Below are 288,358 nucleotides of genomic sequence, written 5' to 3' on the forward strand. Positions count from 1 at the left end.
TGTCAGGAACACATAGGTCTCCAGCTGGCACCTCGCATGCAAAACTGAGGAGTTCCACTGCTCTATAGTAATTCTATGTATTTTCCCCAGGTGAGATTTGGAAGACAGGTTTTCCAGTATGAATTCTTTTGCAGACTGTGAACTATTTTGTCCAGTTCTGTTGCAACAGTGCCAAGAAAAACCTAAGAGGGGTATCATTAACATGCTGGGGATTTAATACTTTGATTCACAGGTGTCACTCTCCACACAGTGGTGAAGTCCCAGGAACCAATTAATCCCCATTTGTGTTTATGGAATTCAAAATTTAAATGAAAATACTCTGTTATATGAACAGTTGTTTATTCAGCCATTTTTTGCATTTTACAGCTGGAATTCTGGAAATTCAAACACCACATCTTTGCCTGTGAGCTTCTTGTACACACCAGAAAATGTTTCCACCTGTGAAGACAAATAGATCTTGCTTATACATGCTGTGTAAACAAATAATTCAAAGTTAACATAGTTAAGATACTATATTATTTGCCAGTATATCTTCACCTGATGCTAATTGTCTTCTACATTAAGGTAGCTGAGGATTTACACAAAAGGTAAGTTTCCTCTAATGTATTTGAGCCCTCTTCTATTTGCAACAATGTGAGACCCTGAGAGCTGAGCAGGCTTAAACACAAGCCCCCAATGTCTCCTTGCCAGAAAAAAAAAGCAAGAAAAGCACAGGCTTTACTGAGAACATCTGTTGAAGGTCAAAACTAAGTGCTTCACTTGAAAAACAACAAAAAGAAAATCACAAACAAACAAAACAACCCAACCAACCCCTACACATACAAAAAACACAATAAAATACTGTCTGGTCCCATGAGGGAACCAATATAGCTACTTTATAATGCAGTGAGGCTTTGGCAAGTTGAACTAGAGCTTTAGTTCAAAACTGTCTTGCCTCTATTTCAGGACATTACTCCAAATACAAGCAGAAGTATCTCCACAAGCCAAAAGGCAAGGTATCCCTAAGCAGTCTCTTAAGTGATGTCAGAATGTCACCCTCACCTGCATGAGAAAGTAAGGCTTTTTTTTTTTTTTGTTTACCTTGTGTTCAACATTGTTCTGTTGTGCTTTATCCAGATGGACTTTTATAAGCCTGCTGCCATCCAGTTTTACACGGATTCTCTTGCCCACGATTTCACTTGGGAAGACAAGGTCCTCAAGAATAGCATCGTGCACGGCAGTAAGTGTACGGCTGAAATGTCACATTTGTATCATTAAAACACATTCTTTTGAAAGTTTTCCAGCTTGACAAGGTTTAGATCTTCCATAGCATGCTTTGGCTGAAAATTCAGTAGTGTTTTTTTCTTTTTAATGCCACAGTGTGACAATACAACACTATCATAGGGCATGCAAAAAGAAAAGCAAATTCTACAGAGCGCAGAAACTTAATGACTACACAAGAAAAAGTAGCCAGGTTTCTGACCTTTTAAAGCACACATTGTTTAGTGGCAACAGCCCTGAAACACTCTTCTATTTCTACACATTTAATAAATATTTAAATCACAACAACATTGCTCCATCTGCAACTCTGCCGGAGACACTGGAGGAGTTTAAGTGTGTAAGTATCCTGAGCTGCAGACTACCTTCATGGGAGATCCAGTTTTGGTAACACTTGCTTTCTTCATCTGCCTAAACCCAAGCAGCTTAGAACACCAATGTAATACACAAAAAGATTAACTGGTCAATTGAGTCCATGTTTAGAAGAGCATTTGAAATCTGTATGTGTGTTCCTGAACTGTCCAAAGTGAGCCAACATGAAAAAAGGTGGCCCAGGTTATTTTACATGAGTCTACAGGACTAAGTCTTCTGATCTGCAGCATCCCTATCTGCAGTTTCAGGGCAGAATCACTAGTAACCAACACCTGTGTCTAGAGCAGCACTTCACACCTGCTGAGACTGGCACAGCTAAGGGAGACAGACATCCACAACAACACAGCAACTTATCTCAGGCTGAGACAAGTGCAGTCCTGCACACCTGCCTTCTCTCAAGCAGAAAGTGGCAGTGTGCAACTCAGACACAAATGCAAACTTCTCTAACCACTGCACAGTGCTAGTTTTAACAGAACACAGGCAGAGTCCTCCAAAGGCAGGACTGCAGCTAGATAAGTACTGTGAAACTACTTTTAAAATCCATTCCCTAAGACTGCAAATTACAGTAACACATGACACAGATATAATACTGGGCAGGGGGCAGGGAGAAGCTACAAGACATGCCACATGTCATAAAGAAGACAAACTTTTAAGACATGAATTTACATAAATGAATTTACACTGACATCCAGAGACATCCACTGACATCCAGTGTTGCATGTCTAGCAATCAAATGACTAGATGAGAGCAGGGAGGCCATTTAACATAAATGACTATACTACTGCAATCAAATTCATATCCAGAGGGACTAGTACTCGTACCTACAGCCCTCCTCAGACACTCTCTCTCCCCCTCATTGCATCCCCTTCAGTGTGCCAGCCTTGACTTCTGCACAGTCTAACATGTGATGTGGAAGAGGCTCTTCCTACAACTTAAAAAAAAATAGTTCTTGTCAGCACACTGTGGTAAGAGAGACAGCAGGTTGGGGTTCCTTAAGCCAGCACTGCTAGCTAAAAATTTGCTACAACTGTAGCTGAAATTAAAAATTGAGTGCTAAGAAATGCAACACAGTGCCCAAAGGTGAGCTTTCTACTGAACACTGTAGCAGTCACATGACAGATAGTATTTCAAGCAGTAGGAGAAAGAACAAGACCACCCAACCACTTGAATGACTTCTCAGAAACTCAACTAACCATTACTTGACTAAACTACCAGGTACAAAAGAAGGCTGTCATACTGTATCATCTACTAACCTCCTCGGACGCTTTTGCTTGTTTTTTGTGCGGCTTTTTCTTGTTGGCTTGGGCAGAATCCTTCTCTGTTAAGGCAAGAGAAAAACAAAAAGGCATTTCTCAGTATCTGGTGGCTACAATGAACTCAGAAACATCCCCAGCACATGCACCTTCTCCCCCCACACTAGAAACCAGCACATGAAAAGATAGACTACCAAGAAGGTAGACTTAAGTATGCCAAAAGCTATATCAGCATTCGAATCCAGAGAACTCGAGTTGCTTGCAGAAGGTGAAGTGCTGTACTGCTATGTTTCTCAATTACTACTCCTGTATTCAATGCACTGAAATAAAAGACTTGTATTTCATCCCCTCTCCCCAGGAATACAACCACAGTAGGTTACTGTGTCTCATTAGCACTGTGAACACATTTCTTAGGGAACAGAAATCCCAGGGAATTTTAAACTTCTGGCAGACTGAGTCTCTGGTGCAAACCAGAGTAGTGAGCTCAATTCCACAGACAGATAGGTGACATCTGAGATCGAAATGCTAGTTTTAGTAAGATATATTGCACAATCCAGACCAAACCCTGGCTTAAATATAACCTGTCCCAAAATTAGGATCTAAATGTTAGGTCAGAGAAACTTATTTTCTACTTCCCTACTGCAAGGGTAGATGTTTTAAAACATTCTAGATGCAGTTTTAGTCACCTGCAGTACTTTCTACCATCACATCACAGCTTCTCCGTGACTGCATTCAAGATGAGGTTACCATAATCCAAACTGGGTCATGTCATACTCAAAAGCACATGTTCCCTTCTAAAATACAGATTACTGAAACGATAAGGAATCCTCATGGGATTGGAGAATCACAGAATATGCTGAGTTGGAAGAGACCAACAAGAACCACTGAGTCCAGCTTCTGGCCTAGCACAGAACATCCCCACAAGTAACACCATGTGCCAGAAAGTATTGCCCAAATATTTATAGCACTCTGTCAGGCTGGTGCTGTGACCACTTCTCTGGGGGGGCCTGTTCCAGTGCTCAGCCACCCTCTGGGTGAAGAACCTTTAGGTGAAGTGAGCCAGAGCATTTTCTTAAAATAAATCTTCTTGGCCATAAAAAGATTCAGGGTAAGGGGCTCTGGCTCTTCAAATGTTAAAAATTTTCAACTAGCTTCAGTTTAACCAACTGTCCACTCTGCAGACAGATCCCTAGTTTGTCCAACCCTTAAATACTGCCCAGAGTTCACTCCAACAGCTTTTCACCCTAGCCCGTCACATATTTAGAAGTTGCATGACTTTTTTTTTCCTCCTTTCCTAGTAACTTTAAGTGCTTAGATTGTCTAAGTGTAGCAAAGTTCCGATTAATACTTGCTCCCTTTTATTTTAAGCTTTGTGCATTAAACTTCTGAAGGAGTAAGAGAGGCCAGAACAAGAAAGTTATATCCTCCATGAGAGAACTTTGCATCTCACCAAGCTTCCACTGCTGCCAGCTGAAAACATTTTAGCTAACATCCACTCATTACATTTCCTGCTGGTACAATGAATTGCTATCACTGTTACCTTGAAGGGGTAATGCAACAGTAGAACATGGGTGAGCCTTGACTAGATCACATCCAGATATCCCTTCAAATCAACATTTTTGTCATTCCAAAGTTTTGTTTTTTGGATTTCTTTTTTTTTTACCTGAGCAATGAACACCACATGTTTTCCACTGAATTTCTTCTCCAGCTCCCGAACTAGCCGCACCTGAATCTTTTGGAAGGACTTAAGCTGAGGAACTGGTACGAAGATAATGATAGCTTTTCTGCCACCACCTACTTCAATTTCCTGAAACAGAAGTGCAAAGTAAACGTTAGCTGGGGGTTGAGAATGTTTGGTTTGACTGTGAATCCTCTTGAGCACAGGTATTGATAGTCCTGCTTCTGACCCTGTGGGGCAGTGAGAGCATCAGAGAACAGTACCTGACTTAATGCTCTACAAGACAAAGCACTTAACAGAAAAACTTTTATCAGAGTACTTGTTTTGCTGTGAATGAGTGATAGGCAATAAATCCCACCACCCCTTTCAGAATCACATCCTCTCAACAGCAAAACCCATTCCTTCTGCAGGATGAGACTCAGATGCTAGAACTGTAACTCTACTGAACGCTTACCATCACATCTGCAGTTGCTCTGATACAAACTTCCAAAAACAACTTGCCTCTAATTCAGACTTCAGATAAAGTTTAGGGGAACAAATCTCTTACTTTTAATCAATTGCTTCACAGAAATCACCTTCTGTCCACCACTTGCCTAGGCCTGCATCACTACCCAATCCAAACATTTGTCACTCCTTCAAATACCAACAGGACTACAATACACTAGGACAGGTTACTACTCCCTTGGTTTCTCTCTCCAGTAGTTGATCAAACCCTAAGTCTGCATAGGCTTAACCCATGAAACTGTCTGCAGGACATCCTCATTCTTCAGCAGAATGGAAGGATGGATTGTTTTTCACCAGCTACCTTCTCATATGAGGCAAATCAGATGCCCATGGAGATTTCTCACAAATAAAATCAAGCAGCTAAGTAAACAACAAAGACACTGCTAAAAGCCCTTCACTATGGACACCTGGCATTGCTGTACTTCCAGAGAGATGTGGCTTCTTCTGAAGCCCTCTCAGCTCATACACCAAGCTGCTTTCTGCATGCCCAGATTCTTTAACTGAACTCTAAGCAGCCAGACCCCTGTGTCTGTACTGGTGGGCCCAGGCAAGAACCAAAAGCAGACCACTGAAGTTTCTGATTGCAGCTTCATCACTGCCATCCAGTCTCCCAGGCTGACAAATTCTAACACTAATTTTCTTTCTCCTTTTCCAATAATCACTGCCTTCTTTTTCTTTCTTCACGTTTCAGCTGCCTGCATGATCTGAAGTTGAAATATTCAAGCAGGCTAAGCTACATGATCAAGTCAGTCTATTGCCTTAATCCACCTACCACCTATTAACTGCACATAAGAGACTCAACAGTCTTGTTGGTTTTTGTTTTTATGAAGAGTATTGCAGTTTAAGTTTCTGACTAAGTTCCTGTAACACCTACATTTCTAACCAGTATCTACATGTGAGCCAGTTTCAGACCCCAAACCCAGTCTGCAGAAACATAAAAGTAGAATCATAATTTTTAAACACTTTAACACATTTAATTGCTATTTGGGCTTTTACAATGACCTTTCAGACTAGTTCCTAAGAAAAACATTATTATGGAATCCTATGTGACAGTAGCAAATACCAGAACATAAGGTACAACAGCACGTAACAAAACCATCACAGGCCATAAGGGCTTAAGGCATCATTCACCTAGTACATCAATATCCACAAAAATTAAACATACACAGAACAAGTCACCACCCAGTTTCTGGTGGAGAAGGCCCAGCCTACCTTAGCTGCTGTGATGTTCAACTCCCGCAGCTGAGCCTTTAAGTCGGAGTTCATTTCCAACTCCAGCAGAGCCTACAAAAGTGAAGTTGCAGAATAATCCATTACATAAACTTCAGTTCATGAGAACACCTGAAACCAAGTGCCAAAGAGCAGACACAGACTTTTAACCATAGTCAATATCAAAGACAACTTCCTGGAAGACACATCAACATCCAACAAATTTAACTGACGGAAACAAAGGCTACCTGACTTAGTTCCAAAGTAAAACCAGGAAAGAAAACACGTTGACAGGATCATCCTCAAAGTTTAGGATCTGGACAGCTACCTCTGTAACTTGAAGAGAGTTACTGAAGAGTACAAGGAAAAGCCACATACCTGGGATATACCAGACTCGAACTCATCTGGTTTCTCGCCATTAGGCTTCACAATCTTGGCGCTAGAGCTGAACATGGCCTTTCTGCAAGGCAAAAGCACACTTCGGCTGTCACCCAGCACGTGTCACCTGCTCCTAACACAGCCAGGACAATCCGGCTGCGCAGCCACACGCTCCAAAACTAAGCTAGAGAACGCCCCACGGGCCGGGCCAGCCCCAGCAGACCGCACCAGAAGGTGCCTACCAGGCCACAGGAACAGCGTCCCAGGGAGCGCGGGGCCTGCCCACCTCGGGGCCCGCTGCAAGGCCCCGGGAGCCCAGGGCAGCGGCACCACCACTCACAGAGCCCCACGAGACGCCCGACGGCCGAGCGGCGCTCCCGGGCCCTGTTCCCGGACCCGGCCCCCTCCTCCCGCGGGGCGCCGGCCAAGGGAGGAGGGAAACCCCGCCGGCCGGCCACCCCCGGCCCCAGGCGCTCCGGCGGCCATCGGGCCCCGGGCGGGCGGTAATCGGGCGCATCCCCACGCCGCAGTGCCGCCGGGAGTCCCACTCCACGCCCGGTCCCGTATCGCGGCGGCCCCGGCGGGAGAACGGCGGCCCCGGCCCGGGCACCCACCTCGCTCCGCGCCGGCCGGGAAAAGGGGGAGCTCTCGCGAGAGCAGCGCAGATCGCGGCCCGGGAAGGCGCTGCCCCGCCCACCGCGGGTGAAGCCAGAGCAGGAAGAAGGGCAGGGCTGGCGCGGCGAACACCCCAAGGATCCGCGGCAGCGAAGCCCGAGCGGACATATAGAGTCCTGGCGCGGGCTGACACACGCGCAGTGCCGCGCAGCGCGGCGAGAGCTGCCCTCCCGTCCCGCTTCAGCTGTGTGCGCTTCCCGCGGCAGGGAGCGGAGGAGATAAGAGTGGGAAGGGACGGGAAACCTGCCTTGCTCTGTCCCTCGCCGAGCCTTCTCCATAGGCCGCCCCCGCCGCACCTCTCGCAGGCGGAACTCTCGGCCTCTGGTGCCGAAATGCTGCTCCTGTGAAGAGCCGCCAGATTCTCGGCCTTGGCACCGGGGTGCGCTCGGTTTGCGCAGCCTGCGGGGGAAGCGCGGTTCTGCTTACGCTGCAGAGCTCCCTTCCTCCCGCCAGGGCTGTGCAGGACGGCCACAGCCACCGCTCGACACCGGGGGAGAGTGGATGGTGTTTGTCCCATTTCATCAATTCACCTTAATTTGGTGGTGTGGGAGCTCACCCTGATGTTCAGCCCTTTCAAGGTGGAAGAGACGTGATGGAGCAGTGCTGGCACAGTCACCCCTGGCCTGCAGCGAGGCGTTCTGCTGGAGATCCATTGCCAAAACCTTGCCAGGGAGTGTGCTGGCAACCCGGGGGTGTGGGCAATCGCCTGCCAGCACAAGACAACCTGGGACTGGTTTTGTTTGCCTCTGTAAACATTGTCTCTGTTGCTTCTGCTAGGACAGTGTCACAGTGATCGCAGTTAGCAAACTGTTATTAGACTAGAAATCTTGCAAGAGTCTTCAGCTGTGCTCAGGTACTAACTCTAGATGAGAGTTCTGGGCTTAACGCATTCTGTCATCAGTGGAAGCACTCTTTATTATAAACCGTGTTATTATCTTACAAAGAAGGCTCTAATAGCATTTGCACACTGATGTTATAAATGAGAAACAAAGTCTCGATGTTTAGCAAAATTTAGGCTGCTTTATTTGATATAGACGCAGCAAGCAGCGCTGGGGAACGTGAGGGGTCACCGCCCACTCCATGCTCCATCGAACCTTGGTTTGCAGCTCCTTTTTATAGTATGGTTTTCCTTGTAGTCTCCAGACAGTTTGTCAAGTAGCCATGTGGTCTTGGTAGATAAGGAACAGTAGACGTGGGAGGTCTGGTCTTAACAGATAGGTTGCGATTGATTACACCAAGGCAGGAAATTTGGTATTGCAGAATCTTTAGGTTGCAATTGATTATACAAAGGCAGGAAATCTGATTTTGCAATATCTTTCAGGCCGTGGGAAACCCCCGTTTTACAAAGTGGTATCAAATACAATTTACTGGAAAAACACAACAAAACAGGGGAATTTAAACAGAATGATTTAATCGTATATATTTTTCTCTATCTAATGTCCATGCTTCATTTCAGACCTAAGTATTCTGATTTGTACAAACCCCAATGCTTTTATGATTAACACAAATCTTTTATCAATTATCACACTGATAAACAGAACAAGCTGCACTTTTAATTTTGAAAGAAGTGACTTGCATGTTGATTCAAGTAAAAGTGCCTGGCTGCATATCCATCTGAAGTGGAGCTAAAACCTTGCTTTGATATAAAAGTCACCATTTTGACACTTCCCGGTTAGCTGATTTAGGTTTCTTGCTCAAGGAAAAGTCCCACTTGGAGGTAGGTGTGGAACTCTTTGCACATACTGTCCAGGGATGTTAGGCCCAGGAATGGGGTTCAGAGGACTAGTTCTGTGCTCAGATTCCCTGCATTACCCTAGGAGCAGCCACCTTAAGCTTGTAAAAACACATTTGTTATTACCATGTAGTGCTGTGTGTAGTCTGTTACTTTACAAAATGCAATAGTGGAGTAATATAAGCTCTTGTAAACAAAAAACTGACAAAAGACATCAACCTTCCAGACTAAACAATCTTATCATGTGCAAAAGGCACCTCATAATGTTTTCTAATATTTGTGGACTTTTCACTAAATCCATGATAGCCAGAAAAGCAGATTGCTCAGTGCCCATTTTTCTCCCAAGTCACACTTCTTTCCTAGCATTAATTCAATTAATGGAAAAAACTGCTAAACTCATACTGATGGCTACGATTAGTATTTCTAGAGATTTGGATTGGCTAAACAACAGGGATTAGGACCTGATTGAACAATACCACAAAGAAAGATAACAAGGAATCATCTCATCAGTCCAGTAGTATGCACTCAGTTTATACTGGAAAGCCATTCATGAGAGGGAGAAAGAACAGATGATGTGTGGATGGATCAAAACAGAACTGTTCAGAGCATTAATTAATAAAGATGCAATGGGACTATCTGCAGCTTCCCATCTCCATGCTGTGAGTGCTACTGAACAGAGCAGGATGCTGCATAACAGCAGCAAGAAAAAAAAAGGTGTAGAGAGATGTTTCCTTTTGAACACTGAATTTGTTAGGAGAAGGATGTAGAGTGGTCAATGTGCCTGGTACCCAATCATGCCTGGTACTCATAATATCTGACTGGTTTTTAAGAATCACTGTGTACCTGTGAACTTTAAAAGAAGCTATGCCACTACAAAGTAATGTAATTAAGAAGGTTCTAATGCCATGCAGTCCTGGAATAGGCATGGTGAAGAAGTGGAAAGAATAAATTTGTCAGATTGTGTAACAAAATTATCCCAACAGCAATGTGATGCTATGAGTATATTAAGTCTCGTGAATATATTGGAAGAAGCAAGAAAAATGCAGTAATTATATTTTCATATGACCCTGACCAAGTTGTTTCTCTGTTCCAACAAGTCCTGTCAACATAAGCTCTTTGGGTTTGGGGCTTTTTGAAGAGAAGTGTTGTCTGACTGATACACATACTAATTAAGCATAATGTTGAGCTAATTTGTTGGTTTTGCAACAGAAGGCAAAATTAATGTGAGCGTTTCACTTTCTTGGCATTTACTGTGCCACCCTTGTAAATCTGAAAACAACACTCTGGGGCTCTGGCACCATGCGGTCAGCTTTGTCTCAGGGATCTGTATTAGAGCTATGAGGGAAGTACAACAGCAGCTTGGATACCTCAGGCTATTTCTGGAGGTGGCCACACCAGTGCCCTCATCTTTGCTACTTCAGCCTTGTCAGAAGCTGAGGTACTGAATTTGGCACACACCCAGCTCCCAGCTTTGGTCTTCCAGTGCAGGTGCTAGGGGGATGGTACCAGACTCTTTTGGGTGGTGCTCAGCAACAAGATGAGTAGTGGCCATAAACTAAAACATGAGAAGGTTCACCTCATGAGGAAGAACTTTTTTACACTGAGAGTGGCAGCTGCCTGGAGAGGTCGTGGAATTTTGCCCTCTAGAGACAGTCAGAACGCACCAGGACATGCTCCTGTGCCACCTGCACCAGCTGACCCTGCCAAGGCAGATCATCTCCAGAGGTCCCTCCCAAACTAATGACCGTGCGGTTCCATGAAGGGGTTTCTCCTCGCTCCACAGGCCCCCTCGACGTAGGGCTCAGCAAGAGCACATGCACCTGGAGCCTGGACAGCAGGATGAGAACCAGCTTAACGACCTTGTTCCGCTCCAGCCTTTTGGACGTGCGAAACACGTCAACGCACCTGAGAGACGTCCTTTGCTGTTAGCGAATGGGGCTTCCAGAACGAGCTGGTGTGTGCAAAGCCGCTGCGACCTTACACACTTCATGCCCCACTTCCAAAACAATAGCTGATTTAGGTTTTAAAATGCCATTATTGGTGGGGGGAGGAAACAAAACCAACAAAAAAGCCGAGCCATACAAAACCCCGCGCTGTGGAATTTTCTGATACTTTGGTCTCTCTGGCGGCCCGTAGGAAGCCCTGGCGCTGCCGTGACTGCGGCGGCCGCGCAGGCGCAGCGGTGCCGCGGTGGGCGCGGGTCGGGGTGCGGCGGGTGAGCGGATGGCGGCCGGGCCGCGCGATGCTGCGCTGGCTCGTGGCCGTGCTCAGCCACTCCTGCTTTGTCCCCAGGGACGGCTCCATGTTCTACGCGGTGCGCAAGGGCCGGCGGACCGGCGTCTACCGCACCTGGTGAGTAAAGGCCGTGGGGGAGCGGGGAGCCCGCTCTCACCGCTCTCACCGCTCTCACCGCTGCCCGCTCTGTTGCAGGGCGGAGTGCCAGGAGCAGGTGAACAAGTTCCCGTCCGCTAGCTTCAAGAAGTTCGCCACCGAGAAGGAAGCCTGGACCTTCGTGCGCGCCGGCCTGCCGGGGCCGCAGCAGCAGCAGCAGCCCGAGCCGGCAGGTAGCGCGTCCCGCTCCCTCCCCGGCAGGGAGAAGGGGAAGGAGGGCGGGCGGCGTTCCGCCGGGGGATCGGGGCAGGCACGGCGGCTGTGCCAGCGCTGCAGCTGCTGCCGAAACGCGGGCACCAGCCCCTGTTCATTCCTCGTCACTGGCGTAGCGCCGTGGCGATGGTCTCCGAACACGGCGATGGATGTGCCAGTGCAATGAAAGTGTTTCTGGTGGGTGTTTGGAGAGCCTTGCTTGTTCCGTGTCCGTTTTAAGGTGTAAGGGCCCTTGCATGCCTGTTTCCTCTTCGATTTGCTTTAGGATGAAGAATGACTGGTGTAGTCTATTTCTTTACGATGATAGTTTGGATTGATGACAGACAACAGACTAAGCTTGCTAATAGTTGCTAACAACTATTGTCTTTAGAAGGAGTCGTTTCAAATAAAATTTGTTTTTGCTGAACTTCCTTTTTTTTTTTTTTTTTTAAGGGGCATTTGGTTCTCCAGTTGCAACACAAGAAAGTGGTATCGAGAGAGAGGAACCAGAATTAAATACTGTGTTTTACAGTACATGTAAGAGGCCATATGAACAGTCTACAAACGAAGAGCAGATTACAAAGCGTGTAAAACATGATGAAGTACACTCAGTATGCTCAACACCGACAATCAGTGAAGATAAGTTTTCATATATGGGTGAGACCTATGATCATTCCTTTAATTATTTTAATTTATTTATTCTCTGTGACAAGCAACAAGTGTAACTATTCGAAAGCTTTTAGGGAGGTTTGTATATGGCAGCATCAGGCCCATTATTTCTTTTTGAAATGAAAACATGAGCCATAATCTTATTTGTTCATATTGTGTTTCAGTGTAATTTTGATTGGTTTTATCTGATATGAATACATAACTTAATCATATTGTTGTACGTGTGATTTTATATGTGTCTGAGCTACAGATTATATTTATATATTTGAATGTACCTGGGAAGTTTTGAAGAAGACATGGACTATAGTGAAAAGTATGGGACTTGGGGCAGAAGTTCTTGAGACTGACTGGTTTGACAGCAGTGAGAGTGTCAAGCTGCAGTAGGACTTGTGTTCTGTGCTGCTAATTCACATGGCTTCTGCAGTTACCATTTGGAAGGGCTTTCTGGGGAGGGAAGTTTTGGGGATTAATGTAGTTGCAAAAATTTCTACTGTCTTAAATAGTCATTGTTTTTGAAGGAGTGCTTGAACTTATGAATTTGGTAATTTTTTGTAGGTGACTTTGCAGTTGTTTATACGGATGGTTGTTGCACTGGTAATGGACGTAACAGGGCACGTGCTGGAATAGGTGTCTACTGGGGACCAGGCCACCCTTTGTAAGTAGCTCAATGGATTTTTTTTTAATTAATGTATTTTGTTTGGTTTTTATGTGATTTACAATGTCACCGTCCTTTTAAATGTGAAACTCTATTGTTGAGACTCATAATGACAGTGTTATGAGACTGAGTCAGGAAATACTGAGGGGAACTGAGAAAGCAACCTCTCTGGGAAAAATCAACTGGAAATAATATTTTCAGGGACTGAAGCAAGAATTCAAGTAATGTGGAAAATTTTAAAATAGAAGTCTGTATGCACAGATGATGACAAATATAATGTCATAATGATGTCAGGCTCAGATATGCAGATTGCTCTATGCAGGGAAGAAAGCTAGAGCTAGAATATCCATTGATCATTTTTTATGAAAACAAAAGTAACACTCCTGTCTTTATTTTTTAAATGTGTAGCCATTATACACCATTCCAAATACTTGGGATAACTAATCTGCTATTTGTTCTTTGGCCATAGAAATACCAGTGAAAGACTTCCTGGACGGCAGACTAATCAAAGAGCAGAAATCCATGTAAGTAGCAAATATCCTGAAATACTTCTCCATATGAGATTGCAGCTTTACTTTCATGCCTATTTCAACTCTGGTTTCCAGAAACCAGTATGGAACTCTAAGGGAAGTATGCAAAATATTAAGAGTTATGGCTTCAAAATAATAGTTATCGTCAAGTTTTATTGGTCTTTATTGGCTTTGAATTAGGTAATTTACCTTGAGAATTCCCGAATGTTGCCAAGCACAGCTATTTAAACAGTCTCAGGAAAGTCTGGCTCTCAAATCAATATAGATTCCCTTGCAATTTTAATGTGTGTGTTTCAAACCTTAGAGTGAGGGCTGCTGAGTATTGCTTAAGAGGAGAGTCAGCATCTTATGATAGCAGGATCAGTGTGTCATAATCCTTAGATACATATAAAAAACAATTCTGGTCTCCTAACTTCTGTTGGCAGCAGCAGATTTAGTCTTCTCGTCTCCTCTTAATTATGGTATTGCTGCTGTCCCACAGTCCATGTTTGGAGATGAACTGAAATGGGCAATTGATCTGCTTAAAAACTAAAAAGTTTGTTTTAGAGATGGTGTTGGTGTGCCAGTGGTCAAACTTGTTGCTAAAGAGCTTTTCAGTTCTACATCCACACCCAGCCACTTCTCCCTGCTGTATTTCAGAGCACCAAAAAACCCCCCAACCTGTTAAGGCTTACAGACATTTGGAACTGATAGGAATTCTTCCTCCTCAAAGTTTTGGAGGAAATGCCTTGGTGTTGATAGAGGTTTTGGTAGTTAGAAAACGGGTCAGAGTTGAACATCAGAATGTTACAAGGTTTTGTGTGCCATTGAATCTTAAGTGCCTGCCTGTTTGCCTGAATCATAAAGGTATCATCTGCAAAACACAATTTTGGCATCCTCTACACTAAAACATGTTGATAACCATTGGTGGAGAGGCTATAATAATACTCTGTAGTACTGTGTTAGCATCAGGTAGTTTGTTGGTATTTTAATTCCATGTGGTCAAAAACCTTTCTGAACTGTGGTTGTTTTAAAACGTTCTTAAGGCAGCCTGCAAAGCAATAGAGCAAGCCAAGAGTCAAAACATCAAGAAGTTAATAATCTACACTGATAGCAAGTTTACTATTAATGGTAAGTTGATGATTTTAATTTTCCCAATCCTTGAAGATACACTGCGTGCTTTTTCATTGCATAAGACCCACAGAGCACTCTGAGTCCTGAAGAGAGGAAAGTTAGGAAGACAGTACATAACTTATCACTCTTGACTGCTTGGAAGAAAATTTCAGAGTATCAGACATTGCCTGCTAACTGCATGAAATAGAAGTAGAGTTGAAGTGTCTGCTATGGTAAATGCTGACAGAAGTAAGAGCAGGATTTGTGTCTTGAGGTGTTTGGTGTGACACAAAATCTGGAAGAATATTGTTCATGTATAGGCTGTTAAGGCTGTACTCTGGAAATTACTTTGAAGTTGGTGTGGTAAACTGTAGGGCTTTTGTTGTTTTACTCGTATTGGGTAGGCTGTATTTAACACACACACACCTGTGAAGTACATTCACATTCTCTTGGTTCCAGGCTTTTAGGCTACACTGGAAGATGAGCCAGAGATACGTGCTCATAGTATGTATTAAAAGACCTGGAAAATTTAATTTTATTCTCTATAAATACCATGTGAAGCAGCCAATAAGACTGAATTTCTGAGAAAAACTTCTTCTTCTTTCCTCAAGATCTTCAGATTGTTCCCTTGATAATCTGGAACTGCATAAGTATTTTTCCTTCTTTTGTTTTTGTTTTGTTTTTCTCCTCAATTTTACAAAAGCAGTACATGGTTTTGTTGTTTCCAGATCAATTGGGAAACTGATTTTGTGGGTCTTCTTTGAAATAACATTAAACAAAAACTTTGTGCAACTTATTGTTGAAAATTAAATGTTGCTCTTTTTGGTTTTGTCTTAAGTCTCTTTGGTTTTGCTCGCAGTTTCATTTTGCATTTTGGGTCACTGAGATGCAGATTCCATTCTTGTTTAACCAAAGTTATTTTGTAGATGTGTCTAGGAGTTATTATTTAAAAATGCCAGAGAAGGAGGCTTGTAGTTAAGCACAAATGGATGTAATTTGGTTTTTAGGAGGTTTTACATGCAAGATTGGATATTTCCTATTTGGTTCAGATCATGAAAGCAGTAAAGATGTCTTACATGGTCCACATCAGCAAAGATATTGAAAAATAATAAAAAAAAAATCCTTACTTAAGGAGTAATATAGAAAATTCTCTGGTGAACCATAGGCTTTGCTTACTGTATCATCATTAGCTTCAGTTCATTGAAGTTCATGAGATAATTTGTGTACAATGCATATATAAGATTATAGTCTTTAAATTAAATACCTGTTTGGAAAAACATGGTTGGGTAAATCAGATAATAATGAAAAAATCCAATCCTGAAAGACTTGCAGCAGAGAACCAAACAAGAATTATCTTTTGTCTCCAGTGTTTTTGCCTGAGACTTTGTACAGAGGTAATGACTTGTTAAAAGGTTGTTGGCTGCAATTTGATCCTTGCTGGCTTTTTTAATAGCACTCTTACAGTGATACTCCCTTTGCACAGGTATTACGAGTTGGGTCGACAACTGGAAAACAAATGGTTGGAGAACAAGTTCAGGAGGAAGTGTAATAAATAAAGAAGATTTTGAAAGACTTGATAACCTAACAAAAGACATAGAAATTCAGTGGGTAAGTTCCTTGTTTCTTACTGATGTCTTAAACATGTCTCTGGTAGAAACTTGAAAGTGTGATCATAACTAAGACTTTTGTAGAGCATAATATTGTACATTCTAATGTAAAACTGCAAATACAGAGAAGCTGTTTGTTGTGTTTAAAGCAAATTAGCAACATAACCTAGATTCTTGGTACCAGTATTCTATTTATTTAAATTAATATTTGTATTTGTTTCTGGTCTCATTATTTCTTAGAAAATGCCTGCAATAATTATTTTTGGTTTGTTAGTGCTGTTAGTAGATGCAATTTCTGTTCCTGGAAATCTAACCTTAGAATATAACTGTTTTTTGTGCCATAGCTGAATTTCTGTATTTGCTTTTCAGAACTCTAGGATGCTTGTTTGTTGGAGTAACTCAGTCATATGAGTGTCTTTAAACAGGGAAAACTGAAGGTGTATAACCCCAAATAAACTAACTCTAGTTTTCTGTGCCTTAACTGTGTTTCTTCTAAGAAAAATTGATACGAGAAGGTCTTTAAAATAACCATCTTTAAATTATTTTGTTCTCCAGTAAAGAGGCAAACCGACTTCTATACAGGTATTTCTGGTAAAATGTATTTTTCTGTAACCTTTAATATTCAGGGAATATATTCCTTTGCCTCTTAAATTTTAGCCTAATTATGGTATAATACCACTTTGAGAAGATTTGAGAAAATGTGTGTACAGTTGACTTTGTAGCTGCTAATGGCTGGTTCCGTCTTTACTCTGTAGAAAACAGGATCACGTTGATATTTAATGTGTAAATTTTGGTTGGGAATTTATTGCAGGTATTCATGTTATTCTGTGTTACAGAATTGGTAACTGCAATTTACAAGTTGACTAGATTTCCTATAGCTACTACTCTTTCCTATTAAGGAGAAAGCATAAAAATTTAAAGACCAACTAAGTTCAGCTGTTCTTGGGAATATTTTACATAATTAAAAGATATTCCTTTATGCACACTTCTTAAACCTGAATCTCTTAAAGTTGGAAAGAATTTTGTTTCAGGAGTGCATGCATACAGAGTCCTCCATGGGCTGCAGGTGAATCTCTGCTCCACTGTGGACCTCCCTGGACTGTAAGGGGGACAGGCTGACTGGCTGTGGTCTGCAACACTGACAAGACTGCAGGGGAATCTCTGCTCAGGTGCCCTGGAGCACCTCCTCCTGCTGCACTGACCTTGGTGTCTGCAGAGCTGTTCCTCTCGCATATTCCCACTCTTTTCTTCTGCAGCATTTTTACCCTTTCTTAAACATGTTATTACAGAAGAACCATTGGCTTTGCTGATGAGCTTAGCTCTGTCGAACTGTGGGTCCCTTTTGGAGCTGTCTGGATCTGACTCTCTCTCATGTAGGGGCACCGCTGATGTTGTTTCACAGAATCCACATCTACATCTCCCACATGGTACCAAAACCTTGCCATGTAAATCTAATGTCACCTCGCACACACTTTGTGCTTGTCCCCACTCAGATCTTGTCAAATAAAAAGCTTGACGCCTTTCATCACCTTCCTACTCCACCCTTACTTCTGACAAGAATGGGCTTAAAGTTTTTTTTTCAGTTCCTGATTGATGGATGGACAATTAAGACATATGAAAATTGAGAGGATCTTTTAATATTCTTTGTATATATCCTAAGTGAGTGCTGTAACTACCAGGGCTTTTAATAGAATAGAGGTCTTTGGCTTTTGGGGAAAGATTAACTCAGTTTAAACACTGAATGCGGGAAAGTGGGAATTTTGAATTGGAGCTGTTGTCTGCATTTCTTAAAGGATAGGTTAGCTGATCCTCATGCTTTTCACTAATTCCCATAAAGATGATACTCACAGTTCGGCAAGGAAGAGAGACAAAGAAAATCCCTGGGAACAAAACCTAGGGGCTAAATATTAGGTGAGGACCTCTGAGGAGGTGCTACTGTACTACCAGTGACAGAGCATTGCTTGATCAAATTTCATGTATCTACTTCTGGTTTCTTCCATATCTAACACTCCTGTATTTTGCCCTGACAGATGCATATTCCTGGTCATGCTGGCTTCCGAGGAAATGAAGAAGCTGATAGACTGGCAAGAGAGGGAGCTTGTAAACAAAAGTGCTGATGTCCTGGGACTAGAGACTGTTGCACTGGGAAGAAAAGGCCTAACATGACAGCAACAACTTGAACTGTTGTAATTGTTTTGGAGTTGAACTTTAAGCTGTACTTCTTTCTGGCTTGAAGCACTAAATATAAACCAACTTCTGGGAAGGAAAGCCCCACATTTTCTTCTATTACATTTGCTTTACAATTGACACAATATTTAGTTGATGATGCTGAGTATTTGTTTTTTCTCCATCTATTAGGAGGGCTGTGGTCAGTGTTTTTAGCCATCTTGTGTGCTTATGAATTCACCTTAAAGAAATGCTTCTGAAGAAGTGATTTTAAATCAAAGTGTTCTGTATTTTCCTCTTAGTGAAATAAATTTATTTTTTTTTTGTACAGATGTATATATTGCAGCCCAAAACAGCTGGGCCTGGGGCAGCTATTGGGGTGTTGGTTGATTTGGTAGGAGGTCACCTAACATAGATGTCCATTGGTCTGCTCTGGCTTTCTGGTACTGGCAATAACTGCTCCACAGATAGGCTTGCAACACTGACCTGTGTGTGTGCCTCACAGTGTTGGCTACAGCACCAGTAGCTGTATTTTATCATGTTACTTTGCAGGATAGCTTGAACAAAGAAAAAGCCAGGAGACAAGCAGACTTGAACAATAAATCTTTACTGTTCTCTTAATTGATTCATGTTCAAGCTCTTTGTCTCTGGCTTCCCGTTTTCATTAAGTAGTTTTTTTAATGCATACTGATTCTTGTTAGCATTGTTAGTTCCTCTTCAGTGTTGTCTCAAAGGTAGTAATTGACCATTTAATCTGAAAGGGACTAGGAGATAAACTTTTTGTTGGAAAACTTTCTTCTTGGAAAACTTAATGTTTTCCAGTCAGTTATGAGAATAGCTAACGTGCACTTGAATTGAAGAGTATTTACCAGTAATCAACGTGGGGGTTTTGTGCAAGTATAGGGAAAAAAAGCAAACAGGTTCTTTATCTGTCAACTTCTCTATATTTGTACCCTTGAACTGTAGGGCTTAAGCTTAGAGTCACTGAAATGTTTTTGTATTTGTTAATTTCTGTACAGATGGTTAGAGCTGCAGAAGTTAGTTACATAATAGTTCTCATGCATTACAATATCTTTCCTGAGGCCAAGTGTGAGGTTTTACATATTTGGTCACATGACTGTAGTAGCAGTAGGAAACTGGCTATCCAGTATTCAATAGATCTGTGAGGATTTTTATCTTTTTCTCTCATCCAAAACTGCACATTGAAGCTCATTTAGGGATAAGGAGGGCACTGATTAAGCCTCCTCTGCTTCTTTGTATATATACACACAATTATCTATTTACTTTAGGAGTTTGGCTGCAAAGAAAAGACCCACCACCCCAATCACAAACTTGCCTGTGTTTCATGTTCTGTTAAACAAGTAAATCCTATTTACTGTGTGGAAGTCACTTTCTTTTTCTTTTTTTTTTGAAGCAGGAACTTTGGAAAACCTTTAAGATAGTGGGTAAATCATAACTGTGTAATACTAAATTTAGGCCACTTGGTTACCTGAATCTTTTAGGTGGATTGTGATAGAAAATCTAATAGGACAGAGTTTTATATCAATTTGATATGTTTATTCTTATTCTGGAAATTCAGGACAGAAGAAGCCCAAGAGGAAGGTTACAAGATTAAGGCTGATTAAAGGATGGAAAACAAATAGTATTTCTCAAAAGGACTTAACAGGGGCTCAAGGGCCTGCAGAGGATGGTGGATGTCCAAGTCATCTTCAGAGAACCGCAACTTTAGGGGAATTTAGCAGCCACAGGCTGTCCCAAAACACCTGACTGTCCTCCCTGTGCCTTAACACAGCTTTAAGAGTATCTGATAACAGGTAGTACTTGAACATAAATACTATACGTTAAAGGGATCTGGTACCTTTTAATGAGAATTGGAATAGTAGTGACTGAGACACTTGGACAAGTAAATTCTTTTTAGTCAGAAAAAATTCTAAGGAGGGATTGTTTCAGTTGCCTGGCCATTCTTATATTGTGCTTAGCTGGCTGATGGTTTATTTGCCATATAGGGTCAGGTACATGCAGAAGTGTGGAGGCTGGAGGGGACACACCCCAGGCTGTCTCACTCCTGGTCGGGGAGGGCGCTGAGGATGTATCTTCATGGATGGAGGCAACACGTGTTATCCGTGCAAGCGTGTCTTACCGCTTTTTCTCCTAGTTTCTTCTTCTTTTTTTGCCATATTGTAGGGTCGTAATGCAGGTCTTTAAGCCTGAGACGTACCAGTAGGTTCCGTCAGAGCAGATGCAAACACCATGGCCCTTCACTCGGGCGGCCGGTGCGGGTGAGAAGCCCCGAGCCCCGGCCGGTCTCCCGGGGAAACTCTCGGCTCTCAGCCTGCGGCTGTTCCCTCAAACGAAAGCTCCGCACCGCGCCCCGTTCAGCGCGTTCGGAGCGGCCCAGGCCGGGCCTGTAGCGCTCTGCCCCAGGCCGCGGGGCGGGCCCGTCCCGCTCGCTGCCGGGTCCCGGAGCCCCGCCGGGGCGGGCCGCGCTGCCAGCCCGGCCCCGCGGGCGCTGTGGCGGCGGGATGGTGGAGGCCTGGTACATGGACGAGTCCCAGGAGGACCAGCGGGCGCCGCACCGGCAGCGGCCCAACCGCGCCGTCAGCCTGGAGCAGCTGCGCCGCCTCGGCGTGGTGTACCGCAGGGTAGGGCCGGGAGAGGGGTGTCCCGAGGGTACGGCCGGGAGCCTCGGGGCCGGGCTGAGCCGAGCCGTGAGGGAGCGCCTTGCCGGGCCGGGCTGCCCTGCCCGCGGAGGGGGAGGCAGCCGGAGCGGGGGCCAGGTGCAGGCACTCCGTGTCCTTCCTTGTGGCAGCTCCCCTTGCAGCGGCTGACCGCCCCAGCGCTCCCGGCACCTCGGGATTCCCACGAGTGCTCGGATTTCCGCCTTTAGCAATGGCGTCCGAATGTTTTTGTGTTGTTTTGTTTTGGTTTTCCCCCTCTCTACCCGTTTTTTTAGTTGGATGCTGATAACTATGAGACTGATCCATGCTTGAAAGAGATTCGGAGGGCAGAAAACTATTCTTGGATGGATATAGTGACCATACACAAAGACAAGCTTCCAAATTATGAGGAGAAGGTAGGAGAAGCTTTTCTTTCAGCGCGGGTTTCCACGCTGTCTGCCCCTGGACGCCTGCACAGCCCAGCAGGGCGCAGGGACGAGGCTTCCTCGTCTAAAATACATCCTGTACCGAAGGCCTGAACAATAAAAAGGAACTTTTGATACTAAAGATAGCAGAGGTCTTTTGCTTCTGTAGACTGCCTTCAAAGGTTTTGAGGATCATTTCTGTCACTGTCATTTCAAAACTGAGATTCCTACCAGGAGAGTTCTGCCAATGCTGACATGTCCTCAGAAAGCCTCTCTGGATGAAGGCAAGCGGCTGCCAGCTGGTCCTGGGCTTTGAAGGCTTTTACATCCTAATGGCTGCTTGCATAATGTGTCTTTTTTAAAGTGAGGGTTAACCCCATGGAATTGGAGGGGTACGTTCTTTGTACAAGAAGATTTTTTTACCTTAGGGAACTTGTACCTTTGCAATTTCATAACAGCTCAGTGTTGTTCAGGTGAGCCTTCTAGAATGAGCTTTCTCATCCCAGCCTCCAGATGCTGCTGGCTTGCTGCTCTGACTTGGGGACAGCAGCCCAGTGACACTTGAATATTTTTATTAAATTTCCATTTACCAGTTTGTTTTAAACCCATTGTGTTCTAGTGGTTTTGTCTTGGTGAAAAGGTGAATTAGGTAGTAACTCATTAGGTAGATAGCCTGGGTAGGCTCTATCTGATAGAAGGGTGGGCCATTCTTTACAAGACATACGGACTTCTGCTCATCCTGCTGTGCTGGATCACTTCTGGCTCAAGGACATCTGCACAAGTGTGTCTGAATATCTTCCAGACCTGAGCAGGTGGTAATGGTACCTGGCATTGCACTGCTCACTGTGCACTAAACCTCTCAGGTCTCTGTTAATTGAACTTCTAAAGCGTGTTTTATTTTCTTTGTGTGTGTACAAAGAATTTGCCATTCCAGAAAAAAAGAGAATGTTGGTGCCACTGTTTTGAATACGAGAGCCTGGAGCTGGGTCTGTGTGGGCCGGCATGACACGCTGTTTACATCAGATTGCTGTAGATGGGCTGTGTTTGGCAGTAGCTGCATTTTCACAGACAGTAGTAGTACCCCGTGCAGCTAATTCAGCTCTATACTAGTGTAAAAGAGGAGGGATAATCTGTGGCTTTGTTTTGGTGCTGCATGTTGTGGGAAAGAAAAAGCGTAAAATGATCAAACTGAACAAGCACAAGGACCAAATCCTGCTTACCCATCTCTCTTTCAAATAGGTGTAAACATTACTGTTATTCAGAGAATGGTTATGTACAGCTAGAGCTGCTGGTCCTTGTCAGAGGAGTTCCTGCCCTCCAATGTAAATGTAGGAGCCTGCTTAGATGTGCCCTGAGATAGAGGCTGGCTGGCTTGACCATCTTAACCATGTTGTTCTCCCCTGTTAGTTAAAACACAGTTACTCTCTGAAAGCCATTCTCAGCTTCTCTGTGTTTCTACCAGATTTCTTTGCAGTTTTCCCATGTTCAGTAGTTTTGCAAAATATTTGCTATTCCTAGATAAAAACGTTTTATGAAGAACATTTACACCTCGATGATGAAATTCGCTACATCTTGGAGGGATCTGGCTATTTTGATGTTCGAGACAAGGATGACAAATGGATTCGGATTTCCATGGAAAAGGGAGACATGATAACCCTCCCTGCTGGCATATATCACCGATTTACACTGGATGAGAACGTACGTTGTTGTAGATTACTGTAAATTTTGATGACAAATCTGTGTGAATGTATATCACATTAGTAACTACATGCCCCGAGACTTGCAGTTCATTAGCTAAACATATTAAATATGAAGGAGGAGAATGAAAAACACTAAATAATTCACAGCATCTGAACCTTTCATCTCCAGGTCACAAATTCAGCTTCTCCTTCTCAGCTGTAAGTCATTCCATGTGATATCTGTGGCATATCAAGCCTTGGGCTGTCCCTGCCACAGTTGCCCCAGCTGTTGGTTGATGTGGACAAGGTCTAGAGGGATCATTCTGTATTGCCTTGTTGTGTATTTTTGTGGGGATAGAAGAGCATGTCTGTGTCCAGCAGTGACATTTTTTACAAGTGTTAAATTCACCTTTGGGGAAAGAAGGATTTAAGGGTCCAGAGCCACTACTTGCAACTACTGTATGCCAAGTTGGATGCTGGCTTTACAGGTGGTGACCTTTGGAAAGATATTTTTGTCATTGGGAGTGTGAGATTGGCACTTACAGTCCTGGTCTGTGTTTCTCTTGTGGGCTTTCACAAACATGTTTATCACCTCAGCATTACCCCTGCAAAATGGGGAAACACGTGCTGTCTCCTGTGTGGTGAAATTGCATCTCTGGTGAAGAGAATGGTTTTGAGAATGTTTTTGTTTTGTGTCAGCTGCCCAGATAGCAGTGTTTGTACATGTGAAAAAGGGAAATGCTGCTTTGGTGAAAAACATGACTTTTCCCATTTGCATCTTGAGATCCACAGCAAATAATCTACATTTACTATTCTCAGACTTCTTCTTTTACATAGACAAAATGTCAGGGGTTGTGGTTGAATCCACAAGAAGTCTTAAGTTTTTGTTCACTTCAGGAGCTTTAGTCCAGAAGTGCAGTCTTCAAAGTAAAATCTTTAAGTGCTTGTAGACCCTGGCATTTTGCAGCTAATTTCTTTTGGTACTTAAATTTATTCTTGCCATTGCTGAACACTTGGGTGGAAGATAATCATCTATCTGTGTTTCACAGAGTAGGTAGGGTCTAAATCTATAGCCTGTTGGACAGAAGAGACTTCCCCACAATCCCATGGTTGGAGCACTTCTGCAGGATGTAAAATCCCATTTTCTGCTGCCACAGCTGTACATTGCACCAGGCATGCTTTGGTTAGCTGGTGTTAGAGGCTGTTGCTTTTCCTATTGGATTCTGGTGAGTTTTCACTTTCTGTAAGCATTATTTTTTGGGTAATTTATGCACTCCCCACTCAGTTTATATGGCGGTGACTTTGACACTTCTGGTATTTCCCAAAAGCATTGTGTAAACATCTAGGGTACTCTGGCTGCTGCTCTTTAACTAGGCAAATAGGATTTAAATGCTGCACTGCTGAGTATTTTGGATCCAGTGTGGTTTCCTTGGAATGGGGAGAAGTACTGCTTCTGTCTCAGCTGAAGCACTGATTATGGTACAATGGATCACTGCATAGGTGCCAGAGTCCTCCACTGCCGATGGGAGCAGGAACAGCAGTATAGTGCTGTTCATTTTCTGGCATCTGTGAAGCTTTCAGTCCATCATGAAATAGTTTCAAAAATTTCTGCAGAAGTGCAAGTGAAACCTTAACTTTGGAATGGAGATCCCTTGAAAAGGAGCTCTTAAATTATTTGTCACTTCTTGTTCTTTGGCAGAATTACGTGAAGGCAATGAGGCTGTTTGTTGGAGAACCCGTCTGGACTGCGTACAACAGGCCGGCTGATGATTTTCCTGCTCGGAAACAGTATATGAAGTTTTTGGCTGAAGAAGCACATAATGGTGTGTGAGATCTGACAGGTGGAATATCTGGAAGACCCATCAGAATAAATGTGCCTTGTTGCTTTTAACTGATTAAACTTGTTTAATCTGATTAAACTTAACATAGGAAATTGGAATCACAGAATCACAGAAAAATTCAGATGAAAGGTTATTTGGAGGTCATTTAGTCCAATCCTGTGAATTACTATGCCAGTTTTAAAGCTAGACCAGGTTGCTCAAGACCCTGAAGTTTGGAAACCTCTGGTGGTGGAGGTCCCACAGCCTGTCTGGGTGCTGGTTCCAGCACTTAGCTGCTCCCATGGCCAAGCATTTGTTCTTCGTGGCTAACTCTCTGGTTGCAGTTTGCAGTTGTTGCCTATTGCCCTTTCACTGCATGTCTGAGGAGAGTCTTGCTCTGTCTTCTTCACAGTCCCTGCTCTAGTAGGAAACTGTAGTTGGGTCTCCTCTGAGCCTTCTCCTCTCCAGGCTGCACAAACCAGTGCCCTTGGCTGGGCTCCCTTCTGTTAACTGAGATGTTCAACGTGTTTTGCCCTCGTTCTGGTGACTGTGGGATGTCACTTGTAACCACCTGATGATAGTTAAGCTTTAACCACAGACTGCTCTGAGCCCAGTGGACCTAAGGTTCTGCATCCACCCAGTAGTTTATATCCTCAGTCAGGCTACAAGGCTGCTGTGTGACAGACTAGTGAAAGCCTTGCTGGAGTCAAGGTGAACGGCTCTTATGGTGTCCCCTCTGCCACAGAGCCATTGCCCCTGACAGTTGGTGTCAAGCAGAATGTGCCCTTGGTGAATTGGCACTGCCTGGTTGTTCCCCATCACCTGGTATTTCTTGTGCCTGGAGCACCTTCCATCACGACTTATTCTGTAACATTCCTGGGGACTGAAGCGGGGCTGAGCAGTCTGCAGTGTCCCAGATCTTCTTTAGTGCCTTTTTGAAGGTGTCAGTATTATTTGCCCTTTTCCACTGAAAAAGGTTTTCCTGATCTCTGACCTTTCAAAGATGCCAGCAGCCTTGCAGTGACATTAGCTAGTTGAATTTACAGTTGCTTAGGAATCCATTTTCTAACCTTTTTTTCCTTGGTATTTCTGGCAGGTAGAATTGCAAGAGGTGGGCTGCATTAATATTCATTTTGCTCAGAATCCATGCTAATGAACTACGTAGGATTCTGGTTTTAATTAAAGAAAATAACCCCTCCTTCATTCTTGTCTAAAAATGTTCATAAGAATAATTTGCATAATCGGCATTTTAGTATGCAGCTTTCCAAATTCTGCCCTGGTACATAAAGCTGTGGTTTTCTCAGTAAAATGTAGTAATTTGTTCTTGTGAGTTATTAATAAAATTACTTTGACCTGGGTATGTTGATTTTTTTATTGGGTTGTTTGGGTTTTATTTTTTACCTTCTTGCTGACATTTAGGATCCATTGAGCATTAACAGTGTTATTATAATTATTAATCAGCTTTTCCTTGTGCTGGCACTGATTTGTTCTGTAACATGGGACAAATCACTAACTGTGACTCATTTGCTTGAGCTGTGGAGTAGGCTTAGGCACACTAGGCTGGTTTTCAGTAAATGCCTTGTGCTTGCACAGGACATGGAGCTCCCCAGCAATGGGCACTGGAGCGTTTTGCTCTTCTCAATGATGAATTATGTCAGCTGGGCAGATGTACTGCTTGCTCCAGCTCTTGGTGGATGATGAGCTGACTGCAGCCTGTGTGCTGATTTCAGCCAGATATAATACATGCTCCTGCCTTGAAGTCTCCTAAATCAACAACTCTAGAAGGAAGTTGAAATGGCCCTACCTGGGTCTTCCTAATGTAGCAGATGATGGATAATTGAACTTTCCCACTGTTTTTCCCCTGTGAGTGTGTACAAAGTCCTTCTTTAGTAGGTAACGGTGTTTTTATCACTTTGTAGCAACATTACTGTTAACCATTTATTGGTGTTTCATTTCTTTTAGTGTTTCTGAAAGTGACGTTGCAATTTCGAAGTGAAATTTTACTAAACTTACAAGTTGGAAAGGGTGAAGAAAAAAGTGTTTCCTGGGATTTTGGTTGTAAGCTAGATGACATGTGAGGACACAGCTGACCCTTTAGTTTGCCAGTGTGGGCTCAGTTTATGGGAGGGGGTGCAGGCACAACCTACACTTGCAAAACAGACTCACCGAGCTCTCCATGCAGCCAGGACTGGCTTTTGTGCCATGGTCCATAAGCCTGTCTGCAAAAATTGGTATTGTGAACAAATAGGAAGTGTAGCTATAGTCAGACACACACAGGGGAGGCTGTGCTGTGACATGTGCCTTACAGGCTCAGGGACTTGTGTGCCACTTGTCTGAAGGGAGCACTTGAATGTCCTCTTGTAGAACACACTGGGGCTCCCTGCTCTCAGAACAAACTTTGGGGATTTTTCAAGGTACAAATACAGGAATAAATGACAGTCATTGCCTGCAGCAGATTTTATTAATTTGATTTATATGCCACAGAAAATTTGGTTTCTGAATGTAGAGCAAAATGACTGCTTTCTCCTGGTGCTGGTATCAGTCCCTGGTATCTCATATAATTCATCCCCCTTCTAAGCTTTTGTTTCCTTTTTTTTTGTTTTTTTTTTTTTTTAACAGAAGCCAAGGTGAGACTGTTCATTCTTCCTGTGGGCCTTTGTTTTGATCTCTCTCTGCAAAAGGAGAGGTGGGGCAGCAGCACAGGCCCTCAGAAACTCCCATTTACAGAGCAGCCATCCCCTACCAGGTGGGGGAGTGACCAGGAAGAGAGAGCAGGTAATGCATTCTCCTCGGGAGGGATTTACAGTTTGGAGCAGTGATGAGGGATGGACAGTAAAGCGGCTGCCCGCAGCAATTGCTTTCAGCAGCTTGCTGATGTAGGATGTGACCTGGGAAGCAGGACTGAACCACCTTTTTTGTTGCCTCTCTGGAGGATTATATACACCCGGTACAGCTCCCATCTCCTGGCTGTCAAAATAACACACGATCACCCCACTGGAGATCGTTCATCATTTTCATAGCACAATGCATTCTGCTGCTGAGAGGTGGCAGGGGCTGTGGGGGTCTGACTGTCAACACTTTGGAGTCCATGCCCTTTAGTGCTCTAGGTGTCTTTGAAAGGATGAAAGCTTTGCACTCTGAAAGTGGTTTTTGTCAGCCAGGAAAAAAGCAATTTGGGGCCAGTATAAAGATTCCACACCTGCAACGAGGTTATGTGGGAAATTACAGTGGGAGGAAACAGCTGGGCAGAAAAAAATGTTAATATTAATAGAAAACATTCCAGAAAACAGAGAGATGGGAAGAAGAGCATTTAATTCCTTCAGATGCAAAATGCAGTTTATTTTCATTGTGATTTTTGGTTTTTTTTCTTTCTTCCTGCCCCCCCACCCCCCCCAAAAAAAAAAATTGGTCCAAAAACATAGTTCTGTCTTTACCATGGTTAGTGGAAAAATCTTGGTATATTGATGAAGTATGAAAATTCATGTAAGTAGTTCCAGCAACATCATTTTAGCAGCATTAACTCAGACAGAGGAAATATTTCAGCTCCTCTAGGATTGGAGTTTAAAAAAATAGAAGAGAAATGGTACTGAACTGAGTTTTTTTAAAATAGCTTTTTGTGGTACCTATGTATTATTTTCTGCTTTAATCCAAACTTTCCCAAAATGGGATATATCCCATTTTCTCATGAACATCTTGAGAGAGCTTTTCTGAAGGGGACTCAGTGCAAACTGTGGATGGACAGTAGGATCTTTAATAATTTAGGTTGGCATACTGGTGGTTGTGCTCCCTTGTTATATGTCCTGGAGTAAGCTTCTTTGGCTGGATTTTTTAATTAAAAGACATTTCACGGCCAGTTGGTAGTTAAGTAGTAACATCCACTTGGGGGGGCCTAAAAATAGGTGAAGGGAAGTGCTGCTGGTGATGAGTGTCTTGCCCTGGGCTGCCTGAGAGCAGGGGTTGTGCTGCTGCCTGCAGCTGTGGGAGCTGGTAGCTGCCTGTCCTGGCTGCTGAACCTGACTAGAATACATCTTCAAGTACTCAGAGCATCGGGTCCTACTGGCAGAACAGGCACTCTCCTTCTGGATTTCTGGTTCTAGAAACCAGAATTTGAACTGGGAACGTAGGAGAAGGGACAGTTTCCTGATGAAGGCAGGCATTTACTGGCAAACACCAGCACACATAAAGACTGAGATGCAAGCTGAGCACTGCTTTGAAGAATATTTTGTGTAGTCAAATTGTGGATTTAGGTATTTGGCCAAGCTGTAGACCTGACTTGTGCTATGCTTGAAAATTACATCATTTGTTTGGGACTCTTTCCTGGGAAAATAGAAATTCTCAGATTCTCTCCCTCCCCTCCAAATAGCGGAGGAAATCTGAGAAAAGGGTCAATGCCAGTTGTGTTCTACTTCCTGAGGCCAAATAAATGTATCAACTCATTGGGGGATTAATTGGTGTTAACAATTTAAATATTCCTGGTTCAAAGATGCAGATTTCATCTGATTTACTGCACTCATTGTGATTTTACAGCTTAATTCCCAAAACATTTTGTGTGGCTGCAAAAAGGTAATATTCTGCTATACCTGCAATTTGAAAAACCTAGTTTTGTGCAACTGAGTCACTAGCTCTCATTATTTATTAACTGTATAAATATCCAGATAAGGCAAAGAAGCAAAATTTTACAAACCAAAGTGCTTGGGGAAAGATTCAACAGTTAAAGGACTGTGAATCTCTTTCAATTCTGGTCTCCCCTGCTGCAGTTCTCTCTGGGATACCTTCATTAATTTTGTTTTATTCTCTATGTTGCTTCTCTGAGTACCAATTAAAAACTGATGTGCCTGTCAATATTGGCTGGTAGAAAATTGGGCTGTGTATGCTCTGGGATTGCCTTTGGTCACAGACACAGCCCAGAGCAGCCAAGCTGAGCTTTGGGCCCTGGTTTCCCCTGTGATCACAAGCATTTGAGCTGGGAGAATTTGATTTGGGCCAACCCTCAGGCTTATTTTTTTCCTCCAAATGATTCAGGCAACTTAAAGCTGACCTGCTGTTCATGGGAAAGAGGTGAGCTGTCCTTGGTGATGCTGCAACAAAACGAAGTGGTGGCTGGGTTATGTATGCACAGGCTGCTGCCCCAGCCTTGGGTGGGGGCTCAGTCCTGCTGCCTGCCACAGGAACGTGTCCCAGAATTTGAAGTACTTGCTCACATCTTGCATTGCAAATACTCAAATAGTGTTTTTTTTTGTTTTGGTTTTTGTTTTGGGTTTTTTTGTTTGTTTTTTGGGGGGGAGGAATTCTTGTGGGTTTTAATAAACAGTTCTAATTCTTTACTTCAGTTTTTTCAATTTAGTACTGACAGGTTTGATAGCTTTTCAAAGCCAAAGAGGAACCTTATCCCTCCTTCCTTCCTTGCCTCAATAAAGTAACATCCATTTTTTTTCCCCCCTCTTCATGGGAAAATTATAAGCCATTATTGCTTCCTTCCAAGTGGATTCATTTTAATGACTCTCATATATAAACTTCTGCAGATGACTGCCCAAATCTAGGACAGAAAATTTACATGTTGATCCAGAACAGCTTGGAAAGGAAGCACCTAGGTACTCCTCCCCATCCACACCATTCTCTTCTTCCCTATGATCAGGGCTGTGACCATCTCTCATACCTTGTGAAGGTGAGAATCTTTAAATTTGTAATCCCCAGACTGGCTGGGAGAAATAAGTGGGAAAGCAGCTTTCTGCTACAATTTCTTGAAAGTTAGTGCTGGGGCTGGTTTGCATCCAGCACTACAGAACTGCTGTTCAAATGACAGAAACTGTGCAGATTCCTATATTTAAGGTACCTCACTGGTAAGAAAATTCCTTCCTCAGTGTTTAATTAAATGGGTAGAAAGCAGGATGGAAAAAGTAGGTGGCATCTTCCTTAGAACTCTTATAGTTGTGACGTGCTGGATAAACTGACTTTAACATCTTTGACTTCCCTGGCTTCTGCTCAGGACAGCAGCAATATAGGTTGCTACCTGAGCAACCTCAGAGAAGCTGAGCCTGCCTGCTGTGGGTCTGCCTGTCTGAAATACATTTACATCTGTATTTGATGCTTCAGTCTCATTGTGCCCCGTTGCTTGGTTGCAAGTTGAAGCAGCGAGGGAATGTGTGTTTCTCACTGCAGCTGGTGATGGCAGTACCACACATCCTGCATTCCTCTTTCAGATGGCTCCAGCACGTGTGGTTAAGTTAAGTGTCAGCTGACACTCAAATGAGAGAGACTGAATTCAGCTGTGCGCAGAGATCATACCCTGCTTATCTCCCTGCGTGGATTTGCAAAACACCTGCAGCAAAGGCTTCTCAAAGGGGCTGTCCGTGCACCTCTTATTAGGCCTATAGTGCAGAAAGCCCAGCAGCCTACCTGGCCAGTGTGGTAATTCCCAGCACATCATTGTGTCAAAAGCCTCAGGATGAAGATGTGTCTGAAGAGGGCGTTAGCTGGCTGGGTGAATTCTTCCACCAGGTCAATGGGCTCATCCAGCTTGTGCAGAGCACTCCTGCTAACATGAAGGATGGGGTAGGTGAAGGAACAACATCCTTCCCAATACACTGACTGAAGTCCATTGTGGAGTTTCAGGCATGTTTGCACATGCCTCTGGGGAACACTCAATGTGTCCAGTCTGAAAACTGAGGCACCAGGAAAACGTCGGTGACCAGCTGGTGAGGGGATGCCACTATCACCTGAACTGCAGTTAGGTATTAGAAATACCAGAGAGATGCTCAAGTTCTTTTGAAGATCAGAGTCTCTGTGCATAATGTAATTATCTCAATGTCTGAAGTACAGCTTCTTTTCTCCTCTTTTAATAAAAGTGGGAATTTAAATGCAAAACTTCTGTTAAGGCACATTAAGCTTTAAGATTTGAATACAACAATCAGCGCATTCAGGCTCTGCTTTTCTCACTTAGCCAGATGACATATGCATGCTGTGTTTTAGAACTGAGCTCTGCCCTCATTTACACTAGGAACCCTCATTAAATTCATCTGAAATCACTGAATTTAACAGGATTGCCTGGTGTAATTAATGTTTTGAAGACAAAGTTTGTCCTTAGCTTTAATGTTTTAACATCATATAGAGCATTCAGATGTGCAACACGCAGAATTTAGGGAAGTCAAACACTTGACTTGAATGTGTGTTACATCCAAACCATAAAGTAACATTGAGTCTTGCTTGCATTTCATAAACAGTTAACAATTTGCATACATCCAGCAGTGCTAGTGTGCCTTTGCATTTAAATTTTAATTATTCTGCAAGTCTACCAGGATGTCACTTCTTTAATGGCTCGCTGAGCTTAGAGGTCACCCAGTCTAAGTCTCCTCTAAAGTCTCATTTTTTTATCTGAGTAAAAGCTTGTACTAATAAGAACACAGCAAACATGCTAAAGTGAGACCTATGTGGTAATACACATGAATTAGAATGTAGAGAAATTTGAAGAACAGGGGATTTGGTTTTCAGTGTTTCTTCTATAATGGTTGACTCTGACTAGGATAATGGATTTTTATTCTCTGCCAATCAGAATACAGACTGTCATTTACATGTGCAGTATCAGGCACTACAGAACCAAAAAGAAAGCTTTTTACTTCAGTTGTAAAAAGGCAAGTGGCTTCAGCATGCTGGATGATGATGGATCATGCTACTTTCACTTAGCACTGGAACAGACAAATGACACTTCCTGAAAGTGTAGGCAACAGTACAACAATACAACATGACACTTCACCTAAATGTGTGTGAATCTCCTTTGTATTATTTTACATATTACTGTAAACATTTTTATGGGAATTACAGATAGCTTGGGTTGGAAAGGGCCTTTGAAGCTCATCTAGTTCAACATTCTACAAGGGCACAGACACCTTCCACTACAACAGGTTGCTTAAAACCCATCCAGTCTTTGTCTTGAACGCATCCAAGGATGGGGAGTATCTCCGGGCAAATATTCCAGTGCCACACCAAGAGGAATAATGTTTTCCCTATCTCCAAGCTAAACCTATCCTCTTTTAGTTTAAAACTGTTGCCTCATGTCCTATCACTACGTGTTATGGTAAACTGTTCAGTGTTCTCAGCATCCCTGAGAACAGTGGTGGTCACATACCAAGAGTTGTTTTTATCTCCAAAGAAACCCCATGCCCAGGAAAAGGGACCTATGCTGGAGAAAATATACTACTAAAATAAAAAAAGAAGAGTACAGGGAGTAACATACCTGATCATATTAACAGTTGTAACAAAATGAAAATGACAGTGATTTAAACTCAGTTATCAGTATAAACTGAGAATCTGTCCAATTATTGTTAAACCTTGTCTAAAATCCTATCAGCAATTAAAACAAATGTAAAATCTAATAAAGAATAATGCCAATATAACTACTTTTAATTTACTATTTTAATACTCACTAAAGTTATGTAAATGGTGTTTAAGCCCAGCTGAAGCAGGTGGTGCCGAATATTTCATTTTTGAGTTTAGTAGTGGTACCTTAGGACAAGTCTACTCAGGAGCTCCACAAGTTTAATTCAGATTCAGATGTTCAACCTAGAGGCCAAGTCAGAAACAGAAATACCAACTGCTTTAATTTTTTTTTTCAGTTGACTGGTACACAGCTAGCTGTTGTTTCAGTGTACAAATATGGCCTGTTAAACAGAAATATGCTGTAAAAATGGAGAAAATTCTGTTTCTGTATAAGCTGTAGGCTCATGTCTTTTCAGGTGACCAGCGACTTTGCAGCATCGTTATGTCTCTGCATGTCTAGACTGCAGAAGCTTTCAAACAACCTGATTTTTGTGGACAACTGTTTGGCCCCTGTACAGTATCTCCAGATGGGCAAGCATAAAAATGAGTTATTGGTTACTTAAAAATACAGGTTGGGGTATTTAAAGGGAGTGAGAATTAATTGATGGATATGGTATTAAAAAACGTAACACATTTACAGAACTGTCCTATGGCAGTGATTTATGACAAGAAACTAGTCCAATTGCTAAGCATTAAATCTCAAACAATAAAACACCCCTATGAACAGATGCATATATTGTGTTCATGTGTGAGTGGGAGTACCTGAACTGAATCTTTACCATATAGATGAAGTGAGAAATGTGGGCAGAGATGTGAAATACACTGGTATCACAGTGGTACTGTGATTCCAAAAATCTGTGTTCTGAAGGATGTCAAAATCAGTGTATGCTGATATTGCTGCGTCACTGATAACTGCCTTGTGTCCTGAACCCCATTTGCTTCCACTCTGTGTGGCCTAACCCTCAGATACCTCTGTCTCAGGCTCTGCATCATTTTCCCTGGGAAATACTTCATGCTCAGTGTTTTTGCTTTATAATGGGAGAGGAACTGAGCTGATATCCTCTGTGTTTCCACTCAACAGGCACTGCTCTTCTCTACCCAGCAGAATGCCAGAGTGGATCAGCTTTGCAGAATCCGTGTGTTTTAATCGGAAAGATTTAACAGTAACACAAAACCAAGGAAGTAAAGAGATTTAGTACAGTTCCTCATACTGTGGAGGACTCTTTAACTCCTTCACATGCTCTTGGACATGTCCCTTTGCTACTAGGACTTGGACTAGATGGCCTCCAGCAGTCCCTTCCAACCTCAGCCGTACTGTGACTCTGAATGGTGCTTATCAAGCAGCCTCCTCTGACAGCCACGAACACACAAAGGTGTAATATTCAGGAGTCTGATGGGGACAAAATGAAGAACACACAGCAGAAGCAAATAAAGAGAGGTGTGTTCAGAATTTCTGTAATACATGTACTGATATTTCATCAATAACTCCTAGCTGATGAAATAAGCTCATGTGGCTTGCTCATTGACAACTGAAAAATCAAGACAACATAAGGTTAAATTCAGTTTTTCTCATAAAATAATCTGAGTAGTTGATTGTATACATATATATATATGTATACATATATACATACATACATACATATATGTATCACAGTGCACTGTAATGAGGAGTAACTGGACAGTAACAGGGATGAAGCTGGCTCTAAGCATGAAATCTTTGCAATGACAGGCCAGTTAGAGATGACAGGTTCTGTAGTAATGCCAATGAATATTCATAATTGAATAGATTTTATTTTACATTTACATATTGGCAAGAGTATATACAATTTAAAAAATCAGCCTTGCTGGAAAAAATTAGTTGGAAATGATCTATCCTAACTTGAGACACTGAGTATTAAAGCTATCACCCTCTTTGATAGCTACAGCCTCTAGAAGTGCCTGCTTCTTCTGCATACTGCGAGATGATTCCAGTTCATACATAGTAGTCAGGTTGAAGAGGACACTCTCGTGTAGGTAGTGTTGAGGGTCCTGCTGAACCATTCCTTCCAACTGCCGGAGGGAATCCTTCAGTTTCCCCAGGTAAAGAAGACAAACAGCAGCATTGTTGTTAGCCTAGTGAAAAACGTATTGTAAATAAATAGTGAGTTTATAAATATATGTATGTATGTATTTACAAGTGATGAGACAGAAGGCAAAGAAGTCTAGCATCTGCAGTTACAACATATTTACTGTATGCTAAGAATTACAATTCTACATGTATGTGCAAAACTAAAATATATTATCAGTTATACAATGCTATCCTTTTATTTTCTTCTTATAATTCTCAAGACTTACCCTCTGCCAGTACAACCTGCTGACTTCTAAGAGCTGAAACTCTAAAAGATAGAGTCTAAAATATAAATAGATTTTGAAGTATAAATAGTATAGGACATTAGTCAGTTAATTCTGAAAGCCAAGTGAAACAAATTTCAGAAACCACATGAGTCTCTACATGCAGTCATTTTCATAGATAAAAAAAAAAATTGCTTCACAATATTTTCGGAAGTGTTTTTCTCTCTCTCTGGCTTACATGTCCACATAAGCAACAGGAATATTCTTTCTTATCACAAAGGTATCTACAACTGACTTCATGTAAATCTATCAGATAGGGCAGTCTAAATACATCATAAATGATCAAGTCAGGTTCCATTTTTCTTACCACAGGTAAGAAAAGTTCAATTTTTCAACACAGGTTTTATGAGTTACTGAAGGATACTGTACAGAAGCAGTACAAAGTGATATAACATGTTCAGAAACTTTTATATTTTCTGAAAGCTGCAGATAAAGGAAGAACATGGCATTTTAGAAAAAAATATTTTTATGTCCATTCAGGAAACTTTACTGATCTTGTGTGATTTATAATACACACGATTTTACAGCCTGCAAAATAATGCAATTCATGTGTTCCTTACAACTTAGTCCACTCAGTTTGTAAATGGCCTTGGAGCAGAATACTGGGGGTAAGCTGTCTGACTTCTCAAAAACACTCTTACATGACCATGCACTGAAAACTGCCAGATGTAGAAAACCCAAAGGTAAATAAACAGCTCTTTGATCTCAGCTTTTGACAGGAACTCAAGGCTCTGATATGCAACGTGTTAAAAATTTCATGTTTAGAATTACAATATCCTTTCAATGTTGTGTGAAATCGAGTTAATTTTATACACGTTGGCAGCTGCCGTTTCTTTTTCTGACATGCAAGTCTATGCTAAAAACAGTGAGTGCAAAAAAAAAGTGCTTTTGCAAAGATCCCGTTAAAGAAGAGCGTATCAGAATTTCTACATGCATGCCTAAGTATTCATGCCCTTCATACAGACTGGTTCTTAATTTCCCATCCCATTTCCCTTATGTATACTGAAAACCTTTTGGCACACATGCCACATCCCATTTTTTCTGTAAAGCTCCGAGCATACTCTGGGTACTAATTAAATCCATGCATGAAGTATTATGAGAATAATTTACGTGTTCATTATATATGTAGAAATTTGAAGATTTACCACAGCATTTGATGAGTCGATCCTTAAAATTTCTGTGAAAAATCGATGAGCTTCTGCAAAATTATTCTGACCAAGGTGAAGAAATGCTCTAGAAAGCAAGTGACATATAAATGAGTTCTCAAAAACCCAAGGTAATAATACATTTTAAAAAGAACGGACACCATTTTTTATTTTTCCAGATGTGAGAGTTTCTGACATTTGTTCTTCACAGTGTGAAGGAGATGCTGATTTACAGACAAATGGAATGACAACTTGGATCACTCAGCTATATTTTCTGGCTACAAAAGCAACAGTCATCATTGTGTTTTTATTAATTTAAATGCAGATACTCTCTTCCCAGAATTATTTCTCTTCATGAAATCAGCCATATAATTTTCAGAGCACTTTTGAATACTATTTTCTAAATATGTTAAGCCAATGTGCTAACCACTGCAAAGTGAGTCCCCCATCACAGAGCTCGATTTACTACAGTGTGTTCAAGCATCCTTTGAAGCTACAGGGTGGTACTTTCCTGGCAGATCTGATTGTAGGATAACTGCCCAAAATAACTTCTCCTCTCCTAAGAGTTATTTATGCAAATGTGTATTGAAAAAAACACAGTGAAAATATGTAGTGCTGGAAAGAATGAGAAAAAGCTTTGTAAAATCAATGGAAAGACTGCAGTTTCAATGCAGGATAATACAACTGTACCAAGTTAGAGAGATCGCCTATGCCATTTAGAATCACTTACGACAGATGAAGTCCCATAAAAGACAGAAAGAGAACAGGATTGTCTCAAGGTTAGTTTAATGATCACCTTGCATACTTTTAGAACTACATTTTAAGAAGTTTTATGTAGCTATTAAATTATCTACCTGTTCATTAAAACCATAATTTGGGTCTGTAGTCCATCCAATTTGTGAGCTGCTTTCTCAACGTCTTGAAAATACTTTTCTGCAGTTTTTATGTCTCCAATCTAGGCAGAAAAATCGTAAGTTACCACAATAAGAAGAGCTACATCCTGATTATATCTTATAAAGACACAAAAACATATATAATGTATCAAAGTCCAATATCAATCTCTTTACAGCAAGGTGACTGGGTAACCAAACCTGTTAGCAAACAATGTATTTGAAGACCCACATTAAGGAAATAAAAAGCACCCCAAAAGCATGTTCAGTTTGCCCAAGGCAGTTTCTCAGGTGGGGGCTGTGGAGCTCTCATGGACTGTAGGGCAGGGAGGCCCCATATCCTCATTTAGCTCATTTGCTGTAACTAACTCCACAGTTCAAAAAAGTAGCTGAAAATGAGAAAAGGTCAGAGTTACTTCCAATGAGATGGGGCATTAGTCCACAGGAAGGGAAGACAGACACTAGTGGCCTTGTAGGTAGCACAGGACCCACACCTGGTTAACCCACAGCCTCTGGGTCATAGCCAGGGGCCACTGGGCAACTTCAGTATAACACACCACATGTCAGAAAACAATTCCAGTACAATGGGCCACTGAAGATATTGGGAAGATGGTCCATTTGCAGATTGAAAGATCACCAAAGAGTGAATTGAGCAAGATGAAGGAATGAAAGATTTGAAAACTAGAATAAAGAAGTACAGATTTGATGGGGGCTGGAATGGGGAAGGGGATTCCTAAAATGGAAGGAGTATTTCACCAACAGGTATGTCACATACTTTGCTCTTTGAGATGAAAAAAATTACTTGAAGAAAGCCACTTATTTGGAAAATAAGTTAACAGCATATTTTTCAGGCTGGAGAGACAGAAGAAGATGAAAACTTACTACTGGGCACAATAAATCTGTCAGAATATATCAAAAGGAGTAAAATTAAACTAGTTCAGAAGCATAAAGGCATGGAAACCAGGCAGTCCTCAGGTGGGGAAATTCAAAGGGGCCCTCAAGAGACCACCCATTTGTTTAGGAACACTATGAAAAATGTTTGTGACAAATGTCTTGAAGTCTCCTTAATGCTCTCAGATGGTGGATATTACACATCTGAGTCTTACTAGGGAATTTAAACCAGAATTCTTAAATTGCCCTGGCATTAGAAAATACCTTCTATTTTATTGTACTTTTTACCTCAGCTTTTTGTCCTGTCCATAGTGGTAGGGGAGAATGTACAATGGCTTTTTTATAGTCTTTTGTGTACTTGAAAACTTTTTCTTCCCCTTCTAGAATGAGAATCAGTTTTCAGGCAAAGCAGTGTTTACCCCTTTCTCATAGATAATGCTGAAACATTATGTTTCACACGTGAATATGTATTTTGCTTTTATGCCAAGTATCTGGAAGTCCAATTTGTTTACCCTTGTGTATTCTTCTACTCTCAGCCTATTTCCTTTATACAGGAAACAGGCTTGTTGTTGGTCCTCATTTTGTATTTGTATATTACTCCCAGACTTTGGTAGCATTTTGCCTTTGCTGTTTGAATCAAAGCCAATTTAACATTTCAACTTCTCAACTTGTCAAGATTATTTTGCATTCTGCCCTTCATAGTGTCTGTACCACTCCCAGCTTGGCATCATCTGTACATTTTACAAGCATGCTTCACATTTCATCATACAAATACTACCTAAACTAAAGATACAAACACTACAAACCCTAAAGAGATCCTTGTGGAAAAGATCATCTAGCAATGACTTCTAGTCATCAGCAAATGACTTTCCAACTGCACTTTTCAGAGACAGCAAATATCCATCCATCTGAAGGATTCATCTGTCATTTCTTCCCAGTTTGCTTATGGGAATATCACAGTAGCAGTACTCAAAGCCCTACTAACACCACTAATATAACAGATACTGCTTCACCTCTAACCACGAGACTTATCCCTTGTCAACATAAGTAAATTATTCTTCTTTACGTTTAGGAGATGATCCAATTGAACACTGCAGTCAAAGATGCTACTGTTCATCTACCAAGCATTTCTGGAATACCTGTTAATAGTCTTTTTCTAACAAAACAGATGCACTTCTCCCAGATGTAACGGGACTCAAAACAAAATGAATATTATTCACTCTAAAATACTGGACATTGTTATAATTACAAAGGAAACAACTTCTTTCTAGAAATCCCACTAAAAATGTAAACCACCAAAAAATAATTACATTTAACTAGAGGATAATGCTGGCAAAGTGTAAATGAATCTGTCCTCAAGTATTTTTAGCCTGGGAATCCCTTAACCATGAGAACAATCAATTTCTAAACCAGTTTGCTCTCATGGGAGCTTGATGAGTCCAAATCCAGTATGCTTTGATACTAATCACACATTATTTGTGATCATGAACAGTTCTGATTTCTTAGCAGCATCTTGTATTTTCTCAGCAAACATGCCACACTCTTAAATCACATTTTCCCATAGAGGGGTAACAGTTTAGTTTTTAGAATGTTTTTGGAGGGAAAGATAATTTAAAAGAAACAATTAGTTTTAATTAGTAATAAAAGTAATTTAACCAATTTAAGTGGTCTTTATCACTTATTCACTTATTTATCACTTTATCACTTATTTAACTTAGTTCAAAAAGTATGACTTCAATATCTAATAATAATTTTGTCACAGAAAAAGACAACAAGCCAAGCAATAAAACCTTATGGTGCTAGAAGAAAGGAAAACATTTGCATTTAGAAATTATTCTTTTTAACTTCTATCTAGGTCACATGAAAATATCAAGGACACCTCATAAGCCTTTTGCTATGTCCAGATCTGACAGTAAAACCCCTCAGAACTCAACAGGAGCCCTGTTGTCACATTGTGGAGGTCAGTGATTTCAAATGATTCTGTAAGTTAGGAGATGCTTTCCTCATGGGAATGAAAATTTCTTCATAGCAAATGGAACGACAAACAGACTTTGGGTGTGACATCATGGCAGACACTCTTGTCAGAAAGGCAGTGCCAGTAACATACCCATTTTCCCAGTAAGACCAGAACTATTAATAACTTGTACTTCCTTCAATATTTTGCATATTTACAGTACCATTCCTTAACACGCATAATTATTATGTTGCCTATTTAGGTAATAATTAATGCACGCAGCCAATATAATACAATTGCTCCATAGTGAAGGAGATCCACTTTAAACTACAGATTTTTAAAGACAGACACGTCTAACACATTGTGAAACCATGCTCCTGCTGAGAACTGAAATTCCATAATTGAATTTGAATGACATTCTATGATTTCAAGCAAGCAATGTTAATAATTATCTATTAAGAGTAAATGACTCAATTTCAATATAGTTTTATGACAGGAATGTCACAAATAAGATCATTTGTAAATACTTGACAATCCAAAATTAGATTTATCATTAATAACAAAAGTAGATAAAAGTGGAAAAGTTTGAATTATTAGTATCAGAAATATGAAAGAACTGCAAAGAACCTGTGAAATACAAAAAATTTAAAAATTCAGATAGCTAATTAGCATAATTTTACAAAAAATAAGAAGACATATTTCTATTTATCATTTATATAATTACATGGATATTAATTATACTTTTCTGTATGCTGTTTTTTTCTTTTAAGGTGCCCTCCCCTGTCTTCTCAGGGATATGATCTAGACAAAAGGAGGACACCACTCTTTAATTTTTTCTAGATGAAGATGGCAGTTATACAGTGTGACTGAGAGCTGCATGCAGTTCAAGGCAGTAAGACATGAGATTTTTAGTGATATTCTGTCTCACTGATGTCAATGGGAGCTTTACCCTTAGTTTTAGGGAAAGCAAAATGTCACTTTTTGAATATAATAACAGCATAACTTTCTACAGCATATTCTTTGTTTGCTAATGCACTTTTAACACTATAGGTGTTTCATATTTCCTAATTGTACCTAAAATGACATGGTAGAAGGGTTTTTGTTTTGAGCACTGCCTCTACAGTTTGACATGTGCCCTACAATAATTTTAAATGCAACGATTATTCTCTATGTAGCTATCAACAGCAGTATCTCCTAGCAAATTTAGAATAAAATGCATACCTGAAGGAAAATCCTTCCAATTCCACTCAGCAACTGAGGCTCTTGCTGTGGGTAATATTTGATGACAGAGTGGTAAGCATCTACAGCAAGCACGTAGTCCTAAGGGTGAAAAGCATACAATCAAGTATTTAATATCAGAATACTTCAGCCTTTGCATCACCTTCTTTGTAAAGACATAGTCCAAGAGAATTAAAGTATTTGCACCTTGTCAGTGGGACAGAATTTCTATCAATCACTACAGGGACTAGCAGTTGACTACACTGATCTCAGTTATACTGGAACTGCATACACAGAGGATCTTTCTTTTTTATTTTTAACAAGATATTCTTTTTGTAGCAAAATGCCACAGACTAAAACTCTGAACATTTACTCTTCATCTTAGATTATGATTAAGGATGAAAGTCAAGCACCTTTTATGTATCTGGGGGTATAACATACTTGAGAAGTGTCTCATGTTCCAAATATGTGTATAATTTACATGGTTTAACAAACTATATTCCAAAACTTTGTGAAGTGCCTATGCATATGCTCTTGTGAAAAACATCACATGACAGAAACTGCAATTCTTGCACATCTTCTGATGATAAACTAGCACTACTACCACGGGAAATAAGACGTTTTCCCTTCCTCCACCTAAATTGTTGTTTTTTCACTGCACAACAGCAGGTAATCTAAATAGAGAATGTATTTGGGCTAAAACTAAGTGAGGGAAGGAGTAGTTCTGATCTCCAGAAAGCTTTGCAAATGACACTATGTTGGCATGAAGGCCATGCTGGCAGGGGGCAGTGTTGAGATCTGCCTGCTCAAGATGTGTAACAGCGGTGGGAATTTTGCACCACTTAATTAGTGGTTTGGCTCAGTCTCTCCTGCCTTCACTCAGAGCCAGGATTAACAAATACACGATGGAAATGGTTTTTCTCATGTTCAGGCTTGGTTGTTTATTAAAACTTATCAGAAAGTACACAGTATTTGACAGCACTTCCAGCTACCTTCTAGAAGTGAGGAAAATAGAGGAAGATTCAGTTGATACAAGGTCTCTTAAAGCTAAACAGTCCAATAGAGAATTAACACCTCTATTATTTATCCTTTTAACCCAACAACTAACTTCCCATGACCTTTAGTGTGACACTGACTGACCAACCAGAAACTACTATCTAAAATACATGAAGAAGGAAGAAGAAAGATGAACAGAGACAATGCCCAAAATCATCCATGTTGTCCCATACCTATAACTATACTATAAAAACCTCAAGTTTAAAACCCTTTACCATGTGAAAGCACACACTTCTAATTAACTACACACCGGTGATCTTAACTTCATCACTCAAATTTAGAAGCCAGCTCTAAGGCTTCAGGTCAAAAGCAGTGCTCTCCAGGGGGTCAGTGCCTGAAAGCAGAGAAAGCTCAAAACCCCCAGGTTTCTGGGATCCAGCAAAGATGGAATGCCAGTATACCCTCCAGCCAAGGACCAGTGACAGAAGATTAAACAAATGGGTCCCATTTCCCACTGGCAAGAAATGCCCGTGTGACTGGTTCCTGCAGTTCTGCTGTTTCATGGTTGAAATGCAGTAATTCAATGACCTCAACAGGACATGACTTTCAGAGCCTGGCCACATGCTTTGGCAGGCAGAGGTGAGAGGCACTGCCCATACTCTCTGCTGAGACAGGCTGTAGCTCTAGGAATGTCCACAGGCCCAGGGCTGTGCCAGCCTCAGTTGATGCAGCTTGGAGAAACGTGAGAAGAGGCAGAGAGCACCTGCCTCACTTAGAAGGGCCAGGCCAAGCAAAGGCTGAGGACTCTCTGTGCTGTAACACTTTTGTGCTTCCCAACAGTCCTGCCTTTCACCTTAATACAAGAATTGTGGTGGGCATTAGAAAGCAAAGGACAATGCAGAATAATCTTAAAAAACTACACAGACATCTTGGGATACTCTCTGCCCTACCATTATTTTTAGTCAAATGATAGCACTCATTTAACTTGTCCCTAATGTGATCACAGTTACAAGTAAAACTTGTTTTTCTTCATCTCCTGCTTGGTTTGAGGAAGCAACGTTCTCCAGGTGCAATGAATTTCTTTTCCTGAGGATACACTTAAAAGGAGTAAACCCTGTATCCAGTTGTGAAGTCTTCAGCACAGGAAACACATGAATGGAGCAGGTCCAGAGGAAGGCAACAAAAATGATCAGAGGGCTGGAACATTACTAAAGAAGGAAAGCTGGGAGAGTTAGGGTTGTTCAGCCTGGAGAAGAAAAAGCTCTGGGAAGACCTCACTGCAGCCTTTCAGTACCTGAAATGGGCTTATATATCAGGGACTGTTATGATAGGACAACAGGTAATAGTTTTAAACTAAAAGAGGGTTGATTTAGACTAGATATAAGGAATGAATTTTTTACAATGAGGGCAATGAAACACTGGAACGGGTTACCCAGAGATATGGAGGATGCTCCATCCCTGGAAACATTCTAGGTCAGATTGATTGGTGCTCTTAGCAACCCAATCAAGTTCAAGAGGGCCCAGTGCATGGCAGCTGTAGGTTAGACTAAATGACCTTTAAAGGTCTGTTCTGACCCAAACCATTCTCTTTGAAACATATTGTTTCATACAAACAAAAAGTCAAGGTAAGTCTTTGGAGTCTGATCGGTATATGAGAGAAATTACACATCCTGTAATAGTAGGAGAGGAGTTAGCCCAGGAAAATCCTCAGCAGGACCTTTCTTTTGCAAACAACTTGTATACTGTGGGTATAATGATTAATTCTGAACAATTAATTATTAACATTTAGAGTTTACTACAATTCTGATGTGCCATGACAAGTTCACACTTATTATTGGTAATAAAAATAGTTCAGAGGAAAACCAGCAGGCCACATTCATAAGTATACTTATTTAAATGCTGCTGTATTTATTATTCACAACTCAAATGTGATGAAATTAAAGCAACTATAATTTTTCACAAATTTATGATTTAGGAAAGCTTCATTTTTCCTTGTAACAGCTCTCAGTAAATGACTTAATTGACCACAGAGTACAACTGTGTTAGGCAGGCATAAAAAACTTGGAATAGGGACCCTTTGATCTAGCTCTTTAGAAGAACCCCAGCCATGACTGTCGTACCTATTAATTCTTCCAAGAGTATCATCTACTAAATCTGAAGGATTGTCTATGACTGTGATTTTTATCCCTTCAAGCATCAAATGTGTCACTAGAGAAATAATTTTCTTTTATCAAATTCTGTGGTCTGAAGCTACCCCTTATCCAGTGCTAACTTTTGTGCACACTCTAAGGCTATGGCTACACAACAAAGATGCACAGCACAACCATGAGGGATTTGGGCTCTGCAGTCACATCCCCAAACTGATGCAGAAACACGTCCTAGGAGACCATGCAGCAAGTTGACAGAAAAGTGCTTCTGCCAGTTTAGCTTACAGCTTAGCATGAACTGATTGCAGAAAAGCCTCAGCCACAAGAAGCTGCACAAGTGGGCAGTGTTTGCACGACCACAGCAGCACAGGCTCCCTCGGGTACATAGCAGCCAGCCTTGGTAGGAACAAGAAGCCAAGTCTTAGAGGCTGCAGGGGCTTCACGGATTTGGCCTAGCCAGGGAAAGAAACCCTCCTCCTTTTTTCAACACCATGGGCATTACAACTACAGGTACCTAAGCACTGACAGCTCCTGAAATGTGAGACTTGAGGTGAACATTAAGAGTCCATGCACTCTGTTGGTGGTCACTACACCTTCTTTCCATACAGTAGCACAGCACATTACATCTGTGCTTACCCACCCCATGCCTTACAGTATCTGTCATAGGAACAGGACCCATTTCTTCCAGATGACAAGAGACTAAATTATAGATGCGCAAAGGCAAAAGCAAGGATGGCCCCAGAATGATACTGTGAATTAATTCTAAATACACTGCATTCGTTCTAAATACAACCTCATTCTGTGGTCACTCTTGGATCCCACAATGAGTTTAATATGCATTTATTATTCTCCCCACACTATGATGAAAGCATTATGAGATTTCTTGAATATATTACATGCAATACAGAATGATACTATCCTGTGGTGAGTTATAGAGGCATCTTATCTGACAGCTCCTTCTGATGGAGCACATTGTAAAATAGATGATATTTGGTCTCACTTACTAAAGACTGTGTCATTCACAGTTTTGCTAATATGGCATAATACAACAAAGATTGTCTGATGGAATGATAAATACACACCACCTCTGAGGAGTGAAGTCTTGACTGATACAAGGTGTGGTTGCGAGGAGTAAAACATATTAAGTATTGCCAGTAAAAACCCCAATGACTATGGCTTGTGATCTTAAGACTTAGAGATGAGCTGACACATTGTGAAGGTCGTTAATTTTAAAAGATTAAGAGCCTTCCAATTTTCCACACCTTAATAAAAAAATCCCAAAAGGTCTGAAGTTACATTTAGGATATGAATGAGAATTAGCCTATTGTTTTGTAACTCAGTATCTCTTTTAATTGTGAAAATTTGAGGCTAACATTACATATACTAATCCAAAACAGTTCTAGTAAGCCACTGGACCTACTTGCTGCAGTGTTTTTCCTTCAATGCACCACAGTATAACTGCACTTCCCTTCATGGCCACTGTGTTACTTATTTTCATATTTCCCTCATCACCACCTTAAGTGGTGATGATTTAATCAGAAATAAGTATAAAGGACCATGATGTGTAGAATGCTGAGAGTAAGTTCAAGAAACCTTAGACTAAAAATCTGAGTTACAAGGAGTGGACGGTTCATAAATACTTTGTTCTGGGGAGAGGGGACAGGAATTACTTATCCTTCCTCTCTACCTAGTGCAGTTGTGGAAGGGTTATGAAAGCAGAGATTCACAGTGCTATGAATCCAGAGAGCTGTACTGCAGCACTCAGGCAAAAGACATGATGATTCATGCAGTTTTTCTCCTTTAAATCATAGAGGAACCAAAGTCCTCAAGCATCAGTCCCTTGTGTCACTAGCACAAGCTGTTACCTCCTTCTTGGTACCATTTAAATTGTATTATATACCCAGATGAAAATCAATTCTAATGCTTTTGTTTTACAAAGGGTAAGTTCTACAAAAGCTAACACAACACTGAAGAAAACTAAAAAGCACAAAATGTGCCTTTAATTAGAGTGCATTTGTAATATATATGGAAAATACTTAAGTGTTTATTCCTCAGAGAGATAAAAGTCTGGTAAGATAATGTCAAAAGTGATTTGAGCTCCAATGAAAAGAATTTTAAAAGTTTTTAAGACACTTTGATGGTGATTTAGTAAAGTGACAGGCATTTTGCAGATAGACTTTTAAAATTAAACAATGCACGTCATCAGCTGTATGTTAAATTAATATTCCCCTCACGCTGCTATATTCAAGATATGCTTTCATAGTGATATAAGGCCACAGTTCTTGTAAAGGGAAGTCTACAGTGAGAGGTTGCATGGTCTCCCCTTCCCTTCTTGCTATATTTCCACATCTTTCCTTAAGTTGCCCCTTGTTCACAGGAAATGGGAAAGATGTTGAATATCAATTGATAAAACTGTGATCCGCCATTTCTTTGTCATTTAGTTAAGTCCAACAGTGGTGCACTGAAAGAAGGTAGAACCCATTTAAGAAAGGTTAGACAAACAAAGGGAGATCAACAGGAAAGAAAGACTGCCTTGAACTGCTATCAAACTGTCACTGATCACATGGATAAAGGGACACAGAAGACAAGAGTTCAGTACCTAGCAAAGATATTCCCAGGGTGTAGGAGACATGACTGATTTCCTGTGTTTGGGTGAGTCAGTTTGCCTTCACTCACTACTTCCAAAATAAGATACCCCTCCATCTCAAAATTTAAGGAGATGTTTAACTATGAAACAAATGAGGCATATTTAAGAAGGCAAAAATCATTCTACTACATGAACAGAATTTTTTGATTCAGGTAAGTAATGCAGAAAAGATATGACATGAAATAAACCTAATTAAGAGTTGAAGAAAAAGAAAGTACATTTAAATTGTTATAGGGCCAACGTCTAATCAAAGTGAGGTTTTTTTTAATTTTCAAGTGTCAAGACAAGATGGTTCCCTGTTAAATACTACTGTTTTTTCGGCCAAAAAGAGAGGTCAGTAAAAGTAAAATAATATGTTTGGGGGCTTTTTCATACCGAAGTCAGACATCTTTACTCTAATAAATTATTATTATTATTATTATTATTATTATCATCATCATCATCATCATCATAATCAACTACTTGCCCAAGGTATTCCATCACCTAACAGTAGCTGGGGATGAAGGGTAGTGTTGCAATATTGTAAATGGTCACTAGATGGCAATAGATGGCGCTGACTTGGAGGAGGAAATCGTTGGTTTTTCTGACACTACATACACTCGAAACACAAGAATAAGAACGAATGCAGTTTTTAAAGTATATGGTACAACAGCAAAAAAAGGGTGGAACAATGTTAAATTAATATAACTGTTCATGGGAGAACTTACAAAAGTGTGTTTAGAACTTATTTGAATAGATACGTGCTGAACACTCTGGAAGGTGGAGAAGATGCCTACAGTACTGCTGCATGTTAGAATGGTCTGGAGATATTCCTGGAAACTGAAAGACTCACAAGTATCCTATAGCAAATGCACTGAAATGCAAATTTCAGATGGAAGTAACTATGCATTAACATGCAATTGTGGGTAATTTGGAAGTTATTGTGAACCATAAATTTCTAATTTAACAAGTGTGAGATAGGCCCTAAATACAACTGATCTTAAGAAGTATCTGAGCTGCAGTATTTCTGAAGTATCATTTCCAAAAATATAATAATTGGTATTCACAAATATACTTCTGTTATTCAAAGAAAATAGCACTAACAAGACCAAACCAGAGGAAGGTGAGAACTGAGTGTGCATGTAGATTTGTGTCTACATGTAAAACACGAGTTAAAAAAGAATTCACAGCAAAAAGTAAAGTGAAGTTCTTGAAAACATATACACCAATACTGTTTTATTTATATATTCTACTTTGTTTGGGATAGCAGCTCATGCTTCTCTTCACTTGTTTACAGAAAAGGAGAATTATTTAAAAAAACAAACCTACGTCATGTACCTACCTCAAAAGACAATTTGTTTTAATGAGCAATTACTTCTATGCAAGATAAAAATGTTCTTATTACAATATAATCATGAAAACAAATGTGTTTTCCCTAATTTTCATAACAAGAATATTCCATTTCATGTAAAGCTGCCCCTTACATTAAAAAAAAAAAAAAAAGAAACCATATTTTTGAGGTATTGTTATATTGAGAACGGAGACTTGTTTGGAAAGTAGTTCAGTAAACATCAGAGGATCAGGTCTGGCATGACCTTGGGGCAATTGAAGTGCAGGGAGCCAGGAGTGCAAATCTTGGTCTGTGAAGATTCTACTGCTGACAGCCCTGCTCCAAGGCTGTTGCTGTTAATTGATTTGTAAAGCACTGTTAAGCTCAGGATAACAGCAGTTTGCTGCAAGAATTGTGACACCCCTGTTTTCCTAACGACAAAAATGACCCACAAAAATCGTTTTATTTCTACTTCTTGAATACAGGGAGAAGCTAAGAGTTGCATCAAATGGAGTACAATTGGTTAAAAAACTTGAGGAATCAAGGGGGAAAACCCCAGTAGAAAGCTAGTCACTTTTGTTTTATTGCTTTCTCTTCCACGCCTACCCACTAGTGAGGATTTAAACTTGAAAGAAGACATATTACAAGTGAGGTTGACAAGGGAGGATGTATTTAGATATTCTGGATCTCTATCAGGTACAAAAGCTACAGTGTTATTAAACCTCACAAACAGAGCAACATTCATAGTGCACAGTTTGAAAAAGGCAGAGCACATAATTGCTTTTAATTAGAGCATTTAGTTAAGTGCTTGAAAAATTCAATTTAAAAATGCAAATTCTGTATTGTTATTGCATGTTCTCTAGGATGATTTGGGGAGAAATAAGTACAGATATGTTCCCAAAGAATATTACTGCAAATAGCTATCTATTAAATAAGACATTATTAAGCCTAATTAATTCTTCACTAAGCAAAACGTTCATGTACTGTCAGGTAGTCCTTCCTTATCTCTGCACCAGTAATTCACTTGCATTTTCTCTGATATTCTATTCTGGAATATACGGTACCTCTGCAGTTCTGCCACCCACGTACCTTCATCATTAGCAGACAGTTTGCCATGGAGTACATCACCCGGCCCAGACGTGACCTCCACAGCTGAACAGAGGCTGCAAAATAAGAGCAGCTTGTGAATTTGCACAAATAAATTAGAGGTTCTTTCTTGCCATCAATTATTGGTCCTATAAATTACGATTTTGAAAGGTCCCCCTCATTAACGCCACTGGGTTTTAGCCTAGAATTTTTAATCCTCAGCCCTGGTGCAGCATCAGAGAATTCTGCATCTCTCCATGGGAATTGCTCAAGCAGCTCTGGGTATCAAACACAAGGCAACAATGCAGAGCAATACACAGTCACTCAGCTCAGGTCAATTATCAAACACCAAAATAAGCCACACGTTTTCCGACATCAGAGCAAAAGGTGCATAAAAGGATTCAAGTGATAATGAGCAACAGTTTAAAAACATATAATCTGCAGCATTAGATGTGATAAATTAAAAAATCAAACAGCTAGAATGCCATTTCAGAGCCAAAACAGGCAGAGTGAGAAATGTCTGAGTCTGGGACTGTTTGTGCTTGCCTCTGGCTGAGAGATATGCCTAAAAAAATCTGCCAAGCTTGTCTGCTTTCCTTATTCTCCTGGAGCTTGCAGGCATTAAAAGCTGCAGATTTCTCCCTCTTGCTTTGCAGGCAGACTCCTGATGTTGTAAGAGAACAGTTCACACAGACCCTTATTTTCTCTCGTGTTACAGTACCATAGATCATGCTAGAAACATTTCTCTAATCCTCAAAAAAACCCCCTGTTAGGTCTATTCATTTAGTACATTTGAAAAATACATGTATCTCACTCAATCAGCTGTCAAGGTCACTGTAATGATTTGAAAGAGAGTGGGGGGAAGGGAGAAGAGGCTACTTCAATAAAATTGTGATAACTGAGACCACTCATTTGTATCATTAATGTAGTCACTGACGGAAGCATGGCAGATTACACAGGTAATTCTTTCAGCACACAAAGAAGTCATTACAAATAAGAAGAGCTTGGTGAAATGTCTACTGTCTTTGCTAAAAAGGAAAACTCCTTCCATCCACTTCAACAATACAACAAAACAAAACAAAAAAAAACCAAAAACCAAAAAAACCCAAAAAACAAATAAACAAAAAATCCAACCCACGAATATTCTCAAATTATCTTTGTCAAAAATAGGGTTATAATTTATGGTCTGAGTGAACTGAGTATTTTATCCACTATATATTACAATCATTCATTACTCCCAGCTTCTGCTTCAGAAATTCTCCCATGATCACACATACTTAGTGCTACTAATGGAGACAATACTGTAAACCATGAACAAATCCTTCCTGACACATTTCCTTTCTTTCCTTCTTTGTGGGTACCTGTAAAATCTGAACCACTGCCGTTCATTATTTCACTTCAGCAAATATCGCCTTTCTTTGCACATACTCATAGTTTGGTAACACATTCAGTTTTTTAGGACTTAGGTAACAACAAACTAGATGTTGATTCCTACACTGGAGATATCCAGGTTTCACGTTAACAATCAAATAGCACCAGCTATAGTTCTCAATAAAGGACTGCAAAGCATGCAAACTAGATGTCTTCAGCCTGTGCTATAAACTGAACAGGAACCTGGTCTGGAAATTCTGTAGCTCTGTGGGATGAGGCTTCTTAGCACTGGCAGAAAGGGGTTTAAAAAACCCTGCAAAGCAGTAAACAAAATCAAAACCCAACAGCAGATCACTGTGTTTTACTGAGATGCCTAAAACACTCTCTTCAGGTCCATGCAACCATGCTTGTACTCTAAGCATTTGCTTTTCCTTGTTTTCATCAGGGCTCTGTACTCCACACTGCCATTCATTTCAATAGGCACTGTGAAGTTACAAAATTGGCATCTTACAGAATGTGTTACCAGGCAAGTGGTGCAATGCTAAACCTCTCTGCCTGCTGAAAAACTGGCAAATGATGTGCTCTGTTCCAGGCTAGAAATGCACATGGTAAATTGATTGGTGTTGCACCTTCTTACATCAGCAGCATGGAAATTACATGCTAAGCATAATCCCCATAATGAATTAGGGCTGTCTTCACAAAAATAAGGTTTGCTTCAGCAAGTCTCAGATGAAAAAAAGCAAACCCATTATTAAGCCTCCTGGAGCTCCAAACGCAGAGATGAAGCAGAGAGAGAGAGCAGACCTGGCTGACCTCTACAGACAACAGCAGTCAACAGCCTCTGCAAAGGTCCCATGGGCTTCTTGGCAGTCTTAAACCTAGAGGCAGCTGCATAGTAGACGCGTAAAGACCTCTCCAAATTTTTTGCAGCCATGTCTCTTGATAACTACTAGCTGCTGCTTTTCTAACTATGCCTCCTCCTGAGCCCATCTAAGGTCTGGAGCAGAAGCAGAGAGGAAAAGCAAGGAGCCAGTAACTTGTGAGTGAACCAGACTGCAGGACACAGGATTATGATACAGCTAGGAAAAAGTCCTTGTACCTTAAAGGGGGAATCAACACCTTGGTTTTAAAGTTGCAAAATAACAAAATATGTGGAGATAAGGATGAAAATTCTGGCAGAAAGTGCTAACAAGGAAAAGCAAGTAGCAGAACTGAGGCAAAAAAGAGTATTAGATACAATATTAGGTAAAAGAACAGAAACTTACGAAGTGCTGTGTCTAACTTCAGCGTAGGATTATTTCCCTTTTTCCCTTCTGAGAAGAGTAGTAAATGTATTCATTTGACTATATGTGCAAATGCCTTTATCATATATGCTGCTCATGTATGTTCATGTTTTTAGGATGCATTCAAAATGTGTATCAAGTCAGGTACAGTGACACATTAAAACAACTTTAACATCCAGTAAAATTGAAGACCAGGTAGAAAAATAGTTCAGACAGGTCTGCACCTTTCCATATGGATACAGTTTTAAGGGATTAGTTACATGTTTTTTCTGCTATTAGCTCTATCCAGCCTCTTCTATCTCAGAGCCAGACTTCTACCTTCCACAGGCTCTGTGTAAATGGTCTCTTCCAAGAAAGAACTCGGTAACATTCCTTAGACTAGCTAAATGTGAAAGTTTTTTGGTTTCTTTGGTGTGTGTTTTGAACTTGCTAGGTGTCATGAGGGCTCCAAACAATCCACAGCAATGCCTAAAACATCCCCTCTTGTCTAATTTTCAAGTATACTCAAATGACCTCACAAGTACAAATTCTGTTAAAAAAAAGCTTGTCCTGATCACCATTTTCCTGTGCAGTAATTTGCCCCATACTATTGAAGTAGCATCACTAAGAAAGAAGGAACAGGAGAAAACGTAACTGGATATAAAATGATGAAAGTGTTGATGTAGCTCAATATAAACTAAGTATTATTCTAATAAGTGCCTTAGATATTTCAGGAATCTAAGTACCATACAGCTAGAGTGAGATTCAGACATCTGTGCAGCAGCACCCTAAGCCACAGTAGCCATTCTATGGTGGTAGTTCAATCTGAAAATCTGAGTGGATGGCAGACATGAGTTTTGAGAGGAGTCAGTCAAGGCTTAAGATGCAACAACCATCTAGCTGCAATAGCAATATACTTATATATTCATCACTAAAGGATAACAGCCATGTTGTTTCTCCCAAGTAAGAAAAAGAATTGATTTATTGCACAAGGGCAAAACTGTGAAATTAATTTCAGCAAAAAGTAGTACAAGGTGTATCATTTCAGGGGCTGAGTAGGCTATAAGATCACAAAATTACAGTTTTAACCAGTCTGGGGCAGTCTTGTGAAAACTTCTGGCACATTCAGGCAATCAATAAAAACACACTGTCTGTGAAAAAAAGTGTTTAAAGAATACCTACCTTGTCTGTTCTCCTGTGTAATGTTAGTCATACTTCCATCTTCAGCTAAGCCTTGTTCCAAATTTTCTAGTATCTGTAGTAATTTTTAAAAAGTAACCAACATGAGTTTAAACAGCACTATATATTTAATGCAAATTATCTACAATGGACAGTCTCTGTGTAAACCAATTTATGCAGGAATGCTTCACCCAGGTACAGGTGAAAATTACTGGTTATTACCATAGCTAGATCAATTGCACTTCTACATTGCACTGTACAAGGATGTTAGAGTTCAGTTTATGACACTTCTAGAACATTAAATGTTAGCACACTCTAGGGTCATATACATTTTGTTAATTAAGACAGACAACATGCTCTGCCAGAGAATGAACATTAATGACCACAGTGTAAGTCAAAACCAACTTTTTCAGAGAAGGCCACAGCCTTCTGACTTCTTCACCCTAATATGGGCTTCAGTTTCTTTAGTTCCATGTTTTTGTCTTTAATGAAGTATTCCTTAGTTCTTCTCAAACTTTGGGGCTTATTGCTTTTTTAAATTTATTGTAGATTTTAAATCATGTAAATTGTTGAGTGAATGAAACATTTGTTGTTTTATTAGAAGAATGGAAATGTATACTTAATGACGATTGTGTCTGAAGCAATTTTAAAATATGCATGCAAGGCTCCATTTGAAACACAAGTCAACTTTCCTTTTCCTAATTCCATTACAATTCTCCAAATTAATTTTCCAAATCCCAGAGATGACCCCATTTCCCCTGTTACAGATGTATAACTTCGGTTGTAGGATGATGCCTGAGATTTCCTTCAAAAACCTAGTAGGGGCCACCTGCTGTTTCAGCCACTGTGGTACCCAAGGAAGGAAATACAAGGCACTGCCTCTTCTGGGGACTGAGTGCACTTCGAAACGAAGAGCTTTCAGTTTTTGGCAGTATAAGAAATAAATGTGTGTTTCTAAACCAACAAAGTCCACTTCAAATCAACAAAGGAAGTCCTTGAAAAATAAGATGGGCTGAATTAATCTGGCCTTGCAAAGTATGTTGGTGTTTTCTACAGCCAAGCAAGATAATCTCTACCTCCAGAAAGTCATCTCATACCACCAATTTTAGATGTATGAAGTTGGAATATATTGCCCTATGAGATACTAAGCCCTTTTCACAGACTAAAGTTTTGAAGTTCATAAATTCAGCTACAAAAAACTTAAGAGCATGGAGAGGCATACCATGAATGTAGAACATTTACTGCCTGCCATCTGAGCCAGGCTAACTTTCCTGGTAAGTACTGTTAGGCCGTGACAAATACAAGGTCATATGGTTTACTGTAAACTTTGGTCAGAGAGCTAGACTGAGCTGCCTCACCTCAGATTTTGAGAGGCTATGAGCATACACAAGTAGATACTGCATCTTAGCTGACAGGTGGCAATTTATGAGCTGGCAGTGGCATACCTGCAAGACTGACACTCAGTCCCACTTTCAAAAGCAGTGCAGCCACCTAGAAATCACTTTGAAACCAAAGTGCCACCTTTCAGTGTTAAATGCCTAGTGTATAATAAGACACCTTTGTCAGAAAAACACCCATATTCTTCTCTCCCACAAATCCAAACCACTTTATGATCTACTTTCTGTGGTCTAAAAACTCTTATCTTTCTCTTCCCCTACAAAATACCTAGTGATTTCCTCTCAGATTCAGTAAGGTCCAAAGTTCCTACTATTGAAACAGTATAAACATAAGGGGCCTTCATCAAGGTGGCATGTTGTCTTGTTTAAAAATAAAATGGATTTCTCTGAAAACATTCTCATTAACATAATCAAAAAGGAAGAATTAGATATTAGCATACAATTAGAGTACCACATTAACCATTCTGTGACATTACTTAGGGATATCTAGCTGTGACCTCAAGCTCAACATCATTAAAACAGAGCTTGGTGATGATTTGAGGCTAATTGTTTTATTCCCTAGGTTTATCTCTCTTTTGCCCTTAAGTACAAAAACATCACTTGCAGTTCTCCAGTATTTGGGCATTTCTCCATTTTCCAAGAATTGTTCAATAGTAACATTAATGATTCTGACAGTTTCTCAATGTAAGTTACTGCATTTAGTCAATATGAAATATTTAGGTGGTAAACTGTTTATTCCAGCAATGTCACATGACACAGCTCTAACCACCCATGTTCTTACTATGAAGAAAATTATGATTGAACACTTCTACTATTTAATTCAACAGTTTTACATATGACCTGTGCTTTTTCTTGTTTTGAACACTTGTTCATATTGTTATGCACACTAATTGGTTTCACTGGCTAGTACTACTTCATTGAGTCTTCTGTTTCATGCCCTACTGCCTCTATGCCATAATTATTAATATACACATACCACCATTCAGCCTTTTTTGGTGCTTCTGGAACTGTGGCTTTTTGGCTACTCAGACTGGTACAGGGTCATCATAGTTTCTATCATCTTAAAAAACAAGGTGTCAAGACAAATACCCTCTAGACTGAAGTAGCATATGAGAAACAGAAAACTTATGTCATCTTAGCAACTAGAAGCTTCCAGTAATCAAACCTAAGAGACTGAAAAGTTCAACAACTTGGAATTAAAACAGACATGGAAGGCCAGATTTGGAAGAGTGTGAAGGAAAGGGCCAGGGAGGAACATAACTTCAGGAGCTGAAGGAGACTGGTGGAACTACAGAAGTTGTGACTGATGGGTAAGTGGCACAAAGTATTTTTGACAAGTTTTGCAGATATAACACCTGCGGAAGTCTTTTTAGGAAGTAAGGCTGTTAACCCGCTTGCTGCTGCTCCACCCACCTGGTAGAAGAGCCCAGTATGGCTCTGGCAGTTGAGGGACACAGGTTTAAAAGTGAAATATATTATACTATGAAATGTGTAAATTTCCAGGAGCTCTCCCTCAAACATCTAGGGAAGCATAGGTACCTACAAACAACAGTTTAGATTTAACCTGACAGTTGTCCTTTTCACATTTTGATCTCCATCTAAGCATTTCTTAGCATGTCTTCAGCATTATTAGCACTAAAGTGATCATGCTTTTAAATGTTTTTAAATGAACACTTGAAAAGAACAAATCCTTTTGTGATTTCAGTTACTATTGTTACTCTTATTGGCTGGCTATTCAAAGACTATTTATTTCAAGGCAGACTTAGAGATGGGAAAACTCACTGAGGCAGTTCATGTTGGGAAGACCAGCAATAACACAGAGACAGCAACAATTTCACTGGATTCCTCTCCCAGGCTGTAACACCCATTTGGCACTACATGTAATTTGTTTCCCAAATGTTGTTCATATAGAAAAAGATGCAAAATACCTAACCAGATCTTGATTAGACACTTGCAGAAATACTGGAATAGGTAAAAACATTACTGCAGGAAATATATATATATGGATACATATATTCTGGAAAAATTAAAATAACACTTTTGCACCCAACCTCCAATCCTGCTTCAGGTACCAGAGATGTGTAAGTAGAAGGAGGCTGTAAAGAACAAGTAACCAAACTAAATACAGTTTCATCTTTGAGTGGTTAATCTAAAGTTGACATGTGTCTGTAGAATATCTACAACAAAAAGTAATAAAGAATTTAGCAGACTAAAAGCAAGTATTGGATATGAAAAAGCCTTGCTGTTACATTAAGGAACAGGAATGAAATAGGAAGACAAATTTTCTTATGATCAGAATGCACTACCATTAGCCTGGAATAACCTCCCAGGGGATGTGGCCTCAGCACCATAGGCTGGCTCATTAAAAACTACAAAACAATCTTGCATTGCAGAGAGACAGACTAGGTGAGCTAATAGGTCTTCTCTTTCTTCCAGCTTTTATGACTCCAAGATCATCTCATTTACATAATGATGATTCGTATGCCCTTCTGTAAATACGGATGACCAAAGATTATTTTTCCACTTCTTAGAAAAGGGAGGTAAAACACTAGAGGCTTTTGGTTGAAAGCTCCCCAATTAATTCTGTTATAACCCAAATGGTTCCCAAGTGTCACATACTAATATTAAGACTAATGAGTGTACATTCTTTATCTTATTTTCTTGGTTATGCCATGAGTTTTTTATGTATTAGAACCATATTCTTGAACATTCCAGTTGAGATCCAGATAGTCAGACAAACAGCATAAAGACAATGTTTTTATCAGCCAGGCCTGACTTCAAATGGTTAAATTACCAATTTACAATTGTCTTTTAAAAACACAGTTATATTTACACTTTTTTCACACTTTTCTTTCTATAGTTGTCCTTGAATTGCTCCAAAAACTAAGCTACTTAAATGAATGCAAACAAATAGAAGTAGTCTGCAATGAGGTATTTAGAATAACTGATTGGAAATGTTTCCAAGAAGGATGTTTTGCTAGTAGTTATCTGTCTGCTGTACTTTTAAAAGAAGAATCCATCAGTATAGACAACAGCTTGTCCTGGCTACTGTATCCTGGCTCTAGAGGAAGCTGTCAGAACCAAAGGGATATTGTTGTTTTTCTTGCTGCAACAAAACACACTAACACAGGAGAAACCTTGCAAACTCAGACACAGGAAGGCAAAGGCAAAGAGGTGACAATCTCTGAACCAACACCAAGTGCAGACAACAAGAGACTACTCAGAAGAGCGTGTGGAAGATGTGGAGCAGCTTAAAGCAGCATTCTCCAAGAGTACAAGGGGTAACAGAATTTGCAGTGACTCAGGTCACTAGCAATTGATGGACTGATAACATGAGTAGAGAGACCTGTTCTTTAAGAACTTAGTGGGCAGAGAAATACATATATATCAATTTCTAACTCTCCTTTATTTCTATTTAATCTTCTCCACCATATTCAGTTTCCCTTATTTAAACAAATAATCAGCCTAGTTCATGTTCAAACAAAATCGTCTATTATAATTTAAAAGCTTCCTTGGTACACCAGATATGCTCTAAGGATATGCACTTGGACAAAAACATCAAAGGCCTCTAGAGCCACCTCAAGGCTGTAGAAGGGTCTTATAAAGGAGTGTGTGTGTGGGGGGGGACAGAGTTAATTTCCTTTTATTTCATTCCCTTATTGACCAGCAATCTTTAACCTGCAGAGAATCATGACTGATCACACTGTAACTGAGAGATGGCCATTTCAAATAAGTCTGCCAGACTCACATTCAGTTTTCTCTCTTTTTTACAAGATTAAGGAACTTAGAAACAAGTTTAGCTTTGGAAGGTAGTGGAGCCTTCATGACTGAGGGCAGACAGTGCAGTACTTAATATCAGACTGCATAAACCCAAGATGTGAAACAGCCAATCTGCTGCACACTAAGGCAGGCAAATATTAGTAGAAGTTCCATAAAATCTTGCAATAGATATGTATGGCATTTCCTACAAGAACAGAGTTACTTCAAATTGAGGACTGTTTACGAAGAGGGCTGGAGAGAATAGCTGGCCAGTGATACTAGCTGAGAGGTAACAGCAGCTGTCAAGTACAACTTCTTGGCCAAATTAGATATCTCTCTCAGCAGTTTCCCAATCAATTCTTTCCAACTTCATAATAAATGCCACTTTCACCTCTTATCACCTAAACTATTCATTTTTTTCCCTTAAAAATAAAAATATCTGGGGTTTTTACTGTAAGCATTTGGTTTTCCTACACATTACTGTGTTAGAAGGAAGGCGATTTCATACACCTGATGCCATTACAACTACACAACTGGCAATTATCAAATCCTTCCACTTTCCTTATCCCAGTTATTTTAAGGAGGAAATATAGGAAACTTGCAAGGAATACTGAAAATTAAAAGTAATCACACGTTTATCTTATATACAGTTTTGAATTTTCAAGTGTCATAGATAAAGCAATAACGCTGCATTTCTTCTACAGTTCACCATGTTGTAAAATTCATGGTTACTAGTGCATTAGACTACTAGGGAAAGATTTGTGTGAAAAAAAATAATTTAATGATGAACACTTATGGTTCAGGGTTGCTGGTTTTAGTGGATAAAGTAAGTGCTCACAACACTGTGACTCCAATTTCAGCACCCACAAATCCCACATTAGAATTTAGGCCATAATTCTGTATTACAGCATTTGACAAAACAAAACAAAAACCCCAACCAAACTCAGCAGGTTGTATTTATATTCCTAAATGACTGTTGTTTCTAAAACCGGTTATTTGGACTATTTCTGAAGGATCAAGGTCATTAGCAACTCTTTTCAGCAAGCTGGACACAGCTCAGTGAAGGAAAGAAATCTCTCCTACTTGCCCTTAAACCCATTGGCTTACTGTGCTCCACGTCTTGTCTGGCAAAAAGCATGAAAGTTGTCCTCTGTTCTACTCAATTGAGCCAGACCTACCACAGAGAAGAGAAGGATCTCTCTCAAAATGGAAGAGGCACCTCATTACTTTTAATAGCACATTTCTTACTTGCATCAAGATGGAGTAAAAAATGTCATAATTGAAAATTAATGTTCTTTATAAGGACAATAAAATTTATTTCTTAAACATTAAGAAATGTTAGTGCCTAGAGATGCTGTTACCTTGGCGCAGATTATCTTCATACTGTGCAGTCTGTCTAGTGATTCCTGAGGATTTCCTAAGTACTGAGGAAGTTCAGCATGCAAAATCCGCATGGAGAAAGGAACCATGGAACCTAGAAACACAATTAATTTTGTTATGTGTGTTTGCTATAATGATCAGTTGTGATTTGCCTACATTAAAAAAGGTACGTCTCACTAGTGTTTATAGCATAAAGTCCATTTTGCCTTCTTATCTTTTTCTCCTCCTGATGAAAAATGTGAAAGATGAGGAAATAGGGAACTTCTTCTCAGCTATATCATGAGACATGTTTAAAACATTTTAAACAGGCAAACACAAGTTAACCATAATCAAGAAAACAAGAAGAAGGTGCACCTAACTCAAATTTTCAAAAACAAGTTGTACTGGGAAATACAATATTTCATTTAAGATTTCTTTAATTAAAATGAAGGATTAAAAAAATGAAGTTTACTCAAGTTGCAGCTACATTACTATTAGCATTTAATAATTATGTATATTTTACAACCAATAGAGAAGAAATAAGATGAAATTACTGGCCTTCAAAGTATGCTTGTGAAAGAGATATAACCAGGGCATAAACCTCTTGGCATATTTTTGTGTAACATCTGGTTCATTCAAAACATCAAAGAATAGGGAATTTTAGGCATATTTGGGGAGAAAAATTAAATTGATACTAGTTTAATACTACTACTATTGCTGTTGTTATTGTCATTATTATTAAATTATTATTATTATTATTATTAGTAGTAGTAGTAGCATTGCCAAAGGCCTCACTGTCTATATTCATGGGCATCCTGGCTGACTTCACAGGCAGTTTCAGAAGTTCACCTGAACCCTAATGTGTGCAACACCTTGCTTTCAGGTAACTGCATAATCCTGACACACAAACAATACTGAGCATAAACTAAACACCACTACTGAAACCAAATCAGAGCTGGTGTAATGGGGATATAGGTCTTGGAAAATACCATGCCACTGATGCCTTAGGACTTAGGTTTTATTATTTTCAGATCCTGTACTGCATTAGCGTATAACTCTAAAACTCCACAGCCTTGTCAGCTACTGTTCTCCCATTTTATCCAGGCAAAACAATTCCTCTCTAGGCCTGAAACTCAAGGGCACCTTATGATCTCAGGCCCTGAGAGAAGTAAACAACACTGAAGTTGTTGTTGGTGGGGGGAGAGAGAACTTGGAATAAATGTCTTCATTACCTGAAATTGTAATTGCAGGATTAACATCTGATATGCAAATGGACCAAACTTATATCTGAAAAACTCCTGACCATCATCCATCCTGGGTGTAGCCCCTCAGAGGCTTCTGACTGCCCGAAGTGTACTTATTGAAGGCCTTCAGTAATACCTGCTTTTATTCTTTTAATCTTGGCTATCCTCTGCTTTAGGTAGCCACTCCAAGGCATCACCACATTTCTAATATTTTAATACGTACATTTGCTTTACACATAGTCTAAGGGGATTTCTCTCTCAAGTTACCTCTTGCCTCATCTTTTCTCAAAAACAGGACTCATGAGCTTTCTAAATAGATTTTTGCACCTGTTCTTAACAGGCTTGTATGTCAAAGAGGCAAATGCTATACAAAATGAGTCACTGACTCTAGACTTTTTTTAAAGGTTGACAAAATTTTAATCACAAGACTCACTAATTATGACCTTCACAGTAAGACACTTACATCTACATAAATTCTCTTTTGCTCATGGTAACTATTCCCAATGGCTTCCCTGACTGCTGTGGTCCTGTAATGGATGTACACAGGAGTTTCATGCATCATCACATGTGGAAAACACATTAAGAAAATAAAACTGCCTTTGAAGTTCTATTAAGAGACATGTAGAAGTTGACCCAACCAGTCACAAATGATGTGAAATATTTTATGTATGTATTCTGAATAGTGCCTAGCATGACAGAAGATACAATCAGTACAGGCAGTGAACAAGAACAACAAAAAGGAAGTTGAAAACAATTTAACAGTAATTTCTGTGCCAAAATACCAGAGAAAAATTACTTTGCAGACATGCTGCAAACTGCACTGCAAACCTATGTGAACAAATCTGAACTCTGGCTGGTTCCATCTCTACCACCTCTTCAATGACCCAAAGTAATCCTGTCAAAAAAACAGGAGTGCCAAGAAACAGTTAGTTTGGTACTTCTCTTTTGGAGAATGTGGTCTTAATTTACTGATGATGCACCTTCTGCTGCACTCAATGGAATTTCTGAGGCAAAAGCAAAAAAAGGGGGGAAAAATTTTTGCAAAAAACTGAAAGAAGCTGAAGATTTAGCACCATTTTGGTTAATGACTGTGCTGCAGCATAGTCAATTCTGAACAAGTTTATATATTTACATCCACTTGTAAAATGCAACAAAAGGTCAATTCAATAAACACTCATATAGAAAACCTGAATTAGTACCAGAACTCAACATACAAATAGACAGGTATTTAATGGAGCACAGAAGAAGCATCTCACATTATCATTTTTTTATGAAATCTACATAATGTTTTGTGACACAGTTTTTTTGAATTCTGTATTTTGTAAAGTATTGATCTTATGTATTGCTGAATGAAACCACTCTACTACAATCCCTGAGAGGAAAGAATAAACCACTACCAACATCTTCAGAAGTGGTGTCAGAGGATGGCAGAATGATGAATGTGACTCCAGGTCAACTTAGACTCCATAAGAATCTCATTCTTTTCTATTATAACTAAATCCTCAGTTGTAACAGGCATTCAGAATTATATTACTTCAAAATGTACTGTATGGATGCATTATTTCTCATCCGCTTAGTATTTCCTTCACAGCTCGTGACCAAAAAATATACCAGTGAGATCCTCAGTAGTACATCAAGTGTGGTCACAGATCTCTCACACAAAACCAGAAGAAAGCTGGCTCAGGGTGTAAGGTTAGTTAATGCAAAGAATTTTCAAAACAGAATTTGTATTACAATTTTTCACAGGAGAATCTAAAACTCTGGCATCTGTTTCTTCTCTTTGTTTTTGAAACTCATGACATAAACAGAAGAATTTTTACTTATATTAAACATCCAGCAAATCCATCCAATCAATGTCTGTTACCTATTGCTTATTAAGCAAGCGACTAACTTTATTTAAAATATCATAAACACTACTCTTTCTGTGCCCCAGTTTCTTATAATCCTTCTGAATAGCAGGAGTTTTTTGTTTAGGTTTTTTTTTTTTTTGAGAATGCACAAAACAATATATGTTCTCATACAAATGTGACAACTGGGGAAAGAAGAAAAGAAATGCACTTCTACCACTGGTAAGGCTTTCCTACCAGTTCATGTGCACAGTATTGTGCAATTTCAGGTCAAATCAGATGAGCAAATGGCTCATAAAAAAACCTGCAGCACTTCTTCAAGCCACTCAATCCAAATATAGACCTTAAATACACTCCTTATAAATTATAAACTCTTGAGATTTTTGGTTAAGTGCATTTTCCTAGGTATGTTCCTGTGTAGAAGTAAACTTCTTTTTAGTTAAACTGTATGAGGTATGGGTAATGTATCTAATTTAGCTCCTACAGTAATAGACTGATTTTCTGGTTAAAATAAGGGCCATAAATTTACTTCAATTTGGTAAAGTTTTCAATGAGTGCTACTTATGTAAAGTGCTGATACAATCTACACACACTCCTCAAAAAGAAATACATGGCAGTAATAGAAAATGCACCTGAAGAGATCTGTTCAGCATTGCAATTCTCTAACTTGTTAACAGCTGTGATAGAACTGACAAGATGTGGACTTAAAGGCAAAAGATTTTCAGAAAACACTGTGATTTTCATTTTACTTTGTCTAGTTTAACAAGAAAACGATTGGGAAGAAGTAAACAGCATTTGCTGATGACTCGAATACATCAATAATAATAGTATTAGCAAAGTCTGAAAGGCAAGTTGTAGAATTTTGAGTAGAAAATTTAATGAAAAAAAAAGAAGATTAGCAGGGGAAAAAAAACGCCTATACTTCCCTCAATTAACATACTGGGGGGAAAAAAAACCCTACAAAAACAAGAAAGTACGATTGACTGCATTAACACTCAGCTTTAACACAAATAAAACACGTGCTTGTTAGACTAAGGATTACATTACCTCTTCTGAAAAGTTTTACCTACTTGCTTTTAGGCCACTTAAAACATGCAGGGAAAGACATATTTCTCTGTAACAGGTTTCCATTTATAAGCAGGCATACATATCTATTCCTGTGGTATCCCACTATGGACAATAAAATTTTATATAAACACTGAATTTATCACAGACTGCCTTCTGCAGCCTGAAACCCTGAACAAACTACTCTGAATTAAACCCTTGCACCCTATTATATTTCACTCAGTACTGAATTTAACAGGGCAACATGTCAAGGAAGTATTTGAAACAAATAGCATATCCTGTAATCAAAATGTTTAGTTAGCACAGGAGAATGGATTTTGCTCTCTACGTCATACTTCTGATATTTACAGTAATGTCCTCTTACACAGTAAAACTATGCCAGCTAAGCTTAGATAATTTCCACACAAGGTATTACCCTAAAACTACTGCTATATATTGAAATTTTATCTTTAAGTTAAACAGGTCTTATTCTAGCTTGATTTTTTACAGTTGACTTATGTTGCTCCTCTTTAGCAGTTTCATAATAATACAAAAAAAATTATAATGGAAAATGGTTTAAGATAATTTTCTTAGCAATCACTTTTAAATACACTGGAGATTTTTCCAAGGAATGTGACGTTTGATTGTCACTTTCACATGAATTAATATCATTCGTATGTATATATATGTATTATCATCATACAAAAGGCAAAACTAAAAAGTAAAAAGCAGTCTGCTGAAAGGAAAATGGATACGCTGAAAGCATGGGAACAGATGGAATAAAGAGCAAGATCAGGTAGAATTTTCTAAGACCACAGATTTCAGTTTCTATTTCTTTATGAACAGCTGCACATTTTCATAACTGTCAAAACATAAACATCACCTCATGTCAATCAAATTCAAACTGCAGTCCTCATCTGCAGCCCTTTTGGAGCAGAAAAAAGTATTCCAATGACCAGCTATTTTATCTTTGGATTTCCTTGTTGCAAGCCAGTAACCAGAAATGCTTTCTGATCTGCCTTCTATAGCTTGTTCAACAAATCTCAAATGCCAAAAAGCAACAGAAAAGCAGATAATCAATTACTGAAAAAATAAAGTGAGAACTTAGAATAGTAAAAAACCCCAAACCAAAACAAAAGAAACAATTTCTTCCTTCACTGGCTATCAGAGAAATACACAAAATCAAGTTTCTGAAAAATATTCTGCTTTACACATATATATATACATAGATATATATGCACAAATATACTTCTACCAACAATGTATTCGTATAATTTACAGGATTTTTAAGAGGGATAATGCAGCAAACGTCAAATCCCAGCTTCGCTGATTAGAAATTAAAAGTACACTTAAAAATCCCAGTTCAATAGATTAGTTTCCAAGTTTTTGTTTATTACCTTCAATACAGAGAGACTGAAGATGAGATAGGAGACTAAATGTTTATAACCATTTAAAGAATAGGTTTTGAAAATTTTATCTGAAATTACATGCTTGCATGTACTTCACAATTTAACTGCATATGACCTAAGAATAGAAACTCTGAATCATGACCTGGTTTTAAAAAGTTTCAAAAATACCTCTTCAGTAATTTGGAGTTACTTGCATTGAAGAAATGAAAACATATCAGAAAGGATGCAGGAAAACTCTACAAAAATTGCCCTGCAGCAAAGACATCACCCTAAATCTTACCTACTGATAACTGTAATAAGGCAGAATTTAGAAATTAGTTACTTGCTCATAGTATTAAGAAATCCTGTGTAAAGCTGGCAATGAGACCATGAAGCCTTGGGAACGAATGCACAACTATTTTAGCAGTACTCTACCCCTTTAGATTATACATGTATTTCCTAACTAAAATATCTGTATTATTTCAGAAAAAAAAAAAATCTATTTCCATGTCTGAGTAGCCTGAATAACCAAGTGGAACCACAACATTTGAGTGGTATTTATTCAAGCTGTATTGGCTGATTTTACAGGTAGACAGTAGCTCTGAAGTAACTGAACAGTGAATTTAAAGAGGCAGAAGAGAGATACACAATCATGAAAATAAAATAATGGGTAACCAGTTCCACTAGAGGTTTTAATATGTTTTTAACTGCCATCACAAGCTTGAATGAAGAACTCCCCTGAGCAACTGTCAAGACTGAATCAGTTGACATGGGAGCGTTAACTTAAGGCAATATTTGTGGTAACACAAGAAAAAAAACAGTACTAAAATGGAGTATTTCTTTCTGCTTTCCTGCCAAATTTATCAACAAAGAGGAGCACTCTCTAAGACATCATTTCTTTAGCCTGTGCATTTCTCCTCTTATCTTTGTTTCTACATTGATTACTTCCTTTTGTTTCTCTACCTATCACAATCTTTTATTATTAATCCTTTTATTATTAATAATAATCTTTTTTCTCCATACCTCTTCACATCCTGCCACAGTTATTCCACTAACCAAATCTGATGAGGGTGAAAAAAAGGATGATTTATACCATCATCAGACCCCATAAATTAAGAAAGGGAAGCTTCAGTCAGCCTGCCTCCTACTAGCATAGACAAGTAGAAGAGAAAAAGAAATGAAGACAGTAAACTCAAAATGGCCAAACACCACTGTAGAGGCATCACATAAAGGAGATAATTTCCACAGTCTAAGTCTGTCCTAACTTATGGCATAGGCTGACATTCAGAAACAGGACCTAGCATCAGGTAGACCTTGCAACTATACTGAGTCCTCTGCACTATACACAGGCCAGAGACCTGTAAAATGTCTCTTGTGGGTATTAGAGAAATACTTTGGATAAGTGTTTTCATAGCTAACACAGTATCTCCACATCAACAGACATAAAACAAGTCTCTCACTACAAATTTTGCTATTTTGTAAGCTTACAAAATGTAGTAACAATTATTACAGTTCACCTTAGACATCAGCACTGATAACTGACTAATAACATGGGTTAGTGTGACAGTTCCAGACCATGTTTGACATATTCCTTTAGGACTACTGGAATTTCAATACTGAACAAAAGAAACAAATTAACACCATTGCTTGAGTAACTAAGGACAAATTAAAAACTAAATCATACACATTTTTTTCTATCTTTTTTTCATTATTTCTGATAAAAATTCTAAATACAGTGGATATTAGTAATGTCATAAAAGTATCAGTAGTGAGAAGTGCTGAAGAAGTTGTGATATCTAGACTCACACCATTTTATACAGACAGAATAAAAGATTTTATATAAATATATATATATATAAGAAATGATGTTATTTTTTTAAACTATCACTAGCCATCCAGAAGTGCCATTGTATTGCAGGACACACCAGTGAATCCCTAGTGCCAACACTGCCACGCTTTTCAAAACCTTGTTTCGAACCAGAGCTCAAGGGAAGGAATACACTATGAAATAAATGTCTAGAACACACACAACTAAATATTTAATACCATGTTCCTTATTTAGGCCCTTCCCACCAGAGAATAGAAGACTGATTTCATTTGGAGGAATATGGATGATGTTGCATCATCATAAGGAGGATGAAAAGGGGAAAGGGAAAGAAATCCCCATCCCATGTTACATAAGCTTCTGGTCAGGGGAAGAGAAGTTCAGTTTTTACTTATGCATAGTTTATTTTCCTCCCTTTGCAATACAAAAATTATTCACAAGTTTTGTAGCTTTAGAAGGTTGATTTTGGTAGCATTAACTTTTCTGGAACTTTCTGCCCTATTAACCAGAAACAAGACCAAATTACCTCATAAAAAAATGAAATAGCATTTTAATGTTCAGTTTTAACTGCTGGCTCTCACGGATTCAGAAACACAATAGACTTAATAATGGAAAGGGTGTCTCAGGTTAGGCAAGCTATCATATGAGATATTATTATATATCACGAGGAACCCAGACACAAAATGTATGAATAGAAGTGGGTCAGACTGTAAGTATAAAGATAAAATCCTTAAAAAAAAAAAATTCCTGAAATTCATCTGTCATGAGAACGATGACAAAAATTCAGCCTTATATATCCCACACATTACAAAGATGTGCAGGAAGCCATGTAAAACAGAGCTCCTGACCTAAGGACCAACCTATTATGAAAGAAAAAATTATACGTAAAAATAGGACTTTTTAGCGTCTTTACGCAGATTAATTTAAAAATAAATAAATCTATAACCAAAGAATTTTAAGATTTTACTAGAAGATGAGAACAGTTTGTTCTCTGCTCCTTATCAATCAGGAATGATATATGAGTGCCTTAACCAACCCCACTGGCCAACACAAGGATCCTGGCAGAATCAAGGTCCTGACAGGCTGCACTCCTCCAGGCAAGGCAGACAACTGAACAAAGAGCCCACAGAAACCTGGATAGGAAGATTCCAGAAGGACTAGATCTTACAGCCATGATAAAGACAACAATAATGGGATCACCACATCATGGCTGCAAATACCATACAAAATATGAGGAGGAAATGGAGATTAGCAGCACTGCTGAAAGGGAAACAGTCTTAGGCGAGTTTCAGTGGGAAATTAAGAGGATTTATTGGCCATGTTAAATTAAATTAATGGAAAAGCATCTTTTACTTTTCATACAGCTATTTGTAACTTAAATTCTTTGAGAGAGATTTCTCAGAGATTAATAGATGAGGGACTATTCTCACTGCTGTAAGTTTCCCTACTTCAGGTATAAAACACAGAAAACTTCCTCATGTTCCTCAAACTACATTTTTTATTATGAAGATATTGAATACAAAGAAATTATGCGAAGCATTATCTGTATTACAATTAATGGGTACATTATTTATATCTGTACTCTCACTTTTTAAATTGACTTTTAAGTGCTTACTCCATTTATATACCATGAATCAAAATTAAAATGTTGAATTAAGCCCTTTCTTTTATGCTTATTACACCACAAAATGATACACAAAATTGCCAAATAGCAGTGGATTGTGTATTCATACTAATATTTTTCAACCAAAATAAAGGAATGATGTATCTGTATTTTATTATTTAAATTAGCTGGTTAACAGTGCATGAATACTAAATTTCTTCATCCATAATCCAGCATAACATAGTTTAACACTAGACAAAAAAGAACTGCTTGTGTTCTCCTATATCCCTGCAAATGACATTTCTCTCTCCTCAAAACTATGTAAGGAATATTTGATAGCTATTCCCACATCATAATCATGTTGGAAGTATATGAGATATCTACAACTAGCAGGTCAGCTCCATTCAACCTTGATCCTATTCTCCATACAAATTATCAGATTATGGACACAGTTGGTATGTTCAACTGTTAAAAATTAACTGAGGCATATAATTATGAAATAGACTATCTTCCTTAAGATCACATTTACCATCAATATCCTCGTAACTTGTATGAAATAGCCAACCAATAGCCAATGGTTCAGAGATTGCCCCAGGACCCAAAACTCAATCACAAGACAGGTGATTACAAGACCTGGCCAGACTGTCCAGAACTTCTGCTCCCTGCATCATCTGTGGCAGAAGCACTCAAGTGCCTCAAATACGGACATGATCTGCAAGGATTTTTCTTAGACAAAATAGCTTATTTTTAATATTGAAAAAGATGTGGAGACATACACATGGCCTGTGGAAGAATACTACATGATGCTCTAGCATCATGTGTGCAGTTACCCTAAGAACACCAGACCCAAAAAGCTGTCCAAGCTGATGACCTGGACCTCTTTCACACTTCCAATTGACACAGTTCCTTCCAAGTGGATTGCCTGTGATTACCTGAAGGATGATGAGTAATGTTGGAGGGACTTGTTCTAGGAAGTCCACACATTGGCATTGCTGGGCTGCAAGTGATCTTTTCCATCACTAAGTAAAATAATCTGGAAAAAATCGTGAACTTTCTGACACAATTTCCCTTCCTCAACAACCTCAAAATCTCCTATCTTTCTAGGTTACCCCATCAAGGCTAGCAGCATCTCATGTAAAATGGACTGTAATTTTTCAGAGCGTTGCCCTGCTGTAACAACTGCTTCTTACAAATGTTTCATTACACACTGTGGAACAAATACGAAAGCCAAAGAACATTAAGAACACTCAACAGTGTACTTACATCAGAGAGTTATTCTTTTCTAAATAACAGATATAGAAAAAATAAAATTTCAAAACAGCCTGAACAAGAGCAAAATTGCTCTTAAAAACAGCAATTTTTCAAACCCAGACTTCTGGAGAACTAGAGTATCTGAGTAGTTGAACTATGTGGTTAACCTATGGGCTATTTGGAGCAGTGGGAAGTAGTGCATTTGTAACATGAGACAAACTGCTTGAAAAGAATTGAAGCTGTGCTGTTTTGTTCTCTTCAATAATGAGATACATAGTAAATATCTAATTTTTACTTCCTTTCAATTATTTTGCAAATAATATTACATTTAATCATGTTTCAATTAAGGAGAATTCCTAACTTAATTCTACATTTAGTTTTTTTTCTTTTAATCCTAGAAATCAGGAAATAGCACCTGCAGTAGCGTATAGGCATGCAAGGGTTAAAAATAGCATCGTGATACTACCTGGATGAACTGAAGAGGAAAAAAATTATAGAGTCTGTTTCCACAAACTCTCTGATCATCTTTCAAGTCTGTTTTTGAGTAAAATGAACTATTCAAGTTTGGTAGTTTTTAATTTCAGTATCACAGAACTAAAACATTGTATTTACTTGTTAAAAACATTCCTCTACAGTAGCATAATGAAATACTCTGCCTACTTATACTGCTTTACCTGTTGTGATTTCTTATTCTCCATAATCCAAGCAATACTTTAATGTACTAATCAATCATACCCTTCTGGGGAAAAACAAACCAAAACCAACATAATCCAAAGCTCTCCAATGCTTTAGGCTTAAAAAACTTCTGAATCCAACCAATATTTTATAATGACTGATAAAAACCTAAAAAAAATAAAAGCATTTAATAAATCAAGTGTTTTACCTTTACGTCCAGGGTATACGTTAGGGTAATATTCATAATAAAGATCAGGCTGGTCTAAATTTCCAAACGGTTCAAATTCCATTTCTGCATTTTGGAACAGATTCAGTTTTACCAGCAGTGCTAGTCTCACAAACCACAGCTAAAAATCAATACATATAAAAAAAGGGAAAGACAAGGCCTGTTATTAGCTTCAATCAAGAGCCATATCCAGTACAATTTCAACTTTTCAACTTCTTTTGATAAAAGCTGAGTAAAGAATTTCTCTATTACTGAAAAGAATCAGGATTTATATTTACTTTTACATAGTACTTCTTATCAAATCATTAAAAAAACCTCAGAGGACCGATGTTTGTTTGTAAAGGTACTAAGATTTTGAAGATGAAGTTTAAAAACTAAACTTCTTCAAAATTAGAACACCTCTCTTTGAAATGAGTTGGCATGTACAAATTATCAATCTGGTATTTTAACTGCTTTTCCAACTTTATGGAATTCTTAAAAATCTTTTGCTGAAACTCCATGAGCTTTATAATCACTAGGGTCAAAAACATGAGTTTTCATCTGGTCAAATCAGAATCACTTCCAATATTTTATTAATGTGGATTCTTATCTTTTAAGCAACATGAAACACATTTCTAACATGTTGAATCTTACCACAATCTAGATAGTTGCATGAACTTTAGCAGAGTGAGTCTTTCAAAGCAGCAATATATTCCATTTTACTAGTGCAAAAACCTCTTAAATCATGGAATTGAGATTGTATTTTCTTTAAAAAACTGCTTGATTTAAATAAAGGCCTACTTTACATAAACAAACAGAAAAACAGACTTGCAATAATACTTAAATAACCTCAGTGTCTGTGTTACCATTACGAAAAGGAGTTTGATCACTTTAAAAAAAAAGCCACAATGAATATTGTTGGGAAAAAAGTGACAAGGGTATACCTTTAAACATACCTGTAGAGAATCTGTTGTATGGCTAGCAGGCAGTCCACTTTTTTTATAGCCTTGACCATGTGCAGTTAGAAGCCGCCCACACAAATCAACTGCTGCCCTCCAGTTTTTACTGCTCTGGGAAGAAGAACAGAATAAGTAGCAAAATCATAAAGTCCCTAAAATGCACAACTGCTTATTTTGCCTGCAGCAGCGACATGCACCCATCAGTAATAATGACAAGGTCAGGAGAGCTGGCCAGGGAGAAGCAGAATGCCATTTGTCACAGCTGCACATCTAATTAGGCAAAAAGGGAAATCAAGGATTAATATTACAGATCACTAAAACAAAAGAATACACATGGAATTCTAAACTTAAAATTATATAATGTCTGATTATATAAATTAATATACTATAACAGTCACAATTTTGAGAGAAAAAAAATGCTAGCCATGTATTATCAATAATATCCAAGTTACTCTACGATCATAAAGTATTCAACACCCATTCTTATCTCACTGACTTCAGATTATAACCCCTAGTACAGTTCACTTAATGAAAAGAAACTTTTAGCATTGTCCAGAACACAAAATTCCTATTAATCAAAAACAAAGAACAAGGAAGAATACAATGCATAAATGAAAAATTCAGAACAATAACAACTGTTTCACCTATAAAACAAACATCTGTATTTCCACTGCATGACTAATTTCAAAATAATCTTTATTTTTTTATTCATAGAAGAAAAACATTCCTAGTTAGACAAATCAAACTGTCTCACACTGTTCATCAGTTTTTCAACAGAAATACCCTGATGTTTCTGCTTTGTGTAATCTAATGCAACAAACAAAAAACTTAAAACACAGATTAATGCTTCACAGATTCTAAGCTATCATACTTTTCTATTATACAGAGGAGTTTTTAAAGACACATGTATCCAGCAGGCTGTTCTGAAGTCTATATATATGCTATTCCTGAAAATAATATTTTTTTTCAAATAGCTTCATAATACATTAAAAAATGTAACTGCAATAGAAAATAATAATGTTGTCCGATGTAATGTAAAGGAATAAAATACACTTCTATTAGCGTTTGCAAAGTACAGATACTAATCTTGAATTAGTAATTTATTAATTTCTCTCCAATGTTTTAGAAAACGGGTTGATACAGCAGTCACATTGAAAAACCAGTAGTAACAACTGAAGTTTCCCTATTTTGGCCTCCTATTCTGCAGCCACATGGGCTGCAAACAGGCCACCATAGAGATCACCACGCACTAACCACCTCACCTCTCTCTATGCATTTTGAAATGCCAGGTAAAGTTGAGTTCCACTGGAAATGCAAAAGTTGGCTGACAGCAAGACCATGAAACAGCAAGGCAGAGTCTGAGCCATCTTCACTCCTTATAGAAGAGCAGGAATTGATAATGCATTATAACATCCTTCAACATCTACCTCTATCAGCTTAGAAAAGCAGAAAGATACTGACATGGATTACCTGAAATTCATTCCTCTTCTGGAGAGAAAAACTAAATTCTTATTATCCTTAGAACAGGAGCAAACACAGACTCTAAAGCTGCTGAACTTTTCTTCCCAAATGAGAGTAAGGATAAAAAATAATAATGGATCATTTATGACCAACTTAGTTGCTACAATCTTTTAAATTCTACTTCAGGCAGGAACAAAAAATATTTAATTGAACAAGACAGCCAAGAGAAACAAGTCTGAGAATTATTGTGAAAACAGTCCTTGCCAGAAAATGAAACACAGTATTTGCAATGATTTTAAAATTAGAGCTGCCTGCTGGTCACGGAGCATAATTCTCTGTGGAAGCTTAATAGAAGGCTGCTGGCATTACAACTTAATTTGACAATAACTGGACACATTATTGTCTCAGGTAAATTGTACCAGACTTAAGAGTTGCCAGTCTACCAGAAATCTTTATCCACTTCAAACATCTGTCAAAACCTTGCAGGTCATTTTTGTGCTTCCTATGGTCTCCAATCACACAGTTCTAAAAATCCAGGATCCTTATACCTCAATTTTGTTTGTAAGTTGTAAGTAGAGACCCAAAGCAAATATGGTTACTACAACTTCAGATACAGCATAAGGAATACTGAAGAGTATTCTTAAAGGCAAAAACAACTATTCTGTCATGATCAAGATATGGCTGTCTAGCTCTAATTGTGTGAAAACATGATGTTAGTCCCATCTTTCCACTCCCCCCAAAAGTATGGAGCTGTTGTTCTCTTAATCAAAGTCACTAGCTTGCAGGATTTCTGTACTTTTAAAAAACTTTTAGACTAGATGTTGATCTAGCAAAAGGATTGTTTTTTTTAAAGCCGTATACATAACCAAAAATCCAAACCATCTCAGTACTGACTGCTATACACACATCAAAGCTAGGCCAAGCAGAGCAGCAACCCAACAGACAATGCATCATTCCTCACAGAACTTCTCTGTTTTTCAAAAAAGCCCAGAAATCCTGGGGGAGGTTTATATACAGACAGGGAAACTGCATAGTAAAACAGATTTCAAGTGTAATTCTGTCAAGCAAAGAGAGGCACGCAAACTGGAAATCTACAGAAAATGTGCCCAATGATGAAAAGGGAACTCCTCTGATACACAAAGACAATTTATAACATTATTCAGTCTCTCAGGAAAACCACTGACATTTTATCCAATAAATAGTTGTTTCTTAGTACAGAAATGCAACCTCTTCACACTTTACAGTTTGTGCTACTCCCACCTTCTCTCAAATCAGATATTAAAATGTAGGAAATTGTTCACTGATTTAGAAACAAAAGAACAATCCCCTCCCCTATTTGTAAAGATAATTTCTAAGTTATTAAAGGGAATATGCATGTTATACCACTATATCCAGATGTGTTATATTTGAAAATATATGCAAAAGCACAATATTAATCATGTGCAAAAGTAACAATATACCACTTTTTAAAAATAGGCTCAAAGGGAGTCATTAACTCTACATGTAACACCATTAAAGTGATTAAAATGTCCTCCTCCACTAGCTATGACATGCTTCTCCCCTGTAAATTACATTGGTAGAGCACTTACACATCAGTTAAGAAAATGCAGCTAGTAACCCTTTCTTGGTCTAGCAGCTTGAAGAAATAATTCCATATTTAGAGGAAACATTATATATGTATAGTGGCAAGATACAACAGTCTTTTTTAAAGTACGGTAACTACGAAACACTGAATTTTCCTTTGGCTTGCAGGCATCTTACAACTGAAAAAATCAGAAGGGTTTCTGGTAAGCAAGACTGTGCTATGTGTTCAAATGAGGGTAAAAAATGAGCCTAAAATATGGAATAACAAGAACTAATATAATTCCAGCTTGCACCTTGTATTTGCTACTGTAAAACAAAGCAACACTGTGACAAGAAGATCTTGTTTACATTTATTTGCTCTAGATGTAAATGCATGTTCCTATGCCAGATTGAGAAAACTTTTTAGAAATTGAAAACCCAGATTTTCAGTTTTCAGTTAAAAAATACAAAAACTTATCCAATACAGATGTATAACTCTATTAACAAGTTATTATAGAATTATTGCACAAAACTGCTCCAGCAGTCCCACATCTCTTTAAAGCCCCTAAGTTGTAAAACTAATTCACCTACACCCCCCTCCACGTTTTGCTACCAGTAGAGCATTTGCAATTCACTGCTGCCCATCCCACAGAAGAAACAGAAAATGTGGAAGTACAGCTGTTCAATAAACCCTCTTTGGCTTACCAGCAAAAATCTCATTCAAATAATCTAGAGACCAAACTGATGCTGAACTATTTTGTTAGCGAAGTTTTAACAACTTCAGTTCTGTTCCTAGTGAAAAACTATTCATCTTAGACATGATGCTACTGTTGGTGATTTCATCAGAAAAGGTGCACCTCTGGAAGTCCAGTTTACCATTTTCTTGATAAATTTTGTTTTTTGACAATTAGTTGTACTTGAGGAAGCTTTTGCAGACTGCGCTATGACGCCCCAAAAAGGACATCAGTCTCCAGCATTCTTTGCTGCAAGCACCAACTGCATCTTACCCACAAAAGTGCTTTTACTTAAATGTTTCTTACTTTTACAGGAATGTGAGAAGGTACTGTTTGCGAATGCATGCTGGAAACAGTCCAATATAAGGTATTCCTTTGTGGCTCTGGTTAGAAGAGGTGGTATGTTCATTTGGAGGTGTAACCTAGGAGGTGGTACTTTCAATATGTAAGGAATGCAGCACTACACGGGGGTCAGAAGATTTCCAGTATCAGAACAACAGAAAAGGTATAACACAAGGCAAGTCATGTAATTTACAATGTCATGTGCTGAGTTCTGAGCAGGGGTAAGACTTTAGCTTCAACTGGGACAGAGTCTGAGAAGAGATCCAAAGATGATTATGAAGGCATCCATGACAAGATGAGTAGAGAAGGGTTATTCATTCCTTCAAAAAGAAAATCTTGAGAAGTGGAAACGCCATGGCTGTCTACTCATACAAAGTAGCAGGGGAGAAGAAGCAAATATTAAGGAAAAGAAAAATTACTTAAAAAGCAGCATAAGACCAAAACATTTAAATTATTGTAAACAACTTCAGCTTTGATTAGGAAAAATATTTTGAGGGAGGACTGATTAGAATGCTTTTGATTAACAACCTCCAAAGGAATGAACTTCGAAATAGCCCTTGAAAGTAGAAGCAATGTATCTGTATTTATTAAAACAGCCAAATAAGCTAACAGAATTAATCATATGGTAGAATAGAGAATCTTCAAAATTGCAGCTGAAGACCTGTGGTTTGAAGATTTGGTACACTGGTGTATTTTTCTATCCACACAGGATTAAAACAGTAACCAGACTCTATGGAAGCAGTTTCCTCTGAAGCAGAGAGACATAGAATACTGATTTTTTTCCTTTTTTATTGTCCCCATAATACAATAGAGTTTACAGAAGATTATCTGAGAATTTTATCCTAACAAAATTCTTCATAATAGGAATAAACATTCACTTTTGGTTTCAGCTGTCCCTAGTGTCTTCCTACAGCATGTGATAATTGTTGGGACTTTTAGATGGAAAACCATGTAAATTCAGGGATGGTATTATTACGTCCCTATTGACTTAAGAGCTCAGACAACAACTCACATGTAAACACCTAAGTAATAGGTATCAATCTGAAGATGAAATTCATCCTAATTCTAAGCATTTCTCTTCTGCACTGCAGACACATTAAAAATACACTCTTCTAAGTTGCTGCAAGGGATTGAATTGGCTGACAAAAAAATTTCATGTTCATGTGTAGTACAAAAGGATACCAAATAAACAGCTAAGGAAATAAATCTTTACAGAAACTTCACAGCAATATTCCCAATATTCACTAGTTTTTAAATAGATCTTAATATAAATATTGCCTGAAAGTTGTCCCTTGTGTTAAAAGACTTATTCACTGAGTATATTTGTCCAGGAATTCACTCATAAACAAATTAAAAGTTGTGACTAGTAACAGAGTACTTATTATATGTCATTCTGGTCTATTATGTATGTAAAAAGTAAGTATCTTTTTTGGTTAGTATCATCTAGCACAGGATTTCAATGTTTTTAAGTCTGAAATCCCTTTAAAAACTATAGTCAGTGAGAAATAAATTTTCCACATTTAGACTTTAAGATGAAATGCAATGTTTGCAAGGGAACAAGAAATAAACAACTAATTCTCATCATAAAAAGAAATGAGTTCTACAAATGAAACTGAAAAAGTTATTTAGCATATTCAACCCAACCAACAGCTAATGATTGAAAGCCTTGAAAATCAAAGAACATTCTGACTTCTATGCTAATGGATTCTATTTTATAAAAAAATCCCACCCTTCTAAATAAGGCAAGTAAAAAAACAAAAACCAAAACCCATAAGTAACCATAACTGCCATAAGCAACAAAAAATCCTACAGCTGCAGACAGCTTCCTAGCTTTACTGCCTTGGGCCTAAAAGCTTTAGCACTACTCTTCTGAAGCTTAAGAGCACACTCAAAGCAAAAACAGTATCAGCAGCAGCATCATAATTAAGGTACAAGATAGTCTGCAGCATAGAGCAGCTTGCATAGACACTGCTGCCAGGCTACATAGAAAAGCATTTCACACACATCAAAAATTCTCTTCCGGACGATGGAAAGTAAATGTGAAAAAAGCTTTTCCTACTTAAGATGCTGATGGATACAAGACTTTTGCATAAGTTTTTTCTTCCCCTCTGAAGTCAAGCAAAACATTGAGATAAACAGAAAAACATGTGTCTAGGATGGAGATCACAATCTGTTTTTTCATGTTGAGTTTCTAAAATTACCTCTGAATTCCTTTAACAGTGCTTGCTGAGAACTCCTAAGAGATCCTAACATGACAAAAAAGTCATGTCTTTTGGAGCTTTACATATAAGGTCACACAATTAAATTCAAAGATGTTAAATACCAAATACAGCCTGTCCTGGTAATTCCTCACTACTTTTCCTCAGTAATTTTTTTACCAAATTTTTCAAAAATAAAATAAATTCAAAATATCTTGTTATGTCATCAGAGTCAGCAAGGCTCAGTCATGCAATAGTGATGTATTTTATACAGGAACACAATGGTTAAAGGAACAAGGCAAGGTATACAATGCTGCTAGATACAACTATTTTCAGAACAGAAATATTTACATTAATGAAAGGATTAAGTTAAGCTTTTTTCTGGAAGCAATTTGCTTTAGTTTTCTGCACTGAAGTAAAAAAATAGGCAGGAGCAATTATCACACTACTTTGCCTTGCCATTTACAACTTTTATGTCTTTTTGTAAATACTGAGGTGAAAACATAACATAAACGGGCAAACAAAAACATTATTAAAATCTGTTTTGCAACCATTTGTATTACATAAAAACAGTCACTTAAAATAAGTTTTTGTATCTTTTGCATGTAAGAAATGTTTACTATGTGATTTAAACCCAAATATTTAAACCCCAGTGTCATTCCCATTAAAGACTACTGTACTTTGGCTAGTACTATAGAAGGATCAAAAATAGACTAATGCACAGATTTTTTTTCCCAGTTCCTCCTCAGTCAGTAGCTCCCAATTATCTTGAGAGAAACACAATATTAAATATATATTATATGATAATTGTTACTTACAATTAGCTGTTTCAAGCCTACAAATGACTGCTCTACAGAGTTGGCATTTAAAACTTGTCTCTTCACTGCAGCCTGCTCCCCCAAGAAGCGAAGCATTAGGTCTTTTACTGCATCTCCCTTGGTGTTCATGGAACAGAAAAAGAAAACGGATAACAAGACTATTTAAAGTATTATTTCAGCAAAATAAAATGTAGAATTAAATCTGATCAAAAGAGTTCTCTCCTCCAGAGAAATACATATTTTCCAGTACGTGTGAAATAAATGTAACTGCACATGTATACACAGCATTGAAATGAAAACTTCTATATTTACTCCACATAATTTGCTATGGCTTTTTTTTCCATGTATAGGCTTCAGTTAGCATTGACACATTCGGGTTTATCTGCTTCTTACACTATCATCATTCACAGATCTTATAAAATACTTCTCAAACACCTTATAAAAACCAGAAAAACCAGAAAGTTTTACAGGTTTTTGTAATGTATGTTAACACTGAAAGGTGCAATCTACTGATCAAAGATAAACATGCACATAGTAAGCTAGCCTTAAATATCCACAGAAAATAAACTTTGATAAATCATAAAGCAAACAGAAATCCTTCAACAAGTGCTTTTTTAAAAGAACTAGCTGCAGGTATCAGTCAGACAAACTGGGCTATCGGAGCTCAGTAGCTTTTTGTCTAAAAAGAGAGTGAGCTCCATACAACTGCAGAGCTTAGCTATTTCAAAGACAACTGGCAGTGTTGCAACTTTCCCCACGGACAGTGATGGAAAATATATTTATGTTTTCTGTCTAGTTTCTTAAGGAATGAGAACTACTGTTTCACTACACAGAAATTTTTTACCTCTAATGATGTCACTTACCCTATGCATAAACAACATATCTGCCTCTCTGACAGAAGAGCTCAAAGAATTAAGAAAAGAAAGCATGTGCAAAATTACATAAACACAGAAGAATTTTTAATTCTCCCTAACAGTACTTTGGATCCAAGAGTCCTATGGTGTAGGAAATAGTAAAAATGAGTGTAAGAAAACAAAGGCCAATGGCAGAAGACAGCAACTCATGAAAAAAAAGCATAATGGAAAGAGCATAAAAAGCAGCACTCTGATTTGTTCCTACACATGGAGAACACTGGTACAGACAATCCTTACCATGCACACCCCAAGAGAAGTTTAAAAAACAATGGATTTAAAATGATTGTCAAAAAGCACCATGCAGCTGAAATAAAAATCATTCACTATTTTTTTGGTGTGATTTATCAACGTAAGACTTGGCTTACTATATCCTTTCTGAGCAAGCAGGGCAAAAAATAATACAGTCTCAAGCTCATCAATACATCATGTGAAATTTCAGTCCTTCCCTGAAGCACAATTGGAGTTCACGCACTGCAAATGCATCAACCAGCTTCTCTGTCCACTGCACGCAGCCTGGTTTAACATCTTGCATTAACACTCAGCATCAGCAAACTACTCATAGCAAAGCTGTAATGACCCTTGTTGGAAGGTGCTTTAACATTGAAAACTTACCTCCCACAAGGTTTCAGTTGACATATCAAGCACTCTACAATTACAGTTTCAGGTAAATATGCAATTTGCAATACTATGGAACAATGACACCAAACTAGGGGATGTCAAACCAGTCCAAGCATGCACTCAGGCCAGAGAAAAGCACTAACTGAAAGTGAGAAAAGTCTTCTAAAAATAAAGCACTTCAAATCTTGTCGCTGTGGGCATGTCTAGGAGACTCTTATAAATTAAAAACAATGAAAAAAGCAGTAAAATTTCCTTTAACACCACTGATGACTTTACATCAGGTCTTACGTAGAAATGGACATTGTCAAACATCTTCTCATCAATTACGAACTAAAGGGTAGAGCTGCATATTTGCACATGCCCAGATTTAGGGAATCATCAGCAGAAATGAGCATTTAATCCCTGACTGGGCTGAGGAAGGTGAAAGGGAACTACTGTAGAAAAGGAAGCTTGCAAAAAGGAGATCATCATCCTTGGATATTGCAGAAGGGATTGCTCCATCTGTCTTACTGATTAGCTGTCAGAGGAAAGAAAGAGTACACACTGGAATAACTCACCAAGGTCTAAAGGATATTTTGGGCACAACTGGAGGAGGAATAGCTTCCTGTTACAATGTTTTCTTTTATGCTAATTATTTGGCTCTGTGATAACAAACTAATGTTTTAAGATAAAGCAAACCCAAGAAGCAGCAGCAGCAGTGTGGCTTATGTTAAATTAGTATTTATAGCTTGCGACAGAAACCCAAGATTTTTCAGATAATTCATCTATAAGTCTGGACCTGATTCACTCCAGAAACTATTCTGATAGCTCCTGCAGATTAGGAAGTTACTGCAGACTGTTCTCTGCTTGTATTTGACTATTGACTGATGGTCTTTGTTATGCATAATTAAGGATTAAAGTATCCAAACCCTCAACACCATCCATCTACACAACAATTCTATTATCCAGAGGCACAGACATCAAACAGTAGGATTAGCCTGTTTCAAGAAAAAAAACAAAACATTATGATGGTTAGCCTGACTGAGTAGCCAGGAGAAAAGCACTTAATGAGAAATCCTGAATACATGTGAGTAAAATTTCCCAAATTCCGAAAAAAATGCTTTATGCCTTCTCACCTGTTAGAAACTGATAGATGACAAAAAATTACTTTTCACTACTATGTTGTTTGCTTTGCAATCTCCTCTAGTCTTTTTCTTTTAATCCTGGAGTTTTCCCTTCCCAGCAGCTTGCTTCAGCACTCAATCCTTCTTAGAGGTTATACCTTTCCATCACTTAGGGAAGACTGAAATGATGCCATTTCTGTCAGTGTTAAATTAACATTATTGAGACCACTGTGAATATGACTGAATTTATTTCCCACTCAATTGCAACAGGAAATTAAAAAAACCAAAATCTGTTTGCTCTTAGACTCTGTAGCACAGCTTAGACGTTATGTATATATTCCAAATGTATTATCTTACTTACTCAGAAAAAAAGTACTTAAAAATACAAACAGCTTTAGCTTCTACGCAAACTGTCAACACTGGTTTTCAATGCAGAAAACAAATGTCACAATGAATAAATGAGATCTGGTTTTAGCCTCTTCCTGGACAAGGCAGCAGCATCATTGCATTTTCTAATTAGGACTGAAGTAATACACACAAGGTGACCATAAGTAACAATATGAAGCACTATGATATACAGATTATTGGACAACTCTACTGCAGTATTTCTAAAATATAATTATAGAGGAAGACAGAGTAATAGACTCTTACCTGGATATTATCAAATTTTAATCCAGGCATGGTGAGATTCTCTTTATCTATGAACACGGTGCTGTACTGTTGTGTGGCAACTGAAATGAGAACATTTCTTGTCTCCTCACTAGGAATCCAGGCATCATTTCTTCGATCTAGTTCACTCATGTTTAAGGCTGTGGCAAACGGGTCATCACTCCCAGCAAAAACAGCTTGGATTTGTGAGAATGGCTTGGGGGATTGAGTTATTTCTAGAGATGCTGAGGGACCACCTGTTTCAGGTCTCCCATTTTGCACAGGGAAAATAGGGTTGGGTGAAGAACTATCTCCACTATTAGAAAGAGAGGACATTTGTTCTGAAACTGAAGAGCTTGCATTGGGATTACTAACAGAAATAAAACTGGATGTGGTAAATGAATCAAAAAAATCAGAAGCTAAAGTATTAGTGTTAACAGTGTCACCAAAGAACTTGCTTAGACTAGGACTTGGTTGAACCATCTGTGGATTAGACTTCACTGGAGTCTCTATTATACTACTAAAACTGGGAGATTTCACCATCTGAGGCTCAAAACCATCAGGTAGGAACAACTGTGGCTGAGAACTAGCATTGTTTGCTTGGCTGAAGATGGTGCACACAGGAATGGGCTCAGCCTCAGAAGATGGTTTGGTACTACTAGGTGACAATATTTGGTCCTCAGGTGTGCTTTCATCAGTATTATTTGGTTTTGTTTCAACAGGAACGTTGTTTCCCAACTTTGGTTCCTCCTTCACTGCTTCCTGAATTGATTCTTCCTTTAAAGATGCCTGATCATCCGTTCCAATCTCAGAAATGTCTTTAGGGGTTTCTTCATGTTCAGTTTCACTCTCATTACTCAAAAACTCATCTTTATCCACTTCTGTTTGTGTTTTTTGATTATCTTTAGCTTCCATTTGGTCTACAATTTCCCGAAGACAACCAAGTTCACCTGTGTCATCTTCACTATTGTTTGGAGAATCTGAAATAATGACACTCTCCATCATTTGCTCATTAAGTTTATCTACAAAATTATTTGAATCCTCTGATACAGTATCATTCCCTTCAGACTCAAATTCATCTCCACCAAGATCAATGGTTTCCTCATGAAAGAGAACTTCCTCCTGAGTTTTCTGCTGAACTACGTCTCTGCTCTCCTCTTCATCTGTGGTGCTCTTTGGATCCTTAGCCTTGCTTTCATTATTCTCCATAATAACTGAAAAAGGAGAAGCCCCCACCAAAACAAGAATTAGTTTTATTACTTGTATATTGCTCAGGTGTCAGTTAAACTCCTAACTATAATACAAATAGTGAAATTCTTGCTTTAAAAACATAGCCATTTCATTATTTCATATCTTCCCTTTGACATTTTTCATTTAATTTCCAATTACAGAATAAATTCTGAAAACATTTTCTCTATCTTTTCTGCAAGTCGTAAAACTATTGAGATTGAAGACTAAATACCTCCCACTAAACACACATAAAACAGCATCACAGAATCGTATGGTTTGGTTTGGAAGGAGACCTTACAAGATCATCTAATTCCAAACCCCCTACCATGGGCAGGAGCACCTTCCACTAGACCAGGTTGCTCAAAGCCCCATACAAACTGGCCTTGAACTCCTCTAGGTATGGGACCTCCCCAGCTTCCCCGGGCAACCTGTTCCAGAGACTCAATATTGGCTTTCCTGATCGCAGAGACCCGCTAGGTCCCGGTTTCAGCAAAGGGAAGCGTGGGCTCACAGACATCACCAGCGCAGCTGCCGAGCACGGGTCGGCTAAGCAGGAGGAGCGCTCCGCGGCGGCAGCGCCGCTTGCGAGCCTCGGCAGCCTCGGGCCGGGCTCGGCACTGCCTCCGGCCCGGACACCCCGCGGCAGGGGTGGGCCCGGCCTCCCTCACGGCCGGCTCCTGGCACAACCTCAAGGCCACCCCAGTGGCCACCCGGACGCCCCCAAGGCCGCGCGACCACTCCACTCTGTTCCACTCCATCCCGTTCCGTCCCGTCCCATTCCCTCCTATCTCGTCACCTCCGCGCCGCCGCCGCCGCGTCCGCCGCCGCTCTCCTGACACTGCGCCTGCGCCCGGGCCGGGCCGGGCGGGGCTGCGCACGCGCAGCTCCCGGAAGCGGTCGACGACAGGCAGCGCCGAGGGCCAAAAAGCATCGGACGCGACGGAGGTTACCTGGCTGGGCTGGGGGGGTCGCGATGGAGGACGACGCGCCGGTGATTTACGGGCTGGAGTTCCAGGTGAGCGAGAGGGGAGGAGGTTAAGGGAAGGTTGGCAGGTGGCGGTCCTGTCTCCGCAGAGGCGCTGGCCGCTGGGTCGGGTGTGTGTCGTGGGGCAGAGCAGAGCCCGCCCGGGGGAGACCGGCCTCCTCCCCCGAGTTGGGACCCGGGGCACCACGGGCACCGCCGGGTTATGGTGGCTTTTGGCACCGCCTTGGGGTGCTTAAGGGTGGCTGCACAGCTGCCGGGAGTCGTTCCCCGCTCCAAAACGCGCTGTTTGCAGGGCGGGTGCGGGGCCCGGCCAGGCTCCTTCCCCTGGGAGGCTCCTGCCCGCTCAGCGCTCCCTGCTCCGCCTCTGGAAGAGGCTTCGCCGATGGAGTGGTACGAAAGTGCTGTCAAAGGCATCATTGATTCTGCCTTGTCAGAAGAAAAAAAAAAAAAAAAAAAAAAAAAGGTTAAAAATTGCTTTCCTGAGGAGAGAGCATGAAACTGTTAACAGTAAATTACGAATTTTAGTTGGTTATACCCTACCGTAAGTCTACGAGAATTCTGTGGGACGTCCCTGTAAGGTCTGTGTATGTGCATTTGTCCCATGGGAAGAATCTGGCCATCACATCAGTATTTTATGGCTGTAAGGAAATGGAACTGTTTCTTAGAAACTTACTGATCATCTTCTTAGAGGAACCCAGGTGTTGTGTTTAATGATGGTTCTGGAAGCTCTGGGAAAGCAGAGAGACGCCCCCAATTCATTCTCCCCCACATAAGGGCTTTACTTAGGTATTTATGCGTTGTCTTTGGCAGCGGCTGGTTTATCATCACTAGCCATTGTAGCAGTGATACCTGCAGAAGACCAGCACTTCCTAACAAAGCAATTCACTCTACAGTAGATGTACTAATAGAAATATCTACACATGCACTTTTATTTTCTTTTGACACCGTTGCTAAAGTGTTAGTTAAAAGTAACACACAAAGGTTCTTTGTAACAAATGTGCTGCATGGTGTGTAGCATGCTCTGTAGTCCTGACTGTACCAATAGATTTCATTAGCAGATTTTGTATTTGTTTGGTTTTCCTCTTGTATAGGCACTACTACGTACTATTCATCTGCATTAAATGTTAAATCTACTGAAATCTGATGAAGTCTGATAGTATGCTGTCTGTTTTTCATGATAGTGTTTGCTAATTGGCTTGAAATGGCTGTGACTTGTATTTCAAAATTTATGAAACTTAAATACCTTTTGCAGAAGAGAATATATATCCTGTACTTGATAAAATCCATTTCTAGTAAGTCACATATAATCTATCTTCCAGGAATTAAGGCAAGCTAGGCTGTTTTCTCTGGAACCTCCATGGATCTGTGTATCCTGCCTCCTCCCATATCGTATATCTCCCACAGACTTCTCTCCTGTGAAGTATGTTGGAGTTGTCTGGCAGGAGGCTAAAGCAAATGGATGAATAAAGTGGTTGTAATAAAAGGAAAATATTGTTGATATAGATCACTTAGGGAGAGGGTGAGGAAAGAAGAGGTGATTTGTGCATAAGTCAGAAAGGGACCATAGAGATGAAGGCTCTGTTGCTGATTGCCATTAACTTCCAGTGTGGCTTGAAAACAAATTGCATCTCTGTGCTTTTTGAAAATGGAGACACTAATATAGAAACTTACACCTAAAACTGATCTGGTTTTTGCAGCTTCCATCTCCATGTCTAATAAGAAAGATATTTTTTTTGTTTTTAAGCATAGTTTCTTCTGTGTTGCTAGATAATTATGTTTAGCTGTATCATCACAATTACTTCTTTTCGTCTGAAGGCATCTCTTCAGACTAATTTTTCAGCCAAGTTTTAAAAATTTTGGCTTTGCTTCCTATGCTTGGGTTCCAGCAGTCAGTAAAAGTCCATATTTGACCACTGATGTAGAAAGTGTAGTCGTCTAGATGTGCTTTTCATCTAATCTAATGTGACCATGTTTATAGGAAAATAAAGATGATTCCTCCTAGGTGATATCCACCATTTTAACTTAAAATTAAAATAATTTCTGCATAGTTTCTGTTCATTTCCATGTGCAGAATGTGCTCTGGTGTATTGGCATACATAAGGTAACTAAGAGGAATGAAAAAATATAGGTTTTTCTTTTTTAATCTCCAGGGTGTGTCTGTGAGTCTTATGAACAATGTAAAGACATCTAAATTATGCGTGAATTTTAGGGTGTATGACTCTTTTTGTGACTTTTAAAAAGACAGTTGCTCTGATTGTCTGGCTGCAGTGAAAATGAGAGGATTACAGTGGGTGGTGAATGAAAATATAAGATACTGCTTGAGTTAAGGTAGTGAGTGATGCGACTGTGCCTCATGATGATGAATACAAAGCAACAGCAGCAGCTGCAGAACATTTCAATACCAAGGTGGTTCTTCTAAAAGGAATATTGGTAAAAATAATCCTCAGTTATAAGAAGGTGATGCACGAGGTCCCAGGAATATCACTAAGTACTGATTTTTGTCTGATTATGTTGTTGTTGTCCCATGTAGAGTTGACCTAGGCTTTACTGTCTAACCTAAAATATATGGCATGTCTACTCCATGATGAATTGGCTTTCATTTTCAGGGGGTCACAATGTTCCCCATGTTTTTCTTGAGGGTTTAAACAGTGCCATTTTGAGCAGGCGTGAAAGCACCACTGAACATCACAAAATACTGTGTTTGCCTTAGTTTAGGGTTGACTGAATAACATTTATAGCTCTGGAAATGTGCAGTGGGGAGAGGTGCTTTCTGGGATAGGCATTTGACTCAAGCCTACATATTGCTTGTTTAAAAGCATGCAGAAGCCAGCCAGCGTCATGAGATGAAGGAGGAGAAACATGACTTATGCCAGATAGTGATTATTTTGGAGCACATTTGGCATATTTAATGGATTTTGGGGATACCACAACACTAAGCTGAATGCTCCTACTGTATATTGCATGTCAAAAGTACATAGACATGGGAGGGAGAAGGACAATGAGCAGGAGGCAAGGACAGCAGAAAGCTGCCTGGCTGAGCACAGGACTGTACTGCTCACAAGCAGCTCCAGCAGCACCCTGAGATAGTGTCTGTCTGAAGCAGGCTTGAAAGAAGTGCCCTGACGCTTTGATAGAGTCAGTGTTCTGCGTTGTGGTCATTGTGCTTCTTGGATAAGCAATACTTGGCCCATTTTGTGTTGTCTGTTAGTTGTTAGCAGGTTTTATGAATCTGAACAGGCATTTTATTTTTAGGACTTGCCTGCTTGTGAGAATAAGATGAAACTTACTTTTCCTAAAGCCAAATGTGTTTTATTAGAGTAAGAAACTTAAAGCAAAATACCAACAGAAATAGATTGTAGAAGTCTGTGACCTATTGTCATCAATATTCATTGAGATTAGCTCAGCTGACTTACCTGTGATGAAGTAAAGGTCAGGTGTAGATTTACTAGAAGTGGTACAAGGGGTCTTCCCTGGAAAATGTGTGTCACTTGTGAGCTACCCAGGGAAAGCTGTGCTGGCTTTCAGAGTCGGCTCTGTTCCTGGTATGGGAGTATAGAGCCTGTAGCTCCTATTTGCAGTGGTGTTCTCTTCCCTGGGGGAAGCTTTTGTGGTCTTCTATGGGTTCAGAGAGAGTGGCTAAGCAGAACATACTTAATACTTTTGGTTCAGCTTTAGCAATGTATTTGGAAGATTAACTTTGAAAACTGAATCAGTTTAGGAAACTGCATAATAATGTCTTACTGAAATTCCTAGCTTTTGTGTCAGTTCTCTTTCTTCTCTAAGATTACTTGCCTCGTGAGTGTCAATCCTGTATATTTTAAACCTTCGTGGTTGCAAGTGTTACTAGAGGAACAAAAGTAGCTAAGTGGCAAAGTTCTCTTAACTAATCCCCTAAAGATCTTCATAATGCATGAAGTGGAACAGTTGGAAAGTATTTTTTTAGGACCCTTAAGCAATTATAGGATCTTCCTAATGTTAGGTATGGTACAGGTTAACGACAATTTAAAGACACATTTAGGTGAACTTGAAGGAACTTTTACCTGATGAATGTCACCTTCATGACCAATGAATTTTATGAGGATGATGGTGCTGTGCAGGTCTTTGTGTGCAGATTGCATTCATTGCTGTGAGGGTACACAGAATCTGTCGATTTTTAGGATAGGGTCAATGCACTAAATATGTCAGTGGTGGGAATTCTTATGCTGTGAAAGACTCAGGGAAAGCAGCTGTCTGAGAGCATTGAAGGTTAGCTGGGCATGTGTGCTGCCAACCTTTTCACTGATAGTCACTGCAGCTTATTAGAGTCACTGAGAGAGTCTCCTACTGTGGTGGGAGTAACAAGGCTGTCTTACCTAGGTGAAAATCAAAGTAGGCTTACTTGAAGATTGAAAATGCCAGAAGGCAGAAATAACATTCATGACATTAGCAGCCTGGGGCTTGTCTGGGGGAACAGGGAGTTTGTAATCCAACTCCAGAATGAGACATTAGCAAATCCAGTTCCTCACCCCAAGTAACAGTACACTAGTCCTGGTTTTCAGCATAAACAGATGGTCAAGTAACTTTAGATTCAGATTTAGGAATTGCAAGACAAATACTGTATCCTTACATTTTGCGTTGCAAGTTCACGGTTTGTTGGTACAGATTGATTGTATGAATTTCAAATGATGCCTAGTTTGCAGAATATTATTTGTTTGTATTAAATGTAATACAGATATTCAAATGTTGAGGTCTGTTTGTTTTCTTGTTTGTTAATACCAAACCAGTGCAATGCATCAGCACAACAACATATGTATTGAATGAGTTATTTTTTGTTTGCTTGTTTGTTTTGTTTGTTAATGCTCTAAATAGGAACAGTCAAATTAACAAAACAAACAAACAAAAAACCAAACCAAAACTGTGCATTTGAGTGGTATTTCAAAAGATGTTGAGGAGTGGAAGTTTTTCAGAAGAAATGATGAACAAAGTGTAGAGAATCAGTGCACTGCAGTCCATAATGCACTTATTTTGAACCAACCTTCTTTACCCTTTTGAGGTTTGTCATTGTGTTCTTCTGGATCATCTCTTGGTGTTGTCAAGTACAATAGACTCTATTTCCTTTTGTTCAAGATTTTTATTATTCTGCAGATGGCCTAAATTGTCAAGGGCAAGGTAGAAGGTGATCTTTGCCCAGCATCATGCTGAGCATAGTGTAGGTATAGACAAGATGCCCAGTCGTACCCATATTCTGCTACAATGATTGTTGTTTATTTTGTTTTATCTTGGTACTGCTGTATGTTATGCTTGTGTTCTAGGGTTTTAAATGTCTTTTGCATGTCTATTTATTGTAGTGGATTTGCAGTTCAGTTGTTACCCTGTTTTGTAAAACTGCTTGCTTTAAACTATGTACATTTCCTTGTAGGGCTATTGATATATATGAAATTTGGATATGTAGCCAGAAGGTTCTTCATGGTTCACAATGTTTTAAACTTTACTAATATTTTTCTCCTAGCCTTAGGCCTTCTTTAAAAATGAAATTATGTAATTGCATAGATTATTGCATTGTCTAGCATTCTCAGTTAGGTGGGATGTTGACAGCATGTGTAAGGATTACTTGTTTACTTGCTGCTTGTGTCTTTCAGATGTGTATTCTGGTTATTTTCTAAGCATCATGGCAGTTTTTTTAGTAATTATTAGTTTAATACCTTGGGTAGAATCATAAAACTGTTTGGATTTGAACAGACCTTTAAGATCTTCCAGTTCCAACCCTTCCCTGCCATGGGTAGGGACACGTTCCACAAGACCAGGTTATTCAGAGCTCCATCCAGCTGGGTCTTGAACTCCAGGGACAGCCTCTCTGGGCAACCTGTTCTGTGCCTTCCTTCAGCTTAAGGCCATTCTCCCTGTCCTGTCCCTATGTGCCCTTGTGAAAAGTCCCTTTCCACATAAACCCGGGAGCAAACTCTTTTTGGGCTATATACACTTCTGTGTTCTGTGCGTGCAGATTTAGAAAAATAATAATTTCCATTGGTTTAGATGAATCAACATTCATATTACTACACTATTTTTGCTTATTTTCTATCTATAAGTTGCAGTCATAAGGCAGGATTCTTTATGAAAGGTTCAATTTGCAGCTGGCTCTGACAGGTTACAGTACAAGATGACAAATTTAAGGCACTTTCCTTGATCTTGACAGCACTCCAGATTCAGCTGTACTGTTCATTACAAGGATTACTTGGTATCTTCATCTGTTGAAAGAAGTTCTTTTTCTCTCAAAGTACCTGAGAGTAGACAAAATTGCACATATTTTTGTGCTGGAGACAAGTCAAAGTCAGTTGTGCTGATATTGCTATTATGAATCAGAGTCTTCCTGATTTATGAAGGCTTGATGAGTTTGAACTTTGTATCCTTTGTATGGATGTTGCAGGGTTTTTTGTCAGGGAATAAACGATAGTGTGTTTCTTCTTGCGAGATGTGTCTAAGTATTTTTTCTCATGCCTTTTAATTTATTTTTTTTTTCTGTGAAATTGAAAATTATTTTAAGGAAGAGCTAGAGAAGCTGATTATGTGAATGTTACTATTTATTTACACAACTTTATTTTGGGCACTTTGTGTCCAAAGTTTATCCATTTTTAAAAGCAGCCTGATGAGAACTACTTGAAAAGCTTTGAAAGGGCTGGAAATCTCTTCTATTTCTTTGTTTTATTAAAGATCCTGGTGGTCTCTACTTCTCTGTGATGTATAGAGACAACCAAAGCTTCTTTGAAGGAGATACATAGCTGTTGGCTCATTTCTAGTGTTTTTTCAAAGTAATTCAAAGCAGGTCTTTTAAATGAAAAGAAATGCTTGCAAAGGTCTTTTAAAGACAAAAGCTTATCTGCAATCATCTTGGTGGACTTAAGTTGTGTCTGTCAATCAGCAATGCTCTAGCCTTGTTGTTGATGAGTGCTGCATAAATAAGAAAGTAAAGCAAATTGGTATGGATTCACACTGACCTTTGATCTGCGTTTGAGTATTTTGAATGCAAACTACTCATTATATTCTCTAGTTCTTTTTTTCCCCCTGTATACATATTATAAGTGTAGGTATAAGCTATTAGCCTATGCCTTACTAAGCTTGTTGCATTTTTAAACTTTTTAAGCTTCATCTTACAAAAAACATTACACTGTTTAAATGACACATTTCAGATACCAGAAAAGAAGTATCTGCTCTATGCAAGTCCAGAGATGATTCTGAAAAATTAGTTTTTTCTTATTGTTATTGCCGTACAATGGCTTGCATAGCTTTACTTTATTTAGGAAAAGTCAAATATCTTTAAGTTGCTTTTCTAGAATTAAATTGCTCTAAATTTTCATATTGGGATCTAATATATTCCAGATGTTCCCTTCCAAGCTTTTAGGCATCTTTTTAATATAAATTTTAAAAGAAGTTTCAAATGGAGTGATAGTGAAGTGTTCCTGAATCCAGAGGCTAACAAGCTGCACAAAAGGATGGCAGTAAGAAGGGCCATTCAGCAGTTACCAGAATCCTTCAGAAGTGTTTGTTTGCAATATTGGCCTTAGTGTCTAGAGAGATCTGAGCTATTTTATGCCAAGTAGGATATGAATTGCAGAGATTTATTTTTAGATAAAAAATTAATATCAAACAATATTATTAAGGGTATCTTTTGCACCATGGAGAAGTAATAGATATTCCTCACTATATATAGTTGCTAAAAATGCCTTTGAGTATTCGTTTACCTTCCATTTACTCTAAATTATCCTGGAGAGTCTCTAATAATCACTAGTGCCAACTAGTGATTGTGGTTTTAGTTCAAGCTATGCTTTATTTATCAGTGTCTCCCATGGCCCTTAACTGCTTTGTTTTTGCTTCTTCCAAGACTGTGGTTGTGTAAGTTGAAGGAGCAAGGCAGAGACTCTAGCAATGCCATTAACATAATACAACAAAGAAATGACATTATGACAAAAGTTTTAAAGCTAAATAACAAATTACTTCTCTCATCATTCAGACAATTCTTATCTCTAATGGGTTGCACTGGAAAAGAGGAAGCTTGGTTTTTGATTTGCTTCTAAACTTGGTGGTTAATGGTGAGAAAAAATAAATTTTTACACACGCATATTCAATGTGAGTGGTGTGAGAACTTCTGTAAGAACAGCCTCTTTCTTGGATATCTTATTGTTTTTGAACAAGAGTTAAAAATTTTCCACTGTTCTATGGAGCTTTTTCATATGATAAAGGAAAATTATTTTGGAAGAGATGCTGTGTTTAATGTTGTCCCTGTCATAATGATGATCAGGTAATGTATTTAGCACCTGTGTTCCTCAATCCTCACGAGAACAAGAAATTGCACAGGAAATGTATTAAGGAAAATAGACATAAAGGCCAGGAAGGCCTGCTGTTTGTAAGAATGTAATGCTTAAAATGACAATTGATATACGCGTTTCAAGATTTTTGCTGAAATTAATGGATTTTATTAATGGTACTTTTCTAATGGCTTTCTTCTTCCCTAGGCACGAGCTTTAACACCTCAGACAGCAGAAACAGATGCAATAAGATTTTTGGTTGGAACACAGTCTCTCAGATATGATAATCAGGTAATTTTTCTGTCAAATGTTTTATTTTTTACCACTTTTGAAACATTGTTCCAGTATCATCCCTCTTCCTTTCTCCCCCCTGTTGAATATGAACATTGATAGTCAAGTTGAAGACTTCTGTGGCTAGAATGTAAAGATATTGGTAGGAAATGTAGGTGAATGAAATCTATGTGTGTTTGCCGAAAATCACATCACTCTTCTAAATTGTATGACTAAATCAGGTTGGGTTAGTCATATTAATTTAATATTAATATATTAAGTAATAAGATTTTTTGTTAATTTGAATCTGTAGATGCTCTGAAGCTATCTTTAAATCCCTGAAGTGGTGCAAAGTAAAACAAAATTCTTTAAGCCCTAATTACTCTAATGGGACTTCTGGTACATGCATAGTTCAGTGTGCATGATGCTTCATCAGCTGGATTTTGCAATATTCATTACTGGAAATCAGCTGTGTCCTTTCTGATGATGAGTTTAATAATTCAAACTAAAATTTGAGTGGCTTTCATGGTTTAGTTTCTATTAGGCTGTTTCTTCTGAAGTTAAGTCTTTGAGTTGTAATTGTACAGCAATTTTAATTTTTGTGACTACATTTCAGTAGAAATCATACCAGACCAAGTTCTTGAGGCTCAAAAGGGTTAGAAGGCTGTACTGAGTGTGGGTGGCAAGGCTTGGGTAGCAGGAGAGCTGCAGAGGTGACCTCTGAGGAAAGGCCAGGGTTTGCCTGTGCCAGACATGGCTGGTTCCAGTGAATTCACTTCAGGACCCTGGTGAGTCAGTTTGCCATGAAGGCCCAGTGCTGAAGCAGAGGAAAAGAGTGAGATGCAAAGAGCATCACAGAGAAAACTCCTATAACCACCACTTCCCCACATCCCCCTGCCCCACTTGAATGGGTCAGAGGAGTCTGGGGTGAAGTTCAGCCTGGAAAGTGGGGGAGAGAAGGTACTTGTTTATTGTAACTGCCAGTGAACTAATTCATTCATCCACGTCTGTTTTGCTCAGAATATAAGGTAGTAAGTGACCTCCCTGTCTGTAGCTTGGCACATAAACTATCTCATTCCTGCTCTTCCTGGTTTCTCCCCCTTGCTTTCTTGGGGAGAGCAGGTGTCTGTGTGGGAATCTGCCAGCCAAGGCTAGCATCCACCACAGAAGTCCATGGAATTGAATAGAGTGACTGACTCCTTTGAAATGGCCTGTAATGGGCTGCACAAAATGCCTTGGAACTATAGCTTTCGAACATGTAAGCTGTCAGTTCCCAGGAGGTTTTGAGTTCTTTAAACAATGGTAAGACTCAAGAAAAGTTATTCCAAGGCATAAGGGAGATGGAGTATTCAGTTTATTTATATTTCAAGTAATACATGGGCAAAGAGTAACAAAAGAAGTGGCAGACAAACTTAGTTAGAAGTTTGTGTAGTTTATGAAATACACACAATTATATTTTTGATTGTGCTGTCTCTTGGTCTTCAAATATTTGGTTATGTATATATATTTTAACTGTGATTTCTGTGATGGTTTTACAACTTGCTCAACTAATTCAATTCTGATACAAAATTATTGTTGAAGAGTGGCTCTCACTTATCAGTTGATAGCCAACAGATCTTTAATAAATTATTTTTTCTGATTTTGGCTAGTTTATTTGGTATATGCTATGTATTTTAGAAATGTTTGCATATGTTTCAACTTTGAGTATGCTTTTGGTCTTCCAGTGAATAACATTAACAATAGAAATGCAGGGCAATTTCTAGTGTATTCACATATGTTTGGAGGTTATTGGCCTTTAGCTGTGCCTCAGGCCATCATTGCTTCTCTGCTAGTTCCTCAATCCCCAGGAAGTGCCCTAGGCCTCAGCTCATTATAACTTAATTCAGCACTAGATTCTCTTCATTTGCTTAAAAACTTTTTTAGTTACCTGACCAAACTTATGAGCTTTCTTACAGCAGTTGATATTTTTCTAAGTCCTGCACAGTGAGAGGTTTTATAATGTGCAGATTATTTCTCTCCCTTCTGGTCATGGGCAGGTGTAGTGCAAATGAAAGAGCAGTAATTTTACAGCTGGCATGATAAATTTTCCCTCGTTGAAGTTTATTGCTGTATAAAGCAATTTTATGCATTCATAGGAGAATATATTTTAGGTGAAAATATTTTCCTATTAATTCCAGTATTTCAAAGGAAAGGAAAGTTTTTGTAAGATTTTACATTATGTTAATATTTGACATACTAATAGTGTATAATAATTGGCATTTTGCCCTCATAACATGCTGCAAATGGTTTAAGTAGTAACACTGTTTCCTACATGGTGTAGTTTTGGAACTTTTGTCCTCAGTACTTTCATTGTTGCTAAACTAAATGTGTCTATTGTATGCATTGGAAATATCCATGGATGTAATTTATTCTTATCTCATTCTCAGAACTGTACAGGTTATTTTCAATCTTGTGCCTTGGAATTTAAAATACTAATTTTCATTATTTATATAGTGCGTTACATCTGCTGTACTCATCACGTCAAACCTTGTGTTCAGTTCTGGGCTCCTCACTGCAAGGAAGACTTTGAGGTGCTGGAATGTGTCCAGAGAAGGGTGGTGGAGATGGGTCTGGAGCACAGCTGTTATGAGGAGCAGCTGAGGGAGCTGGGGTTGTTTAATCTGGAGAAATGGAGGCTGGGGGAGGCCTGGGGTTGTCTTATCACTGTCTACAGCTACCTGAAAGGAGGTTCTAGCCAGGTGGGGGTCTGTCTCTTCTCCCAGGCGGGAGGTAGGATGGTGAGAAGAAAAGGCCTTAAGTTACACCAGGAGAGGTTTAAGCTGGATATGAGGAAAAATGTTTTCTTGGAAAGGGTTGTAAAGCATTGGAAAAGGCTGCCCAGGGAAGTGGTGGAGTCTTCATCCTTGGAAGAGCTCAAGAAAGTGTGAATATGGCACTTGAGGACATGGTTTAATGGTGAACGTGTGACGTACAGTATTTGGTATTAGAGTACTTTCTATGAAATTTCTGTTATCCTTAGTATTTAGTGAAGTGACTATTTCATATATCGTGTATTCAAATCAAGTAGGAAGATTCTTAGCAAAAAACCATCGGGGGAACTTTTGCAGTTCTTTCTGTTACGCTGATCAACTTAATTCAGGTAGGTGGTATTGATTGATATAGCTGTGAAAGATGTAGCTTTTCAACTCACAAAGTGTAAACAATACTGCTGCATAAGAATTAAATTAATATTTTCCAAAAAATCTCACTCTGGGCCTTTAATGAGTTATCTGTGTTTTCTACCAGGTTACAGCTGTCCATGTTGTCAGCTGAATCAGAAGCATAGCAGCAGAGAGAAATTGTTATCTGTGCCTTCAAAGGGCTTCAGATGGGGTGAAGAGCACTCCCTTATGTGCTGACTGACTTTTAACCTCGTTAGTGTGGAAAGAGATGTGTGTGACTGTAGAAAATGGGGTTTAGATTTATGGTTCACTTTCTTGGGTGAGAGACTTGGCCTGAGCTGCCAAAGGAGACTCCAAACCAAAACAATGTATGATGTTAAACTGATCTTTTTGTCATTCTTTAAGATGGATATGCAGTTGTTGGAGTAGGTGGATAGTGTTTTGGTTCTTGAATAGATTCCTAGGTTCAAGGCAGCAAATGAAGTCTCAAAAGACAACTTGCTGATCAACTGTAGAGGTAGTTCTATGCCTGGGATGACAAGTTGGAAGAATTATATAGGTGGTGAGGTCCAGGATTATATTTGAAGAAGGAGTTTCTGATGAGTGTTTGGGCAGTAATAAAAAAGGTAACGTGTAAACTCATCCCCTTAAAAATAATAGTGTTTAGATGAAGTAGAGGCCTATATTTCTGCTTCTGTATTTTAAGAAAGTCTTCTGTATTTCTGCATAGATATGATTTTTGCAGTAATTCAGTAGTTCATTTAGTAAATTTGATTCAGTCATGATGATAGGATAACTCGGCTTTTTTTTCCCCTCCTCATTGTTCACCCAACTTTGAAAATTTATTTTTAATGACGGTACAGTTCTTTAAAATTTGTGAGTCTTTTAAATTTATTTGTCCACTGTTGAGCTTGGGGGAATTAGCAAATGAGTAACGTTCCTACTGTATATTATACCAGACTAAAATCTTCCTAAATTTCTTGTATTTCTGCAGCAACTATAGAAAAACAACTGACTAAAAAAAGGGAGGGACCTGCTACAAGCAAAAATGAAAATAATAAAAAGCAAACAGTTCTGTCTTTTAAAAATATTATCTATATATTTAAATAGTATTGTTTTTCTTCATCTTTCAGTACTTCATGTTTCCATGTAGTATAAAAGATCAGATTTGTATCTTGGTAAAGGTATGTGACTGCTAAAGTGAACTCTCAAAAAGTTTTTTACTAAGTGTAAAGTACTTGCTTCAAAGAAAGAGTCATTTCCTTTTCTCCTTCTTTCTTTGTAAATGGTTTGAATGAGATGATTTGGATACAGAATTGATGCAGACATTTAGACTAAAGATTGTAATGTTGTTATTTTTGTTTATTGCTGTAAGAAGTGTTGAATTGTAATATATGGCTTATTTACTATTAACCATAAAATGAATAATCACCTTCAAGCTTTAAGTTGAAAATTGAGAATAACCATGATATTTCCTCAAACAGGCAAATTGCTTGTATGTTCCTAGAAAAGTTAATCCTGCATGAAATCAATGATATGGTAAATTGTTCGTATAACAATTAATTAAAGTATATATCAGTTATAAAAATCTCATTAAATTGTTTCATGTAGTCATTGTGTATAATTAAGACCCACAGGAAAACATTTGAAACATTAACGTTCTATTTTATTGTATTTGCAGATTCACATCATAGATTTTGATGATGAAAACAACATTATAAACAAAAATGTTCTCCTTCATCAAGTGGGTGAAATTTGGCACATTAGTACAAGTCCTGCAGATAAAGGTGTGCTAGCAACCTGCTACAATAAAAGTAAGTCCTTTTTAAGTATTCTCAACTTGTACAAGTGTTTTGATATTTTTGAATGTGTAAAGTTTGAACCTCTAGCTATGTGTAGACACTTTCAGTTGGAATTACCAACACAAGCATTTCTAAAAATATCTGCAGTACTTTTACCTATACCTCACTTGTGTCATATCTTTAGGTTATCTTGGTTAGAAGTCACCTTCTGTATTCATGTTAAGAAAAGCAGCAAAATAAACCTTATGCTTGGTTAATGAATGCAAAGCATGGCAAATAAAATATATTCCTGTTACTTGAAGCATAACTTTTATTGGTTTATATGTGTGCTTTTGAAAGTGCAAGTAAATGTCTTTCAAAATATGCTGGCATCAAGCTTTACTTAAAAGTGTAGATGAAGTTTGTATATAATGTTATTTTTCATATGTGAAATGCAGGTATGCCCACAGAGAGCTACAGCTTCTTATCTAAATATTTCCTCTATAGGAATGCTCTTTGTCTAACCTTACTGTAAGTGCACAACTATTGAGATTAAGGATCTCTGTAAAATTCTTGAGTGACGCAGGTGTGAGGATTCTCATGAGGCTTGAAAAATCCGATGCATCACTTGAGGAAGGGGGAGATTTTTCTCTCTGACAAGAAATCTAAGGTGTCAATTGAAATAAATGTTATTTCTCCTAGTAAATAGGAGTCTGTTCTTTTGTGGAATTACAGTCCAAGAGTATAACCATTAAGGAGTGATTTTCAGGCTTTGTACATCTGTGAACAGTTGTAGAGATGCGTGTTCCTGCTGTTCAGCCTTCTGGTTGTATTAGGGAGAGGATTCCAAGATTGCCTAGTTCTCCTAATTCTTTTGGATTGAAATAAAATTGGTAAAATTTCAATTTCACAAATCCTAGGTGATTTTTTAAACCAAATGAAAGAAGGTAACTTAAATAGATTTTTACATTGAAATGATTGTGAGCATTTTGATTGAGAGCCTTTTGTGAGATTTCCAATTTCCTTTATTGGGCCTAATAAATAATATGAATGTTTTCTATTCCAGATTATTTGTGTTCTAGATTTAGTTTATCTTATTTCTTAATATTAAGCTCTATTGCTTATTCTTCCTGCATCTTGCTTTAGAATTATCATCAATTAACATTCTGCAGAAAACGAGATCTCATTCTCAAATGGTGATTCCTGACTCTAAATAGCAATGTATAGAACTAAAAGTACACAGTGTGGGGTTCTGTAATAAGGAATAATGAGTTCAGCAGACAACTTAGTTCAAGTAGTAATGCAGCTAAATTCAGCGATCAAAACCTTTACAATACTTAATGTATTCCATTTCTTTGTTGTTTTAAAAAGACTGTTAACTCATTTTCTCATAGAACTACAAGTCAAATGAGATTGTTTTCAGGAATAGCTGTAAGTGTAATTGTGCCCATCCCTTGTGTCTAGGCCCAGCACTTCTGTCAAGACTTGAATGTTGTTGAAGCTGGGAGGCTGAAGAAATGTGATGTGTGTCCATTATTAATAGCTGTTTTTTGAAGTAGTTAAAGAAGTGATAAAATGTGGCAGTGAAGAGAAGTGGAATTAGGAACATTTTCCATTTTCTAGCTCACTGGAAGAGCTAATGGAATAGGGTAAAATTTCTTCCTTTAGATTGGGAAAGGTATTGAATTTTCTTTTACTCTCTCACATTTGCAAAGAGTTATCATAACTGAGGTATGAAAAAAAGCGGTAGGACGTGCAATTAGAAGAGTACTTTGTGACAGCTCTCCTGATCTTTGATTGTTGTTGAGAGGAATTTGTCTTTTATATAGGAAGTTTGGGGAATATGAATTTATTTTTTCAAATGTAGTGAAAAATCTTTCCAGTTGTTATCGTCTCCTGTTATGTTATTGAGACATTGAGACTCATCTATTTTTTTACTTAACTTACTCGATAGTTAATACTGCTGCCTGAAAGTCACAGATGACACCAGCAATCTTGCTCTGTGTTTTGATATACAAATGAGGTGCTGGTGTTTGCTTCTCTTTTCTCACGAGGGGATAAAACTTAGCAAAATAAAAGCATTTTGATAAATTCTGCTGTGTGCTAAGAATTCTGCATGAGAAATGGGTGTGTGCATTCAGTTGGTAATAATAGGTTATTTCTGGGGTCTAGGTTCAAAAAAAAGTTTAAGCCATCTCTTTGTGTTTGAGAAGAGGGGTGATGTAATAATGCTTAGAAGTTTTTAGTGTTCTGGTTGAGAGGTGCCTTGAATTGATATACCAAAAGTCTTAATCAAAACTCAAAAAATCATATTGTATGGGGAAGTTCCTACATTTGGGTTGTTTTATTTTTTTTAAATTTCTTGTTTTGTTTTTTTTTTTAATTGCAAAGACTGTATTTTAAGTACTGTAACTGAAATCTCACACCATCATGCTTAGATCTGAAGCTTTTTTCCCATGTGTGTGGATATGTAAATGTGTATGGGTTGTTTTCTCCTGAATCATACAGGTAGGAAACATCATTCAGAAGTAGAAACAATGTGGCCCAGTCACTCTAGGACTGTAATTTTTTTTTTTTTTTGCCTTCATGGTTATGTGAAATATTTTTACTTGTCCTTGACTTGTGAGTGAAGGAGGTATAAAAAGGTAGAACTTAAAACATATTTATTATTATTACACCTAGTGAAGAACAAAGTACTGTATTAACAAATCATAAAAGCTATGCTTCTATGTCAGTAAAAATTAATTTCCTTGTTGTCCACTAGATTAATTTCTTTAAGTGCTTACTTTTGATAAAATCAGATTTTTTGCCCATAAATGGCTAAAATTGCAGCAACCACAATTCAGTCATTGTTTTGAGATGAGCTTTTGCTTTTAGAAACTCTAGGCAAAATATGTCATAAGTGCCAAGTATAGAACACTGCAACGATTGGACGCAGACTATTCACTCATATTTTTGGCTTTGCTGTCCTTTTATATAAAGCCCATCAGAATATTTATTATTTACTCACATTAATTTTGCATATCTTTTAAATACTATGCTTTCAAGAAAAGAATGTCCCCCTGAAATTTAAAATTAAGATGGCTCAGGTAGCATTCTTGTTCACAAGAAGTCACAGAAAACTTTAAATCCTTGATGAATATTCAATTTGGGAACTATGTTTTCTAAACAGTCAGTAAAATTAAATTAAATGGTGCTCTGTATTCTTTGTTCAGGATATTTTACTAGAGTATCAATGTACAATTATGTTTTAAGAAGGAAAACACCTTCCTGACTCTGAAGTCAGAGTGAAGGAAACTGCCTTTTTTTTTTTTGTTAGCATCAGTATTTACAACTTTGTCTAATTTTGACATTGAAAAAAATACAAGGCTTTATTAATGATACATTCTCAATTATTATGTTAACTAGAATAATAGTGGTTCCAGTAGCATTGGAACAATTGTCTTTGGATGTTAACCAGAAATTTAATTTTCTAGGACACTTTGTCTTAACATAAAGAAAAAATAGTGGAGCTTTTTCTCTGCCCCTCCTCATGCACACTGTTCAAAGATACTGACTTAATAATGACTTAATCACATACTTGCACACAGGGAGAATGTACTAGACTCAGTTCCTGCCTTGATTTTAGTTTTTTCTGCCCCCCCCCCCCCCCCAATCATGAATATACCACTTTGGAAATTTTATACTGTTATAAATGATATTACAGGAAGATCATTTTATTCTCAAGTGATAGGCTTACTAGTTGTATATAATCTTGTCCAGCCTCTAGGAAAGATCAGGAATTTATATGCTGGTGGCACAGCACTTGCCTGTGCTATGCATTTCTAACTTACACGTCAATATTGTATGCTAGAAGAGTATTAGGGCTATTAAGACCATCCCAGTGTAACTGACATTGCTAAGAGACAAGATGTATCTTGAGGAGACACTGAGAAGTAATTCCTCTTTTTTGCAAATGTGTTTGGCAGCTTTTTGGTATTGTGAGAATAAGGGTTGTTGTATTTTTTCACAGATTCCCTAAGAAAAGAGAGAAAGTGAATAAATATGTGGAAGAAACTAAGTATAAGAGGAGAAAAGAAGGATTGTAGCCTAAATGTCTCAGGGACAGGGGAAGAAGGCTTTGTAAAATTAATATCTGAGGTATCCAGAACTCATGCACTCTTACTCAATTTTGTGACATGTTGATGCATCATTTTTCTCTTCAACTACAGCAAATCAACGGAATTAAAACAGGGTTGTGGGTTATATTTTTTTCCTCTTGAAGAGAATAAAATTGTTACTGACAGCTTTAAAGTAGGTAGAAGTCAAGGGGGAAATGAGTTTGGTTGTCTTCTACCTTCAGAAGTTAAATTAGATTGTTAAAGTTCAGTATGAGACAGATTAGGTCTTAAAAAACTAAAAGGTTGGATTCTTGAGAGAGCAACATAATTTAGAGATGTTTTTTGGATGATGATAATGAAAGTGACAAGCTAGAATACTACAGTTGCAACATAATTTGTTTAATGTTTAATCTCTGAAAATTTACATGTGCTTATTTGCCTATGATACTTATTAATATCTTAAAGCTATGTTCAGCAAAACAGAAATCATATAATTTGCTTTACAGTAGCCCAGAATTGAAATGGAGGATGCTGTATTTGGTGGAAAGTCTCTGTTAGAACAATCCCTCTAAGAACTTTGCACCTTTATTATTTTTTGCAGTTCTGACTAGTTGTAGTCAGTTGACTATTCTAGTTTTTTTTATTACTTTTATTAAATTAAAATGGGACAGGAGTGGCACTTCTAAAAAGTGAATAAGAAAGGTGACAATGTAATTAAAGAGATTATAGCATTTCTTAGTAGAAATGCACATTTAAATATCACAAAAGGATTATGGGTTGGATTGAGGGTCACAAACGTACCCTCCAAACAATGATATGAATCAATGAGAGTACTGTAACTAAATATAATAAGATGAAAAATGAAGATAAATTTAGCTATCAACTTCTTGAAGATGACCAAGTGCTCTCTGCAGCTACTAAGGGGAAAATAATTTCACATGTGTATTCCTACTGCAGGTTTGAAAGAAACTTGCTTCATTATTCAGAAGAGCATCCTAGCCTACTCTAGGATAATTTTTTCATTGTGAAAAAGTGAAATGCAAAAACCCTGTAAATCACACTAAAGGGGAGCCACTTGGGAACTAGAACAGTGGGGACCTGACAAAGTGCTAGACTCCATTGGAAGATTATCTGTATCCAGTCTCAATATTGCTCAAGTTTCAGGCTATAAGAGGGAAATTCAGAAAGCCATTTCATGGACTTTTACTTGTGTTCTGAGGCAACAAGAAATACCAATGGACTAGGGTGTGTCTAATAATTTCTGTATGTAAAATAGGTGATGGAAGCTTCAGCTCTCAAAATGGCTGATAAAATTTGGATCCCTGTGCTGATATGATGATTAATAGGATGTTGGGTAATACTTGGAAGTATGTTGATGATGCCTTTTTGTCATTCCAGCTTATAATACACTCTTATGAGTTGTTTGAAAAATTTCCAAGTTAGGTGGATGTGCAGTGGTAGGTGCGAATTGTATGAGGGTTTGGGGGGAGTCCAAAACTTTTGGGGAGACTCTGGGGGGAGTCATGCCTTGCATTTGTTTTGTTTCATGCAGAACTTTTTAATCTCTTGCCTTTAATCTCTTCCCTGTCTGTTTTAGGATACTGTTAAAATGGAGGCAGACTATTTCCTGTGGACTTATCAAGTAAACTTCATCTACATCATTAAAGCAATAGGGAATTCAGGGGGGTTTTTCTGTAAGCTATTTAATGAGTTCTGCAGCCATTTACCAGTTTGCCAGCAATGGATGGCTTCTTTCCGACTGACTCTTGGATCTGGTCTCTGTGGACCAGAATACTAAGTAAAGAGATTGCAATGAATTATCATGGTGATGAATGTGGGGAAAGCTGTCATTCTAAAATAATGTTTTAGAAATATAATTGTAGTTTATACAGCATTATTTGTAAAACTTGAATATTTCGTTATACCCTATAAGCTAGAATTAAACCTCAGATTTATGCATTTCTCTGAGATGCAGATGAATCTTTTAGCATGTCAGCAAAGAAACTAATGGTTGTTTTGGATTTTGATACTGTGTAATGGCCAGCTACTCGGGTAGTTACTGTGTTCTGTTAGATGTTCTACAGATCCTTAGATATGGTAACATTGTTTAAGAAGTCAAGGGTTAAGGCAAACTGCTGATAGGTTTGCATGACATGATGGGGTGATAGAGGGGAGGAAATAGAAAAATGATCGGGACCAAAAAGCCTGCATAGGTGGAAAATTGTTTGCCTGATGAACCTCCAGTTGGATCTGGGTAGTGGTCTCCATTATTACAAAGGTGAATTTTCAGAATGTGATTGTATGCAGCTACCCTGGGTGCAGGGAAAAGATATGCTTGGAGGGGCAAAACTAAAGGACCATGTCTTACATCATATTTATAGACAATTGTACTGTTGCCATCACAGGTCTAATAGGGGAAATGCTTGTTGAAAGACAAAGTGAGGAAAATAAAGCAATGGTAAAATAGGAGAAATAAGGAGATCCTGAGGAAGGAGATACTAAAAATGGCTAAGGGATATGTGAGAAAAAAAAAAGAGCTGAGATGGTAAAATAGCTTTTGGGCAGTCAGTTCTGTGAGAGGCTGGAGAAATGTTAGAGTTAAGATATGACCCTTAGGTATTAGCAGACATTTAGTGTCTGTCCATACAAAAATCTATTGTTGTGATTAAATGTCTGTGTGTTTTTGGTTTTTAATTAGCATTTTTTGTTTTGCATTTTTTCTTCTTTATCTATGGCAATTTCTGCTGTTTTCCTGAGACCTTGTTTTTCTTCCTTTCCATGGCTTTTGCTGAAAGGATCAGTGAAATAATTTGCCAAATCTTATATTGTTGGATCTAACTTTTCGTTTTGATTTTGCTGATAGATGAACGGCGGTCTAGAGACTTCAGCTTCTCTTTTTGTTTTTTTAAAACTGTGCCAGCAAACTAAACAGAATGATTATGCTGACTGTTTATGCAATTGTGAATTGGATTGCAAGGCTATTTTCACGACCACAAGAGTACTTTTATGTAATTGAAAACCTGAAAATTAGTATGTCACAATATAGGCGATAAAAATAACAGCATTAAAGTCTGATGTTTGGAATGATTTACTCTAATGTCAGGTAGGGTGGAAGCAGTGTGGAGAATGTGTGAGCTGTATCAACACTGAAAACTATTTGAGAAAACAGCCCTCACCTGCTACTTCGTAAGGATTAGAACCTGCTGGCTATGAAAATTTTAATGTTGAACAACCAGGTTTTGGTACCAGTTAGCTGACTGCATGTTTGTTGGGTTTTGGGTTTTTGTGGTTTGGTTGGTTGGATTTTTACAGCAGTGTTGCTATAATGACATTTTTTGCTGGGAATTGTAACCTGTAGAATAAAATAAAAAATATCAGGATATTAGACTATTATTTTAAGGTTATATATGTATTCCAATAACTTGGAATGGGGCCATGGCATTGACCTAGGGACTGACTTGCAGTATAGCCTGCTGTTAAATTATGAGGGAACTCCCTGAGCAGTTTTAGTGTGGGCCAAGTTACAGTTTACTTTCAGATAATGATATCCGGACACAGTCTATGAAACTCATGAGTAGAGTGTAGCCTTCTTCTTTTAACTTAGCCTGCCAAAAAAATTCAGCTAGATTGTGCTTTCTGGCCTCAGGACTGGAGACCTGTACCTTACATTATTTTAAGTAAGTTGCCAAAAAATAAATTACCTGATATGGTTCTCCATTAAAGACTTCTATAAAATACAGACTGCTTGTTTTGGAGAATGTGTTGAAGGAAAACATGCAAGTACTTCAGAAATTAGATGAAAGACATGATAATTTATTTCATATACATCTTTATGGTATGAAGATCGGGTCAAGAATTTCTGTTCTACTGATCTCAGTAATATGGTGTGGTTCTGTTGTATGGCGTATTCCACCAAATTAAGAATAATAATTTTAGAGATAATTTCAGCCTTCCAGAGAAGAGGATATTTTGAAACACTTAGCCTTTTTCTGTATAGCATTTTTACAGTGTCTGTTGCTATGGGGTGGTTTTGTTGTGATAAGGATTAGTAGGTGTTGTCTAGGTTTGTCCTAAAGAATTAAATGATGAATTAAAGCAAAAGCTTCATGCTGCTCAGTTTGAAGAGAATGTTTAATTACTGGGTATTAGGTGCATGCATTCATTGAGGCAAAATTAAGTTTCTAGCAATGATAATTGTCTTAATTTGTACTAATTCTTTCTTCTGAAGAAAGTACTTTTTTCTATCTGCTTTCAGGTACCAAATGCTGAATCAGATCATGAATGGGAGTTGTTTGCCAGCTTGGTGATTTGAGTTTATAGTTTATAGAAAGGCTTATCAGGTTTTCATGAGACTGTGGAACAATCACTTCTCTTTCATTTCCAGTGCCCTTTGTAAGGATGCTGATGTTCTGCTGACTTCCCCATCTAATGCTGCACATAAGGCTCAGAAAACTGTCAGTCTTGATATAGCAAGCCTTTTCCTGAACTGTAACTACCACTTTAGAGTACAGCATCATGTTAGGATGGCTTGAACTCTTTCTCTCTACATGCACTAACTTTTGTAAACAGAGGAGCTCATCTTTTGAGTCCTTCTATTCTCATCTTTTGCATGTCATGAAATTACCTAAAAGTATCAAGTCTGCAAGACTAGGTAGTTGACACTATTACGCTAATAATGCTGTTTCTGGAGCTTACAGTGGAATGCCTCCTCTGATTTTAACTTTAGCCTTTCAGGTAAATCTTTATTTTAAATCTGTGAGATAAAGCTTGATGAATTCCTTCACTAGGAAGAGGAAAAACTAAATTTAAAAACAGAAGCTTTGTCTAATCTAAATTTAAAAGCATAATTAGTAAGATTCTGTGTTGCTGTCATCTTTTGTAGTTGTGCTTGCCCCTGCTTCTCCTAAGAATTCAAATTCTTTTTCAAATGCTTGGAAACATATATGGAAACTTATTTATTGTCCCAGTTCAAATGTATTTTTAAACTCCTGCAAAAATAGGTTCTGCACTTCTGTTTCATGTAGGGACATAGAAAGCCACCAGAGGGCAAAAGGAAGTGTGACTGGACAAAGCTGTTACCTGCAAATTACTACATGCAGGCAGGTATGTGTGTGCACACATCCTGGTTTTCACTTGGATTTTTTCAAACATGGTAAGTGCCCTGGTGCAGTGGTTATGAAGACTTCATACAAATAATTTGCATTTGTAGATCTAGAGCATGCAAACACAAGACTGGTATTTAATTTTGTTGAAAGTAGTTTGCCTTTAAAATCCATTATTTCAAAACAATAAATATGCAATGAGTTATGGCTGTCTGGTACATTGCACTAACACAAAGTGAACTTGTGCATTAAAAACAACTTTCTGCAGAGAAAATTCATCAGTAAGGATTCTGGAAATAATGCTGCTGGTGATGCTTCATCTGCTAAGCATTGGAGACAGCAGGTGACACTTGCTTTGCTGTAGTGAAAGCACTCCATGTAGGGAAATCATTGGTACAGCCATGGGATATGCTACAGTCATTAAAATGGGCACAGAAGTGGAATACATCTTTAAATATTCCCTCTTCTCAGCAGTAGTGGTGGGATGTACAAAAGAAGATTTATTCCCATAGTTTGAAGGAAGAAATAAATGTCCTTGGTATTCTCCTAATGTTTTTTTTAATGTTTTTTTCCTAGGAATTCTAGCTGTTGTATGTCATTTGAGTGTTCCTTTACCAGTAGCTTACAGTAAGGTTTTAATTGAAATGGTTGACTATCTGATCCACCTGATAAAAAAATGCAACACAAGTGATGAACAGCTTGAGAAATTATTCCATGTTAATTCTGTTCAAATTTGAAGGCCTCTATGACTAGATGTGTATTGAGTTCTGTCCAAATGAGAGGTAACATGGCTGTTATATCATAGTCTGTGCTATAATCTTACTTGTATGTAAGACTGCTGTAGGAGTTAAGCTCAGTAGTGTCTCACGTAGTGTGTAAGAGCAGATGCACAGTGAAAAGTAAGAACTGGGGGACCATGGACCATGTATAATATAATTAATTTGAAGCACTGACCCTTGTTATCCCTTCATTTAGGATTTCATCTTTATTTGACAGCGATTATCAGGATAATTTTTGGTATGAAGCAAATGAATGTCAGAAGAGGAAGGAGAGAAAATGACAAAAATTCAACTATTACAGAACGGTCATGATATTGAAAAGAGTGCTTTAAAAGCAGAAAGTGGATAAAATGCTTCTAAATTAGTGCTGTTGCTGAGGGATAGTTCTCTTGAATTATCAAACTGCTTTCTCGTTCACTGTTAGAAGCCTCCCCTTTTTTATTTTTTTTTAAGCTTAGAACAAAAATGTTTTTCTGTTTCTAATTTTAGCTCTATTATCAAATATCAAATATTTTCAAAATACTGCAAGAGAATTTGTTCTTTTGTCATCTCGAGTCAATGCTATTGTTGCAGTAAATAACATTTTGCAGAAACACATAAATTCTTACAGTTTGTGTTTAAGTATTCTTGTCCAATGAGTTTATTACATAAGTGAAAGTTAGTCTTTCTTTTCTCTGTATTAGACTAGTTGTATATTAGACTTCAAAGTTATTCCCGAATAATGCAAGTGATGAAGCCAAGTAAACTGTGCAAGTTCCTTCCAGTAAATGTTAAGACATTTTGCAACCTCACTTTTTTTGCAATCCATATTTTGTGACCTTCTTTCTATCAGGAAAAGATAGCCTGTTTTCATTTTCCATTATCCCATGCTTGGAAGGCTGGAGAGGCCAAGGGAATGTCTCTTGCTTCATACTGCTAGAAGAATGATGAAGAAATAAGAACAAATACTTTTCTTTTTTTCCCTTCTTGCTGACTAATCTACATCACAATTCAAGTACTAGCGATATCTTAAATAGCTAGCAAAATGATAGTTTTTTTATAAAGTAGCAAATCTTGAGTCACTGTAGTTTTCTGAAGACATCAGTTCTGTTGTATATTCTGTTATCTGCATGTCCTCATATGAAACCATGCTAAAATGGTTTGAGGACGGTTTTAATTTGAGATTTCTCTCCTGATTCTGGGTAATAATTTGCAACCTTAATTCTCTCGTGTGAGTTTTTTATTATTTTGCATGTCATCAAACAAGGATCAATGTTTCTGACCATTAGGCATAAAACTTAGAGCATTTCTGCTACTGCAGCAATTTGAGTGACAGAGCTACAGGAAGTATGAGAATTTGAGGTTAATATCAGTGTCCCTTTTGATATTGTGAGGACTCTTTTGCAGCCCAGCATAGTTTTATGATTTCTACTGTCGGTGCACAGGCCATCTAGTAGACTAATAGCACTTCTCCACTGTTCCTTATGCTCATATTATTGTCACCACGACCTTCAGGGTCCTTTCTGCAGAGCATTGTTAGACTTCGAGGTTCCTGTTGGTTTGTTTCTTCAGCCTGTTTCTGTGCTTCTGATATTCCCTGAAGTCATTAATGAAGATGCTGAGCAGTGCTGGCCACACTGCCAGCCCCTGGGGCACACCCATAGTGACTGGCTCCAGATGACTTTTATGCCACTGATCAAAACCCTTTGAGAATGGCAGTTCAACCAGTTTTGAACCCAACCTTCCTGTGATTCAGTTTATCTGTGAGGATGTTATGGACCAAAGGCTGTTTTAAATTTAATTTTCACTGCAGAATGCCATCATGTTTGTCAGACATGATGTCTCCTTCATAAATCTGTACTGAATAGTCCCAGTCACCTTATATTTCAAAATGTTTTTCAGATTCTCTTAATCTGTCACCTTCCTGGAAACTAAGGGAATACTAACTAGTGTATAGATCCTTCTTGCCTATCTGAAATATAAGAATGCCATTTACTTTCTTGAAGTCCTCAGGAACCTCTCTCCAGCACCATGACCTTTCAGAGTTAATTGAAACTGGCCTCATAAATACACTGGCCATTCCTCAATTCTTTTGGATGCATTACTAGGATCCAATTTCTTTAAATATCCCCTAACTTGACTTTCCCACTGGTCTTAGCAGCCTCAATCCTGAGAATAGCACAGACCCTTCCCCTAGACACTGAGCTTATTAAAGTGCCGTACAAGGACCAAGACTATGAATATGGAACTCCTTCTCATTGTCAGAAGGTTGCGTTATCTTTTGTTTCATCCTTCTAGCAGACACCAACTGTGTGTTACCACTTTAGTCTACGTTCTAATCCTAAATGATGATCTCTCACTTGAGCTGGGAGCTCCATGTGCTCTAGTTGCTTGTGTTCATAAAGGGTGATTCTCCCTTCTCATCTTCCTGATCCATCTCTCCTAAAGATCCATACCTCTAATCACAGTGAGATTGTACACCAATAAGATTCTGCATTTGAAATAAACATGAGGTGTACTTGGTCAGTACTAGCAAAGGAATTGTATCTCATCCCTGAGCTGAAGATTTGACCACCAAGGTATTTCTGGATTTGTTTCTATTTGGTTATATTTGTGTAATTGCTTTTCTTAGATTATAAGCCTTTTTGGAAAGAGCTATATATCTTTCTCCACTTGAGTTCAATAAAGAAAATGTGGTGGGGTTTCTCTCCTGTGAATGTTTCTGAGGTGTAAACAAATGAGACCTGCATAGTTACTAGCAGCTGACTAACATGATGTATTGTTTGAATGCCCCAAGCTGAGAAAACTACTGACTAGCAGAGGGCAACATTCTGTCTTTTTCTTTCTCTAGACTTTCTGGATGTACTAGTTATTGATACCTTGAACTAGGAGAAATCCCAACCAGAACTTATTTTTGTTGTATTACTAAAAATACCTTTCTTATTGTAGCATTTGTAACTGGCATAATGAACAGAAAACTGAGTGTATCTCAAAATAGTATATCTAGCTGGTAGTTGTTTATAATGATCCTCTTCCATTAATTACTTATGCTTGATGTGTGAGCACATCTAGAAGCTAGCTACCCAAAGTGTCGAACTAATGCAAAGATACAAGCAGATAATGGTTCTGAGATCTAAGCTTGGAATCCCAAATTATTGCTGGAAGAAATTTTGTGTGTGTTGGTTGTGGCCACACATCTGGATTTCTGTTGGGAGGATGTACTAAGTAGAGACCGTGGAAGGCTGATATCAGGGGTAGTCAGCCTGCCTTTTCCAATTGAGCTAGTGATTAGAACTTGGTTCATCAAGCTTGAGGCAGCCACCTAAACTGCTCCTGTTGGATGGAGTGGCATTTGTCCTGCTTGAGGTATACTTGCTACAAAAGTTGTATTTGTCTTTGGAACTCCTATGGAGTAGAATAGGAATGCTTGGGGTTATTTAGATATACTCCTGAATATGTAACTGTCTATTAAGGTGCACAATTCAACGGAGAGATAAGTGGTCTGCAGTTCCCATCAACTTGTTAAGGAGTACAGTTTGTAATACTTTATTAAATATCAAGTGGGAATTGAAGTGCATTGTTTCATTTGAACTTATTTCACTGAGATCTGCCATAGTTTTGTTGGTGATGAAAGTGAGTTACCTCCATGAGGCAACTGTTATGTGTGTAAAAGTAGCAATATGGACAACACTGTTCAGCTCCACTCCCCTATGTGATGATGGAAACTAACATGTAAATAGCTCTCATCAAGTTTTATTGGTGTATTGTGCAGTTTTTCTCAGTGCGGAGTTAAATCTCACAGATAATTTTTATATGGTCAGTCAATACCTTTTTGCCTGTGTGGCTCTCATTGTTGCAGCTTTTACATTATTGCAGCCAAAGTTCAATTTATGCCTTTTCCAATTTGACTGCCTGCTTTCTGCAGTCTCCTGTTCTTCCATAGAAAATAATGAGTTTAACTGTCTCACCATATCATACCCACACCTTTGCACAACCTTAGATCATTCTGTCTGCATTAGTGTGTGGTAGGCGTGGTTTTTAAAACCTCCTTGGACATCTGTATATACAATGCAAACATATACTACTATTAGGATAAAGAGTGAGCTACTGTATTTCCTTTTTTTTCTGTTTTTTTTTTTTTGCTTTTTTTTTTGTTGTTGTTCTGGGTTCTTTTTGAAAATCAATTTCTGGTTTTGGGTAGCTAAAATGTGCATTTAAATAATGGAAAGAAAAATTAAGCTGCCTGTAGCTCTTTATTCCTACGTATACTTCACCCTGTGTGTTTCAGAAAAAATATAGAATCAAAGACTACACAGACTTTTAGGACAAAAGATGAAGTTCCTAATCCAGAAAATAAATAGTCTGTTTTCCTCCTCTTTTGTTTGTCTGTGTAGGACATGGTGTTGAATAAATAGTTAATTTTTAAATTAATTTATTAAAAAGACTAAAAGGAATATTCTTTTTTTAAAACAAAATATGCTTACCTGATTAATATGGTTTTTATTTCTTAATTCTGTTAAACTCAAAGACGGATGTTCACATTGATTGATAAGGAAGAGTGTTGTCAGTGGAAGGGAGGAGGGTTCTGAGCACTCGCTGCTTGTTCCTGTCATACCGAGAGCACTAATGGGCACCAGCTGGGCTGCAGCTATAGCAGCTTCACCACTTCAGCCTTGCACAGCACGAGCTGCTGTGGCAATGCTGCAGAAGGGCCTCCTGTGCAGATTTAGGAAGTACACACTTCAGTTGTTGTTCCCTGGGCAACAGAATAACTGCAGACAGCTGGCTTTGCACCACCTGAGCTGATCAAAGAGCAAACCCTGTCAGGCACTGATACTTCAGCTCCTCCAGCTTCAGTGTGAATGTCTGCAGGCAGTGATGTAGGAGGCATTGTCATTCAGGTTTCAAGGTTAAACACAGGGGAATGAAGTAGAATGACAACAAAAAGTAATATGAAAGCATCCTTCCTGTAGATAGTACAGTTGGGTGTGTATAGCTATTGATGATCAAGAATTAGCTTTAAAATACTAAATTACTGGCATACATGTAAAATGTCTTGGAGTTAGTCAAAAAGAGACTGGGAGGCTAGCAATAATAGGCTTTAATTCTGGGAGAAGGAAGAACAATCACAAGGGTGATATATCATGTGTTTCATTGAGAAAGACCAAAAGAATGGTTGAACACAAAGATTAAAATATTATGTAAAATGGTATGGCTATGGAGGACTTATCTGGTCTGCTGTAAGCTCCTGGCAGGTGAGGTCTGCAGCAGCATGGTGGGGTTTATTCAGCAAGTGATACCAGAAGCATAAAAGATGGACGATTGAACAACAGTGAACTGTGATGTAGTCTGCTGTGGACCTGTATAATTGGGATTAAGATCCACTTGAATGTGTTGGATAAGAGTGGAGGGGTGGGAGGGATAGGTGGTAGCATTTCACAAATGTCCATTTAACTCTTTTCTTGAACTTCTTTTATATTATAGTCATATCCACTTAGCACTTTGCTTAAGAAGGGTGCTAACTTCTTAAGATATTGCTTTAAACTTTGTTGTGAAATAATAAAGATTATTTTAATTACTCCTCTTAAAATAAGTTTTTCCTTAGTTTTTTTCTAATATCTGCTTTTACTTCAGAAGGTAGTAGATACCCTTTTGGAGAAGCAGCTCCAGTGAACAAACACGGGTGAGTGATAATACTGACTTTTAGCGAGTCCTTAGTGTGCATCTGTCCACACCTGAAAGAGGAAAATGAACAGACTTGGTGTGTTTCTGAATGTGCTCAGTCCTCGTTTCCTGAAACTGCAGAATGTTGAGTAGTATCCCACACTTCCATTAAGGGATTAATTTTTATATTCTGTATATTCTTTGGATTTTTTGTATTTCATTTCTATTTTAGCAATATTTGATGAATGTCTCTCTAAAGTAGTTTCAGGTGGGGTTTTTTGCTTTCTGTTTTGTTGAGGATTTTTTTGGTTTGCCTTTGGGACACATTAGACAATGTCTTTCTTGTTTGGCTGTTCTGATTTACTGCATCAGCGGTCAAGATATCAATAGATTTCTTAGTATGTTTACTGAGTTTGCATGTTAAGTCCTTTTTAAAGCTGTTATTTATTAAAGAGAATTAATTAAGAAGACTTTATAAACAGATTTTATGATATCTGATGTTCAGTTGCATTCTTCGTAATTTTGCAGTCTGTGGCATTTTCTGAAGGAGCCTTTATAATAATTCTGAATTACTTAATATTTTAGATTCTTCTGTCTCAGTCTGGGAATGTCACAAAGCTCACTTCTTTCATTCTGCAAGTCTTCAACTGTAGGAATTGCTGCTGCAAAAAAAATCAAGAACAGTGTGAAGTGCACAGGCCATCCCTTCTAGCTTAAAAATCTACCAGTTCATAAAAGATGCAACAGCAGGAATGACTTTCAATGTCCCGAACAATTGTATTGCACCTGGAATCAGCAGTGTTCTTATATCCATAGATTTTCCTTTTTGCATCTAGTCCAGAAATGATTGTGTAGTTTTCAAGGAATGTCTGCTGGCTACTGTGTTCCAGCTGCAGCAGTGCAGTGAATTGATTTGGTGTGCATGAAGGAACTCCATCAAGGAGTAACAGGTACTTTTAGTTAACCTTACAAATCTGTTTCTTTTTGAACTCTGGTTACTAACTTCCTGTTATTTTTTAAACTTCAGGCAGATATTTTTTACCTAGGCTTATTTCTTATAACTTAAGTTGGAGCAATTCTCCAAGGGGAGCAGTGTTTGGAGGAAGATAAATGGAATGTTCTACCAATCTACAGCTTTTACTTTTTTTTTCTGAATTGTGGCTTGGTAGTATAAAGCTAAAAATTGTCATGGAAATAGTCCTCATTGAGAAGTCCTTTTGAGTGCTGCAGGGGAAATTGGTATTGATTGACCATGTTATGACCCTTTGCAAATTGTACACTCTGCATGCAGAGCATTTTCTCACTTGCTCAACTTGTAAAGTAGGCACCAAAGATGGCATCAAGTTCTATAGCCATGATTATCTCTCAGGATTTGGCTGAACTCAACAAGGTTTGAACTCACCAATGTTGATTTCCTACATTTGATTACTGTACCCTTATTGCTACCAGCTTTATGTGTAGTTGTTTCCTAATTCAGTGCTGTCAAAGTATGGGATTACTTGTTTATTCCTTAAAGTCTGTTTTGCTTGTTTGTAAGCCTGGATCATTTCAACAGAACTAGTTAGATGAAACTATGTGCAGTCACTCTAGCAGATATTATCTTCTGCCCTGGAGATAATATTGGTGGACTTGGGGAAATGGTGCTTAACAGAGGGTTGTTGCAGTTGTAACAAGTACATTTAGCTCCTTCCTTAGCTATACCTAGCAAAAGATATACTGAAGATGTATGATGAATTATATAAGGGATGAGGAGGAATAATTATTTCCCCCTCTTGAATGAAGAAGAACAAATATGATAAAGATTCAATAGTTCGTCTCATTTCTGTATCATTTTATGTGAATATTTTTTTTAATACACTCAGTGATAAAACTGCAGCACAGCCTTATCTGTTCTCTTCTGTGTTGGTGCTGTGACATAAATAAAAATTCTTTCAATATGAAGTAGAGATGCAAAAGTGGTTTCTAACTGTATAAAGATTTTTAAGGAGGGCATTGAAGCATGACATAGAGACACTATGTATTTAGCTTGTTTTTCTTTCTTTTACAGGATAACTGGCCTTACCATTTGGATATTAGTTTCATGCTTGTCTTTTAGTATTTTAAAGAGATAATATGAGAGCTGGTAGATAAAAACATTGTCATTTTGTATGTATATGTGCAGTAATGTGATGTGAAGATAGCGAAAGATGGGAAAACCTGGAGTTTCTCTTTGCCTGTAGGCATTCTAGATAAGCAATGGCATTACAGAGGTGGTAGTGAAATTACCTAGTAACACTGGATTTTTAAATTTTAATATGATCACTTGGGAAATAAGGCTATAAGGGTAATACCACAAATACTGTATATTGTTGATGAGCTTTTCATATGGCAATGGGAAGCATGTTGTGGGACTTTGACTTCTGTGTAGTGAGAGTTCCTGTTGGTGTTTATGGATTTCTGTAGGCTTCTAGCTAGTGGTTATTTGATTAGAGGAATTGTGACCCAGAAAAAGCTCCCCTTCAACTATCAGAAGAGTGGCACTTTCACTCACACTTAGATTTGCCCTCTCTTTTACAAGGGAGAAAATGCTATCTTTTAAAAAGTTCCTTATATAAAGGTAAATTAAGCCTTCCTTAAGGCCAGCTATATCTAAAATCACTTATCTGGGTGGCTATGGAAATTTTATTTTGGTTTCACTCATCTGGGAATTAACAAAGTGTCAGAACTGTCCAAGGAGAATTTAGTAGGGCTCTGAATAAAGTCTTTGTTCTACAGATTTCAGCCATGTATCTAATCTGAGAATTTCTCCAAAGTTTAAAATTAGAATATTTGCAATGCAAACAGTTGCTCGAGATGGATGGACATTCAGCAGCTAGAAAGTGGTCTGTTACTTTGCCTGAGCATCATCAAACCCAGCTGTCTGTGCTGAGTGTTGAAGTTTTGTGCTTGATGGCTTTTAGTCATATCCTTTTCTGATATGCAATTTAATTTATCCCTCATCACTAGTCCCAGTAGAGTAAAACAGGCACAGAACTGCACAAAATTCTGCACATTAAATTCTGCACCAACCTGTACTTCAGTTTTCAAACCACAGAAGCGTTACAGGAGCTTGGATCACTTCAATGGGCGCTTTCCTCTGTGTATATAAATACACATACATAAACACTTATGCTTTGGCCTCCCTCAGTCTTCAAAACAATGCTTACTTAGTTGTTTAGGGTTTTGAGTTTGGAAATACAATGGTGCAGGGAACTAATATTCCAGTTGTTTTTGAGGTTATTTTTCCATTTCAAGGCTATCTTTAAGACTGTGGTGTTGTGGCAAGAGGAAAATGTCTTGAGAATGTGCTTCTCCCCACCTCTGTCTATCTAAAACCTGTGCTGCACAAAGCAGTAATATTTGGAATTTCAATCTTTTTATGGAATATAAATTTGATGTTGCACTTCTTTGGTGTTTAGTCTTCCCTCAGCTGATTTGGCCTTTGTGGAAGTAATTTATTGTTTGTTAAGGATGAGAATTCACATTATATGGTGCCTGTGTAAGTACACATTTCTCTTGCTTGATAAGACAAGGAGAGATCAATACTGCAGAGTTTATTGCAGGGATTTGTTTCCTTTTCCTTCCTGATGTTCAGAAGAAAACTAAATTTGTCCATTGCATATTTGCAAGTTTGTTGCTTTATGGGTGCATGTATATGACACATTCTCACTGCTTCTTGAACAAATGCAGGACATAGAAATGTTAATACACTTACTCCATGTTTTACCAACCACAGTTTGACATCATTTTGGGACCACCTAGCCATGTACTACTAGCAAGAAAAGTTGAAACCATATGAACGTGTTCTGCTGTAACTTTTCAGAAAAAAATATGGTGTAAGAAGTGATCATGCAAGTTTTACAGGCAGCTCCACAATTACCAGAGAATTTTAAGATAAGTGGAATAACAGCAGATTTTTGTAGATGAAACAAGAAGTCTGAAATGAAACTGCACCAGGATAATGAAACATCAGTGTTGGATATTGCTGTATATGTCATACATGAGAGTGAAAAGAGCCTCTTTGGTTTCTGTATTCAGACACCTGCTATGTAAGATGGCCTTCATAATTTCATTATAACTTACATGTATTCTACTAGGAGTAATTTTAATTTTATCAAAAGTGAACAATAGTTAAAATCAGTCTCAATCCTTTTCAAAATCTGGCTGCATAAAAATTTCTATTGGCTAGCTAGCTTGTAAAAAAACAACAAAAAAGCCCCAAAAAATGTCAAAAAGCCTCCAAACCAAGCAAACCCAAAGCACACCCCTCCATCCAAAAACAACTTCAGAAGTGGTAGTTGATTCTTCATTTTTAATTATGTCATTGATTGTATAGTGAATTTTAAGCATTTATCTCACCACTGATTACTAGTTGAAGTCTTGAAGGTTAAATTTCACCTAAAAAAGAAAAAGGTGATATTTATTAGGCAATTCTTGGGGAAGATAGGACCTATTTGTGCATTGAAAAGTGTTTTGTGCAGGCTACTTCTTTAAAAAATAATCTGTTTCTTGGATATTAAGTTTCTTTGTGAAACTTCGTAAAACTTTAAAATTAAGTTCTCTTAAGACTTGTAATGCTGTGTTGGAGAGGAAAGATGGCTTGAGGAACATATAGTTTGTTTTCTATGATTTGCTTTTGTGGCTCTCTGCCGTGATCTTGATAATAGTGGCAAAGCTAATGCTTTATATGCATGGTACAGACCTTTTAGTAGCATCTACCAGAAACTGTTTGTTACTGTTCTGTCCCATTGATGTGAAATGTTTGATAAATCTCCCCTTCTTTATCTGTATTGCACTTTAAGTTATTTACTACATGCATGGTGTACAAAGCACACTGTGTGTGGGTTTACCCTTTGCTAAGGAAAGGTAGCCATTCACTGCTCCTTTCTTCTCTTCCTCAGTGGCACATGGATCTATAGTAAACAATTTGCCTGAAATGATTCAGAAATATCTGTTTAGTTAGCATGCTCTACAGTTAGCAAAAGTTCAACTGAGTGCTAATAAGTAAGGGATTTTCTATGATCTTCAGATGTATGGTCTCTTTTTATTTTATTCAACTTGTATATCCAAATTACTGTAGAACAGTTATGTGCCTCATACATGTAATTTATGCTCAGCACAATCTATCAAATATCCAGTGGTTGTATGTTCTGAATTCATATAAAGTCTTCCGCTTGTCCCTGTTTCCTGTTGCAGAAATGGCCTTTTTTTCCTACAGGTTTGACCAACTACCTTTATTTATTTATTTATTTATTTTTATTTCATATGACTGCATTTTAAACATGTCTGCATTCTTGTATTCAGTACCTATTATGTATCAGTTACTTTGTTTCCTATGCTGTGTTGTTTGGGTGCCTCTTTTTCCATACAGAATATCCAGATTGGTGACCTTTATAATACATTTTTTTTCTTCCATTAGTACCCTTTTAGCTTGAGAAGGCATTTTCAGTGTCCTTCCTTCCTCTTGAAAATTCTCATTACAGCTGCTGCCACTTTTCTTTCCAGTGATGAAGTTGGTCACATTTGCTCACAGCTCTGTAATCAGATGCTCTTGACTAGAATCAGCTAAAATGTACTTCAAGACAGAGGCCTCTAAAATGACCTCAGAACAGAAAATCTATCATTTGTTGCTGCTTATGCTCTGGACTTCTCATTCAGCTCATCCTGCAGCTGGCAGTTGCTCCCCCTGCTTTTACTTACTGTGGCTATGGCTGGTTCCTTTGTTCCCGCTGGAGTGGATCGCACCGACCTGTTCATCCTTGGTGAACCCCGGACCAGTGGCTGGAACAGTGTGAACATATGCACTGCTGCTCTAGTCTCCTCCCATTCTGCAGTGCTACAAATTGCTATATTGGGTGATGGGTGATACCATATGTGCAGAGACCATATGGTATTTTCTCCTCAATCTACAGTTGTGGTGTTCTTCGTGCATTGTAATACTTGGCTGTATGCATGTAAGTTCAGTTTGTCCTTTGCAAGCCATTTTTACTTGCTGGGGTTAGAGGTGTGTACTTGCATGGGAAACCTAATTTTGCAACAAACAGTTACTGGTAGTAAAGGATATGAGAGAACGCTCTGGTTTAAACTGAAGATAGCTGTTATAAGTGTTTAAATGATGTCTGTATCTTTATTGTTAAGGAATCAAGCAATATAACTTGTGGGTCATTTTCATTAACATCAATATGGGGAATGAAATTTGGAAAACTTACATCCTGAAGAGTTTTCATGAGCACCAAATTTTGCTTTTGTTCAGAGAGACACATTAAATATGTTCTAATTACGAGTTTTGCAGCAATTTGACTGCTAACTTGAGGTCTATGTCTGTAGCCATGTTCTGCATTCTTTGAATTCATCTTGGTATAATATTTTTAAATATTTCAAACAGCAGATGTGCATTGCTTATAGATTTGTGTTAGTGTTGGTGCGTTGTGTACAAAATACGTCTCCCATACAATGATCTGTTGACATTATTCTCTGTTGCTTAGCTTCAGACACTAAAGTCATGACATGTGCTGCTGTTTGGAGGATGCCGAAGGAATTGGAATCAGGCAGTCATGAATCCCCTGATGATTCATCAAGCAACACTCAAACCCTGGAGCTACTCTGTCACCTTGACAACACAGCCCATGGCAATATGGCCTGGTAGGATTCTGCATATTTTATACTCCTAGAAAAAGCCTAAAGGATAGACCCATGCTGTTAGTTTTGTGCTGATTTATATTGTAGAAGCTATGCTATGCACTTTGAAAGTATTCTGTCTTAAAAAAAAAAAGGTATAAATTGGATTTTTAGTCCCAGATGTTTCATAGATTAAAAACATTTATTATAGTCCTGCAAACACATATGGAGTAACAGCCTGTGTACTGTTTGAATGTGTTTTTTCCCACCTGCCCCCATGTAAAGCCTTTGTTGCATAAAGGTATAATACTTAGAATTTGAATCTTTTAATGGAATATAAATTTGATGTTTCATGTAAGTTTTTGTTTTTTAGTCTTCACTCAACTAATTTAGCGTAAGTGTGAGTAATTTCTTGTTTCATGAGGATAAGAGTTCATTATGTTATATGGTGCTTATGTAACTACTCTTTATCTGTTGTGTAAGTCAAGACAAGGAGAGCTGCAATACAGCAGGGGTTTTTACAGAGGTTTGTTTCCCTTTCTGTTATTAATAGAAAGTTAAATTTGTCCATGTGTATTTGCAAGTTTGGTGTTTCATGGGTATGTGTGTATATGACATGTTCCCACTGCTTCCTGACCAGATGCAGGACATAAATTTTAAGCATCCATTTCTAGCCAGAGATTTCTAGTTTGAGCCTTGAAGATTAAATTTTAACCAAAGAAAAAGGGTAAATTCAAGTTAATATTTATTAGGCAGCCTTTGAAAAAATAAGACATATCAGTGCATTAAAAAATTACTTTTTTCCTAAGGTATAGGTTTTCTGAGTGTTAAATTTTTTCATAGTAGTATCCCTTAATTCTTTGCTATGTATTTTAATGAGTACTCCTCCTTGTAATTATTTTATTATTTTAATTCTATTTTTACTGTTGACACTTTTTGGTAATTAATATTCCCAACTGTATTGGAGAGGTTTTGTTGTTTGTTTAATCTTTACCTTTTACCCTTTTAAGCATTGTGCCTTTTGTCTTATAATTTTCCATAATTGGTGTCTATCTGATGCTGGAATGCCAGAACTTTCTATGGTAGCCGGATCACTAAAGGAGGAATAGGATGCATATCACTGCTTTTTATCAGGATGTGAATTATAGGAATGCCCAGAATATTTTTTTTCCTCTAATAACAGTTTATAACAAGCTCAAGCACAATTTTCAGTCATCTGCTATCTGATTTTGTTCAGCACTTAGTGCTTACAAATATCTGCTGCTATTTAATGCCCTTTATCTACGTGCATGTGTATATGTATGCACAGAGATTTGAAAATTCACATTCTCTGTGTGTTACACAGAGATAAAAGGTGTAAACAGAATACTTGGCATTAGTACTCCTCACATCATCTCAGGAAAGCACAGCTGAGTTAGAGGATCTTGTTTTAGAGCAGACTTTTCTATTTCTGTCTCACTTGTATTGGATACAGCTGATAAATTATTAAATTAGGCATTTTTTGCTAAATGTGTCATGTAACAGGCCACACCCCACTGAGTGGTGTGTTGTCTACAAATAGCAATGTAAATGTTCTTTGTATTACACTTCTTAGGTGTTTAGAAAAACATGAAGCTATTTAGACACCAAGGGTTCAATTGTTGTTGGAACCAAATATAAATCAGAAAAGCAATTTTCCTCAATGCAAAGTGTAAATACTTTTCAAACCACAGTGTAAGACCAGTGTTCTGGTGTACACAATCACTGTGAGATCAGTGGTGGTCTGGCACCATACACTTGCAGTAAGAAGGATCAGTCATTTGCCTTCCCATTAGAGCATGCATACCCTTTATGTTTTGCCTGGAAAACCACAGGCTGAGCACTGGACCCAAGTTTAGTGTGACCACGTGCACTTTAAGGAGGTTGCTTAATCCACAGCATGTAGCAGAGCAGTGTGAATGTAGCCATGAGTGATTGGATACAGGCTTCATTTTTAAAGTTAATTTTGAATATTATTAGTCAGAATGCATGCTAAAAAATAAACAAAAAATTGGGCTTTTATCACATCTTTATATGCTGGGCCTGGAAGAGTGGACACAGTTGCCAATACAGTTTAAAGATGCAACATGTAATGTTGGTGTCAACCTTTGTGACAGTGACTCCAGATAGCAGCTCGTAGGAAGATATTTTTTAGTGTATCTTGGCATCCATAGCACAGATGCTTCATAAGATTTATGGATCTGGTTGCAGATCATAAGTAATTGAGTTTTGAGTGTAAATCACAAAAAAAAGTAAAACTATCTTGAACATGCACCTAGTTATGTACTTTGGCATCTGTAGCTTTGCTCATGTTTACCCTGCACTGCCTCATTCCTTATCATGCTTTCTTCAAGGTAAGCCTGGTAGCTGAAAAATTACCTCACAGATTTTTCTGTTTCTAGTATCATGCACTAGAAAACACATGGGGTATTTTTTCCAGATCTGGTGTGTCAGGTATTGGTTTTGTTCAACTCAGTACTGATGTTAAGAGCTGATTCTGCATTTTTTTAACCTTTATCTCATTTCCTTTATGGAATGCTGTGCTCCAATGTCTCTGAAATTTCTTGCTAAAAATTGGCAGAGACATATTTAATGCCACTCCTCTTTTGTGAACTAAGACCAAAAGAGTGTTTTCAATTCATTGTGACTAAAATCTTAAACTTTGCTGGTGTGTGACTGAACACTGTGCTCCTCCCCCTCAAAATCTATTGAAATAATTTTCTAGTATTGACAAAACCTTTGGCAAAAATCTAATTGCTAAGACATGGCAGGCAAGTGAAAAAGAAATTTGCTTTTCTACATTTTCATTTTATCTGGATTGCATGAGTTACTGTATTTAAAAGTATGCACAACTGTTCATTTTTAGTTACTGAGATTGTTTACTAACTCCAAGCTTTGAATTTGGGACTGATCAGCATTTTTACTCAGACTCTTGTATGTCATAAAGAGAGTTCAGAAAATTAAACAGATGCTTAAATTAGGCCAACAAATAGGCCTGTTAATTGTTCTGTTTGATTCTAGCCTAAGATTTTTTCAGCCCCTGCCTGCTGCTCCTCATGTAAACCAAAATGGAAAAATTGAGTGCAAAAATCCTGAGTGAATTACTTTCAGTGTGAAAAGCCCCAGATACACACAGAAATTTGTGTGTTTAAAAAGAAAAAAACAAGTCTCTGCAATAAATTCCTTCTGTAGATAATTATATGTATTCATACAGAGTTAAACCCACACCAACAATAAGTATGTTGTTTATGCAATGTACGATTCAACTAAAGGAGCTTGCCACTGGGTATCTTGCAAGAAGCAGTCCAAGGTACTGGCTGCATAGGAGAGGCTGAGGTGATGGGACAGCAGTTAATGAGATTTTGATTATTCATACTCTGAGTGCAGCTTGGAGGAATCCCCAGAACTTTTGTCTGTTAAAACCCTGAAGACTTGTATTTTAGTATTTAGAACAACAACAACCTACTGTTCTCTTTGTTTTGCTGCAGACTTTTGTGGTAGTAGACTTGACAGGGTAGTGCTTGGAGAAGGAGGATACTACTGGTCATCAGGGAAAGTATAATCTATGGGATCTTGAATTTGTAACACAGCAGGGAGTTTCTCTTGCATCTACAAGAAGCAGGCTTGCCTCTCAATGCTTAACATCCTACTTTTTGCTTTCCAAAGGTGACAGGCATAAAATAGAGTAGGTCTTGTTCAGTACTAAGCTATGTACTTCAAAAGACAGGGGGACAAGTGAAGTATTGTGATCTATGGAGTAAATGTGGAATAAAATGAAAATAAATAAGGGGAAAGTGTTAGATGAACAGTGAAATACAACTATAAAGGGAAAATGAATGGAAGTTGCAGAGACAATAAAAGTGGAGACTCAATCCTCAGAAGCCTGAAAGGTGAGGAATGAAGAATTCATGTTATATATAGAAAACAAGAGCTGCTAAAAATTTGTTTGAAAGGGATTATATTAGGAGTAATGATAGATTTCTTCATTAGGCTGCTCTACTAGCTCAGGTTGATTTTTCTTTTGGGTGTATTCCACTCAATCAATCCTAAATATGAACATGCAATTATTACCAAATCTAAGAGAATGTAGAGAGGAAGACATATTATAAATCTTTTAGAGTCACAGATGTTTCAAGAACTCCAGGATGTTTATCACTAAAATATTAAATTAGAACTTTGATTTCACAAAAGAGAAAGTTATTATAAATGAGCTATTCCCACAGATTTTATTTGGTATTTCACTGAAAGTCTCCAAATAGAGTACAGAGAAGTACCATATCTTCTTTGGCCATACACAGTACAAATCAACCTCATTAAGGCTGGATTTCACAGAAATACAAATTTCATTCTTATAGTCCTTTCAACTTGAGTAGAGATTTAATTCATTTCAGATAAAGAAAATGCTCTACATAACATATTACTGTTTCAGTTTCATCATGTTCATTCCATTAATGCACACAGTCACCTGATCAAAGTTTGGCTCATTCATAATGGATACCCGAAAGACAGATGACTGAAATCCAGTAGTGTTTTACTTATGGCCTTTAAATAAATTTTAAAAAAAAAACCTAAAACCCCATAAACAACAGATCACCCCAAAACATTTTCAAGTAAAAAAGCCAAGAAGTAAGAGAATCTGAAACTCAAAAGAAAACTGAAAATGGTTGTTTTAATAGCTCTAACACTTCCATTTGTTATTCAGGTATCACTTCTCTTTCCTGTCATGATGTTGGTAGTGTTACTTCTTCTTTAGTTCCCCTCCGTGGGCTTCAGGATACATGTGTAAAAGTTCTCCCTTAGGGTTTATTAAAAAAAAAAAAATAGTCTAAAACAATTTAATAGCCTGTACTTAATGAATATGGACCTGAAAGTAACAGTACTTTTAGAAGGATTGTATGGTCTTGAATATGCGGTACAGTAATTGTTAGATATGTTTTATAGCAGAGACATGTAATAAATGCAATCATAAGTTTTTTAACCTTATCTTCTTTCAACACTTCATCTGTCCAGTCCCTGAAATATAATTGTGTGGACAGAGCTGCCTCTGATACTTGTAGAGGTTTCTTTGAGAGTGTCATGGCTGTCAGTTGCATACTCTGGTGTATAAACTGTATTTTTGGGGGAGAGGGTTTGTAACAGCTGCCCCTCAGATATTAATTGTATCTTCACATGATGCACAAAATTTCAGCTCTATCTGAAATTTTCAGCATTTAAGAATAATTCTTCTGCACTTGGTTCATTCCACATATTCCATCAGCCACTTCTGATATTACACTAAGTATAGGGACAATTTTTTTGGACTAACTTGCTATGTGACAAGTTGTAATTTCACTGGGAATGTAATTTAACAGCTGCTTATCAGTACTGATAATACCCTTTATATTCCTGTCTAAATTGGTTTAACTGTATTTATGTCCCTGCTCTCTTCATAATTCTGTGTGATCCTGAATTCTTCACAGAATTTTGCTCTCTAGAATCTTTGATTCTCCTTTATTGTAAATAAAAGTCATCTTTTAAATATAAATCCAGATGTTTACTGTTCAACCATTAGTTGTCTTTCTTACATTTTCTCTCTCCTTTTCCATTTTTGTCATCCTCTAAAATATGTCTTGAACCAACAGAATAATTTAGAACACTTTATTTTCTTGTTTTTATTCCCTTGAATAGTTGTGGTAATTTTGAGTGGTTAGTGTTGTGCAATTTTAAAATTTTAAGATCTTCAATGTAATCACTTTTTCTAGGGAATAAATGTGATTAATTAATTGGATACTGGAGTAATAGAACTTTGTATTATATCCCCTGTTTATTATGTCAGCTTTTAATCAGAATTTATTTGACTCTACTCCTGTAAAGGAGAGGGAAACTTAGTCAAGCTAAAATCTGACACTGAAGCAAATACTAAATGGAAAAATATTAATTTATTCATTTTTGTGAACTTACTAAAAGTATTCAGTTAACTTTTAACTTCTGATAAGTTAAATAAATTCCATATGCTTGAATGGAAATTGGTTTTTATGAGGTCTTTGCAGTTGTGTTTAGTTTGTGTTCATAAATCATGATACAGAAAATAGTGCAGAAATTGTGTTGTTTAACTCTACAAGTTAAAATAAGGGTTTGTAGACTACTATTTCACTTCTCCATCCCAACTTGAACATAGTTCAGTATTGGTTCTCACTATCCTGTTATATTCCCCAGTTTCACTGCTAAATTAGTTGAAATTTTTTCCCCAATGGAAGAAAATGGACATATTTGTAAAAGGGGTTTTCTTCCTCTTTGTAATAACACTTAAGCTATTCATACAGCTAAAAAAGTGAGGGTTGAAGACTGCCTCAACTGATTCTGCAAGTGAAATAGATACTTCTGTTTCTTTACTACTATTCTATTTATTCTAATAGTTTTATTTTCAGTCTTACTGAATTGCTTAAAATGTTAGTGGGAAATGTTAAAGAAAAATGGTGTTGCAGAACTGTGAAAAAATTAGTTATGCAGTAAAAATTTAAATGTTCATGAGGAACTAACTGAACAGGTGCCCCTGTTTCCTTGGTATCAAATTCCAGTTTGCTCTCCAAAACCCTGTTAAGCATTTATTATTTAGAATGTTTATCCCTTGGAGTAGAATTCTTTCCAGCTATATTCTGGGATGACCATAGATGTAGCAATGTTGCTGCTGACACTTGCTTACATAGTAGTTAAGAATTCAGGGTTTTGAAATATATTTTGGATGAAAAAATTGACTTTTGTACATTTGTGATTAAGTGCATCTATTTGCTAAAATGTCTGTGAGACCTGAAGGGGTGCCCTGCAGCCTCCCACAGTCCATCCACCCCAGTGTTCAGTCTGGTGATGGAGAGGTAGGTGAGGGAGACCACATCAATTACAGTCCCAGCTGCTTGTTGCAGTCTCCTCACCTCAAATTCCCCCAGAATGAACAGTTGCTGGATTAGAGGTGTTAGAGGGTGCATCTCTGCTAGGTCTGTGTAAACCTTTAGTATTCTGTTCTTCAGAACATAAGGAGTGGTGATTTTCTTCAACTATCAATGCAGATCTCGGCAATCATAATTTTCTTCTCAGGCACATGTTTTAAAACACTGGAGAAATATACTCAGAGGAATATTCTGCTTTGTGAGGTATTATTCCCCTGACCAACCCATGTAGTTTTGTTACAAATGGCATAAATTAGTAAGGATATGCTATATCCATATTTACATCTTTGAAAAATTCCTTATGAAAATACTCAAATTGTCCATTTCAAAAGTAGGTATGTGTTTTCTCTGAAATAAGTCTGCAGAGATTATTATTGCTCACTCCAGCTATTTTGCAAATAAGCTTGTTTCATAATTTTTGCCTTAGTACATGGAAAAAAAAGATTGTCCTGAGGCTTCCAGAGGCTGGGCAGGAGTTTTACCTGTGTGCTCTCCTGACAGACAGTAATACTACAAAAATGTTTTTCATAGGCTGACTACCCTACTGATCTTTGACAGACAAGCCAGTTATGTGATTCTTTCCTGACATGTCAAATATCCATAATATTCATTTTGGGGCTTTTTTAAGCCCTATTTAGGCAACAGAATAGAAATGGTGTTTGTGGCAGCAGCTGTTCCATGAGTGGTAGAGTGTTGTGGAGGCCTACACAATGGCAATTTAAGGAAAAAAAATTAGAAATAAGCGATTTTTTTTTTCTGTGGCAACTCCTTGTTGGGATGCTTTTGTATTTGTAAAGCAGTTTAATTTTTCTGAATGTAAAAAATAATGCAAGAGTCAGAATAAAGCTCAGCTGTCTTTGGGGTTCTTGTCCAAAATAATTGTTTGTTTCTCAATTCTCATTTCTCAGCAACATTATAGCTAGAATGTTCAACTTGCCTTCTAGGGTTTTTTTAGGAATCTGTGATTTTCATTTCACCACATCTTTAGCAGTTGGATTCCGAATTAAATCTTAATGTCTGAGAATTTTGAGATGAAGTGTAACTTGTGTTACCTGCAGCAGACTTCAGTAACATAGCCAGGACTGATGTCATTCAGAAATGTAGCTGTTTTGTAGAGCCCTTGGGTAGGGTGCAAGAATCGTTGGTTCCAGGTTGTATTTGGTCTGATCTCCCACCTCTTAGAATTAATGTTCTGATAAGCAAGATTTCATCTTTAAATTGGAATCATTGTAATGCAGAGAAGGCATGGTACTTGAGTTCTTAATTTGTATGTTTTTTCTGGTAGGCTACACAGAAGCTGCAGGACAGTCTGCTGGGTTACCAAATGCATGGTAATCCATTTTTCAGTGCATGAGAGTTTTCAGTCTATTGAAATTTTTCCATTTATAGAAATAAACAGTTGTCACTGCAGCAATTGCAGTTAAGCAGTAGTTATTGCTTGCTTTGTCCAACACTTGCTGCTTAACTGCAGTTCATGTCAATAAAAATGTTTGCATTTTGCTTTTTTCTTCCTTAGTCTATAATGGAGGACTTAGAATTGTTCATTTGTAAAAGTTCATTGTTTATTGATAAAGGTATTAACTATCTTTTCAGCATAGAAGAAGATACTGACGTGTGCATTTGAGTGGATATTTTAAATACTCTTATTTTTTGCTGAGGTATTATTTGTAGGATTTAGTTTTATTTTTTTATACCAAAAACTATTAGCTGCAAGCATAATTGAAGCATCCTTAGTTGGACAGTAACAAAACAGTGTAAAATGCAAGATCATTGCTTGTCTTCTGTTTATAGATTATTTAAAGAGCAGCCCTGAAGTTGCCACTCAGTTTCTGAGTGGCAGCTGTGAATTTGACAACTGTCTTGTCCATTTCTGAAAACTGTTAGCATCAGCAGTTGTTGGCACACTGAGGAAAATGGTACTGCCTGGTTTATCTGTTTTCGTTTTTAGACGTTATCACTATCTCTGCTATGCTGAAAACTGTTCTAAATTAAACCTTCAGTTTCTCTAAAATTTGTATCTTGCTTCTAAAAGTAACATTTTCCTTTCATTCACCAATATTTTCTGCCTGCCTCTTCTCCATAGTATTTCATGTTTAACATTCAGTCATGAGTACACAACATAGCTGAACATGTTACAGAGGGTGATTTGAGTAGCTTCTGCTTAAGATTATAAAATCTGAATGAATGATCACTACAACCACACCCATACATGAGAAATGAAATAGAAGTAAAGTGGGCATCTCACAAGGCTAGAGTGAACATTGGAGAGATCTTTTCATTGCAAGGTATGTCAGCTCTATGGAGAGATCTTTTCATTGCAAGGTGTGTCAGCTCTATTATAATTGGCTCTAATTAGTGTACTATATTCAGCTGTAAAAATTATTTTACCTTGAAGTTCAGTGATGCTGGAAGATGTGAAATTTCATCCTACCTTTGAAAACATCAAAGAAATTGTAGTCGATTTAGGTTTTACAACAGAAAATTGAGTGATTTGTGTAGGAAAGGTGCAGCTAAATCAACATGCCTAAAATACTGATCTCTGGCTGAAAGGGCTCTTAAGGGGTTAAGTGGTCAAACCAGATTTCATTGTCTGTAATTAAAAATATATCTACATAGATCAACATGAAATATCAGTTATATTTTCAGCAATATGCAAGTAAAATGATGGAGTTAAATAAATGTGATCAGAATCAACAAGATTTCATAGTTACCTATTTAGCCGTGTGGTGGTCCTGGTATCTTTCAATTTCACTTTGGAAAACTGGATTGTGGAAAGTTAATTGTGATCACATGCAGGTTATAATACATTAATTTTCTTTATCCTTTTACATGTTTTCATAAGATATTTTCATCTGTTTGAAGGATCTAATAGATGTATCTGTGCAGCACAACTACATGAAATTTTGAAATGTGCATGGCAGTGCCAGTTGGTTTCTTCACATTGTTTTACGGGCAAAAAAAATGTAGTTGAACATGTAATCAAAAGTGCATGTCACCATTTTTATTATCAACAGTAATTTTCAATTGCTTCTAAGTTTTCTTCCAAGTTGTACCATACAACTTTTCAAAAGTATGTATTGCTAAATAAGATTGGCAATGCTACAGACAAACCAGCCAAATTTAAAGTAAATCAGAGAATTGTTCTAGTACCATGTTCTTGTTAAAACACACTTAAAAACATGATGGTAGCTTAATGTGCTCAATGTAGTGATTTTGTCCTAATACAAGAAAACTCACTACAAATGGGCTTTTATAGGTAGGTAATTTTCATAGATTGACAACACAGTAAGGATGCAGGTCATGCTTCCAGCGGAAGGTAGGTGTAGAAGCTAGTCCTTTCTTTATTCTGCTGCATTGCCTTAGAGAAAAGTTCAGTGGGTAAAGAGTCAGTCATTGCACCCTTTTAGTTAAAGTTCCAAATTTTTCTTTACAAAACAGCAAACAGGTTCAGTCATCTGCCTTGTATATCTGATGCTTGTTTTACTAAAAGTGCAGAATAAAAACTGATGAAACTGTACAAGGAGCAAGAGTAATTTGAGAGGAAAGTATCAGCTGAGAATAACTGAGTTTTGTTGTATTAATGGCATGAAAGAGATAGTCTGTCACTTCTTTCTGCTACTTTCTGTTTTCTTTTCCTCGTGTTTTATAGCATAAGATTGGATGAAGTTCCATCACTAGGATCTGGGACCAGCCATGTAATATCCAATGTTTTAGGAATATAGGAGCAAAATCTGGGATAAAATAGAAGCATGCATAGTGTGCAGTGCATGGTTAGGAAGGTTGCTAGTGGCTGCCTAATGTTGGGCTCACTTACCCAAGGCTGCATCTATTTATGCAACCTTCTTTCATCTATTCCCTCTGTTACAATCTGAATTAACACAGAAGAGTAAGGAAGACTAAGTCTCTGTGACTAAAATGGATCAAACGCAGAAAGGTTTGAAATATACCCCAAAACTTGATTAAAACCAAATGAAGTTAGATGGTGGTGCCAAAATACTTGATATATTTTATGTAACAGTAAAAGAAGCAAAGGGAAAACAAGAGAAACGAAAGCAAGGACTAGAAAGAGAAAATAAAGAAATAGAAAAAGAGGTGTGCAGGGGTGGGGGGACAGGGAGAGAGTAACAGGGGTGAGACAGAAACATATCAGCCTTCCAAGGGTCCCGGTGACCTCTCGTGGCTCCCCTCTATCTGGTCTTATCGGTGGTGTCCCACTGCCACCACAAAGTATAGAATGCAACGGATTAAAAAATGTTGATCATATTGAGGTGGGAATGCCCACATGCCTCCCCTGGGGAGGACGAGTTTGACATTGTCCCTTGCACTACTGTGGATCTGTAGCATCATGTTGCAGTACTGTGGTGCAGGGTCTGCGGACCCCTTTGGGGGAGCCTTTGGGGCCGTGTCACCCCTTCGCCTTTCCTGAGGTGAAGGGATCCCACAGCTGAGCTCCTCTGCACATCGCAGGATGGGCATTCACTGCCTCTCACCAGAGGTTTTATCACCACACACCCAAAACCTTTTCCCTTTCCTGTGAGGGTCTGTGCCTGGCAGCTGCTAGCCCTGGGGCTGTGTTCTCCCTGCCAGAGGTGCTAAGCTTGACCCCTCTGTGAATGTATTCTTCTTCCCCAGCCCAGACCTGAGTAACTCTATCTTACCTCCTTCAGTGTTCACTCTAAGGCCCCATTCAAGGTTTGGGTGGCTTTTTCTGCAGCTTTTATAGTTTTGCTGTAATAGGTAAAAGTCTTTTGTGAGGATGTTTAAGCCATAAATTACAACGTTTCAGTTTCCAACTCTCCAGTTGCTGAATTGATTCATGCAAAAAGTAAAACCAACTAGAAAACTTGTGTCTAGTCATGGACTTCTGATAAACTTCCAGCAGTGGGATTTCAAATAAGCACTGAAGATGAAAACAGTGTATCAAAAGCTTTTCTATAGATGAAGTTTCAGTCTTAAAATAGAAAAACGTATCTCCATTAACCTGTTGATACTAAAGTTCTCTACCTTCAGGTATATTGTTGCTCTAAAATTAGTGGGAGGTTGCAAATCTTGATTACAGAAGTGTTACAAAATTACAAAAATAGAAGCCTATTCTTATAAAATGACCAGTATTCTTTCAATCCAGCATATTTATTAGGGTTAGAGTACATGTACTTAGCCGAGCGGCCAGTACTGACTGGCTTAAATGTGATGCTTTTCATAGACAGAATAAGAGAGGAGGACTGATTTCTTGCATTCCTTCCTGTATAGCATGAAGTGAATCACAGGTTAAAAGTATATACTGATTAAGTCATGATGACAGGAACAGAGTTGGAAAAAGTTTGCATCAAAATTAAGACTTATGATTTTTGGTGCACCTTCAAAAAGGATGCATAACACTCCATTTGAACAACTCTGAGGCTTCAAACTAAAGCCTTCTAAAATTTGTATACATCAGGGTTTCTGGTTGTGTTTCTGTGCGTGTATGCAGAATGTCTACTACAAATTGCTTGTTAATGGCAGATTTTGGAATCAAAATATGTGATGGATTTAATCTAAAGGAAACCAGAAGGAATATAGCTTAACATATTTTGGTATAGATTAGATCCACAGAATTAAAATGGCTTTCTAGTTCAAATTCTGATGGATTTTAATGTTGGGTTGTTTATTTTGCTTTTCTGTTTCTGTTTTACAGTGTTATGTGGGAACCAATGGGAGATGGTAAAAAGATTATTTCACTGGCTGATAACAATATATTATTGTGGGATTTGCAGGAAAGTTCAGCCAAAGCTGTGGTAAGAAATTTTATTTTAATAAAACATGCTATACTTGAATATAGTGCAAACAACAACAATCCCTAGCCTGGAATTTGCTAATCTTTTAACTATTCCTTCAGAAATATCTTGTTGCCTATAATGTAGATGGGGGAAATTAATACTCTACCAGTCTTAAATAAGAGTGTTTAAGAGTAGTATTTTAGTATCTGTTGCTAGTGGGTAAATGTTTTCTTTGTTCTAGAGTTCCCCTTACTGTCCTACTGCTTTTATAGTGAGTAATCTATTTTAAGCAGTGCTGATTTGGTGAATGTCTACAAGTGGAAAAATTGATGATCAGTAATGTCAAAGGTTACTGAATTCAGATAATGGTATATAACTCATGTTGGTTAATAACATGCAGCCCTTTATTTAATTTACAGCTCTTGATTGTATGAGCATAATGCAAGTTTCTGTATTTCCTGTGTACTGCTTTGAATTCTCAATGTTAATTTAATTTAGTAATATACATCTTACTCAGATTATTTTATGTATTGTTAAAAATGTCTTATTCAGAAAAAAGTTTCACAGTATAGATTTTTGTTTGATTATGCTATATCAGAGAATGTATATAGAAAACTTTGAATTATTCTTTATAGTCATTTAGAGCAGTGTCTGAGCTTATAAATGGGAACTTGTTTTGTCAAGGACATTACTATTCAATTGATTTGGTGTCACTTTTAACTCCTTAGGTCAAGGTTAATTTTTTTCCTAGGTGCTGCAGAATCACTTTTTTCAATTTAGCCAAGGCACTGTGTTCACAAACTCTTCCCTGTTGGTACCATCTGACTGCATGCAAATAAATGATGGAATTACTAGTATTTTTCTAGATTTCACACAGTAACAATGTAATATAATATGCTTTAATACTTGATGTTTATAATTATGCCATTTGGGTTCCTTCTCTAGATAAGAAACTTTAGCTTCTTTTTTCACCGGCAACTTCAACTGCTGTTATGTGGCCTTCCAAGGCTTGAAATTAGTGTTTGTTTTCATCAAATTGATGTTAAGAGTTTCTGACAGCTTGTCTCCAGGAGCTTGTCTATGGCATTGTGTCCCCTGGATTTGCATTACACCTGGATTAGTCAGTATTTCTTTCCTAATGTCTGCATAATACACAAACCTTTCTGAAATACTGAAAAACTACTTTGGGGCTGGTACTGCTTCCATGCTGTAGGTCCTTGTGTCTCTTTGAAGTACTGAGACTCTAGGCCACTTAGCATTTTACCTTTCTTCTACTTTCACTACTTGTGCAGCTCTGTCTTCACTTGCTGAGATTCTTTTGAATGTTAATTAGCATTTTCAATGTTCAGCTGCTTTCTCATAACTCTCTCAGATTTTTCCTTAATTCTAAACTCTCTGAAATGTCCCTGCACAAGGCAGAGGATTGGCATTAAATGATCTTTAAGGCCCCTTCAAACCCAAACCATTCTATGATTCTATGATTTCCTTTGGGATGCTGTCTGGTATATTATCAGTTTTTCTGTGTGGAAATCTTGTAATGAATGCCAAATTTATGGGGTTTTTATTCTTCATTTTAAATTGCTTGGGAATTATTTACTAGAATTTTGCATGTTGGGTCTTCCTTATACTATTCCTTTTCTCAAAACTAAGCCCCCATTCTATCATGCAAATATTTCTGCAGATAACTATGATTTCCATTTTCTTTTCCTTCCATTGCTAGTATTATGATCTGTGTAATTTTGGAGAGGAAAAGACTCTACCAAATTTTGCAATTTCAGCATGATTTGGGGGATCAGTATTTTTGTCCTCAAAGCAACATTCAGCTTGCAGATCCTTTCAGTCTTTCAAATAGCATTTCTTATGTATTTTTAAATTGATACTTCTAAAATATGCTTGTAGTGCATCAAATGTTGATGGCACAAAAGGACTCTAGAAGGAAAACTAAGTGATAAGGGAATTAAAGAGATTTAACCTGTGACATTTGTTACATACTTATATTTTTTATAAAAAGAAATGAGTAAAACTAAATGTGAAGTTCTGTGTCAAAGAAACTGCTTCACCTAATGAAGTAGATATATCAACCCTTGACTGACATGTTCAGATAGAAGCATTTAAAAATGTTTGTTAAAAACCTTTTTGGCAGAAGTTAAGAATATTGCTCAGATTTTACAATCAGGCTCTCAGGAGGCTTGATGTAGAATTTGACTGTTCCTCTATATTTCCATCTAAAATAATCTAGTATCTCATGTGATTGCACTGTAAATGAGAATTATTTGTGATTAAAATTTTACCTGCGAATTACTGTTAAGCATAATCAGTCTTCTGCTCCAGCAATTTTGAGTTGTTCTTAGATGATACTTCATTGCCAAATCATACACTGCTTTTAAAGTGAAGTTCGATAAAGAAAGTTCACTGAAACTTGACTCTCAGAAAATACATCTATTTCCATGCATCAAAATCTTGAGCCCAGTGAATCACTTCTTAGATGACTGGAATTCTTGCAATTTTTGAATGTTGAATTTTTGTCTGCAGCATATTTGTCTTAAACATGTCTGTGGATTCCTGAGCTAGCTGGAGTCCAGATGAACAAGACTGAGGAAATCATAAGCATCTCTTTAAGGGGCCTGCTATAGACTTTCACATAATGAAAATTATGATGATTAGAATCCTAGGCTTTTTCAGGACTAGAAGTAACTGTAGTACATTTTTGAAATCTTTGAAGATTGCCTCCTTACTAGGAGATTAACTCCCTGTTAAACACTATATATGGCTGAAAAATAATAACTTTTATTCTGTAGTGGTTTTATATTTGCTAAAAAAATGTAGCTGATGGTTACAAAGAGCAATAAAGAAAAAAACAAGCAATGTTTTGTTATACAGTTTGCCTTCCCTTAAAAAAAAACAAAACAAAACGAGTAAAACTCTCCTTCAGAAGTCAACATTCTACCCCGACTTCTGCTGCTGTAGTATTTAGAATGTGAGAGAAATCTGTGAGAACAGGTTGGTTATAAAACAGGTAATATTAGTAGGAGTAAGCAGTAAATCTATTTTCCATTTGGTTATCACCATATACAAGGAGTGTTTGTAGGATCTTGCCACATTAAAAAAGGAGCATGTTAAGGCAAATAAAAACCCAAACCTCGCAACATTTCCTCTATGTGCAGGTACCCAGAGGTTATGTAAATTATAAGAAAAGTTGTCTTTATTGTTCATTGAGATGAAAGGTTGTCCATTTTTGGAATCTCTTAGCTCCCTGATGTCTTATCACCTAACATGCTATTTGGTCCAAGCAGGCAATGACTAAGCAGGACGTAGTTGGTGTTGAGGAAATGTGTTGTAGCCTGGATAGCTGTTGAGATGGTTGCAGGTAAAGAATCAGGAAGGGCCTTTGTAAGGGTTCCACAGAGATGTTTATTTCAGCCACGTGCATGAATAGTCTAGGGTCAGAGGGCAAAGGCAAACTCCTGGTGAGGGTCTAGGTTAAAGTACCTCGGTCTGTGGGGCGGGGGGAGCATCAGAGACCAGGGGACATGGGGGTGGAAGCAAAAGTGGGGTTAGGGCATGGGAGCCAACAGGGATGCAGGGTGGGAGTGACCAAAAGACTGAGGGACAGGGAGAGGGCACGGGGCTGACCCAGAACAGGGGAACATTGGCATTTGCTGTGAGAGAAGCCTCTCGTGTCTCCCTAACTAGGGAATGCCTTTCAGGATTTCCACAGAAATGTCCCTGACTGACCATCCAGGAGTCACTCTGGCAGTCACACTCCCATGGTCAGAGACTTTGGGCAGTTCCAGTGGGCTGACAGGTCCCCACTTGACTCCCTGCATGTCCCCTCTCACACATACCAGGTTTCCCATAGCCGTGGGAAACTTCTCGATCCTTTAAATCAATTAATCGTGGTGCAACAGCAAAACAACATCTTGGGCTGGTGCCTCTCATGAGGGACCCTGAATAAAGAAAACCCTGGGGTCTTATACCCTCCCACTCTATGCAGCAAAAGTCTGGGATCTTCCTTCTCAGTCCTCTGCTCCTGCTGTGTCTCTGAGTGTCCAGTCAACTGGTGACACAAAGGCACTCTGTGTCAGCTCTTCTTCCTGGCCTCTTGCCTCATTTCTCTCCACCATCCAGAGCTCAATCTGCAGCTAACACTGTAGCTGCACACTGAGCTACCTCCACTGAATGTTTTCCTCAACACTAGTAAACTTATATATTCTGTAGGGATTGCTAAGGGGAGAACATCTTTACAAAATACACATGCTGCTATAGACCTATAAATAAAATTACAATGTACTTCTCTGTATGTATATGTCTTGTTATAACTGATTAAATCAAGAGCCTAGGATTAAAATAATAGGAATGTCAGTGTGTTTGAGTTGTTTTCTCGTTTTGTGAAAAACACATGATGGTGTTCAAGTTGAATAATATCATTGTTAACTAAAAGTAAGATCAGATCCACTGTGTTTGTATCAGGTAAATCTGTAATCAGGTAAGAGGTAGGGAGGTATTCATTACATTGGTGCATCACTGGTCTGCCTGTTCTTACAACACATTTCAATTGCTGCCTCTTTTTTGCATGGGTACGCATTATAGGCCATTTGCATGGCAAGAGGTAAATGAAATGCTACTCTCTATGGTCATTTCATGTTTTTGAAAGTTTATCTTAATATGGGGTATAATAGATGAAAAATCTAAAAATTTGTGTGTCTTTAAAATTTTGTATTGGCCAAAATTTCCACTTCTCTACAGTAACAAAACTTCAGAGTCTTTTTTGGTTCCTTTTCTGTATTTGCCTGTGATTTACAAGTCACATTGTTTTGTTAAATTTAGCCTGAAGAATTTTGGAGTTCCCTATGCATTCAGAGCTTCTTGGTAATAAAATTGGTGTGTTCATTCTCTGAATTATCTAGTCATCTTGGGATTAGAAACATTTACTAATTGTAATTTACTTTAGACTTCAGTGGGTTTGTTTGGGTTCATTTTGGTTTTAGTTTGGGGTTTTGTTTTTATTTCCTTTCAATGTTTTTTGCTAACTTGTTTCCTCCTTACAGTATTCAATTTGCCTGTATTTACATTAAGACAAGCTTCTCCTGTCCTTTTGATCACTCCTTTTATTATTGTTTTGAGGACATTACCTTCTGGGGTGAAACTAATCTTATGCTCACTGCATCATTACCTTTTGCAATTAGATTATCTATTCTTTGCCATTTATAATCATCAGCTGGACCCAAGAGAAGTCCAGACAATCCACAAGGTGTGGATAGAATCTGCTGAGAAGATGACAGTCAATATTTCTGTGTACAGATTTGAGGTCAGGTGTCAACAAATTGCTAGAACTATTTCTTGGGTAAATGCAGTATGTTTAGCATGGTAGATGAATGCAGCAGAATGAAATAGCGATAGTAAAATCTAGATACTTTTCTGGTTTTCTTATATTTTCACAAGGGGAAAAACAGATAGTATCAGGCAGTGGCTTTCCAGGAAATGCAAAATATATTTTGGGGAAGACTTCACAGGCTATATGGATAAAAGTACTGTATCCAAATACACAGGATGTTAAGAATAAGCATGAGATGCTTTCTTGGAAAAATAGCCTGAAAAACAAGCAGGAAATACCTTGTAGAACTTAGTAGAGGATTTTTTTTTGTACCCCATTATTATTGCAACCAGGATAAACATAGATTAACTATAGGAGGGCAGAAAACTGTCTGAAGAAAAATAAAAGGGAAATTACTGGATCAGAATGAGAATAGAAACCAGCTCATAGGGTTGGAATCAATTTTATTTAATGGCCTTCTTAACAATAAAATAGGAGTGAAAATGAAAATTATTGCTGGCAGAACTTGGAATGCATCATCAGCAAATAGGAATAACAATATATTTAAGAGGATGAACTTGATGTTTAGTTTAATTTTTGTAGTATAAAGCAGAAAACTTGAATTTAAGGAATAAAAATATTCTCTTGCTGTAATGTAGAAATTCAGCACTTAAAAATATGTGAATTCTGTTACTTAGCTATTCTGAGAATTGCTCTGACCTGCCAATATGATGATGCTATTTGAAAAGGCAAATAATTTTAAGATGGTTTGGGAGTCAAAAACAGTTGTGAAAGGACTCCATGGCATGGCTTCCTGCAGTTGGAGGAACTGAACTCAATTTACAATCCTTATCAACCTTTCTGTCAATAACAAGTCAGAAAAACACTCATGGCTTTTAATATCAATTTCAAAATAGTCTGCTTAGATTTTCTATTTAGTGTAGCCCTTAATATGTCTTTCTTCCAAGTACTTTCTGTTCTGTTCTTGGTCACATAGTTCTCTTCTTGGAAGAGAGCATGAACAGTTGGTTCATTGTCTCCATGCTGCTTGTGGTTTTCCTAGATAATTTCTGTACCCTTTAACATTTAATATATGTATTGGTTTTGTTGTTTTTTTTTTTTTTTTTGAAGGATACTGCCTGTCCTTTCCTCTTTCCAAGTCAGCCCTTATTCAAGCAAATTTTGAAGCAGGGAAATCAACCTCAGTTTTTGATATTTTGACAAAAATAAGTTGGAGTAATTGATACTTTCATTTGATTACCCAGAAATCAGTCCTAGATCTGGGATATCATAGGAGAGATGTTTTCATATTTTGGTATTTTGCTTTTGCAAAAGTTATCAATAACGTATCCTTTATTGAGGATAACATAAACAGTTCTATTCTGTTCATGTTACATTGCTTAATTTTTTTTAGATTTTTTTCTTATTTCAAAGCATTGCTCTCATGCAACTGTAGTATAATATCATGCTGTACTTCTATTTTTGTTCTTGTGTCACCAGATTTAGGCATTGCTCTATCTAAGCATTTAGGAATAGTGTAAAGTCCATCCATACTCAGGTAACCATTTTACACTGTTTGAGATTTCATTTTCTCCAGACTTCTTTTCTGAAATCAGTGTGATCCTTGTGCATTGCAAGAGTAATTCTTGATTTTGTTGTCTAAAAGTAGACATTCAGTCTTACTCTATTCCTTTCCTTTTTCCTTAATGCAAGTCCCATTTTGTGTTTATAAGATAATACCATGAATTGTTTACCTTCACTATCCAGTGAGGCCCTCACACCTGCATGACTTCATCTTCTGGGCAGCACAGATCCTAATCTTCATGCAAGAATAATGTTTTAAATACACCTATGTCATGTTTTCCTTCCCTTTTGTAGTTAGCTTTTCTGCATTTAAAGAAGTGGAGGAAAGAGTTCAAGACAAAAAGAGCGCTTATTTACCGGTCCATATATTGAAGTATGAATTAAAATTACAGTTCAGGTGTTTTTGAACCTGCAGTTGTGGTTCAGAACTACCAACTTTGTTTCCTTTATTTCTTGGATTTCCAGGAAGGAAACTTGTAGACTTCCTTCTGTTACATAAGGAACCATTTTTATGTATGGAAATTTTTCTTCTTTCTCTCCAAATTGTCCTTTTAATCCTTGCAGTTACTTTCAGGTTCACAGACAGCATGGAGAAGAAGACTGAGTTGATTAAGAACTTGGCTGTATATATAGCTGGACGTTTATATATATAATCTATAAAATATACATATATATAATATATATATATCTATATTAGCTCTGTATAAGGAAAGATGCCATTTAATTTACTTAGGAATTGCTTGTGAAGGCAAGGATGAATTGTTCCATCTAGCATATAGGTGATTTTTTTAATATGTTGTTAAGAAATACCACGGTATGTGTGTGCTGGCCTCAACCCTAGACTGCAAAGAAGAAAAATTTGTTCTTTTTATAGCAGCTTACATTATAAAAGTTCAAATGAGAAGACTTAAGTATATATAAATACACACACACACACACACATATATATATATATATATATATATACACACACACATATATATGTCTGGAATGCTGGAGAAAGTATTGTCTACTGCTGACAAAGACCCTCTGCCCTGAGTCATATTTGGAATATGTGATGCTTCCATCTCAAGAGAGGTTTTTTAAATACCTGAGAAAATATACTCCCTTTGTTGGTTCTGCCTTAATGTTAACACTTGCTTCTCTCCCCACAATCTAAGCTTTGAATGGCCAACTTAATTTATTTTTTGATAATATTTCTTGAAAATATTTTTTGAAAATAATTTTTGAAACTTATTTTATTTTTTGAATTGACCTACATAAGCCGTGAATATTCTGTTGTGCCTGGAATCTAGTATGTGTCAAAAATAAAAAGTTAATTTTATTATTCTGTGTCCAGTGTCCTGTGCAGTGCTTTTTTTTGTTTCTATTAATAACCTGTGAGTTGTAGAAAGGCTTTCAGACAGTATTTGTTCCAGAGGAGGAATAGTGTTAGAGGAGTAGATTTGGCCAAAGTGTTACATTACTCATTTACACATGAGCAGTATGTGATCTTGCATGTTGGGAATTCCAAATTCTTTAAAAACAAAAAAAACTAGTTGTAATTTCTGGATTGTTAATCATAATGCTAAAAAATACAATATTGAGTGGAGTTGTAGTAATAAAAATTTAGCAAAATGCATACATTAACATTTTTACAATATACAAATAGATCTAGGCAGTTTAGTATTGACAGCATGTTTTTCTGTTGATGTCAGTTAAAGTTCATGTAGAGAGTTTGTATGTTTTATTCTTTTTCATCCATCAAAGCATAATATTTGTGCTGAGAAATCTACTATTAAATCGAATATTGATGTTGCATTAGGATCCAACAGGATCCAATGCAATAATCTGCTTTTTTGAAATACTTCTTAATGAAACATTTTGAAATATGCAAGTTGTGTGAAAGACAACCAAATAAGGTTTTTGTGTAGCTGCTTGAAATTTGTGTGAATTTTATATCTGATTCAATTAAAATATTTTGGTTTTGCTTTTCTTCTTTAGGTATTAAACAGTTTCAGTAAGTGATTAGAAGTGAAAGTAACTTGCAACATTGGCAGCTTTGATTTCCCCCATGTTCGCATGGAATTGGGGGATAATTTGCTATACAACTTCAAAGAGAAAGTTGATTACTTTGGACCTTCTTTTCATTAACTGTGGAGGTGCAGAGCTGTCTGCTCCATGACATACAAGCCTGTTTTTGGAACTAAAACCTGTATATCTCACAGATTGTAGATTTGTGATCTAGTATCTACTGTTATTTTAATAGGCATATATGTGGTGACATGGGCACCTGGGCCTTGAGTTCTTTATTTTTTAAAGCTTTTATATATTTATCAAAAAGAGTCTTTGGCACCATAATTCTGTTACTACAGATAAAATTTGGCATTTTGACATGGAAAAAATCATGTAAGACTGTTAATGAAGCTAAATGCATATGTGTGTATGTGTGGCAACTACAAATCTGTGCAGTGTATCTATATTCTGTATCTGCTGTTTCAACAATGATCTGAAACTGTTTTAGGTTATAGAATATAAACTATAGAATATAGTACTTTTAATATTTAGGCGTACATGACACTGCATAAATATTTCTTAAAATTAGTGATACAAAATCAGGTCTAGCTTTTATTTCTTGTTTGTTTTTTTTTCCTTTGGTCTTCAGATTTGGTATTGCATTTGGAGCAATAGACTATTGAACAGCTTTGTCTTTATTGTAACTAATTTCATTTTAGTGTTGCATTTAGAAACATTGCCAGCTTTGTTTCATTATTTTAGCTCTCTAGTTCCACAGCCTTGGAAGGGAAAGGACAATTAAAATTTACTTCAGGAAGATGGAGTCCACACCACAATTGTACCCAGATTGCCACAGCCAACGATACCGCTGTCCGAGGGTGGGATACACGGAGCATGAGGTAATGAGAGCTTGCACTCACGTTTGCTAGGAAAGACTATCTCCTTTGGATGTTGATTTTTTTGCATTGCTCCTAGCATAGTTCTTATGTTTTAAATGATAAGTGGCAAACCTATAGTTTATAAAAGGAATAGAAAGGCTTGCATACCTGATAAAGTTACAATTGAACGAAGAGTTTTCTCTGGTATTCTCCCTCAGCTTCAGTTCTAACTTGTGTATTGAGTTTTAGTGAACTATGTGCTAGTCTCAAAAGGATTTGTTCAATACCTAGAGATTACTTGAATGAAGCTGTTTTGTAATTCAACCTGAAAATGGTTTCACAACAGTCCTGACTATGTGCTATGAACTATCTTCGTAGCATTTAAAGGTGACTTTAATCTTTGAAGGCAATTCACAGGTTGAGTTCGCTCTTCACTGATTTTAACAAAGTGTTCTATCCAATATTAAAGATTGTAGCTTACTAATTATAAGAAATCACTGAATCTATCAAAATCATAACCAAATAAAAGCTTTGAATATACCTAATAAGACATTTCCTCCCCTGCTTACTTGTGATTTTGATAAGCAAATGAGTGATGTTGTGCACATCTGTTGCCATGACTACTAAAGCCTTTTCAAGCTTTTTTAGAAGCACACTTTATCCCCTTAGCACATAGTAATTTATCACTAAACCAAGAAGACTGATGTCTTGTAATAACTTTTGTTGCTTTAAAGGGCGATGAGTTTAAATTTAGTTCATTGGTTCCTGCCAGCTCAGAGTTGTAGCAATAAATCCCTTGTTTGCTAGTCTTGTGTGTTTTTGCCAAAAAGATTTATTTAATGAAGGAAAGTTAAAAATGCGATAATTTAAAGTCACTTCCTGTATGCTTATCATTATGTTTGAAAGTCCTGTTCTTTGCCTTGTAAAATGATATATAAAAATTTAGTTTTATGTAATGTGTATACTTAAATTTACAAATAAACTTTATAAAGGCAAGAGTAGAAAGAGAGGACAAAGGGTTTTATTAATTTGCTTTTTTGGTAATGTTTTTGTAATCTTGTTTCTAACATATAGCATGCAGATCTTTACCAAAGCCTGTGTTTTGAAGAGAAAATATTAAATATTGTAACATCTATTTTATCTTCTCTCTCATTAGAGGAAGCATCTCTATCTTGCATTAAAGGAATTCTGAGTAGCTTCTATGAAGGCTAGATAATCTGGGTATTATAGTCTGGATCCTCAGTGAAAGGGGTATCTTGGTTAACAGAAACAAACTTTGTTATTCTATTTACTTTAAGTAAAGCTTAGTGTAGATAGTCATTAAACCAGTTTGATAACTAGGCTATGCCAAAGAGCTGTTTGCAATGCACTCAAAAAGTATGTGCAATAGTAAGTCCCATCTTCAATTACACTGTAATATGTCTATTATGTGAGTAATTTGTAATGATTAGTTAGGCTAGAAGTAGGAGTTTAAAGTCAGTGCAGTATAAATTGTGAGTATAAGAAGCATAAAAAATGAGGGGGGAGGGAGGAATCAAGGGCAGAAAACTGTTCTACCAGCAGCGTGAAGAGAAATACTAAAAGTAGCTAGAATGGCTGCTCCTGCAGAGTGTGGTTATGATAGCTGCAAGATAGAGGGAGTGCATTCTTTTGGATATTTCAAACAAAGAAGGGGAGAAGAAGAAAAAGATTGGCAGGAAGAGTCCTAGACTAGACTAAGCAGCAGTCTTAATCAGAGAAGAGCTTGTGAAGCAGAGAAGACAGACACTAGGCTGATTGGATTTAGAGAGAGAACTTTATCAGGAAAATTCAGACTCCAAGGTTGAATTCTAAATAATATGTAAGAAGAATAATATGAGAAAGTGGAGCCAATAGCTGGAGAAATTGTTCATGTGGTCTGGCATTAATCTTATGATGTAAGTGGGAAATATAGTGTATGTGTTATTGCTGTTGGTAGGGTAAAAAGTGATGAAAAGAATATTCATATTTTGGGAGGAAGGGGATCAAATGGTCAGAATAATAGTTAAGTTGGGATAAAGTCTTTCGTGGTGTGTAGTCCTGAGTATACAATGGACAGTAGTATTTTTAAGCCCTTGCACACATCTCTAAGCAATGCAAGAAAAAAGTGAAAAGTGCAGTGAAGGAGGAAAGAAGTGTTTTACTGCAGCAAGCATGCTTGAGACTTAAAATTTTTGCCATATACATGTTCTAAGTGGAAGCTTGAATTCCACTCCTAAAATACTTGGTAGAAAGGCATACCTGAATGCTATCCTTAGCTTCTCAAACTCTGAGAAGAGTGCTGGGTACTAGAAATCTTAGTAATTCCACTGGTGACTGCCAGAGCTGTCAGGATAAGGTTTAGTACAGGCCTTAAATACTTGGAATCTCTCCTTCTGGAGCTGTTTTGCTTTGTATTAGTAGTTAAGTATTAACAGCAAGAGTCTATCTGATCATGACAGAAGGTCATAAGAATATGTAGTTTTCACAAGAAATATGAAGTTTTAGTCAATATGTTTACTGAAGAGAAACACTTTTCATTTAAAGAGTAACAAAAAGCTCATGAAGCATTGAAAAGTTCTGGTGAAGACTGTAGGAGACAGTCAAGTCTGAGCTGAACTTTAGATGATACATTGATGGCTTGGAGAAAACTGGTAATACAATAGCAGAAATAGAAAAACCTCCAAGTTTAAGAGGCAAGGTAGGGAAACAAAATGATGGCACATGATGTTTTGAATAGGTATGCTAGGTTGTTAACAGTACTACAGACGTTTTCTAAAGTGGTCCAGATGGATAAGGTTGCATCTGGCTGAGTAATTTAAGGGCCACAGGCAAATTAGTGATAAATGCAAGAGCTCAAGAAGGTAAAGTCAACACAGAGCAGTAATAAAAAGCTGTCATTGATAGCTGTTGCAACATTTACAGGGTGAAGCACATGTCATAAATAGGGAACTGTAAATAGGGAATTATAAATAGGGAATATAACTATTTTTAGGGGTGAAAAAGTTCTTATCTGAAACTGTTGTGGTTTAGTAGCATTTGTAACAGTTGTTACAGAGCTGTGCTACAGTCATCTGGAACTACTGTTTCCTTTTAACTCCACATGATCCTAAAGGAAACAAACATGGATGGAGCAAAGCTTCAAAGCAAGCTGAGAAATCTATGCAGGTCACTGTTGGTAACAACTGGCAATTCCCTAAACTCTGCACTAGCAATGGTAACTCTAGGTCTGTGGGTACTAAGGGGATTGTGCATGTTTCCAGGGAAACAGATTTCTGTAGGTGGAGTGCAGTCAGCTTTTTATAGACCATTTAATTTTTTAAATGTTTTACAGGCAGATATATTGTATAGAAAATGCACACGGACAGCTGGTACGAGACCTGGACTTTAATCCCAATAAACAGTACTACCTGGCTAGCTGTGGAGATGACTGCAAGGTGAAATTCTGGGACACGAGAAATGTCACTGAACCAGTGAAGACACTAGAGGAGCATTCCCACTGGTAGAACAAATTATCTGCATACTGTTTTGTGGGTGGATGGCTTATATCATTTATTCAGCTAATTATTTTATTGTTTAGGAGCAATGCAAACTATGTTTGTGCTATTGTGCATAATATTTTTTTTTTTTTTGCACAGAGGAAAAGTTTCAGCATGTAAATGTTCCTTGTGCAATTGTAAATTAACAGTTTAGACAAGATTAGTCTAATTGGCAAGAAACTGTTGTTAACATTGTTGGGAGATGGGGTACACCTTTGAGAAGCACAGCACAGAACTTGGCTGGTGGGGCCCAGCTGGGACAGAGGTGTGCCTTCCCTAGTGGAGCCTGATGTGCTGCACCTGATGTGCAGTAATAAAGCAGTTGCCATCCGTACTTCTGTTATCAAATGGTTGAAATGTTCAGTAATGCATCTCTACTTTTTTCATGTTCTTCACAGTCCTTAAGTGAGAATATGCAAGTGAATAATTTTACTCTCTGAGATAACATATAAAACCTGTATTTACTGCACTAGCCTGTGTCTGGAATAAGGAGAGACTCTTGCCTGATGTCTGCAAATTTCAGTGCTTAAAAAAAGCTGAATTAATAATATTTTATAAAATTTGGGTTGGAGTAATTCTTGCAAAATAAATCAGATCCTAAAGCTACTTTAAGGGAAATGAAGATGGAATTAACAGAGCATCATTTATAGTTTTTTTTCCTTCAGAATACTCAAAGAAAAAGAATAAATCAAGAACCACAAGACTTTTGGTATTAACTTGATATGTAAAATGCAAAAATTGAGGAGAAATATAGTCCTGCATTTGTTTTGGGATCTGTTTTAAACTTCACTGTAGGAATGTTGTGAGGTTTTTGTTTAAAAGGCTATTTTTAATCCATATTTTGCTTTGGGGAAATTTTTGTATTTAGAACTAAAGTATTTAACTGGCTTGCTCAACAACGAATTGGCATGTACCCTCAAGGAACGATACCATTGAATGGTGTGATTTGTTTTTTTGTTTGTTTTGTTTGTTTTCTTTTGTTGTTTTTTTAAATTGTTGAATTTTAAAAGACACCTCATAGAAAAGAGATGACATGGAAGCTTGAAAGGCAAATGAAGATGGCAAAAAACCAGTCTTTGGGATGAGGCATGTTACTTTATACATATTTAAAACATTGAAAATATGAATTTTTAGTGCTGCTCTTAAAAAAATTGTTTAATTGTTTAACCTACCATGAATAGTCTCTTGTTCTCTCTGCTTTAACTTTTTTAGGGTCTGGAATGTCAGATACAATCATTCTCATGATCAGCTGATCCTTACAGGAAGCAGTGACAGCAGAGTTATTCTGTCTAATATGGTATCAATTTCTTCTGAACCATTTGGCCATATGGTAGATGATGATGAACTCAGTGATCAAGAGGACCAGCATCAAGAAGAGAAGTATGTTTCCTGACTTTTATGTAGATGCTTGCAATTTGTATTTTCATTGTAATGGTTTACATGCTATTTTTTTTGCTGACTAGGATTTTTGTATACAGGCCTTTCTGGTAAGTAGGTAGAATTCCCACTTTGTTCTTCTTTATTTAGTTTTGGGTGGAATACACTCTTTAAATCTGATTGGCATGGTCACTCCACATTCACTGGTAGGAAGGGAATTGTGATGCCGAGGATCAGTCCTAAAGTCCACTGGGTTGGTGAAAAGATTCACTTTAAGGGAGCTTGGTTCAAGTCGAGCATGAACAATAACCTGGGTTAAATGAGAATTTGAAAATATGTTTTTGTATTTTCTGTGTATGTGTCAGGACCCTCAGGAAATGTTACCAGTTACCAGTGATGAGCTTATGCCAGGGCAGAAGAAAGGAAGTATCAACACATTATATTTTTTTGAAATGTTGCTCTTCATATCCCTAGCTGCTCTGGAACCCAGTAATTCATCAGGCTTAGATCAACCGAACCAGAAGCTTGGTTTCAACACTCTTGGTAGAGAATAGTGCATGCTAAATGTTTGTAAATACATACATTTGATTTGTGTGGAATCACATATTTTCCTTGTGAATTTTGGAGGGACACAGGCTGATTTAACTCCTGAATGATCTTTTAATATAAAGACTCATCAGATGTGATAAGGAACAAGAAAATTACAAGAAATATCTCCTAGTTGCTCAGCTGTGTTTGCTAGATGCTTCAGCTAAAATTCTGAAGAAAGTTTGGGTTACTTCTCTAGTTGAATTTTTAAGGTTGCTCTTGAACCTTAATTTTATTAATTCCTATGTGGTTTTGCTCCAAATAGTTTTGGTGTTTTGCCTTCATTTGAAAGACCTGGAAGCTGTCACTTTTTAATACTAAATAAGAAAGTTATTCCATATATAGAAATGGTCAGTTTTAAATGTACAGGATTTCATTAGAAGATTTTCTGTATGTGTTGTAAGTGCCTGAAAAAAATCAAGGAATATCAAATTAAATACCTAAAATTTTGCTTACATCAGCAGTATATACTTTCTACAATGTAACTGAGTTACAGTATTTTAAATATAGAATCAAAGAATGCTTTGTGTTGGAAGGGATCTTAGAGATTACCTAGTTTCAACTCCCCTACCTTGGGCAGGAGCATCTTTTGGTTCCTTATCTTTGGCTGGAGATTGCAATTTATTCTGTTCTGGATGGAAGATAAATAGCATTAGTGGAAATGAGAAAAAGACCACTTTTTTTTTAATATGGTGGGAATGCATTAAAAATATTGCAGGTAAATAGCATTCTGACAGACACTGTGTAGTAGGTTATCTGGAATTCTGAATTTATGTGGATTATAGACTGTGTAGGCTGCCTCATTAAAACATGAGTCATTGTGCTAGAATAGGAATTTTTGAATCCAAGGTCATCCTATGCAGTACAACAAATACATCTTTTCCTATGGCTATGGGATGGATGTAAACCACATCATTAATTACTTGTATAGTAATGATGGAGATCCCTTGCCTGTTCCCAGAGGCTACAAGAGTATCAATTCTCCATTTGCTTTTTAAATATGTGCTTTTCTTCTGCTCATCTGTTTTCTATAAAACCTGGGAAAGTGCATTAGCTTTTGTAACCTTCGCTTGGTACTGTGAAATTCTTGTTTTAGGCTCCCCCTTTCACCCCCTTGCTTTGAGTTGAGTCAGAAGGATGTTTGCAAGCTGCTGCAGCCTTGAACTGTTGCCAAATGAATGTCTGTTTAGTTCTCAATGCACAAATGAAGTAGGGTATAACAGCTGTTGGGAATACTTCTTGTTAGTCAACTACTAGTGCCAGATATTTTGGCTCTGACACCCTCCTAGAGACTTCTGTGAAGAGTCTCTTGCACTATTCGATGGGTACTTTCTCATCTGTAAAATCCAGGTTTTCATTCTATGGTTTAATGGGGGAGGAGTGTGTTTGTTTTTTAGTTTTGGGTTTTTGTTTTGTTTTATTTGGGTATATTCTAGACTTTCAAGAGAGTGCTGTAATTGCACAGGTTCATTTATCCTGTTTTGGAGGTCATCTGATTTGTTATTAAACAGCACACATATACTGATAACGAGAATGTCTTTTTCAGGTGTATCTCTAAATACACCAGGAAGAGCATGTATTTGTACAACTGGTGTCTCTAGCCAGTCACCTTGAGACTGAGTACTATATCTCTCTCAGAAGGTTAAAATATCAAGTGGAAGGAAAGGAAAAGACTCTTTCTGCATTTTAGTTGTCCTGAATACAATCACTTGTAAAAATCCTCCTTGGATTAAGTATAAAAATTATGAGTATGTGCTAGTTTTATTTTCAGAGGTTTATTGTTTTGGCTACTTAGTAAAGCCCCATATTTTGAAAACATTTGACTTGTAATACTGTTCTGCACAGTTAAAACTCCTTCCTGAGATCTCTAAGACTTACTAATTTTCAATATCTTTCAGAGTAAATTTCATATTTTTTACTGTATTTCTCGGTTGGAAACAAAAACAAATAATATGTCAGTTTAACCGTTTCCTGATCAACTGTGTAGAGCTATGAGTCTATCCACTCAATTATTCATGCCAGATTTACTGCAGTAGTTGTCTGTTTTTTAAGGTTCCCAACTGTAAATAATTATTTGGAGATAATTTTTTTCAAAAGAAAAGAGTTCTAGTTCATTGCATAATGAATAGACAGACTAAAAGTTGCTGTATTCCATTCTTATGAAGAATTTCTTCTTAGTGGTTTCTTCCTTCACTGTTTGTCTGTGTTGACATCTTGGGCCTATTTGCTCCCATCTTAGTGGCCAGAACATATTTGAATAAGCAATGTAACTAGGACTGTTGCATGAAGATCTGTCTCTTGTTGAAATCAAGTGACTACTGGTCCCTCTCAATTGCTGGTTTAGATCAGACTCTATATCCAGTCTTTTTCCTACTTTTTAACTTCTGCTGTTGTTTCTCTCAAAGAAGGTAAGAACAGGCAGCTTCCCTGTATCATAGCAAAGATCTCCCTAGCCTGTATCATGTGTCTCATAGTCAGGAGGAAAAATAATAGAAATAGGGAAGGGAGATATACTCCCCTGGATATGTTCCTAGCCCCTGATTATTTGTAGTTCAGGGACATTTACTGCCTTCTGAATAATCTTTGAAGACTTCTGATTCTTCCATGTATGGTTTTCCTTTGCTATGAGCCATATTCTTGAGTTTATCTGCTCTCACTAACTGTGTTTTTGTTTGTTCTAAAACATGCCAGCTGTGTATGCATGGTTTTTGTGAAATGTATCTGGGAGAAACATGCCAACTGTGTTTGTTTTCTTTCACTGAATTAAGAAAGTCTTCAGTACTTTCTGCTTGGGAAACATGAAGCCACTGTTGAAAATGGGTAGTCTAAGAAGAAGCTGGAGTTGTCCTCAGAAAAGAGCTATAGGCATCTGGCCAAAGGACAGCTATGCTATATTCTGGTTAAGTCCCTGGTCTGGATTATTTGATGCACAGTTCAAATATGGGAAAAAAACCAAACAGCTGAAAATGAAGTGCTATACTAGTTCAGTTTCTAGCAGTTTGATCCAGAGGCAGAAAAAAGTGTACAAAGTAAATGAAAATAGAACAGATGAAGATGAGTACTTGGGTTCATTTGGGTTTCATCCCCAAAACAAAGCTAACATGCCTGGATAAGAACATGAGAAGTGGTTTTTAATGCCTAAGTTTGAACAAAACTTTTAAAACATGGGATCATTCTACATCTGTGGATGCAATTGCTTCTGAGGCTTCTCCTTGACCTCTTTCTTAAGTGACTTTGCACTTTGTTGCTGCAACAATTTTCTCCCTGCAGCACTGTACTTGCCTGGGTTCTAAATTACAGGTCAGCTCCCTGTAAGATACTATGACAACATTGGGAACTGTCTTCCTCCTAAGGGAGGTAGTTACTATCTTATATCCTTCCTTTGGTCTTTGGTCATTCAAAATCCTGATGTTAGTGAGTGAGTCTATATGTTACTGTATTAAATTATTCTGACAGTCATTTTCATTCTACATTGCTCTTTCTAACAATAAAAGAAAGCTACTAGGTTCTTGCATTTTTACTTGCCAATCAGGATTCCTTTTCTTCAGTTACTCCAATATGTTTGTTTGCCTTATAGATTTAAATTATGAACTATGTTGGTCTCTGTTTGGTATGCTGGTAATACACAGCATGAGAAGAATATTTGGTATTAAAAGAGCACCAGCAGCAAGGTACATGCTGCATCTACAGCATTGTTCCTATTCTTCTTGACTTCTGTGGCCAGAACTTTGTGACAAGGCTTAACTGGTAATGGAGGACTTGCACTTTAAGAGAAAAAGCTTATTCTGTATCCATAACAATGAAAAGATTTATATGGTATGTATTTATAATTCACTAACATTTTGTGCTTATACATCAGTCCTGGAAAGGAAGCCCTCCTAAAACTTTAACTTTGCAGTATAAGCTACTATCTCCCTTAGTTTTCTTTGGAGTTTACAGCTTAATATGTTTGCTGTTTTCAGTGGCAGAACTGATTACTAAGGTCAGTATGCTGCCTTCTCCCTTGTTATGTTTTTTTGATGATATGTTCTAAAATAATGATAATCTTTGTTATCCTTTGAAGATTGTACCAGAAATTCCTATCAGAAAATACTTTCAATATATTTTTTCCTGAAGGCTTATATTTCCATCTTTTTCATCATAGATGTTAGCCATAATGCCGAACAGAAGATCTGACACAAGCAATTCTCAACATTTGATATTTAAAGCTGAGAGATGTACTGGAAGAACTAATTCTTCATGGAGTATTTCACTTGAGATAGCAAAGTTTTTAATGAGATGTTATGTGTAGAAGCATCTTCAGCTATCAGAATGGACCAGAGAGAAAATGGTAGCTGCCCTCTCTGTAGAAAGAGACTTTGTTCAAAATTATATCTAAAGAAGTTGGTGGTATCTACTTTTCATGATATAAATGTAGTTTAGAGCTTTTTGAATAACAAATCATGTAGTTTCACAATATTACATATGAACTGTGCAATCTAACATAACACCTTTGTATACGCATCTGTGACTTCAGGAGAGAGATTTGTCAGCATTGATATTTTGAAAAGTATTTGCCAAACATGCTGAGGCAGGCTTTCAGGGTATTTTCACACAGCTGTCAGCAGTGTTAAATTTGATGCTGTTTTGCTTTTGATATTAAGGTCTTGGAGAAATCTAGAAGTCATAGGATTGTGCTATGGAATCAACCAAGAGACCTAGTTAACTAAAACAGGCTAAATAGTTTCTGTTTTGGGGAATGCCAGGTTTCAGGACTACCTTTTTAGATCTGTAAGAAGCTGGGCAAAATGTAGCACAGCAGCACTTTTCAGTTCCAAGTCTTATTTTCTTTAAAAGCTTCTTGTTTTACTGTAGTATTTCTTTCTTTAACCTTCATCAGTAAGTATAACTTCCTTAATTTATTTTGCTCATTAGAACATCTGTGAAACCTGTTACATAAAAATATTCTTTTCCTGTTTTCCTGGGGAAGCAGTTCAGAAAGCTCTTTTTTGAATAAAAAAAAAATATGTTTGGAATAGTATAAATGGCCAATTATTATCTATAAAAATGTGTTCAAGAATAAACATACTTGAAATCAGGCTTTTTAAGGTGAGTTAAGAAGCAAGTAGTGTGTTGTCTCATCTTACCAGAAACAATTTTCTCTTGAAGTCAAAAGGAAAGTGCATACATGGGTTTATTCCAGAATCCAGTTCTATGCTTTTCAGGATTCATTTTTGGATGCTGCAGTACATGCTGCTGCTCTATTGATTCATTTCTATTACAATGATTTTTAGATTAAAGAGGATTTAATTTTGACTGTGATAAAGAATTAATGATTTTTGCTGACTGAAAACCATATTTTATTGAACACTGTGGTGACAAAACAGAATTGCAAGCACTGTAAACTTAAGTGGTTGTTACCATGAGAAGTAATTGGAAATAACAGCTTTCTACATGAAAACAATTATCCAAGGCTGAAACAGGCTTCTTTCTTTAATCTGTTACACAATTAACCCCAAAGTTATTTGGTAAAATAAAAGCAGCTCTCCTTTCATAGAAGCTGGTTGAGGTCATGGTATTTGAATAAGACTACAGAGAAAACATGGTCAATATTCAGCTCTGTGTGGCACAGGTCTGAAAGATATGCATGATGTAGGTAGAGTCTACACATTTCATACTATGATTTCTTAGTGGCAAAATGAATATGGTGCATTGGCAGTTGATGCAGTGCAAGAACACGCAGAAAAGAAATGTATTTTAGTCTGGTCAGAATAAAATCTTCAAAATAGGAAAATAGGAAACTGTAGAAGCCTTTTAAAGATTGGGAAGATCTGGGGTAAGGAAGGAAATAGTTTACTAAGCTTGCCAAGTGTAACAAGGGATTACCAAGTATGTTATTAAATACAGTCACAGAATCACAGAACAAGCCGAGTTGAAAGGGACCCACAGGGATCATTGAGTCCAACTGCTGACCTTGCACATGACCATCTCTCAATCATGGGATCAATAGCCCAAGCACCTGCATCTGTGGTACACTGAACTAGCTATATAGTATAGCTACCCATACTATACATAGCTGTTTTGTACACACGTGCATGCTATATATATATAGCTATACACAGCTATTTTTATACCCACAACCTGCAGCTTTTAAGTAAAAACAGGTATCTCTGTGTTCTGGCAACAATGTGGACTATACATATTAAAATAGAATAGAAGAAAATTTATTTCATATCCAGCTCTGTACAGCTACTCTTCTTATTAATCTGAGGTGATTCTTTTGACAAATAAAGATGTGTAAAATTTCATTGTAAATAAATCGTTGTGTGATTCAGCAACATAAGAATTCTAAGTACCCTAGATTGATATGGATTCAAAAATAGTGTCCTCAGCCTATTCTTGGATTACCAAAGAAGCAAACAGCAGAGCCAAAATGCAGAGAAATCTGATGTGTTTTCTTGGAAATCTCTTAACATCAGGTAAGGTAGTCTGCCTCTAAGAGATTCCTGTTGTGAGGAAAAAAAAGTCTCATCACAAACAAGTCGGCTCCTTATGTTTTTTGTTTGGTTGGTTGGTTGGCTGGTTAGTTTTTTTTTTGGGAGGGTTGGTTTTTTATGTTTTAGAAAAGTCCTTCACATGCATGAAATGAATTTTGCTTTTTATTCCACTAGCAGAATCCTTCTGGGCTCATTACCCATTGCATAATCTAAAGGCTAATCTATTTTCATTCATGATGTCTGTAAAGTATGCTCATGGACAGTTTCCTTTGGATCTTCCGTATTATTCCTGAGACACATGTAATTTTGAGATTATTTTTTTCCCCATCCTGATTGTATACTATCTAGCTCTTTTACACTAAGTGATTGCTTCCATAAGAATTTTCTCTGATTCTCAATAACTGTTTCAAGGCTGTGCCATTGGCCTGAAGAACCATGTGGAATAGCATGCTTTCTTTTTCTGGGAAGGTACAAAATTTACTTTCATACCTAAGTGGAAATTCAGTGCATAGACAATAATAAAACACAGTTAAAAACTGTAGTTATAAATGGAAATGCCAAACAGAAATTCATCTGCAGGCTTGTTTCCTGAACGCTCATTCCCCTTATGACTCCTGTAAATTAAATTAGATGAGTTATTTAAATGAAACACTGAAACAACTCTGAGCATACAGAAAATAGTGTAATCTAGAAGCTTATTTGACCTTGTTTATCCAAGCTTCGGTTAACTGAGATTCCTGGTTAACTGAAAGTCGGTCGTGTCCCCTGACAGACATGTGCACTGTGCATTACTCCCCTGCTTATCCAGAGAGGCATCTGAAACCTTCAGAATAATGGAGTCGTGGATAAGTGGGTGAGCACTGCATGAAGCACATTGCTGTCTGGGGACATGACCAACTTTCACTTAACCAGGCATGTCAGTTAGCAGGAAGTTAGAAAAACACATTGCAGAAGATGAAGTGTGTGTATGTGTTTGTTAGCTCTCTGGTATTAGATGGCTTGTATCAAAGTTCATATTCAGGAGAACTGAAAAACAGGCTTGTTCTTTGCAATTAACCAGGGGTCTGGGTGTTGGTTGTGCTGTGACTTTTTTTGATTAGTTGACTTTTAATGTAGCACAAGTAAAAGGTAAAAATCCTTGAAAATACGTATCTGATGCTATTCTACAGTATGAGTCTGCTTTTGGTTTCTTCATTAAACTCAATTGAGTTTTAATGCAGTTAGCAGCTGGCTCAGCTGGCTAGGTGTGGCAGCAATACCCTGCAGAAGATCCTACTGTGCTTCCATCCAGGCTTTGTGACTGCAGAACTGCATGCTTTCAGAGAGCAGCAGGAAAGGGCAAAGGCAGCCAATGAAAACACTTCATTTCTGTGGTAGCAGCATCTGTTTAAATTGTTGAGTGGCATTCACAAGGCTCTTTGGCTTTGCTTTCTGTGAGGAGGGTTGCAGCTGTAGTGCAAGGCTGTTTCAGGAGGTGAACAGATACCTCTGAAGCACTGACTGAATTGTCAGAGACAATTCTCTGTAGCTGAAAGAGCTCTAAGGTCATCCTCAGAAAACTCCCCTACCCTGTAGCTACAGAATAATGTTCTGTAGTGGTGTTTTGAGAGGAGAGATTGGATTTAGGAATGGAGGGAAGGGCTGTACTCATTAGCAGAGTGCAAATCATGACTCTTGAGTGGTTTGGACTTCAGAGAGTTGCTTAAATATCTTGAATATTTACAATGCAGAAGGGAATCTGTGTCTCTCCTATGATGTAGGTGACCAGGAGCTTGGCTGTTGCAGTGAGAGGTGGAGTATACGATAATAGATGAGAATCTTGAGCTGATAGCAGTGGGAGATAAAAATCAGTGTTCAGAGTGGTGGCTCCATCCTCTTTCCATAATTCTGGAGAGAATAGGTCCAGGATGGCAGTACAGAAGAGACTGATGTTAGGGACTGCAACTTCTTACCCATCTACAAATCTCGATGACTGTGTATTATTTTAAACATTCATTGAACAGTGAAGGCAAAGAGGATGGGATGTAATATCATGAAAGATGTTGGTACGAAGTTGTGCATTTAGGTCGTGCCCTGTAGTTGAACTTTCTTTAGAGAGTGAGAGATGCTTAGTGTAGGTTCTGAGAGGCAGGAAATACACTGAAATTTAAAGTAAGAGTTACTTTGTCCCTGTAAATGGGGTCTTTTGCACTGACTTGACTTTGCTGTCATATAAAAAGTAAGTACATGCAAACATAAGGTATAAAATATTTCCTTAGAACCCACTATGGAATTCTTATACTTTAAATGGGAATTTATGTATCTAGATGTCAGTGACACGTAATGCCACCTTTAAAATCAAGTGTGTTCCCAAATCCTTACTATTTTTTTGGTGTTTGTTTTCAATTTTAGGATTAAAGAGCCCCTTCAGGACAGTGTAATAGCTACCTATGAAGAACATGAAGATAGCGTATATGCAGTTGAATGGTCCTCAGCAGATCCATGGCTATTTGCCTCTTTAAGCTATGATGGGAGACTGGTTATTAACAGGGTTCCAAGAGCCCTTAAATACCATATACTGTTATAATTTGTTTGAATTATTCTGGAATTGTTAACTTGATGTACACAACTGGTAGGTATTGTTAAAGATTTTTTTTAGCATCTGTTTTTTTGTTTTTTTTTTTTTTTTTAGTAAAAAAGTTAAAATTTTGTTAGGAATATATATACTGATGTAGACTTGTAATTTTGTCTTTTATATTTGCCTTGAGAAACTATGATGCATTTTCTGAAGGCTGTGCTACCTAGATGATTTTTTTTTTTTTTTGAGGGTCTAATAATTTTGTGAACTCTAAAGTTTCTGGAAGTAGTGGGTACATTCCATACTATTGCTTTATTACATCAGCTTGATGAAAATATAACGAATTACAGAAATGTTATTATACTGCTACAAAACTGGGACAATGTAGGGGTCATGTAGCAGAAGTGATCTACTTGTTTTCAAGAATAGTGTTTTATATTTCTTGTATAAGCAGCCTTCTGCTTTTAGGGGGCCACATTCTACTAACTGTTCTGGCTACAAATAGAGTTGGGAGTGGTCTTAAAAGCCTTTCTTAATACTGTCTAAGATTTTAAGCACTTCTCCCATTTTTGCATGTCTTCAGAAGGAATGTTTTTTGTGAAAGTGAAACCTTAAAAATATATTTTTATTTGAGCCTTATGGTAGTATCAACAAAGTAACATCCTGCAATTTGTGAACTAAATGCAGTTCTCAGCTTGTATTGTTACTGGAAACAATATTAGTCTTTACCAAAATCTCTGATACAATCGCATAAAGTGTTATCACGTATTTATATGTTAAGTTCTGCTGTGAGGGACTCTGGAGCTATGCTACTGTTAACCTGAAAAATCTCTTTAATATTTGTCTGCTTAGACTTTCTTACCCTTCTGGATCCATGTTAATCTGCAGTATGCTGGCATGATGTAAAAGGCTTGCAACTAAGCACAAAATATCCTTTGCTATATCCTACTTTTTGCCATAGGTGACCTAGACATTGGTTACTATGTTGTTGCAAATGCTGAGAACAGGCAGATGCTGCGCTGTAGGAGGATGCGCAGGAAATTTCAAACATAGGTGGAAGGCATGGTGAAATATTCATGTGCATATTGACATCCTGTCTTCCCCTGGCATAGCTTGCACTAAGACAGAGTTTAGCTGCTTACTCTTTGTGTACCCAGGCTAACTGTAATATTAATTATTCCCTGCTGCCTTTTCAACACTATTATTTCCCTTTAACTTAAGAGCTTGGTATATGTGACAGTGTTGGTTGTGGTAGCATTGTGTAAGACCACTCTGAAGAAATAGCAATGGACATGGGATGGAAAGATCAATACCAACCTCTTCCAGTGATCCCTCCTGTTGCTATGGCAACTGTTGGTGTTAGTGGTGAGGGACAGCATACTGCTCACCTCTGTTTGTCCTTAGCCACTCTTGGATCAAAACATCCAAATGCGATTTGTTGTTTACACACAGCTGCTGCAGAGATCACGTTTGGAAAGCATGACTGAATGCTATAGGCCAAAACATCCAGAAAAGATGACAGTTGAATTCCACTTCTGGCTTTCTTAAGGAGCTTATTTGGAAAAATTCATAGGAGTGGAGTAATCCAATTAAATCATCTGTACTATTGTTTGCATTTGTGTTAATGATGGTGCCTGTCTGCTCCAGAATGAATGCTTCATTGAAAATTCTGATTGTCTGATTTTCTACATTTATATTTTAAACTTGTGCTATGTCAAATTGTTTCAATCTGTAATTAGGCATGAGCTATTTACCTGTATACTGTAAAAAGAGCTACCTTTCCCAATCAGTAGTGCTTCAGTTGTCTGAACGTCGAACACTGTGGTTGGGCTGCTGCTCTTTTTGTGGAGCTTTTCCTCAGACACAAAATCTTGTTGGGTATTGTGTCTGTCCCGCCTATGTGCCACCCTCCCCACCCACCCCTCCTGGAAAAAAAAAATGAAAAAAACCTGTGCAGTATATCTCTGATATGCAGAAGAAGTCCTTATAAGTTTCTTCACATTAGCAATAAAGGTCTAATGAAACTTTGTCTGGCAATGTGAAGGTAATGGGGAAATTGCCCCACAGAGTGTGGGATTTGACTTGATTTTTAACATGTAATAAAAGCAGGATAGATTTCAGACTAATTTTTATGTGGCTGTATTTCCTTTAATTTGTAAGATTATATGAACTGGAAAGCTCTGTAAATAAATAATAACAAGAAATCACAGAATCACTAGGTTGGAAGACACTTCCAAGATCATGGAGTCCAACCCATGGCCTAACAGCTCAACTAAAACATGGCACCGAGTGCCACATCCAGTCTTTTTTAAAACACATCCAGGGATGGTGACTCCACCACCTCCCCAGGCAGACCATTCCAGTACTTGATCACTATTTCCATAAAATACTTTTTCCTAATACCCAACCTATATATTTCCCTTGGCACTGCTTAAGAATGTGTCCTCTAGTTCTGTCAGTTGCTGCCTGGAGAAAGAGACCAATCCCACCTGACTACAGCCACCTTTCAGGGAGTTGTAGAAAGTAATAAGGTCAGCCCTGAGTCTCCTTTTCTCCAGGATAAATAACCCCAGCTCCCTCAGTTTCTCACAGGGTTTGTGTTCCAAGCCTCTTCCCAGCCTTGTTGCCTCCTCTGGATGTGCTCAAGCATCTCAACATCCTTCCTAAACTGAGGAGACAGAACTGGACACAGCACTCAAGGTGTGACCTCACCAGTGCTGAGTCCAGAGGAAGAATGACCTCCCTGCTCCTGCTGGCCACACCATTCCTGATCCAGGCCAGGATGCCCTTGGCCTTCTCGGCCACCAGGGCACACTGCTGGCTCATGTTCAGTCAGCTGTGGACCAGCACCCCCAGGTCCCTTTCTGCCTGGGCACTGTCCAGCCACACCATCCCCAGCCTGTAACATTGCAGGGGTTATTGTGGCCAAAATGCAGGACTTGGCACTTGGATTTGGTAAGTTTAATCTCCTTGGACTCTGCCTATCCATCCAACTGTTTCAGGTCTCTCTGCAGAGCCCTCCTCCCTTCCAACAGATCAACACATGCTCCCAGCTTTGTGGTGTCTGCAAATTTGCTAATGAAAGACTCAGCACCCTCATCTTGTTATCAATAAAAATATTGAACAGGACTGGCTCCAGCACAGACCCCTGAGGGATACCACTGGTGACTGATCCCCAGCTGGATGCAGCACTGTTCAGCACCACTCTCTGGGCCCAGCCATCCAGTCAGTTCTTAACCCAGCACAAATTGTTCCTGTCCAAGCCATGGGCTGCCAGCTTTTCCAGGAGTTTGTTGTGGGAGACAGTGTCAAAGGCGTTCCTGAAGTCCAAGTACACAGCATCCACAGCCATTGCTGTATCCACCAGGTGGGTCACCTAGTCATAAAAGGAGACCAGGTTGGTCAAATTCACCCCTTCTAAACACATGTTGGCTGGGTCTGATACTCTGGCCATCCTATAAGTACTGCATCATGACACTCAGTATAAACTGTTCCATAACCTCACCTAGTATTGAGGTCTTGTTAAATGAGTATATCACTCAATAGGGAAGAAGAGAGTGGATGAATACTGGAAAGGAAGGGGCTAGAAGGTCAAATTTGAATGAAAATGCATTACAGTAGAAGCAGGAGAGCAGGAAGGGTCAATTTTTAATCATTTTGAGCTGTCTGTAAAGCAGAATCTGAGCTAGATGTACAGGATGAAATGAAGGGATCTAAAATGGTTAAACAACTGATTAAAGGAAGTAGGAAACAGGAATAAATCATCAAATTTGGTGGCAAAACAATAAATTACCAGGGAAGTCCACAAGGATCTGTGCCTAGGCATGTGCTTCACAGTATACTCATCACTTTTTGGGAAAAGAGCTGCAGAAAAATATGGCAAAGTTTGCAGAGACTATTCAGAGTAATAAAGATGAACGAAGAGTTATGAAATGGCCTTATCTCATGGATGATAAAATGGTAGATGAAATTCAGTGCAGGACATGTTAAGTAACTAATATGGGAGGAAACAGTTATTTTGTGTACTGTAGGGTGTAAATACCAATAGGGCTATTACTTGGAAGTAAGATCTTGGGGGTTTTATAGATCTTTAATAACATCAGCTTAATAGAGGTCAAAATTTAATTAAAATGTTGGGAATTACTAGCAAGCAAGTAAGGAAAATAAAGCACTGTTAATCCCTCCAAATAGTACGTATTTATAAATCTCTGGTCTGTGTGCATTCATAATACTGTGTGTAGCTGTGGTTTCTTCCATCCTCAGCCCAATGTAGTAAAATGGAAAGATTTTAGAGGAGAGTGACAGGAACAAGGAATAGCATGCAACACCTGTATGAGGATAACTAAATATATTGAAAGGCAGATGGTTGAGACAGAATGACAAAAATCCATAAAATCACAAGTAGCAGAGGGAGAGGATGAATAGGGAGCAATTGTTTGCTGTCTCTCCTGATACCAGAGCTACAGGTTATTGAATGTAATCTGCATATGGTGCCTCAAAGCATACGTAATAAATTGGTCTTCACAGGCATGAAGGTGAGCTATGGCACTTCCCTTTAATCACCGTTTCCCCAGAAAAAAAATCAAAAAACAAAACCAAAATCCTGCACAATGAAAAAATCTCATTAATGTTAAAGTTTGCATGACTTGAAAGTAGCTGAAACAGTACTTGAAAGATGAATCCAATAAAGGTTGTAAATAAAAAGTCAGCATCCCTGGCTTAGAAAAATCCTTTTGAACCATCAATTGGTGGTTTTTGGACACTACAAAGAGTACTGGCAGAGAATCCCTATGTGGTTGTCCAGTCTTTAATTAGCTTCCTGGACATATGCTATTTACCAGAAAAGGTAGAAAATGGAAATTAAAAATAATAACCTAGTCTCTTAAGGTTTTATGTCTGGAACTAAGACAGCGCATTGCTCCTGTGTGTTACTTTGCATGTTTCTCTCTGTATATTTACTTTTGTTGTGAATTGTGTTATAGGAAATTTAAGAAAACTCTCATATCTCAGGTGAATTTCTTACAGAATCCTATTATTGTGTTTGGAAACCATATTGTTGCAAAATACTCCCTGACAATAACACGGTGAAGGCAAGCACAGTTTTTGGACAGCAGGGAGTCTCTCACTGCTTTGGAAGTTCAAATCATGGTTTGACTGATCTCCCAGCTCTGGGTTGCTTTCAGTGTCTCAGAGAATTCTGTTTATACAGTCATATAGTAGCATTGTTAAGCACGAAATTACTCTGTTTTCAAACACCTCTTAAATTATTTTTCTTTCTTTTCAGATTGTGTGCAGGTAAGGAACTTAAGTAGGTTTTGATTTTGAAAAAGTGAGTTTTAGTATTCCTTAAAAATGTCAGTCTTTCTGTCTAAATATTTGTTTCTTTCTAGGTTTGGTGCTGAAAATCTTTCTATTTGCACAATTATATATTAATATGTCTCTGGTATGGGGTTACAAAACTGCTTGATATGTAGTATTTTTACTCCACAGAAAGTAATGGCCATTTAATGAGAAGCTTGAAATAACAATCTCTTTAATTTGAACTAAAGTGTTGCCAACTTAATATTAAGTTAAACATTAAAAAACAAACAAAAACCCCAATCCACCCCAAACACCAAACCACAGTCCTCAGTACTGACCTGGTCTTTTCCTGTGGTGTTATTGCTAAAATTAGCTTGATCTATCCTGATGCCCATGGAGTTAACGAATAGCTTGTCAACATCAGATTTAGTGAAGAACATGAATTCAATAGCTTAGGTCGACTGGGTGTTTGCTCTAGGCCTTGAAGTTGAGTGGAAAGAGGAAGCTGTATGATCTGGATTATGTGCAACACTAAAATTAGTTTAGAGCAGTGCTTTGTAAAGAATTACGCTTCCAAAAGATAGAATTTTCCAACAGGGAACAGAAAGCATTAATTCTGGATTGGCCTCTGAATTTGGAATTCTTAATCTTTCAGCTTGGTACCTCTGGCAGTATTTGAGACTGAAATTCTGCAGCTGATCTAAGGTGGACTTCAACAGTGTCTGAGTAGTCTGACATGGTAAGACACCACATGGTGTCTTATATGCCTTTGATTGAACTGGAGCAGTGAAAAGTAGGTAATCATCATTAAGATCAGCATTTGGATACAAGTTTGTAGTGCTATAGAACTTCCATTTGGCTTCACAGAGGATGTCCAGGATATTTTTTCTTTTTCTAGAGGATATGAAAAAAGTGTTTAAAACCGTGATGCCTGAGATATGAATGCTGTTCTGAAGTTGCAGAACCTCTATGATTTCTGGAATAGCATGTGAAGTGACTGAGAGAAAACTGCAAATCAGTTTTTCACGAAGCCTGGCCTTCCCATAAAGGGAGCTGCAAATACATAACCGAACCATTTGCACATTGCTTATCCTCATTCCACCTGCCACTTTGGTCAGTGAGAATCTAGCAAAGTGAGAAGAAAATGACATAAACAGATTTGGAGTAAAAGACACAGGAAAAGAAAAAGGAAGACGGACAAATGCAGAATGAAAAGTGAATTGAAAAGGACAAGATCAGGAAAATTTGGATTCCTTGGTAAAGAGAAATAGAAAAGAAAGAAATTGGCATGAAGTGAAGAAAAGGATACAGGAGTAAGGATTTAAAAAAACCAAACAATTATATTACTTGCTTGTTTTGGCCATGATATTACAAGTCTTTAAATTTCTACCATATTAATCTTTCTATGTTAACTGATTTAAGTGTTAAGAGAATTGCCATTTGTGTTGCAGCATTTTAGTTCTGATACTGAAGATGGTTCATGTAGGTTAGTTATTGATCCATTAGTTATTAGTCCAAGTATGCACATCTTATGGGTTTAGGATTTTTAGCTGTTCATTATTCGTTCCCTTTCAGTTCAAAATTATCAGATGGGGTAATTGACCCAAGCCAGCAGTAATGTGACAGGCAGGAAGAAGATTTCAAGTGGGCTGTTAATCTTGAGTCACACTAGTTAAATCTGCAGAAATACTTATTTATAACACTCTTTATCCCCCCTGTTTATGACTTCAAGGGAGTGTGATAGTCAGAACATCTCATGATATTAGATGTGATTAGTAAACTACCTGAGGTCTTCTCTTCCATACTGTACAGCAAAAAATTCTGAACTATTCTTGAGAAAACTTGTTTGATGCTACAGCTTTTAGTGCTGTGGATGCTCCAACTTCATAAGGGAGTCTTAGTGCTCCAGCACAGAAGATAGCTTTGGGGAGAAAGAGATGAATGAGTCTTACTAAATCCAGGAGTCAAGTGCCTAGCGTGAAGATGCCTGGCAAATGGTTGCCATTGCCCTGGAGCTAAAGCTCAGCTGCCAACCAGCTGGGCTGAGCAGGGAAGACCCTCTAATGTACCTTCTCAGCAAATTGTCCATTTATTCTGATGCTGCACTGAGTTCAGGATTTTGGCAGGAGGGACTGTGGAAAAGCTCCTAAACCGAATGAATTGAGGAGAATGTGGAAAATCTTGGAAAACCCAAAGATACCACGTACTTACTAATCGGCAAGTCTAGATGGGCTGAATCCTGGGGTGGCAATAGACTTGGCAGACAAACTCACTGAACCACTGCCAGCTTCTAAAAATTTGCAGAGGACTGAGAAGACAAGAAAGACTGGCAAATAGCAGAAATGGTATTGATATTTGAGCTTTGTGGAATAGCAGTGCACAGAGTTGGATAAGGAAATGGGTTTCAAAATGAGGAAATTTTAGCCAAATTATGAATGTTTCTATTTGTTTGTTTACAATGGAGAGGTTTTCTTATAAATACCAGTCAAAATACTGGCAAATATCAGAATTTAAGAGATCATATTCATACAACAAAGTGGGGATTATGCATTTTGTACAGAGAAGAGCCAGAATTCTAGCCCAACAGCTTATATAATTTTCCTTACACCACTGTTTTCCAGGGAAGATGGGTGAAACATAGTATATAATGGTAAATTGAACTTGTCTTCAAACACACTTGAAGGAAAAAAAAAGCCCACAAGTGTTAATTTTCATGATTTGAAAGAGTTTCTGCTAAGGCAAGTAATGAACAAGTTTTGACTCTGGGAAGTAGTGGGTGGGGAGAATGCCTGTAACTTGATTTTGCAAATATTGTGAACAGGAATGATCTGTTTTCCAGCATGCAGTTTGTGGGGTAAAGCACTCAAGGACTTCCAGCTGTGTCTCAATATACACATATAATATTTTGAGAAGTTACCTATCTAAGGCTGCTTCCAGACGCAGGATTGTGCTACTCAGGATAATGATATGCACAAACAGGAATGCATCTTCTTAAGAATGTTTCTGTTGCTTTATCATCATGACAGTGGCTGCATAACACATTATTTTCAAGTATGAAAGAGTGAGGCTTGGGTGGATACATGTCTGCCAATAGCAGCTGGTAGGTGGATAGAGGCAAAGACGCTTTGATCTTGTTATTTTTTTTTCCCTAAAAGTCAGTCTGGTGAAATGGAAGAAATCTGGTGCGTATTAATATTGGAAAGTCTGTTGGGGGAGGCACAAATGAAAGCTTCATCACAATGGAAATTGTTTAATCCATCACAAAGCAAACACCAGTGAACTTCAGCAACTTCTGACCATCCTGTCAGGGGTGATTGTGAGGGGTGGTTACTTGAGTTCAGTTTCCTAGATGGATGCATATTTCTGATCTGTGTTTTAATATCTATTTTCAGCAATAATACAATTTTAATATCTTCAATCTATTTTGTGAATTACTAAGAAAAATGCTCTACATTTTTTTCTATTGCAGTTCACAGACGTTTCTTGTAAAGAGAGGGAAAAGCTTTTGTTTTTAAGTCTTCGTGCTGCTTTTTTGAGAGGTAGTCTGGTTTCTGTTTCTGTGTCCTACACCTCAAGGCTCAAATCACAATTTAAATTCTGCATGTTTTGGACTGGTCATTGCTGAGGGCTGAAGGGATGAAGGCTGAGCATGACTGACATGTTCATATTCGTCAGAAAACAGAGTCAGCTGGAGAGAACGAGGGAGTAATTGCTGCAGTGCTGCCTCCCTCCCTGCTTGTGCAGAAAGACATAGGCTGCAGGGAGGAAGCTACCTGAGGTTATTAAGATTAATACTGCTAGAAATTTCAATCAACTCACACAAGGCTGCTCCTCAAGGCTGTCAGACGCCTACCGCCTTCTCTGAGTCAGGCGGGGCCACATCAATTTTGAATTTCTCAACAGAGATTGCTATGATTTATGGGTTTAGGAGGCTGATAAATATGGTTAGTTGAAATAATTGAATCAGAATAATTTCAGTCAGCTGTGCTCAATTTCTTTTGTCTGATAACCACAAGAGGGTGCAGTTTTGGATAGGGAATTTAATTTCAAGGATTTCTATCACAGAAAATACATTGTTGGATCTGGAATAAGAGCAACTTAATTCTGCTGCCAGCCCTGTATGACAGCCTTATGACCTGACTTGAGACCTGTGAGAACTAAAGAGTAAGTACCTTGAGCTCTTCTGGTATTGCCCATGACAGAGGCTGAGTCAGGTCTGGTTTATGCATTGTGGGATAATTTCTTCTGAAAAAGGTAGTGAGACTTTTACTACTTGGTGTTTGAAAACCACTTTAATATTCAGTTGAAAGGGTGATGTTTTATCACTTATTTTTAAAAAATTACTTTCCCTTTTATGAAATGTTTACACTTTTTCTGGAGTAGTGATGAGTGTCAGTTTTATCCTTACGGTGAAGAGAGCACTCGTGTATCCCTGCATCCCTGAAAAGTGTGCTATAAAACTTCGAAAAATAAATTTGTCCCTACAAATTTGATATTTGTCTGTTGTAACTTTCCCACATAGATGAAAAAAATGGCATTTTAGGTGGATTGTGCTAGGAAGAATATTTAATATAAAGAGAGCTATAAAACCAGAAGTGTGAGTAGTGTTGTGATGACTGGCTGAGGTCAGCAGAGAATGGGCAAGCCTAGCAAGCAGAGCAAGGGAACGGGTAAAGCGTGTTGCAGACAAGTATTTTCTTGTTGTCGTGGACAAGATATTAATGATAATCTGAGAGCTGCAAGCAGGGCAAGATGTGTGGGAAAAGGCAGTGGCTTGTGCCTGTCTCAGGCAAAAATCTAACAGGCTGCTGGGTCTAGTACTAGTGTATTCCTCATGTCTGGAGCGCACCCAAAGTGAATTTTCCTGGCTAAGAAGATGTTGTCCTCTCTGCTCCTTGGACCAGAGTTGTAGACTGGTCATCTTCCAGCTCCATTTGTCCCATTAGTATTTTAGACCTTTGCCATTTTAGTGTCTTTTCCTTATTGAACCTTTTGGCTGCTAATGTTTCCCACCACAAGCAAGATTACATTTATCTGCAGTTTTATGTTTATTTTGTGTGGCTTTTCCCCACAGACTTTCACACTACCTTTTCTAACAACCCAACAGCTTTCTCAGAAGTTGTAACCATAGCCAGGCAGCACACCAGAAGTGACAGAAATTTCTGAGGGAGCAGCTTTCCCAAGAGTGATAATCTGTGTAAGATAAAATTGGACAGGTTTATTTTATGATTGGCCAGGAATATAGGCTGCTGCTAGAGATAGGGGTTATCCCAGATGGTTTATTTTGTAATGGCATGGATATACCAATGGCCATGTGACATAACCTGGCCTGCACTACATCAACTACTCTGCTCACCCTGCCTGACGAGCAGTAGGGTAGGTCCTTTAACAATGTGGTGATGAAAAGCCATACTTGCTCTGGAAGAAATCTCTCTCTGTCTCTGACATGTTATTCTCAAAGTTCCATTGCCTTAGAATTTAAACGTTTTAGGATTTTTCATAAATTTAAACTTTTTTGTTTGTTTTTAAATTCTGGATATGATAATCAGTTTGGGGGAGGGGGATGTCCAAATATTGAGGAACCAGTAGGAGGTGGAGGTGAGATTCTGATAGCATAGAAAGATTTGTGACCCTAGAGTAGTACATGCTTTAGGGTCCATTTTGGCAATCGAAGTCTGTCAACATCAGATTTCAGCGTTTCAGATACACTGAACCTCTGTATCGCAGAAGCTGGTGCACTCAGTTTCTATTGGAAAATAGTAACAAAGCAATATTTTGGATAACAAAGTCCTGCTAAAAATCAGCCACCCAACTCTAGTGTACAGTTCAATTCCTGCAATTAAATTCATGGTGGTTCTTTTGACTCGTGTGATTGTTCCTTTTGTCTCCAAAAAATTTGTTACCATGCCTGCCTGTTGTAACTTATTCCTGTGCATCATATAAAGGCCTGTTCTGTCTAAAGAATGTCCTATGAGGTGCAGGATCTCTTAATGACATGTGCTCTACTGTGGCAGCACTATTCTATCCAGGAGTACACCAGAAATAAGTTAACTTAAGAGAAAAACATTTGCCAAGGTTTCACCTACTTCCCTATTTCACTGCTCAGCACTTAGGAAGATGTTTCAATCAATAACTCTTACTGCATCTTGCTGAGATCTCCTTGCCATGAAGTGCATGTTGTGTCAGAGAAGGGGGAAGGATATTGTGAAAAATCTGCTGCTTAGTCAGGATGTGGATATAAACCACAGAACATTTTCCAAATCAAATTTGGATTTGGGGCTTAGCATAAAATGAGTGCATGAAATAACTACATCCTATGCAGAAAATCCTAATAGAGAAAGTCAAGATTACAGTAATGCATTCTGTGTGGTCTTCGGTGACTAGAGAACAGTAGAACAGCATGTGGCAGGACTGTCTCACTTGTGTCTTTGCTTCTGCTGCTGTGAAAAGCATTTTCAATATTTGCATAATTTAGAGCATGACATTATGATTTTCAAAGCTTCAAATTGGAATAAAGCATTTACATAATCTAATTAAATCATGTAAATGTTTTATGATAATATTCAAGTAAGTGCGAATCTTGTTCCACAGATGCATCCCTTTCTTAGGCCATTGGGGAGACTGAATTTAGGCATGCAGATGTTTGTTTCTAGCCCTGCATGCTCTGGGAGGTCAACAGAGTACTTAGTGAATGCTCTGTTCTTAGTATAACCTCCAAAGCCTGCTTTGCAGAGTGTCATCCTTCCAAGAAGCTGGAAGGTAAGCTAGGACCGGAGGGAAAGGCAGAGCAGATTTAAAAGGCTGCTTGCAACCTCTTATAATTTGAATGAAAGCGGTGCTACTGCAGTGTGTAATAAATTGCTTCCATTTCAGTGAACATTAAAATAATCCCATGGTGACCTTCTTAGCAGCAGCCCTGCCACATTTGGTATCAGATCTCAGAAAGCATGCATCGTACTTGGATGGGAAGCTACCAGGGGAAGCCCCACAAATCCTCCTGGTGACTGTTGGGTTTGTTTTTGCCTCTGGCTGCACTAACTCACAAAATATTGGAAGCACTTGGCCAGCATCCATGATGAGAGATGCCGTCTTGTAATGAGATTATTTAAATAATATTTTTTATCAGCACACTCTCACTAAGCTGTCTTCCACAGTAGTTCTTAGTGAATTCTGTCTTTGCCAGGGTATACTACTGCAATAAACAAATGAATTGAATCCCGATTTTCTGTAGCCAAGCTAATGCTAAGCCAGTACTAATGAGATTCTTGTAGAAAATACCACAGCACTGCTTTGCTAGAATGAGTTTGTGTAATTGACAAAAAGGTAGGTTCTTCAAGACAAGGCCCGTGTCTGTTCTAAATAAATGCATTGCCATTGATTTTGATCAGTGCCACACTGATCTGCTCTAACTGTTAACGGAAATGTGTGTGTACGCACTGACACTGTTCTGTGCTCTCACAGTAATTATAATGTTTAGGTTAGGGTGTTACCCGTGCCTGGCTGTTGATGAAGCCTGTGTGCTGTTAGAAATTCAGACTGTCTGCAGACACAATGTGGAGCTGGTTTGTGCCTACACCAAGACTTTGTTCAGCCCAGCAGCTCTGATTTTTATCTGAAAATGTGGCTGTTGTATTGGGAGTCTGGATCTAACATAAGGTGAAATCTGGGGATTCTGTTATTTATTGTCAAAGCACATAACAATATCCAAAGGTTGTAAATTAGTTTGGAGCTCAGCAGTATGGAAAACTCCGAATATGTGAAAGTCGTTGCTAAACTTGCTGACAGAAAGGTGAAATGTATCAGTAGTGAATTAAGTCTTCTGTAATTAGACATAGAAATCTAATTACTTTGCAAATTTTTCATCTAATTTTTAAGGGAGTGAAGCTAGTGTAAATTTAAAATGGAAGCAGAGATGTTCAGCACGTAGTGTTAACTGCCAAGGAGAAAACACGGTCACCTTATTTGCAGCTGCACATGCATCATGTGTAGGAATGCCTGTCATAGCCATAATGATTTAACATCAGGGCAGGCCAATATTTCTTGGTTCTTCCTCTGCAGTGTAGGCAGTTTCCTTTATAGGTGGAATGGGAAGCTGTAGGTGTTTCTGGTGAAAAATGGTAATGCTAGAGAGGTGCCCTTTACTACAAATCCAGCACTATTCACTTTAGTTCACCTCCCAAAAAAGATTTGCAAAGTCACAGCCTGGGGAATGAAGTCACAGGTGGGTAAAGTTTAAGTTTTGTGTTTATTTGATTGCTGAGCTGTTGATTGTACAATGTTAAGGCATAGTAGGTGACACTGGGGATGTTTAAAGCTGCTGATTTTTGTTTTAAGGTGCCAAGACAATTTCATTGCAGGAAAAAAATCCTTTTAGTTTAAAACGTGCAAAATTTTGGGCATAGTAGGTAATTTACATTTGGACATGAAAACTCACAGAGCTGTTCAACTCCAAACATGAAGACATTTTCCTTAGAACAGCTTTTCATACTTAAGACATTTTGTAAGATTACAAGTATTAAATGCCACTAAATATCCTGTGTGAATTGCTATTATTAGTTCCATAATAAAATCCCTTTTAACACTATATTCACAGGGCTTTGAAGCATTTGGGCATTGAACATTTTCTGTGTTCAAACAGTAAGGACTTGGACGATCAAGTAGAAAATATGAAAGGTCTGACAGTGCTTAGATCAACTCTAAAAGGATAGCAAATTGATTTTAAGAAAATCCATGCTAACCCAGCTTCATGGCTCCATCTGATACGTGTTTGCATAGATTCAGTAATTTTGAATGAGTTGCTCTGTTTCTTTTAATTCTTTCTCTTGTTTTCCTCTTAACCTTCTCCAGTTCACCGCTGCAAATAATGTTTACTTCTCATATGGATATGGCCCTGTTGCAAGGGAACAAATTTGGGATTTAATTTCCTAGTCTTTGTCCTTAATATTTATACATAATTTTGCAAATGAGACCAGCATTTCCACAGGGAAAGAAGAATTCAGCTGAGCTTTATAAAAAAACTATGTATCCAGCTCTAGTGTCTCTGCTGCGTACCTGCACGTTCTTAAGACACTGAAGAAGTCATATATAAATACTGCAGGAAAGTTGAATATTATAACAGTATCTGACAGCCTTCAAAAATCTCTAATGGAGAGCATAAATTGGGTTGTATTAAGAAGAATTCTGCAATTCTTAAGCTCTGTTTTCTGGCCAATAATAATTTTTAACCACCAACATTCCAAAATATAAAAAGAAGTGACGTGATCACGTTATCTGTATTTGCCTCTGTATGTTGCTCCCAGAATAAGAGGGCCTGATTAAAAAGGAAAATCTGTCCTGCTAGGTTTATTCAGTACTTTTTCTGAAGGTTTTGGTGTTTGTTAATGCAACCTTAGTGTGTTCACTACAGCTTTTTAGCAAGTTCACTACTTTTCCTGGTCTTTTAAAATGGTTTTATAAATGCTATTGTTGTCACTGACTGCATGCTTAACATGACTGAAACAATGGGCCATAGTCTAAATTTCAAAAAAAACTCAAGTCTAACATGACTCCTCTCTTGTCCTTGATCAAACTGATTGGCATGTTATTCTGGTTGGCTGTAGTTTAAAATAATAACTGTGTATTTTTTTGTGTGTCTTGGGAACCCTCTGGGTCCCATTAATCTCAGTATTCTGAAGATAGAATCAGTTTTATCTGCTACAGCTGCAGTGTCTGTACACATAACTCAATTAATTTTGTTTGCATAGTATCTAACTTTAAAAGAGAGAAATAAGGACCCCTATTGTAATGATAAGAAACAAAGGCACAAGATGGTTTAAGTTACTTATTTGAGTAAATTTGAAGAGATATCTGTGGATGTGTCTGAAAATCTTTGCTGGGGTCTTAAGGTTCTGTCCAGAAATTCACTTTTTAGGTCATCCTTTTTAGCATTATTGAAACACTGCTTTCTGATGGTATTTATTAATGATTAAGTGGAACACCTGTTGGTACAGTTTTATGTTAGATAAATGTATAATTGGAAGAGAGTACTTTGACAGTTTGTGTCCAGATCTTACTTTTAAATACCTGAGTTTTGCTCAGGAGCCAAGATCGCATCCACAAGAATGTCCTTACCAAAGCACAGTGTCTATTTAGAGAGAAAAACAAGCTGTCTTGTGTGCACCACAGCTAGTTGCAAGTCTTGGAGCTGTTTGCCATGTTCTGTAGTCACAGTCTCATCATTTTTTCTTTCACCCTTGGAGAACATGAAGATCACCTGAACTGAGCTGAACAGTAGCAGTGCATTATAAGAATAACACCTCTGTACTGAAATTCAGGATTAAGCAGTTTCCATGGTCTACTTCTTGCAAAATATAGTGAGTTACTGCTCCACTATGATAGCATGTGATCCTAAGTGTTGGGAAGGGAGTTTAATTTAAAAAAAAAAAAATTAAAACCCCCATACCTTCAATGCATATGGTAATGGAAAAAAATTAATTTTGTTTAATTTTTAATCAGGCAGTCTGAGACAACCACTGAGCACTACTTGATAATTAGAATACTAATGAGGTGCACACTGGGTTAGTCTGTTTTTAAAGGACAGGAAACAATGCACTCAAAGTTGAGGGATTCTATTTCATTCCAGTCAAGTCTTCACATATTTACCTTCTTACTTTGTAAGAATTCAGGAAATGTTTGCCTTGTTTTCTTCTTTAAAAATCCCACCCCATGTTTAATTATTTTTCAAACACAGCACAAAAAAAGTGATAAGTGGCTTTCTTGTAAAACATTAATCTTCACTGTTTGAGGCACCTTCTTCTATGCCTTAGGTGTTTTCTTTTTGTTTGTTTTTATTCTTCCTCTAACGTATTTGCTTCTGTCTACCATTCTGCAACTTTTTGAAGTCTTTGGTTTTCATGCTTTCTATAAATTAGATGTTTTAAGATTTTTTCCATAATGTGCAATTCCACAAAATATAATCTGGTGCAGGGGGAAATAAATTGCCCATGCCTAAAATGTTTATTTCTTATACAATTTATAAGCAGCTATCTGTAGCAAGGTTGAATGTAGTAGACAATGCTTAATGAATTCAAATGAGTTCTGAGTCATAAATTAAGTAGCCTAACCATCCATAGTAGCCATGTCATTCTGGCCTCACTGTGAAATGGATATTTCATTGCCCCTGCTATGTCACATTGTCAAGCAGAACCAGATAATTACACCCTAGCTGGAATAAAGGATTTGTGCTAGCTTACGTTAGGCCCCCTCTGCCAGTTCCAGCTTTAAAAGTTTGCTTTTAAAATCACTTTTAAAAAAAGTGACTTAAGAGGGATATAATCCTTTTGGTGTCATCCTTTCATGCTGAAATCTGAACTCCAGTGCTTCCCTGTGGCCTTGAGCCAGGGCTCAGCTCTTTAGTGTTGAGGCAGCAACACTGAGCCTGGGGCACATGTTTGCCAGACTTGCTGCATCTCCTCTGTTGACAGAAGAGAGTTGAGGACAGGCCAATAGTGCAGAGGAGGGAGACCAGTGTTACCCAAAGTGCAGCCATGGACTTCCAGCAGGAAGCAGAGCAACAAGGGCTTTTGGTCCTACCCTGACATGTTGGGGATCTTGGTCCTCTTCTCAATTAGCTCTTTGTTCTCTTGTCCTTGCCTCACAGCAGGAGCTGTCAGTAACCAGCACCTCAGAACTGGGAGGCAAAACTCAGCTCACTGCTGAGCTCTGCAGATCCTGTTTTACCTCATTCCTTGCTGGTTACTCTCTGCCCTGTATTTGCAGTATCAGTTTCTTCCCCTTCTAGCTGATTCTGCTCCAGATCTGAACGTTGCTGTGGGAGGCAGAGCCAAGTCTACAGTAGGGAGTACCATTTCCCAATCTGTTTCATCCCACTAGGGATGGAAATACATTTAACATGGAACACGTTAGCATCTTTCATGAGTTGTTCAGTGATGGCTGAGGAAGAGGCATGACTGAAATTCTAATGATCTGAATAAATGTTTGTTGCAATGCTTAGCGAAGAAATTGAAGCCCAAATCATCCAGGCCAAACTAACAACTGGTGATCTTCTAGGTGATCTTTTTGTGCAGTAGTTGTGAATTTGATTATGAGACAATGCATAGGGAAATTTTCAACTTAAAAATGGACTGCTTTTTTTTTTTCTTTTTGAAACTGTATCAATATTGTCTCCACTTTGCAAAAAGATCGAGTGGGAAAGTTCTCCTCCATATCATCATTCTCATATTTTTTCTATAATACTGTGAACTAAAAAAAAATATAGCAAATGAAAGGAAGAATTCTGATTCTTTTTTTCCCCCAGGTTTTCTGTAAAACAAAATTTAGAGCTTTCAAAATTGAAATTGAATGAAAGAGTTGAAATCAAACCTCAAAACTAGATCTGCTAAAACAACACAGGTCAATTTGTATCATACCAGTATGTAAAAACAATCTGGCTTATATTTTTCTGCATTTTTTTTCTGTTTTAAAAATACAACGTTTATATAAGGACTTACAATGTCTTTTTCGTGCATTCCTGATGTCAAGGGGTTGATTTGTTAGGATTTCTCCTTGCATAATTCCCATTTCTCAGGGCTATAATTGGTTTTATGGTTTCTTTGAAATGCACAAAATAGTCTGTTATTGTGGACTGGGAGAATTAACAGGGAGTACTTTTGCTTTAGAAAGTGGTTTTATATTTAAAGAGAAGATGCATTTTTAACTGTTGGTTTGATGTGGAATCCAGGCTGTGTGGTAAAACATGCATGGATCAGTGAAAACCTTTTCCTTGGGGTGGCCATAAAAGCTTTCTTTCTTTGATTAGATAAATAATGTTACCATTGTTTTTTCATATTCTTTAATTTTTTCCCGCAGATGACATTACTTCAGGAACAGGAGACTGCCTGGAGCAGTTACTCTATGATAACAGTATTATTGTGCAAGTAGGTAAGTGCAATAAGGAATAGCTGTAGTTTTATGTACTAAAGAATTAAAAGAAAAAGAACCAATTAATGGAGGAAAGACAGAATATGTTACCATCTTTTGGAATTTAGAAGTTCTTGGCCACACATTGGAAATATATATCTACCCCTCTTAAATTGTCAGCAGAGGTAAATTAAGACTGCTCTGTTCAAAGAAGTAATATCTAAGACAAAGTATGAAACTAAAATGTGTAAAAACCTTTCTGAGACCTTGCTGGGGATGTGAATAATCACATGTTGAAGGTGCAGTGTAAAGAGTACAGAGAAAAATCTGAGGAGAATCAGAGGTGTTTAATTGAAGCATCAATTTTAAACAGGAAAACAAGGCACTGGTTGTCATTCATAATTCTTTGCTACTACATTCAGATCTCTTAGCAAGCAGTACATTTTGCTAAAGAGTGCACCTTTTCACAGGAAGATATGTATCTATAGTGCTCATCAGAAGATACTGGGGCACAGAATGAAGCCCCCATAATGCAGGGGGAAATGGTCAGTGACCTGCTACATCACTTTGATAGTCACAAGACTATGGGGCTGGATGAGATGCAACCAGGGGTACTGAGGGAGGTGCAGAAGTGCTCACTGAGCCACTCAGCATCATTTACCATCAGCCCTGATTAACTGGAGAGGTCCCAGGTGCCTGGAAGGTAACAAATGTGACGCCCAGCTGCAAGTAGACAGGAGGAGGATCTGGGCAATTACAGGCCTGTGAGACTGAACTTGACCATCCTAAAGGTCTTCCAACCTTAATAATTCTGTGATTCTATAAACCCATTGTCTGTTGTTAAAACAATGTAGGCATGTTTTGCTTAGAAAAAAAGTTTGTGTTATTTAAAAGAACAAGTTTAAGTGTATCATATCCATACGTGAAAGTAAAGTCCCAAGCAGACATTGACTGGAATATGACTGATTTTATCAAACATAAACTGAACAAAAATGAGAAGGACACTTTTTTATATCCCAGGTCTCTCTAATACATACTCTCAGGCATCACTCAGGTTAAACTGAATAAACAAACTTGCTCTACTAACCAGAGCAGCACAATACACTCAAAAGCTCATTCAAATGCATCCAGGTAAGAAAGGGAAAGGGATTATAACTAGACATAAATACGATATAAATAATATAAGCATAATATCACATCTCCTAATCACATCTCTAATGTGATGTTAAGTAAAGTTACAGACAGTAGTTTGAACACTGAACCAATATTCTTTGGCTGTTTTGTTGGATTAAGTTACTTGACTTACTGCACAGCTAAGTTTTAACATGAAGATAAGGAGTGACTGTTCTAGAATGACAAATGTGTAAATAACATCTCAAAAATGCACTTAGGTGTTTCTGTCCTGAGCAAATAAGAATTTTTGGCTAGATGTAAAAAAACAGAGTAGTGAAGTCAAAAGATCCACCTCTTTTTGAGAGGAGCTCCATCAGGCTGTTGGAAAACAAGAGAAGGTAATTCTTTGTTATGTGGAAAAATGAGCCAGGTTCTTTCATTGGGTAGGGTGAAACTGCAAGTTTTGGGCACGTCAAGCATTGTTTCAATGCAAGCAAGTCTTGCATCTGCAGACAGATGCACAGAAATGTAGCCACTATGCTTCCACTGGCTGAGGCTGCTGTTAATAGGTGCCAAGCACAGGCAAGCATGATCTGTTTCCAGGAAAGGAAGTGCAGTAATTGGAAACAATTAAGAGAGCATATGCTGAATACAAAATAAGTTGAATAGTTGGACTCCTTCTGCTGTTAGATCAGTTTAATATTGCTGTGAGACCTGGAGAGAGAATATTCAGCCTAATAAAATTCTTAAGTGCTTGGGAGTTAGAGCTACATAACTTGACATCTTTAGTTTGCTTCTTCCTTCTGACCCTAAATGTAGCCAGGAGTAAATATGGGGAAATTTGGAAGCTAGCTTCTTTCCTGTTTGCCCAATGTAGATAAATAATATCTTTCCCTCATGGCTCTGTTTTTCACCAGGCATAGGATGAGTGAGGATCTGAGGCTACTTCTGGCCTGTGATCAGAATCCCATAAACTAACTGAGCTTAAAGAAATCTATTCCTTGGCCTCAGAGGGAAGCTCAGAGAAGATCTCAATTAAGTGCAGTGTTAGCAATTTCAATTAATAGCATTTAAATAGAAAAATAGATTCAAATAAGAGATAGGGATTTAAAAGAAAATCTTGAGTTCTGTAAATAAGCATGCTTAATGAAAAAAGCAAATGTGCAAACGCTGTATAGTTACATTTTTGGAGTTACTTAACACTTTGGACTACACACTTGATCAAAATGGCTTCATACGACACCATTGGTAGACTTGTTCCTTTTGCTTATTGTGGTTTTAGGTTTACACTTAAGCTTAATAGGTAATTTTTCTTTTCCATTTTCAATTGTGCCAGACATATAACTATGGGAAAGAGCTGGACTTTTTCTGATGTATGTTATTATTTCATTTCCATTCTGGTAGTAGTTATTTGTCAATTTGACTCTAAAAAATGACTAGGAGAAATAGTTTCCAGGTTATTTATTAACTGTTTATAAACCACTCTATAATCACATATCTATGTTATTCCTAACACATCTGTATCAAATACTGATTTCCAGATTACTGGCTAAGGATAATTTGCAATATGAAGACATAGCCTGCTGGATGAGGTTTTTGGTTTGGTTGGTTGGGTTTTGGTTTGGTTTGGTTTTTTAAGTTGTTTGGTTATTTGGTGAAATAAATCACAGGACTGGTGACGTTGGAAGGGAGCACAGTGGCTCATCTGTCCAACCTCCCTGCTCAAGCAGGGTCATCCTAGAGCATATGGCATAGGATGGCAACCAGATGATTCTTGAATTTTTCCAGTGAGGGATGAGTTACACAACCTCTCTGGGCTATCTGTTCTGGTCACCCAAAGTAAAGAATTTCTTCACTGTATTCAGGTGAAACCTGTGCATCAGTTTCTGCCCATTGCCTCTTGTCCTATGGCTTGACACCATACCTGGCTCCATCCTCTTGACACCCTCCCTGCAGTGAAACTGTATCTGAATAATTTTCAGGATTGTCAATAAAACATAATGTTCACTGAAGCTAGCAGTTACTGTGAATGAAAAGCTTTTGGTGTCTAAAGATATGTTATAGCCACTTCTCTATTTAAATAAGTTGAATAAGCAATTTCATAATTGTGACTTTGACAAGAGATTATATACTTTTGCCTTTGACATGAGATTTTATAATAATAATAATTTTATATGTTACTTAGGCTATGGGAAGAAAAAAATCCAGTTGTCCTCTTTTTAAAATCAAAATAGAGAATTACCCAAGAAAATTCAGTTGTCATCAGCAAAACATAAGACAAAAAACTTGGTGTCTAATGATGTGTTTTTCAGAAGGAGGCTTGCTACTCACATCATTCCTGGGAGGGAAAGACCGTATGAGAATAAGTGTGTGTTTGTGACAGGGCATGTTCTAGTCTGATACGTTATAAGCAACATAAACAATTATAAGAAATAGCAATTCTTTTACCTTAGGATTCTTCTGTTCTTCAGCAGATGCTTTTGGTGGTGGGTGAATAATTGAGTGTAATTGTTTTGAGATTCTCTGTCTGGAGACTTCATCTGTCATGTCTTCTCTGTAATTCATTTTCCATCTTCCTTTCTATTATTATCTCGCATTATTTTGAACTGCCATGCTATTGCTTGCTTGTGATGTACTCAGCATGGGTACCACAATGCAGAATGGTGTACTGAACTTCAATATATATATATATACACACTATATATACCACAACTTTAATTGGATATATATCATACATTTTTTGTGACAGAAGTCTTGAAGCTTAACAAGGAATGGTACTGTGTCTCCCTGATACCTGGGAATTATTTCACAACAATTTTAATGAAGTAAGGAAGCTTTGCTAGAGCATCTCATCATTGCCTCCAAATTCCTTTGGCTTTGATACATTTCAAGGATTGAAGCTAGCAGTTTTTCTATTGAGTCTGTTCAGTTCTTATTTTGTGTTTTCACTTGTAAAGTGAATAAAGCACCTATGTATCTATAAGCTAAACTACCATGGCCTTCAGCAAACATTGCAGTTGATTAAAACATTGGTCAGATCAGGTCTATCTGATTCCATCAGCATCCAGAGGTTATAAACCTCAGCTTATTAGGGCTGTGTTAGTGATGTGATTAATAATATAATACTTCTTCCTTCCAGTTTTGCTCTGGAGGTTGACTTCTATAGCAACAGGTCATCATCAGGGAAAATTCTGGGGTAAAGTCTATTAATGATCCCATTATATGGCTGGAAACTTTGAATCATGTTGGACATTCACACTTAATCATTAGAACCAAACCCTTACTAGAAAACATATTATTAGAAAGGAAAAATGGATGGGGATAAATTTAATTTTGCTAAAAGATCAAAACTAAAATGTGTCTCCTGATTTGTTTATTTTTAGGGTGGGTTTTTTTCCCTCTACGTTTACTTTCAAAGGTACCACCAGTGTTTTCTCATGTTTGGGACTACCGCATCCATAAATTCATTTAGAATAAGAAATGTTGCATCAGTGTCTGTTGTTTATACAAAGGAAATTTAGATATTTGTTAGGATGTCCTTAAGAGAGGAGACAGTCATTTACTGTTTTGGAAAACTGCCTTGGAAGAGACTTAGAGAAGCCATCCTTGTGCTCCATGCAGAATCAGATTTTCCTGATCAGTTCTATTTTGTAGATCATCAGTGATGAAAAACCCATAGCTACCCTTGAGAATCTGTTCCAGTATTTCATTATTAGTTTCAGTTGAGTGATTTTCCTAAAATCTATGCTGGATCTTTCTGGTTAGTATTTGACCCCATTATTGCTTTTTCTGTCCATCAATGGTATGGAGAACAGATTTTTTCTTCTTTTTTTCTTCTTTATTTCTTCTTTTTTTCTTCTTTTCTTCTTTTTTTCTTCTTTTCTTCTTTTTTTCTTCTTCTTTTCTTCTTCTTCTGTTTTGTGCCTTAGGTTTTCTACCTCTGATAGTTCTTGTTGATCTTCTTTTGAACATCTTCAGTTTGTGCATTTCCTTAATTATCTGAAATCATTGTGCAGTGTTATGATTATGGTTCAGAGATCAGAAATAGTCCCCAGGTGTAATCCCCCACTTCTTTTATTTTGTAACAGAACTTTTACTAACTAGCTTATTTTTATCTTACCTCAAGTAAGCACTTTTTCTTCAGTTTGTTAAAACCTGTTTGACTCTCACCAACATATGTCCTCCGACATATTTGCAATCCCTATTATTGTCAGGAATGTTTTCTTCTCTCATCTATATTGTTAAGAGAAATGCTGAAAAAAGATTAGACCCTGGCAGACCCTCTGAAGTACATACAATGCATCTTTCTATTTGGCAGTGAAACATTGGTCCTCTGTGGTTACAATTATCTAATTTCAGTTTTCAGATTTCATTGTAAGTTACTGAAGTCAAGATGAATGACAATCACTCCTCTTCTTCTAAAAAGGCCTTTTAGCCACACAGAGGAAGAAATTGGATTGTTTTGTCAGTTTGTTCTTAACAAATTTATATTGATTGTCACTTATGTCTGTGTTATGATGTAGTTGAACACAATTGGTTCATCCAGAAATGTTCTTGAATATGAGGTTCATTTTGACTTGTCTGTGGTTTCTCAGCTCCTCTTTCCTGCTGTTCTAAGCACGGACATGAGGCATCACAGAGCTGCTATCTGTCCTCATGTCAATTTTTTTTCATATATCTTCACTGATACTTGTCAGACCAATTAAATTTGAAAAATGCAATTAATAATCTGTGTTCTCATTTGAGCTTTGACTGTTGTTGCTGTTAATGCAGCTTGACACCGATAGATCTCATACATATAGACTAACACAAGAAGAGCTCTCTGGCTCTCTCTGCATCTTCTCTGCATTCTCTCTGAGCTGTTGGCTAATGTAGTCTTTCTAGCTGTAGAACCTGATTTATTTGTTTGCAGCTTACTGCCTAGATGCTTTGTGTTTAAGAGCTTCCATAATTCTTGTGGTTGCTTGAACCTTGGAATTACACAGAAATTTCTGGAGAAGGATGTTGGTCCTTTCCTAAGAGCATGCTTAGAAGGTATATGTTTCTTGAAGGTAGACTGTGGCATCTTGGTTTTGAAATAGGTCAAATGAGGAGAGGGAAGCTTAAGAAACAGGCAGGTGTTAACACACAGGGGTCAGAAGAAGGCTAGAGTATTCATACACCTAGGAAGGGCAAAGTGGCTGCTGGTTTAAAACAAGACTGAAGAGGAAAAATATAAAGATGTGGTAGGGAGAAAGGGACTTAATTTTCAAAGCTTTTTTTTTGTAGCTATCTTGTTTGACCAGTCTGAGACTTTCCTCTTAAAAAAAAAAAAAAGAAATACACTGTTCTACTTCATGTTTAGATACTGCAAGTTCTTTGGTGTTTTGGAGCACCCACTTTTAAGGGCAGGCTGTTGGCAGATTGGCTTCAGAAGTTTGCCTGACCTGATCTCTGCTCAGCTGTGATCATAGGGTTCCTTTATTGTTATATTCTGTGTCTTGACCTCTTTGCTTGTGCTCCAGCTGTTTGTGCCATTCTTTTATGCTCTTCTTTCGTGATCTGACCTAGTTGGTAAGTTCCTTTCCCATGTTTGAGGTCAATGAGGAAGTCATGATCTAGCAAGGCTAATCTCTTACAATGCTTCTGTCCTTTTACATGGAAATGAGCAGAATTTTTGTCCTCAGTTATTAGTTCTCTCTCATGCTGTCAACTCTATTTTACTTTTTTTGTGCATTGGGAATGGCATTAATTCCTGATTTCAAGAATGAAAGGTCAGATATGTCCATAGGGTACAGTCCCAACTTTATGTAGGATAGATATTTGCTCTTAAACTCATGGCTTCTGGTTGTAACATTGCCTGGCTTTCACATAATATTAGCCACCAGCTTCTTTCCTGTGAGTTGTTGGGTTAATCTTTACAGCTGAGTGCTGTTCTGTATAGTTGTTCAAGAGATTTGTTGTAGTGACTTTTGTGTCCTTTGGCATCCTCCTCATCACAAATATACCTCTGACTTATTTTTCAGCTCTCGTTGCTTTATACCAACAGGTACCATTGAATCAAATGTCTCCTTCACAGCCTATACTGGAGCACAAATGTAGATGTCTCTTCTTTCAAGTGCAGATCAAAACTATGGACAAGAAGTTGATATTCCTGCCTGAGCATGACTCACAGGTGCAGGTAGATACAGAACAGAGTGGTCACTGCTCCTCTATGTATTGTTACATTTAATGACTTCTCCTTATATCCCCTTAAGCCTTTCTTTCATTATTAGCTCAAACACATCACATATGAAAGCTATTAATAAGTTAGTGTTAGTTTCAAACTGATTAATTTCCCATTTTCTTCTCCTCCAAACACATAACAAGGTATACTAAACTCTACCTGTGTGTATTTTCAAGAAGAATTTGGAAAAGAAGATCTGACTGTATCAGTGCAGAAGAATGTAGAAGACTTTCGCTTAAAATTATGTATAATTAGCCTCTTATCATCTAAATATTCATGTATGATCTTGGAGGTGAACTTCCAAGCATAAAAGAACATATTTAGACCGACAAGTTGATAACAAGATAAGGAATTTACCTTAATTACTACAAGACACTCAAACAACACTTAAAGGGCTTTTACTGTGCAAACTCTTTTCTTTTTGAAAATAATTTGTCTTCACTGTTGTGATGAATATTATTTGGTAAATTACCAGGAATTTAGAGAGTACTCAAGGTAATCTGAAGCAAATTTAGAAAAATAAGGTAAAATATTCTACCGCTGTGATTTAATTTCTTGTAATATATTTATTTTAGTAATGTAACTCATTGCAGGAGGATATTGAAACAGGGGCCAGAATTTTATTACTTTTTTGTAGGAATACTGGGAACATTTGCATTAGATAAATTCTTTTTCTGTGTCCAGACACAAACAACTAAAACATATATTTATAAGGCATAGATTTCATCTGTTGTTCCTGAATGACTGATGCTAGGTCACATCCAGAATAAAATATTTAATTAGGTGAACATTATTTGTTGCCTGGAATGATAGTCTGTATATTTTGTTTGATATTTCCATGCATGTATAGAGGAATCAGAAATTATAAGTTTTGTCCCAGTGTAAAATTTTACATAAATTTGTTTTTCTGGCTGCTCTTTTTCCTTTTATAAAATATAGCAGTTCATATGAAATCCAAAGAAGGAAATTAGCAGAGGTGAACAGAAGTCAGAAAAGTTGAACATTTTCCTGGTAAAATTTTATGTGGCCATGAAAATGATGGATTTAATTTTTTTTTCAGTGTAGTAACAGTACTAATTGTAGTTTACCATCAGTGTTGAGCTAGGATTTTGAATTTAGCCTGTGGCAATATAACAAGAACTTTTGCCAACTTGCTGAGCTATGCAGCTGACAAAAATCTCCACTCTAAGGAGAGCCTTTAAAATGTGTGAATGCAGAACTCCAGCTCTGTTGATCTTTGAAAAACGTTGGAGCAGTTTCTACTCTGATGTGTGCCAGTATAAACCTCAAATTATTTCATTGCTGACTGTTGAATAATTTTCATCAATGCACTTGAAATAGTAGGGATTTTTCATTTAAATGGGCCTGGATTTGTGGCAGGGAGGGGCTCAGAAAGTTAAAATGTGCTTTTAGCATCAGGCAGCCTAGCATACTGATTTCACCTTGGGGCTAGATCACTCCCTGTGTGGCAGTAATGCATGTAGCAAGACTGCAGTAGAGCGGATTATATAACATTACCAAAATAAGAGGGTCTTTGTTTATGTTGGTAGATGCAGAGATTTGTGCAACACCTACACTGCCTTTGTTTTGTTTTGTTTTTTTTTTAAAGCACAAAAGTTAATTAAGAAACAAAACTAATTTGCTTTTTCCTGAAGCTTCAACCTATAATTTGCTTAGGAACATTTTTGAAGTCCATTCTAAGCCACTGTAATTCAGTTTTCCATTAAATTGTTGAGATAAAACAGTTAAGTGGTAATATAATTGATAAACATAATGCACCTAGCATATCTCTGATGTGATTCTTCTGAGGAAAACTGAAATTAGGTAAAACAAGAATTAATAATCTAAGGAGATATTAAAGGTGTGCTTGGAGTTGCCTCTATCAGTATCTTTGGTGCATTTAACCCTGAACATTATTTTCAGGGCAGATAAGAAAGATGTGCATGTTGTAGCTCTGAATACTACTTTTGTAATGTACTCACAGTTAACACTTCACAAGTTAAACCCACAGCAGCCACGTTTCTTCCTTCTACCTTTAAATAATAACTACTTATAGCTCTTGGGTGGGGCTTATGTTTCCCTGCTGCCTTCAGAGCTGTGTATAGGAGAGGGATTGAGACCCTTATTCCAGTGAGTAGTTACTGGTTCCTCCCTGGTCAGTAACTTTCAGGATTTCTGTCATTGAGTTTGGTCTGTCTAGAATCCAGACTTCTGGACTGAAGTAGTTTTCTCTTCCTTCTCATCATAGAGGAAGGGCCAGCTGGATAGAGCAAGTCATCCCACCTATCTTAGGATGTTGATGAATTGCCCTGCGAAAGTACTTTTTAGTAGTGTAAATTTAGGCAATTATCTCAGCCTATTAAAAAGGGATGAAAATATTCTTAACAGGATTGTTAGTAATCAAGTAATAGTCCCACCTGCCTATATGCATTGCTCCCAGTATTGCTATGCCTATTTATCATAAATTATTTTAAATGGCACCTGACTCTAGATGGAAGCAGCACTTCGATAAGACTTAAGTATTATAAGTAGAACTGCTTTCCTGTTTGGAGGCCTTAATCTTTGGTACCTGTTATTATATGCTCCCCAGAAAGAAGCTATAGAGATCATCTAGTTTAACGTGCCCAGAGCAGATCTGACTTTGAAGGCAAATGAGATTGTTTAGGTCCAGTGGCATGTAGAACATCTCTAAAATGAGCTAGAAAAGTTGTTATGTGTGGGATGTGCAAGTCAGCAATCCCAATCTTCATGATTTCCTCATCCTTTTTCCTTCCCATCAACAGTAAATCAGCTTCTTCAGAGTTCCCATTTTGGAATTACCATGCGAGCCAATTGCAAACTCCCAAAGGATGTGATTCCAGTAGCCTAATCAGGTGCTACGCTCTTGGGGTGTCACATAGCAGTGTTTGAGGGATGCCCTTCAAAGGCACTGCCAGCCAAGTATATTTTGCTTTGTTGTGAAAGAATGTTTTTCATTCATTTTTAATTTCATTTTGGATTTAAACTGTTCTGTGTAAAGGTGCAGAATGTAAGTTTTCTCTATTTAGTTTCTGTTTCCAAAGAAGGTTGTTGTCTTGCAGGCATTTGGATAAAGCCAAAAGCAATACTTCATACGTGTCCATTGGATAAGACTGATAGCAAATAACCGAGAATTTATATTTTGAATGTGTTCCTTCAACCTATGTTATTTTAGTCTTTAAAAGGCAATGCTTTCATTTCAGATACTCAGCTAAATCTGGGGATATAAATATGCTTTCTATAAAGCTGAGAAAGTACACAGAGCCATGCTTTTGCCATCTCCAGGTGAAAATCAGAGGCTGTTTCTTGCAATATGGTCTTATGGTTTACAGGTATTACTTGTGGGTATGTCAGTGGCATTCCATGGCTTACCTTGCAATTTTGGCAAATTTGGTTCAAGGAGAATTTTTGTATTAACTTCAGTCGATTCAGAACCCAGACATTAGGGGTTTTTTTGAAAGTAGGAGAATTCCTGACTTTCATTCTGTTTTTGAGAACTGTTGATTCTCATGCACTACATACTCTTCTAAGATTCCTGAGAACTTTGTGTTTCTCAGTATTAAATTTTGGAAAGTTGTCTACTGTGATGATTTTTCCCCCCTGGATATTAAGGCTACTCTATTCTGTCTCTGCTGTGGAACATTATGAATTGCTTTCATGTGACTTGTGTTTCCCACTGAGTTGCAGATACTTTGGATTTAAGAACAGTCCTGTAGAGATGAAGCCTTCCTAAGAATTTTCATTTCTATTAAAGCTTAAAATGTTAATATTTTTAGCAAGGCTTTTCAACTTCTGTTACAGAAGGTATGCTTTCTTAAGTAGATGAGGCATGTTACCTCTCTGTGGGAATCCTTCTCATGTCATAGCCAAAAACTGGCAGCTTAAAAATCTTCTATTTGGACTTTATTACTTTAGGCAGAATCTTTCAATGCAAAAACCCAGATGTTTTAATGCATTAAAAAACCCCACACTCTGTTGCATACACCTCGCCAAATCAATTATTGGGTAAAATGTTTGTGGTGAAGCAGCAGTTAATGGAAGAGTGGCAGATGTCAGACACAGAAGTGTCCATTTCACTATGGTGCTCCATGGTCTGTTGTGACAGCTAAATGAAGCAGCTCAACAGCTGTCAGCATGTTAATGTTTTGGATCAAATAAACACGCTTGGAAGAACTTTCCTCTGATTTTTAAGACTTAATGACTTTGAAGGCAGCCGTGCTTCTTTGCAGATGAAGTTTGAAGTGTTTTGTAAGTGAGAGCAGATGCAATGAGGAATAACATTGGACTGCAGGCTAGACTGGTGTATTTTGACTTCATTGGAGCTGTGTATCTGAACCACAGTGGGGTTTAGAAATTCCTTCTCAGTCTAAATATCAGAATTAAATCAAGGTTGCAGTGAGGTGGATTCTTCCTTTGCTTTATTAACCATGGAGAAACCATAGACAAATAAGCATGCTTTTAACATTTGAAGAGTGTGGAGACAAATCAATCAAAAAAACTGGACACATATAAACATAAACCCGATATAACATCTGTCCACTTCAGTCAAATACAATGCAGAAGGCTCAAGGATGAATGTATGATCATTTAAATATATTTGTTTGGGGTTTTTGTAGTGGTTGCTTTATAACATAGCTGGTTCTCTAAAAGCTTCTGTTGTACCTGAGGGTTTTCTTGATTGCCTTTCTGACCTCAATTGTTTTGGAGTTGCAGTTCATGATAGAGGTGTAATATATGGACAGATTTTGCTGCATGTAGCTGGCCCATTCTTTTTCATTTCAAGATTTGTTTTCAAGTAGCTTATCCATTTCACATCCGATATTTAAAAAAAAAAAAAACAAACCACTGGTGGGATTCTCTTTGCCATAGTACCATGATACCATCAACAATGATACTTTTCATGGTTGACTGTCAGACTCAGTAGGGGCATATCTTTCAGCACCAAGGCTGCTGAAGAACTGTGATGATAATTGATTGATCATTGATTTATTCTCTTTATCTTGAGTTCTGATACTTTTTTTTCCCATGTGTCTGCTTCTGACTGTGGTTGACTGGCTTGTGTAACAAAACAGGGAAACCAATGTTCTAGACTATTCATGAAGGCTTGAAGGAATGAGTGAAGATTTAGCATCACCAGAGTGTCTTAAAGATTAGAAAGAATCATTTGTGATGATTTCATCTGAGGTAACCACAAGGATGCTTCATCTTTAACTGTCTCTATGGATAGAGCAACAATCACTTATTTCCTGACGCTCCCTGCCATTCCCAGTATCTGACTTTCAAAGAATGCAAGCATGAGCAATTATTGAATATCTTATCTTTCTGCTCACTCATTTGTCCATCAAATAAGAGTGGAAGATTAGTGAGCTCACGTGAGGAATGCACCAGGGCTATGGAAGATCAGAGAAGGGGTTTACTGGGAGCTCTACCAAAAAAAATATTTTTCTCCCTTAACCATGAGAGCTTTGTAGCATAGCTTTCATAAAGAAAAGTGAAACCAGCAACAGTAGATACTAACCCTTCACTCTTCTAATATATATTATTAATGCCAGTGTGTGTATGACAAGCAATTATTAATAATGATAAATATTAAAAACATTTGTATGAACTAAGTGGAAGTAAAGTGTAATTCTGTTGAAAAATGAGGGTTGCTGAAACTTAAGCATAGGAATTTGGAGACTTTTGCTGCTTGAGTTTTTAATTTGATCACTGTTTCCAGAATCTTGGGGTTTAAATTCAGTGGCAGTCACCCCACATGAAAGATCAGAAGGGAGGTCTTAATAGCCATTGCTTCAGAGCCCCATGGCAACAAGTCTGGCAGAATTTTTTTATAAAGTCTTCTGCAGGGGAAAGGTCTTTGCATTTATCTATATTCATTTCTTTTCTTTCTGGAACTACTGCAGTACTCTTATCAGTTAGCAGACAGGCCACCCTGCCTTGATCAGTGAGCTTCAAGCGCACCTGTCTCTTCTCTTGTGTTTCTCAGGACAGATGTACCCCTTCCTGTTGTCACAAATCTATCCTTTCTTCTTTGGTCTTTCTTCTTTGGTGTGGCTGTGGTGTTTTGGTGTGGATTTTATTACATTATTACATTATTTTGGTATGGAGCTTGGTTTGTGGATTTTATAACATTTTCTTAGCAAGCTTGGACAATTGTAGCCATAAGTGTAATTGTAAAATATGTAGAGAACTAGAACATCTGAAAATCAGATCCTTAATTCATGGTTATGACTGTCAAATTCTGAACTTGTTTTCATGCCATAACAGAGTACGTATGTGCCATTAGTTGGTTTTACTTTGGGAAGCAGCTCTAATCGCAACAATTTTTTACTAACTCCTCTTTCATGCTCACCCTCAAATTCTCATATAAGAGCCTCAGCACATAGAAATTATAATTTCCATTTTTGAAACCTCTAAAATTTTACAGCTGCTTTTTTCAACTCAAATACAAAGTTTTTCCCTAGAAAATATTTTCTTGCCTTTACTTTTCACCCATATGACGAGTGAGTTTTAATACTGTTTTTGTAGGGACTGAGTCTCTTTTTGGTTTTGATTTCTAAGCTGAAATTGGGTAAATAAAATAAGTGCAATCTCCATGTCAATAGAAAGCAAGGAGAGTTATAAAGTAAGATTCTGCATGTGTAGCTTTGCAACAATAGAATAAAAACTGGAATAATGAATTGTATTTGTATCTAATTACATAAATAATGCATTTGTGTAATTGTCTAGTAGGGGTGTGCTAATGAATAAATTACTTTAAATTGCAGGTTACTTGATTGTTTCAGAAATATAATTGATTGTAATCAAGAATCAATTAAATGCTGGTAGTAATTGTATTTTTCAAACTTAATTTATTATAATAGTTTAAAAACATTTTCCAAAAAGGAAGTATTAAAGGACTATATTGGTGTTATGTGTTCATACCATTGGGTTGATGGTAACAACAAAAAAGAAAGGCGTATTTTCTTCTCATCTTTGTTTCTGATCCCTTCTGATCTGTAAGGATAAACAAAGGTTTAGACTTGCTCAGTATTCATGACTCTTAGCTTGCTGTGTGAAGTGGGCTTTTATAGAAACCAAGTGCTCCTGTATGAGACTCCTTTAGTGTTGTTATGCTTTGCAGTCCTGACCAGATGAGAGTAGTGCTCTGCACAACAGGGTGCTGATGTTCAGGAAATCCAGACCTGCCTGCCTTCTCAGGTGCCCTCTGAGCAGTCAGCCCTAGATACACTTTCTCTTCTGGAACATTTTTGGATTGTAGTGTGTCCTGTGGAACTGTTAGCTTTTCCTTCCGGCTAGTTTATTATTCTTTTTGTAAATAAAACTTTATCTAGTGGTTTCAGTTGGAAGGATCTTTATGTACATGATGTGCACAGAAAAGGCATTAGGTCTGTCTTCCCATGGCTCTGCTGGCTTTACAAATATGAAAGACAAACAATTAAATGAAGTCAATATGACTCTAAATAGATAGTGACTCTGTTTTTGCTGTCATATGCAGATGCTTTGTAATGTTGAACCATTTCTGGCCTTTGTACGTCCCACTGTAGGTGGGAGAGGGGCTTGTCCATTAACTGCAGAAAGTAGAGACCATATGTGCAATTCATTTTTCCATGGGTTTGCAGGTCCTAACCAACAGACTTGACCAGATTGTGTGCCATGGGAAAACTGAAATCTGCACTAAGGAGTAGGTAAAGCACAGAGCTTCCTTCTAAGGGAAGCTGTCTAAGGACCTGTGATCTACTGCAGTTCCAGGAGAAGCAGCATTTCTTTGACAAGTGTGCAAAACAGGTAGATAGTAAATATAGATAGTGCCATCTACTGACTTGTAAGGGAGAATATATATTTATGCAGCATTGTCCAGAAGGAGTCAATAAACTTGTGCTCCAAATGGCTTCCTGACTAGATGCATGAGTCTAGTTTGGGATTAATTTCCTCTTTAGCATCATAAAGGGATCAGTCAAGTCACCTGATGTAATCTTGGTGTTTCTAAAACTTGTAACCAATATCCCAAGACTTAGGTGCAAAATTTCAGTGGCCGAGAGGGTTGTTTTTGTTTTTTTTTTAACTATTCTTTTTAAATCAGTTTGGGAAGTATCTTAACAGGGTATTTTGTGAAGATTTTAGACCTTGTGTCACTGGAAGTAGCTGCATAAGCAGGAGCTGGGTCACCTCCCCCCGTTTTTTGTTGTTTGTTTGATTGTTTGTTTGTTTTTTTCCCTGAGAAAATGGAATGTTGAGTTTTAATTTTACTACAGAAAAGTGCTCTATCATGTAATGTCTGACTATCGCTATAAATTGCTCCTTAGTTTAACAAAGAGTATTTATCAGAATTACTTGCTTTCCTGCCTGTGGGGGCTATTATTTCATTATTTCAGTAGTGAGTTTTTTAATTTGAGGATGAAGAGTGTGTTTGACCTTTTTGTTTTTTCTTTTTGTTCTAGCACTTTTATCTAAACATAAAGGGTGGGAGGGAGGTGTGGAAAAGAGTGCAGAAAAGGGAATTTTGGTCTTCCCCTTCACCCCAAGAACAGAACTTATTGCTCAGAAAACGTTAAAAAAGAAGCTTAAAAAGACAAATGTTAGGAAATACTCATTTCTGAATGAAGAGCAAAACAAAAAATCTTATTATTTTACTGTATAAATCTGCAGTGTATCATATCTGGAATGCTGGACTCAGCTTTGGTCTCAATAGAAATGTTACACAAACTAGAGAAAGGTAATAGAGATGATCAAGAGTTAAGGAAATACTACTGTGCTTGACAGGGTCCAAAAAAACAAACAAAAAAAAAAAACATGGAAGGGAGGAAAGGGTTACTCTCCACTATTCACACTTGAAGAATTGAGAGGCAACCAAATTTAGAAAAATATTACTGAGCACAGATGAAATTGTGAAACTTGTTCATATATTATGGTCTGAGAGACAAAATAATGGAATTAGTGAAGAATTCATGAAGAGTACTTTGGCTGTTAAAGGTTGCCACAGTTCCAACCTCTGACTTAGAAAGTCCTTTCTCTTCTAACTTGAGGCATTCAACATTATATGATCAGGAAGGATCACTTTATTCTCATCCCATTTCTTGTATTCTCCTCTAATTATGGCCTCCTGAACAAAACAGGAAATAGATTATTAAACCAGGTGGACTTTTATTCTAACCCAAAGCAGCAGGAGCCAGAAGAAAAGACCTTGCCTCCTACTCTGTGCCTGCAGAGTCATGCCCTGTTTTCTGTCTGCTGTTTGTGGCCCAAAGAGGTGAATAATTTTTGCACAAGTACCACTGGTACTTGTGGGTGTCATTTGGGATGTCTGGGAGTCTCTGCTCAGGGTATCCTTCAAGAAGGGAGGGAGGTGTGCCCTGAGTGAGGTTCCCAACTCCACTTTGCAACAGGTGCCTGAAATAACTGGGGACTGTGGTGCCAATCTTTCAAACTCCAAAGGCACTCCTGGCTGTATCGCTTAATTATGAACCAAAGACAGAATTCTTCAGTTCATCTGTAGATATATCTTGAGGCTGCTTGTCAAGAGGATTTTTTCTGGCTTTTCAAACTCAAGTGAACAATTTTGATTATAAGATAACATAACATAAACATGTCACTAATAGAGTGAATATGTTTGTATGTAAATACACCACATCATTCCTATTAACTATTTTAATGTGAAAATATTGGACAAAAATGGCAAATTTCTACAATTGGAACTTCTCCAGGTGTCCCCAGTTTCTTCCCAGGTACAAGCCTGCCTTTCAGACATGGAATGCCAGTTCCCACATTTCCATAAAAGCTTTGGTTGTCACAGCAATTTTTCTTGTCTGTAATTTTAACAATGTAATTTGCCTCATGTTGAATGTCACCCTTGGTCCATACCATCAAAAAACTTTCAAAGGATTAAGTAACTCTTTCTGTCTTCCTTTTTTTCATGATTTTCTTAAGTAATTCTTTACCATTGAGGTAGTCACACAATATCCTGACTAAGAAACAATATGTGTAATCTTCAAGTACACAAAAAAACCCCCAACAAAAATGACAAAATCAGAGAAAGATGTTAATATACAGTTGGTTAGCAAACCTAACAATCATGCCAGCTTCCCAAATCAGTTGCCACTTATGTTCTGTAATATCTTTCCTTCCTGTAATATAAAAATTCTTGTCACTCACTTTGTTAATAGGGTTTCTTCTCTGGTCTTAACACTCACATTTCATTTCTGCATTTGTTCTTTCAAATTTTTATCCTGCTGGCATACAAGCTAGTGTGAGAATGTCTGTAGAGGATGGTTTCACTGAAGAAAGCTGGCTGGAAGGGCATTAATGTCCTGATGCAGATGAGTCTTGTGAGCCTGCACCTGAGGATGGGAACATTGCACTGATATCCTTCTGGGTTATTTAATTTTTAAGTTGCAGTGCATGTTTAGTGTGGGAAAAAAGAAAAAAGTTATTTAGCAAAGTTAATTGTGTGATTGAAATAATTTGCATGAGAGTAGTAGTTGGATTAAAAATCTCACTCCTTGCAGTGCTACAGAGTGACACCACTTGTCCGGGAGGTCACACTTTGGCAAACACAGAGTTCATGTATTTCTGTCAGTGATAATTCTGCCAACTCCAATTTAAAACAGCCTGGTTTAATGCAGAGCTTACCAATAATTTGTAGTGATCAGAAGATCAATGAGATTTAGTGTTCATGTTCTGAAAGATCAACTAAGGGTTGAGTGGCCTCCTGGGGTTTCCTTTCTTGTCTTTGGCTGCAACAGCTCAGAGTCCTCAGAGTTGAAACTGTAATTAATTGATGTTATGTTAATTTTAGGATGCAAAAATGTGAACACTTGCTGTTTCTTTACAGTCAGAAACTTGTGAAAGTTAAATCAGGGTGCTGTGTCAGTGACTGAATTTTATCCCCTTGGTTTCTAGCCATATTAATGTGAGCAAACCCTGGCTAATGGCCTCTGTTAGCAGCAGTGTGACTGTGTAGCAATCTTCCTTACAGGCTTTCTTTCCCCATGGGGTGACCTCTTTCCTGTCTCATTGAGGTAAATTCTCCAAGATTCTTGACCTGATCTGATGGAGGTGGGAAACTGAATGGTGGTTTTAAAATCACTGATCTCCACATGAACATTGTCTAGCACATATTGTACCTTTAAAAAAATGAAATAAATAAATTCTATCCCTGTACCCAAAACTCAGCTATGGCTGTAACATCTTCAGTCATAGAGACATTTAATGCAGTCTGTTGAATTAAAAGGATTTTTCCCTCTCTCCTCATATCTAATTTTTATGTATACAGCACTGAAATAGTTGAAAAAAAAATTAAAGCAGTAAGGCAATAAGAATAAATTTCTGAGAGCTCCAGTGAGAAATGTGTCATGTGAAATCATGGAGGAAGGAGCCAGCAGCTGTTACTGTGTTCCTGGGAGAAATAACCCCTTCACAGTGAAACACAAGCATAAGACAGAAGAAAAGATATTTTAGCTTTCCTAAGCTCTAGCACTCGATGTAAAGCTAGTTCTGATTTAGAGGGGGTAAAAGAAAGGTATTGGTTTTCTGGTAAGGAGTGCAAGTTACTTGTCATACTTGTTGCTAATTGTAGTCGTGTAGGTTGGTCAGTGTATATCATTTTTTCCACTAAATTACAAGATCAATTTGGATTTTGACATATTTGCAAATAATCGTTATGTTTATTTTTGATGCACATCAGATACATGTGTTAATGTTTGTACTTTTAAAAGAAATCATACATCAACTCCAATTGCTAGTCTAGGAATGATACAAGGACATTCTTATCCCTAAGTTTTTGTGCTCAAGACTAGTTAAGAAAGCCAAAACAAATTCACAGTTTAAAACAGCATATTCCTAAGATTTAGGGATTTGTCAAGAGTTGATAAGTTTTTTTCGCCCCACATGAATGACACTAGATGCAGAATAGTTATGGTAAATTTGGGAGGTTATTGCTCAGAATCCAGTATCTCCTAAACTCTAATCAATTCAGACTCTGGATGTGTGGATTTTATTAATATTCCTGAACTGAGTCATATAGACATGAGTTATTTGAGGTGGCATTGCAATTTTTCCTTACCTACTCAATAATTGCTCTGGAAAAACTGTTCAAATTCTGTTCTTGCTGCTGGAGAAAGCTGGGATGTTAACCCACTTTGCTTACTTTGCAGTTACTTAAATTTACTTTGGGGAGGTTTTTTTTCAGAATCATGTTCTCAAGTTGCTAAAAGCTCATCTCTGGAGGGACTTCTATCATTGTTTCATCTTCAAAGGAAGGGGTAGTGGAAAGGATTCTTCTGCTTCCAGGCTGTATTTTAAGATTCCGGTTGCAAGTGGTCTGACTGGAGCAGAATTGTCTCAGATGCTGGACCAGAATTCACAGCTTACCTATCGAGGGCTCTCTGCATTCACTATTTCTGAGTCTTTCCCTGTCTCTGCCATTTGTTGTTTTCAAGGGCCTAACTGTTCCCCAAAACCTGTAATTGCAAGGTCAGTCTAAGGTGAAGTTGTGCTTTGTTTAGGAGAAGATGGGAACAGTCTGTTGAGGCCATATGTTGTTGCCTTGTCCTTTTCTTGAAGCTTTTGGGTAGCTCAGGATGTTATGTATGATGATTAGTAGCATCAAAATCTTTCAGAGCGTGCAACTGGGGCCAGCTTAGCTCCAGTATCCTTGTCAGCTTTGTGAGGTTTCTGCTTGAGTATGAGATAAGTAGAGAAAGAAAGTTGATATTTGATTTTAAGAGTTAGGCACTACATATTTCCTGGCTTTTCATGCTATCCTCTGCATTTTTATTTCAGAGAACAAAGCCCACCAGGTATTTTTAAATTTTTCCCATTTTTTTTTCAAAAGTATATTTCCTACATCCATGGGCATGTCTCCTCCAGCAGCCAGTGTCTGGAGGACTTTTTTTCAAAAAAATTTTTTTTTTTTTTTAGGAACTGAGACTTTCTTTGCCATGATTGCAAAAATGAGGAAAGGGTCAAACAATGTAAGGATGCTTCTTTGACAATCAGCTTGCTTGCGGCCTTCCAGTGATGTTCAGTCTAGATGTTTGCTTAGCTATTTAATTGGTAAGAAGCACATAAGGACAGACATCTATTATTTCCTTGCTAAAAAAAAGCACAGGCTACAGCTTTGTTTTAAAACAGATTATGGTTGCTAAGTAACAGTCCCCTAAATCGAGTGTCTTCCCCGAAAACTAATCCCAAAGTCTGAAAAACTGAGAAATGAAAGACACAATAAATCTTACTCTGTCCATGTGATTAACAGACATTCTGAATCAAACCTTGGCCCCCCTGTTGTTGGTGGAGAAAGCTTCTGCTGACTCAAGGATGTGAGTATTTCTGCACTGATTCTCATCCACAGTAGAGAAATTTGTAGTATAACACACTTACTTGATGAATTTTGTTCTTGTTAATAACTAATTACTAGATTTTTCCACATTGCCTCCACCTTCTCACATCTGCAGTGTTGGGGTATATATATATATATATATTTTTTTTTTTTGAGGCAACTAAAGAAATACTCAAACATAGGATGTAACTGGACATTGTCTTTAATTCATAATTTAATGATGGCTGCTTCCATCAGTGCATATATTTTGTTTCCCGGTGGATTTTGTTAGCTACGTGGATGTTGCACAGCTCTGCTTTTTCTTGAAATGCTCACAAAAAGACAGGAAAGCAGGTCTAGGTTTTAGGTTGAGGACTAGAATGACATAGTTCTCCTTCACAGCTGGTGGTTAATAGTGTAAGTCACAATACCTCTTGATCAAGTCAATAAATCTCCTGCAGTGCAGAGACACCCTTGGTAACTTCTGAGATAGTACCAGGGGTGAAAGTGAAATGGGCATGGAAGTGGGCTCTGCACCTGAGCTACTGAGCTCTGCCAGAGGGGGTTTATTGGCTGAAGAGAAGTGCTGCACTGACACTTTTGGACCAGAGTTAGTTCACCTGGATGTTGCTGTGCAAAGTAAAGAAATGAGCATGATCAGGCACTTGCTTAGATATTTAAGCCCTATCCACTCACACTATAGACGTGCCTTCCAGCAATTGTATTTGTGGACTTGGTTATGTTGTATGCTTTCTATTTCTTACTCATTTGAAGATTTCAAATTGTTGACAGCTTACAGAAGTTGCCAAATACTATTGCAGTTAATACTACTACTTTCATGTTTGCCAAGTTTAGGGACCTTTTAAACTGACCTAGAATGTGAATTTTTCATTAAAATATGTAGTAAGCCACTTTTTTCAAGTCTCTCAGCACAAACTACTCTGTTTTGCAAATGTAGGAGCAGTACTGATGCCAGCATGCACAAGATGATTATTTTATGTCTTTGCAATTAACTAGACAATACAGTAAAGTGAAATTTCAAATATATTGTTTCCCAGTCACTTGGTACTTCAGGTGTCTGGGCCTAGTGCATTGCTGGGATATTTTTATTGTCTTTGACATTGACCATCCCTGCCCATGGCAGGGGGTTTGGGAACTGTATGGTCTTTATGTCCCTTCCAAACCAAACAGTTTCATGATTCTGTGACTGAGTTTTTTTTTGTTGGGCCTCCACCCATCATGCAGTTCTTGCTGTGATGTGCCTTTAGTGGTGGTGGGCTCTGTGCACTCACCTTGAAATGCTCTCAACTTGTCTCAGACTGAGCACTGGCTGTTTGGAGCACCTGTTGTTGAACAGGAGGTCTGTGCAGAGTTCTGTTCTCAGTGCAGCATATCCCGGTTCTTCCGTGGCTGACAAAACACAGGAATAGGTAACCAAAGCTTTAGGAGAAAAATGCCCATTTACCTCCTCCCCCACAAAAAGAAAGGTATCCAGAACATCACCGGACTCAGGGAAACTGGGAAGCTCGGGAGATTGCACTGTTGAAAAGGGACTATTAAGTTATTCTTCTCCCTTCAGGTTTATTCTTCTTTCTCTGTTCAGTAGTTTTTTCCTTGCTTGTCTAAATGTAATCTCCTTGCAGGCAGATTGATTTTTAAAATGAGAAAAACCCCACCCTGTAAAACGAGATCCTTTCTGTCTTCTCCTCAGTAAAAGGAGTGAACTGAGAAAATCCTGCCCATTAACTGTAACTTCTGCTGGTTCTTTACAGAGGAATTTTGTGATTGTGTGTTGGGATCTGTTTAAAGCATTTTCATTAATTGTGTCCACTTAAGCAAGTGATTCAGGTTGTTTGTAGCAGTAAGCATCTCCCTCATTACTTACCACTCCATGAATCTCTGTCAACTCATATATTTAACTGCCAAAGATTTTCTATTCTCATGAATTAAAAATATCCTCAAATTATTGATTAAAAATACTGATGACAATTAGACGTAAAAAGATCTTTGAAGAACATCACTGTTTAGTTGTCCCAATTCATCCATGTTTTTGCCAGTCACTTCATTTTCAGATGTGCTGGTAAAGTAGTTTTTGAGACCCTCAGTACAAGTTAGGTGTTGCTACTTGTGTATGCTGTCATTCTTAAAACAGTAAAGTTTTAAAATCAAGATGTCATGTAGTAATTTCATTTTTTGTCAAAGTGTTTTATCAACAGAAATGTTACTGCTAAACTCATATCAGCCAGGAAAGGTTAGTGATTCAGTTGGGAAGACCTAGTTACCATGGAACTTGTTGAGTGAAATAATTTTATCTTCTAACATCTATTTTTTGTTGTTGTTGTTGATAGTCTCTATACTTGAATTATCTGTTTAGATATCTTAGGAGCCATATCAGCACCACCTTCCCTTTTTTTTAATTTTACTTTTATAGACTTCTAAAAATACAACCAATTTTTATGTTTTTGTAATCATGTACAAATCACCTTATTTTTCCAAGAGATTTATCAATAATTAATAACATTTTGGAAAGCCCTGAATCCTTTAGAAAATACTATATTCTACTGCCATTACTTTCTAATGATTTATCTATTCGTGGCTTTCATCAGTCCTTTTAAAGCAATTTTAGTATTAATAATAACAATAATAATTACTATTTAAATATCATGATTGTAGTAATGACTGAAACATTACCTTTTACAAGTTCTTGCTATATTCATTAGTATTTGCTGTACCACATGCTGCTTGAAGGAAATAAACACAACATAATAACTGTTTCAAATCAGCCACTAACTTTTGAAGTCAGTTTTTAATTCTTTTGTCAAATATTGCAGTATTGCATTATCTCTGTTGCTGCTGCATACGCTCACTAAACAAACTGTGTGTTTTTTAAAGATCTGAGTGTAAACTGTTTATTATTGAATGACATTCAATACAAGAATATTTTTGTCCAATCCTCCCCAACATGGGCAGCCATTCAAGAAAGATTTTATCTGTTTCTCTGTTGATGGTTGCTACTTGAAAGGAGTGGATGACCTGGGTTTGTGTGCTGTAGTTCTTAAATTCCACATTATCTGCTGAAAGGCTGATGTAGACACAGTGATGTACCATGTCACTGGTAAACTTGAATTCCATAGTTTTAATATTACAGTCCATTCCACTGGCTTTCAGTTATATTTCCAATGGGATTTTTTCCTCTATATATGAATATCTTCAGTTTGTGTCACCTGTCACTTAGGCAGCTAGTGTTCATTCTTGGGCAATTTTTTTTTTAAAGTATGTTCTTTGAAAAGTCCAGTGGATTGGATTTATGTTGTTGTGAGACTAGCTTACATAGCACAGTGTTTGTGCCAGTTATTCTATTGAATGAAAAACCTTTCGGGCTACTCAGTCAAGTTTGACTTTGGAGGGTGAGATTTGAAAAAATGGGGCCAACTGAAGCATGAAACTCCCTCCATTACAACAGACTTTTCAGTATTTCTCAACTCAACCCTCCCTCTCAGTTCCCTGCTAACATTTTAGCTCACCCACAGCTAGCCTTAGAGATTTAGCAAATTCCTTGTTCTTGAGGAAAAAGGGACATTTATGACATAGCTTTCCAGATATACCCCTCCTGATGTTTTCCAGGATTGGGGAGCACACGTTAGTCAGGTGTCAGAGGCTACCAAGGGAAGCTGCTGCCAGAGGGACTTCTCTTAATCACCTTCTTCAGTACTGGAATGAAGAAAACTGTCCTGCCTATGAGGTGTCCTGCCTGTTCAGCTGCTCTGGAACCTTCTCTTCCCAAGCAGGCTTTCGTGACCTTGTGGTGGGTCAGTGTATTTGGAGCTAGCCAGTAGTTAAGTTCTGTCCCCTGGTTGCTTTTTCCTCTCTTCAGATGACTCATTCTGCACATTGACATACCTCAGGTCCATCTGAGAAAACAAACCATCAGTCAGACAACTTGCAAATTGACATTGCAACTTGGTACATTAGTGAAATACATAACTTCAATATGTGTATTCAGTCTTTGGCAGGTGACAATTGCAGTGATGGCTACACTGCCACCAAAATATGAACATTAGAACACCTTGACCGATTTTAAAAATTATTGAAGTAATAAATACCTTCATTATATTTTTTCAAACTCATTTCTCACAAATGAATGATTTGTCTTTAGAAGTAAAATTGTATTGCACTTATTTCTGCATGAATTCAACAATTACCCTGAGAAGGTATAATTTTATAAGATTGACAAGAACAAAAAAAGTTTACAAGAATGAAATAGTCCATCAGATACAAATTATATTGTGTTCTGTTACCTTAGACTTGCAAACTAGATATCTGGTGAATTTAAAACAAAATGCTAAGTAATTTCAGTTGGGCTTTTCCCATTATTTTCTCAAATTTTTCCTTTTCTTTCTTTTCTACTGTCACTTACCTTTAAACATCTACTTTTTATGTCTTGATCAAAGCCAGAAAGATCACTGTTTTAATTTGAAAAGAACTAGTACAACATGAATCTGTCCTCTCTTTTTTATGGTGTTCTTATTTGTGATCTACTGTAATAATTTACAAATATGCTTATGAGAACCTGTACTCATGAAAATAAAACTGGCTAAATAAAAATCCTTGGTAATGTGAGAAATAACTTTCTTTCACTTAATTTAACTGCAGTGTTGAAATGAAACATTAGTACAAATAAGATTTGTGTTTTAGAGATCACCTTATTTTTCTATTATGGTAATTATAAAACATTTTCATAGGTCATCAAACTTATGAAGAAAATAGTTCATCAGGTTAGGGAATCTATACAGAAAACTAAGACTATTTAAAGTATTCATGATAGACCTCTGAAAAAAACAAGTGCCTTATTAAGAAGATGTTCTGTTGCTAGGAGACAGTAACCACAGTGTCAGAATAACATGTTTTTATTTCATATAAGAAATGCTGGTTAACACACCTAGGTAGATAATGAGTAAGGATAGCTATAAGGATAGCTAGGTGATGTAAAAGACTGGGTGAAATACTTTGTTTGTGAGATATGAAGCCAATAAAAACTGCAGGTCTCTAGGCTGCCTTAGAGTAGTGCCCCCAAGAACAGACTAGTGACCAAGACCTGTTTGAAGCCTGACTGATTTCATATTGTATCAAAACTTACCAGGACATCTGTGACAAATTATACTTGATTGCCATAAGTGGCTGACACAATGGCTCCTGCCCTTGCAAATAAGGGAATGTGGGTGAACAGCATGAAAATGCTTTCAGGTATTTACTTGCATTCCATGTTTGTGTCCTTCCATCCACTTTGGACATTCTTCTGTGAAAAGCTTTGCTGGCAGAATTTTTCATAGAAACAGTAAATGTTCAATACATGTAAGGGAGTATTTGTGGAAATAGTTTTAGGGGGGGTTTCTTTCAAATGTAAAATTATCCTACTATGTTTAACCATTCAGATAACAGAAAAAAAACCCAAAACAACCCAGTAAGTGAAATTTTGAACTTTCTCAGAATCAGATGATATGTCTGATTTGTGATTTAAAAGAAAACACAAAAATTTTAAGCTACTCCTGGTTAATTTGCAGAGGAGGGGAAACAACAAAATACAAAGCTTAATTAATTAAAAAAATTATTTGCCTACAAAGTCAGCCATTCAACTTGAGATATATTTTCAATCTGTTCCTCAGAAGATACAGGAGCAGCCAGAGAGGGGGGCACATTTTGCACGTAATCACATCATCTTGAGACAAATTCTAGTTTGACTGGATTCTTACCTGACAGCTATACTGAACATGTCCTGCACTTTTTTTCTGGACATGCTAGCAGCAGAAACTGAGGAAAATAGCTGTTGTTCAGTGAATCCTTTGAAAACATTTCTTGTGATTTCAGTATGCTTCAAATAATTCCTCAGAATGGATTCTTGCTACAATTGTATTGCACTATATAATAATATTACATTATAAAATCCAGCTTTTGACCTAATCTAAATGACTCTCTAGAGCTGTTTATAGGTCTAGAAGTAGCAGACAACTGCACTAGATAAGAAAAATGCCCTTAATTTTTATACATGTTCCTAGATAAACTCATGTCCATCTAGAAGTCCATAGGTTTTCCCAATAATTTATAAAATTCATGTACATATATAATTCATACTGGAACAAGAAAATAGTTATGAATTGTAAATTCAGATGTTTTCTTACATAAGTCTGAAATTATTCTATGATACTGTTGCCTAAGCCATTAAGGCTTATCTCATGTACAGTTATCTTTTCAGTTCTCTTTGCAAAGAATACATAGCTGTTTCCTATCTGAGTCTGATTTTCGGACCCTCCTTTGCTTGTGTGCTTTCTCCTCTTTTCAGACACTCCCTTGTTAATCTCCATGTTTTCTTCTATGCTCCAATTGCTGCAATGTGAGGAATGTCTCAGGCTTTCTATTTGTTTTCATGATGACAGCTTCTGCTCAGACCTTCTTGCCATGGCTGTACATTCCTGAAGGCACCATTCAGGTTCATGTCCTCCTTCAGATTCTTCCGAAACTGATGGAAAGATTCGTTCTTTCCATTGTTTCAGATAGCCTTAAATATGAGAGAGTGTATTTGCAACCCTTCATAGGTGCTCTTAGTGACTGAGTTGGGGGTGGTTAGGGGTGTTTAAAAAACATCCATCCATTCCTAGCTGTTCCAGGGAAGAATGGCAAGGGGGGATTTGTTTTCTCTAATGTGTATAGGGCTTTCAAGCAGTACTAAGACTATATTGTACTGAATGAGCAGTTGAACTTAGTGAATAACTTAGGTTTGGGAAATAAATCTGGTGCATCAAGCAATATGTTTTTATTTCATTAAGATTTTAAAAATATCTGCGTGTTGACCCTGCCTTTCACCAAAAACTTAGGTATATAATGCAGGAAACAAGAATGGATTGACAAGGAGACCAGAAGACACTACAGCTAAGTGGAATAGATAAGCAGTGAAAACATTGTTTAAAAAGCAATCATTAACTAAAAAGGCAGATGTATAGATGTTGCTGGTTTTTGCAAGATGATTTATTTATTAAAATTAACATTTTTTATTTAATGTTAGTATTTGTTTCATCTATATTTATGATTACAAAAAAATACAATGACCCAAATGTGTTGTGTTATGATTCTCTTTTCGGCTATGATCAAGTTCACTTTGTATCATAGTGCCTGTTTTTTCATGGTACCACTGCCAAATGACATTGCAATCTTAATAATTCTCTTTTAATCTAGTTCTGCATTTTTAATTTCAAAGTCAGGAAAAATCATAATTAAGGTTGCCTGTACAGTTTTAACTTGGCTTTTGTGTGTACGTCCATCCTGATAAGAGTGTTCAATTACACAGGCATGGCCATTTTTTACCCAGTCCGTGGGCAGCCCCAGTGCTGTATGCATGTGAAGTAGCTATTGAATACTTTTCCTGTTACATGCTCTTAGGTCTCACTTATTGCAGTCTAGCCAAGTCTTGTTATGGAGAGACTATTATTAATTTGTTGTGTCTCTCCAGTGGTGTTTATCACTGTTGTTTCATGTATCTTTCAAATAAGAATTAATGTATTTTCACATGAGAGAGGTTGGTATTCTTATCTTTTTATGAAGAGAAATAGAGGTAAATTGTTGTCATTGATGTTTTCTAATTCTGAGCATCCAATTTGAATTGTCTACAACATAGTTTTTGGGTCAGCTACAGTATTACTAAATCCATCAACTTCTGTGCAGTTCTTCCTTTGGAAAGCTTCTCCTTGTTGGCTGGAGTCAGCAAGGAGGACACAGAGAAACAAGGTCTCTGCTCTGTGACATGTTCTTGAGATGTTCATTAATGGCCCAGAGCAGCAGTTACTGGGGAAATGTAAACCCAGTATGGACTTTTGTTATTCTGAACCTTGAATTTTCTCCTGAAAATATAGCGTGTTCACCTTCTGAAGGTGACAGATACCACCTTTCCAGTGGGAAGAATAATTACTCCTGTTCTATCCAGGATAGTGTGGGTTGCAATTCCTACCTAGGCTGAGACATGAGTTGCTGTTTTTGTTCATTCTGAGGATTTGAAAACATTTGTGATGTATCGGGGGTATATCAGCAGGTTATGTTGGAGATAAAACATTTTGCTAACTCCCATTAAAATAATTACATTTTTATGGATAAGTGTGTTTTTTTGGTTTGAGGGGTTTGGGTTAGTCTAATTTGAGAGTGGGAGAAGATGACATGTGGGTCTTTCACTTAAAAATCAGAACATTCATGTGGTGACATTAATATTTCACTGTAATGTGACTCCTGTATAATGGAAGTTCTTTAACTGGAACAAAATTCTGACCAATACTCTTGACTGAATCTCCTCATGCCTTATCTTCTCCAACACCACAGAAGAATTTAGTTTCAAGTCCAAATACACAAGTATGGACAGATAAAAGCAGCATGAAGCATGAAATAGAACAGTGACACTTCAGATGGTTTTACTGAAGCCCCAAACATGTGAAACCATAATTTTATGATGCGACCTTTTGATGATCATTTGGTTTTCCCCTGTTTTAACTTGTTTAAATAGTTGCAACAAAACAGAGAAGTAAAGGGGGAAAGTTTCTGAAAGTTTTGTTTTCCTTATAATAAAATTATTTAAATATCTCAAATAAGAACCATAATATTTTTGGTATTGCTTTTCCTTATGTACAGGTAATTGGCTCATACTAATTCTTCCCCCTTTTAACCAGGAATTTTAGCATAAGGTTCCTGTAGCTGTGAATAAATTTATAAATAAGGAAATAATTTTGTTTGAAATACAATTTTGGACTAACAGGTCTTTGAGTCTCATTTTAAAGGATTGTTATTGTTAGCCAAATTAAGAATTTGCGACTTAATTATGAAAAATGAAAGAGCATGCAACATTAGCAAGAGCCTAACCAGAAGCAAGGAATTAAAAAAATGTGTACTGGTATTCCTGAGTTAGGGGTTTTTTTGATCTTATATATGGGAACCTTTTGAAGCTCAATCAGGACGAAAGCAAAGGCCTGTATGTACCTAGAAAGGAAGAACAGTTCCAGCACAGGGTGGGAAACAGCTCTGGTCAAGAAACCTAATGGTCTTGATGGACCATGAGCTGAACAAGCTTGAATAAAAGCAGAGTTGCAAGATTAAAAATTTAGCACAGTTGTGTATCTGGGAGCATTAAGGACTTAAACTTATGCAGGGAAGGAAACATGAAAGGGAGTACTAAGTGTTGACTGTTTTTTAAAAACATGGTCTATGAGCTTTGAGTAAAGCCTTCTGCAGCTTTGGTGACTGCAAACTCTAGCCTGGGCTGAATTGTCAAAAGAACAGAGTTCCATGGGATAGTCAGTAAGTCTGATCACATTTTCCATGTATCACATCTTCAAACCTGCCTGTAAAGGGAAAAAATAACAAACAAAACTAGTTTTCATACTGCAGAATAATATCAGCAAAAATACTGTAGATTGAGAGTTAATTTTTAGGGTTTTCTGAAGGTTAGTCCAGTATCTGGCTGTCACGTCCCAAGGAAACAGTATCAGAATATCTAATTTCTGTAGCCTTATCATATTGGCTTCATCCTTTAAAGGATACTTCAGAAGACATAACCAGTGAAAGAAAGCAGTGTTTGCAGTACGAGGTTTATTGGGCATTGTTTGGTGTTCACAACTAGGCTGACAGTTGCTGTACTCAGGCTGGTTTGTGTCCTTCCAGATAGGTTGTCTTTTGGTCCTCCCAACCATATAGAATGGTTGTTTCTACCAGTCAGTACCTGCAGTTCTATGCCTGCAATTACCATATTGGACAAGGAATAAGCTGAGATTATTATATATGTGTTGTGGGAGGTCTTGAAATAAGCTCTCTTCCCAGTGATTGGCAGGAGAGCTGAATGCCTTTGGCACAGAGAGCTGCAAAGTGTATTTCTGAACTGGTTTCACCTTTATTTCAGTGAAACCAGAAGGGTGGTAATGTCATAATTTCTTAAAAGTTATCAAGATCTAGAGAAGAATACTGTTATTTGAATTTGGAAGAGAATCCAACTGAGTGCTTTGCATCAGTAAACTTCAGAGGGCTCTATTAATTCGTCATGCTCGACAGGAAGAAAAGCAAATTGAAGGAAGTGTGTGTGTAGTGCTCTTAGCCCAATTTTGGATTTAGCTGAACCTTACTCTTCAGTTCACTGGCTTGCGTGACATTAAGAAGACAAGAAAGGTCAGTCAAATGGCAACTTCAAAAAGGTTCTTAAATTCCAAGGATGGCTCTTGACTTTGGCCAGACTGGTGAATCCCTAGCTAACTGTCACAGTATGCCAGTAGACAAGCACTCTACTCTAGATGTAAATTGTGTTATTTTGATTTTCAAATAATTTGCGGTGATATAGCAAAATTCCCAAGTTCCCACCACAATAAAACAAAATAGATTTTTGAATTTGTTACCTTAAGTTTTTAACAGGTTCTAAAAGAAGGAAGCTTTGATTTGTGCAAAGCTGTTTATGGTGCTATTTAAGATTTGACCTCTCCCTTGATGCGATTAGAAGTGGCAATATAATTAATACTTCTTCCTGACACTAGGGCCAGCAGGTCAGTGGTTGCCAAAGAAGGAAAGATGTTATTTCTAGGAGCCAACTTTTTGAAGGAGCTTTACTTTTTGAAGTTCTGCTTGTACCAAATGGGATTTCAGTTTGGTAGATAAGGGAGCTGTAAGCAAAATCTCAAAAGTGCAGAAATAAAGGGTTCATTGAACTACTTAAAATTGACCTGCAAGTTTCTTTAATCTCTGTGGACTTCCTGCATAGACCTGTAACCAGTTTGGCATACATTTATTCACTATACCCAACTCTTCTTCACATGAAGAGTGCTGGAAATTGGAGTAAGGCTGGCAAGCTTCCAGAGTTAGCAAACCATTGTAGAAGCACCTTCAGTCTTTGAAGAGCAAACAATAAAGAATAAAGGAGTGTTTTTAAAATGTCCACAGATGGAAATTAGCCCTGATCATTTATGGATAGCTGCTAGCAGAATAGTGGCATAAATTAGAAGTACCAATGAAATGCTATTCAGGTGATTCAATCAAAGACATCAAGGACAACTAGTTCAAGAGAGAAAGTGAAAAGGAATAATTCCAGAGATGACTGCTGATTTAACTTGTTTCAATTTAATATACTTCAGTGCCCTGGAAATGCCTCCAATTGATGAATGTAATAGTAATGACTACTGAATCCACATGGTGAGTGACTTTTGAATTTAGAGCAACCAGAAGAGAAAGTTAAAGCCATTGGGCTAATTTGAGGCACATCACCATTGCAGTAGGTAGCACTCTAATTTCTTGGGTAGCCCATGCCTGTGTGCACTGAGTAAGATGAAGCTGAGTGGATGGGCAGCACGTACAGAGGTCACAAAGCCCATCATGTAGCAGAGAGTTTTATGTGTGTTCCAAAGAGATATTTATACATCAGTTCATTTTCCACGCTAGACATATTTTGCAATTGTGGGTGTGCTTGACCACTCAGAGCAACTCTTCTGTCCATTAGTACAGGTTGATTGTTTCTAGGTACTGCTCCATGAGCATTACATTTGTTCTCCCAAGACAAAAAGCCAAGTTACTCCTTGGAAGTATTTTTTGGATTCTGTTGACCAGCATTTTGCTCTGCATTGTTAACAATTCAAGCAGCTAAATGCTTGAATGCTTGCTGTGTGAATATTAGACTTTATTTTTTTGTTGTGCAGTAGATTTATAAGTTTTAATGCCTGTGAAGACTTGTGAATAGACCCAACTGTGGATGCAAAACACTTCTTGAAGCTGATGTCCCAGAATTCCTGATAATGAATCAATAGGAGCTTTACTGCTAACTTCAACTGGGGTATAAATACATATATAATGATAATAACAGCATTGTAATAGCCTGTCGAATAAAAATTATAGTTGGAAGGGATGTGCAAAGATCACTTAGTCCAGCTGCCTGGTGGCTTCAGGGCTGACTGACAGTTAAACATGTCGTCAAGGGCATTGTCCAAATACCTCTGAAATACTGACAGGCTTGGGGCATCAGCCACCTTTCTGTGACTGAAGTGCAATACAGAATCCATAAGAACCCCTTATAGTAGCTAACTGTCCCAGAGAGTTGCACCTTAGTTACCTTGCTGTAGTTGGTATTTATAATATGGTTACTGTTTTTTACTTGCTGTGAAAAATGCATAGGTTAGTTTTGGGTGAGATTTCTGGGGGAAAGCTGGGGGGAAGACCTCTTTTTGTCTATGTAGTTCCAATCATCTTAATTTAAGGTATAGTGGGCAAGTTCCCATCTTTCTGGTATTCTCAGTTAGAAGCCAATCCCAAGCCTGTCACCATGATGGTAAGGAACAAAGTCTTTGGAGAGGCAGCATCTCATTTGCAGTGAATTCCTGGATGATTTTTCTTAAATTGGCTCTTCCCCAGGAGTAGCTTAAATGTGGTTATCCATTTAAATAGTTTACTACTGGGAAAACAAAACTCTATAAAGCACAAGATCTCATTTGCAAAAGGGGTCCTGGGGATCGAAAGTGGATATACATGTGCCATGTGTTGCAGTCTCCATCCTCTGCTTTTCATGCTGTTAGAAATAATTTGAAAATTATCTAAAATAAGAGCAATATATTCCATGGCTGAACAAGAGGCTCATATCTGTCTCCACAGCAGAACCTGGAGTGGTAGCCTTCAGCAATAGTTCCTGTAGTCCACAGGAAGAAAATAAGCGAGGAGTTATTGGCAGGAACAGCACAAACTCTTCCCAGGAGGGATTTCTTGAAGGAAAGGCTTGGCTGTGGTGTATGGGGGCTCTGGCTGTGGTTGTACTACTAAAAAGGAAGTTCCCAGGACTATTCTTTGGTCATAAGAGCATCTGCATATAGCAGCTTGTGTCCACAATGATTAAAGAAACAAACAAAAAATCCCCAAGAAGTCTCTTATGCTCTGAAACAGGCTGCCTCAAAAACTTCTGGCTGGCTGATGGTGCCTTGAATAATGTCTATGCCAAGGATTGGTCTAAAAGCAAGAAAAGTTACTGGCTTTCAGTGCAACATCTCTCCTCAGAGATCCCTTGGAATTATATAATGAACAGTGTTTCTTTCCCCTGTGTTGGGTTTGCATGGCCTATTTTTGGTAGCATGGGTGGGGCCACAGAGGTGACTTCTGTGAGAAGCTGCTGGAATCTTCCACAATGTCTGGCAGAGCCAATCCATGGAGAAAGAGAAGAAATCAAGATAAGGTTGTTGCACAGTTGCAATTGCAGCCAGAGAAGAGCTGGTGAGAACATGTGAAAAAGAACAGCTCTGCAGACACCCAGGTCAGTGCAGGAGGGCAGGAGGTGCTCCAGGCACCAGAGCTGAGATTCCCCTGCAGCCCCTGGTGCAGCCCATGGTGAGGCAGCTGTGCCCCTGCAACCCATGGGGAACCACAGGGATGCAGAGATCCACCTGCAGCCCATGGAGAACCACAGGGATGCAGAGATCCACCTGCAGCCCATGGAGATCCACAGGGATGCAGAGATCCACCTGCAGCCCATGGAGATCCACAGGGATGCAAAGATCCACCTGCAGCCCCTGGAGGAGACCCATGCTGGAGCAGGTGGATGCCTGAGAGGAGGCTGTGACCCCATGGGAGACACCTGGATAGAGGGCAGAGAGGCTAATGAACTGTCTCCTGTGGGAGAGACCCCACGGTGCAGCAGGGGAAGGACTCCTCTCCCTGGGCCAGGGCTGTAGGGGAAGAACTCAACAGAACCTGCATTCCCTGTCTCCTTGCACCACTGGGGTAGGAGGTAGAGCTGGAAGGAGGGAGGGATGGGGGGAAGGTGTTTTTAAGAGCTTAATTTACTTCTCATCCTGTTTTGATTTTGCTAGTAATAAATTCACTTTATTGTGATCACTAAGTTGATCGTGCTTTGCCTGTGTTATTTGGAGAGTGATCTCTCTCCTGGTCCTTATCTCAATTCATGAACCCTTCATTAAATTCCCTCTCCTCTGTCCAGCTGCAGAGGGGAGTGAGTGGCTTCCATGAGTGCCTGGCAGCGGACCAGTGCCAACCCACATCACCTGATTTAGGGAGAGAATAAACTAAATCCTTGGGTCCAAACCATGAGTGATAGAAGCTCTAAGGAAACAATGCTGCTTTCATGCATCCAACATTTCTTCACTGGGAATGACAATTTAGGGAATATCTTTTGGGAAAAATGTTCCAAAACCATCCCATGAACAATGAGTTGCCCTGAAAATAACAGCTATCTTACTAATGACAAATGAACACTGGCCCTTGGTACTTACAGGCTTCTTTGAAAAATCAGAAAGTGTTTTAAACACTATCACAAAGTCCATCAATGTGATGTTTGCTGGAACAGATCCTGGTATCATCTGTAGTTTTAGTTTTGCTATCCAACAGAATTTTAAAAAGTCTCAGAAATAATTTTCTATATTTGGTTCAGTTTGAGTTAATTTCTTTTAACTTTTGAGTAAAATTTTTTTTGTTTAATTTTAAATAGATTTATTTTACTCAGTGTTCAGGCCCCTGTGTAGTCTGGATTTGGCTGAAATCTTTTTTGAGAATTTAAAAGGCCTCAGAGACACATGTAAGATTTTAATCATAAGTACAAAGTATTGGGGAAAAAATAGGGTGGATCTTTAAATGTGATCTGGTTCTCTTCTGTACTATAGTGTACATAGCAAGTTAGTGGTACCTGCTTTTCTTAGCATACTGTTAGCATTAAAATTTAATAACATATATGGGATCCCTGGACTATTATATATAAATGAAGAAGACAAAACTCCTTTTCCAGTAAAATATATGACTTCAAAATATGCCTATTTCTCCTATATATTCCTTATTTTTTCTGCTATCTCTTTTATCATAAACACAAAACCTATTTACAGTCCCTGAAGGAAGACATAAAATTTAAGACTGCAGGTACCACCCTTAGGTTTTATTTGAATTCTCTAAAAACTAGTGATTTTGATTTTCAAATAGAATCACAGTTATTATAATCAATACATGATCTTTATTTATTTTTTGAGGGGATAGCTTGGAGAAGAGAGCTGAAGTTTCATATACCTTATAAAACCAGCATTTTATCATGTTGATGCTTGTCTTCTGTGAACAATGGTTTCCATTAGTGTCTCATACAATTACATCTGTTTGATTATTAATGCATTCATAAAAAATATTTTTTACCCTATTTCTATTTCATTCTATTGTTCATTCTGGCTGGGAAGGAGATTTCTTTCTAAAAAGACAAAGAGCCCAGTTGCCTGGATTTAATTGTATTCTCAGTTTACTTTAAGCAGATATTTTAGTCGAGCTGAAGTAAAAAATGTTGGTTTTTGCTGTAAGGCAAGTGAACAGAAGCTGTGCTTTCCCATTTTCCCTGTCTTTATTACCTAATTGTTATTCCTTATTACAAAGCGTCTGCCCTTATGTGGTTTATTTATTTTGCAGCAGGTTCCTTTTGCTTCACACTTGTTCTAACTGGTAGTAAACCCTTAATGCCACAGTGACCAATGGTAAATCACCTTGTCTGACACTGGGAGACAAAAGAAGCAGGAGGGATCTGTGAAAAATGCCTGCAAGAAGCAAAGCACAGCGTGGAAGGAGATGATTCACGTCTCTGCAGTGAATCTTCAGTAAAAGGTAGCAGAGCATAGCCAAAGACCATTTTCACTCATCTTGAATTCATTTCACCTGATCTCTAAAGTATTTCCCTGCTACCCACCAGAGCTTTGAACCAGGCTGCGTGTCTGAGCACTGCTTTGTTCCTTTCTTTTTTTTTTTTTTTTTTTATTTCCCAAAAAGGTGATTGCAAAAAGGGCAACAGAGGGAGAAGCTACAAGCAAGGAATGCAGAAAAGAAACCAGTTTGGACATTGGTCTGTCCATACCTTGAAACTTTCAGATTTTTATGCAATCTAGAATTTAGAAGAACTTATTCTAAGTTATCTTATTCTTATCTTATTCTAGATTTAGAATAAGAAGTTTTCCAAAAACATGCAATGACCTTAAGTTCCCAAGTTACTTAAATGCTTTTGAAAAAGTTGCTAGAAATTGATGCATCCACATTTAAACAAATAAATGCTTTCTATTTAACAACACCTGCTGGTAAATTTCTATTTATTTTTATTGCTATTTTGGATGTTTTGTTGAAAAATTAACCTTTTTTTTCCTTCTTCTTTTGCAAGTATTGTAATGCCTGTTTGATTTAGTAACTTAGGGCTATCTTACTCCTGTACAAGTCTCAGTAAATTCTTCTGGTTACTTTTAATTAAGCAGAATCAAACCTGTTGCCTTTCATCCTGAAAAGCAGTAGCAACATGCTTGTATGAGTCACAGACTCAAAGTAAGTAAATTTAAGCTTGCACAAATAAAATGATACTGAGTTGAGTGACCTCATGGGTTGTTGTGTTCCTTTCTAGCACAGACACCTGCAACCATCGTACGAGCTGATTTTTTGGGGGTTTAAACCAGTAATAGGGCCAGCCCTGTTAGTATGACTGAAAAGTCACTGTATTTTCTTTCCTTCCTGGCTAATCTGGCATTCCAGCTCATTTCTGCAGGACAAGAGACTTGGGGTACAAATCTGAGTGCTTACTGATTAACTTCAGCTGAAGTTTACCAAGATTACTTTGTTAAGTCCTTTGGGCAGGTGCCTGCATTTTTCCTAGCTGCTGAAGCTCTGTACTTGTTTCCTGCTCTGTCCAGAGCTGAGACTTCCAATAGCCATCCCCCTGTTCCTCTTACCTTGTGAGACCTGTTGGCTGCTTCTCACTTGTATGGCTGAATTTTGAATCCTTCTAAGAAAAAAAAAAAAAAATCTAAAAGTTTTGGCCACGTGGAAGTGATGACATTGTTACTTGTGTGGTACTACACTGTTAAAAGATTAATTCTAAATACACTGTTGAAACTTTAAGAGGGAGCTTCTAAGGCCTGCGGACCTGAATCTTTGCTAAAGAAGCAGTAATTTACTATCCAGAAAGTGATAGACAGTGAGGGTTGGAAATCATAGGAAATGATGACATGCCATAGGAAAGTATAGAATGTCCTGTTTCTTCTTGCATAATCACAACAGAATCTTTTTATGCTAAGTGGTCTGCTTTGCAAACAAATACAAGAGGACCTGTGCTTGCATCTTAAAAAAAATAAGCCTACCAATATATCTTATGCTCATTGATGCTATATGTTGTAAGGGGTATTTTTGCTATAGTGATGATTTTGATTTGCCTGTGCTATTAAACTATAGCATCAACCTTTTTATTTTGCTACCTTCAGTGATGTTTCAGGCCCTAATTCCTAGAGGTGGGTCTCTCTGCATGTAAGGATAATAGCAGAGAATATAGAGTGTTCTCCCTGCCCTGTCTCAGAGCTGCAGCTACAGCTCAAGGTGGCAGACAAAGGGAAAAGAGAGAGAAAACATGTGCATGTGTTTGTGCGTGTGTAGGCAGTGCTAACAGAAGGGAATTAGCTGGCTCAGAGCTTTGATTATTGACTACAGAGAGTCTCAGCTCTGGTCTCTTGTGTAAATCAGTCAGATCCATGATATCCAAAAGTGGTTATCAGCTGATGATTGTTTGATTGTCTGTGAAGTAATTAGTTTGAACTGGGCTCCCCCTGTGAGACTCACCTGATGTCTGTGCACCCTTTCCAGGTGCTCTGGGGCCAGATGAGGAGGTGATGCCTCCAGGCAGCCCCAGCTCCCTGTAACCCTCTCTTTGCTGATCTAAGGGCTGCCTCTGCCACAGCACTGCTGATGGCTTGCTGTTGTAATTGCATCCAAACCCATCTCAGTAAAAATGAAACAAATAACCCTGAGAGCTGAAATAATCAGTATTGGCTAACCTGGCTGGTTCTGTCAGGGATGGTGGGGAGATGAGGACACAAACCCTTCTGCCAGCAGGCTGGAGGAGCTGGTGGGCTGTTAGCAGTGGGACTGGCAGATGGGGCTGGGGACAGCAACCTGTGCAGCTGACACAGCTTTGTCTGCAATGGGATTGAAGGGGATCTACAAATACTAAACTTTTTTCTTCACTCTTGTGAAGAAACCCATTTCCAGGGACTAAATGGAAGTAGGAAATCACCTACTTGGCCTTACCATCCTTTGGGTTTTCTGTTATGGACACCAGTCAGGTAAATCTAAACCTTGGTCCCATTATAAGAACATCTACATAACCATTGTTTTCTTTTAAATAAAAAATTAGTTCTTAAATTATGAGAAAGTTCATAATTCTTTGATCTAAAATAATGTTATGCTCAGTGCAACAAATAGAAACACTTATTCTAACTAGCCTGATAAGCAGCCACTCCTGTGGCCATTCCTTACACCTGATCAAAGTGAGAATAGAAACTCCTGGATTATTCCAGTCCTGTGGCCAGGCTGCCCAACCTGTGTCTAAAAGGATTTCCAGCAATTTTGACAAGCATTGAATTCATTTTTAAACAATTTTAAAAAGTGAGAAGTAGAGATTTTCTTTTGGTGCTAACATGTATTGGGTTGTAATTTTGTGTTACTGATGTAGTATAAATCATTTACTAATGGGGTGGGAAATTTCTGTGGAGGGAGCATCCTAGAGACAGGTGTGAGGTGTGGCCCTGAAGTTTGCATTTCTGGCTCCACTCCTCTGCAGGAGCTGTAAGTAATAACCCTGTGATGGAAGTTGTCACCTTTTGGCCTCTGCACCTCTAACCCTCAAATAATGAACAAAAATATGAAGTCTTTCAAGTTAAAAGTTTTGCATCCATCAAGTTATTAATACATAGAAGGTCTGATATTCAGCCATGTTAAAAAACAGTTGAAAGTTCTGAACTGGAGCATGGTTGCCATTTTGCAAGAATACACTTTTAAAGAACATATTCTTATTTTAATTAAATCCTCAATGTAATCTTCATTGTTTCCTGTCTCATTGTTTGACATGCAACATATGTTAACTCCTCTGAAACCAACCCACTGTCACAGTTTGTGTGTGTTTTACACATATCTCCTGCAGCTGTATCACCTTTCAGCAAGCTGGTCACCTCTAATGATCTGTTTAGTGATCTGCTTCTCATTATTTCAAATTTAAGTTATTTTTCTGACAGTACGTGGAAATGTTTCCTCCTGAGTGTGTCTGCTCCACGGCCCAGCTGGGAGGTGCAGCATGAGGGCAGCTCCTGAGGGTTGCACCGTGGTGTTGCCTGCACTTCTGGAAGGAGCATCAAACCAGAGCAGTGCTGGTTAAGCTAACAAGTGCTCTGAAGGGTGATGTACCTTGGCTGGGTCAGACATCCCATGCAGATGAAAGGTGAACCAGGGCATTTCCTCTCGACTTTTTACTGAGCAGTTGGAGCTATTTACATACAACACGGAGTGACAAGTTTGCTGATTGTTTTAATTGAAACTCTTGTCCTCTCAAAGCATTGCTTGGTAGCAGCCATACAACTCCACCCCACCTGGTCCAACTAGTTTACAGTTTAAATAAAGACATGGCCAGATACAGCCATTCTGGCTGCAGCAAGGTTAGAACAAGCAGTTCCTATCCATCCCACCCTATGTTGCTAATTTCTTCTCATGGTATCAAAGGGTAGCTCTTATGTTTCTGCAGGTTTAAAACAGGTATTGTGGACAGAAATTGGGAAAGGAGGGAAATCTGAATTACAGCTGGACTGATGATTCTGTCACAATGAGCATTGCCCAAAATCTGGATATGTTGCTGTGCTGGTGTCCTTTCTGAAGAAATGTAAGATAATACCATCTGTCCAGGTTCTGTAAAGTTCTTTATTGATTAACTGAAGTCAGTATTATTAAGGTTTTATTTCCAAGCATTTATTTAAAGTTGTATCTACTTGTGAGTCTTCACAATGCTGTATACATATTTCTTTTTCCTTTTAACTATGTCTAGATAAAATCATGGACCAACACTTACCCGAGATGATATATTATGTGGTATTATTTTAGCACAAATGCTTACTGTTCAGCACCTGCATAAGATCAGCCATGACAACTGATGGTTTAAAATTTATAATGGTTCATGTTGACAATATGATTTCAGCTCCAGAACATGCAAACTCTATTGTAGACTTCTTGTCTTTGCACATATAATTTTAGCAAAAGAGAATGACTCTAGACTATTCTGACAATTTTGTATCTTATTGCATCATATAATGTGGATTATATACAACAGAGATGGCTGAAAAGTACAGTTTCCCTGCAGACTCTGCCCTGACAGATTTGCAGTCTGCTGTATCCTGCAGAGAATCAAGTATGTGTGCTACAATGCCTCATCACCTGCAGGATGCTGTGAACTTTCAAGTCTTTTTCACTGTGTAATTCCTATAGTTTTTAAAGTCAGGTAAGAGCAGTAGGCAACTAAGTGATAGATACAAAAATGCAATTTTGAGCAGTATTTTCACATTTAGTGTAACGACACATTGTAAATCAGATCGTTGTCTAGTTTGCTGATATGTGGCACATTGTGCTGCAATGTAGAGCTGGGGCCGAGCACTTACCACATGTGGAGCACTATTACTTAATTGAATGCATATCACGTGTCACAAAAGCAGACATAATGTATATAAGGACAAAAGTGGAATAGGATGATGTGATGAAGAAAGGCATGATGCTTTGTGCTGTGACACTGGATGATGAAGTGACTGCAATCCATATATTTCAACCCTTGTAATTCAGGTATTTCATGCCAGCAAGGGTATTTATTAATTTATCTGCAGCATTAAAGTATTAATATTATCACTTGTGAATAATATAGTCGTATGCAGAATTGTGTATTTTATATCAGTGGTGAATTTGCCCCAGCACTGCAGTAAAGAAACCATAGCTTCAGGGTTTAAAACCAAAATTGGTAATGAAGTAAAGAAATTGTTAATGTGTTGGTGTCAGATTTGGCAGGGCAAAGCCAAGCAGTTTTGTAAATTTGATCCCTCCTCCACAAAGATTACCTAAGATAGCTATTAGTAATTCGATATTTGCTATATAATGAGCTTGGATTTAAGCAAATAAATTTTCATCTTTGTGTGTATCCTTGTGAAAGTATAAACTGATGTATTATGCAAATAGCATCATCTCTGGTAAACCCATCAGCTTCCTTCATTCATGCTGACTTGTCTGTGTGTTCCCATGTCGACTCTTTCATTTTAAATATCCCTCTAATCCCTTATTTATTGTTTTATAGCTATCTCATCAAGAAAACAGTTCCTTTCAACTTCCTTTCTGTTGACTACAAGATGTTGGTAAAAAGCAGCCTCTTCCCAAGCAGCTTTGGATTTGGTGCACTTGGGTTCATGACTGGTTCAAGGATTTGCACTTATGTGCAAGAGCACACTGTGCTCACAGGTACTGTGAGAGAAAATCAGGTTTAAAATAAGCTCAGCCAAACCGTCCCTGTCATGTGGAGTGAACAAGTCAAGCAAATGCCACATGACGTAAAGAAACAAGTACAGTAAAGGGGTGAAAGTGATTCTGATGACTAGACCATGTGCACAGAAAACAAATATGTCTGAACTGTGCGAGTAGAAGTAGGAGCATTTCAGACCCCTTTGAATTTGAGGGGTGGGATTGCTGTAAGTCATTATCTTGTGTCAGTATTTGACCCGAGGCCCACACAGCCACTCAGTCACTTGTCCAATGGGTTAGGGGGAGAGAATCATAAAGGTAAAAGTGAGAAAACTCATGGAGTAGAGCTAAAGAAAGCTCAATAGGTAAAGCAAAAGACTCTCACAAGCAAAGCAAAACAAGGGAATTAATTCACCCTTTCCTCTGGGCAGGTGTTCAACCACCCCAGGAAAGCAGGTTTCCATCATGCATAATGGAGACTTGAGCTGACAAATGCCATCAATCCAAATATCTCCCCTCACCTTTCTCTTACTTCTCCCACCTTTGTATGCTGAGCATGAAATTGTATGGTGTGAGATATTCCTTGAGTCATTTGGGGTCAGCTGTCTTGGCTGGGCTCCCTCCCACTCCTTATGCATCCCCAGCATCCTTGCTGTTGTGGTGGGGTGAGGAGCAGAAAGGTCTTGGCTCTCTGTGAGCAATGGTGAGCAGTATCTAAAAAATCCCTATTATCAACACTGTTTTGGTCACAAATGCAAAACACAACCTCTTAATAGCTACTAAAAAAAAATCAACTCTCTCTCAACCAAAACCAGCTTGAATTATCAGATGGCTGTCTTTTCATAGTGCTTCCTGAAATCCAGGAAATACCTTCTCATTTATGTACCTCATTGTAAGCTCTCTAACACAGTTGTAGGAAGTGGGATGAATAGTGCAGCAGTATTAAGACAGTATAAATAGTAGTGTTTGCACCATTCTTTCTTTAGAAGCAGGCACTGATTTGCCCTTATGATTATTTACTTATTTTAAGAAGATAATATAATGAAAATAATACTAAAATAGTAAAAATTAGGGCTTCTGACTTAAATACTCCTTACTCCAGAAGCTTCTGGAAAGCTGATGCAAGTGTCCATTAACCATACACACAACAGAAAGGGCTGGGTCTAAATTATTTATGTGGTGTGTTCAGTGGGAGGTGGATAAGCAAGCACAGACAGCAGTTGCTGCTGTGGGATGGTGCTGAGCTTGTCACTGTCCCTGGTGTGAAGAAATGCTGCATGGAGGGGTTTTAGATGAGCCTGTGCATGAGAGCTGAGGACCCTGTATTTGTTGTGAATGTTTCTAATTCCTCTGATAATAGATTGTTATGTACAGTGCAGGGAGGAGAGAGCAACTCTCACCTCTCCTTCCAATGAATAGCAAGTCACCTTACACTGTGACGTACAAGGCAAAGTAATTGCATCTCAAATGCATGGTACATTTTTGTTTAGAAGGTTAGTGCAAAATTGATTTATGAAACAATTTTCCCTGTTTCATGTCAAGAGAGCCCATTTTCTAATGAATAATTAGATGTGGGTTTCTCCTGTATGGTGATATATACTTTTGTGAAGCAAGTATAGTTGCTGCTCTTCATTAAATAAAACTCAGAGGAAATTTTTTCAAGTTGTTCATGAAAATGTATAATTTCAGAGATTGATTCTAGTTGATTTTGTAAGAGTGATTTTTTGAATTCTATCTACCTCTGCTCACCACCATACGCAGTAAACAATTATCTTGTGCTACTCTGGAGGTAACTGTTGCTTTTCATCTCAAAATCATAATCCTAGATCAAAGTATATGAGAATGCCTGTACAGTAGAACTGCACTTGACATGGAAAGAAATTGTCTTGATGTTCTTCAAACTATCCCCTGGGCTTACAGTTTGGTAGTGAGCACCTCAGGGCTAAAATATTCCCCTGACCTGGTGTCTTTATTTTACCACAATTACCTATTAGATGCAGCCACAATTTATGCATACTGATTAAAGATTTTTTTTCATCTTTTAATGTAGATTTTTAGGTAATTTTTCAGACTTTATATGCACAAATTATTGCTTGTTTTTTCTGGGTATCCATTTTAATAATGTAAATACTGAATTGAATTCAGATGCCCAATATATTTAATATCCTAAATTTGAAATAGTGCTCTTCCTTTTATTAGACATTGAATTGAACTAATTATTTTTAGGAAATTATAGGGTATCCAATGAGTTTCCTTACAATATAATTCGAATCTCATCAAGTTTAAACAAGGAAAGTTGAACATTAAATAAGCTATTTACTAATTATAGCCTTACACTTAATCTGGGAATACAGCAAAATTTACAAAATATATTTGTTATGTTATTGTCATATTAACACCAAAGTTTAAGAAAATAGTGTTTTTATGAATTTGTCAGATCAAATGATTTTAAACATATTATAAAAGAAAGAAATCATAATTCATTAAATAAGCTGATGCTGGGACTCTAATTTTAAGAAACTGTAGTGATTCTAGAAATCTAAGGTGTTTCAAATAAATTTCCTTTTAACTTCTAAATATTTTCACTTTATTTCCTCTATTCCTTAGTGTAGACTGAAAATGCACAATTTTTTTTTTTTCCCAGGGAAAACAATACTCCATTCTGAATCTAATTTATGAATCTGGCTTTCATGTCAATGGAGGTAATCTTGGCAGTACTTTAACACAAATGAAACCTGTTTTATGTGTGATGATTTGTTTACTGTTTGTTGGGACATACCTTTAACACTTCAAGAATTTTTATTTTTTTTTTGCAAGCTTAATAATAGGATTCTTTGAAAGAGAGAAATAGGAAAAGGGGATTTTGTTCCAGAATATTTTGAGTAGTTGCACCATGGATTCTTTTCAGCTGGTTTTATAGTTGTGCAGTTTCTCTAATAAAAGCATTGTACATATTGGATTGAATGCCTGGAATTACATTTCTTAGTTGCTGTCATGTGTTAGGCAGAATCTTGTATGGGAATTATGAAAAAATGTAGATTTTCTAAACATGTGGAGATGAAGGAACTATATCAAGACTGATGACTATATGAAATATTAAAAGAAAATTCTTCTATGGATAAGAGTGTTTCTGGAAACCCAGAACACATACAGAGTAATGCAGGGTTAGATCCATAAAAGGACAGGAAGTTTAAAATTCTTCAGGCAGATGATTTCTGGCAAGGTAGTCCAGAATTTAAACCTCTGTGACCTTCTACCAAACCTTAGATAACAAAGGCAGATTAGAAATAGTACTAACTGCTGTCATAAAATTCATTCACCCAGATTGTACTCTTCCCTAAAATAGAAGTTACAGCCTTCTTGGGAGGACCATTCCTAAAACTTAACAGAGCATTCACTACTTGTGGGGAAGAAAAGGGGCCTAAAATTGGAAGGCATCGTTTTATAAAGTGGATATGGCAGGACAGAGACAGTGAGTTGTGTGAAGGGAAGCAAGACTACCCTGGCATCTCAGAGGAAGTCATTAGGAGGAACTTAGTGTGGGGAAAAAGCAATCTCTCTTAGCATGTACATTACTGAGAGACTGGCTGGTCCTCACACTGGTTGGCTCTGCTGAGTGGAAGTGAGACAGACTCAGAGCTCTGATTATATTGATCTGAGTAATAAAAAAAATTAAAAAATAATAAGAAAAATATTTATTTTTTTTTTTTTTTGTAGGAGCAGAAATGAGTTAGGACAGCAATTGCAGCACAGACTGGTAACTTATTGATCACTGTTCAGGGCAGCTGGAAGTAGAATAAAGGACATGAGGATGGGAAAGCCTACAGCTACCCCACAAACAAGTGGATAACTTCTGGCTAGCATATGGGAAAACGAATTCAGATACATATCCCTTGATCATTCTATATGGCAGAAATTTAAAAGAGATGCAGAGATGGGAAACTTATATCTTTGTGAAGCTTGTAATTATACAAATTCTGGTACAATCTTTCACTGCGAGATGACTGGTTTACCAGCTGTTGTACACTGCAATTTTTTACATGTGTTGATATAGACAGCCATGTTGGTAAGTAGATGGTTGAGATCAGTATTTTTGTGGTGCCATTAACAGACATACATTATAGCATACGGAGAATTATTTATTCATACATTGAATAGTTCCCAATGGACATTTTACAATCAAAATGGAAAATGGGCTCTGTGACATCAAAATATAAATGTTCTAATTGAAATGGGAAGGTTTGGAGAGGGAAGAAAGTGTAACTTTCTCATATATTTTTTCATTAAAAGGTGTATTTCCCTAAGAAATTAAACAACTGGATGCCATGCTGCCCTCAGTCTCAGTGCTATTAATAGGCTGACAGGCATTGCAGCAGGCTGACTTTAGTACAATATTGAAGAAGATTGCTTGTAGATTGCTCCAGAGCATGTTCCAGATGCTATTGTGTTCTAGATTACTCTGCTGAAGGATGACCAGTAAAATATGTACTCAGCTCCATTCAAACTTCACCAGTGTGTGCTACAACCTGAATGCATTTCTGATGTTCTTTTGAAATTTACAGTGGAAATGGCCGTAATTTGCTGACCTACTCACTGCAGAATTATTGTCAAAGAGGCAATTCCTGCAAGGTGGGATACTGCTTTTCATCATGTTAATGTCCTTACACAAGTGTCTTAGCTGTGAAAACTCCCCTCAGCAAAGTGCCAGGACATAAGCCTGAAAGTGTTCATCCCTTCTGACAGGCCATAACTGCAGCTGACATGTCTTAGAAGGTGTCAAAGGCTCCCAGAGTGTCCCATGATCCACAGTATTACATCATCCAGTGTAAAGCTCTGCATCCCAGGAGAAACTCCTGGGCAATCCCAGCGAGCCTGAACATAATATTAACCAACCAGACTTTGTGTCTCATGGGTTTCTCCCACCCCAACAGATCAGGACTGCCCCCATCAGTTCAACCAACAACATCAAAATTACAACAATCAAGTCTGATTTGTGGATCCAAGGATGGAGACTATATACACTTCTACTCTTGTCTTTTCTCTCTTTCTTTTTCATTATACATTTTCTTAAGCATTATTTTTATAGTTTTATATTGTTGCATTTCTAACCAAAATGGCTAATTTTAAAATCTGCCAAGTACTGTATTATATAGTATTATATAATATTATATAGTATAATATATACTGTATTATATATAGGTTATAGTACTCCATATTCCGAAGTTTGCAAGTAAAAGTTTGTTACTGAACATCTTCAGAATTTTCTTCTTCTTCCTGTGCACTGTCTAGAGTAAATCAAACTTTCCCCTAAGCCCACTGAGCATACCAGGGCATAACACCTTACTTGGTTAAATTGCTGCTTCCTGCCTTTTCATTCCTTAATAACAGCAGCCCGCTGAATGACAAATCACACAACCAATGCATAAGTGACAATTCTTAAAATGCAATTCAACTTCACATGGGATTTAAAATACAATGAAAAGATTGTTAGCTTTTCATATACATGAAAACAAATTTCAGCTTTGCAAGTACTCTGTGAGGCTTTAGAAACACTATAATAAAAGAGTTGACCACCTCTTAACGATTTTAGACTGGTAATGGCATATAATATTCCAAAATAGTAGTAATCCATCTTTTAATGATTTAAGCAAAAATTATTTCCAGTTTTCTGCAACTACATAAGTATATGAGAAAAATCTCGATGCATTAAAAATTGATGATGAACAATAATCTGTCTTTAATGTGGTATATTTAATAGTATCTCTTTATATTTTCTATGATGTATTAGTATCAATGCAGGCTCAACTTGTGCTTTCAATCTCTCTAGTTTCCATACACCTAGTCTAATTTTTATACAGGAGTTTTAACTGACACATATTCACATTTCTTACATATATCCTACAGCTTTCTATTCTCAGACTCACAATCTGCAGAAGGGATTGCTGCACCCTTAATAAAAGAACCTGTCCCAAAACCATTTAATATAGAGATTTAATATACGCTAGGTTTTTCTAAGGTCTATAAAAAGATTTTGAGGATATTTTGGAAGTCCTCCTCATTCTTCTATGGAATGACAGTCAAGAGTATCTGTAGAGACAGTTCTGGAGTTGTGGTGTAAATTCACTGTTCCACCCTCAGAGATACTCAAAAGCCATCTGAACATGGTCAAGGGCAAACAGCTCTGGGTGACCTGTCATGAATGGAGGGTTGGACCACATGACCTCCAGAGGGCCAACCTTAACCATTTTATGATCCTCTATTTACTTTGATAAAAGAAATCAAGATTTTTGTGTGGATATAAATTTCATGGCAATACTCTTATTTTTATTCATCAAACATTGTTATTTGTGATTGTCATCAGTACAGAATACAACGAGAGTTTTTCAGTGAGGAAAAACTTGGATTTTCTTCTAACATGTAACCAGACTCAGCTTTGTACTTTTTTGAGTTTTCAGCTATAACTACATATTGAAGGTGTACATTTTATTAAAGCTGATATTCTTACAGATTTCTCTACTCACAGGATATTGATTTTTGACCTCTTTCTCTACCACTTGACTTTCTGGATTTCTCATACGTCCCTACATCCTTTAGAAAAGATTTCTATTTCTGAAACACAGTGTAGATGTTATTGTCCTTATTGCTTCCCTCTTCGTTTCAGCCATCTCCAGCCTTTAGTATTCAAGTGTTTGTTACCCCTTCCTTTTGAAAGGAAATCTTTTTGAATCATGTTTGAATTTCTTGAAGGCAGAGTTCTCTCAGGGACTTCTCATGAGACTGGCATTTCCCCCCCCCTCTCCAAATTCTTCTTGGTTGCTCTAACACTGTGAGTGCAATATATAAACAACAAAGCAAAGTCGGGCTAATTCTGCAAACCTACAGTAATACATTAAGGCACCCAGTTCAAAGTATTTTACTCAATGATATCTTCATAGAATTTCAGGGAAAAACAAGAAAATAGGAAAAGGCTGAAGTGTCTACAGGCTATATATTTACATAGATCTACCTACCTATAGTTATATTTATATATATATGTAACTCTATATGAGTATCTGTATCTATACAGATACTACCTATAGATATCTATAGTATCTTTATAGGCTTTTGTACCATGACTGTGCTTTTTGATTAAAACAATAATATCATGCCTGAATCAGTACACCATCTCCCCTGCACACACACATATGCTTAAAATGATTGTATCTGCTAGGAACACCCCAAATTGCTATATTTAGAAAATCAAACTTCTTTCTATTACTTTTTGTGTAGAATGTCATTCTGTGGTTAAAACCTACTGCTTGTCTCCACATACACATTCTGTTGGACTACAGTTACTTGAGTAGTGATGAAAGTTAAACGTTAAGTGGTTGGGTTTTTTATTCTTTTTCCTGCAGGGAATAGGATTTATAACATAGGTTAGAGAACAGTTTACAAAAGCTTTTATACAAAATTTCATGTATGAAAGAGTAAATTAAAGAAATCACTCATTTTTCCCCTTCAATCTTTTTCACTTACATCTAGATTTATCTGCATATAAGTATATAGGACATTTTCTGTAATTGCTCTGCTAGTAGAGCAGATGACTTGTCAGATAATAGATAATAATGTACTTAACACTTAAATAATTCCTTCACACATATTATTAGAAAGCATTTTACAAATGCACTCCCATCAATGACCATTTTACAAATAGAGAAGGGAGAGATATATTAATTGATTTGTTAAGAACTAAGCAAAGGATAAAAACAGATTAAAACATAGGATTGTTTGATAAAATTTGTATGCGATTTACATCAACAAGAAGTTTGTTGTGCATTTTATGACTGTCCTACCTTCTCATCTGTTGCATAGCCTAGCACTGGTTGCAGGGAGTTAAAACCCTAAAAGCATACTTTTTTTTATTTGTTATCATAGTATGGCCTGCTTTGTTCATGGATGAGATGTCTCTCACTTCAGCTATCTGCAATTAGAAATTTAAGCTTGAGCTAGTTTTCTGAGCTTCTTTTGCCATCACCAAGGAAAATATGCAGCTCTAGAATATGCTTTTGTCCAACTATTTGAAGACAAAGATGAATTATCTCAACTCATGTTTTTTCTTACTTTTACCTTTCTGAGTCTCTCCCCCATCTTCCTGGGTGGGGAGTGAGCAGCTGTGGGGCTGAGCTGATGGCTGGTGTTAAACCATGACACCACCTACCATATTAATGATTTTTCTCACCAAGATTAATTTCATCTGGAGTTTATGGGCAATTGCTGCTACCTGGCATTAACCTTATCAGCTGAAATTTAGTGTGATATTAGTACAACAGGCTTTTTTAAACTCCACCTCCATTAAGGAATCTGACATGCTTAAATAGCAATTAGAGAAATGCTGTTTTGGAAGTGGAGATGCTGAATTCTCTGTTTATTTGTAACATTTACATGCAAAGATGCTAATTTCCAGATATCCTAATTGTGAAAATTTTAGGAATTATAAAATTGGAAAAGACTGAACAGGTTCACCTCATGCTCTGATTTTACGCTTGATCTAGTTACAATTCTCTTAGACACTTGTTTATTTTACTCAGAAGGCAAGCCCAAAAGGATTAAACCTTGCCTGCAGCTTTCTTTTTGTGCAAAAGTCAATTATGGATGGCTAAATAGCCCTGAGGTAAACATGTGTGAGGTTGATAATGTGGTTAGAATAGCAACAGCAGTTGTAAAGGAGACTGGTGTTCATGGAGTTAATACATTCCATATTGCTATCATACAAAAAAATTACAGACACTTCTAGTCAGGGAGCATCAATCAATTTTTGTTAACTTTCAGGGTTTTTTCTTCTTGATGGAGCTAATATTACATCTAAATATTATGTGTGCTGCATCTGTAAATTTCATTCCATTTGCTTAAGGAAACCTTCTGTATGAAAAATGTGAGTTAAAAACTATGTTATTTACCTGGTGCCACTGGATTGATTGTGGAATGGGTCAAATCCTGCCGTCCTTAATGATGAAAATATTGACTAATGGCTTAAGTAAATATTATCTGAATTCAATGAATGTTTGTCTCATATATTAAATATTCAGAGGAGCAGAAAATGGTTCATAGCTTTTCCTCCCAACCACCTAACCACCATGGCACCTAACCAGCCATGTTCATGCTTACTATTTCTTCTGTATTTTGGCAAAATGTAGCAGTTTCAACAGACAGTGCAACAAACATTATATATTACCACAGTATGTGTCCTCATAGTAAAATAGTTCACCTGGGAATTGCAAGTTCATTACAGTTAGAGAAAGGAACTGAAAGTATGTTCTCACAGGTGAGCTTTAACCACTGACACTGGATTAAGGGAGCCAGAAGCTGCCCTACAACTGTCTTCCAAGTGAATTTTTGAGAAAAGGCTGATTTTGGAGGAGGTAAAGGAACCATGACATGCAGTCAGAGAGAAAGAATAATATTCCTTTATTGGGGCTTGCCAAAACTGTGCAACATCAGCTATCTTGAAGTGACTTCTGACTAGAACATTCCCAACATGGCACCCCAGGTTCTTTCCAAGCATTGTTTAGGAACCTAAAACCAAACTTTTGCTTATGACTTTCCAGGAGTGATAGGGCACCAAACTCCTTTGCTCCTCTAGTCTTCTCAATATATTTTGTTGCCTGGTCTATGAAATGAAAATATTTTTGTCTCTCAGGATATTGTGAATAGAAGAGTCACAGAGTAAGTGCATGACCCTCAACTATTGATGTGAGCCACGGTTAAAATAACCAAACATTAACAGATAGCAACAGGTGGAAGAAACTTATACTTTAAAATATTTCTGAGTGTATTAGACCATTTCTGTTGAAAGAGTTATCCTGGCAAAGAATCAGTAAGACTAATGGGTATATAATTTTTCAACAGATATTGCTCTTTATTCCTTGTCAATCTATGTAATGTCATGCTTCAGGAGATAACCTGACTGCCGCATGTGGTAGGCAATTAATTCTCTCCATCCTCTAAAAGTACTTTGCATTTAGTCACACGACAATTTGCTTTCCTCTCCCCTCTGGCCTTCCGGAAATTTTATGTTAAACAAAAAGGAAATTGGTGACTGATATGAGGAGGTATTTGACCACACATGTTCATCTCACAGATATAGTAAAAAGTATGTTGCCTCTTAAACATGGTCTTACCGATTAACAGTCTGAGTTACTCATTTAAAGATCAAATGTAAAATAAAACAAAAAAAGTTTAAAGGCTTAAATTTTCCAAGTTATTCAGGTGAAACATCCCTGCAAAATTATTTCAATGAGAAATAGGAACTGGAGTGCTTTTACAAATATAGACTATAGCATTTCACTTTCCACTAAATTACATTGGTGTACCTCTATTTTCATTAGTATATTTTACTTGTTTAATAAACTAAAAAAGCCCAGTTTGGCTGTAATTATTCATTTTAAGATGGAATTTATTTATACTTGTTGATTAAAAGGTGTTTCAGTTCCATTACCAAAATGTGATGAACATATGATAAAGGATATCAAAGTAGTCTCAACTAACTTTGAGATATAAGAGCATAAAGGCTTACTATGAAGGGTTGGAATCCCCATCAGTGGAAGAAAGTTGATTCTCTTGGACTCTGAAATAAATTTTGCATTCTGAAATATTTAATCTGGAGAATTTTAAGGGTGCAAAATCAAAACCATAAATAATGGAAAATGCTAGAAGTGTTTGCAATTTTAATGCAACACCTTGAACTGTATAGATTTCAAAAGTGACTTTAATACAAGATCTTATATAATTTGTGTTACAGTTTCTGCCTAGTTTACCACCCTGAATGATTGGTACCCATAAAATAAGTAGTAATTTGATATTTATTTTAGTTTTCTATGTTTGAGTCATTACCCTCCCTTTTTTTTCCTAAGATTCAAACCTAATCCCGAATGTAGGAATTCTGACCATGTCAGGGTAGAAATACTTTCTATGGTAGTCTTGCCTAGTGTCCTAGTGGTTCTTCTCTGCTCATTAACATAATCAACATTCAGTGTGTTCCTGTGTTAAAGGATGTCACTTTACTGTTTAGCAGATGGAAGAACTAAAGTAAAGAAGGACTACTGTTGATTCTCAAGCTTGCCTGAAACAAGGAAGGAGGTGTTTTTTCATCGTTTGTATTCATAGTATAATTTCATCATTTGTTTTCATAATTTTTATGTGCTAGTAGCAGAGATTCCATGGGTGTTGGGAGAAACACAAAGTACTTACCACCTTAACTCTAAAACAGGTTCCATGGGCCATGTGGAAGCCATAAAATGAAGAGAAAGGAATTGTCTAGGAGACATCTGATTTAAGGCATCTCTGTAATTGTACACTGATAGTGTAACACAAAAACTCCATAGCAGAAGTAAGGCTAAAAGTTAGCTCTTCAAGGTAATGTATAAAAAAATATTTTTCTTTCTTTGAACCCCCTTTTCCCACTCCACAGATTTTGTGTTCAGCTGTGAATGATGTGAGTAGGAATCTGATTTACCCCACAGTCCTCTGAACTGATAGAGAAGGTGCCATTGGTGGGAAGAAAAGTGCTAAATTGTTCATAATATGGAAATCTTTATACTTTTCTGTGATGTAACACTGTAATATCACGTGGGGGTTCTTCAAATGTCTGTGAAAAAAGCAGTTTGTGTAGAATTGTTTTATCATAAACAGGGAATATAAGCAGCGTCACAGTCAGGAAACAGCATGCAGAAAGCAGTAACAGTCTCTTGCCACATGTCTGGGGCTGACAGGTGGTGAATTTCAGTGGGCTTCACAGATAGCTGTTAATAGTAGAACAAAGCTTATAACTTCTAACTTGGTTATTTTAGGCTGCCTTTGTCGTTCTTTAACCACTCTGTCCTCGGTATTGAAAAGAAAACCTAGATGACATCCTATACAAGCTCTGCCTAAAATATCATGTATCAGGCTTGATCACACCTTCATTTCATGTACTCATATTTTCAAGATATGAAATACAGTAGACTAAAAAGATCATACCCATCTTGTTTAATTTAATACTTTCAATACAAATCCCAAAGTAAAAAAGTCCACAAACTTTGTCCACGAAAAGGAATTCCAATACCTTGTATTTCCCTTTGTTTACTCTAATTATGTAGGTTACAATATTTTTTTTTTTTTTTTGTAAAACCCCTTTCCTGTCAATGAAACACACCACATTTTCCATTTTGGCAAGTTTTCATTTAGGGTGTTCAAAGAGATCAGTGCCTAGTTCAACTCATTTTAAGACATTGATGCTAAGCTGTACTCATAACATGGGTTCCAGCTCTCTCATGTTATTTGATATGGGTATAAAAACATATTTCATCTTCTGCTTTTATATGCTAGGATAACAGACAGCAGCTGATAAATATGCAGATACTAAATGCAATTCCTTTTATTGAATTGAAACATTTCTGTCAGAAACGTAAAGAAAAGACTTGTGATTTTCATGCAAATAAATGTAATAAGGCTGTCTTTTTGGTTTATTTTTTCCCCTCCCTCAAATGTCTGTGGCTCTATCATACCATGAGGGATAAACTGCTGTTTTAGCAACCTTAGAAATTGTTTCTAGTAGTGGTGGTTGCCTTTGGTGAAGAATATATTTGGAAAGGATTTGAATGACCTTGTACTTTTGAGCCAGACTGGTGCTATTAATATGTTTTTGCTGAGAAATTCCTAAAGAGGCAATTATATTGTCTGTTGCTGCAAATACAAGAGCACTATAGAAATATCCAAAAATTTGCCATTGCACAAAAATAACACAAGTTTTACTTGCAGTATTATTGCATTAGAACTGTAGAGATTTATACACTTTTTTGCTGCCATAAGGTTTCAAACGTATATAGATCTTTGGTGCTCTCTTTCATTCACAATAGCAGCACATGTGTGAATGCTGAGGTACACTCATGGCAGGTGTTCTAGGTCTCCTTGAAGGGGATATATCACATGCTCTGTGAACACTTTCCACTTGGGCTCAACACTCAAAACCCCAAGCTCCAAACTCACCCCCTTTTTTTGAACATGCACAAAGAATAGCAGAATAATATATATACTTCAAACTCCATATTCACACATGTGGAATTTGTTAGGCTGTGTGCTTTGGCAGTGACAAAAAGAGAATAAAGATGAAGGAGAGTAGAAATAAGAAGGACACCAGGGAAAAGAAGACTGCTGACTGCTAACAAAGACAAAACAACAGAGAATGAAGAGCAAGGCAAAGGGGGTGGAGGAATTTTGTAGAGCTTTATTGAAGGATGTATTTGTTTCTGTCTCTTCTTCATATTGGCAGTCCTCTGTACTTCCATCCTCACTGTCTTATGATGTGATTTCTTTTAGTGTTGTCAACATGATGTGGCAGTTAAAGAGGGTTCTTTCTATGATAATTTATCTTTTCATCCCAAGAAGCACTACTGTATCTTCTCCTGGTTGACTTGGAAAACCAATTAGTCCTTGTTAGTTGTACTGAACTCCATGCTTGTTGATTTGTGGTTGCATACTCTCAGACCCTAATGTCTGACAGAAAACATGGGCATACTTTATTTCTGATCTACCTGTAGTTTGTGGGTTCAACTCTTAACATTTATATTCCATAATATTGTCATTTCTGGACTGAATGAATATGAAATCTAATCTGTGCTCTCCAGAGAAAATCACTGTAACACTTGTACATTTACTGTTAAAGGTATTTGGGTCAAATAATTGATTTTTTTTCCAGTATTCCAGTATTAATGAGTGTATTTTAATTTAATTCAAAATACAAAGAACCAAGAGTTCATGGAAATAAGTCATACCAAGATGGACTCATTTTCTCAGGACTGCTATCTCATTCTGCTGATACAGTGGGCAACAGAAACAATTCTGTACTTTAAGGAAGAGCTAGGCTGCTGGGTTTGCATAGCCTGTATTTATACTCATTCTGATAAAACAAAGAAACAATTTGTTAAGTGAAGTCTCTCCAGAGGATTATGAGCAAGGTGGCTCTCAATGAATGGTGTTAAAGCCCAAAGGGTTGGGTTGGAGTAGTTGGGGGAGGGAACTGATTTAGTAGCATGAGTGCATGGGTGCAAACCAGGGTGTATGTCAGAGAGTCCCAATCTAGAATATCTCTAGCAGTGAGCCTCAGAAAATTGGCTGGCCATGGCAAAATATGAATTTGTAAGTAGAAAATGAAAACAAGTTTGAACGTGAATTCCTACCAGACATTTAATACTTCAGTAGAACTGCAGGACTCACAGATGTGGTGTACTCCTCTAGACATGGAGCAGAATTCCAGGTGATTTGTGTATGTTTACTTTTGGGATGTCTGGGTAGTACAAGGAAACAGAGATGTGTGACTATATTTCATTGATCACCTTACAAAGGAGAAATTGGGAAATACCCCTATCTAAAATGCAATGGCCTGCAAAGGAACCACTCTGTTGGTTCAAGTAAATCCTGTGGACTTGTACATTTGTAATTTCTGTAACTGAAATAGATTTTCTTGGGTCCAAGGTGCTGTATCCCCAGTGCAGGGATTCTAATAATTCTGGCTGCAGATCGATTTTCAATAATTAGAGTTTAGATTATGAAATCCATTCTCTTGCTAGCAAACATGTGCTCCTGCAGAAAGATCCACTAAGACTACTGGAATTTCTGAAGTCTTGACTAGGTGCAGTGAAACTGCCACAGTGTTGGTCTAGTAATAGGTAGGTAGTTAGATTTAATTACATTTGAAAAGGAATAGAGCCATACCAAAGTACAGGAGGGGAGAAATGCCAGTGGTTCCTATGGATATGCCTTCATAGTAGGTGAAATCCACATTCTTATTTGAGGTTTACTCGGAATCCCACCCTGCTATTCACATTCCCTTTAAATCCTTGCCTGTCTGTCCACTGCAAATTGACACATTTGCTCAGATGCAGCTACAAGATAAAGTCTGTGCTTTAAGAACAGTTCTAGCCTATCTACTTAGCAGTGAACATGTGAGTGAAACTCATTTTTTTCCCCAATTCTATTTTATATCTGAGAATTTCTCACCTTTTTCCTTCCTCCTGCAGCAGAGACTGCATGCATATGTGTTTGTGTATGGTTACCATTTAAATCCTCATTTCAGATGCTCTGTTTCATATCTGACCAGCAGAATCTGTCTCAGCCCAGAAATTTAAAAGGAAAATATCTGAGGTTCATGATTGTTGACCATAACACTGTTAAGTCAGTCATGGTGATATTCATAGGTAGAGGATGTGAATTAATATTTCCACCTCTGAAGAAAAGACAAACTTGGTCTGAGTGCTACGCACACAAAAGCACATCTTGAAGTATCTTATCTATGCCATCTAATTTAGAAAGCTGAGTTCTCAGCTGAGTTCTCATGTAGAAAATCCAGAAGGAGACAAGCAGCAAATGAGGCAGAAAAAGGAAGAAAAAAAGGAGGACGGGGGAAGGAAAAGACTTTTTTATTAAAGAAATTGATGCAATTTACCCCCAGTGAGTATTTAATAGCAAAATGTTTTGAATTGTCCTCTGAACTATCTTGTACAGGAGTCCATGATTCCTAATTCACAAAGCAGGGACCTGGGCAAAATTTGTCACTGTGCATTCTGCTGTGGGCTACAAGACACATCCAGAAAAGCCAGCGTTCTCTTTATTAACAACCCCTTATCTATTGAATCATGACCCTGACATGGATCTTGAAGCAGAAATTAATCTGCCACTCCAAGGAGAAGATTTCTTTCCTCCCCACTGACTTTCTACTGGTCACTGCTCTTGTGGTCTTGCTGTCTTGTAATAATGAAAACTAGAACTAAATGTCCTTTCAGTGCATGCACTCAAGTCTACAGTTATTGTCTTATTCACTGTCACTTCAACTTCAGTGTCCAGATCTCTTATGCTGGTATTCTTGTTTTATCTCTTTGTGCACTCAAATCAAAGCTGAGTGTTATGCTAATCCATCAGTTTAGTGAGAGCACAAAAATGTATGTGGATGCTAAAGGGGCTTCAGTTTAGTTCAGGACAAAAGAAGTGGTGGTTGGTGTAAATTCTGAAAACCACAGCGATGGGCAACTCTGGCAGCAGACTAGGGAGTTTGCAGTCTTTCCTTGGTGTTCCATGAACCCTCATCCACAAACTTTGAGGTTCCACTCTCTTTCAGAGGAAGATCTGGGGTAAGCATTAGTGAATCACATAGCAAAAGGAGGAAGGAAAAAGACCCAACATGACCTGATGACCTGGAAGTTATTCTGAGCAGGATACTGAGGACCTACTGGAGATGAGACTAGGGCAGAAAGAAGCAGTAGAGTTGAAGTCAAAAACCAGTAAATGACTGCCACTGCCTTTGTGGGTGTGACTGTTACAGGAACAACAGCAAAAAGGGTGGGAGTATTTCCCAGGTAGTAATCAATATAGTAAGTACTAGAAAAACTATTGTGCTGTTGTATGCTGGGCCCCCTCAGGTGGAATTGCAGGCAGATACTGTAACTTTCCCTCTGCGTCTCATCCAACCTCTGCCATGTACAACCTAAGACAGATTTACATATGAAAATTTTAAGATTGGAAGTATGAGTTTACTCCAGCTACATCTGAACTTGTTGTGAAGCCTGCAATCCATTTCCTTTGCATTTTTCTGTCCATAAATCCATTATCTGAACAAACTCTTATGCTGTTATACTCACAATGCTGTCCCAGACCATTAAAAATCATGGAACTGTGATAAATGAAAGTGTCTTTTGATGTTTTTCATATTTTAGATCCTTTTTTTTTCTGCCTATGTGGCTAAGAGTCTGGCTGCTTGCAATTTCTCTTCCTTGGTTCAATACCCTATTCATGTGAAAATTTTACTTTTTTTTTTTTTTTTGTTAATTTTATTTAGAAGGAACTGAAAGCAAACAATAAGTTCCTTGATTAAAAGAAGTTTCCAATTACTCCAATAGCTACTAGTCTTGGTCCTTTGGTGTCCAGCTGCCAAATATCTCTTTCATATAGAAAACTGATTTCTTGACAAGAGTTTGTAAAAATCTCCTTTACTACAGAACTGATTTGATTTCCCTGCTGTATCAACCTTTTCTGTTTCTTCAACTCAGGACCCATCTTTTCTTCCTTGGCGTTTTATTTCATTGGCTTTCTGAGCTGTGGGCCAGTGACAGTCCTTCAGTCTACTTTTTCCACATGTCAAATGATCTTACACATTTTAACTTACCAGTCCTTATTTGAAGAATACTTAAAGCAATTCATAAATAAAGTCAAATAAGTTTGCAGCACTATTTCTGCTTGGCTTTACCATTAACTGGTTAGTCAAATCACACCCATACAATTCAAGAGGTGAGTCAATTCTTTATTTCTGTTCATTTGACCTGCCCACTACTGGAAGACACAGAAGGTCCCTTAAAGTCCTACTAGGAGCACACATTTTGGCATTGGCACCATGCAATTTAATCCATAAGGAATCTAAGCTTCAGAAGAGCCACTGAGCCTCCAAGAGGTAGAATGTGAAGGATAAATGGGTTGGAAAAATAGCAGGGATCCAAGGGGTTTGGTTGTCACATACTCCTAACAGTGGTCCACACCAAAGAGTCTGAAATGTCCTCTGAAGATTTGACTGACTACTCAGTGAGAGCAAGCCTCTGTATCAGCGCATGGCTTAGGACGATTGAGGTTCATGTGAATTCCTTCTCACTTCCCCTGTGCTCCTCGTGCCCCTTTAATAAGGAGAAAATTGATTCCCTGTTTCTGAACAAAGCTGGGAGAGAGCATGGTCTCCCTGGCTGTGTAGCAGCTGGGGGAAAAATGAATAGACCATATGCTGGGAGAGCAGCTGCCAGAACATTGGGACGAAGCTGTGGACCACTGCCAAGCCTTGCAGCTAAAGCCACGGCAGCCAAGATGAGGAGTGGAGGGAGACTGTTCAGAAACACTGTCAGGGACCCTGCACTGGGTTACTTTTAGGAGCTGCAATGTGTAAATCCTGAATGAGACAAAAAACCTGCTTGTTTTCAGAAAGGTCCTTGAAAAAGAAAGTAATTTACCCAGGTAACCCCAAATATATTTTTAAAAACTTCCCTAATTCCCTTATGCTTTCCTTTTCTTTTTTCACCTGCCTGCCGATTCTCAGAAAAGCCCAGACCACTGCAGAATTTTCTCTGAGGGAATCAGTGCCTTCTGATTTCTTCGTTCCACCTTTCCACGTTTGCTTCCCTTTCTCTAGAAGCAAGTTCTACTGTTTCCCTCTCATCTGTGCTCACTGACGAGACAAGATCTGCTCAAGGGTACATCATAAACATCTGTATGTAACAATTCTGCATCCTCTGAAAGAGGAACTTCATTTGTGAAGGCTTCCATGCAAAACAAATCAGCTGGCAATATTTTCACTCTGAAACTTTTCCCCCTCCTACCCATGAACTGATTATATATATGCCAGTCTCTTCCAGGCCCAGAGAGGATGCCCTTGGTGGTGATGCATAATTTTATTAGAAGTGGACTGGAGAGCTATAAATTATGAACTTGCTGAGACTCTGTGAGAGAAGGTAGGGAGCATCAGCAACCCTCAGGGAAAAAAAAAAGAAATTCAGACCTGGACCTGAACTGAAAGCCCATGAGCTGTGGGTCACAGCCAGCTTTTCTTTTGAGATATGAGTGTGAGCTGGGATAGCTGGGAGCTGCTGGCCCCTTCTACACTTTGTGCTACATTTGTATTGGGTGCTACACACCTGATCAGTCTTAGTCTATGCAGGTATAATTCAATGACCAAACTGGCGAATGGGGAAACAAAATAGAGTCTTGGCTAACTTTTGGTTTAAAAGATAAAACAAAAGGAAGTTTTAAAGCAGGGAAATTTTTTTATAAAAGGATATATAGATATATGTTTAAAAATCACACTTCAACTTTCTACTACGAATCACACTCATTATAGTCCTAAAATTAAATTTATTTAATTTCACTCTTCTGAAATTTTTACTTTAAAAAAGACTAGCTGCTTAGACACAATTAAGCAAAAATAGGGAAACAGTTCACATTAATTGATTGTGATTGATTTAAGTGAAATCTAATTGCCTACAATGCTCATGTTTATTTGTCTAAGAAACCTAAATGAAAGCAATTGGAAAAATATCCTCATCCAGTGTTTTACACCTTGTTGATTCTTCCCCTGTGATTTTTTCATTTTAGATTCTAAATATCCAGTTCAGTGTAACTTGTCATATATTGGCTTATGATGTTTAAGGGGAAAAATAAATGAGAATATACTTCTGGATTGGCAGCGATATCTACCAAATTTCCTTTTAAATATGCGCAACAAAATGGATTGTTAAAAAAAATCCCCTGAGGATGGTGCCTCTTTTGTCAGTTTTCTACCAGAGTGCATCCTGCTCTCTGACAGAAAATTGCTCATTAATCTCCAAGGAATGACCAGTTTTTCAAAACAGTCACTCAGCTATGCTGCCACTGTTAATTTTTAAGCATTATGGATGCCATTAATTGCCTGATGTGGTTGATAACAACAGTAATCCTTTTTGAATGGGACATTAACTCCAAAACAAGTCATTAGTTTTTGTCCACATACTGTAATTAACACTTACCTTCCAGGAATTCACAGAAATTGCAGAGGGCACATGTCACTGGAGATTTGGTAACTCTGTCTAATATGTATATTTAGTCTAAAGATGATGGTGGAGTGGGTTTTTTGGTAATTACTTTTTAACTAACAACAGTTTGCATTCTGAGTGGTGCACATAGTTAAGGTAAGGGATCTGACCTGCAATTTCAGCCTGATGAGATTTTTCTTCTTCCTTTTCCCTCCAGCTTTTTTTCCTTTTTTTTTCTTTTTCTTTTTTTTTTTTCCTTCTCCTAAACAGGAGAAAGGAGTGTATGGCTCAAATTCTCAAATTGCTTCTTCTCAGATGTGTGAGATAGCACCACGTCTGGCCACCCAGCAGGGACACACTGAGCCATCTTTTTGAGTAGAGCAGAGGTAGTCACTGAGAGTCTGTAAAGGGAAGCTTAAGAACTGGTTAGGGTAGAAAAGATAAGAGACATCATTTTTTTTTTATAGCATGCACAGCATACTTTGCCCTTGCAACCTCTGCTCATGTCCCCTACATCACACCCCAGTACTGAAATGAGTAATAAAAAAGGAGAATAGTTGAGCATTGTGGAGAAGAACCTGCTAGAACTGGAGCTGCTTAGATGTGAATTTTGTCAAGTAAATTAATTATTTAAGCTTTAAGGTAGACATGCAGGGTTAAATTTGCAGTGTCTATTCCTCACTGTACTACTTTTCTTGGTAAAATGTGCAGAATTAGAGGTGCTTGTGCATGTATGTGCTTCTAATTTGTTACGGTATGAGTATTCAATTTTACAGCATAGGACTAAACTTAGTGTGTTGAAGTACATGGGCAGAAGGGAGGAAAAGCATAAGACACATTTGCTTTTATACTTAAGAAAACAGTTCCTACTTTGATCCATGTTTAAAAAACACCACTAAATGCAAGCAAAAAACCCAAAACAAACCAGACAACTCTGACCTGCAATATAAACCTCCAGTACATCTATTTAGTTGAGATTTTGTAAAGCACTACATGATTTAAGATACATGCTGTCCCAGAAAACCTGAGACGTTTGTGCTTCCAGGCTGCTAAAGCATATTTGATATGCCTGTTTATATTGGATTCTTTATATTGGACTCACTGGTAGCTCAGCTCAAATTGAAGCAGAGCTCTGGTTTATCATTCCTCCAGGACTATAATGTCAGCTACTGACACCATCTCTAGTATTTTCTATTTCAGGAACATGCTTTTTCAAAACAGTGCTTGGTGGTATCAAAGGGCACTTCCCAGTGGCAGGTTCTGCTGGTTGAGAAATTAGTAACCTGGAGACGCTCGTAAGTCTTGCCTGCTTTGCTCAAAGATAGCAAACACTCCAGCAAAATTACACACAGTAATACTCCCTGCAGACACACCTAGGAAGGCTTTGGAATTTCCTAAACCTGCAGCAAAAATGCAGCCTACTTAAACACGCCTTGCTTATCTAACTCTTCTTTATCTAGTTGTTCCCATACTCTGGCCTACAGGTGTTTTCTCCTCTCTATCCCACTGCTTCCCCCAACAATTTGCCTAATACTATGGAGCATGTAGAAGAGACAGGTATGAAGTCTCACTACAGTTACTTTATCTGTAAGGTCATTTGTGTAATAATCTTGGGGTGGCTAACAGTGCTTTATATTCTCCCTAAATTTGGAAGTATTACAGAATCTGTAGTCCTCCTTTTTTGAACACATTCTACCTCTTCCAGATTTTTGGGCATCTTGCATTATTTTGACCCATAGTTTTCTAAGGTGTTTTTGGTTTCGGGGTTTTTTTTGTTTGGTTGTTTATTTTTGGTTTTTGTTCTTTTTTTCAGCTGCGGGTATATTCTTTTCATTGTTTAAAAATATTTTGAACCATAAAAATGGCAGAGTTGAAGAATATTAACACTTGAGTCAGCATAACCATATACAGTTAAAAAAGAGTGCTTTTCACTTAGATCAGAAGGATTTTGGACTTCAGACTTGATTTTTTTAGGGGTTTCTGATAGCATTCTCTATAATAGCCATTTTGACTTGCATATATGCATCATGCATTCTAAATTACACTGAATAAGATTTAAACTTTATATATTTAAAGCTCTGCAGCCAAACATAACAGGGTTTGATAAGAACTTGTATTAAGTAGATGGCTGGCCCAGCAAGACCATTTTCACATCATGATGATGATGATGAGAATTGAATATTGGCTGTTGTTATTGAATATTAGAATAGAGTAATTTTTTTTTTTAGTATAGAGTCAATATAAAGACTCTATATTCAATTAAAAATGTGCAGCTACACCTCTGTAACTGAAAGTCATTTGTCTGCATAAGTGTATATGTTTTTGAGGAAAGTGCTGAGCTCTAAATAAAATATTTATGGGATTATTTTCAGATTAATTGACTAGAGCTCATGAAGAGAGACTTTGTTTGTTTTATGGATTTAGAGGCAATTTATTTTAAAATAATCTTTTTATAAGTGGGCCAGTAGATCATAGTAAACTATAAGAGAAAAATTAGTTTTCTTACTTCTTCTTTTATTCTAGAAGAGACATGTGACTTACTGTCTTTGGTAGATGAATTAATGTTTTTTCCAGGTAGTTTGCAGATTTCAAAAGGGAAAATAAGGGTATTTGGTAGGATATCCTATCCATCTTTTTTTTAGAAATGTGATGGGAAAAAGTTTGAAATAGAAAAAATGGGAAAAAGTGGCACTGAAGTTGGGAAAATCTAAATGGACCTAGTGAAACCGGGTAGGCAACATTTTCTTTAGAGCTGGTAGAAGATACCAAAACAGGTCTTTCTTATCCAGTGGTTACTAAGCCACTGCATAAGTAAATAGAGGATAGGAACACAGGATTTTTAAAGATTGTCCCTCTTATAAATTTTGGAATTGTTTAGCAGGTGTTTGAAAACAAAGCATTTCATTTTGATTTGAAAAGGGCCTTTTGTGTTGAATAAAACAACAATTTCTTCCTGCCCTGGTTAAATAATTGAAAAATACCCAACTGACTAAAAGAGTTCACTTTTTACAAACCATCCCTTTCTTGGTGGATGCAAGTTGTAATGGTATCCACGGGTTTACAGAGTTATTCTGGATGTATTTGCATATCATGCATAAACAGAAAAATAACATTTGAGATAGCTGCAACAAAGGATAAAAAAATCTAGCCTATATTTACCATTACAGGTTCCATTAATAATACCATCTGTATTAAACTGAAGGAGGCAATGGCAGGAATGGCTAATCCCGTTGCTTGGCTTCTCTGTCATCTGTTTTAGAGAAGCTGAGATGTTAAGACATTTTTATGATATTTTTCCAATTTTCCTTCTTAGCTGTAAGGAGCTTTCACATGCAGCAGCACCCCTAGGTTCCTTTCATATTCTGTGAGGTAGCTAATAACATGGATAGCTCATGTTTTGACTTGGGAGTTATTTTTTCTCATCTTTTAAGTCAGCATCAGCAAGTGATGTGAAGGTGGGAGGATTTTAGAGCAACAGCTGTGACACCACAAGGAGCATCAGTCAGTGCGGAACTTGTGTTGGGACGATTGCAGAACAATTATAATTCAGGGTTTCAGTAGCCTAAAATGTAAGCCTGTTAAGAATATACTTTTTGAAGTCCACAAGAAAGGAAAAATGACAGCAAGGATTTTAGGAGTCTGACAGAAGATAGCCTGTGCTGAGAGCTAGAGTCTGCTTCATTAGGTCAGCTTAATTAAAGAAGTTTTATCATGAGTATTTGTACTATCAAAGCTGAGTAAACAGAGTAGGTACAAGTTTCTTTGGAAGTGGAGAGTTGTGGGATTGGAAGGCTGTGGATTTGATGGGAGAGCCGAGGCTGTCACAGGGCGCTCCCCGTAAATCCAAATCTGTAGGGCTTAATGGTTCCAGTGACCCTGGCAGGAGCTCAGAACCTGCATCACTTTTCAGGGTTTTTCTTGCAGCAGCTAGGTTGAGCATGTGAGAACATGAGCTCAGTGCTGCAGACAGTGTTCACAAGTCTGACTTGACACAAGAGAGCACCTGCCCATGTATTTAGATCATGCTGGAGTTAAGGAGATTTGTATCCAGGTTTAAAATTAATCACATACTTAGACCTGTTGCTAAAGAGGAATGAACTTAAGTGTTTGCTGAATTGGGGCCCAGATGCAGTAGAAAGGCTCTTTTACTGTTTTTGTTCTTTTAGAATTGGCTATTCTTGCAGGGCGTGTAGCCACCATTCACAATTTCAAGAGAAGGGGCAGCAGTTCAGAAGGCAAACCATACACCTTCAGCCCCCAGCATCAAACACTGAACTGAAACACTGATAAGAGCAAGGGGGTGGCTCACTCTTTCCTAACCCCTGACTGTATCATTAGGGTGGGAATATTATTTGAGCCACATGCATCACAAGGAAGAGGTTTCATTGTTATCCAGTGGAGCCCCACCACAATGCTTGGTGACTGAGGCTGTAATGAGGAGCTCATAGATTTCAATGGCAAAAGGGATTCATTGCTAGTCCATGACCTCACAATGAAATCATTACAATGAAGTCGGACATATGAAGTTGTTATGGGAAAACTATTTCAGAACAAGTCAATAAGGACCTTTTTGACAGTGCCATTATGAAACCATTACAATGTAAGGTTGTGATGGTAAAATGGTTTCAGTGATACCCTATTATGGTTTGAACACAGACAAAATGGTGTCAGTGAAAGTCATTCTGCCTTCTAAAACCTAAAGTTAAGCAGACCTCTGTTTCTAAACAAAAACATGTGATTCTGACTTCCATTTTCTCTGATAAGGGTAGCTGTGGCATACCTCAAAACTGAATTAAAATTCCACTACCACTCCCAGTCAAGGATTTTGAGTGACATCTAAAACTGCCTGTCAAACTAAATAGTGCATTTCAAAACAGTAAAAATCCCCTTACCTAAGACTGGCTTCTCATCAGTAAAGATGGCTACTGTTTGTTTGCTTAAAAATCTAGCCCAATCTAATAATCTGCTATATCTATATTTAGCTATATATCTGCTATATACAGTGAGGAAATTGAATAAAATGCACATTTAAAAATTGTTCTGTTTTCCATCTCACTATGAGATAATTAGAATAATATTTCCACAGAGGAACATGCCTCTGAAGTATCTGTTTTCATCACATGGAAATTCGTATCTTTCTTGTCAGTCCTGCTTGTTTTCAATGAACAGCTACATATGAGATGTTCAAAGAATTCAGTTAGGGATGGTCTGATGGTCTGACAGGGACTTGGATGTGGGACTTCGTGAAACTTGTGGTATTTAAATGTCCACTGGCTTTTTAAGAGGGAATGTTCTGGGCCACAAGAACACAAAGTGTATCCTAAGGTGAAGAACTTTTTTATTGAAATGAAAGATTTCTGAAAAATGTTCCAAGCTTGATAAATCTGCTTTTCCCCCCCTATCTACATCAAGACGAAAGAGAAAAAGAAATTCCATGTTAGTTATACATGTGCTGGACCTTCAAAATGAGATACTTAGGTGGGAACTTTCTTTTCACTCCTGGCTCAATATGTGTGCAAAATGATCTGGCAAACTATCATAGAGGTCCCTTATTTTTATTACCAAACCACACTTACTAATTGTGAATCCCTGTGAATAGTAGTGTCTAAGGGAACTTGAAGTATAATCATTTGGATTTTATGCATCTTTGTGTCTGGAGACTGTCACTCCTCTGCACACATTTTTGGATAGAAGGGCCAGGATTCTCTTTAGCTCCTGAGGAATCCCATTTCTTTGCAAGAACTGTGGTTGAAAGCAAAGCCTTGAACAAGAAGTTTCCTCTTGGAAAGGAATCTTAGTGGTTTACAGCAATCTGAATTGCACTTTTTGCATCTCCTTTGCAGAGGCTTTTAATGGACGCTCACTTCCTTTTTTGAAAACATGCTGTTTCTGTACAGTGACAGAAACAGAGTTAGATTTGCAAATGAAAAATGAGCTCTATACTTCCCATTTCAGATAAACTAGGAAATATATATTTTAAAAATTATTTTGGTATTAAAAACTACAACTCAGCTATCAGTTCATCAGTGAGATAGAAATCATCATATACACCAAAAGATTTGTTTTTTCTTCTGGAACATTGTAAACCAGGAATAAATAAGGTCTCCTACATTTGGTAAGGGAAGTTAGGCAATATTTTAGAATCATGTAATATCCCAATATCAGGTGTCTCAAATTCTGCTGTGCTCATTCTTTTCAACTTCTTAATAAGTTCAGAACGTGTTTGATGTCCTTTGAACAATATCAACAATCTGTGTTATCTGCAGTAATGAGCAGGTTATTTTGTAGACTGGTATAAATTGGATATTACAGGTACTGTGGAGCATAAGGCAGAGACAGTCCTCTGAATATGTCTGTATACTGCCAGCTTAGGTCTGCTATTGCTAGGATTGAGCTTGAAGTGATAGTTTTTCCTGGACTCCGTGATTCCTGTTGGTTGTTTGGATGCCCATAACACAGTGCCAGTGAGGTAGATGCCGGGAGGGTGTGCTGCCCCAGGCAGCACTCAGCAGACACTGCTGCTGTACATTCATGTCATGGAGCATTCAAGATAATGTGAAAGGCCAAATGCAGCAAAACTCAGGATGGATGTGCTGATTGCCTCTTCAGGTCATGCTGCTATCAACAGGTCAGTCCTTGCCTGAGAGCAGATGCCTAAGACCCATAAAGATGCTTCTCAGACACTTTGCCCTCCTCACCCTCCATGGCCAGTAGCCTTACAGAAGTGGGATTTGCCAAGGGAGTGAAGCCGTGGTTTCAGTTTTGGCTCAGATGTGAGAATTCATATTCCATATCTCTGTCTCTGAAGAGTGCCAAGTAACATGGTGCAGTACCTGTGGGGTCTCTCCATGCTCCTGCACTGGGCTGCTGCTATGGGTTTGCAGCTGGCAGGGCTGGTGGAGGAGGGAGGACATCAGGCCTAGGCATAATCTGCCCGTAGATTGTTGGTGATGGAGATGCATCAGCTTCATCTGATGCTTCATACTTCTGTGATCAGTCAGTGTATCACTCCTCTACATTTTCTGCATCCAGCTCATGGGCTAATGGCAAAAATTATTACTATTCTTTTACATTTTGTTATGCTTTTTTACTATTGCAGAGTCATCCGTCACTCCTTTTCCTCTTCTGCTTCCATGGTGATTTAACTTTGTTTAATCAGCAGATTTGAGGATCACTCTTCTCCTTTTTTCCTCTAAAAGCCCTGAATGAAGATAATAAATAGGATACATTTACCCTTAGAAAATTATGTCATCTCCCTCTTTTTGACTTGGTAGCATTCCTTTCAAATGAACCTGGAAGAAAATACAGATGAAAACCACTGTGTTAACTGACATTACAGACTTGACAGCCATCCATCCATGCATATTTCAATGTGAAGAACAATTTCCCACATGATACTGAAATCCATACAGGTTACATGACTACTTTGCTCAAAAACAAGAACATTGTAACTATTTTGAAAAGTACTAGACTCCATTCCTGTTATGATTACTTTTCTATCAATTTCTTTGTTCATGACTTAATGGAATATTGTCTTGATACCACGTTTGACTATTGTAATCTGACTAACATTCTTCTATGACAACTAGGATAAATATAACTAATTACTTTATAAAGGTTGGCTAGGGGTGAGGTAAGTAGAGATTACTATTTTATGTAAGAAATCACTAAAAAAATTGTAAGAAAATAATATCTCTATGGGTCAGTTCTTTAAAAATAGGATGTAATTAAGTACAATTTGTAGCAGTATCTGTTCAAATGCTAAGTACCATAAGAATACATTACTAGAGGAGAATTACAGAATGGTTTGAGTTGAAGGGACCTTAATGGTTATACAGTTCCAACATCTCTGCTATGGGCAGGGACACCTTTCACTAGACCAGATTGTTCAAGGGCTCATCCAACCTGGCCTTGAACACTTTCAGAGATGGGACAGCCACAACTTCTCTGGGCAGCCTGTTCCAATGTCGCACCTGCCTCCGAATAAAGAACTTTGTTATAATATCTAATCTAAACCTACTCTCCTTCAGTTTGAAGCTATTCCCCTTGTTCTGCCCCTATATACTCTGGTAAAGTTTCTCTCCATCTTTCTTGTAGGTTCCCTATCTGACAGAGTTCAGTCTTTCCAGGTTTCCAATGTTTTGATTCTTTGCTATTTTTTTCGTAATTATTATTCTTAGAAATAACTCCAGAGAGTGTTATCTCTGTCTCTCTAACACATGTGGTGGATACACTTTCCTGGGTATCCAGTTATGGATTTGTAGATTTTTTCTTGGTGGGTCACAGATTAGTTCCAGCTTAAACACCTGTGTTTCTGCCAGGACATGCAGGGCAATGGTGACCATCCCCACCCATTTGTAACATATACTGTCAGGATGAAGTAGTATACTGAGGGTTTGGAGGTATGCTGAGTCACCACAGTTTAGGAATGTTTTAGACATGTATAGAAAGTTTAAAGCCTTAGTTAATGGAAATTGGGCATTATGAATTCTCTTTGTATTCTTCTTACTTGCTTTGCTATAATGTTAGCACATGAATAGCTTGTTCAGTGACAAAGGGTATTCAAATCTGCCATTTGTGGCTCATCTGCAGTAGATTTTTTTTCTTTCAGTTCTCAAGTAGCAGCAGATTAAGAGTAAAATAAAATGGAAAATTGTAGCTTGCAACAGACACATGGGGAGAATCTAACCTTTACAAACATAAAAAGGAACATCAGCCAATTAGCTGTTGGTTAATAAAAAGGCAAACTCTTAAATGAACACAAATCTATATCATTTTCAAAAGCATCACGAGACTGGAGTAAAGAGCCATCATTGTGTTAATGCTATCAAATAGTTTTTGGGGAAGAGAAAGAGTATACACTGGATTCTTAGAGCTACAGTCATACATCACACACATGATACACATCAGAAATTATACACAAATTTCACATCTTTCACATCACCTCTTCTTCAAGTCACATCCTGATCTGATGTGTATCAAATGTTTCCCTACATATTTTAATTACCATCTTGCAGTCTAATAGCATGATTCTACATGCATTTTTGAATTATATTAGCAAAGAGAGAAAAAATTCTTTTCTTTATGAGCAAGTTCTTTGTGCTTTTGGTATAGCAATGATTCAGAAATATACCTCTAATACTAAGTTTACACTGACAAAAATTCTTTAAATATATAAATGTTTTCCTTGCTACATCACAGTAATGTTACAGTATTTAGCTAATTCTTCTCTGAATGCTACACTGTCTGTGTAGAGAACAAATGTACTGTAGGGATGTTTCAGAAAGTCTTTATTTCATAGTACAGTTCTATATGGATATTTCCTTTTCCAATTTCCCAAACCCTTTTCTCTTCCCAAAGGATAAAAAGGGCATCTGTTGGTTTAAGAGAATCACAGAGTGGATCAGGTTGGAAGGAACCACAGTGGGTCATCTACTCCAACCTCCCTGCCCAAGAGGGAGGTAAGGATTTAAAGAGCACAGTTTCCTGTCTCAAACATGGTTAAGGCCACAGAAGGTGTCTCACTGTGAGCTCTCTGGAATAGCAGAAGCAGCTAGGATTTCTTTCCGCTTTTCCCAATTCCTGAAATAAAACCTGAAATGTCAATGGCAACTACTTGCAGCTTTGTTCTCCTGTTCTTCTAGCTCTTGAAAAATCTAAAAAAAATTCTAATCTCTATGGATGTTATCTAGGAGAAGTCAAAACTGAAGAGCTATTTCTCACTCCTACATTTGAATTCTTCCTTTTCAAACTGCTCTGATTTATTTCCATCATTCCTTCCTCTTTTTACAAGCTGAAGTATCTTATTTTATTTAAAACATCACCCTATGTAAGACTTCACATATGGTAATCTTTCTGTTCCTCTACAGTCGTTTACAGACTCTAACTTTTCTTTCTTGGGATGACCAGTACAGGGTCCAGTCATCAAAATGTAGGTACACCATTAATCAGCACCTGTGGCTTTATGATGTTTCCTATTTTTCTTGCTACATCTTCCCAGTTAATTCCCTTTATAATAGCAGCTTCTTCATTCGATTACTCCAGGCCACTGAGCTGTCAGAGAACAGTCTTAATTTCTTTTTATAAGATGCAGTATTTCACTGAGAAACTTGTTGCTACAGCATAATAAAAATATCATAAATTTCCATGGATTAAAGAAATAATTAAAGAAATTCATGAGAGAAAAATTAATCAATGGCTATTAAATAACAGGAGAAATGCTGCTGGTTCAGGAGTTTCAGGCATCACGGTGTCAGGGAATGGGAGAATATAGTGGGAAAGGACCATTAACTTCCTTTCCATGCTTCTCTCTAAACTTTTGCTGTAGGTCTCAGTCAGGCAGAATTTTGTGCAAGGTGGACCTGGCTCAGATAGGCCATTGTTATCCCATGTTATTAAGTAGAACTAGTTAATATGCAGACCTTTGACATATTACTGCTGGTTTTCCCATGATGATAATGATTTTGAAGTTGTCAGTGTGGCAGTTCAGCTGACAACCCCTTTACTAAAGCCTGGAGACCTTTCAAAAGCCTCTGCTGTAGGGTTAGTGAACCCATCTCATCCTGAAAATTTGTCACTATCAGTGATCTTATACAGGCCATTTACAGGTATATTGAGCAAGGCAGGCTCCACTGTAGCTTCCTGGGAAACTGCCTTACTGAAATTTTTGCAGTGTGAACTTCCTTTTATTCTTAATTATTTCCCCCCATCATTTAAAGAATAATTTATATATGCAAGGTGCGTGGCAGTTTAGTTTCTTTAAGAGACTCTGCAAATGGGTGTCTTCAGGCCCTTTTGTATAATCTTGCTTTACCTGTTCATTGTTCCTTTAAACAACTTTAAGTGGTTTGTGAGAAATTACTCCCAGTACAAAAGTCAGTTAGATACTACCTGTTGCGTTTGAACATGTGTTCTAACTCTATGCTTTCTGCTTGGTGTAAACACTTCACCTAGTCTGAAAATTTGTATGTGCATTTTCCGCTTCCTCTGAGATCTCTGGAAAAAAATAGCATCATGTTTCAGTGCCAAAGCTAATGCAGATTTCAAATTACAACTCAGTACCCAGATTTTGAAGAAGGTGTGAATGAGTATAGTCTGGGCTGGTCTGTCTTCACCTCCCTCTGCTGACCCATAGCCTTCAAGTGATTTTTTTAGCATATTCACCCTGCAAAGAAGGGCTGAAAGATGGAATTTAAAAAAAAAAATTAACAGTAATACAAACCAGTCATTTTACTAATATGTTACAGTCTTGTCTTCTTTTACATTGCCCTGACACTTTGGCGATGACTGATTCACCATTGGCAAGGATTGGGAGAAAGGGTTTTTTTCATGCTCCTTATGACTTTAAGAGGTTGCATATTTTCCATTTTCCTTATTTGCTTATATACACAAATATTCTATTTGCAGCAGGCTGTCTTCTCACTGCCCCTCTGTGACAGTATATGTGGGGCTGAGGGAAAAATCAATCAACTTTATAAATCTTTTTACTTGCTTTCTAGTGTGCCTTCACAGTGACATCTTAAAACAGTTCCATTTGCCATTTACATGCATTTTACCCTTTAGCTGCTTAAATTTTTTACCTTCATTGGACTTCTCTGTTTCTATGCAATTCCCACTCTAATCTCAATGCTGTTAGACCCATGGTGGTTATTTTTTCTTTTTCACTCTTACAGGGATGCTGAAATTCCCCCTGGTGTTATCAAATATATCTTCGGCAGTAACTCCCTAAACTGAGTTGTATGCCTTGACCAGGACTATCTTAAGGTTTGTTTCTTTTTTTGCAGCAAACATTAGGCAGAATTTCAGTTGATGACAGTGTTTGGTCAGGTGACTGCTGCAAAGTTTGCTTCAGAGAGTGAGGACCAACATATGATGTCTGGGCTGGTCCATTGCCTTTACAGTGGGTACAGAAGGACTTACTCTGTTGTGGTGTGCAGTTGTCCTGGTCATCCTTGGAGGATGGTCCAGTAATGGTTGTCTCAACAGCTGCAAGTGACTTATTTCCTCAGAGAGTGCTGCTCTGCATTGATATTCTTCAGCAGTTGCCATGCCAGCCCGGCATGTGATGTAACACAAGAACACATGCTGCATGATGAATACTGAAAGCACATTCGGAAGCTGTGCCTAGTTCAAGAGCTTTAAGCTATTTTTTTTGCTGTAGAAGTAAGCCTTTTTGTCCTTAGAGTCTGCAAATCTGGTGCTCTGGCTATGACCATCGAAGAAACATAGTTTCTTACTACAGAACTGTAACAGTTTTTAACCCTTTGAAATGTAGAGGATATTGTGACTTTTACTCAAAAATCTCTTACTGGATTGTCCCTGTCTTGGATTATTCCCTGACACACAAAAGGCAGGGCCTTTTATGGGACCATATTTTCTGGATCAGGGAACATCTTTTATGGGTAATTGGAGATCACTTAATAAGAATCATAGCAAATGCATTATTGTAACACCCTCTACTCCATCCTTTTGACCTTACTTACATCATGCATATTTATTCTTTCGCTGATATGAATATTAACCTCCTGTCTTGGATTAGATTAATATATTCATCCACTACCTGGGAAAACGGAGAGAGAGGAAAAGAGTGATGCAGGAGAGAGAGGCTTTTAGTATTCTGTAGCTGAGCTGTCTGATGTAATATGTTGGAGAATATAGGTGCCAGTAATGTGCAAAGAGCTTGAAAAATGACCAGACACTGCCAAGCCCACTGTGCCTGTTGTCAGGAGGGCTAACAGTGTAATAAATCAACCTGCCTTGTGTCAAGGGTCATGTAGTGTGATGTTCAAAGCTGTTTGGCCAGCCTGATCCAGACAGGCATATGCTATTCATTTCTGAGCTGTTGGTGCTATTACTAGAACCTTCCTAAAGCAGTGTCTGCCTTGTGCTGCTTTGCACCTTAAGTCAAGGCTCCAAAGGAGAAAGTATCTGGGAGAAGAAAATGAAGTGCTGCTTAGTTTCAGCAGTTTCTTATGCTGCTCCTGTAATTATTTTTACTAGGTGCTGCCAGAAGAGTACGGACAGTGGCTTGTCAGATGTGTTCTTCCCATGCCTTTTGTGTAGGACAGTGGTGCTGAACCTGTTCCTGACGGATGAGCCATATAGGCCCACAGTGGCAGATGGGAACAACAGTCACTGCTTTTCTCTGTTCACTTGAGCCCTCACTTACAGAAGATGGACAGAATGTGTCCCGTTTTGAGTAAGCAGATATCAAGCAAAATACAATGAAATGATCCAGTACAATCCCATTTACTGCACCCTTTGTCAACTGTGTTACTTCCTTGTAGGTCTCATTCCTGCTGTGCTTTTTGCCTCCATTCTGTCAGGTTTAGGTGGGCTGGAGGGAAGACAATGTGCTCATGGCCCTGACGAGATAGGAGGAGCATCCTTCCATCTGTCTTCTCCTAACCCAGTGTTTGTAGGGCTGGGTGGATACAGGCAAGCTGCAGTAGGCATTTCAGGCCAGTCTGAAACTTCCTATGTTCATGAGCTTTAATTAGGCTCACTAGATCGGAATATGCAGGGAGAAAGGTTAAGGCAGCAAATCAGGCTAATTACAGGCTGGAAGTCCCAGGAGTTCAGGTCAAGTGATCTTCCACAGCCCTAATCTCTCAGAAAGAAGCTGTTAATGCTGTGGTCTCTCTGCCAGTGCTGCAGGGCTGCTGGTTTTCAATCCAGGCACGTGGTGACTTCCCAAAGGGCCATTCTACCCTGGGTACCCACAAGGCAGGTCAAGTTACAAACCTGCGTAAGCTGGGTCACAAATTAGTATTTCCCCTTAGTGCTTTTTGGGTGGTGATGGCAGCAGGTTCTTAGTCTCTGCTAGAGCACTCACAGATCCACAATCTATTAATCCATCCTTCAGGGGCTTATCAGGCTCCTACACTGCTCCCCAACCTCTCTCTCATATGCAGCTGGGGTACTGAAACATTCAGCTGTCAAAAGCAAATTGATATGATTACAAATGACATGCAGCAAAAAAGGCTGGCACACATTTTATATAGCAAGTAATTGTGCAACCTGAAACAAATTTCAGAAGAGCAGTTGGGTGACAGGCATAAGGATTCTTAGCAGATATAGCATGGAGGAAGTTTCAGTGGGAATCTGGCTTGGTCTGAATTGAGAGAAACACCTGCACTACAATGTCAAACAAAACCCCAAAAGCAAAACATAAGTCCAAACCAGAGACCATTCCCCTAAACCTATTAAAAAATTAGGTTTAAATAAGATGCAGAGGGAAAGTTCAGCAGCAGAGGTCTAACTAGGAATTTAATTTGTTTGCTTCCAGAATTTTTCTCAACTATTTATAAACTCTGTTTTTTGAAAGTTAATTTTATTCAGAGGGACAGCTGTAGTTATAATGTAAGTCTTATTTTTGGAGGGGTTTTTAATAATTTCACACATCCTATGTAGACTTTATTTCCACTGAGCAATTGAACAGTTTTTGGTTTTGAGAAAATTACTATGCCCATCTAGCCCCCCCAAAACACAGTGGTCATGTTCTTCTCAGACTGAGGATAGTATAATTGATTTCTGTTTTTCTTAACATACCCAAACCCTGGGAAGGTATTTTACAAATTAGGATCAAGTTATTAAAATACTGGACTGGAAGTAGTGCTGGTGTCTCATACTCAGGGCACTCTGCAACAAAGTTAGATCTTACTGGTGTTTTTCCACATCTTCAGAGACTCTGATAATGCCTGATGACTTTGTAAATGGCTTTGAGAAACTTATAAGAAATCATTTGTATAAATAAGCAAGTCAAGTCATTATTGGCAGAGCCTAACAGGAGTATCAAGATGAAAGACAAAAGACAAAAAGCAGATTTGATCACTTCATGCCCATAAGTACATATCTAGGATTATTAATTTTCAAACTATGATTCCAAAGATACCATCAATGTTAAGTTCTTGTGAAAAATTCTGTCTGTGTATTTCAATAGGAAACTTGGCAATGATGAAGCAGTTAAACTGGGAATATTTCTCTCTCTTCAATGTTTTAGGCAGTGCAATAGTAAAAATACAACATCAGAGTGTAAAACTAGAGCAAGGCAACAAATAGTGAAGACAGAGGGCAGGCAGAAAGGACCACTTGATGTAAAAGAGGAATACATTATTTTTCTGTAGCAGTTAAATCAGTGCTCGTAATAGCAGTGTAGGACTATGTCTTATAATGCTAAACTTCGTGAGCAAGAGTGCCATCTCAGAGTCTGAAAGAGAAAGCTATGAATTAGAAGGGGCTGAGAAGATAAAAGGAAAGCAAATGTCCAAAGAGTGACATACTCTTTATTCCAGTGAGCTAATTGAGAAGATATTTTGCAATTTTTTTGTCCTCCCAATGCTTACTATAAAAAGGACCTTTAAAATCATCCAGTTCCAATGTTCCTGCCATGGGCAGGGACACCTTTCACTAGACCAGGTTGCTCCAAGTTCTGTCCAATAGCTTGCCTTGAACACTTCCATGGGTGGGGCATCCACAGCTTCTCTGAACAACCAGCCCTAATACCTCACCACCCTTGGTTCAAAAAGTGAGGATGTCAATATTTGATATGTGTTTATTTGGCATGAAAACTGTCTTGAAAGTCCCCAGGGTCCTTGACCAATTTATTGCCCCCTCTGACACGTTAGAAAATGCTTGCAATTCTGTGCACAAACTGGGTTAATCCGAAGGTTTGGGATCAAAATAGCCATTGAAATCCAACAATACTAAAAATAAAACTGTTTTGGAAGATGGTGCTATGTTAGGTATCAGAGATGAGCTTTGCTGCTGGAGCACAATATAGGAACTAGCAACAACAAAGGCGTGCAAACTTCCATTTGAGTAATTCCACTTGTGCAGCTGTGTTGTCAGTCTTGGGCAGGACTAACCCCATATATCCTGATATTAATGGATTTATTCCCATCATGTAGTAAGATTTGTACATAAGAAAAATATATCTTATGTAGCCAATTTGCACTTGATGAGTAAGAAATCATCTCCAATAAAAAGGATTCTACCTGGTGATTCATCTCATGTCAGGCTGCTGTTAATTTCATGGAATCAAAAATATTTTTGTTTATTTCTACACAAAAATCCAGTTAATGCTTGCTGTATCATTAATTTATATTTTAACTCCTTTTTTCTCTTGTTTTGTTTTGTTTTGTTTTGTTTTGTTTTGTTTTGTTTTGTTTTAACAAGAGAAAATACACATTTAGCCTGGAACAAAATGATATGTAAGTGTAGGGGAAGAGAACTTTTAGTTTCCAAAATATTCTGGACTCTTAACCAAGGCTAGTCTAATAATCCAGTATTTAGAATAGGCCTAATATAGGTATAAGATTTGTGTTTGTTTTACTTAAATTATAGTTAAGTAGAGTTTGAATGCTTGTTAATTAAGTGTATGGCATTACTAATGGCACTTGGTGTAGTAGCTGTGGGTAGTGCTTTATGGATGTACAAGAAGGAAGTGACTGGCAACAAGCAACCTAAAATCAAATGTGGACTTTGCAGTACCTTGTGCACCATCAGGAAGGAGAACACGAGGCTCTTTCAGGCTCGGCAATAGCAGAGACAAAGTAATGTATATAACCTAAAGCCACTGTAAGAATTTTTAAATGCACATAAGAGGTATTTCCCCTGCAATATTTTAATGGTCTTATGAATTTTGTGATTGTCTTATTTAAATATTGATTGCAATTTGTTTTAGTTTGTTTTCCATGTTTCTTATCCTTTCAAGATTAGCTGCTGAGGAATGAGAATAACTGGAGCTCAGTGGCAGACTGCTGGTGTTAATGCACTTTGTTATAACATTGGCAGTGTTTTTGCAGCTTGTAACCACCAGTTGACCCTGCTGACTGTGGCTAATGCAAAGCAGAACTGTGCATTTGGTGACCATCAGCAGGGGTGTGGGGGTAGAATGCATATAAAGATAAAATATATTTCCATGCCTATGCAATCTTTGCTTTACCAAATAATTGTCCAAGCACCATGTTGCTGTGCTTTGTGTGGCACACCCTAAATACCAATTATTTACATGATTTAATACGATATATGGATATTTTTGTTACTGAGTCATTTACAATAAAGCGATCACCTACACACTTTCTACCCAGCCTAGGGAAGAAGCAGGATGGGCCTTATTGGATTTTCCTGCCCTTCTGTCCCACAAGGAAAACACCTCAGTTGCCTAAGGGAGCTGACCCAGCGTGAGGGTAGCAGGGCCATCTGTTTGTCCTTGTGTGGAGGGCTTGCACTGGCCTGGGGAAACCTGGAATCTGCTCTGCCATTCCAACTGCGAGCACATCCACCTTCGTCCGCTGCACGGGTCTCTTGTTCTCTGGCTGATCTTCACCAAGTCTTGCTGAAAGCACTCCCTGCCCTTTCGTAAGGAATGAGGAGACATTCTCCTCTGCTTGAAGGTGAGCGCTTGACCCAAGATCTCGGAGGTCTCTTGGAACAGATGGTGCTGTGTTTGCAGATGTGGAGCTGCTGCTCCCAAAGCGCTGCAGAGCTGCACAGCCCCAGCACCCGGCACTGCCTGGCCCCAGCATATGGATATACAAGGTCTCTGCTTGGGGCTGCAGGACCTGGGGGAAGGTGATGTGCCCTTGGATCACCAAGCTGGGCTCTGTGAAGGACAGCAGAACCAGAAATGTCTCTAAGAAGTCCGTTTGTCCAGAGCTTGGGTAAATGAGCCATGGCTAGACCTGAGAACAAGTGTCTAGTACTTCTCTTTGAGATAATTCCACTGGAATTACCAGCTTTGGGATTAGGAAACAGAAAAACCTATAAGACTAAATTCCAAAGGATGGCATATCTCAGTTTGTTGAGATTTTGAGAGATTAAACATTTTATATGCATATTTCTAACTATGAAAAGCTTATATCAACAAGTTTAAAACTTTAATTAAAGAGTTAAAACCTCCTGGAATATTGAAAATTGTTTAAAATATTTAAGTAATGGTGCATGCTGATTGACCATGTAATTTTCCTCCATATACTAATTCCTGCAAAATATTAGATTTTGAATTTTAATCTTTTGTCTGGCTTGGATTTTTTTTTTTCAGGGGTGGAAAGTGTTCTTTTTTTCCTGGAATCTCTTATTACAAAGCAGTTGTTTCTGTTGATTCCAACTTCTGAGTCAGTGAAAGACCAGTTGTGAACTGCCAATTGCCATGACAGAGCCCCATACCACCCCAATCCTTCAGCTTCTGAATTCAGCATAACCTAAATGTGGTGCTCTGTGCAGCTGAAGGGATGATGCAGGTACAGCTTTTGTGAGCATTCCTTTCAGAGGGTGGTAATTGCTGCATGGCAGCTTTTGTGGTGTCAGCATTGTCTTCAGTTGGCATGGGAACACAACCAGAATCTCCTGACTGTTTTTCAGAAATAATTGGTTTGAGATGAAAAATCTTGGATTTTCAAACAGACTGCATGCTTTCTCTGTTTTTGCGTTCAGAAATGACCAATAGCCTTGAATCTTGAATACCTCCCTGATTAAAGCTTCATGTAAACAGACATGTTTTCTGCAAATTTTTTGGCTCTGACAAAGCAGCATATTTTGATGAGACTTCATTTAATGAAAATGTTCTGACCAGCTCCAGATGCATACTTTAGATATGCATAGATAGCTTCAATTGCCTAGAAAGAACCACCTAGTAGACAGAGAGGGTTTGCCAAAAGCAATTATATTTTATCTCAGTTTGGTTTCACACCATTTGTGACTATCCAAGATCATGCTTTGGTAAAACAAACAGATGTGGTCCAAACTGCAGCAAGAAGCTAAACTGTAAAAGACAAATACATCTATATGTTGTGTTACAGTAAAAATTAATATTGTGCTGCTAGAGAATTCCATCCACCGCTGTAGCAAATAAAAAGAGAGAGGATTATAGGTTATTATATTCTGAGGAGCAATGTGACCAGTGAGGCAGAACTTGATCCACAATTGCCAAGTTACAACCTGATAATACACCATCAATTCTGAACGATACCAATCGGGGATGGTGCTTCATAATCTAAGAAATTGCTTCAAACGGTTCCACAAAATTCCAAGATCTACTATACTGAAGGCAGCAGAAAGATCCATCAGCAGGAGTACTGTAATTTAACTTGAATCAGCAGCTGGTGATAAATCACTTGTGACCTTAAGTAAAGCAATCCTAGGACAGTGGTACTCCCTGGAGCCAGACTGAAAACTCTCATATAATCCGTTCCCAGATAAAATTGCTGGTAGTAAAAGGGCAACCACTTGCTTCATCTTTCCTTTCCTCACATCCCAAAAAAGGGATTGTGCTTGTCCAGTTGTCATTAGGTAGAACAGAAATCTGCAACGTGAGAGAGGGGAAGCTTTCCGCACTAACAAAGAGCAGCTGCAAATTTCAGCAGCTCAGGACTTGCAGAAAGCAAAGAGTCATTAACCATGTTAGCTACAAATGAAGCAAAGCACTGAAAGACTGTCCACAAGCAGCCATATGGGCCAAGAGTCAAACCAAGAAGTAATGGAGCATGATTGCTTTCCCAACTGTGTGATCTCAGCAAGAAGCAAATACAAATGTGTAACACTTGCAGATACAGGCACTGGGAGCATAATTGCCAGCCTAGTGCTGAACAGTAGCAGCTGATTAGAAATTCACTCTGTACTTGCTGAATTCCTCACAGGAGGCAGCTGAAGGATTGTGCAGGAGGAGTGATTTGTGGGGCAAAATGTGATCAATAGCACAAAATAAGGCTTTAGGTCTGTTTTTCTCATTAATAACAGAACAAGAAAAAGTAGATCTGGCTGGATCAAATGCAATGTGCTAAAAGTGCAACAGCTTGGTGCTTCAGGAGACTAATTTCTGGACTAAACAGTCATTGAAATAATTCCATGAGCTTCTGTCTTCGCCTTAGTCAAGTCCTGTGATCACAAAGGCAGGTAAAGTAAAGCACAGAAAACTGAGAATAAATCAGGAGCTTCACAGAGTTGTTCAGTTTTTAAATGAAAGGAAATGGCAAAAAAAAAATCTTAAAAATTACCGTTTGCATAGGATGGTGAGGTAGGTAAATTTTATGCAGTTAATAAAATAAATGTTGGATCTCTCATTTATCCTGGTTATCTTTGAAGACTTTGGTGGGTTGTTCAGAGCACAGCATAATCCTAGGAGAGGTAAATATGAGACATTTACAAATTACAGGACAAATTATACATTTTGATCACTATCAACCCTGTACAGATATTCATACAGGATTAACAAAACCCTGCCTTTAATGCAGGTTATCTTCTAGAAGAATCATTATAATACACTTTCTCTAGCTGGTTATCCAAAGAGTTTCAATAGTTCACTGTCACACTTAGGGTAATTGTTGAAGCAAAAAAACCCCACTTCTTATATATACTGTGGAAACAGAGCAATGAAACAGAGAACAAAAGAAAATTCCACCACTCCTAAAGAATTACCAGTCTTACACAGACTACATCTAGCTGTAACTTTTAATGACCGGGCCTGGGACTCCATTAGTGTTTAATAAATAATGATGATTATACCCTACCTGCACAATGCACACCAAACTCCCATTGATGTCGATGTGAGTTCTTGGCACAGACTGATGTCTGGATACTCCTGTGACAGAGATGAATTTTCCATTAGAACAAAATGTGTAAGACCTGTCTCAGTCAGCAGAATTCTCAGCAAGAACAGACATTCCTCAGGGGCTCAGTGAAAGGTGCCCATCCTGGGTGGTTGGAAGCAAATTGGGTGGGAAGCAGTGAGGCAGGCTTGGACAACCACAAAACCAATTTGGGTTGTGGTAAAATTGATCTGATGTAAAAAATATATGTACAACATGTATTAAATCCATAATTAATTTGTATTATGGGGAAATCTTTGCTTTCTTTCTTATGACACCACAAGGAAAATTGGTATTTTCTTTTCTATGAAGGCAAAGGATAAAATTAATATTAGGTGAGGAAGAGAGAGAATGAAGATATCTTGAACAATCTTTTGAAAACTAGCTTTTATTTAGAGTAGATCAAGGAAAAATTAAATGCTGTTTTGGTAACCAACAGGAAACCATTACCCACACAGAAATTTGGACCATGAGTCAGACCATTCAGTTGCATTCTTTTTCTTTGAAGATTTTGTAAAAAATGCAAAAATGAGGAATTTATTTGAAACTAGCAATGTGTGAGACAGGGAGACAGCTAAGAAAACAGGGACACAGAGAGAAAGCTCTTAAAATGTGGTCTTGAGAAAAAGAAATAAGAGAGGGAAGCTTTTGGGAAGGGGTTTTGGCTCAAAAGACCTGAATCTATAAGTCAAGAAAAAGCCTCTGCTATTTTGGAATTAATTTTGTTATGGAATAGGCATAGAATTTCTGTAAATAAAGACTAGTGCCCAGTTTTATTATCAGCTTTCTCTTGGACATCTGCATGTTTTGATTGACCATTTAAATAAAAAGAAGTAACACTTTCTACCAGTTTCTAAGGTGAAGAGTGAAGAAAAAAAGGGAAATTGGAAATGTAAGAGACCACAAATAACTCAATTGCCTCTTTGAAGGATATATAATAATAATATACTGTTGCTAAGTGAGTAAGTATATTTTCAGGAGGAAAAGCATAATTATTAGAACATATTCCTTAGCAAGTCAGGTGGAAAGGATTAATCTGTTAAGGGGAATACCTATGCTCCAGTCTTTACATTATGCTAATGATCCAAATAAAAAAAAAAATCACAGTTTAGAATAGGAAATGAAAAGAGTACAGGAAACCATCATCTACTAGAGCAAAAAATAAAAGCTGAAAATAGTTAAAAGCAAGAAGGATGACAATTTTTGTGAGTTATATATATTTTTAAATTTTTTTATTTTTATCAGTTAAATACATATATCAGAAATATTTCATTTTTTTCTACATTAGAGTGTTATGTACAGTTAATGCATAACATAAGGTCAATATTATTGGCAGTTGCCAATATATATATATAGTTTTATAATAATAATTTTGGAGGTGTAGAGCTGAGATATCTATTTAGTAAGTGTGCATTTGTAAAATGTAAAACAGACAGTTCACGTCTCATTAAAATTGTGCAAATTAGGTACCCAAAACCCAGACTGGCATTTCAAAACTGTGGTTCAGATTTCTGTGGGTGCTACTAGGAAACTGTTCTTTTTATTTAATAATATTTTTTGGTTTTATTGCTCTAAAAAGTGATCCCAACAATTTGTTTTACTTTCATTACAGCTTTTACATGGCATAGTGCAATGAACGTAAATATTTCTTGAGCTACTTAGGGGTACAAATGGAAATGTGAGAATATTTATTGCTGAAACAAAAGTACGATCTCTATTGCTTAATTATGATAATCTAGGGAAATTGTTCTTGCATAATTCCATATAAAGTAGTAAGAGAACAAATAGTTTGCTGTTCTTTTCTATTGCTTGTCCTTAATAGGTCCAGGTACAATTCTATAAACTTGTATTTTCATGTAAAATTTCTTGCTTAAGCTGTATTTTGGAAAAAGTGTAGTGCTTTAAAATGCAATCACAATTGCTTGTGCTGGGAGAACCACTGGTGAAGTTCTTGGAGAATTATACATTAGGGTAATGTAATTTAAACTAATCTCTGAAATGGTAAGGATTTTTATTTATGTATTTGTGCTTTTAATTTTTTTTTTTTACTTTAGGGTCATGAATCTGTTTTCTAGAAGCTAGAAAGTTTTGAACAGAACCTAAGCTATTTCTAGAACTTCTGGCTGTGAAGATATCTTCTTAATATAAATAATTACTGCAACTAAGTTTACAGGGTATGAAACCCTTGGGGCTGTGGAAATAATTATGTTTTGTGTAAATACATATAGGTTAGCTTGCCTAATGTGAAATTTTGAAATTTGTGCATTTCATTTCAATTCCGGCTGTGGAACAACAAACTGGAGAAAATAAATTATTATGGCCTATAGAATTTGCAAGGTGTTTCATTAGGTTTATATGACAGGAGGACTGCCAGCTCTAAGGCTTCAAAGGACTTTCTGGGGAAAGCAGCCACACTTTAGGAATAGCAGAAGATATGTAGTTTGGTTTTCCATGGTATGCTGTTTGGTTTTGCCTTGTTGGATATCTTTGCTGTGGCTGGAGCACTCCTGAGAGCTCCTGAGAGTCAAAAAGAGACTGCTTTGGTGTCCAAATGACACCTGAGCTCCTGCCAGTCCCTGCTGTGGGGACACAGACTTGAATATCTCTTCTCCACCGGGCTGTGTGCTTCTGTGATGTTTGGAGGAATTTACGTCCTTGATACCTCTAACATGTTAGAGGTGGCTTAAGCAGGCAAAACAATTCACATGTTACTGAGGGGAGGTGGAACTAAGAAATACAAACCAGGTAAGCTTTATTTCCTTGGAAAGGTCTGGAACACAAATCTTGACGAGCACCTGGGGCATCTGGGATTCCTTAGCCTGGAGAAAAGGAGGCTCAGCAGGACCCTATCACTCTCCAAATACCTGAAAGGTGGCCTTAGCAAGGTAAGGGTTGGTCTCCTCTCCAAGGTAACAGAACAAGGGCAAAGGACTTCAAGTTGCACCAGGGGACATTTAAAACGGACACTGGAAAATTTTTTTCAGTGAAAGTGTTTTACCAAAACAGTCTGCCCCAGGGAAGTGGAGGAGTCACCGTACAGAGAGACATTCAGAAGACATGTAGTTATGACATTTAGGGACACGGTTTAGTGGTGGATTTGGCAGTGCTGGGTTAATGGTTGGACTCAATGGTCTTAGAGGACTTTTCCAACCTAAATGATTCTGTGATTTTAAAACCAGTTGAGTCAAGTACTTTTCAGTCCCAAACAGAAATTCTGAGTATGAGCTCCCAAAGGAAGGGTAACACTCCATCTTCCCAGCTTAATCTCTGTTCTGGTGCTGTCTCACAGTCACTTCAATTTGGATTGAATACAGGATGCTTAAGAGAGAGCTTTTTCTTGCCCCCGCTCCTTTCCTTGCCTTGGTTCTACGTACTTTTCTTTTGGGGTTTATTCTCAGAACAACCCATCACCACACTGCAGACTAAAAATGAGCTGACGATGGCTTTTTGCTCTACAAGCTACTTCACTTTGTTTCAAAAATGCCCCCTTTTATTTCAGTAGTTGCTCTGGTGATGGAAGTGAGTCTGGATAAAGATGAGCCAGTCTTCAGTGCTGTGTATCTCACTGAAACTGAACACAGAATTCACTGGTTACTGACACCTGATGGTGCCCCTCCCCAAGTCCTCACTCCCTCCTCCAGAACGAGCAAGGGGATTTTGGTGAATTGGACACAAAATACAGCCTAAGTACAGCTTTTCCCCACATCCTTGTGTAATGCATTTTATCCCTGTGATAGGTGTACCACTTCAATGTGACACCATCTGAGGAAGACCTCAGAGTCAATTTAGTTATACCACAGCTCCGTGTGTGATTTGTATACCTTTTGAATGTAAAACTACTGTAGTGCACCATTGTTTCACTTTTACCTTGAGACAACTAGCATGGATTCATTGCACAAGATAAAAAACAGAGTTTTTCAGTGAAAACACATTCAGATTTGAGTGACCTTTCATGTTTTGTTTGCCCAGAAAGTTTGTATCATCCCAGAACAGTTGTGTTTAACACATTTCCTTATGCTCTGCCTGTGCTGAAGGAAAGAGAAAGTTAATTCAACTTTGCTCTTGTTTCTGTTATTTTTTAAGCTAAATAAATTCCGTTTTCTGGGCTTTGCTTTTGTTTCATTGACTGTCTTTTCACCCTTGCTCTGTCATCCCCTCCTTCCTTTCTTCTCTGGATGATCTCTGGCAGTACCCTGCAGGAGGAGGCAGGCAGCCACAGCTCTCACTCACGGCTCTGTCTGCAGCTCCAGGGGTGTTTGGGTGTCTCTGCTGCAGTGCAGGAACAGTGGGAACTTTTTGGGCAGTGCCACAGAGTGCAGGTGGGTTTCCTCTGCAAGCAGAGGACTCACCTAAAATAATGAGATAAATGACATTTCTCTGAAAGGAAGCACATTCACCATCATTCAGTTGCACCATCTGATTTCAGTCTCATGGCTTGCAATGAAACTATAAATAACGTTTACAATTTCTTTTGCTTCATTTGCATTTAAGAAACATATTTATTACATAAACTCTCCCTACTTTCTAGCAGTAATTCTACAGCTATGTTTGCCATCGCAGCTCCCCTGTTACATTACTGCAATTATAATAAATTATTGAAGCAGAAGCCCAAATATGTACCTAGCCTACTCTTTCAATTTTAATTCCAATTTAAATATTTTATATAGTTTTCCTATAGATCCTTTATTGATGGCTACTAATTGCACCAACATAGAAAATGCAGTTTTGTTTTGAAAGATGCTTTTGGAAATTGTACCAGCATTGTTAATTATTCAAAGCAAAGAAACAAGTTAAGACTGTCTGTCTTCACCACGTCAACAGGATAAAAGAGAAACATTGTTTGTATCTAGACGGGTATATTAAGCCCAGTCATAAATTTGGTAGAGCAAGGAGGGAAAAGTTAGAGGCATGCCTGAGACACACTGTGAACATCTGGTCTTCAATGCAGAGATGAGTTTCTGCAGTTAGAGCTAATCTATTAACTGGTTTAATTTGAAGTAGGAATAGGAACAGAAAAATAATTGCTGCCACCCACACTCTGAATCCTACCCCCTACCTCTCCTGGTTTTCTGGTCAGACCATATTTCTGCTCTTTGATATGCCTTGTCCTTTTCTCTGCGAAGCTGGACTAGGTCATCCTGATGGGTCCCTTCCAATTCAGTAATTTTTAATGGTAATATAACTCATAATTTACTAATTGTATGGTGAAGGGCAATGGCAGTAATGCACCAGCAGATTATGTAAACCAAAGAGAAGTGTTTCTTTGTGTCATATGATATTAGTTTTCTTGTTGTCCTTTTTGCTATTTTTTTGTATTTTTCATTTTAAGAATCTGTACCTGCTGAGTAATAATACATTTTGCTAGCAGTTATACAGCACAGAGGGTCAATTTCCTTTGTAAGTTTCAGATAGGAAATGACAAGTTTCTGCTTGCCTCTTTTTTCTTCTATTTCTTCTAAACTTCTATTTTTCTATTAGCAGCAAACTCCCAGTAAGTTTGAAAAAGAAAAATAATATTTTTTAAATTGCCTTGTACTAAAGTATAGAATTAACCTTTAATATTAAAATAATTAAAACATGTAATGAAGAATGCAATTTTTATGAAAACTTGAATTTTCTAGATGTAGCCTAATGGATAAAAATAATAATTTTGCTTAAATTCTGCTATCTGTCACAGGAATAACCCATCTTAATAATATGAGTTTTCTTTTCAATTAGATAATGTTTTGTGTATAAATTAATGTTGGCCAAATAACAAAAATAAGAATTATAATATCTCTCTTCATAGAAAACTGGGCACAAGAGTGAGGGATGTATTGAAGAATGCACGGCTGTGGTAGATCATTATCTGACAACTATTTTAATAAATATTTCAATAACCGGTTACCTAATTGCATACATGAAACTATTTTTAGTTGAACTCCTTGCTGGTATCATGTGTCTTTATTTTACAATGCTTTCTTTACAAAATGCTATGAAAACAACAGGATTCAATTCCCATTCAGAGAGTTGGAAACAGCTTTGCAGTTCAGTGAAATCTCAAAACTTTTCTTATTTCACGAGATAAAGCCACAACTTTTGAAGATGAGAGAGAGGATATGAGATTGGAATGCTCCAGTGAGGAACCTGGATTGTAAGAGAACCAGACTCTTGACATGGGTCTTTTTAAGGGGACTTCAATTTCTGTGGCTGTTACAAGCACAAGGCTATTCTCTTTCCTGTCTTCTGTCTCTGTCTGCCTCTCCCACTCTCTCATTTCGATCAGAAATTCTGTCCTGGAGCAAAGAAACCTTTCTCAATGAAAGTTTCATCTGAACTTCTGCAAAAAGTTGCAGTTTCAATACGCTGGCATTTTTGGCAGAGTTGACTAGCTCTAGCTATGATTACATATATATAAAATCAAGTATCCCATGCAGTAAGGAGCTGAGTAATCACATAGTTGTTAGCTATGACTTTATTTTATTATATTTTGATGTATTACTTCTTAATAAATTGGAACTTATAAGTGATGTATGGCTTAATAAAACTCAAACCTGAAATTCAACACATCTGTGGGAAACAGGCTATGGGTAATCCTCAAGCTAAAGCTACTTAAGTTTGTGCTATACTAGATCTACCTCATTTTCACACAGTATTATTCCCCTGACTGAGTTGGTGAGTTAAAGAATAAAAAATTCTGTGACAAAGGCAGCCAGCAATATTGTGATGGCAGTGTAACTTCTGTTCCATTTCCGTTAGCATTTTGTATGTTGTCATCCTTTAATGTTCAATTCCAAAATTGGATAACACATTTTCTGGGAGGATTTTCAGGTTCATCAATCATAAAGTTGACCTTAGCAAGTGAAGGTGCCCAGTCATTTGTTTATAGATAAGCTCACAAAGGTATTACAGTGCTTAGCTGTGAAAGCTAAACTTCAGCTAGTGTGATACGTAAAAGCCAAGATAAAGTGGTTAATACGACATTAAGAAAAGGCTTTGATGGAATCAAAGGGAAGTGTTTCATCTCATTTGTGTATGTACTTTTGTTGAAATGATGATGACAGAATCAAACTGGATCTTGGTCATTAATATGTTATTTGTAATAAACCCTTTAATCCTGGGGAACAGCTTTTAATATTATTTTGATGGAGGATGATATGAAAACTAAGCAGATGCTTTTCTTTCTCTACATACTGTACATAACCTAGTTCAGAGGACACTTAGGCCAATACTGCAGGAGGCTTTTTCGAAAATTAGTTGCTCAGAGAGTAAACCTGGCTGCAGTCTTATGCCAAAAAGATATTTAATACACTCCATTTTGTTTTAACCCTCCTCTTTGTCTTTTATTTTTCCTATAAAATATCAGTCTTTAACAAGTAAGTGACATGGGGAAATCCCATACCAATGCTATCTGCTTAAAGATATACTGTACAATACTTTTAAAGGTACATGCAAACGGAGGCACTGTTTTGAAAAAAAGAGCTTTCCCTCTCACTGCACTTTTCTTTTACTACTACTGTGATTCCAGTGCAAAGACTGGATTTGCAAGAGATCTGAACCTTTATATAAATTAGATTTTTCAGTTCACCAAGAACAGAGATCTCTGTGAAAATAAGTGAACTCTTAAGTGGGTTTACATTTCAGTGTTCACAGATCCTAAAAGTCATCCCAAAAGTGCAATGACCTTTGCTTCATAATTGTATAGCTATGCAGTTTGCTTAATATTATGTGCATCATAATGAATTGGAGCATATAGTGCAACCACAAGCATAATAAACATCAGCAGCAAAATAAATTTCTCACAGCTTTCCCTGAAGTACCATTCACCTTTTCCCCTCAGACCCAGAAAAAGCATTTTCCCATCTCAACCTATCTTTCCAAACACAGAAGCTGTCAACAGAGAACTCTGGCTGCCAACTTTGCTGAAAGTTTCCTGTTGTGCCAGTTGCAATGGGTGATAGACCTCCACAGGCTTCCCGGGGAAATACGATCATTTCTTGCCCAGCCTTGTGTTCTCAGCATCATCCAATTAACAGTGGACCCCGACCAGCAAGGGAATCCAGCAGTGAATATTATTGGGAACCCAACTGAGCACCTGCTGGTAAGGTTTCCCTGTTTCCCTCTGCACTCTAAATACTCTCATTGTTTATTCATAGAGTCCAAGATTAAAGCCAGAGAGGGCCACTGTGATCATCTAACCTCTAATCAGAAACTTTTCCAATTTTTCAACCTTTTCCGTCACTTGCCAACATTAGATGTGCATGCAGAATGCAGTTTGCAGTGACCCATTTAGAATTCCACCACACTGCAGTGTTTCTGGGCTAGCTCAGGTATCCTGTTCAGTTTCTTGTTCAGTTGTATCTGCAGTGAGTTTTGCAGGACTGGTGTCTGCTCTCCAGGCCAGTTTTGAGCTCTGTCCCAACACACTACCTCAGCTTTATCTCAGAGGAAAACTCAGCTGTTTAGGGGACATAGAGATGCTTGTACCAGAACTCAGAATCAATTAACTCCTGTACAAACTGATGTTTGTATAAGTTTTTCAGATTTATATCTGAAAACTCACAAAGACTGGCATTGTGAGTTTTTCAAACAGCCTTTTTTGTGTCTCTCCTTTCCTTTTTAGCTGTGATTTTTTAAAATTTACATTTGGGGATTTTTTGTGTGTGTGTGTTTTTTTTTTTTTTCACTAGAACAATGTCACTGTCAGTACAAAAGTGAAACATAGTTCAGAGCAGTCTAAGTTTTCACAGTGGTAAGTATCCACAGTAGCTCAAGAGACAAAGCTTGAGGAGGAAACCCGTGAAGAACAACTAAAAAGGTTCAAAATGAGCACTCTGCAGACCTCAGGATGGCAATTTTTTTTTTTAACTTGGCTAATTGGAACTGGAACAATGTGCTTTTTACACAAAATGTAGTTTCATGTGAACTGGTTTGTATCTGGAAGATTCTGAAATGGGACTGTTGGCAGTCCCTTGTATAGATGTATATTGAACTGCTGTATTGTACGCTTAACTCATGCATGATAGGCAGGTCAAAGCCTGTCCTGCATGATTCCATATATCTATTTAGATAGACAGGAGTTACTGATATGAGTATGGCATCTTAAAAAAAGATACAGAATATTCTTCATACCTGACTTTTATTTGTGGGTCGAGGTATCTGAAGGATAGGAAAGTCTTAACAGTCGGTAGCATCACAGTTCAGGAGTCATTCATGAAAAGGGGCCTTTACAGACAGCCCATGAGAAGTATGTGGTGGAACAGATACCCACCTGTGGCCCTTGGAAGACCCCATACCAGAGCAGACAGATGTGCCCTGAGAGAAGCCACAGCCCACGGAGAGCCTGGACTGGAGCAGGCTCTTGGCAGGAACTGCAGCCTGTGGAGTTCACACAGCAGCAGCTTTCCTGTCAGTCTGTGGCCCAGGCAATCCATTCCTTAAGGATTACACTCAATAGAAACCACCCACACTGGAACAGCTCTTGAAGAACTGCAGCTTGTGGGAAGGACCCATGTTGGAGATGTTCATGAAGAACTGCCCCCTATGGGAAGGACCCCTCACTGGGGCAGGGGAAGAGTGCAAGGAAGAAGGGGCTCAGATGTGAGTGGTATGAGCTGACCACAGCTCTCATTCCCCATCCTTCCTTGGTGGAGGATGTAGGAGAGTTATGAGTGAAGCTGAGCCTGTTGAGGAGAGGGATAGAGTGGCTTGATGGGTACCAGGAGGCCAGCCAAGGCCAACCCATCACAATCTAAAAGGTGTTTTGAATGTAAAGAGAGCTACAAGAGCAAACTCATGTTTGGTACCAAAATGGCAAAGCTGTCATCCTTTACCAAAGCACACCAAATGAGTAGCTGTGCTGTTCTCTTCCAGGCTGCAGGTCCAGGTGGTGTAGCTTCAGGGGTGCAACTCTGACTGACACAGCAATGCCACAGAAGTCAGGCCTTAGCAGGTGACATTTCTTCTAAACTCACGGCTCTCCGTGGCTTTCTGAATTTCCTGGCATTATTTTGCCTAGTGATTAGCATACATAACTGGGAATCAAGTTATCTAGGGCTTTTATTTCTAGCTAGGGTATTGGCTTGAAATGCCAGTGGGTGGGTGAGGTGACCTTTAGTGAGACATCCCAGGTTGTTCTGCCTCTTTGATGTAAGATAGAAAAAAAAAAACAAGTCAGGAGGGATGTAAAACATAATTCATTACTATTTGTAAAGCATTTACTGATCTGTATAATACAAGTGTTCTATTTTTGAATAATTATTTTCCTTGCCTTACTTTAAAAGTGCCTTATTCTTGCCTTTATAATAAAAATGGAGATAAAACAAATACTATGGCAAGTGATAGTGAAAAATAACTTGGTTCTTGCCCAATGCTGCATTGCAATTTCTATGCATCTACTAGAACAATGAGAAAACTTAAGAAGAGGAAGAAACTACTTTTTTCCCTCTCTTGCCTTTCAAAAGACTTTTAAAGGTGTAATGTAAGTGGATGCTACGTAATATCGTACCAAATCTTATCACAGAATTAAACAAAAAAATGCTAATTGAAGCATATTAGCAATCTATGAGGCTTCAAATATTAGGTTTTCTTAGAATATTGAAGCATAATTTTTAGTTCAGCAATTATCTAGTAGTATATTTTTTTTTTCCTTTTTCATTGTATCCCAATGTATGGATATTTTATTTGGTGACTTTGATAGTTTCACCATGACTGTGTATAATTTCAAATATTATTAAAAACAATATAAAAAACAAGGTCTGACCAGAAAGCAGATAACACAGCTGGCCTATTTTTGAGGCCAAGGTGTTTTTACACCTTTTCTCACAGGGAAATACTTTTTTGCTTTTTATGGGCAGGTATTTCTGGTGTAACAAAGTAGTTACCCTTCTGCTACCTAAGTCAGAGGCTGAATCCATCTGAGTTTGGAGCTGTTTCTTTCCTTCAGTAAGTCCTGAAGAATGACTTGTCAGCAAAAATGTTTTCTTCTTCCATTGTTTATTATAGTTACAGTGTTATTTCTTTTCTCTCTATAGATTTTGCATTGCTTGGTGTGTAGTGGAACTTTTTGTCATCAGCAGATGGAGAACAAACTAATGGAGAAAGGTGCTGTGAATAGTACTTGCAGAATTAAGCATATGAGTATCAAATACCTTTGATAAGCCACAAGGAGAACTTACAAGTGGTAAAGGGGTAAATAAAGAGATTTATTTCCTAGCTCTCCTTTCTTTTTCCTAGAACACTGAATAAAAAGATTAGTGTATTAGCACCTGAACGATTTTGTAGGTCAGACACAGCAAAAAGCTTACTCTTATGTACTCATGGATACCCACATGCAGTGTACTGTGACATTAATGTGGAGGACTCAAGAAGGATCTTGGACAAAAATTGGTAAGATGGAAATTCACATGCTTTAAAAAAAATCTTTTGTAGTGAAATAGGCAGGTACCTGTTCATAAACTAGGCAAAACCCTCTGAGTGCCAAGCAGCACCAGTCTTTAATTTTAAACTGGCATTATAGCACCAGTAAAATAAGTTGGTAAAAGCCACTTTAAATACAAGACTTCAGTAAATATTCTGCCTTTTCTGTGATTTTCTAGTCTGAGTTTCTTGTGGTGCATTTATATTCATACATCTATTACTTCATTAATGAGTTTTCTTCTATAAATTGACCCTGACTGCTACTGTAAAATATATCTTAAATGAAGTGTGTCTTTGAGACCAGGAAGATTATTAAAATATTAAAGTATATACATTGAATCATATGAATATCTTTCTTGCTAATATTTCAAAACTAAATACTTTCTGTCTGAAAGACAACCTTTAATGTACAAACTTGTGGTCCAAAATGTACAAAACTCTCTCTGGATCTTATTTTTCACTGACTTCCATCCTTTAGTCACTTATACATCTGAAAAATTGATTTAAAATGACATCACTTAACCAAGTAGCCTTTGGCACTCATTTTACTTAAACACAGACAAGTGGTTAAAGTACAAAACATGGGAAAGCTGCATTCTTTGTCTTTTCTGTGCAATATAAACATGAGATGGTGGTAGAAATTAATATATTCTGTGTGTAACTAGCTAGCTGATTTCTTAGTGGGAAAGTTTGCAAAAAAGTGAAATAAATTCCTTGTAAAACTGTTAAAAAGAATGTATCTGACTAAGTATTTATGTACTCAAAAGAAACACCCACAGGAAGTGCTGGAGGTTCTTGCAAAAATATCCATGTGCCTGACTAGGAGGTTATGGTGACTTTGTTAGGATTTTACTCTAGGTCCTTGTGTTTTTCGTACTAATTGTCACTCCAATTCAAAACTTGTAAAATTCTTTTCTTGCACACTAGCAAATGGAAAAATCAGTGTCTTTTATTAGTACTTATGTTGATGAGAGAAAATTCTTAATTATGTTTAAATATGTACATGTACACCCATGGGCAAATTCTGGTTTTTATCATACAAGTTTCAGTAAGCTGTTCAGTGACTAAGTACCATGTAAGTTCCTCAAGATTTTGTGACCAGATGGCTCACAGGGCTAGTAATGGATTATAGTGCTTTCTAGCTCCAGATTGCCAGTTCAAATCTGGGTCAGGCTGACACTGTCTGAAAATTATTGCTGTTTGGTGGCTTATGTGAAATAAGTTGAAGACCTGAATACACTTCTTATAGGCTGGGTTAATATAACACAAATGTCACCAGTTGATTGTTGGTTTCAGGGATCAGGCAGAAACTGCAGTCAGTGGAAAAGCTTCCATTGATTTCAGCAGGTATTGAATTAGGTCTTAATTATTGAGAATGACTCCTCTGAGCTCTCAGAAGTGGTTATTTACAAGGGGAAGAAGGATGCTCATGAACTGCCCCTGGGAGATGAGTGGTGCTGCCAGCTAGGATGAAGCAAGAGACACTTATCTGTGCTGGTACTCATGGACGATGAGAATATAAGGATGGGCCCAGTCTTGACTGAAACACACTAATATTCAGGAATTAAGGTAAGAGTTGGCTTTTTCTGGCAGAGATGGGTAGAGAGTCATAAACTCGGAAACTCATTCTCATTCTCTTGTTAGGTTTGGTGCTGATCAACAGGTCACATAAATGGCTCCTATATTTTTTGCAGATCACCTGCCCTCACCTGACTCTATTTTTGTTGTTGTTTTTTTTTGTTTTGTTTTGTTTTGTTTTGTTTTGGTTTGGTTTTGTTTGGTTTTTTGTTTTGTTTTTTTGTTTGGTTTTTTTTTTTTGTTTTTTTTTTTTTTTTTTTGAAGAGCATAACTCCTTTGAACTCCACAGAAAATTACCTGGCTTCAGTCTAAAGTGCCTTTTGTCACCATCCAGGTGCCATTAGTGCAGCAATGAATGAGAAGTCACTTGATCCTTGGGGATAAGTGCCATCATAGGGAAGAAATATTAGATATTAAAAACACTTTAGTTTAACTGAATGGAAATTTAAACCAGACAGGTTAACATGGGAAATGAGACACAGCATTATCACAGTATTTGATTAGCCAGTGGATCAAACCAGTAGGAAATATGGAGGAATTGCCATTTCTATCTCATAGAATTCAGATACATGTTCAGAAGACATGCATTAATCAGATGTGCCACTGGACTATGTCCAATAACACTGTTTGCATTGTGGCAGTAATGTAGTATTATTGCCATGGGAACCACAAAAAGAAATCAGACTGAGCTGCTAGTCTAGTGAAGTACATATATTTACCCTTGTCTTCTGCTCTCTGTTGAGCTTGGGCTTTAGTCCTACTCCAGAAGTACTCTGATTGTATACTTTCTGTACCCCTGAAATTAAATTAATTCAAATTTCAAAATCAGCTCAGCTATACAGCTGAGAACAAAATGTCTAACTCATTTGACATCCTTATATGGTAATATCACCTTTTAAGTGAATGAAGGAAGATGTTGGATGTAATTTTTCTGGATTTGGCTAAAGCTTCTGATACTGTCCCTCACAGAATCAATCTGCACAAGTTGTCCAGCTGTAAGGCAGGCAGGTACATGGTACCCTGAGTAGGGAACTGCCTGTGGAGCAGAGCTTAAAGGGTTGCAATGTACACCCAGATGGTGACTGGTGACTAGTAGTGCTTCTCAGCGTTCAGTTCCAGAGGCAGTTCTGTTACATACTTTTATTATGATCTCAGTTAAATGCACAATTAACACATTTGCTGATGTTACCAAACTGTGAGATATTGTTGACTCTCTCAAGGAATGAAAAGCCTTGTGAAGGGATCTAAAGAGACTGGAGCATTGTGGACCCCTTAATGGCATGCCACTTAACAAGAAAAAATTCCAGATTCTGCACCTGATATAGAGTAACATCAGACACAAGTATGAATTAGGAGAGGAGTTTCTGGAGAGCAGTTCTGCAGAAAGGGATCTGGGGGTGCTGGGTGACAGCAAGCTCCATGGGAGTAAGCAGTGCCCAGCATCCAGGAGGGCAAAGCCCATCCTGGGATCACCAAACCCAGCATCACCAGCTGGTCAAAAGAGGTGATTGTCCTGCTGTGTTCAGAGCTGGTTCAGTCTCACCTTCAGCACTGGGTGGAGTTCTGGGCTCCACCATTTATGAAAGATGTGAAGGTCCTTGGATGCATCTCCAGAGGACAACAAAGTTGGTGAAATAGCTGGAAAGAGTGTAGGGAATTGCTGACAAAGTTTTTTTTTGTCTAGTTTGTAGAGAAGGTGGCTGAGAGGAGATCTCAAGCCCTTTACAACTTCCTAGGGAAAGAAACTAGCAAGGGATGTGCTGAGCTCTTCTGGTATCTATCCAGTGACAGGACGTGTGGAATTGGTTCAAAGATGCATCAAGGAGGTTCAGACTTAACATTAGGAGTCATTTTACAGCAAGGGAGGGAAAATACTGGAACCAGCATCCTAGAGCCTGTCAGTGTTAAAAAGGCATATGGACAATCCCCTTAATAACATGGTTTTCCTATTAGCTCTGATCTGCCCTGAAGTGGCATCACACTTGGACTAAATTATTGCTACAGACCTTCTCCAGCTGGACCTATCCTATCCTATCCTATCCTATCCTATCCTATCCTATCCTATCCTATCCTATCCTATCCTATCCTATCCTATCCTATCCTATCCTATCCTATCCTATCCTATCCTATCCTATCCTATCCTATCCTATCCTATCCTATCCTATCCTATCCTATCCTATCCTATCCTATCCTATCCTAATCCTATCCTATCCTATCCTATCCTATCCTATCCTATCCTATCCTATCCTATCCTATCCTATCCTATCCTGTCCTGTCCTGTCCTGTCCTGTCCTGTCCTGTCCTGTCCTGTCCTGTCCTAATCTCTCCTAGTCAATAAAACCATAATTTCTTTGAAAATCCTTTTTGTTTCTTCTTTATCAAAGCTTTAATGCTTTAATATTTAGTGAGATGCAGGTAACATGGGGATTTTATATTCTAGGTATTTATTCTGAATGAAATTTCAGTTTTGCTAATGAATTGCTGTATTTTAGAACACTTCATTTGTTTACTTGTCTAATTTTTAGTTTAGAGGAAAACAAAACATCTGACCAGTTTACTCATAATAAATGGTAATAATTGATACTTTCAGGAAACACCTTTCCAGCAGGAGAACAAAGAAACCAGATTTTGAGGCTGGACCGTGAACAGAGTCAGCAAAGAGAAAACAGACAAAATATTTTCACTGTAGATGAGGCAGTATGGGTGTTCAATTTAGTCTTGAGATTAAGAGCAAGATAATCCCCAAACTCAGTTTTGTATAGAGCAAAAAAACTTAAAGAAATAAGACAAGGAAAATTTATGGGCTTTGTCCAGGCTTTACTGTCTCAAATAGGAAAGCAGAAGTGTTTTAACTGTAGAGCTTACTGTTATAGAGTGCCTTGTATGTTCATGAAGAAATGAAATCACATAACAGGAAATTCACATCTTCATTGGGATACCATCAAGCAGGTGAAGAGGGTTGAGAGGCCATTCCAAATTCAATATCAAACATTTGGATGAAGATTACATTCTTATTACCAGAAGACCTCAGACATCAAGTCTGTACTTGAGCTGTGATATAAACTTGGATATCATTTAAAACATGCATTATTTTGATTTGTCTCTTTATTTAGTAATGAGGAAGCAATGATTGTGCTCAATGAGAATCATAGAATGATCTGAGTTGGAGGAGACCTTGAAGTTCATCTAGTTCCAATCCTTCTGCTATGGACAGGGACAGCTTTTATTAAACAGGTTGGTCAGAGCCCCATCCAGCCTGACTTTAAGCTATTTCAGACTTGGGTCAGCCACATGTTTTCTAGACATATCATTATCTCTTTTCTGCTAAATATAACTAGGTTTTAATGAAGATAATTTAGATCACTTTAGCTGCCTTCTTTGCATGGGTATTAACATAGTATTGCCTATCAAAATGTATAGGGTGCCTGAATCATGCATTAAAGGAATCTGTAAGAGTTGTTTAGATTTACACATGAGCTTAGGGAAGTCTGTTGTTCAGATTCCCAAAATGTTTCAGTGTCCTGTATTTAACTTCAGATGTAAATGTATTATGTTTGTGTGTGTGTGTATGTGTGTGTGTGTATAATATATATATAATATATATATATAAAATACAAAATATGAAATGCCATTTTCTTTGGGAAGTAATTACATTCCCATTTAGCCATATAATTTAGGAAATTTAGAATAGATTTACATAAGAAAATAATTTAAATGTGATAGGATATTGTTTTATGAAATCTCACCAAAAATTCTTCTCCTTTGCACTAATTATCTTTTCTGTGGTACTTGCCCTCCTTCAACTGTGCCAGTAATTTTTGTTAATTGGCAGGTGTGATGAGTGACAACACAGGATCTGTGTTGAATGATTACAAATCCTGGGTACTTCCCTAGAAGATACACCTTTCCCCATACGCCTGTGTCCTTTCTCTTTACACGATCAACAGCTGACAAAGTCCAATTGCTTACTGAGAGATACTAAAAGTCTTGGTGATGCCACAAATTTATACTGTCTTTTTCAGAATTTGCCTGACCTAAAGAAAAGGTGGAGAAGAGACTTCATAATATCTTCCTGAGGTGAACCAAGGTACCAACAAGGAATGATTGCCAATACAAACCCACCAAATGGATTATTTTGGGTTTGGCAAACACTATAGCTGGGTAATAAGGAGAATGTTATGATACAGCAGAAGTCTTTTGCTTATAACATGAGAAATACAGGATAGTTAATAATTTGCAGAAATATTTTTGTGGGAGTTAAATTATTTGCTGAGCTTTGCTTCTAATTATTGATTCACTTTATCCGACCATAAGTCTTTTACCAACTGTCTGTCCATTTATTTTTTCTTATTTTTTCCATTGGTTTTTGTAGGATTGCTCTTAACATGGAATTATTGTTAGAGCCATGCTGAATAAGTATATATGTGGGTAATTTAAAACAGGAGGGTCATATGAATCAAAGACTAACCTATATTAGACATATATTTTATCTATGTTTGCATATATTAATGCAGACAGTAAAAACCTGATCAAATGAAAATTTTCATCAAAGTGAAACCTCTTTGAACATCAAGTGAGCACAAGTAAGATGAGAAGACAACCACAGACTGTAGCAATCAGTGCTCTGGATCAGTGCTCTAGATTATAATGAAATAAGACCTTACTGTCCATTTTGTGTGGTAGCTCTCTCTCTTCTTTATGCAAAGTGTGCACAGAACAAGAGAAAAGATGCTCAGAATTATTTTGTTTTAACTCATGGAAGGACAAATAAAAAGTCAGTCATGGATATCTCTATGAAGACAGTACAACTTCTGTAAATATTATTTTTCCATATTTATTCTCTGTCTGGGCTTTCTGCTTTAGTTTTAGACACCAGCCTATATTAGAACTGAATTATATTGCAGGTGTTTCATAAGGTTCTGTTTCACAGTTTTGTGTGAAAAATTACCTGTGTGTGGATGTCAGAACTCCCTAATAATTCAGACATATTCAAAATTTCATGTATTCTAAATTTAGCTAAAGAAGAAATACTGGTAAAAAGTCATATTCAGTAGAATAGTCCCTCATGTATTACAGCCTTACCCTGTATATGATGATTTCTGGAAAAACAAGACCTATCAATGAATGAAAAAAGATCCTTCTGGTTTTCATTCCTGTTTAAGGAAGATAAGAATTAGAAGAAAAACAGTCATTTGGAGAGTGAAAACAGAATTTTGTAAATGTCATGTCAGCTTAACATTACTGTTACCTAAATGGGAAAAGTACGTGATATACGTACAGAAAAATTTGCAGGTAAACATTGGCTTTTCCTGCCAGACCTAGAAGATGGTTGAAAGTCCCATAAGTGCAGATAGGATAATGCTAAGTCAAACGTAATCAGTCCTATCATTGACTGTATTTATGCTGTTTCTTGTTGTTTGAATATGGGCAGTGCCACACTGTGCCATGCATAGACAAGTGCTCTCAAGTTCTACCTCAAGGAGATGGATTGCATCTACAGCCTCAGATTTATGTGCTTAATTGCTCTCTGGAATTGACTAAGTTTGTTTTGATGATATGGGTTCTGGTTTTGATGATGGAAGTGTCTTGGATTAACTGACAGTGTCTAAGACCTTGAACAGAATAGACCAGAATTTATTACATGTAATGATCAGAAATTTGCTAACTCCTTCTGAAAGTACTAAATTCATTACTCTGGCTTTACAAAACTCCACAGGCAGCTAGTAATTAACACCTTCACCAAGATCAGGACTGATACATGGGTTGAAGACCAGGCTGGCTTCTAGACATATCCTCATGTATTTGCTTTTATTTACATGTAAGAGGAAGAGGCATAAACAGATGTGTAGGAAGCAGCCTGGTGATGACTGTGAGAAAGGTTAACAGAAAGTCTCATGAAGCTGCCCATTGCCTCTTGTCCTGTTTGCTGGGCACTGCTGAGCAGTCTGGCTCCCTTCTCTGACACCTCACTTCATACTGATTCCGACAGACACTGATCATATTCCCTCTTAACTGCCTCTTCTGGAGGGTGAACAGGCCCAGCTCCCTCAGCCTTTCCTCATAAGGGAGATGTTCCAGGCTCTTAATCATCTCTATAGCCCTCCTTTGGATCTGCTCCAGGTGCTCCACATCTCTCTTGTGCTGAGGAGCCCAGAATTTGACAATCCAGGTGTGGCCTCACTAGGGCTGGGAAGAGTGGCAGGATCACCTCCCTCAACCTGCTGACATCGCTTTTCCTAGTACCACTGGGTTATTTCAGGCAAATATTTACTTCTCAGTAAGTCACTTCCACCTCTGTCAAACAAGGATGGAAATGTCAATATGACCCATGCAGGGTTGCAGAAAGTCTCACAGATATTTCAGTCCTAGGGTAACAGAAGCAAAAGCATGAACCACCCTGGAAATATCCATAAAAGAAAAGGTGGTTATAGTTTCTGTATGAGAGCTCCACAATAGCTAATGTCAGCAACCTTATTTCGACACCCTAGTAAGATATTGGAACCCTAGATTCCATACCTAGCCAGTGGAGAAATAAGCTGCCTCCAAAGGGTAGTTAAGAACAAAACATTAGTGAAGCTCACACCCTGAATTGTCATTGGATAAGTTCTTAATTCCACCTAAATGCTATTAAAATAACTTCTGAAGATATGTGCACTTTGCATCATATACATCAATATGCTACAAGTTAATACCTACCCCAGGGTTTCCTTACAATGTGGCTGCTACACTAGTCTTCCCTCTTCCCCAAAGACTACCTTAGATTTAACACTAATAAAAGATTTGTGTGGCTGTGCAAAACAACAGGAACATTTTTAACTACAGAGTTTTCCCCAGCCATTTGGATTGGTCATGAAATTTTACATTGCTTCAGTTGATAACATCAAAAATATTCAAACTCACCTAAATAAGATAAATATTGGGCAAACACAAGGAACTGGATATTTTTTTTTAGCACAGCAACATTTTGAGGGTCCTTCAGTTCCATTATGTATTTTCTGAAGTATGGCATCTAAATTTCTTGCACTTGCTCATGGCTTTTAGAAGGCCCTTGGAAATACATGAGGGATTTCTGTACACAGCTAACGTGAACACTGAGGGAAGAAATAGAGCCCTTTCGTTTCCTTCTGTCTCTGTAAATCTTCAGATGTTCTGAGCTGCCTTTTGGTATTCTTCAGAAATGTAGCTGGAGAACTGTTGAGAATTTCAGTGTGATAATCCCATGTTGCTAGTGATATTATAAGCAATATTAAATGTCAAAAATAACAAAAGACAGACTGTCTTTTTTTTTCCCATTCCACTCAAAGAAACAATTATTCAAGTTATTCAAAGCAGCAGCACATTTCACAGGTTGTGGTAGAAATCTAACATCAGTACTTTTTAATATTTTTTTTGCATGCAGTCAGAGTTAGCTGATTTGTACTTATTTTATACATATGTCAGGGCCACCAAAGGAAGTAAGTTCTAACTTCTCTCATAGCATATGCCTTGACAGAATATATTATAGGTCACAGAATCCAAAGCTACTGGCCACCCACTGTGTTGCATTTATTATTGGGAAACCTCATATGAAAGCTGCCATTCTGACCAAATCTCTGCACAGAGACCCAGTAGTAGCTGTCACTCTCAGAGAAGTCAATTTGGATTGAAACTACAGAAAATACAAATAACAAACAAGTTTCTGGACTGCCAAATAATGGCCTAGTTAGGGCACTTTATAAACTATTCTTATCCACATTGAGTTGGAATGAAATTCTGTGATGTGACAAAGGGATTATGAGCCATATGGGGCTTCTTTCTTTCTTTTCTTTCTTTCTTTCTTTCTTTCTTTCTTTCTTTCTTTCTTTCTTTCTTTCTTTCTTTCTTTCTTTCTTTCTTTCTTTCTTTCTTTCTTTCTTTCTTTCTTTCTTTCTTTCATGAAAGCAGCCTTATTTGCATTGGTAGTGGGTGGGAAGGTTGGAACAAGACTTAAAGATAGCCAAAAAGGTATTAGCAAGCTGGCTGAGTATTGATGGCTGGAGTTACGACTTTTTTGAGCTTTGCACTTTTGGCAGGAATTCAACTGCCTTCTGAATAAAAAATCTAGCAAAATGTAGGCAGAGGATAGACAAGGAGCTGGGTATAAGAGAACATGATGAAATAAAGATCAGATTATTTACTTTGTGTCTAGAACCATGTTCTTAGTTCAGTGCTTTCTTATTTCCTGGTCTACTTTGCTATGTAATAAACCCCAGTCTTTTCAGAATGCTGCTAAAAGCATCCTGGCATGGCTTCCTGGTGGATTTTTTTTTCCTCCAGAGCTCTGCAAACCTTGATTTCGGATACAAATGCAGGGGCCTGTCAGGTGCTAAGATCTAAAGTTTAACCAAGCATCTCTTTTCCATAAAAAATATTACTGACCAGAAAATTATTTAAACCAAAAATATTAATTAATTCTGTTGGATTTGGCAAGCCTTTATAGATAACCAAAGCAAAAAAAAAGGAGAAAATTTCTCTGCAGAAAAATCTGTATCATATCAATCTTTTCAAAAGAAAGCATCTTAGTTTTGCCAAATGAGAGATTTTAATATTGTTATTAGTAACAAATTTTTAGAAAGGTTTTGTAAAATATCACACAAAGGAAAATATTTTGGCTGACCCACTTTCTCCACGGGTTTCTTGAGCAAATTGACAATGTTTACTTGAAGCAAATCCAAGGTGGGATTCTTTCCTTTCCTTTCCTTTCCTTTCCTTTCCTTTCCTTTCCTTTCCTTTCCTTTCCTTTCCTTTCCTTTCCTTTCCTTTCCTTTCCTTTCCTTTCCTTTCCTTTCCTTTCCTTTCCTTTCCTTTCCTTTCCTTTCCTTTCCTTTCCTTTCCTTTCCTTTCCTTTCCTTTCCTTTCCTTTCCTTTCCTTTCCTTTCCTTTCCTTTCCTTTCCTTTCCTTTCCTTTCCTTTCGTTTTTCTTCTTTTTTCTTCTTTTCTTTTTTTTTTCTCCTTCCCAATCTTTATATTTTGGACAATGTTAAATCAACTTCAATATATGTGTAGCTCTGCACTAAGATGCCTCATAAACACTTCCTGCTCTCAGTGTTTTATTATGGTTTTCCTGTTTTAGTGCTGGCAATTTGACCCCTTGCAGTTTGCAGTAACAGGGTTAATTTTTCTGTTGAGGGCAATAGGAACTTGTGTGACATGGCTTAAACTGTAATCACACCCACCAATGAGGCTCCAGGTCTGCAACAGCACATTTGTCTAGGGCTGACTGGATATAAGCTGCAAATACCTAGAGCACAAATCTACTGTTACCATGAAGAGCCTATCCCAGATCCCAAAGCAGTGTGCTTTATTCTACTTACCACTTCTTGGTATTTAACTGCAATATTTTGCATTTAAATAGATGCTTGTCTGATGTTTTCCACCACTATATTTGTTCACCTCAAGTGGATGCAAAAATTCATTTTTCCACTTCAGACGAAGTCCTGTTCTAGTCAACAACTTTGTACATGCTTTTTGAGTTAATGAATTGTAGCAAGCACTGTTGGCTTTTCTTGCTGAGCGTGTGAGTGTCAGGACTGTGGAAAGAGGCTGGCTAGCAGGTGCCTTGAGACTAAGAGTGACAAGGATGCTGGGGAAGTATTCATGGTTGGGACTGCTGTCAAGAATTGGCAGCAATTGTGCAATTCCTATTGCACAGGAATTGTAAGGACAAAAATGGGATCAAAGTATTGGATCAATGAATCACTCTAGAATCTGAAAGCCTAATCCGCCTGACCCAGAGGCACTCTTATCTTGAGTTTGACTACATCTCTTAATGTTGTTGGGAGAGGTTTGATTTCTTGGTGGTCTCTTATGAGGTCTCCCTTACAAGTTATTAAACTAGTTGGCAAGTCCTTCCAGACAAACTGATGCACAACATCTGTAGCATTTTGTCCTGTTAATACAGATAACCCTGCGGGTGGCAAAATTTTGTACTACAAATAGTTGAGCTGGTTTAAGTCATGGGTTGCTTTTGGCTAGAGACTTCCAACAAATCTGTTTAATTCTGTATAGGCACTATAAGTTTCCGTGGTAGGGACAAAATTGTCCATCGCTCTCTCTTAAGCAATAATGATCTAAACAGAACCAATTTTAAACATGTCTTCTTTATGTAAGAAGTGTGTTTCAAAACTCCACAGTGTGTAGTGGTTGGACAGGACATAAAGGAGGTGTATGGGGCTGAATTTCTGAATTGTATCCCTGGTGTCTTTGTGCTGGTATCATTATCATTAGGAATTTGGCTGGGCTGTTTGCTGGCATTGTGCATATGCATAGAAACAGACTTGGGGTATAAAGGTGTAATGCTTTGCTTTAAGTTTACATGTGAAATTAACATGCCAGCCAATAAGAGTGCTATTAATTTTCAGTGCAGTCAAGAAAGGATATGGATGTAAAATTTTGTAAAATTTGTATTCCAGAGGTCACTTGATCCTTTCAACTTACTTTTTTTTTCTTTTCTTTTTTCTTTCTTTTTTCTTTTTTTTTTTCTGTATTCATTGGATTCAGGCTTTTCTGACTCCCTCCTCTGCTCATCTTGCATCTCAGGGAGGTCACAGTTATAGCACAACCTGCTGCAGTGAATTGCTGGTGGGAGAGCTTCCTGGCCTGCAGTGTTGCTGAGGGGATGTGCTGTGCTGCCATCAATAGTTTTTCCATATGTGCAATGTCTGATACAGAGCTAGCTTCAGTGTTCCTGCACTGGGTTGCCCATTGCTCAAACACAGTTATGAACTGGGCATCAAGGTTTAGCATTCCTATCACCTTGCTTTGCCAGGACTGAATTTGAGTGCTTGAAGATAGTGACTTCTCTTGGTATAGTCACAAATGCAATCAGGAAGTCCACTAAAATAGAATATTTAGCGATAGTAACCCAAAAAGGGGTGGGTTGCTTATGCGATAACCCTACCCTAAATTAATGTTGCACGTGTTGTATAATGAATCTCGTCTTCTGCTCTCTCTCCCCAAATAAATTAATATCTTGAATTTCCAGAAAAAAGGGAAAAAAGTCCCTGGTCAACACTATGGTGCTAAAAAAAAAAAATCTTTCTTTATCCTTTAAGCTATCAAGTTCCAGCTGTTCTCAGAGTTCACTGATGTGTCAGGAAGCAATTGCTTTAATACTTACATAAAGAAATATTTGCTCATACAGTCTGTTAAGCTTTGACTGTTGTTCAGGGGACATTGTCTCTTTACCACCACTGGCTGTTTCTCTAACCCTTAAGCAGTTCACTTTGCTGCCCACAGTGAGCTATCCTTTCCCAGCCAAAATGGTTGTGTGTGATTTTCACATTCAGAACCCTGACTGCTGGATCTTACCCTCATGACTCATATAAAATCTGTTATCAATTTCCTCTTGTTATGAAATATAAATTATTAACAAACCTTAAGAGTCTCTTACACCAACTATTTAAAGTAATTATTTTTCCCCCTTAAATAGTAGAAGCAAAGACAGTATGGTGATTATTTTTTTTCTGAGACCTAAGTGGATTAGATTTATCACTGTTGGTTCAGGTTCCACAATATTGCAGATTTATTTATTTTTAACTTGGGTTAAAAAGTGTAAAGAGGTGTCCAAAATCCTTCCACACACATCTGTTAGATTAAAACACAGGAGCTCTGGTGCTTGCTTTTTACTCTTTTGCCTGCTTCATTGCAGTCTGTCTGGAGAGTCAGAATAGTGCTGGTGGGAGAGTACAAGCTCTGCTCACAGTGAATCATGGCAGGCAAGCACACAACTGACTGTGCAGTTATGTCCTAACATAAAAATAAATGTGAGTCTAGATGCTACAGATACATTTACCAAAGCCTTTTTCGCAGAGATGTGCAAATATGTAAGTCCTGTTCCTTGTAAGAACTAATAAATGTGTTGGGCTGTTTAACACTTTAACTTTTTTTTTTTTAAATTTTAGGGTGAAGGGTTGGAAGGATGAGACTGGGCTGGGATGGCTGAACTAAAATTGTGTGTTTGAATTTTATTTTGTTAGTCAAGCACTTTTTTCTCAAAAGAAATAGGATTTTCTCTGGAAGACAGGGCAAAGCTTGATTGAGTAGTGCATTTATACTAAGTTTAACTGGTTAGTCTTAGCAGTCTCATAAGACACATTTTTAATTTCCTGCCCAAAATGTCTGTATGATGTGTGGCATGTTTTTAAGCAGAAGATGTTTTCACAAAAGATGCACTGGTGCTTCTACAGTGAGCATATATCTGATTTGCAAAGTATCCTGAGATCCTCTACATCCTCATGCATTTCCTCACAGGAAATATTGTCTCTGGCTTGCATTTCTCTAAGGCTGGTGGATTCATTAAAAATCCTAGGAAGTTCTACATGGTGATTTTGTAGTAATGACTACTGGTTTTCATAACTTTTTAGTATGTCAGTTAATTCTTGCCTTATGACAGGTCAGTTCATTCACACCAGAGTTCTCCATCATTGGCTTGACATACAAGCATTGACACTCTGCTATTTAAAAAGTGTCTAAAACACCAAACATAATTATTTTTAAAGTCATACAGTCATTTTCCTGCTATCAAGAGATCCTATGAATTTTGCCTACTATAGGCACAAGACATAATTATTAGAAAGAATTTTTCTGGGGTTTTGCATAATAATCTCTTTGTTATTCTTATTTTTGTAAGCAGGAAAACATCCCCACAACAACATCATTTTAAAAATCACCCATTTTCAACTTTGGACTACAATTCATGAATCAGCAGGAACGTGTTGTGGTGAAGTGTTGATAAACACTGTACATGATCTGCTGGCTGCTTTTAACACTACAGCTTATTTTTCTTAAATTTGGGGAGAAAACTTAATATTTTACAACTATATTTTTATGGACAATGATTTGTCCTTTCAGTATTATGCACATTCATTGGAAGTGCAGTGAACACTTTACAAATCTGTGTAATACACGGTAATTATACTGAGTATGTTTACATGGAGACATCGAGTCACATCACACCCAAATTTAAACCTGGATGTGAAAGACTCTCTGGTGGAGCTCTGAGCAGGGTCCTGGAGCTCTCATTTCTCACTGACAACGCATTATACTGGGCTACCATCAGTTTTTCTGCCTTTAGTATGCATTCCACATCCTCAGGATGGCCTGGCATCTCTGATGCAATAGCTTAAATCTTCCAAGCAAATATTTATGTGAGAAACATAAGCAATTTAACTGCAATACTGAGAGGAATAGTAGCTTGGGTTTCTATTTCCTTAGAAAAAGACAAGGACTACACTCTTACCAGATTAAATAAATATCCACTTTTTTCTTTAGGCTTTTGCTGTTGTCTGGAAAGAATTCATACAGGGATTTGGCCTGTTTTCTGAATCATGTGCTTCTTTGAGGTTTACATATTATTCCTGTTCCACCCTCCTCTCAGCTAAGTTGAAACTTGATTTCCATGATGTCTTTCATCTTCCTGAACAAATAGCAGTTGCTTCTGTTGTATTCTGTAGTTTTCCCACCTGACTTCTCTCTGTCTTGAGCAGCTGAGAAAACTAGAAATGCCATTTCTAATTCAGCAGGGGTCTCATTTTCACTGTACTCACCCATTTCGCTTAGTTGTTTGTAAACAAAAACTTCCTTTGCCCTATCTTCCTTTATGGCATTTTATATTAAAGACTCTAATTCTTCTTTCATTAACAATATGATATATGCTCCATATCTGCAGTAACCTCATACTTTCTCCAATACCTGGAGGCAATCTCAATACAAACTTTGTAGTTGGCACATTTCTTTGCTGTGCTGCTCTTTCATTTCCCATTGTCTTCTGGGACACGTAGAGGCCTTTTTCTGCAGTTGCTCCATTGTGACACCCTTCTGTCTGTGATTTTACAGCAAGAATTCCCATTTATTCTGCTGGAAGGATGGAGTCCTTACTATGATGGATATCTCAGTGGCTGCTCTTTCAGCCCAAAATTCCACAGACCGATGAGAAAAGCAAATTCGTTTATGCGTATGCTAAACAACAGCTGCAACAAGTACCATGCACATCATGAAATGTGATGTCAAAATGCATAAAGACCTTCAGAGGTGGATGTTTACTAGTGCTAGAGTCTGCACAGCCCAAGATGCAGATTTGCTTCTATCACTGTTTCTTCTTCCTGTACCAAGTGCTCTGCACTGAAGCTGAATGCACTCAAAGGGCCAGCATTAGTTCCTGTGGGCTTATCTGTCCTGCTGGGGGAGAAGTAGGGCATTACATCAGTTTAGCCTCTCTTAGCTAAGCCTAACCTCCAAAATCAAATGTATTAGACAACTAGCAAGGTATTTACACCATTTCTGATACTCACTTGGCCCTGTGGTTCTGCTCTCTCCTTCACGTATTGAATAGTGTCTTGTGTTGGAAAATAAACTCCACAGGGAAGTGTATCCTGGTACCCAGAAGAGAGTCAAGAGCAGAGGAAAAGAGTCCCAATCCCATCTGTTTCTTTGACAACAATGCAAACCATCCAATAATAATTTTTGTATCACTCCTTGACCATACAAGAGTCCAAAGCTTTTAAAGATAAATGTTATCCTGAGATGAAGTACTATAGTCAGTGGTTTTGTGTTTAAAGTTCCTATCATTATCAAAAATATTGTAAATTATTATTTCTCTATTAGTCTTTTGGGTTGTTAATAGTATAAAATTTTAATGAGATAGATTCTTTCAGCTTTTAGGGGTCCCAAAAGCTGTGCAAACAACATAGAGGAATTGCTTCATTCTGCGCAGAGTTGCAGCCATCTCCAGACTAAAATACAGCAAAGATTTACTATTTCTATATACATTTTTAGAAATAAAATTATGAAAAATGTCATTGAAGTAGAACTGCAAGGGGTACTTTAATGTGCAGATGTAACTTTCTGGTTGGAAAGTGACAAGGATAGCTGAGCAGTCTCCTAAAACTGCAGCATGGGATTGTCAGTGTTTCTGAGCTCATTGCATCTTGTCCAGGAGCAGTGTCCTCCAGCATCATGCTGCTGTTTCTACTCAGCTCTGACTCAGAAAGGAGAATGTCACCTTCTGAGTCACGGGTGTCCTCTGTCACCTTGGGTTTCTCTGGAAATTTTTAATACATGCAGAGGAACCACAGTTAGTCCCAATTGCTTTGTGAATGAGCCTAATGCAGAAGCAGGACTGGATTGTGTCTGCACGGCTCCCCTTCCAAATCAGACCTCTCTACAGCCTGAGCCACTGTCCCCACACTCTTCAACTTTTCTCTTAAGGACCTAGGCTACTAGCGTTAATTTAGGTGGTGTGGAACATATTGCTGCTCAGCAACTCACTGAAAGCTGTGATCTACTGTCATTATTTCATTTCAGTGCCTCATCAGCTCCTGATGTGCTGGCAGATACATTAGTAATATTTTTCACATGCATTTATCACTCCCAGGCTTCATGCAAATATTATGGAGACTGCAGCTGGTTTGCAAACCAGGTAGAAAGGCTGAGGCTGGGCTTTGCAAGCAAAGACAGCTACAAAGAAGGATTTAATCTTAGCCACAGGCTGATACCATGACTGTTGGATTAGATATGTAAAAGGTCAGTGCTTTTGAGATGAAGGCTATGGCCAAATGACAGGTTGTGAATGTGTGCGGAGAGAGATCCTAGGGAACTTAGGGACTTGTATACACTGGCTGCTTAAATCCAAGGCCACTATTGATTGTTAATGTAATTTCACTCATTTTACCACTTTGAACAGGAAGTGATGTTTTATAAAATACTACATTTTGATAATTTGACCTAAAATCTCTCTCACTGTTGATGAATGCTAGATTCAGTGGATAATTACACTAATTTATTTCCAATAAATTTCAAATTAAAATTATATACTGAGGAGAGACTTGATTTAAAATCGTGCTGTTTTGTCCCTCATTTGGAAACTTGTTTGCAATTAGTCAAGCTGTCAGATACCCAGGAAATGTGTTTGTTTATTTATTTATTTTTACTGAGGAGCTGGAGGGAAGGAAAGCTATTTCTGTAAGCCTGTGGGAAAGCCTGTGGTAATCCTTTTGTGCAGAATGTTTCGGATCATAGTTCACCATGAGATAGCTCTTACATTTTGCTTTAGTATGTTGTTTTCCAGTGCTACTAGTGTTAATCATAGGATGTTTAGTAGCTGCAAGTCTAAAAAGGAATCAGGTGCCTGAAAGTAGATGCAATCTTTAAATCCTGCCTCTCATCCTTCCCTCCCCAGACCTGTGAGCATGGAGTTTATTCTTCATGTCCTGGGACTCAGCTGGGGCTGGCACTGAGCAGGGCTGTGTGTTGTGCCAGGGCCAGAGCAGCATAGCAAGGTGTGACCTAGCTGCAGTCTTTTTCTGATAAGCTTCTTGGCCACAACATTTACCCAGAGAGTTAAAAGATAACTCTTTTATTTTCCAGGAAAGCACTCCAGCTGCCTGGAAGGAAGCACTCTCCCTGCTCATTAGGACTGCATCAGCAGCAGGGACGGGAGCAGGAAGATTCTAAGGGAAAGCAAGATTTACATCATAAGCAAGAAACTCACTTGTCTTGCACACGGGGTCATGTTGTATTTTATTGCCTGTTGATATATAACTGCTAATGTAATTAATGCAAAAAATACAAGTCATTCTGGGAAGGGCACAGCAATATCTCCCACCAGAGACGTTACTACAGAGGTACTGAACTCTTTCTCTTCCCCTGTCCCTTCCTTGTTACTTACTGTTGTTACCAGACTTGTTTGTTTCTCCGTTTTCAGCCCCCTGTTCATTTCACCCCTGGCCTTGCTGAGGGATCACTTCAGTATGCTTTTCTATAGCAGTCTGGAGTAAAACTTAAGCTATAAATTTTTAAAAGCACAAAAATCAGAGAGATGTCTTAAGTCATGGTCAAATAATCAGTGCTTACAGTGTTTGAATTGTTATTGCCCTCTGTTATCTGCTGCTGCCTCTAAAAGCCAGAAAAACTGGGTTTAGTTTCAGGTGGCTCCCAATCCATCTGAAGCCGGCAGAGTTAAGTTGGACCAGGAATGCAAACTGTTCAAGCATGCAGAAGCCTCTATGGGTCAGGACTGCCTTCTAGAACACCAGGGCCTGTATGAAGTTATAAAAGGGTTATCAATTAATACAAGAATCTTCAGCTCTGGGAAAGAGATGAAAACTTGCATATAAACCAACATACAAGTAAAAAGAAGGGAGAGAGAACATAGACTTACACCCTGCTGAATTCTTACTGTACAACAATCTAGAAAGTAACAAATAGAAGAAAAGTCATGGACTTTTATTGTCTTTATAACATTAATGATAAAATGCTGATAGCAGTTGCAAAGATTTTAAATTTGTGGCCAGACACTAAGAAGAGGGTTACGTAAACTTGCTTAGTCTTAGTGCCAGAAATTACTTTTTCTCACTTCATATAAACAGAAAAGGAGCCATAGATATATTCCCAGGTAAAATCATCCCATTG

General features: G+C 37.8%; 5 protein-coding genes across 9 annotated transcripts; 3 read left to right on the forward strand and 2 right to left on the reverse strand.

Moving 5' to 3' along the window:
- Positions 1 to 320: 320 nt before the first annotated feature.
- RPS7 (ribosomal protein S7) lies at positions 321 to 7,320 on the reverse strand. The gene is made up of 7 exons (XM_062489714.1): positions 7,266 to 7,320; positions 6,652 to 6,733; positions 6,277 to 6,348; positions 4,546 to 4,689; positions 2,883 to 2,947; positions 1,081 to 1,231; positions 321 to 438 (listed from the first exon to the last, which is right to left on the reverse strand). Exons 2-7 carry the CDS (start codon positions 6,724 to 6,726, stop codon positions 361 to 363), a joined length of 585 nt encoding a protein of 194 aa, XP_062345698.1. The 5' UTR covers positions 6,727 to 6,733; positions 7,266 to 7,320; the 3' UTR covers positions 321 to 360.
- A 3,006-nt stretch (positions 7,321 to 10,326) lies between these two features.
- RNASEH1 (ribonuclease H1) lies at positions 10,327 to 18,690 on the forward strand. 3 transcript variants are annotated; one of them, XR_009933049.1, is made up of 9 exons: positions 10,327 to 11,012; positions 11,351 to 11,410; positions 11,489 to 11,622; positions 12,095 to 12,298; positions 12,866 to 12,965; positions 13,435 to 13,489; positions 15,047 to 15,091; positions 16,071 to 16,195; positions 18,225 to 18,690. XR_009933049.1 is itself a non-coding variant. In XM_062489715.1 (9 exons), exons 1-9 carry the CDS (start codon positions 10,873 to 10,875, stop codon positions 18,309 to 18,311), a joined length of 990 nt encoding a protein of 329 aa, XP_062345699.1. In that variant the 5' UTR covers positions 10,327 to 10,872; the 3' UTR covers positions 18,312 to 18,690. The 3 variants fall into 3 exon arrangements, 2 of the variants coding, with proteins under 2 accessions (XP_062345699.1, XP_062345700.1); XM_062489715.1 differs by lacking the exon at positions 15,047 to 15,091 and adding an exon at positions 14,521 to 14,605; XM_062489716.1 differs by lacking the exons at positions 10,327 to 11,012; positions 11,351 to 11,410; positions 11,489 to 11,622; positions 15,047 to 15,091 and adding exons at positions 11,696 to 11,839; positions 14,521 to 14,605.
- A 2,156-nt stretch (positions 18,691 to 20,846) lies between these two features.
- On the forward strand, positions 20,847 to 26,299 carry ADI1 (acireductone dioxygenase 1). The gene is made up of 4 exons (XM_062488512.1): positions 20,847 to 21,002; positions 21,314 to 21,433; positions 22,961 to 23,140; positions 24,821 to 26,299. Exons 1-4 carry the CDS (start codon positions 20,883 to 20,885, stop codon positions 24,950 to 24,952), a joined length of 552 nt encoding a protein of 183 aa, XP_062344496.1. The 5' UTR covers positions 20,847 to 20,882; the 3' UTR covers positions 24,953 to 26,299.
- An 8,732-nt stretch (positions 26,300 to 35,031) lies between these two features.
- On the reverse strand, positions 35,032 to 84,073 carry TRAPPC12 (trafficking protein particle complex subunit 12). Of its 2 annotated transcripts, XM_062489718.1 has the most exons (12): positions 83,575 to 84,073; positions 82,699 to 83,544; positions 79,413 to 79,529; positions 72,294 to 72,407; positions 71,341 to 71,479; positions 60,258 to 60,370; positions 53,744 to 53,816; positions 49,932 to 50,005; positions 41,747 to 41,845; positions 37,645 to 37,745; positions 36,791 to 36,878; positions 35,032 to 35,366 (listed from the first exon to the last, which is right to left on the reverse strand). In XM_062489718.1, the coding sequence occupies exons 1-12, from the start codon at positions 83,902 to 83,904 to the stop codon at positions 35,124 to 35,126; spliced, it is 2,337 nt and encodes a 778-aa protein (XP_062345702.1). In that variant the 5' UTR covers positions 83,905 to 84,073; the 3' UTR covers positions 35,032 to 35,123. The 2 variants fall into 2 exon arrangements, with proteins under 2 accessions (XP_062345702.1, XP_062345701.1); XM_062489717.1 differs by having other exon boundaries at positions 82,699 to 84,073.
- Positions 84,074 to 84,829: 756 nt separating this feature from the next.
- On the forward strand, positions 84,830 to 159,749 carry EIPR1 (EARP complex and GARP complex interacting protein 1). Of its 2 annotated transcripts, none has more exons than XM_062489720.1 (9): positions 84,830 to 84,940; positions 93,397 to 93,480; positions 98,302 to 98,434; positions 120,529 to 120,685; positions 133,277 to 133,376; positions 143,014 to 143,150; positions 146,461 to 146,628; positions 147,878 to 148,045; positions 157,498 to 159,749. In XM_062489720.1, exons 1-9 carry the CDS (start codon positions 84,899 to 84,901, stop codon positions 157,670 to 157,672), a joined length of 1,164 nt encoding a protein of 387 aa, XP_062345704.1. In that variant the 5' UTR covers positions 84,830 to 84,898; the 3' UTR covers positions 157,673 to 159,749. The 2 variants fall into 2 exon arrangements, with proteins under 2 accessions (XP_062345704.1, XP_062345703.1); XM_062489719.1 differs by lacking the exon at positions 157,498 to 159,749 and adding an exon at positions 152,775 to 152,846 and having other exon boundaries at positions 84,833 to 84,940.
- The last annotated feature ends 128,609 nt before the right edge of the window (positions 159,750 to 288,358 follow it).

The sequence above is a fragment of the Cinclus cinclus genome, chromosome 3 (assembly GCF_963662255.1).
Source record: "Cinclus cinclus chromosome 3, bCinCin1.1, whole genome shotgun sequence".
NCBI classification, from domain to species: domain Eukaryota; kingdom Metazoa; phylum Chordata; class Aves; order Passeriformes; family Cinclidae; genus Cinclus; species Cinclus cinclus.

Coding starts and splice junctions, on each gene's coding strand:
- RPS7 (XM_062489714.1), bottom strand. CDS start 6,726: ATGTTCAGCTCTAGCGCCAAGATTGTGAAGCCTAATGGCGAGAAACCA. Junction 6,349..6,651: donor TCGAGTCTGGTATATCCCAG/GTATGTGGCTTT, acceptor TCACTTTTGTAG/GCTCTGCTGGAGTTGGAAAT. Junction 1,232..2,882: donor AAGCAAAAGCGTCCGAGGAG/GTTAGTAGATGA, acceptor GTGACATTTCAG/CCGTACACTTACTGCCGTGC.
- RNASEH1 (XM_062489715.1), top strand. CDS start 10,873: ATGCACCTGGAGCCTGGACAGCAGGATGAGAACCAGCTTAACGACCTT. Junction 13,490..14,520: donor ATCAAAGAGCAGAAATCCAT/GTAAGTAGCAAA, acceptor AACGTTCTTAAG/GCAGCCTGCAAAGCAATAGA. Junction 16,196..18,224: donor AAGACATAGAAATTCAGTGG/GTAAGTTCCTTG, acceptor TTGCCCTGACAG/ATGCATATTCCTGGTCATGC.
- ADI1 (XM_062488512.1), top strand. CDS start 20,883: ATGGTGGAGGCCTGGTACATGGACGAGTCCCAGGAGGACCAGCGGGCG. Junction 21,003..21,313: donor TCGGCGTGGTGTACCGCAGG/GTAGGGCCGGGA, acceptor CCGTTTTTTTAG/TTGGATGCTGATAACTATGA. Junction 23,141..24,820: donor GATTTACACTGGATGAGAAC/GTACGTTGTTGT, acceptor GTTCTTTGGCAG/AATTACGTGAAGGCAATGAG.
- TRAPPC12 (XM_062489717.1), bottom strand. CDS start 83,904: ATGGAGAATAATGAAAGCAAGGCTAAGGATCCAAAGAGCACCACAGAT. Junction 72,408..79,412: donor TAGGCTTGAAACAGCTAATT/GTAAGTAACAAT, acceptor TCTTCTTCCCAG/AGCAGTAAAAACTGGAGGGC. Junction 50,006..53,743: donor TACACAGGAGAACAGACAAG/GTAGGTATTCTT, acceptor CTTATTTTGCAG/CCTCTGTTCAGCTGTGGAGG.
- EIPR1 (XM_062489720.1), top strand. CDS start 84,899: ATGGAGGACGACGCGCCGGTGATTTACGGGCTGGAGTTCCAG. Junction 84,941..93,396: donor TTTACGGGCTGGAGTTCCAG/GTGAGCGAGAGG, acceptor CTTCTTCCCTAG/GCACGAGCTTTAACACCTCA. Junction 98,435..120,528: donor AGCAACCTGCTACAATAAAA/GTAAGTCCTTTT, acceptor TCTGTTGCTTAG/CTTCAGACACTAAAGTCATG.